At 40.4% G+C, this 234,852-nt stretch overlaps 5 protein-coding genes across 12 annotated transcripts in view; 2 read left to right on the top strand and 3 right to left on the bottom strand.

Annotated features, from left to right (window-relative positions):
- ARL6 (ADP ribosylation factor like GTPase 6) overlaps window positions 1-16,094 on the top strand; it is a 17,890-nt gene extending 1,796 nt beyond the window's left edge. The window contains exons 2-8 of one of the 2 annotated variants that reach the window (XM_041480240.1): window positions 1,094-1,244; window positions 2,996-3,057; window positions 4,811-4,879; window positions 7,345-7,439; window positions 11,141-11,270; window positions 12,720-12,775; window positions 15,245-16,094. In XM_041480240.1, coding sequence (XP_041336174.1) covers window positions 1,122-1,244; window positions 2,996-3,057; window positions 4,811-4,879; window positions 7,345-7,439; window positions 11,141-11,270; window positions 12,720-12,775; window positions 15,245-15,270 — 561 coding nt within the window. In that variant the 5' untranslated portion in view covers window positions 1,094-1,121 and the 3' untranslated portion in view covers window positions 15,271-16,094. Of the gene's footprint in view, window positions 1-1,090; window positions 1,245-2,995; window positions 3,058-4,810; window positions 4,880-7,344; window positions 7,440-11,140; window positions 11,271-12,719; window positions 12,776-15,244 lie in introns of both variants that reach the window. The other variant, XM_041480239.1, reaches the window with a different exon arrangement.
- A 12,474-nt stretch (window positions 16,095-28,568) lies between these two features.
- On the top strand, window positions 28,569-111,154 carry CRYBG3 (crystallin beta-gamma domain containing 3). Its single transcript, XM_041480178.1, is given in 23 exon segments — window positions 28,569-28,964; window positions 42,571-42,649; window positions 54,777-55,204; window positions 66,341-69,558; window positions 69,561-70,804; window positions 71,795-71,842; window positions 72,171-72,286; window positions 73,254-73,401; window positions 79,704-79,843; window positions 81,125-81,239; window positions 82,257-82,292; window positions 82,989-83,122; window positions 84,831-84,957; window positions 88,769-88,911; window positions 90,497-90,623; window positions 91,618-91,650; window positions 95,769-95,878; window positions 96,406-96,532; window positions 103,084-103,223; window positions 106,487-106,610; window positions 107,857-108,015; window positions 108,276-108,435; window positions 108,941-111,154. Coding segments are annotated over 23 exon segments (7,146 nt in total). The 5' UTR covers window positions 28,569-28,863; the 3' UTR covers window positions 109,030-111,154.
- A 150-nt stretch (window positions 111,155-111,304) lies between these two features.
- On the bottom strand, window positions 111,305-122,480 carry RIOX2 (ribosomal oxygenase 2). 2 transcript variants are annotated; one of them, XM_041480179.1, is made up of 10 exons: window positions 122,230-122,480; window positions 119,373-119,808; window positions 118,184-118,303; window positions 117,504-117,632; window positions 116,681-116,784; window positions 114,805-114,907; window positions 114,342-114,507; window positions 113,866-113,954; window positions 112,569-112,679; window positions 111,305-111,546 (listed from the first exon to the last, which is right to left on the bottom strand). In XM_041480179.1, exons 2-10 carry the CDS (start codon window positions 119,802-119,804, stop codon window positions 111,385-111,387), a joined length of 1,416 nt encoding a protein of 471 aa, XP_041336113.1. In that variant the 5' UTR covers window positions 119,805-119,808; window positions 122,230-122,480; the 3' UTR covers window positions 111,305-111,384. The 2 variants fall into 2 exon arrangements, with proteins under 2 accessions (XP_041336113.1, XP_041336114.1); XM_041480180.1 differs by having other exon boundaries at window positions 111,305-111,543; window positions 122,230-122,479.
- A 2,007-nt stretch (window positions 122,481-124,487) lies between these two features.
- On the bottom strand, window positions 124,488-153,766 carry GABRR3 (gamma-aminobutyric acid type A receptor subunit rho3). The gene is made up of 9 exons (XM_041480242.1): window positions 153,639-153,766; window positions 144,890-145,002; window positions 136,611-136,678; window positions 135,098-135,321; window positions 132,884-132,966; window positions 132,148-132,288; window positions 129,409-129,561; window positions 127,091-127,287; window positions 124,488-126,181 (listed from the first exon to the last, which is right to left on the bottom strand). Exons 1-9 carry the CDS (start codon window positions 153,764-153,766, stop codon window positions 125,879-125,881), a joined length of 1,410 nt encoding a protein of 469 aa, XP_041336176.1. The 3' UTR covers window positions 124,488-125,878.
- Window positions 153,767-182,355: 28,589 nt separating this feature from the next.
- DCAF6 (DDB1 and CUL4 associated factor 6) lies at window positions 182,356-223,993 on the bottom strand. Of its 6 annotated transcripts, none has more exons than XM_041480193.1 (15): window positions 223,839-223,993; window positions 222,399-222,518; window positions 221,937-222,182; window positions 217,973-218,140; window positions 211,941-212,000; window positions 205,788-205,893; window positions 203,342-203,457; window positions 202,478-202,561; window positions 201,981-202,302; window positions 197,232-197,273; window positions 191,628-191,766; window positions 188,516-188,672; window positions 186,890-186,978; window positions 184,277-184,382; window positions 182,356-182,800 (listed from the first exon to the last, which is right to left on the bottom strand). In XM_041480193.1, exons 1-15 carry the CDS (start codon window positions 223,960-223,962, stop codon window positions 182,736-182,738), a joined length of 1,944 nt encoding a protein of 647 aa, XP_041336127.1. In that variant the 5' UTR covers window positions 223,963-223,993; the 3' UTR covers window positions 182,356-182,735. The 6 variants fall into 6 exon arrangements, with proteins under 6 accessions (XP_041336127.1, XP_041336128.1, XP_041336129.1 ...); XM_041480194.1 differs by having other exon boundaries at window positions 201,981-202,299; XM_041480195.1 differs by lacking the exon at window positions 197,232-197,273.
- Window positions 223,994-234,852: the final 10,859 nt, after the last annotated feature.

Here is a 234,852-nt window from a genome sequence, read left to right as displayed (position 1 = left end):
TCCTTTAGCCAGAATGATTACTTGTGTGACTTCATTAAATGCAAAGTTTTGAAATTATTAAAAAGCATTTAACCATCATTTTGTAATCAGTTAGTGAAAAAATGTGGTCAAAAAATTGTTATTGATGGGGTTTTTTTACCTTTTTCCCCCTCCTGCTGTGATTTCCTCAGCTTGCAACCTGAGTTATCCAGTGCTGTGTGCTTTTAATTTATTAAGGAAAAAAGAAAAAACAGCTTTCACCAGTCCAGAAATCCTCTGACATTAATTAAATACTTTATTATTCAAGGCATCTCAAAGGTTTCAGTGTCTGATTGCTGAAATTATTTCTAGTGGAATTCATTCAGGGCAGACAAGGGTTATCCTCTTTGCAGAGTGCATTTAGCCAGGTAATGCAGGGCAACATGTGATGTAAGCTCCTTTGAATGTGCCCCTGCCAGGTATCTTCAGCCAGAGTCTGGGCAGCAGCAGAGGTTTGGCATCTCCCTGACATGTGGGTGAATGTTTTGGTGTCTGTTAGATCTATTTTAATCAGTTTCTATTTGTGGTGAACAAAGAGTTCCTAATTTGTACGTGTCAGTATTGGCAAAATATCGGCAAATTAGAGTTTGGATTGAATCAACAGAGAGTGCTTTATTTAATGCAGGGCTCAGTAAATTATGTAGCAGGTGCTGAAGAAGGGAAATACTGTTTTGTTTTCAGAATGGTGTACTGCTGACAATTTGGGGTCAAGATAATGACCCTCCTTTTGATTTTGCTCAGTTTGGTGGGAGCCCTGGTGGTGCTGCACTGTGCCCCTGCTCGGACTGCTCCGAACTGCTTCAGCGTTTTGTCCCAGTGAATCAAGGGCGCTGTGTGATACAGACAGGGCTATAAACAGCCAGTCTACTTTGGTATCGAGGCCTCCTGGCTGTAATCAGCTTACCCTCCGTGTGCTCATGGGCAGAGGCAGCCCCTGGGACAGTGTTTGTGTAGGGTCTGCTCACACCATCGCGCCCTCCCAGGTGCGAGGCTGCTCGGCCCCATGCCCGCCCTCGGTGCCAGCGCTGCCCTGCATGTAGCACTTTTCCAACAGCTCTGATTCCCTGAACAGCAGGTGATCCCTGTGACTCCCAGCCACAGCCATGGGGTTGTTTGACAAGCTGGCAGGATGGCTTGGGCTGAAGAAAAAGGAGGTTCACGTCTTGTGCCTTGGCTTGGACAACAGCGGCAAAACGACGATCATCAATAAACTTAAACCTTCAAATGTAAGTAGCCTGCGTGGTTCACTGCTGGGTGTTTGTTTGAGATGGGTTTGCATGCTGTTACAAAGGATGTGCCCATGGAAAAGATGTGCAGAGCTTGTGATTTAGCACAGTGGAACAAATATAGTTTAAGATTTTCCAACTAACTAAAACTAAGGGTAAGCATTCACATGCACATTATTTTCCAAAAAAACCCACTGTTAGCGTGGCACACTTTTGTTAAGATCACCCAACAAGGAAGGGTTTATATGGCTGAAATCAGGATCTGAAACAGTCACTTAAATCACTTAAATAATTGTCACAGGATTGCAGTTACAAGTGAAGTTGAACATTTAGGATTAATACAATTGTACAATAAGTTATCATGTTTATTTTAATCTCTTCCTGAAAAATAGTAAATGCATAAGAGATAACAAAATAAGAACTAAAAAGAAGATACACGTTTAAGGGTGACTTCACAATTTTTAAAGCGGGATAATTTTCAAAATAAGTACCATTAATACTTGCAGTTCATTCATCCAGTGAAAAGTATTTGAGGCCACTAGGAGTGCCTAATCTGAAAGTAGGATCCTTGTTTATAGATATGTTTATGGACTAGAAACAGATTAATTTTGATAGGCATACTCAGGGCCAAACGTGCCGCATCTTGGTTATTTGCATCTGGGAAACTGACTTTTGCTGTTTATATCAGGACACTGCTTTTTTTTATTATTTATTATGAATGTTCATTAAATTTTACCTGATGAGTCCACTGGACATTGTTTAAAAAGTGTGACATAGTGGCATTTCCATTCCTGGCAATTATTCTTCCACTGAAAACTGAGTAGATTTATGAACAAAGACTATAAACTCCTTGCTATCTGCTGCCAGTTGTTTGGGAGAAAGGCTACAATGTGTACCAGGCAAATTGTACTTTATGTAATTACTGAGACCTTTTTTGTAGAGGGTTTTTATGTCATGCCTTAAGCAGTAAAGGATTCCTAACTACAGTTGAACTCAAACTTGAAGATTTATCACAATAATGGGCGTTAGAGAAGCTCTCAGTGGAATTACATGAGTAGAATAAATTCAGTGTTTGTAATGAGAATATATAGGAGGATAACTTTGCATCCAACTTGCATAAGTCTACCCTTGCAAGATATGCCAAATAGTCTAGCATGCAACAAATGTCACTAGATCAAAGTTAATAAAACTGTTTATTTTTGGTAAGTTCAATGGACAGGTGATTTTGAGCTCTGGGTCAACTCAGTCTTCTTAAGAACTGCTGCTTTGCCCAGGAGGCAAATATTAGGGCCTGGCAAATCCAAACGTGTTTCCGTCTGCAGTTGGTTCTGCTGGACCTGCCTATGGATGGTGTTTGGAATAAGGGGCTCTAGGAGTCTGTGCAAGGATTGCAAGTCACTTTCTCAGACAGCTCTGTGACCTTTCTTCCTGCTCAGTATCGATGCTTCATAGTGGAGCTATTCTTTTCCACCAACTTAGCTGAGAGGTTCCTTGACCAGCTCAGTAGTAAATCAGTTATCAGACAGATCTCTTAATAATGCTCTGTGTTTTGGCAATTCCAGTAGTGTTTACTCTCTTCCCCAGAAAATACAAACCCCTTGATTCTGAATTACTTTACTTTTCTGGGAACTTTTTTAATATTTCACAGTTTGGGGCAATAATAGATCTGTAATGTATTAATGTTTTAAATATATTTCAGTATTTGCATTTTCTAATTTGATTGTAAAACCTGTGCTTTCTTTCTTTCAAAGGCTCAAACTCAGGACATTGTTCCAACAATAGGATTCAGTATAGAGAAATTCAAAACTTCAAGGTAGTACTTTCTTTCTTCATTAGCAGTAATGATTATTACACCATAGTTGGACTTAATTATCTCTTTCAGTGGGTTTGTAACTGAGTATCATGTGTGGTGGTGTAATGACATGACATTGCATTTTGTTGAAATGTAGTACCCACAAGACCTAATCATGATCCAGGACTGAGTGTGTTAGAATAGAATGTGTGTTTTGTACTGCTATAAAAGTATTAAAATTTTTTTTTTTTTTTTTTGTTTTTTTTTTTTTTTTTTTTGTTTTTTTTTTTTTTTTTTTTTTTTTTTTGGTTATTTTGTATCAATGTCTGATGTCTGTCTGTTAAGAGTTTCAGTATAGGGCACTGTTACAGACTGGAGGAAAGACAGCTGCTGAGGTGGCAGCCTAAATTCCACTCTCAATCTGGTAGCCTAAATTAAGCACTCTCACTGAAGGTACTCTGAACAGATTGCAGTGTAATCTCATTAAATGCAAAAGGATGGCTACAGCATTAGCAATGTAAAGGTGGCAGGAGCAGAGGCCAGGAAACAGAGTAATAAGTCATTAGTTGAATGAAGACTAAGATTTAGATTAAGAATGTCGTGACACGAGGATATTTCAAGGAGGCAGCATCATTTTGTTATTTTGTGGCCTTCACTGGATGTTTTAGTGTGTGCAGTTAGTCTTCAAACCAAGCAGTATGGCCTCACTGGGTGGGAGATCTGCAAGAAAATTGTTTATTCCTTGAGCTGATATGCAAGACTGAGAGGTTTCATATTTCTCTAAGAGCTTCCACAACTGAGCTCTGTCCCAATAAAGAACATCAGACAAGTTTGGGACTTCCCATGTGAGAATGAAATATTGCTTTTTTTTTATTCTGATCCTGTGGTAGGAGAGATGATGACCTGTAAAGATGGCATGTAGAATGTTTTAAAAAAACCAAAACAACCCCTAAAAAGCCCACCCCAAAACCTCAACCCCTACAAACTGACAAGCCCAGAACGCTGTGTCTGGACATAGAGTGGGAAGGATGTCTGGAGAGCTTCCTTTTCCTAACCTCCTTGTTTTGGTGGCCTCTGCTTGGGGAGCTACTTGGGGCTACCCAAAAAAGGAGAGCCTAGTTCTGAACTCGGTGTTGCCTCTGTAAACATTTCAGGAGCAGATGAGGACTTTTTGTAGTGTTCAGTAAGTTGCCTTGCTGTATGTAGTGTGTGAGTGAAATCTCACAGTGACAAAGACTGCTCTTTGTAGCTTGGTCATCTGAACTCACCTGTTTTTACCAAAATGTACTGATTTTTTTTCCCCTAAAGGCAGAATTTATTTATTTCTTTTAAAAGCCTTTTATTTTGCCCACATTTATACCTGTCTAGGGACAGAATTTAAGACAGGCCATGGATTTTAAGTCATGGTTCATCTGTATTTAGTTTATTCATAAAAACAGTATTTGATACCAGCGTGATAGAGAGAGAGACTGAATGGGAGCTTGTTTTCCATTTGATGTAACTTTAAATAATTGGTTTAGTTCTTTTATTCAGATAATAAACACATTTCCCATTGTGAAATATTTCTATAATAAGGCTGCGAAACTGAGTAGGGTCATTTGAAGGCAGATGGTGCAACCAGAGTTCATTTGGGAATTTTTCCTCAGTTGATTTGGATTCAAAGTGAGCTGGCTGGTTTTTTTGGGGGGGTTTTTTGACAGGGTAGCAAAGAAAATGGATGTGGTTTGGGTTTTGTTCTTTTTTCCTTGGCCTCATGCACTTCTTTTCTTTGCAGTTTGTCTTTCACAGTGTTTGATATGTCAGGCCAGGGGAAATACAGAGACCTCTGGGAACACTACTACAAGTAAGCCTATAATTTATTTTAAAGCATTGCTGTTCATATTGACTGTTGTGTAGGTTATTTAAACTGAGGTATGATAATATCTAGTGGTTAGAAATGATTCAGAGAAGGCTCAGACCTGCTGTTTGACAGAAGGTTTATTCTGGATAAATAAAACTTTCTGTTCTAACAAATTAAAATTTTTATCTGGTATTACTTTGTACTTTTGGGGACAACTTTAGGGAACGTAGTAGAGATGAGATTTAAATGTTGAAACCTGGAAACCAATCCTGTAAGAAAGCTCAAGATGAGGTAGGTTTCCAGCTTTTCAGTTCTTCTGTAGGTCAGCTACTTAAAATCTGCAAGATATTGGCTGATGGCTGAGATTTTTAGAGGTGAGAGAAATGAACCTCAGAGGATAAGGCACGTGTAACTAAGAACCTGAATGACTATTCTTAATGTCATATATTAAATGGATAGTCTCTGTATTTTGTAACACTCTGGTATTGCCTTCTGGCAATAGGAGGACACCATTCTCTGGTTTTGGAGCTTTTAGTGAGTCTTTATTATTTATATTATTTATTATATCTATTTAGTTAATCTTTATTTGCATTGTCTCATTGCTATTGTGTAATGCCTGATCCTGGTCTAGATAACATGAACAATACTAAACCATGCAGAAGTAGCTTGGAGAAATAGAAGGGAGAAATTCTGAATATTATAATATTGATTAAATATTAATGTCAGTTGTGGTAGAGCTTAAATTGTTTTTTAATTGAGGATTAATGCTTCCTCTCCTTCCTGTGCAAATTGTGTTAGAATTGAAAACACTTGGCCAGGAGATCTCATTGTTCAAGAGTGTTAGATTTGCATTTCACTAACTGATGCCCTCAGGCTGCTCTCAAAATTCTAGCAGAGTGCTTCATAAGCAAATAATTTTTGTGATTGCTGTATTTAATGCAGTAGCTTATCCCTTGTGGGGCATAAATGGCTTGTTCATCTTAACAATAACTCCCTAACAGTAAGGGAGTGTTTTAGGTTATGCTGACAGTGAAATATGCACTTGTATCCTCCTCTGGTTCTGAACAAGTGCAATAGGCATGTATTTAAGATTATAAAAACAATAAAATATAAAAACAATATTTTCTATCAATTAAATAAAAATATTAATAAAACAATTATGTGTTGTTCAGTTCATAAAGTTAAGCAATGTTTAATTTTGCAGGAAATTAAATCTGGGCAAGTGTCAAAGTAGTTGCCTTGGAGTCCATCAAGTCTGGACTTTATTTCTATTTAGGTTTAGAGAAAGTATCTTCTAGTTCATTCTCTAAGTACGTTTATCTTAAATAATCCCAAAGTCATGTTGTATCCCAATGGCTGATACTTCTTCATGAAGTATCAGCCATTGGGATACTTACTTACTTGTATTTTTTTGGTGGTAAATACATGCCAGTACTCTTGATTCCGCTTGGTAAAATACTCTGTGCTCATGAAAATTGCTGAGGCGTTTCCAGCTAATATGCAAAAGCTTTATTTACTAAAGGTTCTGTACACCAGAAGAGAATGGGCCTTCTCATACAATCTTGGGCTGCTCAGGTTATTTTTGGTTTCCAGCAGGTGTGGAATGTTTCTTATCAAAATACAAAGATAGATGGTGCTGGAGGGTAAAGAATGTATTCATAATGGTGTCTCAGAGAAAAGTGAAACGAAGGAGAAGTGAATATTACATTAAAATATAAAGTATTTCACCTACTTTCTGTGGGTGTTTACAACAGGTGAATTATAAATTGGTGAGACTTTCTTTGGTTTTCAGAACAAGTTCAATAAATGGAACATCAAGTCAAAATATCAGTAACACCCTGAAATAATGAGTTGAGTAGCTGCATTTATATTGTGACTGGTCACACTATCAGCAAAATGTCCTAATGATTTGAAGTAGTTGAAAGTTTTTACCTGTTATTTGAAAAAAAAAAAAAAAAAAATCCTGTTTATGCAGGTTATGTAAAGGTTAAAATAACCTGCATATGTCTAGCTGTGGACACAGGTTTTGTTTAAAAAGGTATTTGACCTTTCTCTAAATAAACTTTAGTACTGGAAATACAGAATTTCTGTAAAGATCTGTCTTAATGGGGTTTTTCCCTGCCTGACCACAATGGCAAAATAACAGTGGGTTACATTTTGAGTTAATTTTTTTAGTCTGAGTAGTAAAATCAGTGGCTTTTCTAGAAGGTGTGTGGAGACTGAACCTTGTAGGGGCAGGCAACAACCTCATGTCTAAAAAGATTATGCATGTTAACAAAATACTGTATTTCAGAAATAAGACTGGATTCAAATGTTAATGGTAAATAACAATGATAAAAATTAGAGGAAAAATCAGGTTTGTTTGGACTTTTTCCTTGGTGTTTCTTCTGAAGCCTTTTCTTATTCACAGAATACTCATTTCTTTGAGAACCTATAATTTGCCTCTTTGCTCTTTTCATGTTATGCAGAGAAGGCCAAGCCATTATTTTTGTCATTGATAGCAGTGACAAATTACGAATGGTTGTGGCCAAAGAAGAGCTTGACACCCTTCTGAATCATCCAGGTGAGGAGGCTTTTTTCCCATTCTGTGTCCGTATTTGTTATGTTGCCTTAAGAAAAGCCCTTATCTGACACATTCTTAATACTTTGCAAGTATTTTAACCTTTCATGAATATTAGCACAGTAATAGTCTTCCAAAACGTGTGGGGTTTTTTTTTTACCTGTTCACATTTGGAAATTGGTCACACTCCAGCTGTCTACACTGAGTTGGGATGGTCTCTTATTAATCAATATAGATCAAAAGTTACATGGTTTTGAGAAAGATTAGACTTTGAGTTGGAAGCTGGACAGGCTTCTTGTGATGACCAGCACAGACAAAACTGTATCTCCCTGTCTGTTTTTTCCATGAACTCAGCTAATTCCTTTAATGTAACATTTAACTTTCTTTTGTCATCTTCTTGTAATGTTTTATGCTTTAGACAGAAATACAAAGGGATAATTACACCAGTCAGTTTTAACTCCCTATGGAAGAGGATATGAGAGGATTTGTGATCAGGGTCTTCTTTTAAGGGGTTTGGTCTGGGTTTTTTTTTACATGAGACTGCACCTTAATCAACTTCTGATATCAGTCAATTCTTTGCCTTTCTGTATATCCAACATTACTGGGATGTGTCTGTAAGCAACATGCAATTTTGACTTCCAGCACTTTTGGTAATTGCTCTGCCTAACCAGAATATAAAAGTACATCTAGAAAATTTAAAAGCTAAATAATCCTGTGATTCCTTAATTATTTATTAATGTGATAGATCCTTAACTTGTGGGATTCCCATGCTGAAAATAAGAAAGGAAAAGCTGACTTGTATTTTTAAGAAAAGCAGCGTGTGATAGGGACAAATACATTCCCATGACTTTATTTTCCATGAAGACTGTGTATAACACTTTAATTCATCAACAAAGATGCTGGAGCTGACTGGACCTTCTTATTCTCATGCTCTAATTTCTCATTCAAAGGTATGGGCTACTTCAAATGCACACACTGAAAAGACTTTTGTGTCACAAAAGTCACAGGGAGGATGAGGTGAGCCAAAGGCTGTAGGTGGATTACACAGAGGCCAGGGCGCTGTGTACCAAGTCAGGAATTAACTGCAGCAGTAAAACCCAATTCTGCTAGTAAAGTGAGCCACACAGGGCCGAGGGTGAGAGGTGAAGCTGCTGGAAGAAGTTACTGGTTTAACAGAGGGCACAAGAATGAAAATGTTTAGACAGAGTAGAAGCAACCTTAGGTGGGGCTTTTCATTTAGGCATTAATAGGTCACTAATGCTGACCTGGCAGGTCAGTGCTGTTCAGTTTTTCATGAATTTGTGTCTTCAAGTTCAAAAGACCAGGCTCTGGCCACTGAGTGCAGTCCTGAGAGCCAGGAGACAGCAGTTGTGGATTTCTGCCTTGGAGTGGCTTTGCTCCAACACAGCAACAGTGTCACTGATTTATCAGTTTTGATATATTACATCTAAGAGAACCAAAGGGCTTAAAAAGTTCTTCCAGGATAATTTTCAATAAAAGTAGCTGTTAGGTGAATCAATATACAACTGGATTGCTATATCAGTAGTTTTATTTGTGTTAGTGTTCTGCCTTTCTTGCTGCATAGCCTACTTTCTCCCAAAATATGCTTCCATTGGTGTCATCCTCCTGAAGTGGTTTAAATGTATGTATTTACCTAAGTTTTAAATGGAGTTGAATCAACTCCTGTCTCTGAAAATCGTAGCAATCCCAGAGTAAAACAGTTCCCTGTCTTTTTGCCAGGCTTTGCCTGAGGGAAAGGGAAGGGAATGTGTCCTGTGAAGCATTAATGGGGTTAGAAGTTGCAGTACCTGGGACTCTTTTGTGAATCAGAGCTATAAATTATTTTTACTTACATTAATGGACAATGCACTCCTCAAATAACAGCTTGTTAATGATAACTGTATCATATTTTGGTTTTTTACTCAAATTTCATTCTTCAGCACTTTGAAAGATGATAGCCATAGATTACCTGGATTAGATGATGACTCTTGGGTCACTTCACCTCCAGCACATGCTTCTAAACTAAACTGAAATTCTTCTAAACTTGATTTTTTTTTGTGTGAAATGGCACATCACATATCTAGTGTCTGGAATATTTTTTAATGTGTTAATTCATAACTGCTTGCAGCTAGAAAATGTTTGCTTTCCATTAGTAACTGTGAAAATTGTGGCAGGGAAACACTGCACATGAGGAAATAATATAAATTTCTGTGACCATGACTTTATTTAGCAAATATCTTTGGGTGTGCATTATGACTCTGGGTAGGTAGGTTGTGCCCCTTTCTAATTATTTAGGAAAACACTGGAAACTCCTTGATTAACTTGGCTGTTTGCATATATGATGTCAGCTAATTTATGTGCTTTAATTTACCCATAACCTGCAACCTGTGGCTACCAGAGTTCATTTAATTATACTGTAAATTACTGTAAAAATTTCAGTCAGGAGACTCAATAGCTGTTCAGCTATGGAATCAAAACAGAGATTTAATTATATTGTGCTTGTATTTTGAGGCCTTTGACTCGTGTTTATGGATATCAGAGGACAAAAGAGCTCCAGGAAGGGTAAATAGTTTGTGAAAATTGTCAGTGTTTTGATCAGCACTTACCATCTCTGAATGAATATGGGGAAGTAGTGTTATCTCCATTGATTCTGTGGAAAGGCTTAGTAGGAAGGTGGAAAAGAACATAATTAGGAAAGTTCAAACCATTTCAGCACTGACAGTTTGTTGGGATTTTGTGGGGTTTTATCATCCTCCTGCCCATCAGCAGGGGCAGATGGCTTATGTTTGACATTTTAAAATAAATCTTTACCTAGTTTCCTGTGTGATTTTAAAAAGAGTCTGTGTAGCAATTTTCATTGAGGTGGTAGTGTGTAAGTTCTTTTCCTATCAAGCACTGATGGATAGACTATAACCTAGATTTTCTCTAATCCTGGATATCATTCTTTGTATAAATAATATGAAAAACTTTGACAGTTAGTCTTGGTGCTGGTAATTTTTTTGGCAGTGTTACATCTGTAACTTTGAAGAGAGTATGTTTTCTTTCCTTTCAATCACCATATAGTCTTTTGGGGTAATCTGTGAGGTTTCAACTTGTCTTTGTGTAAGTATCCCAGAAATTGCCAAAGTACTTTGTTTGGTCTCACTGCTAGCTGAAAGAGCTTCTGGAGAAGAAGTCCTTCTAGGGAAGGGAGAATAAAGGATGTCCACATGTGCATTTTTTTCCAATTGTATAAAATGTATGAAGTAATGGATGCTTTCCAGGACACTAAAGGATTCAGACTACCCTTCTCAGCTATTGTTGTGACGTTATGAATGAATACACAAATTATTTTTTCCATCCATTTTATACATCCAGTCCTCACTAAGCAGAGATGTGCAGTGTTTGTAGGCAGTGGTTTGATCTCTTGTTCCTCAGTTTCACCAGCAATTCCTATCTGCAGCTTGAAGTGTGGGTAGAAGGCAGGGGGAGAGGGGGTGGAAGATTCCAAAGCCTGCAAGGAAGTTTGTGAGCATTTTGGAAGCATGCAGCAGAGGCCAGGTGACCCAACAGTGTGTACATAGAATACATGTAGGATACAACCTTCAGAGAATTGCAGCTACAGGTGAGCAAAATACCTTCCTGTGTTGTTTGTACTTTGTTACATGCAGAGATTAATGGGTGCTGCCTCATGTCCTGATGGTTCTGTCTCTGCTCATGCCTAGACATTAAGCACCGCCGGCTGCCTATTCTCTTCTTTGCTAACAAGATGGACCTCAGGGATGCAGTGTCATCTGTGAAAGTGTCTCAGTTGCTGTCCTTAGAAAACATCAAAGACAAGCCCTGGCACATCTGGTAAAGTTCTCTTTTTCTATCCTTTTATTGGCATTACTTTGTGCATTCCTGTTTTAGCCCTGTTGTGCCACTCACTACTGTATAAAATATATGGAGTAGATAAAAGACAGATTCCATACATAAAACACTAAATTTAAAACAGTAATATTAAAATACTTACGGTGAAACTTACTTTAAATGTACAATGCATTCATTTAGACTGTGTCTGTAAAGTTTTCACAGCAGAACTGTTAGCCAAGTAATGGAATGGAGGATTTCTAGTGGAATCAGGAAGCAGGGTTGATATGAGAAGAACAGTTGGCATTATATTTTGCTAGGAAATTGAGTAGAATTGTTATCAGAGTGCTCCTTCTAGATTACTAGGTGCAGGTTGGAGAATATCAATCATGAAACCTTTGGAGTTTTTTTCCACTCTGCAGATGCTTCAGTAAACTGTTGTTGAAAGGCCATTTAGTAAACTGCTCTCTTCTGTATTCAGAGACACTGTACTCTTTGTATCCAGTCATGTTTGAGGGGATTTTTAGTTGTAGGAGCTTGTCTTTTGTTCCTGAAGGATGTAAGCTTTACTTAGTGCTGATGTTCACAAGGAAAAAAACTCTCCTTTTATTAGAAGTGCTTTATAGAAGTTAGTATTTTGTCCTATTGAAGTCCTCAGCTGTTATAAATAAAAGTGAAATCAGCAGCTAAATGCTGCTGAAAGCTACAATTTTCATTTTAGGTCCTTTCATGTTAAACTTGATTACCTGGACATTGTTGTCCAAAAATCACACACATGAATTCCCAAGCTTCTTGGAAGATTGTTTTATGGGAACTGCAGTTACAGTCCAGATCCAGTGCTGTGCTGGTTTTCATAAATTGAGGAATGAAGAGCATTTAAATAGTTATCCCCCAGTGATTCAGAAGGTGGATTTACACTGCTCTCAGTGTAGCAGAATAGTTTTATACATTAACAGGCACTCCTGGGGTCGCTGTTGCAATGAAGTGTGTACACACACATAATTCCTCCTGCCAGTACTCCAGCATTCTCACTGAGTGTAGGAACTGCATAGAGGACATTTGGGCTTGATCATCTTAAAGGTCTTATCCAGCCTAAATGATTCCATGATTCATGGCTGCTGTTGGAGGGAGTAAACATCTTTTACAGCATTGTCTGAGGAGGAAGGTGCTGCAAAACAATGTGTCTGCCTTGTGTGGGAGCTCTCCCAGAGCCCCTCATGTTCTAGGAATGATTCCTTGTTCCTTGGAATTAAAAGAGATCACATCATGAAATGGTGTTTCCCTGTGGGGAAGGTACCCTATATTATTTGAGGAGCAGTTTTCTCCATAGGAAGAAAACTTAAGGAAACTACCTGATGCTACTTTGCAATTATGTAAATTACAAGTTTGGTGATGACTCAACTAAAACTGGTATTTTTACAATGTTTTTGAAATTTGATTTGTTTCTTTCAGTGCCAGTGATGCTCTTAAAGGAGAAGGATTACAAGAAGGTGTGGATTGGCTCCAAGGTATATCATATGTAATTCTCTTGCTGTATTTTCATTCTGTTAAACTCTTTCATTTTGTAAGTTTTTTTCTTTATTATTTCCTTTGTTTTCTTTCTGTCCATTTCTGCTGCCAGATCAAATTACACAGTGAGTACTAAAGCTCTGTCTCATATTTGCCTTTCATTTACCTCCTTAATGTACACAAAACATCGTGTGGGCTTCCCTGACCAAAGTGTGTATTATGAAATACTAATGCACACTCTTGCAAACAGTGTAGCACTTTCATTTAAACAATACCAACTCCCACACTTCAATTTCTTATTGTGGTAGTTCAGTTTCTTCTTTAATTTATTCTTAATGTCCTGTCCCTGTTTTACATAACTTAATGTTACGTATCAAGAAATGGTGAAAGAAAATAAGCCAAGTATCCAGACAAATACACTGGTTTTAATTATACACCTTCAGCTCTTTAATCCAGAGCCAAAAGAAGAACTTCTTACACCATAACGATTATAGGACATGCAGACACTCATAAATGCATGGAAAATATCAGATCCAGCTTGGATGATGTCTGACACCCAGCATCTTTAATTACAAACTCGATACAGATGTTGTGTAATTACAAACTTGGTACAGATGTTGTGTCTCCTTCTGTTGTGTGCTAGTAAGGCTCTGCTCTCTCTTTTCCTCCTGCTCAACGTTTAGACTAGTGAAGTGTGGCATAGTTTTGGCAGGCTGGTCCCAGTTTTAGCTCCCTGGCTGGCGTTGCTTGGGGTGCAGCAGCCGCCTGTGCTGTGCCCGCCGGCCGCCGGGTGTCAGCGCTGGCCCGGGGACAGAGCCTCCTTCCAGCAGGGCAGCAGCCAGCCCTGGCCCGGGTCACCCATCCCCGCTGCTCTGGGGACACCGGGCTGTCCTTCCTGCTTAGACTCGTCCTGCTGACTGGAAAAAGATGGTTTGTTTTACCGAGGCGTTGTAGAGAACAAAAACATTCTGTGATGTTTTCAGAGGGAGGGCTGCTCGCCAAAAATAGTCTTTAGAAAGAGATTTACTGCCCTACAGAGGAGCAGTGATGTATCCTCCACTAGCTAAAATAATTCTGGGGTGGGGAGCCAGGATTTTGGTATTGGATTTCCTCCTCTCCTGTATCCTATCATCATAGAGGCAGATTCCAAATCATAATTTTTCCTAATTGCAGGCATAGTTCTGGCTTAGTAATATTTTCTTGCTATGTCTCCACTTCTCTTGGAAGAACCTTTAAAGTTTCAATCCAAATTTTGGGTTTGTACATAGCTTCATGCTACTTAAAAGTATCTCAAATGCTTGTGTAAATATTTTCTGACAAAATATTTAAGTTATATATGTAGATTTTTTTTAAGCACAGCAAGCAGATGCTTCTGCTGTCACTCACATAGCTCTTACAGCTATTCACTTATGGAGTGTTAACTTCCTAATTTTCTGAGCTGAAAATCCTTACAAAGGGGCTCTATCTGAAAATTTCCTTTAAGTCCCTGGTTCGGTGAGCCCAAAAGCTGAAGAGGGGTTGATTTTAAATGGTACTGCTACCTAAGCACATGTAGTTTGGCAATTATATCAATACTTTGATATTTCAAGGACAACTTTTTACTCTGATTCTCCTTATTCCTAGAGCACCAGATGGAAATATTTGGAACAACTCTGTAGTCATGGTAGTCCCTAAATCACAGCCTGGGGATGCCATAAAATTCAGAGGAGGAAATGACACCTGGTGAATGAGTGCACAGTTCTTGTCAGCAGCCAGGCTTTCCTTAGTTACCCATTCCAGACCCATTTCACAGTTGGGGTGGCAGGGGCAGAAAGTTTTGTGGGTTTTTTTGCCTTGTGAATGCTGAGTTTGCTATTTCTCTATTTTGTAATGGGGTTGCTTTTGCAACAGCACATCCTCCATAGGGTAAAACAAACCTGTCTCACAGCATTCCCCCTTAGTAGGGGAGATTGTGCTGATTTCCACATTTTGTGATGGGATGCTGGGTGCAAGAAAACATTTGAAGTGAGTTGAGAAGTGGCAAACAAGCAGCAATATGGAGAAGTGTGGCTACTGAGAGCAAAGTTTTCATGTGAGTTATTAGAAACCAAACTTTAAATCTTTTGCTGTTGACCAGTTCATGTTCAGTTAGGTGGAAGCCAAAATGTGTACAAGAAATTGAAATGCATGCTTCATAAAACAAAATTCCAGGTCTTATGGTCATCAAAATGATCTTATAAGCCTGAAGAAGATAAAAATTGTACTAGGTGGGAAGAGATTCCCTGTTAAATTTGCAAGATTTGGGGGAAACAACTTGGCTGTACAGGAATTTCAAAAGTGGATGAGAAAGCAAGTTGAAAACAAACTCTGCATTGTCCCCCATTGTTGTAACTCCACCAAAATATCTAGATCCACTTTATGTTTTCAAAAAGCAAAATGCAGCAAGAATTCATCTTGTGCTAAGACTAGATATTTCTTTTTATTAACAGGTCAGATGCAAGCAATGAAGACATGAGAGATAAATAAAGGATCTATGGGGTTCTTTTACACCCTTTGTCAGTAGGTGAAGAACAAGTTCCTTGGAAAGGAAGAATGATTTGAAGAAGATGAACAGTTCAGCTAAAATATCCTGTATTGACTTGTTTCAGTTTAGTATCTCTTCCAGGAAAACTGAATGTAGACAACCTAGCACCTCAGGTATGCACATTGATGAATTAAATTGAATCTTGTGACTGGAGAGCCTCTAAAAAATATTTGTGTTAACAATAAACATCTGCATTCATTTGAGGTTTGGGTGATAATTAGCCATCAGTAAATGCCCCTCTGTTTTTTGGGGGGACACCTTACATTTTGAGCAAATGGAAATATTTATTTTCCAGAGAAAGAATAATCAGCACTTTGTGAAATCCATCTACAGAAGATACCTACTGATTTTAGATGCCCAGTTTTAGGCATTACTGCCATTTTTTTATATTAAAGTTTGATGTTGGGTTTTTATTATCCATCTCTAATATACTTCTATAAAAGTATTTTGATTAAAGATATAAGGATTCAAATGTTCATTGTATTTGTTATAGATGATTGCAGATGTTTTTAAGAAATTGCTTTTAATGAAATGTTACTAATTGTTTTTGTGATTATGTCATGGTTATATTTGCATTCCCATCAATAAAACTTCAAATATATGACATGCCCTGATTGGGTTTTTTAACTTCAGTATGCTCATTAATGGTCTTTATATCCTAGAGATTTTTGGGGGTTTATTTTTATTTGTTTCATTTGGAATGTGTTTATCCATATTCAAGTGCATATAGCACTGTATATGTAATAAAATGGTATCTCTGTTGCCAAGGGGTTTTTTTTATTAATTGCATATATTTTTTACACTACCTAATCCACTAGACCTCTCTTCCAGATACTTAAGGAGCATATGAATCACAGGATGGGTCAGACTGGAAGGGACCACAGTGGGGTCCCTGGGCCAAGCTCCCTGCTCAGGCAGGACCATCCCAGAGCACATGGCACAGGATTGCATCCAGGTGGTTCTGGAATGTTCTCAGTGAGGGGGACTCCATAGCCTCTCTGGACAATCTGTTCCAGTGCATGGTCACTGTACAGGAAAGTTCTTTTCATGTCCAGGTGGAACTTTCTGTGCATCAGTTTCTTGCAAGTTGTTTGAAAACACAGTTAAAGGACAGCTCACTGGTTTACTAGTCATTATTATGAAATATGTTATATACTTCTGTCGTGTATAAAGACCGTTTTACTTTCAAAAATCAATTTAATCAACTTTCTGGCTCCAAAGATGTACCGTAGGTAACAAATTAAGAACTTTATTTTTGTTCTGCCACTTCAGGAAAGAGCAGACTGACCCTGGCAGTGCTGAAGACTCCATTTAACTCAGTGATTACCTGATCCCTGTGGGACATGTAATATGCAGCTCTTGCAAAAGCTTCCCTCCACACCCATTAGCATATAAGACACACAGATGTTCTGTCAGCATGCCTTCTAGGCCTCACCTCATAGAGAGGAGTATTTGGAGCAAAGGGAGCTGAAATGGGAGAACAGTGTCATGTACTCTCAGTTATTAAATAGTTACATTTAACTCCCCTGCTTTGCCAGAATAAAATCTCACTGTAAGAAAACTTTCTTACAGGATGCTGTGGTTCTTACAGTTCAGTTTGTCATGGAGGTATTTTCCTGTCTCTTTCTGTGACACTGTTGGCCTTTTGTCAACTCTGAATCTAAGTATCAAAAATCAAATACAAAGGAGGAACAGTAATATATCATTCTGAGGAGTTTTCCTCTGAATTGTGGGCAGACAATTTTCAGGTTTACTTTTTTTTGGATAATACAGTAATTAAAATAATGGGTTGAAAGGGACCTTAAAGATCATTGAGTTCCAGCCCCTGCCTTGCTTGGACAATGGATGCCTTCCACCAGACCAGGTTGCTCAGAGCTTCATCCAGCCTGGCCTTGAACAATTCCAGGGGTGGGAACACTGCAAATTCCTTGGGCAATCACTGCCAGTGCCTCTCCATGCTCTCAGTAAAGAATTTCTTCTTAATATCTAATATAAAACTATTTTCTTGAAAGTAATACTTGTAAAACTGTTCTGCAGTATGTATTTTGTAATTATTGTGGATAACTTATATGTCTTATTTAAATGAAACATTTAGTTTTAACTTAACAGTTTCTTTTCTACCAAAGAAAATTTAAGTTTTTACATAGAATCTATCTGCATTTCTGACTTCCTTGAATGGTATGGATCTTGATGGTTTTCTGATAATTTTTGTTTGTTTATTTTAAATTACATAAAGTGCTATATTTATCCTGTGGATTGCCTTTACTGTCATGGGAAGCTGTTTGAACCTACTGCTTTGTTCTTCCATCCACAAATCCAAGGGAAATACTCTAATATATATTTTTTTTTCTCTCTAATATGGTTAGTTAGTGCTTTTTGAAAACAGCAGTTAGTTTTGTACTTTTATTATTGTTCCCCTTCTTGATTTTTTGGTGTTTGATTTTGTTCTGCAACATCTCTTTCTGTTCCTCTCCTGTGGGGCCACTGCTCTGAATGGAGACCTGTTGGAAGGAATAGAAATAGGAACAGTTCTATTAGTGAAATCCTGGATTTTTATTCCCCCCCCCTATTACTGCTTCAACCAGTAGTTATATCTTACTTTTAGAACATTTGTGATCATTCCATGAACATAAAACCTCCTGAGGGCATCTCTGCATGTTCACCTCTCCTTCCCACCTTGGTATACAGGTACAAGTCACTAACATTCACAGGTACTGGAGCCCTGAATTGCTCTAAAAATGTTGAATTTGGTACAGGGATCATATATTGCACAAAATCCTCGTGCATCCATGCAAAAAGGCTGCTTTGGAGTTGGTTTTTGTGGCTGTCAGACTTCCATGCCATTCTCCCATTACATTTAGGGTGTTAAAGTAATGAATGAGTTCTATCTGGGTGCTCCAACACAGTTTGTGTTGACAAGTTCTTTGTGCCTGAGGAGCCAAGCAGACCAGGGAATATTCCTTTTTTTGATCCATGTTACTGTAGGTGTGTGCACTAAGTGGTAACTTGAAGGGCAGCGGAGTGACCAAAAGAGATGCAGGGAATTTGGTCTTTATACCCCACTCAGTGTTTTGTGCTGTTGCTTCTATGCACGCTGCCCACCTACATATTTATTAATTTCCTTTAAATATGTCTGGTCAGGCTTAAGACTAGCATTTTCAGCTGAAATATGGTGCAGTTGTTTTCACATACAAAGTGTTGCCTTCTAGATCTCTTTACTGAGGAGGGAGCTATCAGGTAAATGTGTAAATCCTCATTTTCCTAGCTGTGCCTCTCTAGTACTGAGAGCACCAGTCCATGGGAACCTTGTGTTTAACCAGTGCTTGCAGCTGTGCTGAGAGCCTGCGTGGCCTCAACACTCCTGGGCAATTTCACATGAAGCAAGTGCAGTTCTAAGTGTGAGGATGTAAATGTGATGGAGCCTCCTTTTAATCTCAGCCCTCTAACTGTAATTTCCTTGGGGAGTTTTATTTACTAATATGAAAGATAAGCTGCTGTAAAAGACCAGACATAAGAGCTCAGCTTAGTTGTCTGCAGACAGGCATTCTGATGTGGTAATATGTGGAATGGTAACGTTGCACTTCAGAGCTTCTGTAAAACAGCTGTGCAACTGTTTTGGAAAGCAGCTTATCTCTTAGGAGCTTTAAGTAGGAATTATCATTTTGTTGGTAACAAGAAGTAAAAGTAATGCTGATTCAAAATGCTTGTTCTTAAAAGCAAACATATATTAAGCCAAGAAATGGTGTTTAATCTCAAAAGGGGTGGGGCTGGGGGGAGTTAATTTTGTTTGTTTAAGTTTTACTTGTTTTTAAAGTTTTACTTGGTTGGAAAATCACTCTTTTTATGATTGATTCCTCTCATCCATTTATTTTGTTCTTTCTGGCCTGCCTCATTCCTGTTTTACAGAAATCCTTACAAATCTTGATCCTCAATTTTTTGGTCTGTTTCTTTTAAATTTAACTGAGTATTCTGCTAGTGAAACTTTGCAGCTCCCTTCCCTGTTGTTTTGGTTTTGGGTGGGTTTTTTAGAGTAACAAAATAGAGAAGGTCACAGAAGACAGCACTAAAAAAGCAAAAAAGGGTACTACCAAGAAAGTCTCCAACTCTCCTCTTTCAGAAGGGTCAGGAAAGTTTGCTTTCAAAGGTTAATTTTATATGCCCTGATCCTTTTTTTATTTTTTTTTCACTGCTTAAATTTAAAAATGCGTTGTTGCTATGCAAAATTAATATTGTATGTAATAGCTAATCAGAATGCAGAGCTTTAAATGCTCTCTTGTAACAAATGCCAAGTGTTTTTGGTAATATTTTGTAACCATCCTTTAGTTCAAGGCTCTGTAGCTCCTGTCACAGTAAGTTACATCAGGGAAGCATCTGTGTTTGTGTGAACCAGCACTTTGTAATTAATTTGCCACTGTTCAGCCAGTCGGATTTACCACTTAATTGGTTGAATTTTCCTGGCCATATGAAATTCTTGCTCTCACAAGTACAGCATGTACGTGATAATGTACTGTTCTCCTTCAGTGCATGTCAGCATCTCACCATGCAAATCGGCCTGTTTGCTTTTCCCACTCTTCTAATGACAGCATGAAACCCCCTCCCACTACTGTTTTTCAAAATAAATCCATGAAATGAAAGCTAGGCTCCTAATGTCTGTCTACCATTAAATGATCTTGTGTTCTCCAAACTGTTTCCCAGGAGATGAACTTAATTGTATTACAATCATATTACTCAGGCACCAGCTCGAAAGGGGGTGTTTGTAATTTCTCTGGGATTCAGGGAGCACCTTTGAAGAACAGAGTAACTTGTGTAGTAAAGGAAGTGTAAATTTAGCAACTTCATGCTAGGCAGTCTTTTGGCAAACAATGTTGTCTTTGAAGATCAGTAAGTGGATTGAAGGCCTAGCAAAATAGTTACTGTACCAAATTTAGTTTGCTGAAGAGTTGCCTAATAGTTCTCAATAAAGTGAAGAAAAGACAGTAAGGAAAGATATAAAAAATCAAGGAAATTGGGATGTGTGGAGGAAATTTCTTTGGGCTGGAGTCATGCTGGTGAATATTAAAGAAACTTAAGCCTCATGAGGCTCAGTGAGGTAACAGTGATAAATGATTGAAGTGGATGCTTGGCAATACAGACTAATGAGAGCAGCCCCATAAAACTGCTTTAACAGAGCAAAGAGAGCTGGTGCTGAGAGCCTGATGTCCTCATCTGTGTGGCCTCAGTTTCCCTCAGCCTGAGCCTTTCCAAGGGCTTCTCAGTCCTTGGAGCACGCTGTGCACTCTTGGCTCTGAGGTGTAGTTCCATCCGAAAAGAAATCAGGTTGTGACCTCCCAGCCAACTCTGCCATGTAAACAGAAGCACTGTTAGTGAGGATTATCTTTAAAATACCCTCCTGACCTGAATTAATACACAAGTGGAGGCATGCCTGTACAAACCTAAGAGGGAAACAATCCCAAAGTTTTCAAGCCATGGGGTTGGAACCACGTGAAAGAACAGCAGAACTTGGCAAGAGGCCTCCACACAAGCCAAGGTTCTCCAGGAATAATGCCAGTGAAATATTTAGGAAAAATACAAGTTTGTTGTATGCTTCACTTGGAACTGGGAAAGCTTATTCCACAAATACAGGATATAACTATTGGACAGGGATTAAGGGGTAACACTTCCAACTTGAAGGAAATGGCATAATGTCGCTTGCAAAAAAACAGGCAGTCATGAGTAAATAATAATAAATATTAAAAGCTTTATGTCAGTAATAAAAGAGTTGTCTGTCATGCATCACTGCTGTTCTTGGCATCATCTGTATTTATGATCACACAGGTTTGGCAATCTTTCTTTCTTTCTTTTTTTTTTTTTGCTTAAACTATCACTCTTTAAGTAAATCTCTCTTTGTTTTAAGCTTATCCACCAATATTTATTGGCATAAAGTGAAAAGGAAAAAAGTGTCTAAAAATCGGTGTAATGAGTAACAAATGGAATCAATGAACCAGAAAGTGGATGTTGTTTTCAATGATAGCAATATTCCAAGGATTTTGTTCATCATGTATTACATCATCAGTGGATTACATTAAAGCATCTTGGACCCAATGGAACATTTCTGTCTGTGAGGTGATGTTGTTGGCCAGTCATTAATTCTTTCTTTAGAGAAGTAAGGGCTGATGAAGGGTTTCTTTTCAAGGGTGGAATGTTTTTGCTGCTTTTCTCGTGTAATACTTGTTTTTATTCCCTCTTCAGCCCCCTTTTTCCAGGTGGTCTTTTACATCCTTAGGTGGTTTTAAATGGGGAAATGTTACTATGTTTGGAGATGCCTAGAACCTACGCATAATTGTTTTCTAAGTCCTCCACTGAGCTTTAAATCAAGAGCAAGTTAATGCTCTAAAAAATTTTTGGCAGCAATTTCAAAGCAGGCTAAATTGATCTATAAACTTATCCAATCTTGTGGTTAGTAAGTATTGCTGTATTTTGCAGTTAAGTTTTGAGTCTTACTATTTCTTTTATTGTTACCACTATAAAATAAGATCAATCACTATTATGTTAGAAAACAATTGTAGAACAGCCACTTCAGTGCTAATTTACCACTATTCTTATAGGTACATATAATATAATAAAGCTATGTTGTAGCATTACAGTTCCTGGAAATCAAAAGAAATATGGCCAAAATTGAGTCATTCAGGTTGTAGGAATATTTTTAAGTACCAAATTTCCTTTTCACTCATTCCATAAATGTTAAAGTACTACTTAGTTCTCTGTCTATTCTGTCATGTAATGATTTTAAAAAGTATTAAAACCCTCTCTTTTTGTGGGTAATAAGTCTCATGCTTTCCTTGAGGTGTGTGTCATCATGTCAGGTAATGCATTTAAGTAAGTCCTTAATTTATGCAGAATACAAACCATCTGTGTGATTTCTTAAAGGCTGTAGCAATACCTGAGTTGTGAAGGGAATGACAGGTGATCGGATACCGGCATCAGACTAAATAGGAATACTTCAATCAGTTCCTAATATAAAGAAAAATTGACAGCTTTATCCAGAGAATTGATTTACCCCAGAGATAATGTGAGCCTTTATTTTCAGCAGCAGTTCAGCACACCATGAAAATTGGAAAACACAGAGTACCTCTACTGTTTATGAACTACACTAACTGCATTCTCTAAATACCATCTTCCATTGTAGAGAAATCCCTTTAGTCTTCTTAGTCATACTTTATTGGACTACAGCTGTGCATTAAATACAGAAAATATTTCTAAAGAACAACATCAAATAAAAAGACTCATATCCCCATTAGCCAGAGGTTTCCTTGTGATGGCACTTACTTTGGTGAAAAAGCTTTTCTGCCTTGACTTTACCAACAATGAATGCTTGAGTGAGGAAACATGGATTACTCAGAATTTTTGTTCTGGGATATTAAAAGAAATCTTCTTTCCTCTATTAAAGGTTTTGTTGTGTTGGGCTTAAAAAGAAAAATAAATAAATAAAACCCACAAAACAAATGAGAGTGTGGGGGGTCAGTTATGCTGTTACTTACCCAGCTAACCAGGCAATGTCTAATCAATGGTAACTTGAATTCTTACAAACTTGGCCTTTGAGATTTCTTTCTTACCCTTTTTCTGTGTGTTACACAGACTGTTTACTGTTATGTGGAACTTGTGTGCCAAGAATTAGACTCTGTTTTTCTGTTTGTTCTGTAATAAGATTGAAGTATTTTCTCCCTGTTTGGAATAACTTATGGATATAATTTGCATACATAAGAAAAGATCTCTTATTTGTTTTCTCTCTTTTTTTTTTTTTTTTCTTTTTTTAATTTCTTACTCGGAGCTTAAATGGAGAGGAAAATAAGTTGTTCCATGAAACCAGATGGGATTCTGCAACATTAGCAGGCAAAAGCTCTTATGATCCTGTTTGGCTCAATCCATAAGAATTCTGCTTATTAGAGACTGGTGTAGTTAGAGTAATTTTTCTATACAGAATATTTTGCACTCCAGACACTAAAGATTATTTTTCCTTTCAGGATATGCTTACACACATGCTCAGTATGAATGTGGTAAGGGATTACTGTATATATATACATTCTAATTTTCAAACATTTTATAAAGAGTCCAGAACATTGGGTTAAAAAATATTCTGTGTTGTGAAATCCAGCAGGAAAGACAAGGAGCAGCATTGGTGTGTCTGCGGTCAGTGGTTCTAGGAAGCCTTGGGGTCCAGGGACTTGTTTTAGGAAATTTTTGAAAGGCGGCTAAGAAAGGCAAGTCTGCTCTCCAGAGGCCTAAATTTACTGTACATAGGCTTGTACAACAATTTAAAACTGGCTAGTGAGCTGCAAATTTTAAAATGTACTTTTATGTACATGCATGGAAATATGGTAAGCCCATTAGAACACTAATTTGATTTTATATTTGAAAGTGTGTATATTTGTACAGAAAGGTGTGTATTCATTTTTAACCACACATCTGATATTCAAAAGACATTCTAGGTGGAAAAGTGTTAAATTAATTACAATGTATAAGTAGCTGCTAATGTATTTCATGGATTTCTTTTATTTGCATGTAAGATACCTCTTTTGAAAGCTCTTGCATTCTTATGAATATTGAATTATTTGTTCTGCTTTCTACACTGTCTACAATATATGTTAGAACTTGGATGAAATCAGCTTAAAGCTGAAGCACTTTATCTAAGCACAATTTTTTGTGGAAGGCTGATGGTGCATAGACAGATTGTCTTAGCAGGTGAGCAGACTCAGAGCAAGATGGTTTTACAGAGACCTCATTACATGAAGTGCCGACTTTCCTGAGCTCTAGTTAGGGAAGGGTGCTTTGCAGTCATTAACTTGTAAGAGGACAAGTGAGCTTAATCTTTATTTTCAATTCACACAAGTTTAATTGATATGAGGTGCTGTCAAAAACATCTTGGGAGCCTCCCAGACAAGCTGTGCTAATCAGCTGAAAGTTGTCAAATCTTTTGGAATTAGGGACATACATCCCAGCACAGTATGAGGCTTCTGAGTGCTTTTTGTTCCATGCCCAGGTGCAGCGAAAGTCTGCTTTAAAAAAGATTCTGTAGGTGGGTTGGTGGTTTCTTATTTTGTACTTCACAGTTAGTTTCCCCTTTTAGCACTTTTGCTACTGGGTAGGTGTAGATGTCACAAATTTACAAGAGAAAAACAAATAGAGTAGAAAATAAACAGAAGAAGCTTTCCAAAAAGATGATTTAAAGATTTTAATTCCCAGACTGAACTTTGGCCATAGGTAGCACGGTGTATAAATCTTACTCAAAATAATAAAGAACACAGCTACAGGTCTCAGAAGCTGCTGTTTAACCCCATGAGTCATTTCCAGCTGTCTTCTCCAGACATGAAGGCATTTGAACAAGAGCAGCTGACCATGTGGCTGTCTTTTAAACCATTTTCAGTAAATCAAATGGAGGAATTGTGTGTTTACAGTTAAAGGATGAGGATTGCTGGAAGCTGCACAGCACATACTTTACAGCAGGAGGTCATGGCTAGATAGAAAATAATCCTAGAAATCCTTGCTAACATTCTTCATCAGTGTAATAACATAGCCAACACCCAACTCTTATATTCTGTTGGTCATCTTCATTTTAGAGTATAGATTCGATTAGATTAGAGATTTGAAAGGCATCTGTATTTGTTTCAACATCTGGACAACTAACATTGTGAAAAATGGCTAGGAAGTATTATACACCATGACTCCTTTATGAGTATTTATTAATTCATGGTTTCATGGCACCTATTAAAAATCTTGCCATAATGGATTATAGACTGGAAAGGAAAAATGTAGGTAAGGGTCTGTTCATTTTTAAAATACTGTTGCTATTTATGCCACATCTACCTGCAGACATGTTCTGTAAGAGCCTGGAAAATAGGAGTGCTTATTAACAAGAAAAAGTAGCACAGCTCTATAAAATATTTTGATAGATAAATGCATTAACATGTATTAAATGAAAAACTGATCTTTGCTTTTGCATAGCAGAGTTGCATCTCAGAAACACAAGAGCACTTATTATTATTGTGGTCCAGCAATGGAAACAGTTTGAGGATGTTGTTTTCATTTAATAGTTGTGTGAAATGTGCTTGCAGGCAAAATGTTTTATTTGGAGGTTTTAGACTACATTTCTCTCCTAGTTATTACTTTAATGTATCAGGAAAGTTTTAAAAGAAGGGTGTGAAAGGAGGGCTCATCCTAAACTGCCATAATGGAAATTTGCTTTCCTTTTTGGTATCCAAACAAAACAAAAGATTTGACTCAAGATTTTAAGAACCCATAAAAAGGAAAAAATACAAAAAGCACAATTAAAATTTCACCATCTGCTCACTCTAAATCAGCAAGGAGAAGGGGGAGGTTTCCCTTCTGTACAACCATTATAATCAGAATTGCAGTAGAAAAATTAAGTGGAAGTGGAATAAGCACAGCACCCTCCCCTCTCTTACTTGACATTCAAGTGACACTCTGGGCAGGACAAATCATGGAAAAAAATGTGGAGAGCCCCTGCTTGACATTTTCCTCTTCTGTGCAATTCTATCCCTCTGCAAGTGTGTTTTAATGGTTTCTGCCTGCCTTTGGTGTTGCCTTATTACCTCATGTGGGCCACATGTGAGCACTTTAATCTGAGGCAGAAAGGAACCTGTTTGCCCCATCTGTCTTGGCTTGCACGTGTTGGTGCTGCTGTTAATGCTGGCAGCTGTGCTGATGTGTGAGGCCACCTGCCACACGGCAGATAACTGCAGCTTTGGGTAAAAGCTTCCCTTTTCCCCCTTTGCTGGAAGTCTAGGTGGCTAAAGTTCCCCTTTTATTATTTTAAATGTGTCAAAACTATTTACTCTTAAGTCATGTGATACTCAATTACTCCAGGGTACCATAATAAAAACAGAAGGAGATTCTCTAACCCGTGCCATGTTCATCTTTTATACTGATACAGTTTTACTGTGTTGATTAGTTTTAATATTTTTGTTATTTGCCTGCAATAGAACTGTCATTTGGTACATTCCTCTGTTTTCTGCTTTTAGATGCAGTGAAGAAAGGAGGAACAGATTTGAGCACAAAATGTTACCATTTGGGATTAGCATTTCTGATTAGGTGGGCTCTTTGTTCTTGGACAAGCAGAGCCCTGGTAATGCTTCGTGCTGCCCTGTGGTGCCCCTCTGGGCACATGTGGACAGCCTTTGGATGCAGCAAGGTGTTCTGACTGCCTCTGTGTGTGCAAACCACTCACCATATTATGCTTAACTACATCCTGAGGTGATTACGAGGATTAATTAATGCTTCAATCCTTTGAAGACAGCGGATGCTTTATAAATGCTAATTATTATATTCAGGTTTGCTACCTTGCTATTCAGGGATTAGATCTCACTTAAGCAGTAGGTGGGGAAGCTGTGAGATGCATGTGGCAAAGAAGAATTAAAAGTAATAAATAGGCACGGAGAGCCTAAACCTCCCTGCAGCCTGTTTGTGCAGTCCTAATAAACTGCCACTTTTCTAATTTGGTTTAGAGCCTAATTACTTCTATTTTGAATGTTAGAAGGAGTGTCTCCTCCATAATGTTCCATTGGGAGCTGCTGTTGCATTTTGCAGTTTTAACCCCCATTGGCATTTCTGTGAGAATTGGGAACTATGTGTAGGTACTCTAAAAATGTGGCTTCTTGTTTTCCTCTATAATGTTCTGGAATGAAACATTTCATGGCTTTTTGAAAAGCTTGGGGCATCTGTATCAGTGAGAGAATTGTCTACTCCTTGTCTGGACACTGAAAACTGGACAGAACCTTGTGTACTAGGTGCTGGTCCCGTGAATAAGGTTTGTGACTGGTTTCTATTCCGTGAGAAAGCTACTTTCTGTAACCCGTGATCCAACCAGCTAGTCCCAATTCTGACTGGTTAAAAAATTAAGTGCATGTCCAATATCCAGCTGTGTCTGTGTTTTTAAATTCCACATCAAAGCTATATGAGACTTGGACTATACAAAGCAGAGCTATTTGCACATTTCTTAAAGATTTGTTCAAAGCTGAGGTAGAAAAAAGAGGGCAGAAAAGCAGACAGTAAGTTTTTTTCAGGCTGTTTTCTTGCTGCTGCTCTGCAGATGGGCCTAGAGTATCACCTTTATATCTGCCTGTCACAATGACATAGTGGTTAAGAAAGAGGTTTGGGTATGGATCAAGGTGAACAAATTGGAAAAATATTACATTATTACACCTCTCTTACAGCAGAGAGGTGATCACTGGCACAGGTTACCCAGAGACCTTGGAGATGGAGATATTCAAAAGCCATCAGGACACAGTCCTGGGTAATCTGCTCCAGGTGGTCCTGGTTAAGTAGGGGATTGGACCAGGTGACTTCCTAAAGTCCCTTCCAACCTCAACCATTCCACAGTTCTGTGAAATGGCACAAAGCAAAAAGGAGCTGATATTAAGGTGTAAGGTGGAGGCAGTCACAAAGAGCAGCAGAGATGCTCACAAAGATGAGAAAGTGTGGTTCTGAATTTAAAATCCTTGCGTCAAGGCTGATCTATTTTACCAGTAGCTCACACTCAGTGAATCATTAAGGTTTTGTGCATCACCTCGATCTATAAAATGAGGATAGCGTTTGTCACTGTGCTGTTGCAATGGCAAGGTCATCTGTAGGTTTAGTTTGATGTTAAGTCAAGGGTGGCCACAATTCTTGGAAGGAGCAAAACGAAGGGTTTGGTATTAAAAAGCCCAAAACCAAACAAAAAACTAAACCAAACTCCTTTCTAGGAAGTAAACTCTTTGAAAGACAGAAGAACTCCTTTCTTCCAAGCCACTTTTCGTCAGCAAGGGTGGTCTGACCTTCCCCTCCAGTGACAGAGAGGGGAGAGCTGAAGCCGCAGCCGCTGCTGCCGTGTGCCTTCGCTCGCTGCCAGTGCTGACAGCACAGATGCTGTGCCCGGGACAGCGCGAAGCCCGTTCCTGACTCTGCAGGGACAAGCGAGTGCAGCATCTCCAAGCCGGCCCGCCTCACAAAGCACCAGGCTGGCGCTGGCGCTTGCAGTCACTCAGGACTGGAGATTCTCAAGGCTGCCTAACCTTTTTCTTCAGAGGTTTGTTGTTGTTTTGCTTTGGCTTTTTTTTTAACCTCTGATCTTTTCTCTTTGTTCACACCAATTATGACCCATTAACTTAAAAAAAAGGCAACAAACCCAAACCAAACACAGCGCGCCACCCTCCCGGCGCGGGGGCGGAGGGCCCTCCCCCTCCGCGGCCCTCGCTCCCCTCAGCGGCCTCGGGCGCTCGGCAGGGCAGGGGCCGGGCCCTCCCTCCCGCCTGCCAGGGCGCGGATGGGGCTCCCCCATCTCCTCCTGCCGCTGCCACAGGCAGCCCCCGCCTCCGAGCGCGGCTCTCCCGGCCCGCCCCGCCGGCAGCAGGGCGGGAGCGCGGAGCGGCGGCTCCTCCCCGGGGCGGAGGGACGCGTTCGCCGCCTCCCTCCCGCCTGCCGCCGCCGCGGGGACTCGGTGCCGGGCGGCTGCTGGCGGCGTCTCCCGTCCCGTCCGGTCCGGTCCCGGGGATGTCCGGCGGGGGCAGCCGGCGGCGGGCCGGCCCCTCCTGGCACAGCACTTTCTCTCGCTTCTTCTCCAGGAGCCCACCCGGCGAGGGGGCGGCGAACAGGTACGCGGAGCACGGGGGCCGCGCGGTGCCACCTGCGCGGCCGGGGGACACGGGGGGAGCGCGGGGCTGAGCGGGGCCCCGGGCCGTGTTGCGACACTGCTGGGTGGCGGGGCAGCGGGAGGAAGCGAGCGTTCTCCGCGGGGAGCCCGCGCGTCCCGGGAGCGGCTCCCGGGACAGCGGCGGGGCGGCGGCGGCTCCGGGGGAGCTGCGAGCGGGCTGGGAGCGCGGCTGACAGCTGCTGACACGGCCGGGAAGGACGGGCTGTCCTGGGGCACCGCTGCCGTGCGGGCACGGCTGCTGCTGGGCGCTGGGGCGGGGGGACTCGGGGGCTCCCCGGGAGGTGCATCGAGCACCGCCGGCCCCGCCAGGCTCGGCGGAGCCCCGGTGGAACGTGCTGGGAATAGCGCGGCCCTTGGCTCCTCCGCCGCGGTCAGCGTCCTGTGGCCCGGGTCGCAGCCCCTTCCTCGGCGACTGAAAGCAGGGCAGGGCGCTGAGGGCTTTGTTTGTTTGTTTTTCCTTTCCAGTTTTCACGCTGAAAGTTTTCTTTTGGACTGGTGTAAATCAGGCGTTAATGCAACATAAATATTACTGGTGTGTTTAGGTCTCAATGCAAAATTTGTGGTTTATGGAAACTTCGTTATTAATAATTTTTTTTAGCGCAAGGAGGCTTTACAAGATGAAAAGGTTTGGAAACTTCTTGTGTATTTGTTCCTCTTCCTTTTTTTTTTTTTTTTCATTATTATTATTGTGGTGGCTGATTTCTGTCTGTAACTAGGAAAGAAGCACAGATAAGTTTCCTTTAGTTTCTCGGGCAGCCTTACTGTCAGCCCAAGTTAACAAGCATATTTCTGTGGTGAAAAGGTGTTAACTGCCTAGGCCTTACTTCCTCAGGTGTAGTATTTATTTTTTGCTTTTGACATGTTGGTTTTAATCTGGGTCATTCTTGACATAGGGCATAGGTTTGTGTTTAAACTGAGACAGTAAACGCTGTTTAATCAGATAGCGGCTATCGCAGTAGTGAAAAGCTGTAGGAACTTGCACTGCATATTCTCAGCAGTCATGGGAAATAGCAGAGCCTATTGCTCTTTTACACTGAGCACCTTACACAGTCTTGTAAATGCGCCATGAGGATGTTTAACTTTGCGGGTTAGTTTCACTGTAGGCATTTGACATGCCAGTACACCACCAAGGATCCGCTGGTCTTTTATGAGCAGAAAACGTTGCTTTTTTATTTAGTGGAAAAAAGAAATTGGGAGCAAGGCTGCTGCATCAAGGACATCTTTACAATTGCTGGAGTAGCCTGGCTGTTTTGTCTGGTGGGGGTGGTTAAGATATGGGAGAAGGCAAAGGTTTGGATCTGGCTGAGGACCTGGAGAGGCAATAGGACAGGTTTCATCGGATGACACCTTGCCAGCTCCCTAGAGCTGTGGTTTGGGATAAACAAAAAAGCCTTGCGGTCACCTCGGTGAGGAGGAGAGTGATGCCACTTCAGTGGCTTGTGCACTCCATGGCCGATCTGTAGGTAGCACTCACGGCAGACCTACTCCACTTAACTCGGGGCTGCACTCTAATCTCTATCCCAATCACAGTTTCATTTCCTGCAGCCAGGAGCCTTTTCTTTATTCGGAAGCTGGGACAGTCCGAGCAGATACGCAAAGGCTCCGGCCCCTCGGCCTCGCTGCTGAGCTCCTCACGAGGGTCCTTCCTGGAGCCCTGGCCATCCCAAGGCCCATTTGGTATGTTAAGGAGCTTTTCCTTGTTGTGCCGGGCCGCAGCGTGGCACGTTCGTCAGGAATGCTGACGTTCTCGTATTTGGTTTCCAGTGGCAGCCTTGTTCGCAGATTAGCGTAATTGCATACATTACCCAGCGCCGGGCTGCGTTCGCTCCTCGGGTTTGTTCAGCGAGCTCGGCCCTGCCGCAGGATGGATCGCTGAACAAAGCCGGAGTGCGGGGAGGGGGCACCAGGGATGCCCTGGGTGTTTGTTGGGAAGGTGTGGAGTGCCTGGGCGAGTTGGGGAATGCAGCTTTTGTGAAGGGCTAGGAGAAATGTATGCACCACCACGGAATCCCCTTCGGGTTATTGGCAGGATATATGCTGGAATCACACCAGGTTTTCTATATATGTGTGTGTGTGTAAACTTTTCTCTGGAGGTATTCTACTTAGTGATGGGTTTCAAAAGAGCAGAAGACCTAAGCAGAGGGGGAGCAGTATATCACACGCACCCCGTGTGCCCGCACTGACCTCTGGAGACATGCATCACACTTGGTGCCTCTGCAGAATGTGGTGGTTTCCTAAGTTATAAAAGCATGCAGAAATGAGCCTCTGTCCGTCCAAAAGTCATTCTCCATCTGCTCCTGCAAATTAGGCTGTGGTGGGTGGCTGGAAGCAGCCAGCTTTCCTTCCTTCCCCCATGGGCAGAGCTGCCCTCTTGCTCCAGACCCTGTTCAGATTTACCTGTAAAAACCACAAGAACCAAAACCCAAACCTACTGTGACCTTGGTTTAAAATAGGAGGAAGGGGACAGGGGGGTGTTACATAGTTTGTTAATCAGTGTCTTAGACTCTTCTGAGAACCTCATTTGACAAAAAGCTTATGTTAATAACTCGCCCTTACATCAGTGTGTAGCTCTGATGAACATGAGACTCGCTGGAGGCTTGCTTGCTTGTGGAAAAACTAAGCTGCGCAGGTTAGTTGTAAGTTTTGTGGCAGCAAAAAGCCCAGCACATGCCTTAGGAGTTCAGTTGGCTTTTACATAAAATGTAGCCAAATGGAAAGCATCTCCCCCCCAGTGCTTGCCTGCTGCTTAGGAGTTCTTCAGAGTTGGGGCTGCTTTGAATGGCTTCAGTGCTCTTCATGCCAGGTGTCTATCATTGACTTCCATCAAGGCAGTCACTATGCTGTACTGAGCTATTTGCTTTTTTCAGTAATACACAATTGGTTTTTGGTTACCACAGTGTTTGTCCTGGAGCAATCTAAATCCCCGGGGTGACAAAACCCAATTGCATTTTCACTATTCTAATAGAAGTCTCATAATTTTTAATTTTTTTAAACTAATGCATGTATCTTTAGTCCATCTGGAAGCAGACGCAGCTTTTACACTGTAAGCCTACACTGCGGATTCTTTCAGAAATATGTGGCTTCTGTGGCTGAGCAATTGTTCTTTTGTGAATAAATGTGACCTTTGGGGTGGTGTGACACTTTTTACTGAGGTACCATCAAAATGTTCTTTGAACTATGAATGCATTTTATTAGTTATTCTGTGTAGTGTTTAGCAGGTTCATTTCAGGTTTCTCTTTTTCTCTCCCAAGCACTGTTGGCTGGTCACAGAGCTACCAGTGCAGATTTGGTTTGTCAGGATATTTTGTCTGCATTGCTGGAGTATACCAGAGACATCAAGCAGGGAAGAGCAACCTTTTAGCTGTTTAGAAGGATTTTTGGGGCTGATTTGTTTGCTGGGATTTTTCTTTTTGGGGGGCTGAGGTTGTTGTTCCATTCATCCATTAGTATCTTACTGAGAGCTTTCAGAGATTAAGAACTTTGTTTATTCTGCCTGAGGAGAGATTAGAGAGTCTTTTTCTTCCTTTGGGACTGCCAGTCATTGTTCCTGTTTACAAAGAACATGTATTTTTGTAGTTGTAAAAACTGTGCATTTGAGGGACTGCTGGAAATTGATGGAAAAGGGAGTAATAAATTTCAAACCTAGTTCTTCTGAAATTGCTGCCTCCTGGCTGGGTTTGATTCAGATGCCATTGGCATTTTTGAAGAAATCCATTGTCTGCTGGAAAAATCAATCTCTGCTTTCTAATAAAGAACCTTTTACTTTCAAAAGCCAGAACAGGATTCTTTGTGTTTTGTTAAAATTTAGCTTATTTATGAGTCTACATGAGGGATGGTGGTTTGTGGAACCACCAAGGGCAATACTCCAACCATATAGAAGAATTCAAATTAGACTTGCCTAAGTAAGGTGCATTATGAAAATTCTCTGCACATTTGTTAATTTGGGGTTTCTTTCTTCCTTTTTGCTTTCTAGATTTTTCTGTTATGGTTTCCATTGCAGGATAACTCAGAATAGTATGAAAGGCGTTGATTCAGCAGGGAACCAAAGTGGTTGCCTATAATAAAGCAGGTAAATAGTTCTGTGCACTTTAGTGGGACTGCCTGCTTGGGCAGAACACGTACGTGGATGTCTCATGGGACTGAGACCAGGAGAAGCAGGGCCAGCAGCTGGCCATGTGTGTGAGAGACATTTCCTGAAGGAAATGTTACTAGAGCCTTAATTATAATGGAAGCGCTCCTTGGAAGAAACAAAGCAACATTTTTTCCACTATTTTAAATGTTAACAGCGTTCTCTCCTTTTCCAGTTATTGGCATAAGGGCCAGAGTCAATGCAAAAATATTTCCAAAACAGCTACAAGTCTGTGGTTTTAAGGAAGAGTTTTGCAAAGATCAAAACGCCTTGGACTTCTCCTCTAGTGAACAAAAGGCTCCCAGGTGGAAAAAAAATTAAGATTCTGAAACATGTTGCTGTGGGGATTGTATTTCTAATTATTGTAAGTTCTTGAAACGGTGTAAACCCAGTTACTGCTTTTAATTTCTGAGGGGCTTTTGGATTTTATACAGTTCAGTTCATATGCTATTATACTTGCAGGCAGTAGCACAGCACTGGGTGTCTCAGGCTTTAACTCAGTTCTTCAGGTATATTAATTTTCATTTCTGATATCGTTTTATCTGTTCTTACTGGCTTTGCAGTATCACTTTTGAAGACTTAAGGTCGGAAACGTTGCCTTCCTTACTCATTTCACTTTCTCATGTCAGTTTCCAGACACAAGGTCTAGTCTCCAATAGTGTTGTTATTGTGGTTTCATGACTTGCCTTATTTTGAAATAGAATGTTGTTTTTCTGAATGTTCCACTGCTTCTTAAGTTCATGATAAAATATTTTTCCAAAGGCAGTAAATCTGCTTAAGGAGGTCTTGAGACCTAAGTGTATAAACACCTTGGGGATCTGCATTTCACCTATGAACAGTGTTGTGTTGGGGCAAAAAAGTAAGAAAAAGTTATTTCTTGTGAGCACGTGAACAGAAAAGGCAGGAAGAATTGCAGTGGTAACATACTTTTATTTTAATAATCAGTTTCAGGCTGCAAATTTGGCCATAGAACTTATTTTGGTAGGCATGGAAAATGCATGCCTTCAAAACAAAAGAGGGAGCTTTGGTGTCTGCACAGTGTGAACAAAGGTGGGAGTTCTGGAGAGTATTTTCTTGGGTTGAAATTGTAGCCCTCTACCGAAAGTTTTCTCCTCCAGCCTGACTAGAAGAGCTCGCTGTACTTTACTGGTGACACCAGTCTCTCTTGCTTGTTTTTTCTGGGGTGCTTATCCTTAATGAATCTTTTTGAAATTCTGGTATGCTCTGTTTATCAGAACACCAGTTGCTGCTGCTTTAAAGCTGCCCTGGATTAGGTTTTTTTTAAAAATATCTCCTATTTTTATGCCATTTTGTAAGTACCACTGTCAATCCTCCTCACCACAAAGATGCCCTTTGCAAACAGTTCTGTTCCCCATCAATTCAATAAATTTAATCTTATAAATGCTTTGTAAATCTGTTTCTGATGTTATACCAAGTGTTTGTGTTAGTGACCAGTAACATATCTATGTCATAAGATTGCTGGAAACTGTCTAACCAATCAGACTGGCAAATAGGGAGCAGATTCCACAGCAGTGCTGGTTACTATGCCTGACAGATGCCAGAAGGAAAACCTGGATGTAATCTGCTATAATCACACTGCCCAACAGTGGAGCAAGCTCTGCTCTGAAACATTTATATTTCTTTCTCCAGCCTTCGTAGGGCTGTTCAGTTCCCTCACATGTAAAATGGATTAAGTTATTTAGCAAGGGTCATCATACTTATTTCCCTTAGCAAGGGTCATCATATTTATTTCCCTTAGTTCTAGCCTTTAAACTTAAGGTACATGTTCAGTGTAACATCATGGTTTGGTTCTTCAATTTTTTTTCATGTAAACTCTCATTGTAAAATGTGGCTTATCTGCGATTTTTGTGACGTATTTATTTTCCATTATAGTTTTAGTTGCTTGTTTCAGTCTTCATTTAATACTTACACACTTTGTGTAGCTGACATAAACCCTGCAACACAGCACTGGTGCTGCAGAACGTGAAGCTGACCCAGCTTTGCTGCACAAGCGAAGAACAGTATGTAAATCAGCAGCAGAAACAGGTCTGAGAGGAAAAATTGTTTCAGTTAAAACAATCTAAATTGCTTATTGCTCTCTGTAATCAAACCAGTTTCGAAATGAGGGTAGTTTAATTGAATATAATCTATTTTGTGCTATTTCAATGCTTACATTAATCAGCAATTGTAACACTTCTCCTGCCTAATTTCCTAGTTTCTCCTCCTTCTGGCTCCTTTTTCTCTTTCCTTATCTTTCTCTGCTTTCTTTCCTTTTCCTCCGTTTACCTTCTGTGGTTTTTTAATGTAATAGCAGCTTTGCTTTCCTTTGACCCTCTAATTTCAAACTCAATAACTTGTTTTTATAATTACCATTGGTCTTAATGTCTTCAATTCATCTCCCCTATGTGTGTGGCCTAAGCTTAAGCACAGAAGCAGCAGCCAGAAACTTCACATTCAAATTTCTGTGCAAAATTCTCCCTCTCTTTAAGACAAGCCCCAACAGCCTTGCCAGAGACTAGAGGCAGATTTTGTCACTGCTGCTGCTATTCGGTTTCCCAAGAAGTGTGCTGGCCTGGGAATCTTGCTAAGAACTTCACTGGAAATTTCTCATTTCTGAGCTTTTCAGAAAAGAGCAACATTGTGGTTTTGCGGGGAGGGAAACAGAGGAAAGAGGTTTAAATCCATTTAATTCATTGGGGTATTTTTCTTCTAAAATGCTAGCATTTTTATTTTCTGTTAAATACTAACACATTTTAGGTGTCGCTTGATGCACAAGCCAATTTTTTGTATTCAGTTGATTTCCTCATATCTTGTTGCCACTGAGATTTACAGTAATATTTTCCTTTCAGGCGATTTAACAAATGGTTACTGTACCCTTGCTCGTATTCCTCAAGGTACATGCCGGAAGTTTGACTCTTAAAAAGTTGACTTCTTAGATTAGGTTCTGATACTTCTCCCATCTGCACAGCACACAAATGGCTTCGTAAGTGTGACGATAGTGCCTAGAGGAAGGTGCTTCCCTTTAAAGTCTATTTTATTTAGTTGGATTAAAAGGAAAGGACAGAAAAATTGATTTACTAAGTCTCCCAGGCGACGTGAGAAGTTAATAAACATGGGATTTATTGTAACATCACTGAAAGATGGGAATTGTCAAACTCAGTTTTGTTTATGAGATTACAGCTTCACTTGACAAACTGCTGAAAAATCATTCTTAGATGCTTAAGCACTGATGCCCCACTTAAAATGTTTGGAAGTGCAATAACAGCAGACTAAAGCTCAACATACAGAGGATTATAAAAAAACCAGACGTAATAAATAATTTTGTACTTGATCTGCTTGAAGAAAATGAAAAGGATGTATTTTTGAATCAATTTGATATCTTCCCAGGTAATTTAAAAGAGGACAAAACTGTAGCATGTGAAGTTTGCAGATGGTGTGAGTGAAAAGTATGGAAATCACCATGTAGATGACATTGGAAACAAACTAAGTTGCCGTGGTTGGCAGCCAGTTAAACATGAGCTGCCAAAGTGGTGGCTCAGAGAAGAAAATATGATTGTTGGGTGTATAAACAACAAACCACGTGTGTTCTGTGGATGCTTTGGTTACTGCAGTACCAAGTCCAGTTTTGGTGTTTGTGATTTATCATTAAAAAAATGCTGGCAAGCTGAAAATGGCTCTGGAAAGATCTCCAGAACAATTTGATGTCTGGAAAAACTCCCTCACAGAATAAAGTGAAGTAGCTCAGTGGCATTTAGTTTAGAAATGACAGTGTTAAAGGTTGAGGAATGACTCTGCCTCAAGGAATGTAACTGGAAGGGAAATCAGATTTAAGTGCTTTATGTTATAGTGTGGCTTCAAGAGGTTGTTTGAATCCGAGACCTTTATAATCTGTCCCACACAGATGTAGATTGATGGAGAGATGAGACTTGAATAGTTAAGCCTGATAAGTAGTGAATTTAGTAGCAGTTTACATGGAAAGGCCTTATTTACAAATGTGGTCATTTTTCCACAGTTTGTTGTCTTTTAACCAAAGCTTATAACTTCTTGTCACGTGTTAAAGGCTTGATGCAGGTCTCCCTTGGTGAAATTTCATAATCTAGATTATGCAGGAGGCCAGCTGCAGTAATTATAAGGGTCTGTATGGCAAGCAGGGTAACTGGTGTGTGTGTATATATATATATATATATATATATAAATTTAAAAGTCTGAATTTTTTTGCAGTTATCTTTTTAATTACCGCTTGGAAACTGGGACAAAGAAGAAACCAATACTAAGCAACCTATGGCTCTTTGCAGTTTTATAATAAAAATTTCATTACTACTGCTGGTTTGTGGATATGGTGTGAGAATTCCTGTAATGTGCTGAAACTTGATTGAGGTCTTGCACATCTATATTTGATGGTATTATTAGACTTGTGGGTTTCCATTCATTTACATTCTTCAGGGAGGCTCTTGCACAAATGGATTTTAAAGTACTAGGTGATGAAATCCTTGTTTCAATGTTTCTCCATTGAAATATCTTCCTGGAAGGTCAGCACTGCACGTGTTACTGTTGGCACAAAGTAAAATTGGAAAGAAGTCATGACATCAGAACCACATGAGGTGTATTTCCCAGAGAGAGATGTTAGGTTTGTTCAGAGAGAAAGGAGAGAGGCAGGGGTCAGGAGCTGGGATGACACCCCAGAATGCTGAAATAAAGAAAGTAAACCTAAAAGGCATCTGAGGTTGGACATTGCTTATTGTCTTACCATTACAAGTCATCACATTAAATGGTTCCTGAGTTAATCTGAGAGGACCAGTTAAAAGCAAACAATGCCAGCCTTATGTGTTAGCAGGGTGGCTTTGGCTAGTCAGGGAGTCATCTGTCCCCAGGAGAAAGAGAAGATGGCAAAATGCTGGAGCACTCACCTGGCTGGTTACATGTGGACTGCATGAAAAATAAATGCTGGAGCTGCTGCATTGGAAGAGCTTTGATTCACAGCCCTGGGAGAAGTAAATCCACATGTCAACATCCACAAGTGCTGTGGTGGTGCTGAACTGCAGTTCAGCTTTAGTCAGCTGTCCCCGTTTCCTTAAGGGAGTGCCCGTTAATTTCCCCCTTCCCAAACACCAACAGGCAGTCTCTGCCTTCTGCTCATAAAAGGTATCTAAAATATCACAGCAATTACTTTCAGTTTGAAGAACTCTGCGTGTGGTCAGTCTCATCCAAACTTGTGTGTTTGTGCTTTATTCCTTATATGTTTCCTGTAGCTTTTTTTTTTTTTATCTGTCACAACACATTCACAATCTGCTGCGTGCATAACATGGGTGGGGTGGATTAATAAAGGAAGAAGGGGATGGGCTTTTAATTTGCAAGTTCTGAGGGATTGTTATGAAGGACAAGGGTGGAGGAAGCAGACTTCTCACACCATACAGAGATGCTGTGAGGGCCTTTTGAAGATGTGATTGTTTGTAATTGTCTTGTTCTGTTTTTAGAGGCAGTTGCAAAAGACCTTGAAAGCCATGTACTTAAATATGCTCCATTAAATTGCTTTTTTTATTGTTGTTGACTGTAATCCCTCATGTAATCTCTCTTTGTGTGAGCAGCAATGCAGAATTTGAACATGTCTTGCTCATAAGAATCTCTAACCTCTCTTTCCAAAGTGTGATGATTAAAAGCTTGGACCACAAACCTGCTTCTAGTTCAGACACCACCTGTCCAAGTAATACAGAAAGGTCAAAACAGAGGCAGCAGCAGAGGAACAAAAAGCAATAGAAAATGGCACAAAGAAAGGTTTGTTGAGAAGATACAAAAGATACCATTCTGTAACTTAAATTTAATCTTGATTAGTTAGAGAATAAGAGTGATGCTAATCAGGTTAGGCATGCTGGCAAGACAGTAGAAAGAGCAGCAAGACAGCTGAGGAGAAGAAATCCCTCTAACCTTCCTCTAAACCTTCGCTAAAGATTAATCCATCTCTGTTGGATGCACTAATACGTAAGAGAAAAAGCAATGTCTAGCAGAAATAGCAACAGAAGGGCAGTAGATTGCATGTCTGGGTTTCTAGAATTAATTGTGACAGTGTCTTTTTATTTAGTATTTCCATGCCTTTTTTTTTTCCTCCCTTTAAATCTATAAAATTTGAGTAGTATCTGTCTAAATATGTTAACAAGTGGTTGTGACAGTGTGTAAGTGGTTGCCTGGATAGGTAAGAAGCCCATGCAAGCAAGTTGGTAAGAGATATTTTCTTTCTTCTGAAGACCACACTTTGTTCTTTTACTTCTTAAAAGCAAAGACGAGTCGATTGATGGGTTAGTGGAGGCCTATTTCTGGGTGTATGATGTAACAACAGTAGTTTGTGAAGCACAGAGTTGAAGATTAATTCATCTTCCTGACTGGACCCGTGTGAAATGCTCTCCTGAGAGGTGTGTGGTTAAGCACAAACCTAGCTTTAGATGTGCTCATCTAGAGAAAACATTGGTGGTTCCTGCAGTGGCAAAATGCTCCAGGAAAACATGCTCCAGCTTTTCCACTGCTCTGGAAAAGCTTAAAACTTTGTGGAGCCAAACTTGATAAATACACCTGTAGTCCTAGGTCACAGTGATGCCGTGAATGCAATGATGAGAAGAGGGAAAGCCCTAAGTTGTTGTGGTGATTGCTAAGTTGCATTGTGTGAATGAAATGAGCAGTAGCCAGCAGGTTCTTCAGTCCCAGGCACTGAGTGTGGCCCAGCTCCTGTGTCTGTGGTGTTTAGGCTGTAAAAGATAACCTTGCCTCTTTGAGAGAAACAAAACCATTTTATCCTAAACAGCCCACGAGGCCTTTGTGCAGCAAAGAAGCTTTTGTGCTGTAAAACTCATTTGGTTTCAGAGATCCATTTAGAGCTGGGCCCTGGCTAAGGGGAGGAGAGGTTCACCCCAAGCCACCTCTGTGATGTGAGGGGCAGTGGTTTGTCCTTTCTGTTCCTGCTGAGTGACATTTGTTGCCCCTTCCCTGTGCTGTTGGAAATCACTGCGCTGCAAACTGGATCACAGGCTGGATTTTTCCTCTAGGAAACTTCTGCCCACCTCTTGATTTTATCGAAAATTGTCACCCTACTGAGAGCCCTTCTTGGCTCAGTTAAGGATGTAGAGATAACTCAGGTTGAGGAGGAAGGAGTAGAGATTTCTGAAGCTGGTTCTGCTGACAAAGTCAGCATGTTTGAGGAACTACACCCTAAAGCAAAAGGTTAAGGAATGTAGAAACACTAGAATATAAACCGTGAAAGGGTGTGGGGAAATGCTTCCAGAGTTAGGGTTATTTTATGGTGGAAAATTTTGATACTTTTTTTTGACTTGTTGATTTTAAGATGCTTATCTGCTGCATTACATTCTTTCAGTTTTGGTATGTATGTTATGGTATTTCTATGGCTAGCTAGGAGAACATAATTCAGGCATGTATTTCAAATACAAACAAGAAGTAGGAAAATGAAGAAAGTTTGGGGGTAAAAAAACCACATGATATAAAGGGAAGAATATGAGCAAAACAAAGTCATGCAATAATTCAACACTGGTATAAAGTATGCTGGCAGGACTTAATGAAAGCAAGGATTGCATTTGTGGTCTGCAGACCACTTCCATAAAGAGTGATACACTGAACTTAGGAAGAATGTCTGGTAGACATCAACCTCATTATTCCACTCTCAAGTTCAGGGAATTCTTGTTCATGTCAAATGTATCAACATCAGGAAAAACCACGTAGATCTGAGAGGGGTGGGTTTTTTTTGAAACCAACAACAAAACAAAAACTATGAGAGAGAAAATAAGTTGTGTACAGAGAAATGCTTTTATTAGTGTGCCAGACTGCCCAGAGTGATTGTGACATTTCCTTCATGAAACACATTAGCAGCAGGAGAAATTAATAGGTCAGAATATTAATTCATCTGCTCAGTCTTCCAGGGAGGCAAAGAACAACCAAGACTTTCAGTCTGATGCTCTCCCTGAAAAAGCATCTTTGTGTTTATGAATGCATTATGAGAGATTACCTAAGGTGATGTGAAAGTACAAGGTTTTCAACTTGGAGATGATCTGTAACAGGAGGAAGAAGTTTTTCTTTTGATGCATCTGAAAAGATGTGAAAGATCTTGAAAAACTTAATAGCAGGAGAGTTCTACTGTCATTTTGTTCAGGAAATTATGTTTCTGAGCAGCTGAGAAGGAAACTTATATTTAGGCAGAGTGGCTTTTGCATTTTGTGTGTATATCACTGTATACTGAATGCAGATGCCTAATCTGCAATAGGAAGAAAACCTTTCATTTTGAGAGTCTTACTGAGATGTGCTTACCTGTGGTTTACAGTCAAGAACAGTAGAGTACAGCAGCACCTTAATTCCTTCTCCAGATCCTGGCAGAATTTCACCAAACTGCTCATAATTGTGTTTTTTTAATTTAAAGAGCTTTCAATTTATCTCTTCACACGAGTTCAGAAATGAGGGCTTGTGCAGTTTTCAACAGCAAAGTTAAATGTTTAAGGCTGGTGAAGAAGGATATTCAAAGTGATTATTAATTAACTGAAACACTTACTCATATGATATGTTAGCACAAAGTTATTTTTCTTCATGTAATGGTACCCAATGCAGGAACTGATGTCTATCATTAACATCACCTAATGTTTTGCTTGATAGTATTTTAGCTTTTAAATTGGTTGTAGCATAAAGATATTTTAATGAAATGTTCTCTGCTGGATTTTGTGTAAGGATTGTTCTAAGAACTGGGGTTGAGGGCAGGGTGTTGGTTCCCTTCATTCCAAAGATGAACTCTCAAGAAAATTTGAATTAATTTGGTGAATTTCCCATAAGGACACATGTGATTTTGGACTTCTGACTTTTAAAATGGAGCAGCAGGCATTGCCTTGGTGATAAACACATACCTGTTGTCTGTCCCCTTTCTAAAATTCCTTCTGCATTCGCATGGCCCATTGGGTATGTTCAGTGGAGAACAGTCCAGTGTGGTGGCTGTGATTTGGGATGGTTCCACCTGCCAGGAGTACATTCCTCTTGCTCACAAGCCTCAGAATGGGGTGTGCCTTGGAGCTGCCAGGTGGTCCTGTGGCAATGAATGCTGCTGTGGGAGATCATCGTTCAATTACAGTTGAAAAATAATACACAGACATGGAAATCTTGTTACTTTTCAGCTGGAAGAGCTGAAATACTGTGTGCTGTTTCTGAATGCTTGAGTTCAAAAACCTCTGTATGAGGTGAAAAAGTCATTATGCTTCTGTCTTCAGCTTTTTGGGGCTTGGTTTTTTCAATTACAGTATCTGCAGAGTGTGTACTACAGTTTGGAAAATATGTTTTTCTGTCCTAAGTTAAAGCGCTCTTGTGTTTAAATGGAATGTGTTGGCTCTTGAGAGGATTTGAATAATGCAAATACTCAGCATTACAAAATATTTTTGTTTTTCAGTTCTGAAAACAAAGGGAACGCAGCCATCAGTTCAAAGAGCAGCCAAAAGGAAAGCACAACTCTGCCTGCACTTTTGAAGGTAAGATTTTTATTGACTAATATTTATTTTAGGTAAAACCTGCCACCTCTGCTTGTGACTGTTTGTTAGGGTTTTGATGTTGGATGCATTCCTGTACTGTTGGATGCAGCGTGGACCTGATTGCCATGTTCTGGGTTAGGGACCACTGTGCCAGGGTTCTAATGGACATGCTGAAGACAGAAAAACTATTTGTGCTTCACATTCTTTAAACAAAATCCACGTGTTTACTTACAGGAAAGAACTGGGGCTTCAGTGCTAATTCCACATGCAATTTGCCAATGAAGAAGAAAACTAATACTTTTATCAAACAATGTTTTCAGGCATTGCTCTAAAGCACCATTTCTGCATAATTTACGAATATCTAACCAGCAAGTCTGTGCTTGCCTGAAGGTCTGCTGGTTGCCAGCCAGAGCACTGTAAGATCTTTGTGCTGAGATTTGTCTGTACATCGGGTGCTCCTCACCAGTTACCCGTGTTAATCATGCTTGTCTTGTCCTGTAAGTGTTGTACTGCAAGAAAAGGACATGTTCCTCTGTGATCAGGGCTTTCTCCTGTGGCACTAGACACACCTCTAAAGTTGTGCTTAGATTCAGCCAAATATCCTAAATAATTATGTACAGAGCAGGTGATAACAGCTGTCACATCTTGCCCTGCACTGAGCTGTTCTAGTGATCCAGTCACTAAGCAATTTTGCTTGCATTTTTGTTCCTTTTCTGAGTTGTCTCAGTGCAGTGCAGGTAATATGGTGGCTGCTTCCCCAAAATGGGCTTGGCTAGTCTGCCAGATTTATTTGTAGGCTTCTTAACACACATAATCTGACATTTCTATCACATGTTGCATTTATTGAGCGCTCATGGTGTGTGGAAAAGAAAAGGAAGTGCTCACCTTGTGTAAGGCCCACAGTCCCTGTGTAGTTGTATCCTCAGTATCTCGGGAGCATTTGTTTGGGCTTCACCAAAGTTGAACGCTTTCATTTGCCTCTGCAAAGACACCAGCAGGTTTTTTGCTCAATGAAATTCCATTTTGACTGTTTGTCTACAGCAAGGTGGGAAACAATGTTTGTTCAGAAGCCAGGTGGATTTAAGCCGACTCTGTCAGTTCAGAGCTCCTGGAAAATGCCACTGCATGGCTTCCTATTACCATAAATCATTGATGTTATGCCTTGGAATGCAGGCAGGAAGGTTTCTGATAAACCAGAGAAGGCTCTATCTACTATAATATAAGAAAATTTTCTGAGTTTTAAAAAAAATCTCATTGTTCTATGTCAGATCAGTGAAAAATTCCAAACCAGATTTTCCTTTGGAGGAAGGTCCACCCCAGGACAGGACTGAAGAAGGGGAAGCATTCAGGATTCAGCAGTAGGAGCTGCTTAAAAGGAAGTATGAATAGGGCTAGGTCTCAAGGAAAAAGCTGGATGTGTAGGTGGAGCAAAGCAAGCATAGCAAGTTTAAGTTACCTAAGAGTATTTCTTTCTTGCCAAAAACTAAATCTGATTAATTTTTTTTTTTACTTTACAAAAGCCACAATTCCAAATCTTTCCTGCTGAATCTGTTTCAGTAGTCTTTTACTCAGAACTCATGTTTTTATAACACTGCACTAAAAGCTGGTGCCAAAATTAGTGCTGTAAAGTTTTTTTCCAGGTATCTGATCTCCTCTTTGTTGTGCCATAACTTTTTATTTAATTACATTCTTTTAGACCTATGTTAAAAAGCCTAAAACCATGACATTGTCTTTGAAATAATACCTGGTGTTTGTACAGGCTTTAGGAAGAAGGTGTGGTTTTCATACTAGTAGAATGTGCTGGCTCTTCAGCTGTACTGAAAGCTTCCTGTCTAACTTCCCTCTTTCTTAAGCTGATCAAAAACCTTGTGATACACTTCAACAGTTTCATATGAATGGTAGTGAGTACTTTGAGCAGTTTAACTTTTTATCTTGTGTGCACAGAAAATATAACTAGATAATAAAAACTTACTCAGAGGAAGTAGAGAAAGTATTGGTTTTCTGATGCTCCCCTTGCTACATTTTCTGAGGAATGCTACATTTTTCTGGTTTTTCCTTTCACTGCTGTCTCCAGTACACACTTGGTAAATTTGGTATCACCACATTGGCCAAAATAAACTGTCTTCTGCAAAGAACACCAGGCTGCACCTGAGCAGCTGGAGAGAACTGACGCTGTCTTAATTGTGGTCTTGGGATAATCTTAAGAGTCTTTTCCAGCCTAAATGATTCTGTGAAAGGTATGATCTGTGTTATTAAAAGATGCTTCAGGTTTTTTCATCCAATCATCAAGGTTACTGTAGGCTGACAAAAAGAATGTTATGGAAAGTGTGCTTTGTGAAGAATGTCTGAATCTGTGTGTGGATCAGTTTTGGGCAGGTTTCCAGGCATGCCCATGTCTCTGAGCTGTGCTTCTACCTGAGCATTTCAGGTGGATGGTGACTAAAAGTGAAACCATGTTGTGTCTGTGTTAGCTGTCACCAAGTTAATGAGCCATGCTATTTCTGATAGACTTCCATGCTGTGATTTTGTGTATTCATTGGCCACCTTAGCAGGAGGCCAGGGGCGAAATAGCAGAGGAGCTGTAAGTCTCTGATTTAGCAGCAAAGGTCGAATGTCTAAATTATAACTGACTGGGTGAGTGGAGCTGGGAATTGTGCCGAGCTGTGGTCTTCTGAGCACTTTAGACACAACTTTTGTACTTTACCCCTGTTATTTTTTCCCTACAATGAAATACTTAGCTCATAAAGGGAGGAAAAGATATTATAATATGCACCTTTTAAAAATATTATGCCTAATTTTTCTGTGTGCCAGGGGGACTTTATCAGTTATCACTTGATCATTTTCAAGAAAATATTATTGAAATGTATTTGCTGTTAATCGATTGTGGAAAGTACACTGCCTCCTCCCAATATTTATTTACAGATTTTGTGTTGCTTCTGTTTCTTTGAATTAGGGCTGCAAAGGGTGTCCTTTCTGAGTAAACGCTCCGTTTGAGCAGCGTGATTGTTGAACAGATGGTTGTGTGGATGTAAACAGCTCTTGAACTTCATGTTTGGTGTGCTAAGTATCTGCACTGCAGAGTGTCCAGTACACATTAGTATATCATTAACCTCACTTTTAGTGCTGCAGGGATTTTGTTTTCAAAGGGAATATTGCAACAGTGCTCCCTGAAAAAGGGTGTTTCATGGTCCCTGGATATCCTTCCTGTAGCAGTGCGTGGTGAAATTAGCCCATTCTTCCATAACCCATTAGGAAGAAATTCTTAAGTGTCTCAGCACAGAAACCACCATGTGGGCTCTCTAAGGCAAACCCAAAAGTTCCAAAAATTAAGTGCAAATTTGATGCATCCAATGTATCATTCAGATTACAGTATTTCAGTAGCATCAAGCTTTCTATCATTTGGCCCATAGGCTCAAGCCTGAATTAACCTGAGACAGTCTCAACCTTCATAGAAAACTCAGGGGCAGAAAGTACAGCAGAGATTATCAAGTCTGCTCCTGTGCCCCAAGGTGAGATCTCTGTATCTATGTCATACCTGATAAAAGTTTGTCTGACTCGTTCTCAAAGACCTCCAGGGATGGAGATCTCTTAAGATCTCTCCAACCTCATCAGACAACTGTTCTACCAATTTCATAGACCTTATAATTAAAAACCCTTTTTCTTTACATGCCATCTAAAGCTTCTGTGCTACAAATTAAACCTGTAGCTAATTGTCCTCTGACAAGTACTCCTGTACACTGTGAACATGAAAAATAGAGATTATTCTGTAGCTCTGCTTTCTCACATGAATTTCATTTCAAGGTAACATAAAGATGGCTGTATTTAAGCAGGAGACATGGTGTTAAATTTTGATGGCAAGGACTGCAATTATGTGATAAGATGGAGCCAGCTTCTTTTTGGAGTTGCAATGGGTACAAGTTGGAACATGGGAAATTCCAGTCATGATTTTTTTTTTTTCCTTTACTATAAAGATGGTCACATATTGGAGCAGTTTGCCCAAGTGAGTTGCGCAATCCTTATGCTTGGAAATACTCAAAACAAAGCTGGATGAGCCAGAGCTGCTTTGTGCAGGAGCACAGACTGCATGACCTCCCCAGCCACATTCCTTTCAGCCTAATTTGTGCTGTAATTCTCTGTCACAAAATTTTTCATCTAGTGTGCCAATTTACACAAGACTTTTTTAGAAGTCCCATGAACTTGCTGGATATAGGTTGCTGTTCCTACTGAATGTCCTTTATTCTGACTAAAGTTTTACAAAAAAGTTAGAAATAAAAATTAAACCAGGAGTCATAGTTAACTACATACTGTTTTCCATATAGCATGGGGTGGGGATTTATATTTTCATGGTTCTATTTCATATTGATTTTATTTCAAAAATCTCATAATTTTAAATTTCATCACTAATTATCTAAGTAACATCTGCTCAGGCTGTCTGTGAATTCCTGCTAAAATCCTGATTTAATAAATAGAAATCAGAGAGAGGGATGCTTTTTCTTTTGGTAGTCAAGGGAGATGGACTATTGCTGACAACCATGATTTTTTTAAAAACCTGAGGGTTACTTTTAAAAACTCTTACTGTCACTGTCCACATCAACAAATGAAGATAAAACAAAAATTGTTTTGGAGTTTGTACAATCAAGGTTTTTCTTGTGAAAGTAGAAAGCAGATATTTTTCTCCTCAGCCATGATGTAGTTGAAATGGAGTTTTGTTGAAATGGAATTTTATAGGTGCAACCTTTTAGTTTCCCAGGATACTTTGTTAAATTGATGTTAACAGCTGTGTGTGTTGAGGAAGATATTTCAAGATCATCCCATCTAAAGTTCTGGTAAATTCCCTTGTCATACTGGAGATTTTTAGAAAGAATGATCTTGAAATGTGCTTCCCTCTTTACTACTTTTGTTCATCAAAGAAGGGATCATGAGCAGGGAACTTTGTTTCAGGATGGGTGGGGAAAAAAAAAGGCTTAAACCTTGGTCTGTTTATCTCAGAAAACCAGCAGACAGATGAAGCAGAAGTGTGATGCCAGGTGCTATAATATGCCAATAGAATGTAAGTGCAGGTGGAAGCCACACTGTCTCACCCCATTCCCAGTGTACTGCCACCATCTCTATTGAAAAGGTAAATTTCACCTTTTTTTTTTTAACCCAAGCTTCAAGAAATTGTCAAATAAAAGAGAACAAAAATTGTTTAATGTTTGGGAAAACATTCATTAAAAGGCAATGAAAGTGTAGTACTGGAAGACTTTGGGGGAAAGAGCAGAAGCAAGGCAGACAATTTAATTCTGTTCTCTCTGGCTCCACAGTATCCCTTGTAGTAATGAGGTTGCATACTCAGAAGTGAGTACCAGTTTTTAATCTTCAAGCAGATCTTTAAAGTAATTTGAGAACATTCAGAAGGGAAGATTTTTCGAGCAGCTCTGCAAATGGTGTGAAGTGAAAATTTTAATTTAAAAAGTTAATTTGGTCATTCTAGAGACTTTCACCAAGTTTAAAATCCCCTGTGAAGGTGACCGAGCAGAAACTTTTATTTCAAATTGTACCTCCTTTTTTCTACCTTTTCATTTGAAATGTTCACCCTAACCACTTTATCTGTTGTTCTCATCAGGGATACTTCCTCAGATTTTAGGAGAATATTATAGAGTTTCAGAGAATACTTGTTTCATCTTTTCTTTCCTCATCTGACAAATAAAATATACATTAATGGCTCCTTGCTGTTTCAAGAATTCAAATGGATAAACAAATTTTTAAAGTCCCAGTGCTGAACTTTGAACAGATGCTGTTGTCTTTCCAAATGTTAAATAGTCATTGACTTTAAATAGGTTTATTTTTAAAAATGCAAAACCGGTACAGTTTAACTAAAAGTCTCTTCCTGTTGTTTAACTTTTACTCCTGATTATGAAGATGCCATGATTTCATTAGTTTTCTAGTTACTTCTGTCTTCCGGGGTTGCCATGACCTGATTTTTTTCATGGTAAACCAAGCAGAGAAATGAGGATGTGGAAGGAAAACTTCCCAGTATTAAAAAGCCAAAATATTCAGGTTAATTGGGCATTTGTAGAGGTACTGAGTTCATCTTTAATTTAAATTCCCCCAAAACCCCAAGTCATTCTTTGTTTCTTTTGAGGAGTTTTTCCTTTTTCTCATTAGTTAAAAGGTATGTTTTAGTAAAGACTAAGTAGTTGCTTACAATGATGGACCTGTCTTACATCTTCTACACCACCACTCTAATTACTGGCTTAATAAGGAAAAACCCACCATAACCACATATTTTTTCATACCATTTTTTCTCATGAACACTAGCAACAGTGGACCTTTAGGGGTTCCTATTGTGTATTTCACTATCTGATAGTACTTTTGCCTAAATTTTTCTTAATGCCATTCTAATTTCTGTAGAACAGCTTTGTTCTTCATCTATGTCTCACTATGCCCAACAGTTTTTCATTAGGTTTCCATATGTCTTGCCTCCTGTTGGTTGCAAAAGCCTAAGGGATTTTCCTCACAGTACTTGAAAAAACAAAAGCTTATTTCACATGTGGATTTAAGGCACCTCAGTGTGTCCCAGTCACTGAAAAAGAGTGGGTGATTACCAAAGATGCTTTAACTTCCCAGAGAAAGAAAATCTGTTGGAAAACCTGCATTAATGACTCCTTGTGGGGATGAACTAGCCTGCCACCAGTCCCAGCTGTATCACTGTGGATTTTGCTTAGTGCACAGAATTTATACACTGTGTCAGTGTTCAAACTGAATGAGATGCTCATAGTAGTTAAATGAAATGCAGCCATCTCAATGGTGTTGAAAGGTCAAAGCTAGGAACAAGATTAATTTTCCTGTACTATATGTGGCAATGCCAGAACTTCAGCCTGAATCTCTTAATTAATTTTTAAATGCCAGCAAACAGAAACTCAGGAGCAGCGCCGTGACCCATTCTCAGATCAGGATGTTGGGGTTAAATGATTTGTTGGAAGTCCCTGGGGTGAATTAGTGATGATCCTAACTGTGTGATGGTAGGCCATCTTCTCCCGTAAGTGCAGGAGAGATAGGGTGTTAGAAGGGTGTCTGTGCAGGAGGCAGGATGTTCTCCCAGTGCCGCAGGACAGGCGGCCTGAGAGGTCCCTATGGTATTTGCAGGGACCCTCGTGGCAGGGAGGAATGATGAATCTGACTCCATGTTCTCAGAAGGCTAATTTGTTATTTTATGATACTATATTAAAGAACACTACACTATACTATACTAAAGAATACAGAAAGGATACAGACAGAATGCTAAAAAGATAAGAATGAAAACTCCTGACTCTTTCCAGAGTCCTGACACAGCTTGGCGCTGGTTGGCCAATGAGACAAAACAACTCACACCGGAATCCAGTGAAACAATCTCCAAACACATTCCACGTGTGAGCACAACACAGGAGAAGCAAATGAGAAAAATAATTGTTTTCCTTTTTCTCTGAGGCTTCTCAGCTTCCCAGGAGAAAAATCCTGGGTGAAGAGATTTTTCAGAAAATGTGAATGCGACACGTCCCTGCGCGGCTGTCTGGAGCTTCTGCTTCGTAATGAGCGCTCATTCATGGGGAGGGAAATCCCAAATGTCTGGCAGTTGTGGCTGGAAGCTAATGCTTTGTTCACGGAGATCTGTGTTTTAATGCTGGTAATGTTTTCATTTCCCTCGTTAGGGCAATAAAAGAGGTTGTATTTTTGGCAGACGGATGTAGCCCTTGCTGACTGAGAACCTCTGACAATTCAAACTTCAGCCACCTGGCTGCTGAGAAAAGATGCTTTACAAGGGTGGTCACAAGGGTTTCCTGCTGGGCACGAGGTGAGGAAAGCTGAGGTGACCTGGCAGGTTAGCCTCCCCAGGGTGCTGCTGGGCACAATCCTCGGGGATCGTTCAACTGGCCTGCCTGCCGAGGCGCAGCCGGCCAAGGGCGGGTGTCCGCGCTGCGGCCTGCAGTGGATTACAGCCCGGAGAGCACACTCAGCTGCCGCTGGATAAATCAACTGGGATAACAATCCTGCCTGAGACGTGGCATCGGGGGCTTGTCCCCTGAGCCCCAGCTGGCCGGCTTCAGAGCAGCAAAGTGGGAGCACAGCGCCCAGACACGGCGTCACTTTTCACTGCGGTCTCTTTGGTCACCTGATTGAAGTCATAATCTTGTTTCACACTCTGCCACACCAGCCTGGCTGCATGCGAGGGCACAGGCCCGTAGGATAATTCAGGTTGAAGGGACCCCAGAGTGTCATCCAGTCCAGCCTCAGTTCAGCTTCAAGGTCAGGCCAGGTCACCCAGGGCTTGCTCAGTGAAACTCAGAGGAGCGAGTTGCCAAAGGACTAAAAGCTAATTAAAGCTTCATGAAGCATGTCACAAGCAGGAAAGCTCACAGAGAGTGGGAAAGGGGAGGCAGGGGGAGACTGATGACAGTTCATTACAAGAGGAGCAGAAAGACGGCACTATAGGAGGAAAATTCTTTTCCTTGCATCAGCAAGGATCTCAAAGGGGATCTGGCAGGTAGGTTTCCATCCAGAAACTCCTGTTTTCTTGGTGATCCTGACAAACTGTTCAGACTGCTGTAACACTGTTAGAGGACTTTTTAAATTTCTTTTTCTTCGACTGATCACATGAAGTGTAGGTAAAACAAGGGTCATTGATATTCCTGCAGTGTTATGAATATCAAGCTGCTCAAGCTTAATTATGAAACAAAATCAAATGTTCTGTCAAGGTTGCTAGAGGCCCTGACTGTTGAAAACTGGTAGGATGTACCGTAGAAAGGATTATTTTATATAAACCCTACTCCCTTACCTTTTTTTTTCCCTGAGTGCTCACTAGGGGCTTCTGTTAGACTGGGAGAGAGGCAGGGGGAATGGTAAGTGAAAGTTTCTGTGATACTGGCTCGTGGAATTGCCACCGTGCTGCGTGTTCATCAGGCACTCGTGCCTGAAGGCTCCTGCTGTGCCAGAGGCTTACTGGCTTTTGTAAAGTAAAATCGTGTGCTTTCGTCTCAGTAATTTGAATCTGGCACCATCTTAAAATACAAACTTCAAAATCTGCAGCAGGAACAGTAATGTTTGTATAATGCTTCAGACTTTGAATTGAGATTTTGTGTGCAAATGATGAAATACCAATAGCTTGAGCTGTCTGTTATGGCAAAGTGGAGCAGGAGGGAGAATATATGGAGAGTAGGATTGATTATATTGAAGGGAAGAAAGAAGGATTTGCATAGCTTCTGTGTTAGGATTTAATTTCCACATCTGTCTTCAAATACAGTGTAAATGTTCTCTTTGGCTTTTTTTCATGCAAGACGCTATTTATGGTTAAAGGTATGGAAGGACCCTTTCATATTAAAGCTTCCTGTTCTTTTGATTTACCAAAAGTTAAGTAAAGAAAGGAAGATTAAAGAGGAAGGAAAGTCTAAATGGATTTCTGTTTCTGGAAGCAGAGACTACAAAACAGCTTTTCAAGCAGGGCATAAATTATGCTCACAAATAAGCAGCGCAGTCTTTACAAGTGTTATGTCTCAGAGCTGCTCGGAGGAGACTTTCACATGTAGAGATTTAACTATATTTGATGTCTCAATTCATAATAGGAAAAAAACTCCAAACCTTCCACTAGTTTCTGAATACAAATGGTTTTAAAAAATGGGCAAAACCGCACCAAACAAAACAACAACAAACAAAAACACTTATAAGACTAAACTGTTGTCAAGTTTTTAATGTAACAATTTCTTTTATAGTTAATGCATCTAGTTGTTAACTTCATAGATATTTTAATAGTTAATATAAATGTTTATGGCTTAAAAGGGTTGTGCAGAGAAAAGAATAAGATTTGTGTCCATTTCCTGCACTGGGGTACTCTTTTAGATTAGACAAATCTTTGTGAACAGTACAAGTCTCAAAACTACGGAGAAATGCCCTCCTTCACTTAAAGTTGAATTAAAATCTGGCATTGAAGAATGGTGAGGTGTTAGTCAAAGTGAAGGAAGAAAATATGACAGTAGAACTTTGAAGCTGACATGGTGAATCATTCACTCATCAAATTTTTGGAAATAATTTTGTTTTCTTGTTTCTGTTTCATATTTGCTTATGCAAAGTACTCAGTTCCTCTGAGATCAAGTCAATTATTCAAGAGGTTCATTCCAGGCTCGTGTGTTGCTTGTCTGATACTGAAGACAGCAGCCAGAGCTGTGGCACGTCTAGGGGCTGCACTGTTGGCATCTTCATTTCCAGGGCTGGGTTTGGATAGAGTTGACATGTAAATGGTAAATCTCTGATCCCACAGGGGTGACTGCACCTCTTTGTGATGCATGAGTTGTTGATCAGAGCAGTATGGGGGGAACGGTGAGGTTTGTCACAGGTGGGATGAAAAAAGGCCAGGGTTTGACTTAGCCCACTTTGAAAATTTTACTTAGAAGTTGAGTGTGATTGTACAAGTGTCTTGCCTATACAAAGAGAATGGATATTGTGTGGATTTCTCAAGGACAAATTAATGCTGTTCAATTTCTGTCTTCACAATTCCAATAATTCCATTTTCAACACGTGCATCTTTTAATATTAAGCAATTACATCTGCTCTGTAGTTCAAGGGTAAAAAAAGCATTGATTGAAGTTTAAAGACCACTGCTTCAGTATCACTAAATATATCTTGAAAGTTCTTAAGAATTTGCTGTTCCCCGAGGATGAAGCTGAGTTCATTAAAACCCTTTTTTTCATAATTAACATGATCCTAGGTGGCCTATTAACAAATAAGCCTGCTGGCTTATTTAAGATTACTTCAAGTAGAAATAGGATTGGTCATCTAGTGAAAATAGTAGCTTTCTATGTTGGTGTTGCCCAATTTGAAACAATTACTCTTATCCAAATGTATTGTTGACACAACTAAAATTTGCATAGGACTTTTTGTTCATGTTCTTTCCCACTCCTGTTGAGCAGGATAGATTTCATCTGAGAAAAGCTTGGGGTAACTTTAATCTGTGTTAATAAACTGGGTTGAATCAGGAATTGAAATTACAGGGTTGTACTGTAAAGATAAAATAGGCAGCAATAGCCTATGGCACCCACTACAAAGGGTGGGGATGGGGGAGGGAGGTGCTTCCCAGAAAGCTTTAGTCCAGGGGAAAAAAAAAAACAAACACATTTGCAGATTGTGAAGCTGAAAATGTGGCTGTGCCTGGTGTTTGTGAAGCTTTCCAGTGAAGTTGCATCACCCTTTTGAGCAGATGGTCTTGACAGAAGTAACATGAGCTTGGACAGCAGTCCTTGGATCTCTGAGAGGAGCTGACACAGAGGAAATTCGAGGGCATAAATTGGTGAGGAATAGAGCTTGCCTTGCCTCTGGGTGTAGATGCTCAGCTGAGTTGAGGGAAGCAATGAACATGTGGTTTGAATGAGGTGAAGCCCTGCCTTGGTGCTCATTCATTTCAGTTCACTGATAGGGCCGATAGGCAGTTCAGAAGGTCAGAGGTGCAGGGCTGGTGCTCTGTAGGACTTTGACTGTGTGAAAACCAGGGGAAGAGTGCTGGAGACTGTGGGAGACAACAAATCCGTTTGGAAACAGCTGTGAGGTTGAAGGAGAGCTGGCCAGAGGGTTCAACATCAAGTTGCTAAGGATAATAGGTGGGATTCACCTCTGGGATGTGAGTTGAGTTTGTTTTATTCCCATTCTGTTCTTGATTCTCCTTGGTTTTTCAGACATGCAGAAGGCTGTGGGGTGTTTGTGTTTGGCTGTGGTGTTCTTGCCTAGATTGGCAAGCTGAAAACTTCTCACAAGCACATGGAGGTTTGTTTGTGAAGCTGTGCTTTCTGAGGGGATTAGTCTGAAGTGTGAAATAACTGTTCCTTGCTTCTTCCCCATGTTTTTGATGCCAGTTGAAGCAATTGTTGCCATCTGTCCTATATTTTTTTCCACTGCAGCTGCTTTGGCAATATTCTAGCCTGTGTTAGTCCTTCTTACTTTTTGTGGAATAGGGACCTCTTTGGTGCAAAAAGAGAAGACAACAAGCAGTGGGCTTTCACCCTTTTAAATGACAGATCTCCTGAAAGGAATGCAATACATAGGTGCAAATTAAAATCAAGGAATTTGGGAATATGTGAAAATGGCAGGAACCATCATCTTTATGTGTTTTTTTTATTTATCTCAGGCTTGTCAAAATGAAGAGAAGAACCATTCCACAGAAGAACTTAGCAAGTCTGAAATCCAGGAGGAGCTGAAAAAGGCTAATAGCCTTCCTAGTTTGACTCCTGTAAGCAAAACATCAGATAAAGACAAGCAACCCCGAGAAGGCTTTTTTCATTTCCTTGGAAGCTTATTTAATATTGCAACAAGATCTTCTTTGGTAGAATCTAAGCCCTCTACCTTCCAAGATGAACCCAAAAGATGTGAAAAGGATTTACAGAGCACAAATACCTTTCCAAAGGACATGCAGCCAAAGCACCCGAAAATTGAAGAGCCTACAGCTAGAAAAAAAGAGGATTCTGTAAATAAAGATGATGCCATCTTAAATAATACTGGGAATGATATCACACGGGATCTTCGAGGAGGCTGGAAACAATCTTCAGATACAGAAAAGTAAGTTTTAGAATTTATTATTAAATATGTTGATGTTTGTGTGTGTGTACAGAACTGTGCTGACCAAGTTCAGCTGACTGTATGAGAAGTGTCTGACATTTCTAAGGGTGGTTGGAGTGTCCCTGACTTGTCTTTGTGCAAAACCCCAGTAGCAACTGCCCTAAATAAATGAGCAGGGGAGAAGTCAACTGCAACAAAATCTAACTGTAAAGAAGTTGTTTAGAAGTCTCCTGACTAGATGTGGCATTTACAAATATGTTAAGAAAAATAAGTGTAAAGAGCTTATTTCCATCCATATTATGGCCTATATAAAAGCTTGAATGTTTGTCCTTTTTATATCCCAGCTGTTCAATAATTTTACTTCTTCAAGTAAGGTTTTCTCACTTAAATTATCTTTCTTAGTTTATTTGACTGGGTGATTTTTGCTTATGTGATTTTTTTCCCTAGTTCTTTGGGGTTTTCCTGTGATGTAAAGAAGGTTATGTAAAGCACTCCATTTCAGTTAGCCAAAGCATGGAGCATTCTTTATAGTTCTGTAGTATTTTTAAAAGACAATTTTTAAAAAACAAAAAAGTTGTGGCAAGGGCACCATTGTGTGTTCAAGAGTAGAAAAGTTAATACACTGGCTGTGGTCAACACTGCCTATTACAAAACCTTTTATGACTCTCATAAACATAGATATTAGTTTTCCAAAATAATTTGTAGCTGTTATATTGAAAATTTGGCTGCATGTGTGTCAGCACAGCATGGATTTGGAGTTAGGCGTGAGTGCATGCCTGTGGTACCTGTCCAGTTTTCCATGGGTATGTAGAACATGGACTTGTTTGTGGGCAGTGGATCTGCAAGTGATGATGACTCAGGCTTTCAGAATGGCCCAGAATATTTATTTCAAATTTAAGCAGAAAGTAGTGATTGGGAGTAACCAATAAATGTATCGCTGTGCTCCTGCTTGCATTGCAGAATGGGAGGATGGGCTCAGAATAATCACATTTTTTTCTTTTAAATTCTTTTAAATTAATTTGAGTTGTGCTCAGTCTGTTTATTGGTGGCATGTGTAATGTTTCATCTCCATGTAGGAGACAGCCAAAATAGCTGCTTGTTGAATTCCATTTCCATACTGGGGATGTCTCCAGGACTCTGCCCCTACCTATTATTTGGCAGAATAATTATTTGAAGCTTTATGTTATAAATGCAGTGGCTGATCAGGATATGAATAGGTGATATGATACCTATTTAAGTGAAGTTAGAACTGTATTTCCACCTTGAAAATACAGTAATTAATAGTAATACTGGTTGTGTTCTCGTGAGCACTCTGGTTTGGTCTGTGACGTGGTCAGCTGGTTTTTATCCTAGACTCTTATCATGGTATCACCCATCTGACTGTGCTTTTTCCAAACTGCAGCTCAGCACCACCTCTGCTTTGATCAATGCAGGAGAAAAGTTCTCCTCCCCTCAGTTGTTCCCAGGAGAGCCCAGGAGCGTGGTGTTACTTGGTCTGGTTCCTGAGCAAACTGTATTCCCTAAAACCTGTTGGACAGGCTGTGTTGCTGCATCAGTCTCTTGCTGCTATTTGCTGTTTCTGTAGTATGTCCTTCACTGTCTATGCAAAATTTGCAGGGTAAGATGGATCTCATTCCCCTTTTTCTTCTTGTGAATTCTTCATAAAAATGTAGATTAATAAAATAATGAATTTAGCAAAGTCTTCAGAGTTTGGAAAGTGTAGGTGTTAACTCACTGAAGTGACCTCTTTGCTCTGTGGAGAAATTTTTGAGTTATATTTCTTTTCCTGAAGTCAGAGTTACGGTTGGATTTTTCAATTGACCATCCTTAGGTGTTGACCTGTATTGTTAGGTAATCTTTGCAACCCAGTGTAGATTTTTTTCAGTATAGTTCATGTGTCTCATGGCTAGGCAAGCATGAAAGAATGTGTGTTGCTCATTTGGAGGTAAGGGAGGATTGGCCTATATACAGAATGAAGCTTTTTTTTTTGTGGAAAATGAAATTACTTTTTTAAATGGAAGAAAAGTTGTAATTTTTTTTTTTTTCATTTTAGCTGTTGTAAATTAGGGGAGACATTAAACCAATCTATGTCCTTTTAAGCTTATTCTCAAAAGCAAAGTGTACATTCTGCCCTTTTCGGCTTGGGATACTAACAAGTTAGACAATCTCTGTGTAACTTTAATTATGTTTTTCTCTGCCTGACCACACAATGTGAACTGCTCTTCTGAAGCAATTAGTAAAGAAAAATTGGAATGACTGCAGGGAAGCAGAGGCTTGCATTGTTTACCTTTCTAAAAAGTTTGAATAGCTGTTTTTTTAATAAGGATAACTTTTTTTTTTCTTTTATGGAAGTGGTTGTGCTGGATTTGTTCTCTTTCAGTTTATAAAAGTTTAAAGGATGTAGAGTAGTCTATTCTTTCCAGTACTAGCTGGTTTTTTTTTACTAAATATTAACTAGCTGGTATTCAGTTAGCATGGCTAAACTGTAAAAATGCTTTTGGTGGCTGCCAGTTGGCTGAAGAGTCTTCTTGGGAGTGGGTGCTACAAGCACGTGAGGAATGATGGGGAGAAGGGGTAAAGACTTAACACAAAGCATCAGGAAGGTGTGGAAACCATGAAGAGCAAAGATGATGTGAACCTAAGAGTGACTGAGTCCTAAAAGTCATGTGAGGTGTGGTAGTGAGCCATTTAAAGCCAAAGGTATTGGTTCCATTGTTAGTTGTATTAAAGTGCAATTTCAGCATTTTCTGTAGAGGCAGGATGTAGCAGAGAGCTTTACAAATCCTTGTGACCACTGCATTATTAATCTTAGAGCAGTTTCCTTTGTCATGAGGAAGATGTAAATGAATTAGTTAATTCTAAACTGCAGTGAAATACTGCGTTAGGGACTGTCTGTGGTTAGTGAGGAGGTTGCAGTGGAAGAGGGATGGTTGTTAGATTGCATAATCCCCATTAGAGTTGTATAAAAAAAGAAAGCCTAAACCAAACAACCTTTCAGATTTCAAAAACCTACCAGATGGTCTCAGATGCCTTTACTCAGACAACCTCATTCTCCTCATATCCTTAAAGCAATATTTGGTGAAATTCAAGGATATCAGAGTGCTCTGACCTGTAAACTGAGGTTAATTTTGCCCTCAGTGGGAGGTCTGGCACTTGGTAAAGACTTGAGTTTCCAGGCCTTGGGCCAAGGAAAGTGGAATTCATGAGCTCAGTCTGTGGAGTACGTGTTTTTGAGGGACAAAATGTGTAGGTCGCATTATTTATTCCTCCATCACCCTGGCTGGTTGGCTCAGTGGTAATTTGTACCTCAAAGGCTTTTGCTCCTTTAATCCCAACAGTGGCAAGTGGTAAAGGAGAAGCACAAAAGACAAAACCATGATAAATCTGGCAAAGTCTCTAGACTACAATTACTGTGGACAGTAATTGCAGCGCAGAAGATGGGTGAGGAGAGTTGGGCTAAGTCTCCAGTTATTTCATCCTTTATTCTTCCATTTCTCTGGGATGGTTGAAGGTTTCTTTGCCTTGAAGAAGTGAAAGAGAGCAAGCAATTACAAAGTAAGATATTTGTTGCTTAGAGTAGAAAAACCCTCTTACTTAAGTAAGATGGCATCTTCTGGGTAAAATAGTCCCCTCTGGCAGACTGCTAGGTATAAAAGTGAAAACTTCCTGTTTACTCTTGGCCTTTGCACTCCTTAATGATGTTAAAACACAACCTTTTACTGATTAAATAAGCCCTAAAAACAAAAAACCATGGAACAGTGGGGGTGCGCTTCACCTCACTTTTCATTGCTGAAAGTCTACATGAGAGAGATGATGATTTCATAAAGTAAGTGACAAATATAAAACAAAGATTTTCCCCATTATCTTTCTTTCCTATAATGTATAATTCTATCACTTTTATATATATTGCTTGTCACTAAAAAGCAGTGATTTGGCTTCAAAATTGAGAATGGACTTCCTGCAGTGAATGAATACCTGCCATCTTCTCAAGAATCCCAGGGGTGGTAATGAGTGGTGCCTTGTGCAGGTGACTGAGGACAGAACTTTAGTGTTTTCCTCCTGCCCCAAAGTCATATGACCCACATCTGTTCTATTGTCTGCTTGCCATTAATCTATTTTCCAGTAGTTTGGGTGTTGCTTTTTTTTTTTTTAATATCCAGTAACAATAAGTGGGTGTTTCAAATAGTGGTGTGCAGAACAATAGTGCTTGTGAAACTGCACAGCTTGTTCTGGAGTTCAGCAAGGAGGAGCTTTATTGCATTGCTGAACGTGGCTGAAGAGAAAAAAAATCAAAATTTTACTTACTATAAATGTTTTGATTAAATAGTCTTGCTTAAGACAGTAGTACCTCAATTCAACAAAGTATTTTAAGATCCTGTCTTCTTCCTTCTGTTACGAACTTTGCAGATATGGATGTGAGAAAAAACTGAACCACACAACTGCAAGGATTTTCTTACTGTAGGTAGAAAAGGGGGTGAGGGTGATTTCCAAAGCAGATGCTCAAAACATGTATTTACATTTCACACCCTACTAAGAGCCAGGTACTAGGAATAATTGAGTGAGAGCATTGCAGGCAATTTCATTCAGAAGGGAGGTAGCCCTAAGGAGAATGAAATTTCAGTCTGTTTACAGTTTTACTATGTTACATTTTACTGGGTTCTGTGAGGGATTTTTTTTATTATTTATTTTATTTTAGGTGTAATAAACCTGTTGTTATACATCTAATTGATGTATTTTAGTATTAGCAGTTAATATTTCCCACCTTGCTACTGTCAGCAAATCCTGCCCTTTTATTTTGATAGAAGTATGTCTGATAAAATCCTTTAGGCTTACATAATTCTCGTTAATAAGTTTGTTTCAGAGTTTGTAATTCTCCTTTATGTTGCTTGTCAGAGGCAGGCTTGTGGTGATAACAAAACACAGCCCTTAATTTGTCTGATGGATTGTTGTGTATTATGGTTTTGATTTCAGTCAGTAGCAGCAGCATTCATCTTTCCCTGTAGATGCCTTTGGCAGAAAATCAAGAGTGAATGAACGGAAATTCATCACTTAATTCCAAGCAGTGGTCTCTCATCAGATAATTCCTGAGGAGAAGTGGGGAAGCTGCTGCTCCTGCATTTGTTGGTGTTGATTTGTTGATCTTTTGCTGGTTTTCTGGCCATGGAAATGCAGTGTTGTTCGGGTGCTGGTGCTCAGGTGGGCAGGGAGTCATTGCTGAGAGTGACCTGCTGTCACTTTAGGAGGGGCATAACTAGCTGGGCAGCTCCACCCTTCTAGGTCAGCCAAACACCACCTAAAATTATAAGGCTGTCTTGGAGAAGGAGCAGGATCATCCAGCCCCTGATTTCCTGGGTGAACTGTGGAGGGTGGTCAGGGTCTCAGGACTGTGCTGTGGGAGAAAAGCAGACCTCAAAGCATTTCTCTACCTGCCAGAGAGGGGTGCCTACCCAGAGATGGGATGTGGTCCGAAGGAAAGGTTCTTGTTGGTGCCAAAGCAAAGATTTATTTGATTCTGAAGAATGAAACTTTATATTTTAAGAGTAATTCTCAACAGATGTGCGATGCAAAATTGAGCTAAATAAATTAAGTCAAAAACTAATTCACTGGATCGTTTTCTCTGCTGAACTTTTTTTTTTTTTTTGGTAGGGTTGTTCAGCTGTGCAGTGTATTCAACTGAGTCAAACCCTTTTCTTTTCCTACCACACCTGAAGCTGCACTCTTGCTTGAAGAGTGTAAAAGAATGTCCTGGCTTTGATTCTTCATTACATCTCAGAAGAGGCCCAGAGGAGTGGCTTTCTTCAGCCTTAAGATGAGAAACTAAGGGGAGACCTCACTGTTGTCCCCAGCTCTTGCATACCAGTGAGAAGCAGCAGCAGCTCTGCTTGTCCCTGCTCCCTGGGAGGGGCAAGTCCTGGGCACCTGAATCCCTGAATAGGACAGAGGAAAAGGGAGGGCAGCAGGTGAGGACAGTTCCACACTGGGGTTTGGGGTAGGAAGGCTGGCTGCTGCCAGGTACTGGGGAAATAGGGTGAGGAAGGGCTAGGAGAGATCCCTTTGTGCTGGTCTTGGTCTCGCAGCCTCTGGTGTTTGGGTCAGCCTTGGTGTGTGCTCTCTTCCTTCAGACTCAAAGAGTAGGTTTTCCCAGATGTGGGAGATAATCAAGAAGTACTACCCTAAAGGGCAAGAGGAAGGAAAAACATTCCTTCCAAGGTCACAGAGACTGTGTTGGCTTTTATTAAAATTGTTGACGATTCTTAATTACCCTTATGGAACATTAGCTTTGAAATTTCCTGCAGAATCAACTGCGTGTAAATCACTTTGTTCAATCAAACTTTTGACCTTTTCAAACATACACTATGACGTCCCAGGACACTAAGTATTTCAGACTGCAGATTTAAATCATGAAGCTATCCCCTCTGGCTAAAAAACTTTCTTTCATCTAAGTTGTATATGGCGACTATTCAGTTAGCCCACAGTGTCTTTTTTCCAGCAAGTCTTTAATTTTTCCCATTTATTAATACCTTACATGAGCATAAAAATCAGCTGGCTGAGTAACCTTCTGGTTGCATCAGAAGGTGCTTCAAAGTGACTTTAAGACAGTTGTTTCCAGGTGAAGTAACATAATTTTTTTTAAAGCTGTCAGTTAACTATACAGTGGAATAAAAGCTAAGTAGAAAAAAATGAAAATAAACAGCAGTGTAATTTTAAGATGGTCAGGGGAAGCCAGGAGTTACAAGTGCCAAATCTAGATCAGTGATTTTCAGCCAGTAGCCTGCAGATCCCTCTGGTAGCTCCCTCTGTGGGGTCTATGAGAAGAAATAGGGGGAATCATGCATGGATATGCTTGTAAAAGCAGCAGACTGCTGCACCAGGGAGAAAATACCTGGAAGAGTGAGGTAAGAGGGGAGAATTCACCATGGCATGCTTTGGGAGAGGCAGACTGGGCAGCAGTGTCCTGCTGTGCCGATGAACTGTGCTGCTGGGGGCCTGAGATGCTCTATCAGCCTGCGTGGTCTGCCTCCACCTTTTGGAAAATGCATAGGGCTCTCTGCTTTCTGCATTATTGTGTGGTACAAACAGGGTTGGAGGGATTGCCATCTCGATGGCAAACACTTCAAAAATGCAGACAGTGTGTTCTTTACGGGTGCACTGGAATGAGGCATTTAAGGTAGCAGGTTTCCTCCTGCTTCTGGCCTTCCAAATCAACAACACTTTTATAACCACTGCCACTTGGGCAAGTTATACAAGATGTCTGTCCTATAAGATGTCAGAACATGTTCCCCTCTCCTCCTTGAATTAGTCCCCCTTTAACTTTTTATATCTTTTTCACAATAGAAGAAATATCTACAAGCACCTACTCTTGACAAATCTAACGTAACTCATGTTGACATCCTCTCTTGTTGCTGTCAAAGTCTTTTGTGAAACTGATTTAAGGCTTTATAGGGAATTGAATAGCTTTCTGTGAGGACAGGAAAGAAGGAATCTCCTACTATTTGAAATATGTGATAGAATGCACACTGGGTTCTTTGTATAATCAGGCTTTCATCTGCATCCTCACATGAGCTGAAAAAAATTTTTGCAAGGAGTTTTTAAGGTAAATTCTGAACTGACGTTCTTTTGGTGATCAGAAATGAAACAAGTCTCCAGTGACACTTACAGAAGATATTTTTTGTGGCACATCCTGCTTCTGAATTGTTTCATAAGACTTACAGCTGAGTTGCTGGTGCTGCATAGGAACATGGGTTTTCATTTTTTAAACGTCTTGTTGCATGGGAGCATTCAGAGTGAATATGCTTCTGTGTGATCTGCAAGGAAATGCATTAAGACTAAAAGGTCTGCTGGTAAAGTTTTTTATAATATGCTGAGGAGCAAATCCTGTATCAAAGGTCAGAGACCCTGAAGTTGCCTTGTCTGTGGAGGATAGGTTGGTTCTGGTTGAAAATAGAGCTCACTGAGAAAAGTCTTGGTAGGGTGAAGCCTGCAGGAGAGCAGAGCTGTGTGTTGGGAGACACTGGCACAGGCTGGGGCTCTGCAGCTGCAGAGGGGCTGGAGCCAGTGCTCCTCAGATTTGGGTTTGTGCGCAATTCTCCAAGGGGCAAATGGCTTGGAGTCTTCTGACTTCAAATTGGTCAACTGGAGCATGAAATTCCCTCAGAAGACAAACAGAGAGCAAAAAGAATCGGGAGAAATTATACAGGTTGCCAAATAGGCAAAAAAAGCTTCTGAGTATGTTTTTTTTGTCTGGTCTTCTACAATAAATTTTGGTTTGGGGGGATATGTAGCTCCAGTCAGTGTGGATATAGAACTCAATCGTGCTGGGTTCTCCTTGGAATCCCTTCTGTAAAATTTACCTATTCATCCCATATCTGGATGCTTTGGGTTTCTGAATTTCTGAGTTTACATGAGAAATTCAAAGGCAAAGTTGGGTACAGGAGACATCTGGAAAGGCATGTTCCAGGTTTCTTCTGGAATACTGGTTCTCACCACGTTTGTACATAAATCTGAATTCTCCCCACTGCATATCATACAAAAATATCAACCATGAAATAAAAGACACTCAGTAAAAGCTAATTCTTGTCAAGCTGTTTATTTATTCATAGTCATGCCTTGGTTTTGGTGGAAGTGAGTATTTGGCATCTTGCAATACCATTTACATGCTCACTTCTAACATGTGTCATTACAGTTGATCTGTTCGAGAGTCCATAAAACTCTTTTTCTTCTTGAGAAATTGTGCCAATATGTGTTCTGCCTGTTTCCTTAAAAGAAATTTCATCTGGATTCAGGGCACTTGTAGGCCAACTCTTATTTTTGAGGTTGGCCAAAGTATAGAGGAGCTGCTGGAGTTTGTAAAAGCTTAATAGTGATTATTTAAAGCAGGAAAGGTTACTCGGTGAGGTTAATTCTGAATAAGAGCATGATCAGGTCTTACATTCTTAAGACTTATTTTTAGTATGACTGTGTCTGATGCTGAGTAAATATACTGAGCTTCAGAACTAAACAGATGCTTCCACTCACATTTTTAGGATCTCTGAAGTTTAAAAAATATTATAATAAAATTTTCTATGGAAAACAATGATTTTTTTTTTTTTACTACCCATTTTCTCCACTGTGTTTTGGTTTTTTTCACTCAGAAGTGTTTATGTTTCTTTGGAGGGTTGTGAAACCTCAAGGCAGCCATTCTAACAAATGGAGTGTGTGATGTTTAGCAGCTACCACTGCTGGTATCTCTGAAAACCAAACTGGTGCTATAGAAGGCTAAATGTGGGCTCTAACTTGGCAAGTTGGGAGATGTGCTATTTATACTGGACTTTCCTGTTTCCTCTGTGAGTTAATATACCTGGCCAACAAACCCTATATTGAGATTTTGCTCCATCAGAGATGACAGTGAATTTAATCCAAATACAAATCAAGTTCTCAAATGCCCATATTAATGTATTCTGGCATTAGCCTAAAGGTACCTCACAATGTAAAACATGCATATAAATGACTGTTTATATCTCTCTCTTAATGTTTATGAATTTGAATAATTCCACATTTAGTTCATTTGTACTTTGTGTATATTCTTTACTTGTGATTTTAAATAGCAATAAGTTCTCTCTTCAAAATAAAATTAATAGTGAAGTAAGAATCTTGGCCTCTAAGATCTTGCCAGAAAATAGATTGTATTTTTAGATTGGTAAATCCATTCCAGTTTTATGTTCTTATATATCGTTTGAGAGAATATATACTCAGAATCCATACAGTTGAGATTTAAAGTTACAGTTATTCAATGATACTCAGATGTTTCACTTTCCTTAATAAGTTTATTTTTTATTTCTCACTTAAATTATTTGTTCTCAACTCTAGAGCTGGAACAACTTCTAAACAAATTGAAGGAATGAGGGAAGGTGCAAAGAGCTTTTAGAAGCTATTGAGCTATCTTTGTATATTACAATGTTTTTATATTAGAAATCAAAATCTTAGCCAACACCTTTTCTTGATGTTTTTTTGCCCAAGAGAGTCTTCTGACACCATGATTAGGACAATTTTCCAGACAGCTGAATGGCTGATTCCAGCGTTCCCTGTGTTAGCAGATACAGGGCAGACTTTGAAAGGTTTTCTTCTTAGTTTATGCAGAGGCTGAGGCAGAACGGAGCTCAAGTCTAGTCTGAGCATCTACTTTGTCTTAAGGTGAAGAATGGAAAAGCTGACAGTGACTGATTTTTGCAAGAATTCTTTAACAGGCGGAAAAATAGGGGGGGAAGAGAGAAGCATTTCAAAGAAAGGTGAGTATTTGTGATGTCTCCTAGTTTTAAGAAAGGAGAAAAACTGCTTCTTCAGGAAATTGGAAGTGACAGGCTCTGAACTTATTTTTAGCATTAGGAGAAAGAGCAGTGAAGGAGCAGGATCACAGTTCCTCTGTGGTGATTCTTTAATTCCTTAGTTTTTGCATTCACTATTTTTTGCTGCTAAATTTAAGACTAATGAGTAGTTAGATCTATCAATTCCTTGTAACATTTCTGGTTTTCCCATTTTGGTATTCCCTCCAGCATTCCAAGGGTCTTCATTCTTACCCATTCCCCATTCAATCTCTTTCCTTACTACCCTGTGGTTCAAAAAACCATCCCCTGTTATATGCTTTTTTTTTTTCCCGCATGTTTTGTGTCTTCTCCTCCTCCTGTTTTTTGGCAGTATATTGAGAGCTTGGCTAAAAATTTAAATTTCAATTCAATGTTTTAATGAAAGTTAGTATAGTAAATTTTATTCAGTTTTAATGTGCAGGCCTGTTTTGGAAGGATCAAACATCTTCAAAAGAGGAAAACTGATCTCTACAAATGTTGCCTTGCAGTGACACTTGTCAGTAGTAATTCCCTTGTCTGGTAAAAAATAAATGATAGAATTTGGTCCAGCCAACTTCTATTTTTTTACTTATAGTTTAAGTTGGCTTTTTTGGTAAAAGGTGGTGTCTATATCATTTGTCACACAAACCTCTGTTTAGCAGAAGAAGGAGGAAAGTAGTGTTGAATGCAATCTACAGTTTGTGCTAACCTGTGGAGTAAAACAGTATTTTACATCATCTGCAGCCAGTGCTGAACTTTATTATTGTGCCAGCAGTTTATTGTCTGTCCTTGCTGATATTGATGATCCTCGTTCCAGGCAGACACGACGGAAGCCAGAGGCACCTGCAGTCACATATGCAACATATCGGGGTTCTGCAAGGATCAGGCAGCTCCTGAGGAACCAGTCAGAAACTGGAAAAAGAGAAAAAAGTCCTGAGAACAGAAATGTTTCAACAGTCAAAGAAAATGGAGAAGTCCAGACAACTCTGTCTCTGAAATCAGGATGCCTAATAGAAGAAAATGGAAGAGATGAGGGTAAAGATCACCAAGATGATGCCATATTAAATTTTTCTGCAGTTAGAGTGGGAAGCAAACAGTCTGGTAAAGCTCAGCATTGCTTGGGCAGGAGTAAACATGAAGGAACTGCAAAGGCCACAGCTTTATCCACTGAATCATGTCATGAGTTACATTTAAGAAATGCACCTGCTTTAGCTGCAACAAAAGTTAAAAGGACATTTTCACTAGATTCATTATTGCCATTTAGTGGTAGAAACAGTGGGATCCTAACCAATTCCACTTCCCAGAGTACTCATTCCCTTCAAGTCAGTTCTGCAAACGATTTGGATGGAAAAGAAGATGATCTGCCGGGAGAAACAGGAACTCTGTTTCAGACAGACAAAAATGCCACATCTAACTTGGATAAAGAAAATTATTGTAGTAAAGCAGGTAATAAGGAATCCTCAAAAGAAATACAGGATAATTGTTTACATTCATCCAAGTCAAAAAGCAAGACAGTTAATGAAGAACTGCAGGTGGGGAAGGGAGAACTTTGCTGTAATCATCAAGTGAATAATCACTTAGAGCGAACATTGGATGTCCAGAGGCTTCATTTCAGTACCACTACATTTCAGCAGAAAGCAGATCAGCACAGCAGGAGTGACAGTAAAGATGGTGATCCAAGAAATGGTGATGCACAGAAAATTTTGACCACTGTGGAAAGAGAGCAAAATCCACGGAACTCTCCTGCTACCGTTCTTTTCCCTTTTAATGAACAAATACCTACTTCGCTCAGCATGGAATCCAAAGGAGGAAAGTGCTTGGCCACAGGCAATCTAACTGCTTCAGAGTCATTTATTGGACATGATGAAGATACAGTCATGGGCAGGGGGACTTGTAATGAAGAACTGAGTGGGTCAGGGAAAGCAGTGCATGTACAGAATGGTCACAGGCTAATCCATGTGGGGAATTCTAAGGATACTGGCACACAGCAGACTGGTTTTCCTTGTCCAGGAATGGAGAGTGAAGAAGCAATGAAGGTTTTGTCTGAGGTTGCGGTGGAAAACCTTGCCAATGTGTCACCGTGTGCACATGGGTGTCAAAGTGTGAAAACACATTTTGATGAGCTGACAGTTCTTCCAACCCACGAGTCTACCTCTGTGATGCTTCCTCGTTCTGCCTTGAGATCTGAAGGAAAGCCTTTGACCAACCATTCTGCTTTCAGCCATGAAAAAGATGATGTTGACTTAATTTCTGAGTCTCCACCTGTTTCTAAAAGCAGGTGTATTAATTTTTCTTCCAAGAAGGAAAACAGCAATAAACTTGGGCTATCACCCACAGTAATTGATTCTTCATCTGACAAAGAAGGAGACATGCTGCCTTCTGCCACTAACTCTGAAAATGGCCAGATTGCTGCTTCTGAAAAGGACAGCTTTATTTTTCCAGCTGCAGAGTCTGGGAGAATGATCCCTGTGAACAGGGTGACTGAGGGGCCGCCTTGCTCAGGAGACCTGAGAACTTTCAGCCCAGCAAATTCTCAGGAACCTGAGATTGCTCCTCCTGTGCTTGATGGCTGTGCTGATGGAGTAGATACAGAGGTTGTTTGCATCTCCAGGCCCACTTCTCTGGTATCCAGAGAAGCCTCCAACCTTCCTGCTTCTGCCTTGGAGATGTCCAGCACTGCTCAGGGGAACAGTAATTCTTCCAGTCACAGAGCTAGTGATGGGGCAGATGAAGCCTTCTCCACACAACAGGCTGACAGCAGTGTCCTGGCCGAGGCAATGCCATCACCCATCTGTCCCTTGGTATCTTTGGGAACTGCATCTGAGTCAGCCCATTCTGAGACTGTGTGCAGGGATGCTGTGGGACAGGTGATTCTTGGTGCTTCTGCTCCTTTGGAAGCCCCTTCTGGCCAAAAAGCTGCTGCACCTGCCCAGGCAAATGGTCTCTGTTCTGGGAAAGGACAAGAATGTTCTTCTTTTCCAGATGCTGCTGCTTTGCTGAAGAAAGCTGAAGAAATAGTAGACTTGGTTTTACACTTGGCTACAGAAGAAGTAATAGCAAAAGAAGGCTTTGGTGTCTGCCAGCTTTGTGGGAACAAGGATGGTTTAATAAATATGGATATGGCAAATTATCAGAAGGCTGAAAGTGTGCAGCTGGCAGCAGGAGAAATCCAGTCAGCTGTGCAGTCATTAAAAGATTTTAATGAGACCGGTGGAGGAGGCACATCTTCGTTTACAGGAAATGAAAGAGTGGATACAAATAATCAAGATGAAAAGATACTCTCTTCCATCCCCGATAAAATTGACCTACATAGGGCACTAGAACTAAAAGCAAAAGAAGCAGTTGACAGTGTCATTAACTCAGCCATACAAAAACTGGCATCCAGTCAGCAGGGAGGCACTGAGAGGAAAAGGCTTTCTGGAAACATTCAGCCTAAACCTGAGGCTGAAATGCCAGAGACTTTAAGTCTGGATATGAGGTTTCCTGCCAACATTCAGGAACCAACAGAGATGGTTGAAACTCAGACTGTAGCTGTAAACTGTGAAAAGGCAGATTGCTCAAGTCGTTTGCTTCCAAATTGTATGGAAAATGGCATAGGTTGGCCCCAAAAAGATGAAAAAGTAGCAAATAATGCAATTACTTGTCAAACAAATGGATTTCTTTCCTCTGGCAGTTTAGCAAGGCCAGAATCAGATCTTCTGACACCAGCAGAAGAGAGGCACAATGGAAAGGTGTGTGACCATCTGGCTGCAGCAGAAATGTGTGGCAAAATATCAGCAATAAGTAGAAAATCTGATGGAACTTTACATTTTATAGATAGAGATGCTGCTGTGACTGAAGAAATGCTTTTGCCATTGCAATTAAAAGGTTCAAGCAATAATACAAATATGCCAGAGTGCACACTGCTGCCAGCTGTAAATGTTAATTTGTCATCTTTTATGTGTGGTGAAGAATGTATCAGCCTGCAGAGTGACTCCAAAGATAAAAGCAGCCCTCAGATGTCTCTGGAAAGCAATGCAGAGGACAGTCTGTATGAGCGAAAGAGGCTGCAGAGGAAGTACCTGTACAAGTAAAAGCAACCTTACAAAATTCAAAGGCAGTGGAGAGTGAAGAGCAACTAGCAGAAGGGGCAAATGAGGGAGCAGAGGTTAGTACTGGATTAGATGCACTGTCCATGATACCTGAACTGTCTGTTCCTGGAGAGCCTAGTGAAGGGAAACACTGCTTCAACACAATCTTTGTCCAAAATAATGAGATTCTGAAGCTGGCACAAATCAAGGGTCAAGACATGGAGAGAAATGATCAGCTTGAAGAAAATGGCCTGGACTGCAGCAATGGCATGAAAGAACCAACAGAACTTTTGGCCTCTTCTCCACTAATTGAACAGTGGGAAAACAGTTCTTTTACCATCATTTATGAAGGTGCTCTTCAAACTGAGAACAAATCTGTCTCAACTGATGAGATGCAAACTGGTTCTCTTTCTCCTTCTGATTTGCCTTCAGACAATACAGATCATCTAAGGCCTGCTAGAGCACGGAATAAGCAGGAGTCAATGTGTCTTTACGGGCAGGACAGCAAGGTGAGCAATGCAGCAGAGAGCCGAGGCTCGGAGTCCTTCCTGAGCGTGGAGGCCAAGCGCTACAGAGTTTATCCTTTCTCTCTGTCTCCCATCTACGAGGACGACAGCTCCCAGGAAGATCTGCTGTCCACGGACGTGTCTCCAGAAAGCCGTCCTGGGGGAGTCTCCAAAGACAGCTCTGAGCACACCTCTGTGCTTTCCCTCCTCCAGTCGGTGTCCGAGCGCCTGCAGTTCACTGCCCGCTTCAGCAGAGAGGAGGAGGATGAGGAGGACGGGGTGGAGGAAGAGGAGGAAGAACCTTCGTATGAGGAAGATACTCTTGATGTTGAGAGAGAAGACAACTGCCTTTCCAGTCAGTGCAGAGGGAATTTTAAAGAAACCCCTCAATCAAATGACCAAAGTAGATCTTTGCTTGAACAATCATTTCTCCTTTCAAAAGAGCAGCTTGACTCACAGGAGCAACCAGAACAGTTTCCAGATGTGTCTTCTCCCAGTCAGACACCTTGCAAACCAGTTCCAGAGAAAGCTGATGCTGCTGTAACACAGCCTCCTACAAGTGTGTACTACCAGTACTTGAAATCTGCCAGAAAAGGCTCTTCTGAAAAGGGGACCCGATTTGGAAGCATTCTCCAGGATATGCTGCAGCCAAAGATTCACTGGTTCCAAGACAACGCCGTGCCAAAACTGGGAGAATTGTCAGCGGTAAGCTGTCATGTCACATGATATTTATAATCAAAGTGATTAGCCCAGATTCAAAGTTGCTGCCTCCCTATCCTCCATGCTACCTTTTAATTAAGTTTTTATCATTAAAGCAGTCAAAAGTTTTTATCAGAAGTCATTAGGGTTTTTTTCATTTCATAGTTTAAAAAAAAAAGTCTTCTGATGAAATAAATTTTAAAAGATAACAGTCTTGGTTCAGCACACAGGTGAAAGTGATTTAACTGTAAAACAGAATATTTGAACAGAAGGCAAAATGGGGAAATATGCATAATAAAAATTCTCTAATAGCACAAGACAGACTTCTCCATGTTAAGGATATTTCAACCTGAAGATGTTGGAATTGCCTTTTATATGAAAATTGTTCTTTTAGTTCTTTCACTTCTGAGATAAATAGAGTCATCTTGTCCAAAAAATGTATAAATATCAGCTTACTGGGCTCTTTGATTGTTTCATCACAGTGTCTTCTACAAACTCTAGCTCAGTTAGCAAGTAGATAACATAGCTGCTTCCATAGATTAGGATTTCTTTTTTTAGTGTGCTTAAAGCAATGGCAGATGAGGGTATGGAGAGAGTTCTTCCCATGTTTAGAATCTGAAAGTGCCACATAGACCAAGTGTGTAACTGAAGAAGTCTTTCCACGATGTTGGGGATACTCCAGTCTGTGTTAGATGTATCTTTTTTCCTTTCCTCTGTTAAGAAATGCATTTTATTGTTTGCTGGGAAGGGGTAATACATTTGTAAAGGTTATAACTTCCATAACAGCTCTTCCTTTCTAGCACATGCTGCTTTCTGCTGGTTGACCCTGCTAAATAATTTACACCAGCTCTGAATGGCAATGAAACAAATCTTGGTTTTTTCTACTAAAGACAGTTGTGTGCATGTACAGGAATAGAGGACCCAGAATAATCTGCGTGTGCTTTGTGCCACTCTTGTGGTTGTTAATAGTTGTTTGCCATGTCCTTTTAATTTCAGAACCTCATTGACAGGGCAAGTCTCAAATACAACCCAAGACCAGGGAAGGTAAGCAGAGTTTGTGTCACGTAACTCATGGAATAATTTGTCATACTGTAATTTTTGAATGGAAAGCATCTGAAGTTGTTAGTCTAATTTTCTATATTTTTATGTATTAATAGTATGTGCTTTCCCATGCTAATAGTGAGAATATATTATTTAAAATCCTGCCACTAGTAATTTTCCTGTCTTTCTCAGCAATTGTTTTCTCTGAGTGTTTCATAAAGGAAGAAACAGTGTAGCCTCTCAGTTGAGTGGGCACAAACTGCAAGCAAAAAAATAACTGTGCTCTGTGTTGAAATGGGCCCTCATTTGCATGCATTGTGTATTGTTTCAGATTATTATTTATGATACTTGTGGCAACAAAAGTAAACAAGAAGTTCATTCAGATGTGCTAGATGCCTCATCATGGATCTTTCCCATTGGAACAGTACTTAGGATAATTAGAGGATGGTAAGAAATCCAGGTCATATTAAATAGAGTCTTTCCAAAAGACTGCTTGTGTGTTCCTCTTGTGTTTTTATTTCTTTTATTTATGACACATGTCCCATCTGCAGTAGTGTCTTTTTCTTGCTTTATAATTAGAGTGATACCAGTGAAAAAGCATAAAACAAGGTTTTAAATGCTGCACTAAAAAAAATATCTTGTTTCTCCTGGGAGATAGCTTCAAACAGAAGGTTTCTAATAGAGCCACAAGTGAGTTTAGAGCTCTTGCCTGAAGTGCTGAGCCAGTGCAGCCATAATCATGACTAGAAATATGTGTATTAAAAAAAAAAAAAGGTGGATTTTTACAGTTCAGTTTCATTATACAGTAGCTGTTGCAAAAGGACCATCAAATGCACATTCTCAGCTGCTAGTTTTCATGTGGCATTGAAAGGAATGTGGACACAGAAGGATATATACAAGGACCTTTAAGTTTGCAAGTGCTCCTCAGTTTGCTTTGGGAAGCTGGGACCAGGTCTGTGTCAGTTGTTGCACTGGAATTTAATTGGTGGGGCTTGCAGGGAATCTTTCTGACTGTCAGCCATGCATGTCACATTTATGCAGTTTTGAGGCAGCCTTGTGTGCTTTTGCATACATTTCTTTCACATCCTGTGGAATGCTGGATGCCATTATTAGTATGTTTTCTGCCTTTTATAGTGTCTGCCTGAACAGGACACGTTTTGATGTGACAGTTAGTACATTTGGCCTGGCAAAATAAGGCTGCTCATTCACATTGTAGTTTAGCTGCATCTTTATTTTATATTTTGTCCTGGAGAAGAACTGTGTATTTTCCTTTTCAATACCAAAGTGAATGTGTCTACTGAGGGACAGCATAAGGAAGATGTGATATTTGTTTTAGTAAGAAAAACTTTTTCCTAGGCTTTCCATCAGATATGCTCTACCAGCAATGACTCAGTTCATTTTATCATTATTGCAGCTGGATTTTTTATGAGAAACCAAAGTTCCAGGGTCGAAGACATGTACTAGAAGAAGGAGAAGCTGTGCTGGATCATCTTTGGGATCTCCCAGGCATAAAACATCATCGAAGAAACCTCACAGTTGGTTCCATCAAACATGTAACAAAGGTATAGATTTTCTACACAATTTTCTCACATGCATAATTGATTTGCTGGTTACACTGGTGTATTAGCAGCAATGGACAATGTGTGTGTAGTGTTCCTGACTTTGTTCAAATTTGCTGTGGCTCAGTTTTTTCACTGTCTAGGTGATAAATTCCAGGGCTTTTGCTGTGCTAAATTTCCCTTTCTTGCTGAGTTATTGAGCAGGTGTATTATATTTCTTTGCCACCACCCTCACACAGGCTCCCCTGCTTTTAGATGGTTACCTGTCCAGTTGTTTGAAATTAAATGGAATCAATCCATATTTTTTGAAGGAGTTTTTATCTTAAGCTGTCTGCCATGTCTGTGTGGTTTCTGCCTCAGTAGTAGTTGGGTTTCCAATCCTGTGTGTACAGTGTAGCCTCCAAAAACTGCTGCTATTCCCTCTACAGCTTTTGTGCCATCTGTAGGATCTCCACTTGGACCAGCGGTACACCTACAGCATACAGCTCTGCCTACAGCCTTCAGTTTAGAAGGCTTTTTGTTGAAAAGATAAGAATCAAATGGCTAAAACCAAATATAATGCATCCATTGTTATTCAGTGAATGAGGAATATATTTTCCAGATCTTGTGATTTAAGAAGACTTAGTGGTCTCATTGTTCAGTGTGGCATTTCAGTTACTCACAGGGCAGTGGCCCTTGCTGTGAGTGGATTATCAATTGTATCACAATGTGAAAGATTTTTTAGTAAAGTGGTTTTTCTGTTTTCTGCTGGTATAGAGGTCATTTTAAAATTGATAACCTTTTTGTCATCAGTACAGGGGCATAGTGTCATAACAATTAGAAATACTTTTTCATTCTCTTAAAAAACTTAGGAATTAATTCAAAAGAGGCTGACTGAAGGCAAGAATAATGAAGTTAACATTTATTTGAGCTAAACATATTAAAAGCCTTTGACCAATATGCAATATGAATGTTGATCAATAATGTGGAAGAAAACTAAATAAATGAAGGTTTTCCACAATAACAGCAAAGAGAAGCTGGATGTCTTGGCTATGAAAGAAGACTCTTGGATAAGAAAGATACTTGCTTAACTTCATCATGCTCGGTAAAAACTTTTGCAGTACAGCTAAATAGGTTTGACTTTTGTTCTTCTTCCAGTCTGGGGTTCATTTATGTAGAACACAGATGGAAAGCTTTGTTACTGTACACTAGTGCAGTAATCAACACTTTCCTCGTGTAAATTAAACCTCTAGCGGGTGTGGTTGGTGAGTTTAGTGCCCTCACCAGGCCAGGTTTTGTCCTCTACAGCTTGATTCATGAAGGCATCACTGCTGTTTTTAGGTTGATTCTTAGCTGCTGTGGAACTGCTTTTAGAAGGTAGTTTCCCAAAGTGCTAGCTTATTTATTTTTTGTGAAAAATGTAGGCTTTGTTTTTATTTAACAAATAGTGGATTCTTTTTCAGACAGCTCGTGTGTTTGTGTGTTTTACTGCCATTTTCTTTTTCATAGGCTGTCAGTGTCTTTTCTCCAGGGTAGTTTGGCCATACTGGCTCTGTGTCCAGGTTGTCTGGCTTGTCTTCCAGTTTTTCAAGTAGTTTTTAATGGTCTTTGTTTAATGGCTCTCAGTTGCCTTGAGTTAACAGATTTGAACATCGGCTAAATATTTGAGAAGAAAGCAGCTTGCCAAGAAGAGGAAAAACAGTTTTTTACTGAGGAAACTGTAGGAGATTAATATTTTAATTTTTTTACTAGCATATTGACTGAAGAACAGCCCGCCAGTAGCTTTGTGCTCTTGATTTGGCTTCAAGCCTCCCCAAAAAGCAGAGATTCTCTTAACTTCTTGGTTACCTTGTGGCCTGGCTAACCATGGGTATGCATTAGGTGTATCCATGTGTATTTAATTTCAAGAAAACTGTGGGAAGGAGATTCCAAAGAAACAGATTGTGCAACCAGTAAAATGAAGACCCGTCTGAAATGATGTGGAGACTGATTTCCTCTAAGACACAAGCCAAGGCTAGCAAAGTCTGCCTGCACACCCAGGTTAAGTGCAGCTCCTGCAGCACAATCTGTTTAGCCAGGTCATTTCTCTGGCCTACTGTAAATATATATTTTGACCTTTCTGCACACATTGGGCTTTTTTCTGTCTGTTTCTGGAAGCCCAAAGAGGGTGCCAAATGTTATGTTTCCAAAAATAACAGCCAAGAAGAGTTCCTGATGCCTCCATTCTGGAATAGTCTTGTGAACCACTGTTTTGCAGGGTGACAAGGGATCTGAAACAGCAGTTTCTAATCACTGTCTGCAAGATGGTTAGACAGGGAATACCTGGATTCCTTGTGGAGTCTTCTTAAGCAAAGCTCTTTGTAATGGGATTGTTCACACTATTGCAAGAAGGGTGTGTTTCTTTTGTTTGTGTGGTTTGCCAGGTGAAAAGAAGCTAATAATTTAAGCAGGGACTACTTTGTCAGATGCCATAGGAAGACAGCCAGCAGCTTCAGATGGATTTGCTGGCTGGTTTTTACAGGACAGTAATCGTGTATTTCCTTTTTATTATTAATGTACCAGACCCGTTGAGTTTGGTAGCTGGGTTTGGTGTTGGTGGTGGGTGGTAGCAAGAGTGGTACAGTGCTGGAGCACTGGGAGCCAGAATTATGAATGTGTAAAAAAGCCTGGAGGACCAACAGCTCCAATAAAAAAAAAAAAAAAAAGCTCCAGAAGCAGATAGCATCCTAAAGACAAAATGTGTATCTAAAGTAAAATGGTGTCTAGACTGTGTTACAAAGCAATCATGTTAATACCAGAGCTAATTAGGCCTGGTTTTCAATAGGCTCTTCTCTCATCCTTGTTTTGGCATTTCCCTTAAGTAGCCAGACTTTAGGCGTTCTTTGTCCTGTTGTTGACACACAACTATCCCAGTTAAACAGGCTGATGTGATCACCACCGCTGACAGGTTCAAGGAGAAGACCAGCAGTGCTGAGTTTATTTAGCCCTGCTGGAGCTGTTAGGGCTGTAATCCTAGATCCAGAAGGATAAACAACCAAGATCGCCTTGAGGGGCTTGAAGGCTTTAGGTCTGTCACTTCTGCTGGACCTCTTGATCAGGCTAGAAAAATGTCAGAGATGCCACTGAAGAGGAATATTTAGTGCTAAAGGCTTAAGGGTTGTGTTAATCCTTTTCAAAAGGAGCTTTCACCTTTCTGCTGAGGGCCAAGTTACTCTTGTGGAGGTGTCTGTAAGTGTTCCACATGCTTTGTAAACATCCCAGCTCCCTAAAGCCCACGAGGGAAGTACAGGCATTCCAGGATGACTGCGTGGAGGCGGGAGGAGAATACCACAGAGTAAGGCAGGCAGAGAGGGATGCCTGGAGGCTGTGATCTACCTAAGCATTTGCTGGTTGTGTGTTATCACTGGAAATGAGCACAGCTGCCTAATCTGTTTGACCTGCTTTTTATTCTGTTTTTACCTGATGTGTCTGTAGGACAATGAATGCCCTGAGTTTGGAATGCTTGTGATGGGGGGTGGCACAGTTTGGGGGGTGGGTTTAGGGAGGAAACCTTCCAGTTTGGGATCTGGGCTGGAATACTGCGGTAGCAGTTTTGCATGATAATAGTTGTGCATGTGTGTATCTTATTTCCAGATCTTGACGCCTTGCAGATGGCAGGGCTTTGGACTGAAGGATCTCCACCTGACTGCTGTCATACTTGTGTGGTTTTCATTTTGTTTCTAAAGATGGTGGCTTCATTGGGAATGTTGAAGGAGCCTCTGAAAGTAATGAGGGCTGTTAAATATGCCCAGGCAAATATGAACATGCTGGGGCCAGTATTTACCAAGCTGAGTTTGCATGCTTGAATGGTATAAATGAATGGCACGGCACAGAGTATACATCTGCAAATATATCTCATACATAGCGTTCATCTCATACAGTAATAATAAATGTTACCATTCTCTGCAGTCTGTGCGTCAGTGGAGGTAAATTGAACTCCATATGTAAGTCAAAATGTGTATTTGTGACTTTGAAAAAATGTCTTTGGAAAACATGATGTACTTCCTGCTCAAGCATGTTGCCACCTTTAAAAATAAATATTTGAATTGGTTTTGATGAAAACCTCAGTTTATTGTGTGGCACTTTATGAAAGAAATGTGTGGACTTAATCTAGAACACACACAAAAATGCAATCACTATGAGTAGAGGTTTTTTATTGCTTCCAAAATCTGGCTGGAGAGAGATGGTGATAAATAGGAGAGACTTTATTACGAGTGTTTGTGCTTTACCTCCCCTGGTACATTTGTCATCTCTTGAGGCTGGAGACTGCCTCATGAGCTCCAGTCAGGACAGCAGACTTAAAAAGAGCTTACAGACGGCCTTTTTCCAATCTTAAATGAAAAACAAAACCAAAAGCCTCCTACTGAATTAAAATTAAGCATACTCCATCTCATATTCTGTCTGAGCCCTCGGGCAGGTACTTTTATTTTGCTACTTGTCTAGTCTTGTAGATACTTAGTTTCAGAATTTATCTGCAGCCATTAGGAGTCTGGCATCATTATTTGTGGAATTCTTCTAGGTGCAACTTCCAATTTTCTGGATCAAGCTTTATTGCTGGATTTATGAAATTCAGCCTTCTTACATATCAGATATTTTTAGAAAAAAAAATCCACAGACTTCAAATATTTCTCAACTTTGATTTAATAAGATACGTGTGTGAACAATGGGGAGATTTTTTTTTTTTTTTTGAATCCTGTCTAGCAATCCGCTTAGAATTGAGGAATGGTGTTCCTTAGCATTTTCCCATAAAGCAGCATTGTACTAGAAAGTCTTTTCTCCTAGTTTTTCTGGGTTTGTTAATCTGAAAATAAAAATTCCGGTATTGCAGTTTCTGCTCAAAAAACAAAGAGTGAGCATTGTTTGTAAGGTACAATACAGAGGAAACGTAACTGTGCCAAAGCAGTATTACTGTGTTACCTCAGCTCTCAGGAGGAAGGTGAAACAATATCCTGAAGTGCATCCATTCTAATTGCCACACTTAGTGCTGACAGTTCAGTAGCTAATGAAAAAGCCCTGTGAACCAAGAAGTGGGGTGTTACCCCATGGAAACCCTGCTGAAAACCCACGAGCAAGAGGAGAGCGCTGCAGGTGCTGTCACGAGAGGAGGTGCTGTAGCTTCCAGGGCCTTTGTGCCCTGTTGCTGGGTTTCCCTGCAAGCTCTTGTGTTGTTCCTTTCAGAAGCCACAGTCCATGCAGGATCTCTATCACAGTCTGCCCCTCCTGGCTCCTCCCCAAATCCAGAAATCCCTGGGGGAATCCTGCTTCCCTGGGGGCACCTTCAGAGACCACTCCTCATCCCTCTTCTCTGGAACACATGAAAGGGGCATGTTCCTCCAGCCACGTTAGGATTTTGGGAATCTTTGTATGCTGTCCAAGCCCTCTGTCCTAAAGCAAAGGGGCCTGTGGGTCAGGAGGAGAAGGGAAAGTATTCTGGGAGGTTATCACTGAGAAGTGAAGTTTTCCAGCTGCACACGTGAACTGCCTTCTGCTGGTCTGGAACACCCTGCTGAAACAGGGACTTGCAGGAGATCCTCGTTGCTTCATGATGTGTTTGAGTGCTGGGGAAGAAAGTGTTGGCAATGCATGTTATATAAGTAGTGCAAAATGAGGATGGGTCAATAAAATCCCTGCAAATTCTGCAGAGGAGCATGTGGTCAACAGGTTTGTTCTCCATCGTGGTATCTCCCAGTAGTAAATTTCCAGTCAAGAAATGGAGGTTGAAATAGAAATAGAGGTTGAAATAGAGGTTGTTGCTGTGTGGAAACAGGAAAATTGCTAAAGTGTCTACTTAACAGAGCAGATGTTTTCTAATACTGATCTCTTTTCCTTTCTTCATCTAAAATGCTGCATATTTATTTAGCACAACAAAAAAATTGAACTCCTATGGCTTGATACTGTAGTTGGATTCTGCATTACAGAACTTAATTGTCATGGAGGGGTGGAAGTGGGAATGTAATAGATATTTCTGGAAAGTTTTAGTTAATGCAGGCATCATGTGTGTGACGGAAGCATTGCCTTTAAAACAAGAAGTCAGTCTTACTATGCTGTTCAGTCCTTTGGCTGGAGAATATTTAAACTGGCCTTTATGGAAGTAGCCTGACAGCATAAATTTCTTCTTTGAAAATTAGTGGGAGCTGGAAATTTACCTCCCTTGGCTTTTCTAAAAATTCCAGCCTCCATTTTAAAGAGAATAAAACCTTTCTATCATATAAAGCCTGGAAAGCAGGTGAGAAGATGGGACAGTCTGCAAGTGTGGGTAAACATTACACTTTGATTTGTTTCCACAGGACTGTGGCATTCCAGAGGTGGAGTTCTGCCTGGCAGCTGGTAGTACAGAGGGACTTCCCATCTGCATACAGGGTGCAGTTGCCAATTTAGAAGAGCTGGATGTTGAGAAAAACCCTTACATAAGAGTCAGATCAGGAGTGTGAGTACTGAACTTTTGAAACAGCATTTTGCCAGCAGGTACAAGAGTAATATCAGGGGATGAAAGTCAGTCAGCAACATGACCAGTATTTGGGGGATTTTGCCAGAAATTAGTAAAGATACATTTAATATTCCTAGCCCTACATGTCAGCATTGTGCTCTGTGGGCTCCTAGTTTCAAGGCATTTTTTCCTAGTTGCTGGCAACTAGGAAGTCTTCAGTAATTCCATATTTGAGTAGCTTTATAAATAGAGGAAGCAACTCAGCTATAATTAGCTTTTATTTCATTGGAGAATCCCAAGTCACCCACCCTGTTACAGCCATAACACTGTGGCTGAACACCAGAAAATGGGTGTTGCATCACCCAAGCATTTCTCAAGCTACAGGCAACATTCTGGAGGGAGGTGATGCAGTGTGACACAGGCCCCTGGGCAGCCCAGAACTTCCTGTGTTGAGCAGAATGGGCTGTTGTTCCCTGGGCCAAAACATCACAGTTCCTGAAGCGTGGGAGTTGTGTGGCTCTTCCCACAGATAATTGCAAAATGACAGTAGCTCTTCCATTACAAGAGTCTTGCCTTTCCAGGTGAGCCAAGCCTTCCTTCCCACAGTCTCACAATATGTCTGTGAAGCTTAGGGTGGTGAAGGAGTTAAAAACAGAGTCTTGTCTTAGTTTTGACAAAACTTGGTTGTTTTAAGAAAATAATTTTCCATATGGTTCTGTACCTCTTCCTCCATTCCTTGTTTGGTCACCTAAACCTGTGTCCAGCTTCTACATTCAAGTTTCTTTTGATTTACAACAGTCTGAAGGACTCCCAGCATTTTTAGTCCTCATGTCAAAATTATGATAGCTTTCCAAAGGATTGTTGTAAATAATCATACTTTAATAACTTCCACTGAAAAAAAGTGACATGGGACTGATGTAAGAAGCCTTTTAATTCATAAGGTGATAATCTTAGGTAAAACTCAATGCAAACGTCTCATCCTCAGTACTGGCTTTTTTTTTTTTTTATACTCATAGAGTAGCAAGCTGGCTTTTTTAACTGAGTGAACAAATTGGTAATTTTCTTCCCTTTCATTTATATTTAGCTTGGACTAAGAAAAAGTATCTGAGATCTTCCTAGCAGTGATGTTGCCAGCATATTTAAATACAGCTTTGTTTTGATGTGCTGTCTCAAACGTTATCTAGCTCTTATGAGTACAAAAAGGAAAATAATTGTAATAAGGTCTTTGTATTTGGAATCTAATTGGTGAACTGATTGAGTCATTTGTCCTTACTGTTGTAGATGGCTTGCTTATTCAGACTTGAATTACAAGGGAGAGATGACAGTTTTGGAAGAATGTGATTCACCACCTGAAATTCCTTCAGCAGATGTAAAATCTCTGCGTCCCTTAAGAATGGTGAGGACTCCACAATTTCCTAATAAGTTGTGTGCCTTCCTTTTTCTAATTGTTGCTTCCCCAGATGTTTTGACCTAAATACAGCTTGGGCTCTGATGTTCATTCTGGGTTAATCCTCCGTGGTGTGCTTGCTTTAGTCACCATGACTTGTCAGGCTTCTGCACCCCCCAGCATCTTCCTGGGAAACTGCTGTTGTTGGGAGGAGGTCAAATAAGACAGAAAGGCTCTTCCTTTTATTGCATCCAATGCAAATTAATTAGCCAAAAAGCCCTTTTGAAGGTTATGATTTTCTTTTTTCAGTTAGGGTCTACTGAGGATGGAAGACCGCATAAGGAGTTTATTACCAGTAGTGTTTCTCTGCACACAAATCTGGGGAGGTGCAGCTGGTTTTTGTGTTGACAGACAGCGCTTGGATCTGCATGTGAGAGAGATGGGAAGGGGTATAACACAAATTTTACTATCTGCATAGCAAGCCCACAGAAAGATAGTTTAAAAGCCATAAAGGAGTAAGACCTAATAGCTGTCTCTTTAGTCAGTCTCTTATTCCCTCACAGAGCATCATTCACTCACATTTCCAGAGAAGATGCATTTGTTGTATTTGCTCTTTGACCATAAACATGAATATGTCAGACTCTATTTTCTCTCGTTCCTGCTGTTTTCTCTTTCTTCTAACATTGCACCATTTGTGCTTTAGAAATTTGAAATGCATACAACAAAGCCTTAAAAGTTAATTTTAAAAACTGGTCAGCATCAATTAGTTTAAAAACATTTACTTTAGAATTCTAGGCCATGAAGGGATGCTTTGAAATTGCTTGCAGTCTAAGAGATTTGTCAGTGCACTGATTTGTTTGTAGGTCAGGTTTATAGTGTGCCTGGCCTTTTGAAATCTATGGCCAGCACTGAAAATGGTGAATAAAATTGCAAAGACTTCATGCTCTGATAGTACTGTAAAACACATGGCAGAGGGGAGCTTCAGGTTTAATATAAATATCTGTTTTTCCCCCCATTTGTCTTTAGGGTGGACTAAAGGTGCAAATGCCAATGAATGTCAAGGTAAGCACAGAGAGCATTGAGAATAAAATATAAGCACATTGGGAATATGAAATCTTTATGCAAGCTACTTTCCTTTTGTTTGGTGTGTGATCTTTGATAACTATTCAATGCTTGCTGCTGAAGAAAAATTCCCTAATGCTGTCAAGCTCACTTAGTGTTTGATGAGGTGTAAAAGTACCAGTAGTTTGTTTTTCACTTACTAGGAAAGTGTGGATTTGCTATAAAATGAGTTTTTCTGACTTGACATGTTAGTCACTGTAATGATAAAGGGATTTGGGTAGATTTTCCCATTTAACATACTGAGTTTTAAAAGAAAAGGAGAGGGAAGGAAGGAAGAGGAAGGAATAGAAGCCTTCCATCCTAGCCCCTATTCCAGTACAAGAGTTGTGAGTGAGACCATGATCCTTCTGTGATCTGAGGAGCTGAAAGCTGATCCAGAGCTATTGCTCCTTTTTCCTCCTTTTTCTACAAAAACACTAATGCTTTAGGTAACTTTTAATTATACAAATACATGCATGACTTGGGTATTTTTCTACTAAATGCTGCAAGAGATGCAAATTGTTAATAGCTGATCTGTGTGATTCAGCAGAACTTGAAGGGGCTGTTAACTGCAGTCAGGGCAATAACTTCAGCAAAGTACAGGGAGAGGCTTCTTGTCTACTTTTGAAGGATTAAGCTCAACATCATGTTTTCTAGATAATAATATATGAGAAAACCCACTTTGGAGGATGGTCCAAAGAGTTTTCAGAAAACATCACTTCTGTCCCAGCACTGTTTGGTAGTGATGAGGAGTTTGAGGAAATTGGATCACTACGTGTAATTGGTGGAGTGTGAGTATATTTCACTTTTATATTTATTTGTTTTAAAACAGAGAAGCATAACTAAATGCTTAGGAGTGCTAAAAGGGGTGATTGGAATCTTCCACAGGTGAAGTGTTTTGAGAAGGGAGTGTATATTTCTTTTATTATCAGCTGTTCAATTATCACCCTCCCAAGCTAAATGTGTGAAAGGTGTGAAGTCCGTGTTTGCCATTTGGATGCTAATAAATTAAGCCACTTTGTTCACACAGAGCTTTAATTTGTATTGATTTATACTTCTGATAGTCTCTACTTAATTTGCTGAAATGACCTTGGGTAGGTGTGGTCAGTCTTCAGTTTGACATTTTAATACCTGTGAAACCTACAAACTATTTTATTGTCTTAATGGTTTTCCTCTGCCAGCTGTTGCATGTTATCTGGCATTGGGAATGTGCTGTTGTTTTCATTAATTGAAGCACTGGATGGATTCTGTGTTGTCCTGCCCTCCCTGTGTCACACACACACACAGGACTGTGTCACAGGTGGATGCTCTGAGGTAAACTCAGCACCAGCCACCCTCGTGTTGTTCTTTCACCCTCTCCCAACAGGACAGGACTGTCTGAGAGCAGGCAGGGTGGTTGCTTCTGCCAAGGACTTCAGTAATAAAACAGTTTTCAGAAAATCTTGCTTTTGTTTCATAAGGGATTTTCCACTTTAGCATAAAGATGGAATAACATACATCCTTTCAGGCTGCTGTCAGAATTTTATGAGCACTAAATTCAAAACAAACTTAATTGTTAATACTCAGATAATCTGTTCATAAGTGCATTGTGTGTTCGCTATCCGGGAAGCCTCAGATTGTTAAAAATCATTGTTCTGTCTGTTGTGGCAGCTTTTATTTTTAGTGCTGTGGTAACATAAACAGCTGAATTAATGTAAACCAAATGGTACTAAAAGTAAAGCTATCCCTGCCTGCCAAATTTCACTGCCAAGAGAATTTGTACAGCAATTCTAATATTTACAAGGGAGCTTTAATGAAAGAATTGCTGTCAAGAAAAAAAGGTGGGAGAAGCACTTTTTTTAATTGACATCCGTTAGAGATTTGAAGTTGATATGGAAACACCTTCTTTTAACTGAGCCTTATCTATTTATTCAAAATATTTTGAAAATTTCTATTTGTTTACTGCTAAAACATATTTCATATACAATATGGTTTATATATTCAGTTTGCTTGTCTTTTTATATGTATACAGTTTTAGATTAAAGCAAAAAAAATACAAGCAGGCCAAATCTTGTTCTGCTGAAATTTGTTAATTTTGTCTCCAGCTCCAGCAAGGGTAGGGTCTCATCATTTATTAGCACACTGAAGAGATCCACTGCTAGTGTTTTTATCACTGAAAGTTTTGGCACCTAGCTGCATCCTGGGCTCTGTGGTACCAAACATTGCTGTTGGGAATGTGGCTGGCTGAGAGGAGGTACACAGAGAAGCATTACATAAATCAACTATTGTTGGATAAAGAATCACATGGCAGGATTTTGATCCACAAAGAACACTTGATGGGTGCCTGTTGTGATTCCAGACAAGCATTGCTTTGTTCATTGGCTGGGTTTGTGATACTCATTTTAGTGGTCTTGGGGGGTTCTCATCTCCCTTTATTTGTTAGAGAAAATCATGTGTGCAGTTGTTTTGCCTTTACTGACTTCTCTTTTTTGTTTTTTTCTTGTTGTGGGGCTGCCACAGTTGGGTTGCCTATGATAAGGAACGCTACAAAGGCCGTCAGTTCTTGCTGGAGGAGGGAGATTATCAGGACAGATGCTCCTGGGGGGGAAGTGACAGTACCCTGCTCTCCTTCCGCTTCCTTCAGGCTGTAAGTACTCACATGGACTTCTTACAAATTATGCACAGCTCTGTCCATAAAGAGCAAGATTATTCTTTGTGCAGCTGCCTTGGGTTGGGGCATTCCATCTTTTGCCCATGTTCATCCTCATTCTTTGCCTACTGGCTGAAATCTAGACTGCACTAAGGAAGAAGCAGGTTCCAAATAGTCTTTGTGAAGTTCATACAAAAACTGTATCATGCAGAATTCCTTGTCTACCTGCCAGGTTTTCCAAGTACCTCAGTCCTGCACCTCAGGCTATTTGAATCTCTCAAATGGAATTTTCTTAAAAGCATAACGTGCCTGAGTGTACAGAGTAGTTCTTGATTAAAACAAAAATAGCTTTTCAATGCAGCAGCTGTTGCAAGCCTTAAAACAGCATTACCCTCTGTCTGTGATTTTTCTGCCAGAAAATTTTGGCAGCAGACATAATCATGGTAAAAAAAATCCCTCCTGCTAAAATGTGTTTAGTGGAGGCAGGGATGAAATAATAATAAAAACTATTTGTAAGAGTTCACTATTGGGAGTAAAGTTAGACTTTTTAGCAATAGGGAAATATGAGGTTAGAACTTCTTTATAATTTCCTTTGTTTTGGGTTGGGTTTTTTGTTTGTTTGTGTAAGTGTTTGAAGGGTTTTTTTATTATAATTGCAGCTCTGTGAATATTAAATACAGCTGCAAAGAGTAAGTTCTTCTGAGACTAAGATTGTTCACTCTGATATTACCCAGTTTTGTAAACTCAGATTACTCATCTCCTCATCTGAGGAGATGTGATATTCCTGAGCCAGGAATTTTGTGGAAATTGAAGATGGGGATTTAAAGCAAACTCACTGTCTCAACAGTCTTTTCTTTTTTTAATAAAAAGTTAATGTGAGCCCCTGAAGGCCATACTTAAATTCACAGTTTGCAAGTTTGGTTTTCATGACAGGCATCTAGCAAAAGCTGTATTTATAATCAGAATCTGTCAAAATAAAGATGGGAGAATGAATTGAATTCAAGAAAAATATCCTTCTCTAAATAATTTATTTTTAGTTTTCTGAGAAAAAAGTAGGTAGGAAATTTCTTCAGATTCCTCATTTTGAATGTGCAGAATCCTATTCAATTACTGAATAATCTTAGTTCTCCTCTCTTTTCCAGCTGTATATAGAGTACTTGAGCAACTTAAATTGATCTTTTTTGATTTTTCTCTTGGCAAAGGACATAAATACAAGTTAAAATCATGCATGTGGGTAGCAAGAATGACCTTCCATGTCATGTATTTAATTTCATTTGTACCTAAAACAGTAAGAAGGCTCAAGTTATTAACATTTTAAAAACATGTATCATTCACAGTCATATATCAACATACATCATTCCACTTGGCTTATCAATATGTATAAATGTTTACCTATTGATAATAGAAGTGAAAAGGAATAATTCCCCTCAGTTTGTTGCATAACTGAAGGCAACCAGCTGCTTGCCAATGGAATGAGTAATGGCCCTGGCATTGTGTTGTTTGGCTTGACCAGCAGATTGCCTCCCTCTGGGCAATGTGCAGCACACAGGGCACTGCCCAGCCTGGCCATATGCTCCCTTTGTGACTTTGTATACCATACTTAAGGTCAGGATTTTAAAAATGTTTTAGTACCAAACGTTCCGTTTCAAGGGGACCCGGGCAAAAATCCAAACTCTGTGTGCTTGAGGCCCCTGACTGCACAGCAAATGTCCTGGCTCTTCTCCCTGAGCTCAGGAATTCTGTCAGGGGAAGGTAAAAGTTGCAATGGTCTCAGAATCCACAGGGATATTGTTATCCCCTTCCCCAGGCACTGGTGAAGATGTGCTCAATGTGGGCACACTGCAAGGGCTGCTTTTGGCTGCCTTGAATATTGCTGCAGTGAACAGTCACAAGGGCTGATGGGGGCTCAGGGGGTGTTTGGGAAGCACAGATGAAAAGATCTTGTGGGATGGTTCTTCTCCAGCTGCTGCCACCTCCCTGTCAGCATCTGTGTTGAACACACCTGAGTCAAGTGCAGAGCCCATTCCTGGGGGCAGGCAGCAGTCTGGACTGGGAGCTGCTTTTGGGGACACTGACATTTGCTTCTGCTCTGCAGAGGCAAATGCATTTCAAGCTGGGGTTTGTCCATGGCTCAGTGAAAGAGCAAAGTTTCTGAGTGTGTTGCCTTCAGAGCTTTCCCACTAATGTTTTCAAGTCTAGAATGATCTGCTGTGATCTGAAAGACTTTTCTCAAAAAGTATTTTTCCTGTTGCTTGTTTTAAGAGAAGTTGTAGTGGAAGTTCAGGGAGAAAAGAATGATGGCTGAATTTGAAATATGTTTTAAATTTAATTACCACTGTGGATATATGTAAGTATTATTAACTTAGCTAAGGAAATTATGTGTAGATTTGATCTAAATGACTTTTTGGGTACTCTTTTGCTTTAGGACTGTTAAGAGTAGCTGGTTTTCATTTGCACTAATACTGCACTAGTTTGGTTGTTCTTTCCTTCTTTTTTTTTTTTTTTTCCCCTGAAAAGTACTCTGAAGCTGCAGTTCATTATGATTTTTCCAGACCTGGCACTTCAATTTCTAGTGTATACCTGAAATAGTTGCAATAGTTTAATTAAATGGAGGAAGGAAGTGGTCAGCACAGTAAGAGAACCAGTTTTACTCCAGAATTTGTTCCATCATCTTTTACTGTCCTGTAAACAGTGCAGAGAAGTAGAACCACATTAAGTTCTAAAACTGGTTTTCATTATTCATTGTGATTGTGTCCTGTAGAAAGACGTGGTGTCCTCCAAAGAGCCTGTTTGATCAGGTTCACCTGGCCAAATTAATCTGGCTGCATGCTTGCTTTGGCCTTAATTTCTAGGTGGTTTTTTGATAAATCTTTTATAAATCTTTGTTTTCCCAGTGTTTAATGTAATAATACTCAGGGTGGAGTCCTCATATGTTTGTGAGTCTGTGACAACCACATTATTGGCTTGACAGCAATTGTTTCTTGTTTGCAGGACTTACTGAGTTTCAATTTATAACACTGCTGAATGATTGGGAAACACTGAAATTGAGTTCCTGCTTTCTGTTAAAAGTCAGAGGAGTAAAGTGAATGGATTGTTGTTTTCTGTTTTCCCAAGCAGCGACTGAACCGTGTGCTTAAAATTGCTAAGTGGTTAAAAAGCTGAAGATTTGAAGCCCAAATTCAAATAATCTGAAGCTGTGCAAGTAAGCTGGCCAAGAAACTAAGCTGGCTGAAAGCACAAAGTAGTGTCACACAGCTATGTAAGAGAGAATGTGACAGTGTTAAGCAGGATTTATTTATAGCTGTAGTGGATGTATCCAAAAAGTACAAACCCCTTGTGCTGGAAAGGTGATCTTGCCCAGGCTTTTCCTCTCCATAATTATTGCCATGTTGCTGGAAAGGGATGAGGAAGGAGAAGTTCAGTAAAAAATTATAGTCATGGTCATGCTTGGAGTAGTTACTTGTGAGGCTTTTGGAAGATCAGTGCTAAACTCTTTTCTTCTTAACTCTTCCCACACAGGCATCTTTGCACTCTGAGCCGTCCTCAAAGTGGAGAGGATGGTGCTCAAGGGCAGCAGCCTCTTCCCCTCTTCAGTGCAAACCCCTGAAGGCCATATCAGATTGCCAGGCTTGGAGTTATTCCAGAAATTCAATGCCAAAATATCCCATAAAGATCCACACCAGGGAGCCAAGCCCCTTCAAGCTCTATAAAATGCTGTATTTCTGGCTAGAACTCTCTCCCAAAATGTTTTATCTTGTGTAGAGTCATGGAGCTGTGACTGTCCTCTAACTCCTGTGCTGCCTCTTAGGATTTCATAGAGTCTGCAGTGGCACTTTTCCAGTCTGAGGATGAAGATGGGAAAGCATTTGACATCATCAATGAAGAAATCCCTGATTTGGAGCAGGTTGGATTTGGCCCCGAGACGAGGTCGATTCTTGTGAAAAGTGGAGTGTAAGTCTGCTCAGATAGATGGAACTGTTAAACATTTCTGTGCACCTTTGGGTGCATCTCTTGACAGAATATATTCCACGTGATACACCTGGTAAATATTTGGAGGAGAAAAGTGTTTCTTTACATTTCCTTGGGGAGTGGAAGGGAAATAATAATTCTAGTTTTCTGTAGCTGTCATGCCTACACCTTGATTTGGATCTAAGTGTTCCTGTTCATAGGAAAAGCTTGTGATGTCCCCCCAGAAGAGTCACATAGTTCCATTGCAGTAATACTGAAAAGATATTTTAGCTATATTAAGAGCTGGTATAATTTTTGGGACAAGTAGAGCCTGTCCAGAAAGGATGAGATGTGCTGTATTTGTAATAAAGTCAGACTGCTGGCACTGAAAATTAAAATAATTTTTATAGAACTATAAAAACTAAAACATAAAAGACATTAAGGGAAAAGAGCATTGTGAAATCATGTGGGTTTCAGACATTTAGTAATAATTTTTAAAATGCAGTATTAATATTGTCATCACTACCCTAATGGTGATGGGGATCAGGAACTGTGAAGTGAGGGACCTGAACTGCTTATGTAGGGATTGGTGATTAGTGTCTCATGAGGATTAGTTGCAAGAATGAAAGGCTGAGACTCAGTTTGGAGAGGAGGGATACAAATGAGAGCTGCAAAATCCTGAAGGTGGTAAGACAAGATTAATGCAGTTCACAGAATCTTGCATGACAGCAACTGGGGGAAATGCTTTACAGAACTGGAGATTGCTTTAAAGCAGATTTTGATATGGGAAGGAGAAAAGCTTTTCCTACACCAGAGGCAGTGAGTTTCTGGAACTTGCTGCTGAAGGCACTGTGGTAGAGAGAGCACCAGGAGATTTAAAAAAAGCCACATTAGATAATTAATAGCAAACAGATTCATCAGTGTGTGATAGAAGTAAAATGAGTAAAGACATGTCCTGTTACGTCCCTAGTAAAACAGTCCCAGTGCTGGGTGAGTAAGAGGAGTGCGCCACCAAAAGTGGGTGATTTAGAGGTGTCTTTCTAACCAGCCCCCGTCTGCTTCTGCCGCTGTGCAGGGATAGAAGGACCCTCTAGCTGGAGGTTTCTTTCTTCTTAAATTGCAGGAGAGAAAGCAGGCTGGGAGAAGCTTGAACTGCCAGCTATTGTAGGCTTTTGCTTAACCTCATCAAGCCTTCCTCAGTTACTTCTCTTTCTTCTTGCACCATATTTCTTAAATCCAGCTGGAAAAGCTGCAAGAAAGCCCTGTCTGGGGGATACCAAACAGGCAAAGATTCAGTTAAGAGACATTCAAAAAGTTATCAGTTAAGTGTCTTTCCTCTGAATTTCTGAGCAGGGCATCATCTCATCTCACAATTAATTTGGTGGGAAGGCAGACACCTAAAATCTTTTGTTTGTCGAAGTAGGGACAAGCAGAAAATCAAGTGTGTGACAGTTTTGTGCCTCTCACCAGGTTTAATGTTGCACTGTCTGCCAGGTGGACATTCTGTTGTGCTTGACTTGCTGTTATTGTCATCAAACTACGCAGAAAAATGCAATGTTTTCAGTTTAATTTTTGTGTCATTCTCTAGGTGGGTGGCATATCAGCAGAAATATTTCTGTGGAGAACAGTATGTACTGGAGAAAGGAAAATACAAATGTTTCCTTGACTGGGGAGGATCTAGTAAAACCATCATGTCAATTCGACCTGTTAAGTTGGTGAGTTACCAGAATTTAAGGGAAAACCTTAAAAGAAATGAGACCTTTGGAGTTCAGAGTTTACCATAATAATTAAACAGGAGAGCCCACATTATAACAACCTGTCTATCTGCTTGGAAACAAATTAAAGACCCTCATGGAAGGCATAATGAGTCTGTTCAGGATGGAGACTTAAATGGGCACTGCAGATCTTTCTTGTCTTTTGAGGAAATTGTCAGGGAAACTTCATAAGAAGAATTTTCCTTTGGCAGACTGCATACATGGAGAAAATAGCCTGGCCTGGAAGGATTAATTTGCCTTAAAACATCATAATTGATAACGTATTTAAAAATACTTGAGAATTTATCTGGCCTGTGCTGTTACATAATAGAATTCTTTTAGGTTTTTTCCTTACTTTTATGCTAAAATATTTGTACTAGATACAGTGAATAAAGACAGGAAATATTTTTAATCCATTATTCAATCCAAGGTAGTGCCAATTCACCCAAGCAGATTAGTGCCAGCACTGTCAAAACCCTAATGCAAAACAAAGACAATCTACAGCCATAAGTATTAAATGATAATAAGTAATAAATTATTAATAAGTAATAAATTATAGGAATGCAAAAGGAATACTTAACCTTATTTTGAAGACTACATGTTGGGAGAGATGTCTTCTGTTGGTTTCAGTTCTGTCTTTTTTTCAAGAAACAGCCTCAAAAGTAAATGCAGAGACATTTACATGGACTCTAATGCACATTATGGGAACTAATTAATGCTGATGCAAGTTCTCTGTGTGAAAGGCATTGAACAATCAGGCAGGTAATTGTGAGCTTACAGGCAGCTCATGGCAGAAATTGGGAAAGAGAATTGTGCCAGGAGTCTGGGAAGTTTCTTTTCTCTGCTCCTGAGTTCATACTTTACAAATTTCAGGCAACTTGGCATGTCTCCTAGGAAATTAATTGTAATTAATGTTGGGGTTTTCTGATGTGTGTATATGTATTTATTGTTGCAGGAGCCCCTTGGGACAAATGAGCCTCCACATTTGGTAAGTTGGCATTACATAACAGTCTCTAGTACTAAACTACACTCAATAATTAATGCTGAATGCCTTGCTTCAGGTGATATCTCAGTAATTTCAGGTGATACTTCAATATTGTCACCTTGCTGCAGCAGATCAGTGATGGAGGAAACTGGTAGATATATAGATAAAAGTAAAGTCTGTTACGTGTTCTGCTCTTTGCTTTATTCTGGATCATACCCTTTAGTATTCTATCCCCAAAAATGCAAGCAGTCCAGTAGGCTTTGAGTGACATTGGAGCTCTGTAGCTATTGATTTTCCTTTTCTTTCCCTCTTGTTTCTGGAAACTCACCATCCCATCCATTCATCCTTCTCTTTATGGCAGATTTTCTTTCCATTATATTGCATTGCATCCTGTTTCTCACTCCTTTTTTTATGTGTGAGGTGAAGATGAAAATATAAACTGCAGCAAAAGGAACTGCACATTTCAAACCTGCAAATGCATCAACACCTGGAAGTTGGGTTTTTTATTTTACATGCTGGTATTTCTGCTTTCCAAAGTCTTCCAAGCAGGTAGAGCTGCTCCTTAAGATTCCCTTTTTGTTACAGTAACATTAGAGCTTAACTGGACACATCCTGACCATGATAAATCTGTGATAAATCTATGGTATGTCCTGACAGTTTCCCTGAAAGTTCTGTCCTACTTGGTGATAACTTACTAAGAGAAAGCAGTCCCTATAATTCACTCTGAGTCTCAAAAATGAGTTAGTTTAGGGTCTTACACTCTGGTCCTTACCTTACAAGGTTATATTCCATTAATGGACCTTTGAGTTATCTTTCTGAAACACAAACCTGCTCTGTGTTCATCACCATGTGTGCTCTGTGTTCCCTGCAATGTTCTGTCCCAGCAGGGCTCTTCCCTTGTCCAGCATGAGTTTTTTGATTGATCTCTTTCTGTCCTGCTAGCATGGGTGATGATCTGAGTGATTTTACTGCTCTCCATGGCATGCTTTTAATTAAGCAAATTGGGGAAAAATTATTTTGAGAAACATGACTTATTCTCAGACAAAAGATATTTTAGAGCTCTGTGGTTCTGTTTCAGCACACTTAAGTATTTTGTCATCTGGACACAATTTCTCTCTTGCTTGCTTGGATGGGAAATGTTGTGCATTGTGTTACTTAGCAGGTGGACCACACCCTCCTTTTACTCCAATTCTACCATTTTATGATTAACCCAAGACTACAGGAAATGTTTCCTGTCTGAAGACATAATTGGTGTATTATTTTAGCCTTAAACACTGACTTCCTGCCCAGCCTATTCACATGGCAGTTTGCAGCCAAATCCAAAGACTTGCAAGTATGTTCATCAGAGGGCCTTGCTAAATGATACCAGATAAAATAACCGACTCAGATAAAACTGGTGGGGTCTAAACTCATCTCAACTTCTTATTTTTTTTTAGGATCTCCCAAAATCTATTCTTTTGCAAGTATGTTCATCAGAGGGCCTTGCTAAATGATACCAGATAAAATAACTGACTCAGATAAAACTGGTGGGATCTAAACTCATCTCAACTTCTTATGTTTTTTTTTTAGGATCTCCCAAAAGTGAGTGTATTATTCCAGTGTTGCAGACCTTTAAGATCAGTTCAAACCTTTGAAGTTTCAATAAGTTGTGCTTTACAGGCTTTTTTATTTCCATAAACGTGAAAAAACCTCTGCTTGTGTATGTGCACAGACACCTTTAAATATTGACATGTACTGGATTGTATTTTGCCTCTTATGGTCTTTAATAACAGTCATTTAACACCATTTAAAAAAAATTAGTATCCTGACTTACCACAGTCCTGGTTTTCATAGGATTCTGCCTTGGCTCTAGGGAGGAAATAACATATTTCATGTCACTACAGTTCTTGGAGGAGGGGAAATATTTTGAGTAATTTTTAATTGGAACATATTTAATCACTTAGGATAAGCAGAAGACAGGCCCTTAGGTAAATACCAAGAATTTCACATTCAGAGTAAAATAAAAGTTTTCTTCATGAAAACCAGTCTCTTAGTTTGGAACTTCTTAAGAATGGTGCAAATGAGCTGGCAAATCGTTAAACATCCTGATGTTTGACCCTTGAGTAAGTCAAATATTGGGTATTTTGAACTATTATACACTCTCCCACCTTTAATAAGCATATGTCTGAACTAAGGGAGCTGTTTGCATTGTCTGTAAGAGTGTGCCTTTTTTTAATTTGTGTTCTTACCAGAAATTGAAAAGCAGCAAAATTTTCTGACGTCTCTGAATGACTCCCCTGACCTTTTCTGCCTGCCAAGCTTCCTAATAAACCAGCTACACAGAGTGTAAGAAATCACCAACTCTGCAAAGCTGTTCATTTCATTTATTAAAATAAAGCTTTGCTCAGCAAGAACAAAGCCTCTTTCAACAGCAGGTGACTTGTAGAGACGATGTAGGAAACAGATAATTGCTGTGCAACCCTGCATTTGTACTTCAATATTCTGTCCTTTGGCTTTTTGGGAAGCGAAACCTCACACATTCATGTCAGACCCTGACAAAGTGGCTGCAGTTGGAGACTAATTGCAGTGTTTGCACTGAGGAATCACTGCTCCACCCCAGCTTCTGTCAAATTAAGACCCTCATTCATGACCAGATAAATTCTGTGTTAAAATGAGTTCGTGAATCTTTTCTAAAAGCCTTGCGTAGCACGTGGCCTATGAAAGAAAGGCAGTGTGTATGTATATATATTCCCTTTTGTAAAGAGCTTGGAGATGAGTGGGTAGAAAATACAGTGTAATTACAGCTTAAATAGGTGCTTTGTGACTTAGCAGTGCAGTTATATTTACAGAAAAGTCAGTTACACTTTATTCATTTTATTGTAGCTGATCCTTGCTCTCCAATTAGTGCTCATAGCCTGCAAGGCCAGCTTAAGCCTTTCTTGTTCTTTCTCACAGGAAACATTCATTTCTTTTAAAAACATAGACTGAACTTTTCCATAAAATCATTTGCTGACACTTGTGTTTGGCCTTCTCGCTCCGTGCTGGCAAAAGCACTTGATTTCTTTTCTTTGGCAGGAAGCTTGGCCAATTTGGGGCATGAAGGGGGAAGTAGCTCTTGCAACAGCCATCATGTTTTTCTTCCATTACAGAATATGAGCTGTTCTCTTGATACACTTCAATTTTTCATTCTTTTCCAGCCTCTCTCTCAGGCTTTCAAATGAAATTCATCTCAGTTACACAGTGGCAGCCCAAGGGTACAGAATTCTGGGTGTCTGTGCTATAGATCATAGCCTACATCATACCAGGGTTTCTTCTTGTTTTGGTGGGGGCTTTAGGGTTTTTTTTGTGTATTATTTTGGTTTAGGTTTGTTTTGGGGTTTTTTTTCAGTGGGTGGGTTTGTTCATTTGGGCTTTTGGTTTATTTGTTTGGGAGAGGTTGGTTTTTTGGGAGGTTGATTGGGGGTTTTTTTGTCTGTTTGGTTGGCTTTTTCTATTTTACTATTGTTGCAACATTTTGAGCCTTCTTGCTTTTTTGGGGTGAACTGATCACACCTTACTGGTGGGGTGTGGTTCGCTGTGACTTGCAGCTCTTTACCATGACATTCAAAAGCAGCTTGGCTGAACCTCAGAGGTCCCCAGTTCCCTCAAAAATCCTCCTGCTAGTTCTGAAATGAAAAGAAAGCCACCTGCAACCACTGTGATCACAGAGGATTTCAGGGCACTTTGTCAATAGCAGCTGTGTATCTTTGACCAGCATTTCCCCATCCTGCTCTGAGCACTGCATTGCTGAGCTGTAGTGAGAGTTAAGCTGCAGTTCAGGATGATAACAGCCTTGAGTCCTCCTCTTCCTATTTGTGCCTCTCCTGCTGCAGTTGAACTTATACTTGATAACTCTGCCTGCCTTAGCACCACTGGGAAGCCTCCTATGCCAGCCCAGAGATGACAAAATACTTGATATATTTCTAAAATAAAGCAGCTGTAGAAAATGTAAGCGATTCTTTGAATGGCAATTCATTCAATTAATTGTATCTTTGTGAATTGAATGGCTACTTCTCTGAGAGTACAGCTTTCTCTGTTGACATTAATGATAATGCCTTCATTTTCCTTTTAGTCATTGTTTTTGTTTTGTTTTGTTCTTGTAGCTCAAAGCTTTCAGTAATACACATTTCCAAGGAGCATGTGTAGATTTCACAGCAGAAGTTTCTGATTTTACATCATTCATACCATGTTCTTTTAAGGTTCTCCGGGGATGGTAAGTGTCTGTTGTTTTACATGCCATCATTTTCAGTATTATGAATTTTTTTTTCAAATGTTATGAAATTTCAGACAGCAGAAAGCACATAACACATGCCCATCATCTTCCATCATGTCTTAGACCCTTTGTCCTGCAAGGCATCTCAGTAACTCTCATGCTGTCCTTGGTTTGGGTGCTGTGCCTTTTGCTCTCCCTGGGGAAGGTTTGCACAGTTACCATGACTTTTTTAACTCCAATTAGAATTTATTCCAGATTTTGAGACCTTTAGTACTGTGGAAGTGTCTGAATTCCACTCAACATCGTTTGACTCTGGAACTGAGGCTTCTGTACCACACAATTTGATTTTGCTGCTTTGGTTGCTTTGCTGAATAGGCTTTCAAGTCACCTTACTTAAAGCTCAACAAGAGCAAAGAGAATTTTTTATTCCTTTTGTCCTTAGCAAATATTAATCTTGAAAAAAACATACTGTAAATAAGCAGCTAGAGTAGCTTATTTTTTTGTTGTTGTTGTTATTATTCTTGCAGTTGGCTCCTGTGCTACAAAGGGGAAACCACTGACAATCACTGTGTGCTGGAAGAAGGCCTCTATGTTGACCTCAGTTCCTGTGGCTGCCCAACTGCTACAATCAAATCCCTCAAGCCTATTCAATATGTAAGACTTCATTGGGGGAAAAAATAACATTTTGGAACTCTTTTTCCCTGTCAGATGTCTGAAGTGAGTACTTGCCCTAAACAAACTCCCAGTTAAGGAAAAGAGTGAGGTTTGTTTTCTTGGCTCACGGGATTTTTTGGGTTGGGAGCAGGTCAGGCTGCGTGCTCACTTGCACAAGGTCACTTGTAGCTGCTCTTGGGTGTTCTGGGTTTCAAGTTCTTCTCTTTTTTACAAGTGAGACACAAGATCCTCCATGGCCAGGGGTTTGGACAGGAATGCATTTTTCCCTTCAAAACAAGAGTGATACAACCTTTTATACATCCCATTGTAATCCTGCACACAGGACATACAAATCTGCAGTCTTGATGTGATGTCTGTGCCTTTCTTCCACATCTTGGTGGGCTCTTCTTCAGGAGCATCAAAGATGAGCTGTAACACTGTTGGTAAAAGAGAAGCAAGTGGCTTCTCTGCCCCTCCTCTGTGGCACTGGCCACCAGCTTCTCCAGAACTCTTCCTCCTTCCCTGATCACAGGACACAAACATACGTGGTGTGTGTCCTTCAGTGCAGCTCCTGTGGAGCTGGACTTCTGGGGTTACTCAGTTCAGCTTTTTCAGACATGAAGTCCTTTTTACCATTTGTGAGCAGATTTTAAAAATAATTAAAAAAAAAAAAATCCAACCAAGCAAATGAAAAAAATCCCCCCGAAAAACCCCCAAACCCCAAGCAAATGCAAACACCAAGTCCGTGGGCATGGTGGGAAGGGTGTACAACTCGAATCTGAGAGCTGAACTTCTCACTAGGCTGTGCACATACAGTGACTTCCCACCTGCTCAGAGCCTGGGTTTTAGATTGAAGTTCTCCTTTTCAAGTTAGGCTTTTGGACTCTGCTCTGCCAAATCCAAGTGAAGTTTTGACATCAAATAATAGTAGGCCTCATCCAAATCTCCCTGCCTGTAATCTCACAGGGAAGTAAACATGAAGTTTGGCATGGTAGGAGAGTGCTGGCAGCCCTTGTTTCCCAAGGGCCAGGCCCTGGAAGAAGTTTGTTTGGCAGGCTGTGCGTGGGGAGCTCACACACATCTTCTCTGCTTTTGCACCTCTTAGTTTGGCTCTTCTCTTGCCAATAGTAGCCCTTGTGATTCACAAATTCAAGGCACTAAAACAGCATAAAATACCACTGATCTGTACCTGTTTGTCCTCAGAGCCCCCGGGGCAGTGCTGGGGACCCTGGTGTGGCACAGACGTGACCCAGAGCACGCAGCAGGTCACGGCCAGGAGCAGCCACTCTTCATTCTGAGCATTGTCCACAGCTCTTGGAACAGAGCCCCTTCTATTACAGCATATTTCTGTTAGCTCACTCCAGAGAGGAGCAAGCCTGTTCCCAAGTGGAATTGTTGTGTAGCTGTATTGAATTCATTTGTGGTGTTGGGAGCCCCTTGCATTATTCAGCTTTGAATACCAGCCTCATTTCAGAGCTAAGGTGTGTCCCCTGGTAGCTTATGTGTGAGAAGGAGAACTTTTAACCCTGACACCAAGCCCTGGATGTGCTTTGTCTCCTGCTCTCCTTTCAGGGAGATGCAATTGCTGCAAGTGGAACTGTGGAGGAGTCCCACGCTGGGAACATTCCATTTGTTCTATAGAAAATGCAGCTTTGATGGAAACAAAATTATTTGCAAACTGCACTAAATGGGGAAAAATAGTTAATTTTTTCTATTTAAGAAAGTAAACTTTTGATTTTTGGCTTGAAAAGTCCCAGAAATGTAATTTGTCTAAGAGCTTAATTGCATAACAAAATGAAGATTTTTCTTCTAAATCACCGAGTTGGTCCCACTAAAATAGGGAAAAAAAAATTAGAAAAAATAAAAACCCCAACACTTTCAGAGCAATGCAAAATGTTTTGGATAAGAAAACAGGCTCACACTAATGATAGGTTGATGATTTCACTGTAGTGACAGTATTTTAGGTTGGCTAGCTCTAGCTCTTAGCTCTTGGAGGGATGTTTTATGTGTTGTCTGGTGAAAAGTGAAGTTTTCAGCATTTAAGTACATTTTTTAGGTATGGCATGCTGCTCCCACACCATCTCTACACGCTCTCTACCATTTCACAAGAAATTCAAGTTAATATGGTTCCACTTTGCTTATTTCCCCATTTATTGTGCACTGGCATCACGGAGGAATTCAGCACATCTTTTCATCCAATTTCCTCTGTTCCTGATGAAGTTTCCTCTCTCCCATCACACCTTATTCTCCAAAGTGTGCAATACTCAACCCAAATCTTTAGGAGGCCCTAGCTGTGCTTTTTTCCTGCTGTTCCATTTTCCAAATACAGGTTGGACTGTTTCATCATCCTCAGAGCATTTAGGAAAAGCTGTGGAGTAACAGGAGAGTACAAAGAAGGAACAACTGACACTGATGCCATTTGCCTCTCATCATCTCCTTTCATCAAAAAATCCCAAACACTCTTCCAGCAAAGCTTGTTGATGAAATGTGCTGTTGTGTTGTTGTTAGCTGCCCTCCTGCAGGCAGGTGAAAGCCTAGCACAGGTTCAGAGTTGCTGCAGAGGTGCAGGGTTCTGTGTCTGCATCTGCCTTTCCTACTGCCATGGGTTCATGGAAAGGAAATGTGGGCCCTTGCCCAGCTCCAAGAGAGCAGGTGAAGGCAGCTGGGCCATTTATGGGGCCATGGTTGCTTCTTGGGGCATTTGTCCAGTGTTTGCTGCTTGAGGAGGTTAATCTTTTGGGATATAGAATTTGCAGTGGGGAGTTCAGCTCTGGTGCTGCCTTTCCTCAGCTGTGTTGTTCTGACCAACTCTCTGTCATATTTACATGGACAAGAATGCCCAGGATGCTTGCAATGAGCAATTAGCTTTCCTTCTAAAGTGTTACCTTCAACCTGTAAATTAAACCAGTCTCCTGGTTTCTAAAACCAAAAATGAGATCCAGATTGTAGGTTGTGCAATGCTTTTTTTGTTTGGTTGGGGTTTTTCTCTTTTCTTCTGAGGCATTCTTTATTCTTGCTCTGATCAATCGTGATAATCCTTGTATTTCTATATAATCTTATCTAAGTTAAATACAGGTGTTAACTAATCACCCCAGCATTCCTGTGAGGCCAATAAAGAAATCAGATACAAAAACTACCTGCAGTTCCCCAGGGCCAGGCACTGAGTCACTCTGTGTGGCTGGGACTGGACCGTGGGCATTGCATTGTCCAGGCATCCATCCCACACTGAAGGGAGCAGCCAGACAGGAGCAGCTCCAGCAAAGGCAGTTGTAGGTGATGAGCTGGCCAAGCCTGGACAGTAAAGATTTTCCAAGGATGGTGTAACACAGCTGTGGAGCCTCCCCCAGCTCTGGCTCAGGTGAATGCTCTTTGCAAAGCAGCAGCTCAGCAGCAATGGGCAGAGCTCCATCCCTTGCCATGGCTGGCTTACACTCAGCCTTTGGTCTGGCCCTCTGCATTTCTCCCCTTGCCTTTCTTAGGCTTTCCCATCAAAGTTTGCAAAACCTTAGTTGGTCCAAAAATTAAATGTGTGAGGGAAAATATGTTTTTTTTGAAAAGGGATGGGCCCTTTTCAAGAGGGTTTTATTGGTAAAAATTCTCACAAGTTTCATAAGGAAGAATTATCCAGAGCTAAAACTATGCTTTTTGCTCTAAGCATGTGTGCAAATTCACCTGTGCACTTGGGTTTCAGTTCTAGTGCCCTTTGGTCATCTGTGTGTTTGAGGAAGCTCATCTTGCACTGATCCTTGTTTCATCTCAAACACTTCAGGCTTGTATTGTGGCTTTTTTCCTGAACTAGTAAAGCATAAAAATCTGTTCTGAGTTGTGAAAAATTGTGTTGCACAGCTTCACTAAAAGCAAAGTAAAAATCCTTGAGGGGGAAGTCTGAGCTGAGTTGAACTGTGCAAGAGATTTTTGGTGTGTTGATTTTTAGTGTTGATTTTCCATTTTCATTGCTCCATGTGCTGTGTTAGCCACAGAACACCACACCTGTTAAGTAAAGTATATCAGTGTATTTAACAGTTCACAAAGCTGTTCATATCTTGAAATGCTATGTAAATGTAGCTTTCCTTATTCACTGGCCTCTTGAATATAATAAATCCCTTCAAGTTGCATGAAAAAGAGTTGCATGAAAAAACAGGATGAGCAAAACCTCTTAAAACGTTATTGGTGCTGGTTTAAGCTAAGGCAGTCAGTTCCTTCATACATAAAAACTGTTAAGAAATTTCATGTTGAGAAATCCTGTAGTGCTTTGATATTGTCACAATTGGCAATCTTTTCCCAAAGCATGGCATTTCAGGTATTTTCCTTGAAATAACTGTGAAAAGAAGCTGAAGTAATGCTGACCTAGACATGGGAATGGGTAAATATAGATGGCTTTGGCTCACCTTTCAGGTGAAAATGTTCCTCAGCATTCTGCAAGAAAGGCTGGGAACAAGATGCCTCCCAGCCTAACAGCGTAGCCCCAAACCTTGCTTTTCACTGTTCCCAGTTTCCATGGAGCTGTGAAAACAAAGTCAGAGAAAAAAGCCAGGCCCAAGTCACTGCTGCCAGCTGTTGGCCTGGAAGAGAATGCAGAAGGTGAGGAATCAGTGCAGTGCTCTATATATGGCTGTGGAACAGGAGAGCTCAGGGCTTGGCACAGCAGCCTGGGTTCCTTCTGGACTTCGTGTCTGCGAGGTCACTGCATCTCTGCTGAGGTCTGCCTGGGACAGAGGGGTCAGACCATCAGTGGTGTGTGTGTGTCAGGGGCTCTGAGCAGCTGCACAGGGAGTGCTCAGAGCTCTCAGTCCAAGCAGTCACAGCCACAGCAGAGCTGGAATCATTTTAATCGACTCCTGATGTATAAGTGGATATCCTGGGTCAGATGACTTGTCCATCTAGTACAGCAGCCCTGTCCCTTAACATCCTCAATGTTGCAACAGCAGGATCAATATTTAGGTTTGAGCAATAATGTCCTGCACCTCAGATGGCAAATGGTGTTTCTCATGGTTAGCAATGCACTTGTGAAAATTTGGGCCTGTTGTGGTCGTGAGTTCTGGTGTCCACTCAGGTGAAAGGCAGTGCCAGGGCTCTTGCAGACAGGAGTGTGATGATTCTGCCTGGCTGAGCAAAGCAGCCTCAGGAGTAGCTGCCTGCCCTAGGCCTGCTGGCCTGGCTTTCAAAGTGAGCCTTTATCACCCAGTGTAAATCTGATCCACCCCATCCAGCAGGAGGCACTTGGGAAGAGCAACATTCCAAAATAAAAACGTTGCAGGTTTTGATCCCTTTCTGGTGTGTAACATTAGATTTTGGGAGCGTGGTAGGCTTTAAAAATCTCTCTGAGTTGATGATCCCAAGCTCTTCTTCAGAATGTCTCAGTGAGCTCTGTCCCTGCAGTGTTGCATGACTTGGGCTGTCCCTGCAGAGGAAGGCAGAACGTGACCAACCAGCTGCATACCAGCTGCACTGAGTCAGTGTCAGGCAAATTCATGTGTCCTGGCACACCCCTGAGCTTTTCAGAGACACTTCCCTACACTTCGTGTGCCTCTTCAAACATGAAAATTAATTTCCCTTAATTGCTCAGTGCCTGTGTCAACTTTAATTCAAGATTTTGTTCCATTTATTTCACCTGAGGCCACGTCTTTGCTGCAAGAGAAATCCCAGATTTTGCCTGAGCCAGCTATCTCAGGTAACATCTCCTAAAAGAAGGTGCCTTTCCTGGAGAGGCAGCTCACTGACTTAGTCAGACCTGTTCCCTCTTCCTTTCCAGGTATAAACTGCAGGTCCTTTTGCTTCTGGTTTTAGGTTAAAAATGCTGAAGCATTGTACAAATATTCCTTGTACTAGGGCACAGAATTTGTGTATTTAAATCTGCTTCCTCTGTTCTTCTGCTGGCCTTATAGCTGCACCACATTTTCATGCAAACTGATCTTTTTATTTGCTTTCACAGGCAATCTGTCAACTGTAGAAAAGGGCATTAAGTGAAAAATGTTTCAATTCTACATGAGATCATAGAATTGACTTATTATGCTCTTCCTTCAAGATTGACAGAGAAAAAAAATAGGAATGTCTGTTAAAAAGATTGAGAACCTTTTAGTTGACATTTCTGGCCTTTTACAATTTGTAGCTGCTTAAAATGTTCGCAGCAAACTACAGCTAGTTGAAGTCTGTGGGCAATAGACTTTGATTTGACTCACTATTTTAGATGCATGTTCCATCAATAAGTAAATAAAGTGGATTTTTGAAAAGCAATCAAGGCTACAAATCAGATCAAAATGAGATTTTCCAAACAGAGGCCTCTGCATCACCTGGTGTCTCTGTGCCTGGCCTGTGTCAGTGGGGCACTGCAGTGATGGCAAAGCCACTGGTAAATGCAGTTTGTTTCAGCTCTGTGTGCTGTGGGGTTTCCCTTGTTGTTACATTTGCTGAGGGAGCACAAGCTAACCCAGAAGCATTGTAGGAAATTCAATGTAGGAAGTGGGCCAGTGTGTGCATCACATCTAATAACTGAAATTGTACTATTCCCACTAAAACTTTGTGCTTTTTTTTCTTCCTTCCTCCTCCCCCAGGTTTTTGCTGAGCCTTCCATCAGCCTGTTCAGCCTGGAATGCTGTAAGGGCAGAGAGCTGCACTTCAGTGAAGCAGTCAATTCTGTTTTGAACGAGGACCTTCATTTTTACACCCAGTCTGTGTGGGTGAGAAGTGGATTGTAAGTGTGGAAGAAATACCCCTGTCAGATTTGCACTGTAGGAGCTAACACTGTCTCATGATTATTGCCTTGTCCATAGGATGGTTTACATTCTTAGCTTCTGTTCTGAGGCACAGACTTTACAAGACAGGTAGTGTAAACTTGGGAGTGCCTTTATTAACAGGCTGTAAAATGCCAGCTGTAAACTGCAGTGATTTAAACCACTGCAGTGGCTCAGGGAAGCTTGATGTGCTGACTGGCTGCCAGAGAAGCAGCAGCTCCTGAGAGGAGCTCAGGGTGGATCTGACAGCTGGGACAGCTATTTGCTTCTGTTATTAGTTTAACTCTTCTCCAGGAGTGTGAATGTACACCCAGGTTCTTCTGTGGAAACATTTTACATCTGCAGCAGTGACCTTCTAACCTCTTCCACATCTCTCCCTTTCACCTTTTGGAAGAGCTCCCAAGTGTTATGTTTTCAGCCAGGTTTTCAGCCTCCACACCCACAGCAGCAACAAATAACTTGCAGAGTCTCATCCTGCAACTGAGAGTGGCTGGAAACTGCTGTTCTCCTAATGGGACACACATTTCCTATGTTTATGTTTGACCTTTCCCCACCTTTCCACACGGGCAAGGCTGTAATTTTCTTGAGAGAATAGAGAACAAGCTTCCCCACAGAGCTTTGCCAGTTCACAACAATTCCCACCATTTGTGCCACTTCCAGCCTGAACCTTTGCTGAAAATGCAGAAGTGTGTGTTGTCTGGAAATTCAATCCTTTTGCCCCAGCAGTTGGCTGAAGGAAGGGCGATGGCTTTGGGACCACGTGGCAAGAAATCACAGGAGAGTGAGTGCACCAGGCCAGCCCCTCCTGCACCTTTCTGCTCATTTTTGGGTGTCCAAGCCAGGTTAGGTGCTTCCCTGTCTCTGGGGTAGGTTCAGGGCAGAAATGCTGGGTTTCCTCTGAGCTCTTTTCGATGCTTCCTGCGAAAGAGAGTAAAGATTTTCCAAGGATGGTGTATCACAGCTGTGGAGCCTCCCCCAGCTCTGGCTCAGGTGAATGCTCTTTGCAAAGCAGCAGCTCAGCAGCAATGGGCAGAGCTCCATCCCTTGCCATGGCTGGCTTACACTCAGCCTTTGGTCTGGCCCTCTGCATTTCTCCCCTTGCCTTTCTTAGGCTTTCCCATCAAAGTTTGCAAAACCAAAAAATAAATGTGTGAGGGAAAATACGGCTTTTTTTGAAAAGGGATGGGCCCTTTTCAAAAGGGTTTTATTAGTAAAAATTCTCACAAGTTTCATAAGGAAAAATTATACAGAGTTAATATACTTTTTGCTCTAAGCTTATGTGCAAATTCACCTGTGCACTTGGGTTTCAGTTCTAGTGCCCTTTGGTCCTCTTCTTTGTGTCTGTACACTACTGAGGAAGCTCATCTTGCACTGATGCTTGTTTCATCTCAAACACTTCATGCTTGCCTTGTGGCTTTTTTCCTGAGCTGGTGAAGCATAAAAATCTGTTCTGAGTTGTGAAAAATTGTGTTGCACAGCTTCACTAAAAGCAAAGTAAAAATCCTTGAGGGGGAAGTCTGAGCTGAGTTGAACTGTGCAAGAGATTTTTGGTGTGTTGATTTTTAGTGTTGATTTTCCATTTTCATTGCTCCATGTGCTGTGTTAGCCACAGAACACCACACCTGTTAAGTAAAGTATATCAGTGTATTTTACAGTTCACAGGAGACTTCCACAGCCTGTCCCCATCCCACACAGCAGACAGCTAGCCTAAAGGCTGGGGGTGTCAGGTGATTGTGGGATGTCCTAGAGGGTTTGTTTGCCTTATCTGGGATTCAGAGTTCATGAAGGCAGGTTTAGAGGGGTTTTTGGTTCCTGGTCCCAAAGCCTGCTGTCAGCTTTGGGCAAATAGCAAAGATTTATGTAAATAGTCCTATGGCATCTTGCTGCCAGGCTTAGCTGAAAGGCTCCTTCCTGAGCCAGCTGGGCACCTCAGTAAGGCACAGTAAGTATATCTGCAATCTGCCTTGGCAACGGGTGCTGGGGTTCTCTGAGAGGTGGCACATCCTGTGTGAGAGCAGAGATGGGATTTTCTGTGTCACTGAATGCCAGGAGCCCGACCTGGCTTCAGATGGTGGTCACTGTAAGTCTTTCCCCTCTCTGTTCCCTGTAAATGTTTGCTTTGAAACTGCATTCCACGTGGGGCTGTTCATGCTCCAAGAATAATGTTAACAGGGAATTCTCAGTGACTTGACAGAAACCATTGCTAGGAAAAAGAAGCCAGGAATGTGTTCAAAGTATAAGGAAGGCACAGGGGTGCTCAGGCTGCCCTGAATACCTGTTAGTCAGGAGGTGAGGACTTGGTTTGAAGAAACAGGGACCCAGCCTCATTGCCAGGCACAGCTGAGCCTCCATGGAGGCCCGAGCAGGGCTGGCTCTCAGCTTCTCTGAGCTGTGGGCACTGGGCAAAAGCAATTCCAGGTGCTGTGAGGCTGTGGGTGTTTCCTCACTGACTCAGGGCACAGCCATCCCTCGTGTTCCTGGCAGCTGACCTGTACAGCAGGTAACCTGGGAAACCAGCACTTGCTTTGTGCTCAGAGGAGTTAATGAGTCAGGCATTTAGGAGTCACTGTCCACACAGCAACGTGCTATTGATACAGACAGAAGGGATCTGTGCTCCTGAGGCTGCCTTTGTCAGCAGCATTTACTGAGCAGATGCTCAGATAACAAGGGGTCTGTGTGAGCCAGTGCTTTAACTGGGTGTCACAGGACTCAGCCACGTCCATGGTGTATTCATGACAGGAAAATCTGCTGCAGCAGGGTGTGGGGGTTGGAGTGAATACCTGTAATGTGTTTTCAGACAAGTGAAATTGTATAAAAAGCTTTAACTGCAACAAAAGCATCAGACAAGATCCTCTTGTAATCAATGTGCACAACCAGGCAAAGCTGCAAGTGTGGCTCCCTAGTTTCCTGACACAGGCCTGGCTGAAACCAGCATTATTCCCATCTGGGCTCATGCAGAGGTTCTCCTTTTTGTGGGGAAAAAAATGGAGGGGGAGAGGGGAGATGGGAAATGTAGTTTACAAATTTTAGGCAGACAGACAGAAAACAGGTGTGGATTCCAAGAGAAGACAGTCATCCCACTGAAATGGATGGCATTTTGCAGCACAGAAAGAGAGGCATCACTGTGGAGAGCTTTGGGGGCTTCCAAGAGCACAGCTCTGACCTGCAGTTTAGTTTTGCTGTGGAAACAAGTGCCCTTTGACATTCTATTTTCTGTATCCAGGTGGATTGCCTACGAGGGATGCAATTTTTTAGGCAAGCAGATTCTGCTGGAGCCCAGGGAGGTGTCAAACTGGAGTGAACACAGCGGCTGGAAGGTGATAGGCTCCCTTCATCCTGTGAAGCAGGTACTGTAAGGCTGAGTGAGGAAAAGGGGTTTTATGGACAGGTATCAGTTCTACCATCCAGCACACTGGGGTGTGTTGTACTCCTTAAATCAGGCCTAATGATGACAGCCAGAAGGACCCACTGAAGATTGCTGAAGCAGAAAATGCCTCTTGCAGCAGTTACTAAGATCTGTGTTAGGTTCCTAAAGGGAAATAATTCCCAGTTTCTTGGTGCCAAGTTTTGTTTTTCTGCATTGCGTGTTCTGTGGATGCTCTATTTTTACATTTTTGCCATATAACAATATAATGAGGAAACCAGTTCCACACTGGCTTGTTTCACAATTAACATAAATGGAAACAGAGCAAATTTTATTGTGCTGTAGCCTGGTTTTCCAAAAGAGGCAAAGCTCATGCAGTTCCCATCAGGTTTTCTCTCTCTGTCTCACCCCAGGTAATTCCAGTTTCAGTCTCATTCAAAGATTCAGGTCTCTAAACCACAAAGAGTAACTAAACACTGTCCTGATACAGGTTTTGTTTATGGATGCTTGGTGGGACAGAGGCCTTATTGTCTGTAGCTCAGGGTTTGTTTTAATGTGGAAAAAAAGGAGATGTAAAGCTCCCAGGAAAAAAGCTGTGCTGGAGGAGTTGGGGTTCCAACAGAGCTGCCCTTGATAACTCCCTGCTCTTTATTTGCACTGCAATCAGTGAGTAACAGAGCAAAAGGTCAAACCCTGCAGTAGTCCTGCAAAATCCTCTTTATTTTTCGAGTAAACCAGCAAACAGGGATACCAGGTCAGTGCCCTGTTTTCCATGTATGTTCAAACACAGTGGTGCATTTCTCTGCCATATATTCCAGTTAGTGAGGGCTGAAGTTGCTGGGTATGTAACTCAGTAAGTTTTGTGTCCCAAGAATTAAAAGCTTGTGGAGTACAGCCCCTTTACTGCCCTTGCAACGAGTGAAATGTGCTGAACTAGGCATATGTGCAGATCACAGGAATTAGTTCTATAGCCATAATTACATTCTCTGCAAAAAGACCTATCTGCCATTGCTGTTTATAGCTGCCCATCTGCATGTGAAAAACCACTTACTGTGCTTCACATGCACGTTGGTTTCCAACCAAAAAATTACTGAACGTCCTCAACTGGGAACAAAAATTGAACGTAGAGTTTAGAAGACTGATGGAGGGGAGGAGGGTGGAGGGGAGGCCCTCTCACATCAGTTTTCTTGATCTCTGTGTTGTAAATCTCTTCCCTGACCCCCTTGCAGCCAGCAGTGTACCTGAGGGTGAGGAACAGGGCCCAGGGCAAGTACCTGACCGTGGCTGGCAGCCTGGCAGACATCCGGGCGACCTCGGTGTGCGCGGCGCCGCGCAGCCGCAGCGACTCCCAGCTCTGGCACTACTGCCGGGGGCTCCTCAGGTCCAAGGTGAGTTTCAGAGTGGTTGTCCACTAATGCTGCCCTTGATGGTCTGTTATTAGTATTTAAAAAAAAAAGCTGATGGTTTAACATTCAAAAAATGAAGGAACAAAGATCACTGCCTTTGATCAAGTAGCTGGTCGGGTGTTGAATAATCTGTTCCTCGCTTGCTTCCCATGATTTACTGCCATATGCTCAGTGCCTGAGACAAGTCAGGCACAGAACTGAGCCTCTGTGGCCTGGATCTCACTGCTCTGCATGTTTCTTAGGCCAACAATACCTGTCTGGATGTCATTGGGGGCAGAGACGTGCCTGGGGCCAAAGTCGCCCTCTGGACAGAACATGGGAGGGACAGGCAGAAGTGGAGACTCAACGAGGATGGAACCATCACTTCATACCTCAGTGAGCAACTGGTGCTTGATATTAAAGGTATTGAAAAACAAAAACACTCAAGCTCACAGGTTTTAAGTGTGTTTTTTGATTAAGGTTAACTTCCACAGTCCAGCTTTTTTTTTTCCCTTTGTACTTAAGGTGAGAAACTGAGTCCTACCTTTCCTGTCCAGTTGCTTGACAGTGGGACAAGAAACAGCAGGGCAGGGAGGAGCCTTTCTCTTTTGATTCCAGAGGTTTATTTTGGTCAGGTGAACTGTTGTGCCTTGGGGAGTTAAATAGTGCAGATGGCAAGAAGTGCAAGTTACAGAAGACGAAGTGGTGAAGGGAAATCAACCACAGAATAGCTCAAAAAGAAAAAAAGGAGCTGAAAAACGAGGGCTGGTTAAAATTGTCATTGCTCAGTTGCAGATACCAACCCTCTACCTCATGGAATTCCTGTTTTTCAGCTGATTTTCCTACTTAGTCACACTTCTCAAAGATTGTGTATAATTTGTGTATTTCTTTCAGAAGCTTTTCCTTCATGATTTTCTTTGTTTTTAAGGAGGAAATTACTACGACAAGAATCACATCATTATGAATCAGCCAATAGAAAACAAACCTTCACAGAAATGGGATATTGAAATATTGTGAGTAAAATCCACCCCACAGATGGACTTTTTGTGGGCTACCAACACGTAGAGGGGGAAAAAAGAACCCAACTACTGAAGTCATACACCACTGGAACCATAAGCAGCAACTCCTCTCTATTTTCCTTCGTGCCAAGCACCAGCTCCTGAAAGAACTGAATTTTGCACAAATCTGGAAGATGGGAGGTTGATCCTATGTCTCTCTGCAGGGAAGCTGATTCTGCAGAGGCTGCTCCTGTGAAAGCCACCATTACTCTTCCTCTGAAGTATGAAAGGTAAATGCAAAAGAGCAGGCAGAGGTTCTGCAGCATGGGAAGTGCAAGAGATAAGAAGGGAAAGGCTCTTCAGAAATGCAGTCTTTACCTTTCTCACCCTGCTGGAAGCTCACTGAGGAGTGAATGCACTGATGAGCTTCAAGGAACTTGAGCTGGGCTTTCATGTCCCAGGTGAAACTGTTCAGGCTCCAAGCGATCCTGAATGATGTCTCTGATTAAAATGCAATTTATTTTGTTCTTAAAGACACCTTTGAACTGGAATTCCAGCTCAGCATGTGAAATGAGGCAATACAGGGGCCTTTCACCCCCTAAACGATACTGGTAAGCAGCCTTTGTCTTCTCTGCTTTTAACAGCACCAAAACCAACTCACCTTGGTGTGTATTTCCAAAGGTGCCAGCAGCCTGCACTGCAGGGCTGGCTTCATGTTCCCAGAGCAGCGTGGGGACATCAGGGCACCGTGGCACCAAGGACAACTGATGGTCACAGCTTGGAGTGCCAGGACTCTCAGTTTCCACACTATGCAACCACACTATTGCTCCAACAGAGCCAGACCTCACTGACTGCAGGTGGTGCTTGAAAAGCTTTTCCTGGCTCAGCCACAGCCCCTTGGAAGGCTGTGAACACCTGACAAGAGGAAGAGGAGTCCCTCAGCTCCCCGGCTTCAGCAGCACTAAATTCATCTTCATTGAAAATATTTTTTTTCCAGCATTTCTACATTCAGGGTATGTATTTCTAGGACTATTTAAAGAGTTCAGGTTAGCTGAAGACAGATATCTGAGATTCCAAAAGCTATGCCAGCTGTGCACTCAAACAGGATCATCCCCAAACAAAGACAAAACTCTTAAGTTTGCCCTAGAAATAAAATATATGGATGTCTATTTTTGTATGAAATGGAGTTCTATATAGTACTATTTAAAAAAAAAATCTACTTGCACTTACTGTTTTACATTCTAAAATTATCAGAAATCTGCTGTTTGAGTAAGATCCTCAAATGTATGTATATATTTTTTCAATTAAAGCACTTGTTAAGCTTTTTTCCATATAAGCCAGTGCATCATGTGTTCTGCATGTGATTTTCCATATGAAATTTTAAAAGCCTGTGTAAAAAGTTGTAGTTTTTTAAATGAAGAATGACTAAATCATACTTGGTGTCTCAGTGTTACATAACAAAGTAAAGCAGGCTTTTGTACTTAAGAGACCTTGAATGTAAAATGCTTAAGCATGTATATTTTAACTGTATAAAACTTTTTAGGAGAAACATTTTGCTGGTTGGTTTCTTTTTAAACAAACTAAATAATAGTTTTCAGCAGATGTTGAACACATTCCTGTAAAATATTTCTTTTCCAGTGGCCAAAAAGGGGGGATAAGTATATTGAATATGTGGCTGTGCTGTTACATGAGACTGCATATTAAAAATCAATGAAGTATTAAAGTAACTGCACCAGACTCATCAAAACCCACTCCAGAGAATATTGAAAATATAGATTCCAGCTAAAGGCTTTTGGGTTGCTTTCACTTGAAATTGGTGCTGAGGGAGGTAGAGGATAAATTTTATTGTCTGTTTATTCCAGGGATGGCAGCATCTGAGGGAAAGAGGGGTTTTCTTGGGCAAAGCCTTCCCCCTGTGGGACCAGCACACGCAGCTTTTACCAGGAAGCTTTTGTTCTGTCAGGGCAATCAAACAGATTTGCCTGCTGATGAACTTTACAAATGAAAAAAAAAAAAACAAGTTAATGTTTTATGCCCAAGGTTTTGGAGCCTATTCCATGTATAACTTTAGATGTCCTCCACATCCCACCAGCTCTCCAGAGGGAGGAGGACACCACAGCAGTGGGGGTACTTAGGAGTGACTTCATCCAGCCACAGGCCTGGAGCTGTGGCTCACTTACCTGTTTTTCCCAGTGCCCATTTTCCCAAAAGTGTGGAAGGACAGCTAACATTTGGCACCAGAACGTAGCCAACATATTGCAATGCTTTGTTAGCACTACAAACCAGAGGCTGGATGGATTAAAAAAAACCTAATTTAATAAACCTTGGTCTCAAGAGATGCCTAACAGCCAGGAGCAGCTAATTCACAAAAGCATCAAAGAACTTCAATCAGACATTCAGTCCAGAGTGACAAGGCAAGGTTTTCTTTCTCTGCATCTGAGGTAAGGTGAAGCTCTTTAACAGTAACAGTGCTGCTGCTCCAGATCTGCCTCAGTGCATCCAAGTATGACAAAGGGAAGCGCAGCCCGTGAGTCTGCTGGGGAAAAGAGACAGAAAAAACCCCCTCAGCAAAGTGCAGTGACTTTGTTCCACACCAGTGTGTGAGGCTGTGGGGAGGGAGCAGCAGGCATGTGCTCAATTCCCGCAGCACACTCCTGTTCCTGAGAGCAGCCCCCAAAAGATCCAGTTTTATCCAGACCAATTTTACATGGAAGAGTTACCTCTATGCTGTAGCACATTTTACAAGGTAGGGATGTTTATGGTACATGTGACATCCTCCTCTGGTTTCCACACAGAAGAAAAAAAAAATTAAATTTACCCTCTTGCTAACCCCTTTCCATGATTTTAGCAAGGTCACAGAGTTTTATTTCTAGCTGACACATGCAGTCTTTGGGCACAGAAGCACAGAGGACCTTCATTCCCAGACTCTTTTTAAGGGCAGGAAGGAAGGTCCTGGGATATGTTATGTGCAGCTCAGGTACCAGTGTCCAGCCTCAGCTCTAAAGGAGCAGTGAGATTTACCTCCCAAGGAAAATAACAGCCTTGCAGCAGTGGCCAAGCCAGGGCCAGGCTGTGCTCTGTTCTGCCTCTTTGGTGGAGCAGTGCAGACCTGAATTACATTTCAGAAGAGCGAGTTCTTTACTCCCAGTGCTGACTGCCCCAGGCTGAAGTGAGCAGCCCCACAGAGTGTTCCAGTGGTTACAGGAGCTAACACAGGTTTAACATGAAGGAAATGAGGTGCAGGGATCCCCATGGAATGTCTGCTACATCTGCAGCAGCCTCCAACAGGACCTGCTGAAGGACACACAAGAGAAGCTTTTAGTTGCTCCAGCAGCTTTGCTAACTGTGCCACAGGGCATGCACAAGACATCCCATTAGCATCTCAAATGTTTAATTAAGCAGGAGATCACATTACTTAGTTCTACTATTCACTGCCTGTGTTGCAGCTTCAGCTCATCCTGGTACACTGGGAACGGGCTGAAAAACTCTGGGTGCTGAAGAACACAGCCAAACACACAGTGGTCAGATAAATTTTGGGGTGCTTTTGCAGGAACAAACCTGTGCCAGGCCGTCCTCACTGGCAGTGTCATCCTCTGTCCCCATCATGTGAGTTTCCCTCCTGTTCTTCAAGGAATGATACACATAAACCATGTCCCTGCGAATTTCATCCTAAAAGACAGCAGGAAGAAAATGGTCACAGGTCATCCACACCCTCACACTCACCTCAGTCCAGGGCCAGCTCCTTAATTCCATTAATTAACTCATTAATTAACTTCATTAATTACTGGACACTGGTACAGCAAGGAAAGCAAGTCACCTTCTCAACTGAACAACCCAAGAGCCACCTCCCACAGCAAGAAGGGACTCTCCAAAACACCTCTGAAAATCTATTTACTACTTCCTGCCTTAAAGCCGACCCTGCTGGAGTCACAGGACTGATGCTGGGTAGAAAACCAGGCCATTTAAGGCACCTCTCCTGAAAAGTCTCAATGAACAGGTGTGCATCAACAAATCTCCAGTCTGAGACTGATCTGTCTCTTAAAAGTCACATGCCCATTATCAATCCTTGGCCAAGGTTATGCAATAAAATTGGAAAAAAAGTTTCCAAGCCCTACAAAGTGTCACAGCAATATGGACACAAATAAAACGGAGGAGAAAAATCAGAAAGTTTTGGTATGGTTTTTTTGGAGGGACACATTCCACTCATAAAGAAAAAAAAAACCCAAAAACAACCAACCAAACACCAAAAAACCCAAAAAAACTTTTACAAGATAATCCCATCCTCTGTATATGTTTCCCCTCCCTCATTTTTGTAAAAATTAAGATAACAAAAGAGCACTTGTATGATTTCATACTAATAAACCCTCACAGATAAGCAGCAGCGTAAACACAGAATGATGCACAGTGCCAGTATCTATGTTGTGGAACATTTTATAAGTGCCACTGTCACCCACTCAGGTACAGAGATAACTCAGTAGTGAAGACTAAATGCAACCAAGATAATTCCCTCTCTTCAGGAACCCTAATTTTATAACTTCTTCATGTTGTTAAATACAAATAATTTTGTTTAAAAATCTATTATCCAGAGCTAGAGAGGCCATTTTAGCTGCTGTAATGACCCACCCCACATGATTCAAATAAAAGCCATAGAGAATCACAGACAATATAATTCTGTAGCTCCCTCCAGAAGGCTGGAATGTGCTCAGCAAACAGCCCCAGGATCTCCTAACAGCAATAATGGGATGCAGGATCCAACCAAGCAGAACTGCACAACCCTTTTAGCACAACAGAGCAACAATTCATGTGCCTCCCACTGCCCACCCCAGGCATTCAAGGAGGGGCTTCTTATACTTACAGCATTCTCCTGATCTGGTTCCACAGTGATGATAGCATGGTCTCTAAACTGCAGTCTGATTTTGCTATCTATTTTTGGCAATTTCCCACCTAAGAATAAAAAATTCTCCCTTAGGAAAGGAAGAAAACCAGACATGACACAAATTGAGGCCCCTGTGCACTACCCATTCTCTCATAGATTTTTTGTTAACCTGTGTTTCCACAGCCACAAGTTCTCAAAAGTGTGGTGGAAGGAGCAATGAGAAAGATTTTTAAATTCTAGGATAACCCTTATTGTGGTCTAAGGAAAACAGGTCATCTCTCCTACCAGACACTGGGAATTGACCAAGAGAGGTGTGCAAGCACACACAGAGCCAAGCACCACACAGAGCTGGGCCCAGACTGTGATCTTGGCCTGCCAGGAAACGCTGCAAGTTTTAAGAGGCAGACTCAGGCACTACCACCACAGCAGCCAGTTTTGGGGAGTCCAAACTCTACCTGGAGTCAAAGGATCAGAGTCACACCCCAAGCACGGCGGCAGCCGGTGCGTGATGAAATCCTTCTTCATGTCGGATGATCTCAGTTCCCTGGAGTGCTCCAGACTGTCTGCAAGCCTTCTCAGAAGGCTGCTCAGCTTTTTGGTGCAGTCAGCTGTGTTCACCTGCTAAACATCCACAAAGGATTCCAGCTGAACAGACCAGGCCTAAAGCAGTGCAGCAAAGCAGTGACAATCTGAACACTCCTCTTTCATCTCTGCTTAGTCCCAAACCAAGCTTCATTTCTTTCACACAAGCTGTTCACATATCAAAGCTGAAGCAGCAGGACAGGACCACCAAAAGGAGGTCCCACAACAATTCACAGCTTCACTGACTTAAAGATTGAGAAGCTTGGCCTGACAGAACTTTTTCTGTCTGACAGATCACCTGGATGCACCATTATTCCCTGAGTGCCACCTACTAACCATGAGCAGTTGCCTTGGAATGCTTGTCCTCAGTGCCACGTCCTCTTTTGCTGTATCAAACACCAGGCCAGGAATTGCATCCAGTAAGAAATCTCCCCAAGAGCTGAAGGACAGGAAGAAGAAAAAACATTACTGAAATAGTTACATTGAAATAAAATACACATCTTTTTTTTTTTTCCTAACTAGTGTTAAGATACAAAATAATTATTATAGTCTCTTGGCTTTTTTTCATGTCTACTCAAATGTTTCCCTGTCTGCCACCCAGTGGGAAGAAAGAACTGTGGCCAATAAAAGGAATTGGACATTTACTTCTTGTGCTTCTCTTGACCCCAGTTTCCATCTGCCAGCAAATGCCTTCAGCTACTCAGTGCTTTTCCAAACTGCCCTGCTTATCCCACACCTCTCTGCCTGCTGGAATCTGCTTCAACAGAGATGTCCTTTTTGTCTTGGTGCCTAAAAATACCTGCAAGTGCTACCTCCACAGCTATTTTCAAATCCTCTTCAACTTTCCAAGGAAATGTTTCCACATCATACTTCCATCTACAAGCCAAATCAAAACACCAGGACTGCTGCTTATTTTACCTACACTTGCTGACAGCAGGGCCAGAGGAAGGCTCTTACACTTCACTGCCAATAACCTTAATGGATGATGATTGCACTTTTTAGCTTTGGAAGAAGAGCAGTCTTGAAGCTTTTCCTGCTCTCTGCTCAGCCATGGCAGACATCCCCAGGGAATGTGCTCCTGACAAGTCACGCACTGGGCAGGCCCTGGGCTCCTGCAGCCGTGGAGGAACTGCACTGACTCCACACAAGGCTGCAGATCTCCAGCAATCCCATTAGAAGGAGCTGAATCCTTGGCTTCCCAGCACTGCCTGGCCAATAAATCAGAAGCAGCTGGACAAGGCCTGCTGTGCACACTGCCCACAGGAAGAGTGACCAGCAGCACTGACACCTGGGCTTCCACAGCGGCACAGCTGGTGCTCAGAGATTCATCTCAGTTATCTAAAATATGCCCAGACTTGTTCTGCCCAGTTTTGCAGCTAACAGAAATCCTTCCCCAATTCCTAAGTGAGGCCAATAATCCAAGCCCAGCACCTGAGATCTGATTAGGTGGCAGTCACAGCATTTTTCCCTGTGTGATAACAATGTTTCACTGGAAGGACAAGGACCTGACCTGTGTCAAAAGAAATCTGACTCTCATGCATGGGGCAGAAAATTAAAAGCAGATTAGCAGAGAATATCTGCATGGAAGAATCTGTCTGAAGAGGTGTGGGTGACCATCAAATACAGGAGGAAACCTGATGAAAGGAATAACCCAAGGCTCTTTATCTGGATTATGAAATGAACAGCAACTTCAGCCACTGGTGAGGGGTTTTTTTAAAGACAACAGTGAGATTGCAGATGTAACATTGTCTTCCACATTAAAGTCTCCAGCTGGTAAATAATAAATAAAGCAATTAAGAAGCAATCAAGCTTGCTGCATGAAAACCTGGCAAAGAGGGTGCTCCAAACAACAATGGTCTCCCTCTCCTCCCTCCCCAAACACCAAAACTTCAATTACTGCTACCTCAACACTTAGATTTTGTCCCTAACAGCAGGGCACTATGTAATAGTGGGGTATCTACCTCTATTCCATGTCACCACATCTCTGGGGGGAAGCTGACATGCCCTATCCCTGTGATACCCACAGGAAAACAAACCACACAAGGGCTGAATGGGGTGAACACAGGAAAGACCCAAGCAGAGCTCATTATAAGGTTATTTTTTTGAGAAACAGGACATGACTTCTTTGAAACACCAGCTTCAGGTCTGTACTATTCACACACATCATCTGGCAGAGGAAAGCCGTACAAAACACGAAATAAAGAGAAATTACTTGTTTTGGTAGGTGCTGATGGTCACGTGTGTTGAATAGGAGATCCCATGAGGAGTGTCAGCCTGGTGAATAGTCCCTCTTGGGAAGTACAGTAAGTCACCTGGCTGCAGGAAAATGAAAGACAATTGATACATTTAGGTCACCTGGTCAAACCTTACTGCAGTCCAGAGAAAATAACTCTGAGCAGACAGACTGACAAAACATGTTCTTCAAAAATCATAAAACTGAGCAATTCTCCAATGTGCACTTTAATAACATAAAGCACTCTAAGCCTGAAGTCCAACACCTCCAATTTTCCAACCTACTGTCAATATTTGCACTACAGCTGTCTGCAAACACGAGCTTTTAACATGCTACAACATGCACAGTCCTGCTGAGCTGCAGGAAGGGGACAAAGAATCAGCTGAGATGAATCTGCTGGGAATTTGGTCAGATCATATTGAAAGAAAAGGCCAGTGTTTCACATGAAAAGTCAGTCCAAAAATTTTACTTAAACAAGTAGAACCTTCCTGCTCCCTTATCTTCTCACCTATGTAAATTAAATATCTCCACATAAAATAATATAGATCAGGGAAGCTGAGACAAGAAATAAGTGCAAAGCACATGAAAATGCCTCCACAAAGGAAAAAAAAAATCAGTTTACTCATGCCTTTTCCTATAAACACCAGCACAAAGAGAAAGCTCATAAAGCAAAACTGATGAAATCTAATTCCATTTTAACCTTATGGTCCTTAAACTTGGTCACATCAGCTACTTCTAAGAGCCAACCAAGCATGATTACTTTTCACAGCCCAGCCCACCTGAAACAATGAAATTATGATACCTTTAATATGAATTCATGTGTGGGACTCCCAATCCTCTCTTCTGGCTCAACGTTGTACTCCCGAGCCAAAGGCACCGTTGGTTTGTAGAGCCGCCAGTGCTTCTCTCCTTCCAGCTGGAGGATGAACACCTGCAAAACACCATGAATCCAAATTTCCTGGGGGGGCTAAGGAAGCCCTGCTGCCCCTCACACATCCAGCTCATCAGGTGTTTTAATTTATCCTCTGACTCGCCAAGTCTGTGGAACCAAGCCAGAACCAGGGACAGAAATAGTGGCAGAGGTTGCTTTTCTGACAAATACAGGTTTTCCCCTTCCCTGCTCTCAGCTACTCCACAGCACAGCAAATACAACTCCTTTCACATCACCTTTTAGATATCTAAATGTACAAATTTACATTTGAACTAAAGTCTTGTGCTCTATTTAGAGACAACAGAGTTGTGAAGTGTGATCTGTTTTATCCTGAATTTCAAAATCCCTGTTCCTCTCCTCACTTAAACTTAGCCATTACTATTAGTACAAAAATATCTAAGGAAACACTTGGAAGTAATTACCCTAAGTTTTCAGTGGAAAAGCAGAACTGTCTAGAATGTTTACTGGGGGGAAGAGGTGGAAGCACACACAGAGGCACCCACTGCCAGGAGCTCACAAAGGATCTCACAGATAAGGTGGTGCTGTCCTACCTCAACATCATCGTAGTGAGGGGGAAGGCCCTGAGACCCCCGGGGAGTGATGTAAACATTGGAGCCCACCAGAGACCCAAAGTAACACTCCAGCTTCTCCTGAATCTTCCACAGCTCCTCCTATTAAAAAAAAAAAATGCTGTTAGTACTGAAGAGCTCAGCCAGGCCTGGCAGCCACCAGGCCCATCACTGGGGAAGAATGGTGACATCCCCACAGCAACACACAGCCTGGCAAGCAGCTTCTCCTCAAGGCAAGCACTGCACCAGCAAAGGAGATCTGCCACGAAAGGAACGGGTAAGCCAAAAACTCTGGTGCATCAACAGAGTACTGATGTTTTCTCTCTTCCCTGTACCAACTTCAGGCTGCAAAACCAGGCAAAAACGAGGCTAAACAGAGCAGAATGAACCACCCATCATCCCATCTGCATCAAAGAGAGAATAACACAAAGGTTAGACACCTTTTACAAGTGACTCCAATTGCTTGGGAATATTCAAGCACAAACTTTACTCCACACCCAACACATGACAGGGAAAGATCAGGAGATGCCAACAACTGAGATCAGTCAGTGATACTACATGTGGGACTCAGTTTATTTGGGTCTTATTTGGGCCTTACACTGTGCTGACACCTTGGGACAAAAAAGGACTGCCTAAATCAAAGTACCTACAAGTATCCAAGTCCTTTACAACAGTGCAGCACCACTGTCTCCTTCCCATGCCCAAAGACTGAGGACACTCAGCCGAAATGGGGTGGTCACTTCCACAGTGCAATTCAGTGCTAATCCATTGGCAAGAATGGTGGAGTGTTCTGGAAATACTTGACATGCTTTCACACCTCATCCTTGATTAAAGGGAAGTGGTACAAAACCCCCTGTTTGCACAAGGAAAAAGTGGGGCAGAAGAGATAATTTAAGCACAGATGCCTAATCGTCATATATCTATTTAAAAACTACTCTTAATATTACAGAAAAACATTATAGCATGAATCACACTTTGCTCTAACTGAAACATGATGGCAGTGCAGAAGTATGAACTGTTTTAATACAGTTCATGTAAAGATTCCAGCAGGTCATCAATGCCAACCTCCCCTGGGGGCAGATATGAAGCCATGTCTAGTGCCACTCAGCAAAAGCCACACCACACGATGATGCAGGCATTAATTGCATTAATTACAATTAAACAATCCCACCTTAAATCTCTGAGGTTGATGAAACTGTATTGTTGCCTTTTTCTGGTCAAAATCCTTCTTCAGCTGCATGTAATTCACTCTACCTTCTTTATTTAAAACCTTCTTTTTCCCATTGACACACCTGCAGACATTCACATCTCGCCCGTAGTGCAGGCCTTGGCTGCACAGCTCCTTCAAGTGTGACAGCTGGAACAGGGACTGGTAGTAAGCAGCCACCTGGACATCATTTCTCTGAACAAGCAGTGGCTTCTGCTCCCAGTAGTCCCTGAAAAACTCCTCTTCTTCGATGGGAGAGATCAGGCTCCTGAAGAGGCTGTCTGGGCTCTCAAAACTCAGGAGCGACGGAGAACCAGCTGTGTCCAGCCTGGGCCGTTTGCACTGAGCCTGTGCTTCCTTTGCCACGTCTGCAAGCTTCCCTCCTTTCTTGGGCATCTTCCTGTCCAAGGGGAGAGAAGCCCAGAACAATCAGCCAACAATACAATGAAGAGATCACCGGCCCAGGGCAGCAGCTCTTGCCCTAGCCAGGAGGATATCACAGGGTATTGGGAACAGCTGTGGCTTCAGGGGGTCACTAATTGCTCCCAGCAGGCCCCCACTCCTCCCCCAAACCTCAGCAAACTCCACAGGGCTCTGCTGGAGCCACTGCTCACAGGAACTCACACCTGAGTTTACACTAAAGAACATGTGATGGAACCCAATGGATCACTGCCAGTGCAGGAGCCCACCCACACAAAGAACCTGCGGGCAAGCGGACATGTAAAAAATTATTTTTTTTAAAAATCAACTCAGCTTTAAGAGATTGAGTGGCAATATGCAGAGTGAGTGGAGAGAGGAGGCAGGATCAGAAACTTGTATTCTTATTACACTTCCTTCAACAGTACCACTTTACAAAAGAGGGAATATTGTTAGGCCTTTCTGTTGATGCTGTGTAATTACTAAATCTACAAGCTTAAAACTTGTAAAATGTACCAGTTTAAAAACCAAAATGCCAAGATTTCTGCCAAGCTGTCAAACTTTGTGGTTTATACAGAATAAAAATAATTGTTTCATACAAGTACAGATATTTAATTTTAAAGCTGAAAGTCATTTACTTTGTTTTTCCACAGTATGTTGTGCAGAATTATGCAAGAATAAAAAAGTCAATTCACAAATGGTTTAGCTGCCAAGTTCTCAGGAAAGCTGAGGCACAAACTGAGTTAGCAGTAGGTCTAAACCATGTGCAGACAGACTTGCCTCGAGTCTGCTCCAGCATTTCCTCCCCCAGAGCAGCCTGGGGAGCTGAGCTCAGCATGCTGAGGATGAGCCAGCCCCAAGCCCTGGAGCAGCACAGCCTGGCAGCCAGCTCTGGGCTGGCCAGCCCAGGTGACTCTGGGCACGTCCGAGGAGCCAGAACAGGCTGATGCTTTCACTTCCAGGTGAAAATGGCACCTTTACTCCCAAAAGCAAATGCTGTCAATGTACCCAGATGCTTTTACTTGCACAGATGCCTTATCCTGAAACACAAACTCCAGTTGTGGGTGGTGTTTCCAAGCAGCAGGAAGTTCTCCTGTGCAGCAGGACACCCTGCTGATCCCCCAGCTCCTGGGCAATGCTTCACCAGCAGCTCCTGGAGCTCCTTCAGGAGTAACCTGTGGTCACCTCAGTCCTGCAGGAGGGAATTCACATCACCACCTTCCCAGCAGGATGGACATTCCTAGCTGCAGGAAGCCACTGTACTACATGAGGCAAGGGAATGTTTAAAAAAAATTAAAGACTGAAAATTAGTCCCTGGTTGGCAGCAAGATCTGAAGATGCTGCTGGCACTAGGATCTAAAACTGGCATTCCCCAAATGTCAGGAACACAAATGTAACCAACCCTGAATTGATGGTTTTGAATTCCAGGCCTAAAGCCATCATTTCAACCTCTCAGATCGCTCTAATGAAGTTAAATTCACATAGGTACTTTTCACAGAACTCTGCTTCATTTACACCACGTGCTTCTCTGTAGTGTTTGGTTATTTACCACAACTGCAAACCAAGGATTGGTTTGGGTTGGAAGAAATCACCTGGCACAAACCCCCTGCAATGAGCAGGGACATCTCCCACTCGATCTATTTGGTCAAAGCCACATTCAACCTGGCCTTGAACACTTCCAGGGATGGGGCAGCCCCAAATTCTCTGGGCAAGCTGCCAGGGCCTCACTACCCTCACCAGAAAAAATCCTCCCTTGTATCCAATGTAAACCTACCCCTTACAATGTAAAACCATTCTCCCCTGTCCTGTTGCTACAGACCCTGGTAAAAAGTCTCTCTGTCACAGCATTTAAGTACTGAAAGGCTGCAAAAATATCCCTGGAGAGCCTTCTCCATGCTGAAACAGCCCAGCCTGTGTTCACAGCAGAGCTGCTGCAGCTCTCTGATCATTTTGGTGGCATCCTCCGGATTCTCTCCAACAGCTCCCGGTCCTTCCCGTGCTGGGGACCCCAGAGGTGGGTGCAGCTCCCGGGGTGGGGTCTGACGGGGCAGGATCCCCTCCCTGCCTCCCTCAGGCTTTGGGAGCAGCCCGGGGCACCGTCGGCAGCGCGTGGCCGGCTCCGGTCCCGCTCTTCAGCTCCCCACACGCCCAGCTCCTTCCCGGCAGGGCTGCAGCGAGAGCCGAGCAGCAGAAGGGGCCCGCTCCGCCTCGCTCGGGGACAGCTGCTGTCACCAGTGTCGCCAGCGCCACTCGCACAGGGACACAAGGCGCGTTCCCGCTCGGCCCGGCAGCGCCGGGGGAAGCAGCGGGGACACAGGCGGACACGGGGCGGCTCCGGGGACACGCAGCCCCGCCGCCAGCCCTCCCCTTCCTTCCCCTCCCGTTCCCGCAGCCCCGCACTCACCCCGCGGGCGGCAGGGAGGGGACGGCCCGGCCCGGTCCCGCAGGATGGGCCCGCTGGAAGCGGGGCGGATCCGGCCGCGCTGGGTGTCACGGGAGGAGACGCTTCCGGGCGGCCGGTAGGAAATGCAGCGCTGCTCCCGTGTTATTCCTGTGTGTGTTCCGACGGGAACGCAACAGTGTCTTCGCTGAAGTTGTTCGGACGATTAAATTTTGATTCCTGCACAAAACAGTGTCTGGGCTTTAGTTGCGCCATCTTTTCCTGAACCAAAATCCCTTTTCCGAGTCCCTCTGAGGCTCTCTCAAAGAAATCTTCAGAATGTGTACCGAGCACATGAAAACTTCCAGAAGTATTTTTAATTACCTTTACTAAAGAGGCCTGTTAATGGTTTAGTTTACGTTGGCTAACGACATCAGAAGATGTTAGGTAGGCTTTCCTAAAGCTTTATTCTTGTGTACTGATAGTTTGAAGAACCATATAAAACCTTTAAGAATGAAGTAGCCCGGACCTAAAAGTTTGCATCACCTACGCTAATACCCACAGGATGTTTTCTTATTACAGATGGGCGTAGCAGCAGATGTTAAAAATAGTGAGGCCACATCCTGCACCTCAGCTGATGACAGAAATCGTGACAAGCTGTTATTTCTGCTCCAGAAATCCACAAGTACCCTCAGCATTACTGCCTGAGTGCCATCGGGATGAACGCTCACCAAGCATGTATTTACATAATGCCTGTGGTGCTTTAACTCGCAGTAAATGTTGTGGGATATAAAACCCACGCATGGGACTGGCTGCAACACCAGCAGGAATGGAAAATACTCGTGAGTACCTTTTTAAAGACTTCCGTGCTGGTCTGCAGAAACAAATTGACTGAAAGTAGTTATTACCATACCTGGCAGGAAGTTAACACACACTTCAGAGGGTCATGGGAGCTCAGCCAGCCCTACAGCACCCTCTAGACAAGAAATAGTTTGTTGAAATACTGTTTGTTATCTTTTACTATTTATACAAGCAATAGATTTTTTTTAAAGCATAATTTATCCTGATATCATCCCTGTCACTGCATTAAGAAAATTAAAATTATAAGCTTTGCTGTAAAAGCATGCAGTTAAATGTCATCATCATTTACAAGAGCATGTAGTGACAGGACAAGGGGGAATGGCTTCAAACTGAAAGAGGGGAGGATTAGGCTGGATATTAGGAAAAAAAAATCTTTACTGTGAGGTTGGTGAGGCCCTGGCACAGGTTGTCCAGAAAGCTGTGGATATTCCATCCCTGGAAGTGTTCAGGGTCAGGTCTGAGCATCCTGGTTTAATGAAAGGTGTCCCTGTCCAGTACTCTGGGTGGGAAGAACCTCTGGCCAATGGTTTCATTCACAGCTGAAAGTAACAGCAGCTTTCTCCACCAAAAGCAAGCTCTGCAGCTCTCTGGCACCTGTACAGATGAGTTAAGCATTGCCTGGAACGCAAATGCAGGCAGAAATTTTAAAATTTTCCTCCACACCTCCACATGAGGACCAGTTTGCTGCAGCCTACACAGGGCTTGGGCATGCTGTGCTGCAGGGCTTCTGCTGCTGCAAATCCTGCAAGGAATTTAGAAAAGGGAACTGATTTGGAGTCTTTTCTCCATTGGAGGCTGAGGCTTCACTGTTGGCTACACAACAAATACTTTTTTCTTGTAGGGCAGATAAATGTGTGAAAATGGTGTTGTGTTAGTTCATGTGAAAAGTTTAGAAGACACATTGCACATCTGGAGCAACGAGATGGGATCTTCTCAGGCAATCTGGAACATCTGTGCAGGATGCCTCATAGAGGCAGTGCAGGAGCAAGGCTGTGATGGTGTATTTTTATATACATCTGCTCAGCTTGAGGTCTGGTGTGCTGTTACTGCTGCCAAAGCCTGTGTGTCCTTTGGCTTTGCATTCCCAGCATTGTCATTCCTGGTATGGTTCTGCTTTCCATGACAGGATTTCCTGGAAAAGAATCAAAGCTGTCTCAGCTATGACACATTTGTTTGGCAGCGATCTGTCCCACTCACTCTGTGAGATTTCAGTCACTCAGCAGGCACTGTGTCACCACTTCTGCAGCTCTGGAAATGGGAGCTTGACAAATGCAGCTCTTTGAAAAAGTTAAGAGACATCACCATGCTCTGAACAAACAAGATGGGAGCAAGAAAATAAGAAAATTGAATGAGAAAAAAAAAAAAAAAAGTAAGTAAATAAAGAAACCAGAGAGTGACTTAGGCTTCCAAATTTATTCCCACTTCCTTGACCAAGCATTTATCTTGTGACACTTTTTGTCACCAAATGATCATTTTGAACTTCAAAATGGTAATTTTTATCTGACTTTGTAAATATAAACTCCACTTATGAAATGAAAGACAAACCCAAGTAATTTAGTGGAAAATGCTCCTTATTTGGGAAAGTTATAAATTATTCTTTTCTGGATGGAGCTGGGAAAACTTTCTGTGTTTATCCCTGAACATCTTTAATTCAGCCTCCTTAGCCTGAACCTAAGGATATTTCCATGCAGGATTCATCTGAGACTGACAGGTTTCCTGTATGTGTCTTTGTTTTGGCACAGCTGTTTCCTTTTATTTCCTGGAACTATGCTGGGGATCGCTGCTGCAAGGGGCAGATGCAGCTTCTCCTCACTGCAACATTCAATCTCAAAAGCCAAAGCGAGAGGGAGGGAGGCAAAACCCCAAGTTCACATGCAACAAAAAGCAGAAGAACCGAAGGTGTGGTTGGTTTGTTCTCTTGACAAAGTTGTCTAAAATCTCTGTCTCAAAGCCTGTGTGTCTAAGCCAAAGGGTTCTGCAGGAAGCAGGGGATTACAGCAGGTGGAGGTGAGGCAGAGGTGTGTGGGTGACTCCTGAAGGACACAGCTCGTGCTGGGGATGCTGCTCATCCACCTGGGAAGTGGCTGCAAGTGCACAGGTCTGGGATGTTGTTCCTGTGCTGCCTCAGGGACTGGTGAGCTAGGTTCCTCAAAACAGAGGTGCCATGGAGAGTCACGGACAGCTGACAAGGGTGAAGAGTCTTCCTGAAGTGTTGCTGATGCACAGTCTACAAAAGCCCCAGCAGCCTGGCTTCCTGCTGGTCCCTACTGCACTGCCAAGCCATCATTTTCCCCCTGGTTCCCATCCGAGGGCAGAGGCTGCTGAGGTGCACAGGGGTTGCCCAGGAAAATTGGAATGCAGGAAGGAGACAAGGACAGGAGCTATCCCAAGGCTGTCCCAAAGCAGTTGGTGTGGATTGCCAACCACAGTGGAGCACAGGTGAAGGACAGAGGGGCTGATCTGAGAGGAAGTGTTGGAGTGCAGACACAGGGCAATGGCTCAGGTGGGAGCTGCTGTCTGTTCAGGAGGGTGACAAAGGGCTCCCTTAGTGAGCACACAGCTCCTGTGCTCCTGCAGTGGAGCCTGTGCATGGGATCACCCCGGTGAAGCTCTGCATAGTCCAGTTGGAAAAGAACCCAGACACGTGAGAGTTTTTCATGAAGAGTTTTGCTGCTGACCAAACCAGCCCAGGTCTGATGCAGAAGTCTCTTTTGGAAAACTGTAACCTTTTCCTCTACTGCTGTTGCATTATTTTTGAAGTATGATGCAACTCTCATACACAAAATAAAGTCTAGCTTATAAGCATTTTTGTTCATATGTACAAACCCCAGTAAAAAAAGTTGAACACAATATATACACTGGGAAATATAATCCTGGAATATGTGTCAATAGCATGATTGTTCTGCAAAATAATCCTGCCCACGTTTCCCTTCAGAGATCTCTTCCTCTTCAAGCGAGGTGTGTCAGCATTGGAGATGTTGGTTTGACTTGCCCTGGTCTCACTGTCCTCACAGGGCTCTGGGAAGGGACTCAGGTCCATGTCCTCATCCGTGTCGTGGTAGCAGCCATCGAAAGCCATCGCTTGCACTGCGTCCATGCTGTACATTCCTGAAGCCTGGCAACAAAGGAGAGTTACTGTGTGTCTAGCAGGAGCCTTTCTGGCAAACCATAAATGAATAAAACAGAAGATAATGAAAGCTTCCCCCTCAGTGTTGAGCATGTGGAGAACAGGGCTGTCCCACAGTATGGCTCTCTGTGGGGCCTGCCCCCTTGAGCAAGGAAATGTCATCAAATGTCATAAAACACACTTGTCTGCCTGATTATTGCCAGCTGCTGGCTGGCAATTCGTGCCTCGGCTTCTGAAATAGAGGAATCTAACTCTCTCCTGTAGGTCTGTGTTGCTGGAGTTGTGGGAAATTACTTCAAACATTTCTGGGAGTAGGTTTTTGATGGGATTATCCAATCATGTGAGCAACATGTGCATTCTTTCTGTGCTCCTCCCCTCATGATATTCCAGCAAATGAGTTTACAGAGGGGATATTCTTCAAGCAAAGGTTTTAAGTGAGAGCTTCACAGAAAGCAGATGTTTAACATGTGGCTATATCTGCTTCAGGCACACTTTTCTAAAAATTACCTTGTCATTCATCTGGTCTGCACAAAAAAAAACCCAGGAAACAGGGAGAAATATCATATGAGGGCATGCTGAGGTCTATTTCAGAGACAGCAGAAATGCCTTGATTGATAGGTATTTGAAAATAGAAGGAAGGTTATATTCCTCTGAAGGGGAAAAAGGGGGGCAAAAAATATCCCTAACCTCTGCCACAAGGGAAAGGAGAGAAAGCACAGACCTTTCAGGATCTCAGAGAGGAGGACACTTTGTCTCCCTTCACCCAAGTGAAAAAAAAAAGTGAGATACAGAGTGGAGACAGAGATTGTTACTGTTCTGTTATCACAGGGGTGTATCAGGACTACTCTGTGGCTTGCATGATGCTTTCAGAAGGCAACAAAACACAGAGGGTTGTACCTTGCCCCTTTTTTTGAGTTGTTTCCTCTCTTCAATTGTGGTGAGATAGTTCACCGCTGCATACTCGATGACTGACAGGAAGACAAAAAGGAAGCTGATCCATAAATACACATCCACAGCCTTTATGTAAGACACTTGAGGCATTGAGGCACTTACTCCTGTCATGATGGTGGACATTGTCAGCACTGTAGTTATACCTGCCAGAGAGAAGAGAGAGGTTGTCACAGTTGTGGCCAGCTGGCTCTGTTGAGCTCATCAGCACTGCTTGGACAGCAGGGCTTTGTGAGGGAGTGTGACTGACACCCCCTCAACTCCCTCTCACGGGCTCTGAGAAGTGGAGTGAACCATGAAGGACCCATCACACACAAGACTGAGAGCACTAAATCATCTCTCTGCTCAGAATGGTCACTGAGCAGCATAAGGAACACGTTTCTGGGACAGCTTTGGGCACTGCCACACACAGGTGAAAGCTGTGGCCATTCCTCACTTCCCAGAGCCAGGGTTGCCACTGCACATTTTCTTGTCCAGGAAAATCACTAAAGAATCATTTTCCCTCCCAACCCTTTCTCAAATTTCACTTCTTGAGAACAAATATCAGCCTCTATGTCCCTGTCATAACTCCACAGCTCTCTAAAAACAATCTAGGATAAATCTAGGATAAAAATACTACAGCCACTGAAACTAAGAAAAAATTCTTGTTTTCCTCAGTGTGACCAGAATTTCACCCTCATCTTTTGAATCTCTGCTCTTACATCAGCTATTCATCTCATTTTGGTTTGCTCCAGCTCAGGAAAAAAAAACAATATCCAACTCAGGCTCTGCTTTTAAAGAAATCAGTGTAACTCTGGAAGTGAAAACACCTTGGCATCTGTGAGACAGCATTGTCAGCTGCAGCCCCTTCCAGTTCTACACCCGTTCAAGTCCACTGGAACATACAAGAATTTTCCCCCTACCCCTCTGCATCTTCTTTAGTTTGAAGGATGGAGCTTGAAATACACCATATAAGAGGAAATGAATGTATTTAATGTACATATACTCTAGGCCAAGGAGCTAGTCTTATTAAACTTTGTTGTTAATGTTTCCTATAAATTATGTATGATTATGCTAATGAAATGTGCTTTATTCATGGAACTCCTGATGCATAACCTTCTGCAGAAATCCATACATAAAAAACATGATCAGCAAAACCATCTTGACAACATTAAAAATTGCCTACTGAGAATTAAAAAGTTATTTTTAAAGATGAAGTTAAATCTCATCTAAATAAAAGGAATTCATAGATGCATTAATAAAAGTAGGTAGGAGATACCATAATTTTTTTACAGATTAACAAAGAGATTTATATCTCTTATATTAATAGCTTTAGACTGTGCCAACAGAAAGGGACCTGAGTGGCTACACTCCTATTTTTTCTAGATTGATATAGTTACAGAGAAAAATGAGGGCTTTTTCTCTTGTCTAAGAAATATGGTAACATACAGTTGGCTTCTGGGATGAGCAGAAAGAAAAGAGCTTCTTTATTTTAACCTGACAGTTGCAGGACTCAGGTACATTATGGTTGTATCTTAACAAATTCCCATCAGATCTTCAGGGATCCTAATTTTTGAAAAAATGTACTCATTCCAAGGCCATCAGCATTATATTCACAACAAAGACAGCCTTGGAGTGGCATCCACTGATTCACCAGTGAGGAAAAAAAAAAAAAACCAAACTTCTATAAAAACCACTGTAATAGGTCCACTTCTGCTGAGCTGAGGTGTTCAGAAGTTTCTTTTTGGCTTCCACAGAAGATTGTGTGCCTTGCACAGCTAAGACACCAAAGCAAACATTTCTAAGGTGTCCCACAATGAAAGGCTTTGCCACACAGGCAACTGTTTGCAAGTTGCTAGGAAGACAGTGAATGTTTCTTGAGAAAAAGAAGAGTTGCAGAGCTTTTCCATAGATTGGGCTACACCTAATGATCCATGGATTTGGGGAGGGATCTGACTGCCTGTTCCTACCTGTTACTTTGCTGGGAAGAGGGAAGGAAAACCCAGGTTTTGCAATTAAGTAAAATTCTATCAGGAAATCTGCAGAATCAACCCTTCTTGCTTTTGTGGTGTGTGAGCTGTTTCCAAAAATAGCAAAGCCAGTCTGAACAAACATCCTCTTTCCAAATGTAGAGACTGACTACAGGTAATGACAACAGAGGTAATAACAGTGTTGTTCAGGCAATTATCTGATATTTTTGCTTATGTCCTGTGTAAATAAGCAAAGGTAACTCCAAACCCTCCCCTCTCAATTCTATACTTCCCAAAGAATATACAGCAAAGATTTACCTAATGACACCCTGGCAGGAACAGCTCTTCTGTCAATCCAAAAGGAAACCCAAGACAGCATCACCATCAGCATGGCTGGGAAATAGGATTGTAGCACAAAAAAGAAAATATGTCTGCGAAGTGCAAAGTTGATAAAAAGTCGATTGTACCAACCTATTGGGGAAAAAAAAAAGGGAGAGGAACAGGTTGGGGGAGAAGAGAAGAGAAGAGAGCTGTGATATTTGTGAGCTGTGTTGCTGGCCCCTCCTTCCAGCAAGAGGGGTGTATCCACAGCAGGAGCAGTAAATGCCTCAGAAATCTTGCCAGCACCTTAGTTTTACACAGTGCTTTACAAAGTATCCATCCTCACTCATTTATGGGAACATGTCTAAAACACTCTGTTATAACTGAGGCTGGGAAATTGAAAAAAATCAAATAGACTTGAAGTGAAACTGCCAGGAGAATACAGACAGGATACAATGAATTGTCCAGTGATGTCAACACCCTGCCTTCCCTGAATTACCTGACAAGAAGCAGCCCTTCGTTCCTCTTTTCTTTTTGGTGGGAGCTGCCCGCCTGCCGGCCCAGCACTCACTTTAGAGGACAGGGTGCCATCTAGTGAATTTTGGGGCATGCTCTGCCTGTGCAGCACTGCATCCGTGCTGAACCTCCTGCCACGGCAGGGAAACCAGGTTACAGGGAGGTAAAAAGGCAGAAGTGGGTGGCTGCACAGCATCTGCCTGTCCAGGACAGACCGAGGCACCCCTGAGCCTGTGCTGGAGCAGTCCTGCCATCACAACGAGTGACTCCATAGAGAAGAACATATCAAAATGAACCCCAAATAATATTAGATGTTCTACTGTGTTTTCAATTGTGGAGAAGGTTTTTTGCTTTAAAGATTATTGTCTCTAAAATGGATTTCAATTGTTGCTCCTCTGGAGGTCTGGGAACTCCAAAAGCCTAAACACCACAAGTGTTGTTCACTGAGATTCACAGGAAAGGATATGCAGAACCTGAAATGCAGAAAGCTGCTTTGTGGGAATGATGACTCATTAGAGGATGCTGTTTGTTCTCCACTAGCATTACTTGGAGGGTAAATTTGCTCCCAACAAGAAGCAAAAAACAAGAGAAAGTGGAACCTCCTGAACAAAACAAAACCTCAAAGCCAAGTGTAAGCCCACAAAGGACAGCATTCTGATTACCAGATATGCTACAAGCATTATTCAGGTACTTCCCAGTGGTCCCTGGGACTTAAAAAAAGTCTTTTCTTTCCCCTTTATGCTGCTGAATAAGCTCACCATCAGGACCTCTGCATGTTAAGTGTAAAGTTACATCTGCAAAGTCAAAGGTGCTGTGAGGTGCTGCAAAGCCCTGGGTGCAGGGGCATTGTGAGGGTGCCTTGCTGTGCACAAGGCTCTATTTGCTTGCCTTGAGTGGTTTTTTGATGAGAATAGCAAGGCAGAAAGAAGCCAGCTGAACTCCTGGAACCCAGTCTGGTGGAAAAGATCCCAGTCTCCTTCTTGCAACAAGGACAAATTTGATGCAGCTCTCAGCAAGACACAGTTATCATAGCAGGGTATCCACATGACAGTGGCCCTTGAAAGATGGAGCTCTGTTCTTAGCTCACACAGGAGCAGGAGATAAGGGTGAAGAACCTTATCAAGCTGTGAATTCCTCACTGCCTAGGCTGCATCATAATTTAAACTGGGATTTCTGCATTCAGTAGCAGCCACCACAAATTTGAATGGCCCTCTTTTGAAAACAAAAAGAAAATAAACTGTAAATAAAATACATTAAATAAATATATCTGCTGCTTTCTTTAAAGGCTTTTTTTCCAAAGACTTGTGCACTTCATCATATTAAATGGAGTAATTTCTCTTTTATTCATCTGTTTTGATATAATACAGATGAATAACCAAACTGAAATGAATTGACTCAGACTGTAAAGTACAATAGCAAGAGTGCTGTTTTCTTTGGTTAAAAACCTATGGTTAGGCTACTTACATAGAGAAGTGTTTCAAAATTTATAATTTTGTGTAAAATACAAGGGAAACAAACCATCACCCTGCATGAAATCAAACACTGAACTCCTAAAGCCTTGTGCAGTTTGCCAGAAAGTGTAGAGCAAGATCTACAGGGAGAAATAAAAACCTGTCTGGGGCAGATTAACCTGAATTTAAACTATGTTGCACTGACATAAAGGGATTTTTTTTATGTATAAACAGGGAAAATTAAGCAAATCATGAATTAGACCTGAACAGGTAATAGTCTCATATGAAAATCCTCAAGTTAGCAGACTTTTAGGGATGTTACACAGCTCCAAAAGTGAGGATATTTTAGCCAATAAACCACACTGGAATTCCTCTTGTTTGCTTTCTAGTATCTGACCCTTTAGGATTTCAATTTTCAAGCTTTTCTGTATAGCCAGGACATAAAAATTCCTGTACATTCAATACTCCAGTGGCTTTCAGAGAAGCACCTTGATTTTGCAAGAGCTCATAACAGCACGTTTTTTGGTGGTTGTGCTTTTTTTTCAGGTTCCTAATGCCCTGTATACAAGTATTATTATGGCCTTTTTTCCTAAAATAAAGTTTTATATTGGTAATGCAAAGAAAACCAAGGCCCCAGACTGAGGAGACCTCACTTTAACTGATCTCTCAGCAGCCACTGTCATTTATTAGCAAAGAATTTGAATGTGAAAAACATTCTGCATTATTTTATCCCGTGCTTCTCCCTTCTGAGGAGAGGGGCTTACTATACCAGTACTGCTGTAAAAAGCAAGTCCACTGGAAGCACTGAATTCCTCAATGAAGAACTGGGAGAGGGAGATGTGTTCATCTGTGCTCAGGGACTTGTTGCCATGTTTCCAGTACAACATCAGATCATCTTCATTGTATGCATCTGTGGGAGAGCAGAAAGTTATAAAGTTACTGAAGTTAATCACTTCCTCTTTCCTTTCTTAGGGAGAGGAGACCACTCAAGCAATCTGGGAAAACCCCAAAGAGACATTTTTTCACACCAGTTTGTCAGTTGGCATGGAAGAAGTTTGCAAAGAGCATGTTCCGTCTTGTTCCAAGTGCAGCCCAGCCCTGTGCCCTGCCAGCAGCTTACAGCTGAGGCAGGGGTGAAAAAGAAGATGTTTCACAGTAACACAAGCATCCATTTTCATTTTCCCAACAAGTCAAATACTGACATTTTATTTTACTTTTAATCTGCACTTTTTTTTTTTCTCAGAGAAAAAACCCTCATGTTTTTTGAGAGATTTTTAGATTTAGGCCTTGGAATAAATAGCCAGTGGGAATACAGCACGGTGCATCATGGTTTTTCCACTTTCCCAAAGCTCACTGAGTTCTGGAAAGATCCCAAATTGCTTACAGTTCAATATGTACATGCTGAAGGGTTCAGGTGACACACCAAAGTAAGTGAAAGGCATTATGCACAAGATGGAGTGCTGGTAAGAATGCACATGTGAAGAACAGTTAGGAATTAAACTTACAGCTTTCCAGTTCTAAAGAACAGTTCTGTGTGTCCAGAGGAAACCTACTGAAATCCATGAAGCACATAGCAGAAACTGTTATTCTGCAGAAAGGAAGAGAAAAACAGAATTAAAATGAATAATTTCACACTTAGCTGTGCACACATCTTAGTACCAATCTGCTGCTTAGAATCCTATTGATTGAGGTTTTCTGCCCTTTAAGATGCTTCTAAAATAGCTTCAAGATGGTGAAATAAAGTTAAATCAGTGAGAGATCATATTTTTTAAAAAAAATCATAAATAGTCTTTATTATTAAATACTTGCCTTTGATTTTTAAACCCTATATTTGGCCAGATCCTTCCTTAGCCTTTCACACTTTTTAGTTTGGAGGTTTACAATTACAAAGATTAACAAAGGGAGTTCACATTTCTTGACTTGATTTCTCATAGAGTGAAGTAGATAATATTACAGATTAGAACAAATATTATTCCAAGTGTTGTTTTCCCAGCTAGGATGATTAGAATATTTAATTGTAAAAAGAGATTAGCTGCAATTTCTGGAAGCTTACTCTCCTCTTAAATGAAATGCATAATATTGTAAAAAGCTTAAGGAAATCTAGGCAAAGCCTATTTCACATTCCACCTGCTTTTTCACCAATGTTTAGAGGACAAATACCCCTTTGTATTTAATAAAGAAAAAAAAATTAAACTTGCTAGGGGCAGAAAATTAAATATGGTAAATATTGCCAAATTTCCCTTTCCTGTCACAGCTTGCATGTCATTTGATGGTTAAGCTCAGTTTTTCAGTTTTGCTCAAATGGAATCCTACGGGAATTTCAGTGAGGGTTATACAAGTGTCCTTTGAAAACCTGTGCTCAGTAACCACACTGTAGCTGCATTTTTACAAATATAAAACTTTACTGGCTTGAAATGAGATCCTAAGAGTGGGACATGCATAGAACTTCCAACTATGGATGTTGTTTTCATCCTTCAGCTATTGGCTAAAGGACATGGGGAACAAGAGGAAAAGAAAGTCTGTTTGAGCAATAGATCTGGATTTTGGTTTCACTTTGCTTCAATGAAATGTTGGATGCCAGGCACTGAAGAAAAATTGTGAAATATGCAGATTTATTGCATGTAAGTATTTGGAATATAATTTACTTATTCATGTAAAAATGGCAATACAAAAAAGAGTGTTTTAAGGCACATCTAAGGAATAATTCCTGCTTCTCAATTGGAGAATCAGATACAAGCCTTAGTGGAGGGGTATAGTTCCTCTGATCCCTCCTTCTCAAGAATTATGGAAATTAATACAGCAATCAAAAGCACACTTCACCTCATTGCTCCTTACTGTCAGTGTGACTCTTGAACATACACTGCTTTAAAGTGGTGCACAGTTGTTGTGAGGATTTGGTGGTACAGTTGTTGTGAGGATTTCTGCATGTCCTCATGCAGAGAAGATAAATTCATTAATTGTTGCAACAACTATTACACAGCCACAATCTCAAATACTTCCATAAATCTTCAAACTGTCCAGATTGGATGAAATATCACTTCTGTTCTCAGAGCTAATTAGTACCAAACTGAATTTCTGCAATGCACAGGCCTCAGGTCCCTTACCCTAGGGGGAAATTGCTCCATTAAAACTATTTCTGCCACATCATCCAAATCTCCTTCATAAAGCAAAGCAATAACATATACAGGAAAGGGAGACACATTAATGACCTTGCTATTCCAGTTCTGGAATTGCTGTTTCACTTTCCAGTTCCTTTTAGTCCCACAACACAGGTGGTATCAGCATCAAAAATCTGCTCTCTGTGCCTATCTGGTTTGTACCACTGCATGTTAACTGGTAAGCCAGGGTGAAAATAGCTGAGACAGTTTTAAAAGACTCAGGGAAAAAAAAAAAAACCACAAGCAAAACTATGTTTTTTTCTTTGTTAATAATTTTGGGCTTTACTGTACTCAATAGCAATACTGCTAGAGCCACTGGGAAGGAATTAACACTTGATAAACTCCCTTGACAGGAAACAACATCTGAATGATAGAAAAAATACATTTTCAATCCTCAATTTATTTTCCCACTGGCACACCAGTTTCCCATGATGTGCTGCCAGGGGATTAATGCCAGCCCAGTATGAGAATCTTACCTGCAAGTATTTCCAGTCATTCCAATTACAGCCAGTACATGACAACTGCAGCCATGGATGTTCTTAGGGAAGGGTATTTCCTCACCTCAGACTGAAGAGGACGTTGCCATCGGGGTACACTCGGAGCATGATGTTTTCCACAGTTGTATCGTGGATGAAAGATCTTTTGGAGTGCACAAAAAACACATCAGGCACCCAGATCTTTTTTATCAGCCGTCCATCAAAAGTCATACTTTTGTTTTTGTTGCTACGGAATGAGAGCCTCTCATCCTTCCAGTAGTGTCTGAGATATAAAGTCATTGTGAAGTCCTTTGTTTCATTAAAAATAAAAGGAGACAATACTTGGTTTTAGTCATGTGCAATAGAAAACACTACAAATTAATCAATTCATGCAAAGGATCAATCTTTTCTCTGGACATTATCTGAAAGATTCTTAATGAGAGGAACCAAGCACCACTCAATGAGTTTGAATTTGAATATTGATGAGATTTTGTCTTGTCCCTGGTGTCTGAGGCTAAGACTTAATTTATCCTTAAATAAAACTTCTACATATTTCAGTGGTCTTCTGGATTGGGCCAGCTATGCAGTGACAAAGAAGCTTTAAAACTAGATAAGGGTAAATGGAAAAATGTTTCCTCTGGAAATCTTCACAACCTTCTCCAAGAATGGGCTGTGGCTCCTTTAAGGTTCCTTTACAAAGGCATTAACTGGAGTTCTTCATGAGCACTAGGTCAATTTTTAAAATCCACAAATCTGTTCATTTTGTACAAATATTGTACAGGGGCTGAATTAATACATTTATTAATTAAATGCATCATAAAGAAACAATTCAATGAATATCATAACAGTAAGCAGATTTTACAATAATTACAATAACTATACTATTCTTTTAATATAAAACATTATTACAAATATTTTATTATCCTAGTTAAACATCATGACTGCAAATATACATGTGAGAAGAGATGGAGAGGGTGCTGCAAAGCCTGACTGCTCTGTGTTCACCTATATAAATTTTGTATTATTAGGCAGACACCATTTATCTCAGTAGAACAATTGCTTCTGGTAAGAATACTGTGAAAAGAGTTAGATCTTCCTCTGCGATATGATTTTATGGCCCTGTAATACAATTTTATTATTTGGGTGGGTTTGTAAAGGAATGCAGGAGTTCATACTGACAATATTAGTGACAATTTGGGCTGAAGAATGAACAACCTGCATTCCAGTACCACAGGCCCTAACTGCAATGTCTTCTTCCCAGAAGAACTTTCTGGAACTGATGTTTTTCTTTCCATTTGGTATTATCACAGCTCCACCCATGCCACAATTATGGAATATTCAGATTTGCATAGGCAAAAGAAGCAAAGGTCATGAAGCCTCATCACGCAATGGAGTTTTCAAACCAGAGCACTGCTCACTCTGAGCTGTTCCTCTGGCCCAGGGTGAAATTCAACACTTACTATTTAAATGCATGCTTCAAGCCAAGGATGTGCTCTTTAGGGTTTGCTTTCTTTAACTACATTATTCTGTATCATCCATCTGGATGTTTCTGACCCCCCTGTATTTTTACTGAAACCCTTTTTTCCAGTTCTGCTCACCATGTCAACTTCAGATATGCTGTCAATGCTCTCCACCTGCACATCAATGCCCACAGGTATTGGTGACCCTGCATGGGAACAGAAAGAGGCATGAGGAGCAAAAATCCCTTTTTTTGAAGGGAAGACTGCAACACTAGCAGGATACAGAGAGTACTCTATCCCAGAATTTACTGCAGTCTCTCTAATTTAAAACACTGAATGATAAAAGGCAACAAAGTAAAACCTGAAGCTAAGCAGTTGTGAAAATAAGCACAAGATCTTCAGTGCTCTTTTTGCAGAAAAACCAGTTGTTTTTGGCAGGGCAGTTTGGCCAGCAGTGGCAGTGTCCTTGTGATGCCACAGCTAATGAACCCCTTGGAGTGCAGTTCAGAACCACCACGGGAAAAAGCTGAGTAAATACACGGAATACATCAAAGATTGCAAAGCTTTCTTACCACTTCCAATGCTTATTCACAAACAACATACTTATTATGACTCTTATTATCTTTAGTTACTGCACTGTTTAAGTTTTGGTATAGCTTTTCATGAAAAAGCATTGCTTGCTCACTACCTCACAAGGGAAAAGCTGTACACGTGCTAATCATGTTCTGTCACTGTGTTGTGTATTTACTGAGTGCATTTTTAGGATGAAGTTACTCCAAATCAATTAAAAATTACAGCCAAATACGAAATTATTTCCACTCTTTTCAGTGTGAAATACCAAGAATGAAGGATCTAGTTCTATGTGGATTATATCATTCCACTAATTGATTAATCACTTCCTGACAGGGCAGGAAGAGAGGAGCATGCATATATGCATATACACACCAGCACACCAAGAATATTCTGCTTTTAGCAGGAAAATCAGTAGTAATTATTGTACACAGGATTCCAATCACTTTTGTCAAAAACAGCCAGCTAAAATGTTTTTAAAGTACATATTTCAAATAACCAGTTAAAAACATGAATACAAAGAAATCTGAACAGCAACAGCTTTTCTAACTTGTCTTTTTCTTGTCTTTTCCTTTTAGCCCTGTCAAGCCAAAATAGTCCAGGAACATCACTCTTGTGATAACCAGCCACAATATTGTGTCCCTTTTTGGAATTATCCTTAAAATAGCAGCCTTCGAGGATTACATAGCTGCCTCCAGTTCTTACCAGTAAAGATCTTGAACTATTTTAGAGGCATTTTTAAATCTGGCTCTGTAATCTCTTGATTTTACTTGTCTTTTTTTAATGGGGAGTCTGTCCCTGCACAGAACAGATGAAGATGCATTGTGCATGGGAAATAAAGGTGAGATGTGCTCCAAGCTAGCAGGGCACACCACAAAATATTTAGGCACTGACAAGAGCTGGGCTCTTTGGCTCAGAAATCATGTCACTCTCTGAGAGGAATGCCTCCCTCAGCCTCTTGGCCAAAGCCTGAAATAAGATTCAGGACTCCAGAGAGCAAAGTTTGTTAGTAAAACACCAGGCAGCCCTTGGAAAAATGCTGGAGAATTCTTCTTCTGGAGAATAGGGACAGGAAAAGAGAGCTGCTCCAGAGGCTGATGCACAAGAGTATCAATGAATATATTCAGCTAGACTCCTTCATGCAAAACAATAAAAGTTTTTTAACTTCTCCTAAACTACTTTTGCCCACTTCTTGCTTTGTCTTGATCACAACACACAAACAGTTTATTTACACTAAAACCAGCTTGTACCAAACACTGGTATACAAAAGTGCCTGGTTGTAATCTGAGTCATCTTTTCTGTATTCCACTGAAATCTTGTAAACTAAAAACACGTTTAGCTAAAGTAGAAGTCATTGTGGAGTTTATACTTGATGTGAGCATCGTTCACAAAAGGCATTCACACATCATTTAAATGTAAACAACAATTTATATTGAATTGTGTGGGTGGAACAGGAGGAGAGGGGGAGCAGCTCTCAATGTCAAGAAAGGTTTTACCAGTTCCCGAGTCATGGACAAATCTAAAACAAATAAAGTTAAATGTCTCCCATCAACATTCTTCAGGCAAACAAAGAGCTACACACAAATCATCTCCCAAAATCACACATCTGACTTTCTAAGCCATGTGTCATGTGAAGAAAAGGCTTTTCTTAGTGACTGCTGCTCCAAGTGTGATGATAACAGTTCTAGTATTTTTTGGAATTTCAAAATTACAGACAATTTCTTACCCAAACAAACATTATTCCAGCGTGGGCAAAATTTCCATCAACAACTCAGCTCCTCTGGGCAGATACAAAGGAACTGATCACAGAACTAGAAATCAGTGGCAGCTTATGGTTATGTTGGTTGCATGCACACAAACCAAAGAGCCACTTGTCCATAAATACACACAGAGACACCTGATTCTTGGAAAGGACAGCCTGTACTGCACTGGGAACTACTATATAAACATGTTGGTGGTGACAATGAATAGCATAAAAGAAAGCAAAACCTATGGCCAGGAGAAATACAGTGAACAATTCTAAAGTGAATTGAAAAAAAAAGGGAACTGTTACAATTAAATTAGTTCCTGATTAGGTAGAAATGCAAGAAGCATGAAACAGACTACTTGAGAAGAGATTCCTCTTCTCTGTCTGAAGAAAGACAAAGACCAGTGAGAAAACACTGTCTAGCATTCAGCACAGAGAATTATAAAAGCACATCCCCTACCCCAGCCCTGATCCATTACTAACAGACCAGAGCAGCTGCAAATATTTCCTTCCTATTCTGACTCTACTTTGGCAACAAATGTAAGATGATAATAAAGACAGTAAACACTGCACATATATGCAGCCCTGATCACTGTGCTGTTCAATATTCTAATCTGGAGCACCTCTGTATTGTGTTCACTAACACACCCAACAAGATACCTACTGGCCTCAGTCTGGTCTAATCCTTCATGGTTTTTGGGAACATTTCTGTGTGTGATTAAAAATCAACGCCACTAGAAACAGGGATAATTAGCTATTGGGAACAGGCTGCATGGAACTGTAATTTCTTCATCCCTTCGGTTTGTTTTGTAACAAGAGGATGTTTTTAGAAAAAAAAAAACCAAAAAAAAAAACCCCAACACAATTACAGTAAGATTTGAAAAGGTTCCTAAACCAGCCAAAACAGGAAAGCAATTCATCTGCCTCTGTGTCTGCACCACAGCTTTCTCCCTGCTAGACTGAGAATTTCAATCTCTGGCTGACCATCAGACAACAGCATCAAATTCACTTTAAAAAAAAGCAACCAGAGCAAAGCTGTGGCTTTTATTTCCCAGTTTAACAAAACTGGGGATGGCAGAGAGGATTTTGTTATTAAATTGAGCAGCTTCAGTTGCTTCTGGAGGGTCACTACAAATCATTATTTTAGAGGGATTAGTGATTTTCACAATGGAGGCTCCACAGATTTTCAGGATAATTACTCCTCAGCAGAAAAAAAAAGCATTGTTTTCAGACAGGTTTAACTTCATGCAAGCCATTTCCAGTCTTTTATTTTAAAGGTTTAAGCACAGCAAAAGAATTCCTTGATGAGCATGGAATTTTATTAATAGGTAGTACATCAGGCAAATTCTGTAATACCCTTTCTAGAAGGGATATTATGTTACAAGGCTATCCTTTTAGCATTTTTAGGATCAGTTTCCACAGTAATAATGACTGGTGAATGGTGTAATATTTTTATAATAGCCAGACCTTTGGGCATGCAACAGATTGCACCTGGAGATCTATGGGATAAAAATTGAATTTAGAAACAACTGCACCCAGTTGGCTTTGTAAGAGTATATGCTGGAGAAAAAAGGAAAGTCTAGAGAAAACTGCCAGTAGGAGATAGAGACCAGAGAAGAATTAAGATCTGAAGATGGACTTTGTTCTAAAAAAGAGGAAGAAAACTGGATAGAAATGTAAACAGGCTCAAGGGAGGTGAAGCTTTGTGGATTTTTAAAAGTTCTTCTGGCAATGACAGGAACAGGAGAATTACTGTCAACAGTATTTTCTTCTTGGTACTACTGTGTTTCTTTCTTATTTATGTAAGAAACTAAGGTGGTCTGGTACGAGCAGTAACCAGCTCTTGGAATGGAAGATTTAGCAATGTGAAAGAAAAAAATCCAGAGGAAGATGATTAGAGGTCTTACAAATAATCAAACTATTTCCCCTCCCCTGCTGTCCTGGACCCCCAGCTATTCCTTCCAGTAAGAGGTGATAAAATGCCATTCCACTTGCACCCATGTGAGTCTTCACCACAGGGAGAAGGCATTTCTCATCTTTCAGGGACAGCTGTGGTGCAAAAAAGAAAAGAGCTTGGTGGCAAAGAGCTGTTAGAATTGCAGCACTTTTTGAACATACACTGGGCCATATTTTCTTTCCTTCCCCCACTTTTACCTTCATATGAATGTAAATGTTATTAATATATTTTGAAGAGGAGGAAGCGTAAAGAGGGTGAGATATAATAGGATTTCCAATCCTCTGAAAATTCAGAATGAAGATTATGTTTAATTGCAGATTGAGATGCAAATTTTCAGGAAAGACTGCTACCTCTTGAACAGCTAAATGCTGCTAAATTATTTTCATCATTTCTAATAGTTGCTTATGCTATTATCCTCTATATTGGTTGAAAAAGAAGAGATCATCAATTTTAAAACTTTAATTAATATACTTGTAGCATAGGAAACTACAGGTCCTTAAGACACAATGTAAAAGAAAAAACAATATACATATTAAAAAAATATATACATATACACACATGCATGTGTTACTTCAACCAGTACTTTGAAATAAGATAGTTCAGAAGGTAAAATAATATAGATAAATAGATGTATAGTAGGGAAAAAATTAGATTTAAAGCATTTCTAAAGATTTGCTCTAAAACCTCTCTCAACCTGGAGTTTTGGCTGCTATGGCAAAAATATATATATACATATACACACACATGCATGTGTTACTTTGACCAGTACTTTGAAATAAGATAATTCAGAAAGTAAAATATATAGATAAATAGATGTATAATAGGGGAAAAAATTAGATTTAAAGCATTTCTAAAGATTTGCTCTAAAACCTCTCTCAACCAGGAGTTTTGGCTGCCTGCATTGTGGCCCTCAGATCTGGGCTGTTACAAGTCAGGATATGCTGAGAAGCATCATTCATTGTCTGTGCTCACCCTTTCTTGCTGAGTTTAAAACTTGGGGATAAGCATTCCAAGAAGTGCTGGCAGCATAATTTCATTTCTGACTTTTTCTCCACTCCCAGTTTAAGCTGCCTTCTCACTTCCAAACCATACAGGACCATGACATTATACAGGAGGCAACAATCAAACAACAACCACAACAACAAATTTAGGAAAGGAAAAAACCATCACCAACTTCCATCAACAACTCAAGAGCCTGGCTTAGGGAGTAAATACAATGCAACAATGTCAAGTTTAGATTTTTAAAGTTTGGGTGTACTGAATTGTTGGTTTGCCTCACTTATCCTCACTGTAAAATGAATTGCAAAGTAACATTTTTAAAGAGTAGGATCAGCTTGCCCGCAGTTGCTGGGTTTGCTTCTTCTCAATGCTCCATGTTTCTCTGGCTTTGATCTCTAATGTGCTAATAAATGGACAATGTCAGGACTAAATTTTAAAACTGACAGTCAGAGAGTCAAATTCTGATTGTGCAGCTGCAGTGGCAATGCAATCTACAGAAGAATGCCAAAATGCACTCATAGAAATGGCAGCAGAGTTGTGTTCATTTGGTCAAAAAATGGATCTCTCACCTCCACAATTGTTTCCAGTAACACTGCAGCCAGTAGCATCAGTGCCCAACAGTTCTACATTTATTTCCCCCATGTTTTTCCCTGTGCATGTTTGCTGAGTTTACAAATCAAATTCAGCATGTGCTCCCTCTGTTTCTCCTTTGTATAGCTTAACTGTAGGTACTAAAAATTCTGGGTCCTGTGGTCTGCTCATGTACATTGCATGTGTGGGGCTACATTAAATCAAGCAAGGCAGACTTAGACTTAAGAGTTCCCTGAACTGAGGATTCTGCAGCAGCATGAATTTCCCTGCCACCTTTTCTCCTGAACTGCTGGAAAGGGTGATTGTCCTTCTCAGGACAATCTGGCTCAGTAGAGCCAGATTAACAAAACCTGTCATTCCAACTGCCTGACATACCCAGAAAATCACAATGGGGTATAGGAGAGGGAAAAAACCCATCCCTGATCTACAGGAAAAGAATAAATACTTGTTTTTCGTCCAGCTTTCCTGATCTGGTTTTTTGTTGTTGCAAACTGATGCATTTTGCTGAGCTGAATAAATCATGTGATGTGGCACATGACAGATGCAAGCCCTTTATGAGTCACAGTACAGAGCTGCTTCATTAAATCTGATGAAAACAAACCAAACATTTCACCTGTGGTAACTGCACGAAGCCACAGTGCTGTAAGTCTCAGTTATGTTGTAACTGCTGTGGCAATAACTGCAGCAATGATATCTCTAATTTCTCCCTCTCCTCTGGGTAAGTTTCCTCTTGCTGCACACTTAATCATCACTGTTCTTCAGAGAAAGCCACACCCCATGTCTGCTGTCATAAAATAATCCCGAGGATGTTATTCAGATTCATGTTGCTGTAGAGAAATTTGTCCACTGATGAGGTCACAATTGTGTGTTAAATCTCTGCTACTGCCCTATGAAAGCCAAACCACTCCTTACTACTGCAACACCACTGAAATAAATGGTAAAACAGGAACTCTGGAGTATAAATTTGGGATTGACACTCATTTCACTGGGACTTTTTTCACTCTGTGCTGTAAAAATGCCAGTGGATCTATTTAAGAGAGATTCACATTCCACATATTAAGAGAGTTCTGAAAATTTGGAAGTGTGTGAAGAAAAAGGTGCTTCCCATGCCACTGTGGCATGTGGGTGACAGAGGAGAAGCAGAGCTGAGGCACTCTCCAGCTGAAAGCTATTTCTGAAAGAGAGGAATACAGCTGAAATCACAGCCAGGGCAATGTGATGAGTGAGAGGCCTGTGCAGTGAAGTCAGTGGAAAAACTACAGCTGGCTTCAAGAGGAACTGAATGGGCTCCGTGACATGTAATCTACAAAAAAGGACAAGGAGAAAAATCCTGGGTGTGAAAAATCCTCACTGCCCATGGAAAATTACAACTGCCAGATCAGAGGGTATGGTCTCAAACCTGCTTTTATGTACATCATCAATACTGGTTTTTGGGATGATCCAGTGATAAAGGACACCCCAAACCACTGTCTGCTTTCATGGATATGCTACCTTCTTTCTGAGGTGACACTCTCAGAAATTTAAATTCCTTGCAAGGTAACGAGAAGATGTCCATATAAACAGATATTAGGCAAGAGGAGGTAATCTGAATTTCTGTTGCCAAGAAACAGTCTGTATCTCAACTATTGTTCAAAACCAGACAAGGTTTTTGCTGTCTGACACAACATTATTTCTATGGTAACAAGAAACCCTTACCCATTCTCCTGGTACATCCAAAATACTTTCCTTACCCATTCTCCCTCTTGGCATGATCAGCAGGCCCCAGATCCCAGCAGCTGGTGTCAACAAGAGCAGCTCCCCAGACCTCAGCTTGCCTCCCAAATCTGTGTTTGTCTACACAACTGATTATTGGTCCTCATATATTTTATTTTGGCCTCATAATCCAGAGCAGTTCAGTCTAATTTTCATGAATCATGAAAAGGGAACTGGTGACGCAAAGGCTCAGACAAAGATTATTAGTGGGGCAGCTTTCTCATTTTCCCTTCCATGAAGGAGAGTCAAAATTGAATCCAAACTGTGAACATCCCATTAAATACTCCCTTGATCCAGATGCAATTTAGTGAAATGAACAAATAATCATCATAGTGCCCAACAAGACAGAAACAATATCATAATAACCTGAAGGCCTGTAGGTAGTTTTTTGTTTGGTTTTTTTTTTTTAATTTTGTACACAGCAAACAGATTTAGGAACTGATGGATCATTTCAATCTCTCAAAACAAATCTGATGACTAAGTAATTTGCTAATTGCTGTTAGGCTGTGCAGTTTACAGGGATACCTTAATCACTGTTCTCAAATAGCCTTATTCTAATACTATTTTTTACTTAGTTCTGGGAAGCAGACAATTTGAACAGTTTCTCCTATTGATACACTAAACACAGAGAAGCCCCTTGTTTTTGACTATTTCTGTATTTCTTTATTTCCTGAAGTACAACAACTGAGGTGTGCTACCATTAAATCTGTCATTCCGTTTGAAATTACAAAGTTGAAATAAACTTCCAGAGAGAGGATAGATAAACTCTTACCCAGCACAGTGCAGGCATGTGCTGCTTACCTCCAAATCCAGGTCTCAGAGCAAAGTCATGGTCCTCTATGTGAAGAAGCTGCTCAGATTTGAGTGGTCGGACCTTTGTGCTGTCGAGTTTCCTCATTTTAATTTCTCGTTTGCTATGTTTAAAAAAAAAAAGAAACTTAACTTATTTATTCAGCCCTGACATTCACAGTGCTAGTCAAATGAAATAGGGACCTGGGAATACTGGATAGCTGAATCTGGAATGTTAAGGGTAACAACTGTGCTAATAAAGCTGGAGAAATAAATATTGGGAAGGGTCGGGAAATGAGGTGAGGGTGCCCAGGTCCATGAAGAACACCAATTATTTATAAGAAGTCCCAGGAAGAATTACTAGATCTTCTGCTGTTCTCCTCAGAGATTGTAGCTATCATTATACAAGAGAACAGAGCTGTTTAAAGTTGTTATTCACATAAACACTTGCAAATCAAACTTGGAACTAACACCATATATCCATGGTTTAATCACTTCATACATTATCCATACTACAGAGATAATTATTCCTTTTATTATAAATGTGGGTTTTTTTCCTAGCAGCTCAAATGAGTCAATCATTTTTTTAGAAGGACTGAGAAAGGATGATCCTGAATCTAGGGACTTGCAGGGGGACTGGCTTTAAGTGGAAAGAGAGTAGGTTTAGACTGGATATCAGGAAGAAATTCTTTCCTGTGAGGGTGGTGAGGCCCTGGCACAGGTTGCCCAGAGAAGCTGGACTTGGATGCCCATCCCTGGAAGTGTGCAAGGCTAGACTGGATGGGGTTTTGAGAAACCTGGTCTAGTGCAAAGAGTCTCTGCCATGGCAGGGGGGCTGGAATGAGATGATCTCATGATTTTATGTTCTACTGAACACATTAGGAACACCTTTCTCACTGAAGTGTTCTCATGGTGAGAACAGTGAAACACGGGAACGTATTGCTTGGGCAGGTTTTGAGATTCCTTTCACCCAGGCTATTTTAGAATAGGTCAGACATTTATTTGCAGGAATGACTTGAATACAGCTGCTTTGCCACAGGCAAGGGACTCTCTCTAGACACAATTTCTTTCATGCCTTCTGTGATTCTCTGGGACTTTGCTGCAAGCAACTCTAATTATTACTTTTGACTAAACGATAGAAATGTGTTCTGAAGATTGTCCCTGTAGTCAAACACTGCTTAAAGCAAGGTATAGAATACCTTAGAATAAGGTGCATGCCTCTATTTACCTATTTTTGTCCTCCCTCTCACTTTTTTCTTAATAAAGAAGCCAAATAAATTACTTTTACATTACAGGAATGTGAGGTGGCTGCTGGGCTACTCAGAATTGTTGGGCTTGAACAAATTCATTTACCTTAGTATTCTTGAATGTCTCTGGCAGTGCTGTCTGAATCAAATTACCAGGGCAATCAGAAGGTCCATGAGGCATTTCAAATACAGACTTTAGTTTTCTGAGTATGAAAATCATGTGCATGGTGAAATGCAAGCCCACGCTTCAGAGAATTAAAATCACCACAGGTCAAGCCTGCATCAGAACTGAATGGGCAGCAGAACTGAACAGCTGCAATGTTCTACATGAGGAAATTCTGCTGCCTGGAATCCAGGAGAGGAGAAAATGATGAATTATGTTCAGAATGCCATGGCACAGCTAATGCAGTTGGGAAGCATGTGGTTATTTGTCATCTGATGTGCCAAGGAAAATGCCTCTGATGCTCCGAGGATTTCACTAGACAAGGCAGGCTGGAACTGATTCATCTATTACAACTTCTCACTAGAAGCAAGTCTGTGACTGAGGAAGACTTTCCCTGGACAAGAGAGGCAAAACATAAGCCACCAGGGCAGGAATTTTCTACTTAATAAGCCACTGGGAAGAGATCTTATGGGTTTTTAAACCACAAAGCTATTTGGAAGGTACATGGCCTGCTAACTGCTCAAGGTAATGAGCTTAAGCACAGATTCTTACACTCCTGCAAAGTATTTGGAAGCCTATGGAAGTAGCTACCATGCACTGCAGAGATCATCAAAAAGGGATAAAAGCCCTTAAACTGGGAAATCACTTTGCTGATAAAGCAGCAAGAGGGGCTGCAGAAAGGGCATTCTTGCAGTGGTACCACAGAAAGAAATAGATTTGCCAGAGTTCACCCCAAAATACAATCAGAAGGATCACAAATTAATTAAGTTTCTTAAGGCTGAGACCAAAGAAAGTGGGTGGGCTGTAACCCTGGCAGGACAGGTTGTAGTTCCACCCCTGCTCCTTTGAGAAATAGCCCAGCAGGAGCATGAGTACCCACTGGGGAACAGAAAATCTTTTAAAACAGCTGAAGAAAGTAGTAATAGGGAGAAGAATGATTGATATTGTACAATCTATACCAAGCAAGTGTAAAACCTGTTGTTAAAACAACCCTGACACGAGCAAAAGAGTTGTGCTAGGGGTAACAAAGACAGGAGATCTCCCAGGAAATTACTGGCAAATAAATTTTGGTGAGATGCCATGCAAGGAGAGATGCAAATATGCCTGGTACTAGTAGATACTTCAGTGGATGGCCTGAAGCTTACCCCTGTAGCACCAACACTGCAAGGGAAGTAGTGAAAGCTTTGCTCAGTCATGTCACTCCAAAGTTTGGGGTTCCTTTGGGAATGTTATCAGATAAAAGACCATATTTTGTTGTGGAAGTTGGGGAAGTTAGCAGGATTCTGGGACTTACATGGGACCTGCACACACCATACAGGCCCCAGGTGAGTAGCAAAGCTGAACGTATGAATGGAACCCTCAAAACCCAGATTTGTAAGATTTGTCAAGAGACATCCATGACAGGGGTTCAAGCCTTGCCTACAGCCTGGCTGAGAGTCCACACACAGCCAAGGCAGAGAGACAACACAAGTCCCCATGAGATTATATGGCAGGTCATATCATGTTCCATGTGTCCTGGGGGAAATTCATAGGAAAGGTAAAACTGATTTGCAGAAGTACTTAATGGTGCTGAGTTCCATCTTGCAGAAGCTCCAGAGATTTGTTGTGTTATCCAAGCCAATAAGATTGGACACACCTGCTCATCCATTCCAGCCCAGAGACTGGGTCTGTATCGAGTGGTGGGACAGTGACCCCTTGCAAGCCAAGTGAAAGGGACTATTCCAAATTTTACTGACCACCCTGACTGTGGTCAAGGTTGATGGCAAAGGACTGTGGATCCACTACTTCAGAGTGAAGGAAGCTTCTGCTCCCCAAACCATTAAGAAGACAGAGGCTGGTACAAATCAGGAGGATGTGGTTTAAACTGGTTTTTACATGTCTGTTATCTGCCCAACTGGTAACCATGATTCAGGGTTCGCCCCACGATTTGCACAGGACTGCAGTCCAAAATATGTCCAAAGTTCTTAATAAGAACAATTGCTGGATCTGTACCCAGTTATCACCTCTAGATGGGGGTGGTCACTGGCCATTGATTGGCATTTGAATGGAAATGGTCCCACTGAAAGGTGGGAACCAATCCATAGTACCTTCTGCCCCCTATACCCCTGAGCAGCCTGATAGAACGTGGGAATTATACAGTTCCCTGTGCGGTTGTAAATGCCACAGGAAAGACCATTCTTCATTCATATTGTCATAAAACCAATTTCAGAGAAGTAATCAGCCCAAAAGTTGTGGCAAAGATGAAATTGACTGCTCTACCATATGAGACAGGGTTATATTGGATATGATAAGGCCTGGGAAATCCTGCCTATGAATAAAGATCAGGCTTGTGCTCTGGGGGCTGTGGTCCCCAATATAACAATATTTGATCATCTTGAAAAACCAAATGGGAGGAAGAAAAGATCTCTTAATCCCCTCACTGAGTGTCCCACACTTTTCCATAATACAGTCAGAGCTCTCCTTCCCTCTTATGGAATGGCTGAACTGGAGAGAACAATTGTAAACACCTCAGCTGTCGTTGAACATATGAGCAGCATACTGCAGATGCAATTTCAGCCTTACAGGAGGAAGTTGACAGTCTGTCCCATACAGTTATGCACAACAGGATAGCTCTCCTTTTCTTATTTGTTCTTATGGAGACCAAAGTGGGAAAGTTAAAAAGGATCCCGGTGAAATTTGGAAGGGGACTCAAATTTTACATGAAGTAGCTTCCAGAAATGACACCTTGAAATTTGACCATATCTTCCACACCCTCACCTCATGGTTACCAAAGTGGGCCTGGATAAAAGAAACATTTATAAAAGGTGTAATTATAGTTATCATCTGTGTAATAGCCTGTGGGTCGACGGGTTTTGTAATCCAGTACTGTGGGTAATATAGAGTAGAGACTAGACAAAGCAGAGCCTGGTTAATCTCTAAAATGAAAAAAATGATGCCAAGATGATTTTTTGCCTTTTCTTTTATATACCTTTTATATAGCCTCAGTATTCTTAGCATGCATGCTTGTAATTCCTCAAGTCTGACAATTTAGCACAGCCCTAGTATTTTGTTAGGCCAGGAGACCAAACATCCTAAAGGCCTTGTAGAAGGATTCTGGAATGCCTTATGCTATCTTGAGAGACCAAGGCCTCCTCTAGAACATATCCTGTAATCTAGATTTGGCCCATCCAGGGGGGAATTCCTCAGATGGGGGAATATCACACCATTCCTCCAGGCCTCCCATTGAGGCATCCTTGTTAGCTATGCTAATTTGTAAGGTCTATAAATTGTAGACATAATCTGTCGTGTGTGTGCATTGTGGCACATCCACCTTGGTGAAATGGTGCACCATAAGGATCCTTATTAAATACTGAGGTAAAAACCCCTTATCACTTAACCGTGTCTGACTCTCAATTTTTTTAAGACCAGGAAAAGGCATCAACAGAAGCACAGCAGAAAACCAGCTTATATTTCAGTGGCCTCTTGATTGTGCAGCTTTCAGCAGCACATCATGGTCTAGAGATCTGAATACAGCCATGGATTCTGCACATTCATGGTATGGCACATGTCAGGCTGTGTTTGAGAGGAAAAGCCCACACAGAATCCCAGAACCATTTAGGCTGGAAAAAACCTTTAAGATCATTGAGTCCAATAATTAACCCAGCCCTGCCAAGTTCACTGCTAAAACATGTCCCTAAGTGCCACACCTACACATCTTTCAAAGACCTCTAGGAATGGTGGGTGAATCAATCCCTTCCATAGACAGCCTGTTCCAGGACTTGACGGCCCTTTTGGTGAAGAAATTTTTGTGAAACCATTAGCAGATGGTTTTGTGAAACCATTAGTAGACAGATGCACCTAAGGACAGGAAATCTCTCTTTACCTAGCTGCAGCAGTAGTGACAAAGAGAACCCTGGTATTGGTGTAGATCTAGGCAATGATAAAAAGTTATTGGTCTCAGTGAGGCACATGCTCAAGAAACTACTGCTTCCACTCATAGCTGTGCTTCCCACTGCTGTATTTCAGGCAAGGTTTTATATTATGCAAATTAAATGGCAATCTATAATTACATTCCAAAAGAGGTCATAAAAAGCACTTGAACTGTTTCAGATCACATAGGGAATTCACTCTTGTTGGTACTTCTATATTAAATAATTGGGAGCACTAACTTCTTGGCTGAATACTACTGCATGGACCTTGGTATTTGCCTGAGATCTCAAAGACCAGTTAGTCACTGCCTACAAAACCAAAGCAGCTAATTCAGAATTAATAACAGTGGACAAAGATGTGTCAGGCTTTTAAAGACAAATTTAGCTGCTCCTACCTAGCCTTGAAAACCATTAGCAAATGAAAGGCTAAAGGTCTGCTCAAGGGTACTTAGATAATTTTTGGTTAAAGCATTTAATCACTTAATGTCATCAGTGTAGCTCAATAAACCAATGGCATGAGTGGCTCGTGTCCCATCTGGTTGTCTTTAACTTACCAGGCTATCAAAAGTTTATGCTGGTTCAAGGAGGAATCAGACAAGTTCATGGAAAAGAAATCCACTGAAGATCACTACATCTACAGAAATTACCTCCAACACAGGATGTTGCTGGAGGAAATTTGGTGACTTGGTACAGCTGTGAATATTAGGGGGAAATATCTTATTTGCCCTGTCCTTATTCATCCAAGGTTGTGCTTGCAAGCCCTTGTTATAAACTCAGTATAGTACAGGGATCCTGGAAAGATCCTGCTTGGCTGTTCTTCTGTTTTAAAGCTCTGCTAATAATATGGTAAAAGTTCTTGTAGGAAACGTGAGAAAGGGTTTTTTCCCCTACCGTCTTTTCATATTCAGAATTAAACTAGGTAAGTTTATGAGAAAAATACTATTAAGGTGCCTTTTGTGAATGATGTCATGGCCATTTATTTCCAGTGTTGTGTCCCCAAGATACTCTGGCTACTACTAAATCAAAGGTATCCAAAAGGTAGAAGTTACAGAAATCTTATTCCAATGTGAGCCTGTGGGGTAATCCAGCAGTGTGACCTCTTAAATGTTTAAATACATTCATCAAGCCTTGAAGCCCAGATAAATGAAATAATCAATATTGCACAGTTCTCTCTCATGCACATGAAAATGCATTTCTAATTGTTCAGTAACATCAGCAATATGTACTGTCAATACTAATATTTTGACAATCAATTGTTTTGTTCTTTGCTGTAGGAAATGGACTATGAGAATAATCGCTTTCTCATGTACTTTTGGTTAATGCTTTAAAATCTTCTTTACAGGAGAATGCAGACAAACAGCTTTGGAGGGAGAATTGGGTTACTCTATTAAAACAGTGGAACTTGTAGGTTAAGTAACATTTTCACATGGGATTCTTTTTAAAAGGCCACCCATTTAACCAAGGCCATCTGTCAGCTGTGTCCCTAATAACTCTAGTGCTGGCTGAAAGATTGCTCCCCAAAAAGAAAAGATGCTGGTGGAAAGTCAGACTCTGATGCAATGTACTGGAGGATAATGCAGCCCTTCGAACAAAAGCAGAGAATGAAACAAAGAGAAATTAAACACGTTTGGATCCTTTGCAGAGAAAAGCTGATTTGCTGCTGTTAAGCTTTGGGATCCTCTGTGGCTTGGATTTTGCAGTCTTCTTCCCAGTTCAAAATCAGCAGGACCTTGGAAATGAGGATGTGGGATGCCAAATCTTGCCCTGTACAACGAAAACTGCCACACCAGGCAGCAGCAGATGGATTCCTCCTTGTTCCTCTTCTTCCTTTCTGATAAGACACTTGTGCCTGTCTCACAGGATTGTCACGTGGATTCATTTGCATGTGCCAGTAAAGATCTGTGACGATGCAGAGATGCAGAGGACACTGTGCTAACACTGGTGTTGCAAGAGGATGTTCATCAGGATTCCACAAAATTTCCTGTCTCCTACCACCAGGTTTCCCTCCTGCTTTGTGATTCTTTATGTCAACGATGGAGCAACTGCTCTCAGCTAAGGCAGAACAGGATAAATGCAAACAACAGCAGCATATGCTCCCCTCTTACCACAGACAAAAGTGTAGCAGCTGAGCTTAAAACAGATCTTTCTTGCCACTGCCACTAGGAAGGTACTTTATTCTGTGTCCATTTGATTCTTAACTGCTTCCTGAGACTGGCAAAGCACCAGATGAAATCTTGTGTTGATACTGGGGCTAGTTCTGTTTATTTTCCTTTGTTATTACAAATAATTGTGCACCGGCACTCAGACTGTTTGAAACAGCCCGCTGAATAGCCATTCTTTTCATGAAGAAAAGAATTCTTTCATGAAGGAAAGAATTGGCTTGCACCAAACTTGGACCCACAACTTTGAACAGAAACCGAGAAGTCCTGAGTGACACAGCACCTCTGGGCACCTCTGTTGTGTCATCTGTTACCTTGCATTGCTAAACAGGATTTTATCAAGACTTGGAGGGTTCCAGGTGGATGATTGCATGAGAAGTGATGCAGGAGGTTAACAGCTGTACACCTGCTGCAAGGCATGCAACTTGAGGGGAAAAAAGCAGCTTAAACACATCAGAGAAGTCCAGTTAGGTTACTTTTCTTCAAAATGTGATATTGTACAAATAAACTATGACCACCCAAGAAAGAGGAATTTTTCTTGGATTATCCCTGGCAGCCATTGGTCTGTTCACATAGTATTAGATTAATCTAGAAACAGGTTGAGGGACCTCACATGGCAGATGTGAGCTGCCTTCCTGGGGGGAAGCACTAACACTTTGTCCACAAATATACAGGTAAAAACCTCTCAATCATTATTGATTTTCAACCAGCTACTTGATTGGAAGACCAAGAACAAAAACAATCTTCAATGTCTAAAAGCATTAAATGTATTTCAGAAAGGGAACACGCTGCGTCATCACTACAAATAAGGTGCCATTCACCTCATTTAGTGCCATAAAAAAGTCTTCTCTAGCTTTATAGTGTAGCTACTCTGCTGTTTAGGTAATAGAAGTCACTTTGGAACATTGGCATAGGACTGCAGAAGGCATTTCTGCTTCTTGTGATGGGAGTTAGAGGGCAAGAATATTTGGAACATCACAGCAATAATCTGGTAGCCTTGTATCACACCAGGTAAAAGAGCTGTGAGTGGGTGTGAGTGGGTACATAACTGCATATTTATGAGACACTCATAAAATCACAATGTGAAAGGTCTGGTTATGAAAAATTAATTAATACTTCACCATTTCTGTTTTGGGAACATCCTATGCAAACTATATGCAAACTATGCAAACTATAAACCCAGAAACTGGAACAACAGGACAGTGAACCAAGGGGTGTGCTGAAAGGTGGCTGACAGCATGAAGTCTACCAGATGAACAGAGACAGACAAAGTCTATTTCTTACCTGTTATGTTTTCTTGAGACTGACATTTGTTGCCGACGATGAAGATGGTGATGCTGACTGTGAGAACTGTGTAGCACTGCTGTTGGCCATAGGCAGGTGAGGAACAGAATTTTCATGACCAGGACCATCTCTTCCAAAAGAGAAATGCACCTGATCACCCAATCCACCTTGCTGACTTCTTATTTGTTAGTGTTTTTACCCTTCAGAAACAGCATAGCAGACAAAAGATGCACGTGAAGCAAGGCATCCCCAAAGGGAGAAGACCGGGGCATCCCAGTTCCGATGTCCTCGCCGAGTTCCCCTCGTATTTTGGCAAATCATAAATATTCCCTCAGCTCTACATCCCTGCAGCATCTGCTGTGCAACCAGAAGCACCTTGTTTTCAGCACTGTGGTAGGTAGGGCAGTTTGCTTGGCCAGGCTGCTTTCCTCTGATCCATTGCTGCCTCCCTTTCAGCAAAGGCGCGGTTTTAAATTCTCCATCACCCGCTCAGTAACCTCTTCAACATAGCCTGTGCAGGCAAAGTGATGTCAAACATTTAATCCCCCTTAAATCCCACACAAAACCATACAAAAATCTGCTTTAATGACAAAGGTCTCTAAATTAATCTTGCTTTCTATATATGTGTGTATCTGCTCAAAATCATCTTCTGCACAGATCAAGCTCTTTTGTTAACTGGCTACATTGCCCTGTCTTCCCAACCATTAACATCAATTCTGGCTCTGTCAGCTGCCAGCATTTTGTCAGTGCACACACACTTCCTTCTGAACAGAACAATATCACAGTACAAGCCCAAACTAAAAATGAACTCCTGTTTTGATATTCCCCAATACCAGGAAATACAATTTCCCCCCCTCCTTTTTCTTCTTCTTTTTTTTTACTAAGCTCTGCAGCTATTTAATTCACCCTAAATTTACAAGGTATGCACATGTCTAAGATCCAGTATCCTTCCACCAACCCTAATTTTACCTTTAGTTCGTTTAGCCTGCCCCTACCTGCTCAACAGAAGGTTGAATTGCAAAACATTTTATTAACAAAATGTGGCTTTAGCAATAACTTGTACATGGCAGCTAGAAATTATGGTAAGATTTCTTAGGGGCTTAAAACTGGGCAATACTGGAGACACATCTTCTTAGCTGGCATAGTCAAATTTATCCTCTTCAAGCCATCAGCAAGTTCAGTTTTTATTAAAAGTGACAGCATACGTTTATCTTTTTTTATCTAAAAATCAGAGATTTGAAACTGAAAGATCGGGAAATGGAAATACCCCACCCCTATCTAACAGCTGGAGGAGTAATTTGGGTCTCCTAGTAGGGGGCTTCTTCTTAAGTAAGACAAACCCAGGAATAAAACCAAGCCCAACACCGTGTCTGCTGAGACCATGAGCACCTACAGACACTGGGACAAAAACCCTGTCATGTGGGCATCTGCATGCTCAGAAGCTCCCTGATATTTCCAACTAACTTCACCTGGGCCAAGAAATAATTCTTAGGTGTGGGTGATTTCCAGGTAGAGGTTACCAATGGACAGATAATTCCCACTGTTAGACTGAACTGGGTCCAAGATCAAATGCTCCCAATGCTACTGTCCACCTCATTCAGCTGTTTTATAGTTTAATCCTTTCCTGTTCAGCAAACTTAGGGAGGACCATTTGCAGCCTGGCCCAGGGACAGTCGAGAGTGCTTCTGGTGTATTCCCAGGGTGGAGTTTCCAGACATGGTAAACATGACCTGCAGTTAATAAAACAGGTTCCATTAATCTACACTATCATTTGGTTGGGAAAAGGAAAATAAGACAATAACTCTAATGAGAATTTATTCCAGGTGGAAATAAATACGAGTTTCTGAGCCGGTCTGGTCAAGTTCCCTACTGTCACCCAGCCTACATATATCCAAGTATTAGCCCACTGATTAAATTACATGTAAGAAAAAATCCAATAGCCTTTGGATCCCCTTCTTTCTCCACCCAAGCACAGACCCAAGAGTAGCAGCAAATTAAATAAAAAGCAAACAAAACTGCAGGCCATGTGATAAATATGTTACCACATTTCTGCATGTCTGGCTACCTGCACATCCATCAGAGTTAACTCATTTCCAACCATTTTCCTCAGCTATAAAAACATTTCTATCCTGTCTTCCCTGCTAATTCTAGTTCCCATTGTTTCCAGATACTGTGGAGAAAGATGTGTTTTGGATGTTAATATAATCCCTAGCTGAAACCACTGGCTGTTATCCCCACTAAGCAGGAGACATGGAATGGGGAGAGAGAGGATGTTCTGGGAGCAGAGGTTTATCCACCAAGAGCTCTGTAGGGTACCCGTGGTTACATCATGTCATGCTAATGTAGAAACGTGATGATTTTGTGTGCTGACCTCAAGGAACTCAAAGGAGTCCATTAGAAATAGATAAGTAAAAATTGCTTTGTGGATTTATTTTCCAGCCGGAAAAGGGAGCGCTTAGAAGCGCTGCTGCTCCAGGGATGTGGATTTGCGGAACGACTGGCATGTCCCTGGCCAAGCTGCACATGGATGTCCCTCCCCCCAGGAGAGAGGAGTCTTTGACAGAGACACAGGAAATTAGAGGCTGCTTTCATCGAGCTATCAGCACCCTGCTGCTCTATTACTGCTGGCTGTAGCAGCAACTTTACCACTAAGCTGTGCTGTTGAAAAGACTGCTCCATGGGGAATTTCCAAAACATGCTGAATGCTCCTTTGATTATCCCTGCTAAAATTAGCTTTAATTCAACAAACTAAGTAACTAAATAAATAAAAGGAGAAAGGGCTGCATGCACTGACATATTCCACCACCTTCACCCATCAAATGTCATAAATACACCCTGGGAGGCCTTGCCTAAGCACACTGAAAATCTAAGCACCATCCCTCTGTCCTATGGCACATTTCCAGGAACAATCTAGCCCACACACATGGAGGGGTGACTCTCCTGCAGAGAGGAATCAAAACCACTTCCACTGATGGGCATAAATATCAGTGAGGCAAGCCCACAGCAACAGGGTTTCTTAATGCTGGACCTGTTTTCATTTCCTCTGGGGAAGGGAGCATTACACAGAGCAGATTATACCACCACTATAAATTACCATTAAGAAAACAGGTTAATCTCCTAAGCATTTGTCAGTAATAAATTCCAAAAAAGATCCCTCTTTGGAGAAGAATAAAAACAGGATAACATACTTTGCTTGTATTGGGCAAGTTGCTGATCAGTTCTTGTGTTTAGACACAGAGCACTGTCTCTTTGCTATCAGTAAAATTATTTCTTTAAAATAATCTGTAGCCTATTAAAAAGTTTGCCATGCTTATCTTCCTGGGACTAAACCTGGCACATGGTAACGGTGCATCAGCTCATTGAACAGTTTGCAAACAAGCAAGCAAGGAAAAGGAGCAAAGGTGAACACACCACCTGGTTTCAGAGGATGAGATGCCTTCTTTTAGTCAGCAAAATAAAATATTCCTTCCGGTAACTGCAATCTGGAGCTGCAGACCCCTCTCCACCACAGATCACAGAGCAAAGCAGATTGACAACAGCTACTGTAAAAACAAGAACAGAAGAATAGCAGGGATGAAGAAATGCTTCAGAGACTCGAATTTTGCAGAAAATCTGATCTCACCTAATGGCCATTTTAAACATATGGAGATGAAAAGAGCACAGCACACTAGCACTTTTCAATCTATTAAAAACAAATTAGCTGCACTGGGAAGAGATGCAATGTGGAATGGGGAGTGTAGGTTTACATGGAAGTATTTTTCACTCCCCTAATCAGAGAATGGAATACAAGGAAGGAAACATTAATAAGTCTCCTAAGAGGCACTGACTTCTTACAAACAACTAGCAAATCACAGAAAGCAGATTAACCACATTCAGGACTCTGAGAGTGTGAATGCAATACAACAGCACAGGAATAGGCAGCATTTTGCTTTTCTATGGTAACAGACTCAGCGCAGAGCACTCACCATTTATATCATGGTGACTTCCAAAATTAATGTTAGAATTAAGGACAGTTTGTCCTGCTTGTATTAACACTAATGACAAACCATGTTTCAGGAATTAAGATAACCATTCACATTTCCCAAAAGGATGAAGTGGGAGGAAAGCAGAGACTGGGAATTATGATTCCAGTTCGCAGATCTCAGAACAGAGCAAGTGCCTTTTCTTCTCATTACAGAACAACCAGCTGTTATTTTTCACTAAGGTAAAGGGCAGTTCATTAAAAAGTAAAGGTCATCTAAACAATTTCCTGAACACAGCTCTCGTGTGATGAGGTCTCCTTGGGTGTCCAAGAATCCAGTCACAAACAGGGCATGGAACCTGTACAAAGTCTGCAGCTTTGAGAGCAGAGCTGGACAGTTTCCACTAAAATAGCCAAAGAATGGAGACCAAATTCCATCCCTGAGCCTTGCACAGTTTCTTACTGTCTCTGTCCACTGCCTATTCATCCAAAGGAGTGTTTCAAAACCATAGTGCAGGATCCTCACAAGACCATAATCCACCAAAGGCAGGTACATATTTTCCCATATAAAACAGCCTCTAAATACCAGGCTTGAACAGGTGACTCTGTTTGGCACAAGGGTCTTTTCTGCTTTTCCTTCAATTTACAAAACTCAGGCTTCTGTTTGCTCTGGAGGAGCTGTGTTGGCTACACACTTTTTTGTACAATCAGACATTTGGTTGGAAAGAGTGATAAGAAAAACAAAGAAAAACCACACATTTCCCCTAGCTCTTTGCATTCCCCATTTCCAGAGTCTCTAAACCAGGGATTCTTTCTCTTTCATCATTCTGCCCTGGACAGAACAATCACTGAATTAATTTCATCCCTAAATCCCTTTACTTAGCTTCTACAGCAACAACCTTGAAAGTAGAACAATCAGTTTTTTGCTGCCTCTGGTTAAGGAACATCTGCATATTGAGGGTGATCTCTGACAAAACAAGCAGCCACATTTTACCCAGATTTACACTTCTCACAGCCTCAGTGGCACAGAAATTTGCCTTTCTGCCACCTCATGCTGACCACAGGCATGGAATACAGCTGCCCTTCTCCTGCATATATGTCCTTTCTTTGCCAGGAGCAGTTTCTAGAGTTTGGTTTTTTTTATTTCTGTAGGATTAAAAAAAAAAAAAGAAAAATCTTTTAGCCTCTTTCCCAAGTCAGAGAGGATCAAGGGGCTGACCCTTATGCCTGAGCAATTCTCAGAAAGGAAGTGTTTGCAGCAGCCCAGTGTATCCCCAACAAGAAGGCTACTTTGCCATATGCATGGCCTCAACACTGTGCTTCAATCCCAAAAGCAATATACAGTGCATGGGATTATTTTTTTCCCCTGATTTCCTTGGCATTCTGGTCAACAGCAGAGTCTCTCTTCAGTGCTTATCAGTCAGATCCTAACTGCTACCTGAAGTCCTTTTGGCTCATTTCCCCCCACAGACCAAAACAAAACAATTCAGCAAGTGTTTACTCTTTTCTTGCTGTCAAGCTGATGTGTATTAAGTGTTTTCTCCAGCATTCCCTGTTTGCTGCCCAGGAATCAGCAATATATCTCTGATGGGAACTAATTTATGAAATGTACTGCATCTCTACAAAGTTCCTTTTCTGTCACCAGTGAACATAAGGAGAAAAAAATTGTTGAATAGTGGGGAAAAAAATGTGCCTTTCAGCTTTGGCACTGCAAACTTTTTTCACCTTACAGTGAAAATAGAGACAGATTTATTGATTGAAGTCTGATCTCCACAGGTCGCAGAACAGCTTCAAAAGCCATCAGGCACAACTCTCAGTGGCTGTTTTCCAGGCTTTTCTTTTCCACTGCTATCTTCCAGAGAAACATATGTTAACATCACAGAGCAGGTGCTCATTTCAAAGTGGGAAGCCAATTTTTATTGCAACAATTGTAGTCATATGTAAATACATATATAAGTTTACATATGTTTGAGATTTAAGAGGAGGTAAGTGCATTTGGGTTTTTTAAGGCTTTACAACTTCTGTTTTCCTAGTGGCTGACAAAATAATGTAGTTCTAAATCAATAAACATCTGAACAATTCACGTTAAAATCTTGAAGGAGAGAGAAGCTGAGTGATGGAACAGCAGCAGAGAAGGTTGGTTGGAAATCTGCTCATAGAATCCCTGAATGGTTTGGGTTGAAAGTGACCTTAAAGACAATCTCATTCCAGCCCCCTGCCATGGGCAGGGACTCCTCCCACCAGAACAGGTTTTCAAAACTCCATCCAACCTGGCCTTGAGCACTTCCAGGGATGGAGTATCAGCCCAGCTTCTCTGAGCAACCTGTTCCATCCAGTGTGGTCCCCATGCTCACAGGAAGAAATTCTTCCTGAAGCTCCAGCACTTGCCCAAACTTTTGTGCTCCTGTTCATCATTTCCCTGTTAAGATAAAGCCCTACAAATGTCTGGGCTGGGAGATAAAATACAGGTATGCTGGCTATGCCATGCTCCATCCTTAAAAGATACATGAAGTATCTGAGAACAGCTGAGATCCTCAACAAAATAGAGCACCCTGCTGTGATGCCTTCAGTGCAGAAATCCTGATCTGGTAATTGCCTTCAGATGCAAGAAAAGCTGAGGGGGATTCTGGAATGTGTCAACATGGATTTCTGTAAGACAAAAAAAAGTCACCCAGAGAAATCCAAAGTGACAGGTCTTCTGGCTCTGCCTCCTCACCCTTGGGTGCCGACAAAGGATTCAAGACAGACTAACTCTCCTTTTGCCCCTCTTTTATTTTTGTGGGGGAAAAGCCCCAGGGCTGCTCACTGTTTCACAAACCCCTCTGTTGTCCACAAAAATCAGATTCCCTATCCGGTGTGCAACACACCAATGATTCCACACTGACATTGGTGCTTACCTCAGGGCTATACAAGCCTGGCTGCTCCCAGGTATTCCAGAAATCCAGCACCCAGACTGTCAAAACTTTTCAGTATTTATGCATATTAGCAAACAAAGGAATTAGTGTTCACTGGTTACAAGTTACATAGTTCTCTCATTAATTAGCATTCTGTCTTCTCTCGGTTAATGATTCTCTTGCTTCCAATGCTAATTAGCCGGTATGTTCAGTCTTTCCCTTCTTTTGGGTCGGTGGTCCCAGAGTCAGTGGTCACGATCTGCCCCTGCCGGGATTACCTTTTACCCAGCTTGAGCTGATTTCAGCACAATTGCTGAGTTGGCTTTATTGGTTTCTTCCCTATCTGGTGGGTTCTGCCAAGTGTCCATGTGGCCTGTAAATTCTGCATTCTCTGCATCCGCTATCAGCGGCACATCCTTCTTCCCGAGCTTTGTTAACCTCCCATTACATTAAAAATGCTTTTATCAGAGCATTAAAACACGCCGAGCCCTAAACCTACAGAAGGCAATTCTACCGACAATTCAATTGTCTTTCTAACACCTGCGCACCGCTCGGCGCTTGCTGGCTGCTCTGTTTCAGGGATTAAATCTCATTTCATGTTGAGTAGGCTTGAAAGTTTCCAAAGATCGAACATCGGCGAGCATCCCTTCGTAAAAAAAAAAAAAAAAAAAAATTTTACGTGTTCCACGTTTTGCAACACTTTTCCACCAAAACGCGGCTAAACCGCGGGCGTCTCCACACGGACGCCCTCAGCAGCGCCCTGAGGGAGCGCGTCCCCCGCCGCGCCGACATGGCGGCCGTTCCCTGCCCGCGGCCGCGAGATGGCAGCGCCCGCCGCCCCAGCCGCAGCCCCGCCGGCAGCCGCGGCCCGGGGCTCCCTCGGCGAGGGGAGGATGAGGGCGGAGGGGAGGCTCTGTCCCGCCCGCGGCTCCGGTGGGGAGCGTGGTGAGGGGCAAGGAGGGAAAGAGGGGGGGAGAGAAAATGGCCGCCGCAGGGAGAGGCCGCTGGAGGAGAGGGCGGCCCCGCGGCGCACCTGAGGGAGGGCGGTGTGGGGCGAAATGCCGGTGGGCAGCAAGTATGAGATGATAAAAAGTGAAGGGGGCAGCAGAAGGTGATTCTCACAAAAATGTGATTGTGAGGCTGGCTAAATGTCCAAGATGATCCAAGAAGTTCCGCGTCCAGCAGCCTGCTGTTCTTCACAGTAGCTTCCCTGATGTTCATTACAGAGACTGACTTCCAGCCCCTTAGCACAGGAATAAGACAGGCTCTGGTGGCTGTAATCTTAATTCCTTCAGTAATCCTCGCTGTATTCGATGGTGTGAGAGGCCACTGGAAGTCATTTAAAATTGAAATAAAGATAGCAGCTTCGTAAAGTATGACAAGAAGATAGGGAAACCAGTGGAGTTTAGTTGGACTTATTGGAAATGAGACCTCTAGGAAAAGGTGAAGGCATTAATAAGACACGAGCACACACACAACCTTCTCCCCAAATAATTCAGTGTTGGGAATAGCCCATTTACTTTATGTACACTAAGAATGTTTCAGTTCATAGTACAGAGGAGGAGTCTGCTCAGGAAAGTTGCTCCTGGCCGCAGCCTGAAGCAGCAGCATCCATAGGAGCGTGCAGCTGGAGCTCCACAGCCTCCCTACCCAGAGCAGGGATCAACACCTCCCTCCTTCTACTCGTCTTGAGAACGCTGCTGCCACCACCTCTTATGCCATTCTTCGTGCTTGTTTTCATCCTTATTTACTTGGGGTTGCTTGTATTGGAGGCCTTACATATTTTAATTATTGGCTGCAAGAGGTCCCAGTTTCTCCGAGTCCTTGTAATTCACGTTGCATGTGGGGTGACAGAGCCCCAGCCCAGATGCTGGCTTGTGCCATCAGGCTCAAACACATCCTCCACAATTGTATAACCTGACCCAGACACGGTGTCCTAATACTGTATGGCCCCTGCCAGGTTACATAAGGTGACACACCATCTGCACTGACATCTGTGACCTGCTGCAGGTGGCATCACTCTGCAGCACATGCTGAGAAGGGGAGGAGGCTCCTTACAGCCCATGTCTTGTTTTTTTTTCATTTTTAATCTGATCACATTAGCAGAAGGCATCCCTAGCAACTCAGCAATGGCCTTTGTCTGTCACCAATACTAGCAGGAGTGATATATAAGATATATAGATATATAGATATATAGATATATATATGGTGGAAATAAACACTGCAGATTTTTCTGATGTGGAAATAATTTGAGGGCCAACACAGTAGGCATTTTGCCCCCAAATTTCAGAAGTTCTCAAGTGCGAAAATTCTTCCGGTAAGAAACGCTATTTTGCTTCCTACTTTGTTAGTCCTGAATGGTCATGTTTAAGATTTTCCATTAGAGCGGAAAAGGAAGAGTGAAAAACCAAGAGTAAACAAAGTTTTACTTTACAGGGAGTGTGGGTCTGCCAAGTATTACATTTTAGCCTGTTCTAGACCCACAGTGTTCAGAAAGGAAGGTGGTAAATTTGCTAGGTGGCAGTCACCATAGTGTGTGGACTTGGAGAATATGGAAAAATAAATGCTTGGGAAATGCAGAGGTACTCCAGCACCCTGAGATGGCAGGAGTGAGATTAATACTGCTCTGATGGAGGAATGTATGTGCAAACTCTGGCTGAGACATTCCCAGAAGTATGAGCTAGTGCAGACCTGACCTTGAGTCCTGGAGAAAAATAAAGCTAATTTTTAAAGGCTTTATGCCTCTTTTCAATAAACACTGAATTGATTAAAGCCTGTAGCAAAGCCCTGGGTTTCACAGGCTCAGGGATTCGGCACCTAAGAAACCTCTCCAGTATTTCTAAAGCGGATTTTTTATTTCCTGTAACAAAGGAGCTTCTCTCAGCACACGGAGGACAACGTGCAGCTGTTATCCGTGCCCACCGCTGTGTAACTCACTTGGTCAGCCCCAGGGCAGGCAGAGTCTCCAACACACCCAGAGTTAAAATCTGCACCTGCAATCCACACCCCGGCACTCCCAGCCCCTCACAGCGTCTCACAAGCACGCTCCTTGCACTGATGGATGACTGGGGGTGTGGGTGCCTCCCACCAGTGGTGACAACGAGGGGTTTTATTCATAGGTGGTTTTAAGACGACAAAAAAAATATCACACTGAAAATGCGTGTGGTGAGAGCATCCCCGTCTGCATCATGTGAATCTCTCTCCCCTGCGCCCCGAGAGCTCTGAGCAGGATGCAAGAAGCTCAGGGCTCTGGTTTGCAATTTGTGAAATGTCAGGGAAAACAAAAACTGATTCTGATTGTCTCACTGAAAAAAAAAAAAAAATTTCTTGTCTGCCTTTCACAGTGCTCCTTCTACCTCTTTGTTTTTCAGGCTGCAGATCAAGGTGTTCAGCAGCAGGGAGAAGGGCAGAGTAGAGTCCAGCATATCACAATTCAAAGCGAGAGAGAGAGACGGGGTCAGTTATTAAACCCTGGGCAGCCTGCAGGGTTTTCAGCATTGGGTAAGGAAATCTGTTTGAAAAGCTATTTTCTCTCCTGCAGAATTAAGTGAAAATGCATAATTTGTGTTTTTTAGGGTATTGGTAGTTGAGAGCATTGGGCAAACATTCACTGCTTGGTGTCCATAGAGTTTCCAGCCCTTCTGTTGTCAGTTCACTGATCCTGCAGGATCTTAATTCCAGTTTGTATCAAACCAGTGTAAAAAACACATATATTAACACAAATATTACTGCTAGAAGGCAGCTGTATCAGTACTGCTAAATACTTTTCCTTACTAAACTCTAGATCAGTTATGCTTTGACATGAATCCTTATCCATAGGAGGAAAAAAAGGGTTTAGAAAGATTGTACATCACCTAAAGTCAGCCTGAAAGTGCAACTATGCAAATTGAAGTAAAAAGCAGTCATGAAGCTTAACATCCACTGGCAATGATTCACACTTCTGTTTACACTTTGAAAATCCTCTTTGCCTTAAATTTTCTCTTGGGGACGTGTGTTTTTACAAGACAATTTCTCACTTTCATCTTCTCCTGCCCAGAACAGAGCTACTCAGGTAAAGGCTGTAACTCTCAGCAAACCCTACCAACTATAGAAAAGGATTAGGGAGGGGTGGTACTATTTGCCTTGTCATCGCTGAAAATAATGCATTTTCATTACATTGGGATATCCTGCTTTTTAAAGATCTTCCACAAGACAAAGGGATGATTTGTACCATGCAGGTAAGAGAATTCAAATTAAAATAGGCACTATTAGGTCAAGATCAACAATAGTCATGCTGAAGTAAAAGCTCATGAGTCGTCTCCAGTGTGTCTTACACAGTGTCAAAACAAAACAACTTTTCTTTCTCTCTCTCTTTTTTTTTTTTTTTAATGAAGAGAGAGTAGCTGTTATTAATGTAAAAATTCAAGAGAAGAAACAGAAGAAGAGAATTCAACAGAAGAAACAGAAGAATCCTCAAAAATTCATTTTACCCTCTCTGCTGATGGTGGGAGGCTTTAAAACATCCTGTAAGAGCCAAAGCAGCGTTCTGGCTGCTGGCTTTCATTTCGCAACAGATGTAAAATTCTTCTTTAGCCCAGTGGGTTGAGTAACAGACTGTAAGGAGAAAGGGAAGAGAACAAGTGCAAACACACTTTGACTAAATAGGTACATACATGCCCAGTAGATTCAAGTATTTCAAGCCAAACCCATTTCCTGTTTTCTTTAGTACTGAGTTTTAGAGATAAAACATAATAGTACTTGATTTTTATTGGAGTAGTAGAAGGCAAGTGATTTTCTTCATGTCCTCAAAGCCCCTTTGTCTTAAAAGTCTTGATAAAAATTAGTCTTTTGAACCCAGGTAAGTTTCAAAAAACTTTAGTTAAGGACCAGCAGCAGATCAAGATCAAAAACAGAAAATAGAATTTTCATCAAAAGGAAAAGCCTTTCTGGAGACTTAACTGGGCTGATGGAAGAGACTGTTCTCTCAGAAGTATCTGATATTAAAGGGTTTCCACCATGAAATGAGTTGTTAAATAAACACCCATCAAAATAACAGCACCTTTTCTAAAATTATTTGGCTGTAGGGATTAAAAAAAATAAAATAAAGTGGTGTTCTCCCACAGATATCTGTTCAGCTGTGAAGGCCAATCAGGAGGAATGTATCTCAAAAGCTAAACTTCTGATGGTTCTTCTGATAAGTGGAGGAGTTTGTTTCATTCAGATTTTTTCCTAAATTTAGTCTGGCCTGTAACCAAGACATAATTTCTCCACCAGCTTCATGAGATTTCCTGCCAGTTAGTGTCACAGCACACCTCATGAGCATGGAGAAGTCTGGGGCACTGTTCCTTGGAATTCTTGACTCTATGGTCATGCAACCATACCAAAACAACTCTTAAATTTCCACTGCAAGCTTTTGGTTCCACTGGATTTCAGAGGTGGAAGTGTGGGTGAAAACCCTGGGATGGTTTTGTCGTCACTGTAGGAATCACACTGATTACAAATCAGTTGAAAGAGCCATTCTGGTTTTGAATTGGAATGGAATTTTTATGCTGGATAGTGCCTGGATCCACGTGTTTTCCCTGTGGGCTGGGGGTACCCGTGACCACTTACTTCATCCAGCAGCATCTCCTTCTCCTCAGAACCTTGCAGGAGTCTCTGGGACAATCCTGTGACCAGACTTGCTGATACAAAGCTGCCATTCAGCTCTTGCTTGAATGCTTGCATGCTAGCAGTTCCCTCTCCTAGTCCCACAGAAGACCATTACTATTCATAAAAATAAATGCTATAATCAACACAGCAAGGCTGAGCAAAGCCTGGATGCTTGGACAAAACTCCCAGGAGAGGGATGACAGGGATGCTCCTCATCTGGACACCAGGCAGTCAGAAGTGATGAGCCAACACCACAGAATGGTGGATTGCCAGGGATCACCAGTTCAAATGCAGGGTACAAGAGGATGGAGAAATTGAGTCCATGTCTGCTTGTACCTGCAGTAACTAGACTGAGTGAGGCTAGGAGAGGCAGAATTTGAGAGGAAAAGAAATGTTGTAATCAAACAGTTGGAATTGGCAGGACTTTTTGCACAGATCACTTTTAAGAACACTTGAATTCCCTAGTTTGATGAAAGACATTTACTTCCGCTTCCTCCCTTCCTTTCTTCTGCACATTATTGCATCCACCAGCCCTGCCATGAGCAAGCATGGGGGGCTGTGGCTCATTGCTGGCCATATGCTTCTGTCAGGTGTTTATTTGCACTAAATAAATGCATAAAATTGGGCTACCAATCCTTCTGAGTGTTTGCAAATCCATGGGAGGCGTGGCTGCTCCCCATTCCCACCTCATTCCTGCAGCCGTGGGCTGCCCTGCAGTCGAGGAGCAGGGGGCTCCCAGGCAGAGAAGGGACAAAACTCACAGGCCAGGCAGGTGTGGGACATGGAGCAGCAGCCTAAAACTCTGAGGTATGACACAACCCCTGAAAGTTACACAACTTTCAGAAGCACCACTCACTCTAGAGAGGAAGATGTTCCTTTCAATGATGAAAAGCTGGTGAGAGGAAGGAGAAGAGCCAAAGTTGCCATTGCCCCTCTTTGTTTAACTATCACAGGACTTTTAAACCTCTGCAATTAAGAGCTTGTATCCTATTAGTACCGTTATTCTTAACCACAGTGAGGCAAATGAAGCCTAAAGGTAATGCTTCAGTTTTATCTCTATCCTTCTTTTTAAATGTACTTTTAATGTCCAGGCAAGTTTGGATGTGCACAGGACCTTAACACAAAGAAATTCTGTGTCACAAGCAAAAGAGGTAAAGAAGTGCTCCTCAGAGAAAAGCTGATGGAAGGGACAGCTGTAACATAAAAATCTGGAGGATATCACAGAATAAGATGTTCACTTTGGAGTGTATCCTTGGTACAAGCTCTGTTGGTGATAGTGTTTGTTTTTTAAGGTGTACTTAACTCCTGAAAAGAGTCTTGGTAGCTCTTATTTGATCAATGACTGATCTTATGCCACAGCATCACCATGAAGAGGAGGCAGAACTTACATTCCTTCTGAGAAAAACCACAGGTTTTTGTTTTCCTGTGTTGTGAAGTGCAGAGGAGGTTCCAGTATCTCACAGTCTGGCCATTCTGGAGTCTATACATGAGAGAATTGTTAGTTCTTTTTGAAACCCCATAAAGCAGTTATTTTCTAGTAATTTGTGATCTGGTAGATGTTGTTCCCAGCTTTCAGAAGATTCAGTTTTCTACAAAGATGTCAGTTGTGCTACGAGCTTGGTCTTTTCAACAGCTATGGGGAAGGTAATCCATTTTGCACTTTATCTGTACCTCCACCTTTCCATGTCCTAATGTGCCCTCCATGATTTTAAATTGCTTCATTTTCTTTGCTTACAAGTGCTCTCCTTCTCTAATCTTGGAAAAATTGCCCTTCCTCACGCTCTACCTTTCTGACTTGAAATAAATTAGCTGCTGACTCCTTGACAACAAAATTGATCGTGTCTCCTCAAGCTGTCTCCATATGTCTCAGGCAAGTTCGTGGGACCTCGTCTTCTCTGACAGCTCACGTCCTGGTTTTCCTGCAGTACCCTCCAACAAGTGAAAGGAGACAGTTCTGGTGCTGCTTTACTTGATTGTAATGCCACTTTCATAAGCATTTGCTTCCCTGGCTATCAGTGATGGCTTTTTATCCTATTCACTTCACAACTTGACAAATTTAAACTTTTGCAACTTCCTAATTGTTTTTTTTTCAATCAGTATTGGTGCTCCTACTTGCTTCTCATATTTCCCAGGAGGATTTATAGCCATTAACTGTTCCATGACAGAGGCAAGTGTCTGGCTGCAAATTTGCAGTAAGGGTAGAAGAGCAGCCATTCCTAAAGTTCAGCTCTTCAGCCAAACCTGTATTTTAAGAGGGTTTAAAAAAGTGTTATTATCATAGCCTGGATACTCTTACCTAGTAGGATCCAGAAAATATGAAGGTGAGCAGACTACCAAAATTCCTGCTAATTAGCCCAAGCTGCCTGCAGTATGAGTGGAATATAGTCTGAAATAATTTGGCTTTAGGAAGCCTGTTAAACTTAATCAACTGTTTTATTAATTGCCTTGTCACTTTTTGACCCACAGGGATAGAGTTGCTGTTTCTGCAGATAGCAGGAATCCAGTACTAATGTCAAGTCAGCAGCTTGGACTAAAACCAGGGATACTTGGGTGGAGTACAAAGAGGACAAAGTTTGTACTGTCTGCATGTAGACCAGAGAACAATCAGGTTTTCTCAGAGGTGATAGGCTCAACTCCTGCAAATTCAGGTTGAAAAAGTCTTTTGGTTAAAGTTAGAAAAGGAGCTGTGCCCAGCAAGGTTCTGTCTCCTCACCCCCTAAGGAGCAATAAATCCTCTAATACCACAGAAGTAAAAAACCCCAACTTTACCAGCACTTTTAGTATGTCCTTTCTTCTAAAAAAGACTGTAACTTCTTCAAAATTCTGTTTGCAATCAGCTTAGCAATATTCTGCCTGCTCCACACGCACGGGAATTCTCCCCCACAGCCACCCTGCAAATTCCTTGCCACTCACTGTGCAGCTCTCAGCTTCTTCGTGCTTGAAATAGCTCCCCTGCTCCCAGCTGACATTCCCAGCCCACAGAAATCTCAGTATTCCTGTGCAGCTCCTCAGCTTGGGAAATCTAGAAATAACATGTAGTTTTACTATTATCTTTGCAAGTTGAGGTGAATATTCTGGAGATAGTAAAACCAAGAGAAAACTGCTGCATGTGCAACCCTGAAATTCAACAATGCCTAACTGAGCTTTTTAGCTGGGCTCATTTGTCACCATGGGGTTAAGGCCCCAGGACAGCTGGTGCCTCACGTAAGAGGAGCTTGGATATTTTGGCCGTAGACTTAGAAAGGTGGCTCTAATTTCAACTAAAAATACATTTGCATTCCTTCTGCCTTATTCTTAACCACACAGCTTCCCTCTCACAAAGGCACAACCCTTGTGCGCTCCTTTCTCCCTTGCCCTCCTTTCTCCCAGAGGCTGGGAGCCTCTTTCCCATCTCCCACTCTCAAGCCCCACGTTTCTCCCAGATTTAAGTCCCCAAAATCATCAAAAATTCAATTGATTTCTCCTTGTTTAGGCAAAGCCAGAGAAGATTTCAGAATTTGAGGGTTGTATTATACATTGTACAAAGTACATTGTTGGGTCAGATGTTTTATTAAAATAAAGTCACAGAATTTTATTCCATTTGCACTAAAGTTTACACATTTTTTGCAATTCTTGTTTAACCAAGATAGGTATGTTTCTCAAAAGTATTTAATGACATGAAATACTAAAGTACATTTTCCTGAATCACTGAATACAATGGAGTAAACCTTGTTTATTACTAAGTTAATCCCAATGGGTTACTTTTACCCAGATTTAATCTGGACAGAATATTTTCAGATTCACTGTCTCAGAAGCTCAGTATAACACAGAATTTACTAACTTCTGAAGAAACAAACAGGAGTAAAAGGCTAGATAATCAGGACTTTCTTGACATTCCTTCATGTTTCACATCTTCTAGGCAGAGATGCTGGGGATCAGTTCTTTCCTTTAAATTAAAAATCAAAACAAACTAAACAACCACCTCACTTTTCCCAGTGTTTGGTTTGGAAGTACTAACATAATTTGAAAAAGCTGCCTTAATGTATTGTTTTGTTGGATTTTTGGGTTTTTTAAATGCTCTTGCCCTGTCAGTAATTAACAGATCCAAGTAATTTTAACTGGATAAGTTTTTCTTTCTGTTCTGTTTATTTTCTTCTATTGTGCAGCCAACCTCATAGCTGGCTGCCAGTTCATTCAAAGCTGTTCAGTATCTTTGCAAGCTTCTAACAAGAATATGTTTTCTTCAGTAATTATTCTTGAAGAAGGTAATTTATATTATTAAATGTTCTTCAGGTCTACTTTCCTGTGGTTTATGAGCTCTTGCTAGCTTCAGTCATCTGGAGAGAAATAAGACAAGTAAGTCTCCAGAAAATAATATTAGGATTTACAACAAGCCACAGAAGGGATAGCATTTTGAAACCAACAATTATAAAAGTTTTATATTAAAATATTTCTGTAAATTGTAAGTAAAGTCCATTGGGATTTTTTAAGAATGAAAATATTTTTCCTGGAGAAAACGTTAGTGACACTGAAAGAGCTGTGTGTTGCCTCCGGGGACCCATTTTACTGAAAGCAGAGATGGGGAGTGAGCAGCTGGCTCAGAATCATTGCACAGGCTTACAAAATCCTGCTCTTGATGCAGCTGATTTTGGCAGTAGCTTGAAAAGTCTTGGTGTGATCTGGTACCTTTTATCAATGCCAGCCATGACCACAGCATTTCCATTTCCCAACTTTTTGGCAGCATTTGTAAAACTCTTGATATCTGAGAGTGCAGTTGCTGAAAGCTTGAATGAAATGCTGCAGGCACTGAAGACTCTCCCAAGAGCACCATGTATAAAATGCAAAGTCATTATGTGTACATATCTATAAACCAAACGTGTGCTTCATCTTGCTTTTCTCCTTGGCGTTCATCTGCATCCTTCAGTACATAATTATCACTTTTGAGTGTGCATTTCCTTACCTATCAGGGCATACCAGCTTTGGCTCTCACAATACATTTCATATTAGCTGTCCTCTGTGTTTGATACATCGTTTTAGGAATACAATTATTTTTTGCTGATATCTCCACCACTTTGATTCATAAAATGAATTAAAACCATTACAACAGGAGGCAATTTATGAAACACTAAATAAGAAACCCTCCCCCCACAAGGGCTAAGACAAGAACAAAAGGAGTAATCATGGGTGATAATTGCATTGCCTCATTCCATTTTCTTCTGAAACCTTATTACAGCTGTCCCAAGAAAACATGCATTATCCAATCCAAGTAATGAAAGAACAATTCTAAAAGCTAATTGTCTATAAAAATCTAGAGTTGATCCTTTACTCCTTGGAAATGGGAAGGTAATTGCATTGGTGTGCCAATTCATGATCATCATCACTGGGTATCACATCCAGCCTCAGAGTACCAACTTCTCCCTTTCATAAGGTGTTGGAAGAAAAAAACCCAAATATTGCAGTGAGACCATTCCAGCACAGATGTGATTTTCATTCATCATGGGTCTATATCTGAAAGAAAAAATGCATGCAAGATCCAGTGGCTAAAAACTGAAAAGAAATTCTGTGGCCTGGAGCAGGAGGATTACCCTGGCACCTTCAAGCTTTAAAATCCTTTAAACCGCTACCCAAGTTAGGAAAACACTAACATCTCTCCAAGCATTCCTTCCAAGCCACAGGAAACTAGAATGAGAAGAGGAAACAAATCACAAGTGGTTCCATGCATGTAATTTTTTGGTGCTCCTCTGACCACATTTCGTGGCACGGGAGTTACCTCAGACGGCAGCAGTGGGGCTGCTCCAGAGGGTCTGATCAAAAACCAGACCTGGAAACTCTTCACTCAGCAAGCCTTGGCTTTGCAGCTACTGCAAAGACAGCAGAAGAAAGTGAGAAGAAGCATTGCTGTTCACCAAGGGGAGTGAGGATACCAAAGATAAGGGCTGAAATGCTTTCTGACTGAAATGTAACCCTGAGAAAGAAAATGTATCAACTCTGCTTGGGAGTGGATGAAGAAAGTGCTAAGAAAGGAACATGAAACAGTATCTCAAATTATCTATTGTTATTTCTACAGGCTTTGTTGCAGGTTTTGATGTTTTTTTCTTCAAGATGAAATAATTAGGAGGCTAAATTTGGACATCAATCTGCCACTTACTGCTGCTTCTGGTACTACCATGGCCCCAAGCTGATGGTACAACAGCAAGAGGCCAACAGCCAAAATGCATTAGGAACTCAGCTGACATCAACATATCTCTGCTGAATATTTTGTATCACATTAATGTCTTGGTGCAGATCAGCAGTACAGATATTTAACAGTGACTTTTCTGTGCAGACTATGTTTAACAGGCCAGAAACAATACATGCAGTACCATAAACATGGATTTTAGAGCAGAAAGAACCAACCAGGCTCATCTCTCGAACAACAGGAAAAACAACCCTAAATTCAGCTACTGTAAATATCCTGAAAAGGCCATAATTATTCATCTTTACAAATAAAAATATGGACTGATAAATCCCTTTGGATTAAAATTCAAGTTTGCTTAGTGCTGAGGTTCAAGAAGAGTTTCAATAAATGTAGAAGTTTGTGAGAAAATGGTGTCTAGGAATTTATCTTCCTTGATGATAGATCATTATGTGTATGCAAATAATTGTGCAGTAAATAGAAGTTAGAGATTATTAAAATAAAAATAAACACGCAGTTTCTCAGTGATTTAGTGAAATGCTGTACTCTGAGTATAAGGGCAAGTGATCCTTTTGTGCAAGACAGTAGTACATCTGCCAGGCCCAAGAGATAAACAAGTCATACTCACAAAAATGTCCAAAAACTGGGGATCCAAACTTGTTTTGATTTTGTGGGATTTCTTGTGGGATTTCTATCCTGTGCCTTTAAAAGCTGGCAGTTTAGCAAAAACATCAAGCTGCATAATTTCCCACTGGCTAGAAAAAATACTGCTGATTATCTCTCAAGTGGAACTGAGCAAAAAGCCTTATCTCATGCAAACAGTGAGATGTGTAATTTTGGGGATTTTTTCCCCCCTCTGTATTATATAATAAGAAATCAGGTGAGTTTTCCATGGAAATACTGATTCCTCATTTCAACTGCTGATTTTTTAAGAACTGCCTTCAATGTATATATTGGTTACAGGATTGAACATTAATCTATAAAAAAGGCCTAGAATTTGATTACTACACACTGAATGTGGATTAATGAATCTGCAGATTCAGCTACACAAGATCCCTTTGCTCATCCTTCAAGCAAGGATGTTGATAAATGAAAAAACCTGGCACATTTATCCTGGACCTTTCAGGTTCTACTGCACAAACAGATCAAATGGAGCCCAGAACAAATGGGAGCATCCTAAACCCTCCATCCCTTACAGCTCAGACCCACAGCCTTTAAAAGCAGGGCATCTCTCAGCTGGTAACTGCATTTTTTTGGCCATAACAAGAGCCTGTGTTGCTCACAATGGCAGAGCCCAAAGTGATGCCCAGTGAATTATGTAGAGAGCTGAGAAGCCTCCCTTTGCTGTTGCTATTATGGGGTCATTTTTGTTCACTCACATGGAGCAAGAGCTGCTTTTCACTCTTCCCTTCTCTGCCCTCTCCTGTCTTTTCTGTGCTTTGTCCATTAGCAAAGGGACCTTCCTGGTTGGAGCTGGCATTCTTAAAACCCCAGTTTGGAGATGAGAAATTTCAGGTAACACTTGGCAAATCCAGAGGACGCTGCTGGAAACTGCTGATGTGATTCCAGTGTTCATCCATCTGCATATGGAATATAAGGAAGAGGAGTCAACTCAAAGGTTTCTGAAGTTCATTATGTTTTTTTCCAAGTAAACAAAAAAGGTATTTTTTACCCCGAAGAGTAAATTAATTTCTTCATAGTCTAAATTTTTCAGCAAGTGAATTGAATCTGATGGGTTTTTAATGTTCTTGTAAAGCCAGGAAAATGTATTAGAAATTGCTAACATTTATCATGTTCCTTGGGAGAATAGTTAGATAGTTTGGTTAAAAAGAAACACCACACTGACTGTCTCTCTTGAATAAATACTTTTAAGTAAATAACTGGGGCTGCTGAACAAATTAAAAACAAAAGATAAATAAAATAATATTTCTGCAAGAAAATAGTGTCCAAATTTAGCCCATGCGATTTTTGTCAGAAGAGAGAGGCTAAAATTATCTCCAGCTAAACCAAAGCTCTCCTATAACTTGTCATTTAGGAACTCTCAGTGACATGCAGGCAAAGACTAGAACTGACAATTATTTCAACAGAAAAAAAAAGAACAACAAAAGGGAGGTTAGAGGACGTGTTATTTATTGTGCTCATCTGACAGCCCAAATGCAATGAGATGAGGCAGAAGTGCCCAGGCACTGTTTACAGGAAGAATCATTTCTTGAAATAGATTTTCATTTCCCTTTGCTCTGTCATAATTAGAAATGTCAAATTTCTTTGGGGAGGAAAAAAAATAAAAAGGCATGGGAAAAGTTTTTGCTTCCTCTTCTTCTTTAGGAAATGAAAATATAAGTGAGAATTAAAATATCTGTCTGCAATAAATGTTTGTTTGCTCAGCCTAAAACGTATTTACATTTTTGGAAGTGTGGAGTGCATTGTTCATAATCTAGTTAGTTCATCAAAAGTATATTCAGATATGAATTCTTTATCTTTGAATGATGATGAATCTGTTATCCAATGAACTTAACCTGAGATACCAGCAAATCAGGAAAAATTTAGGAAATGCTGCATGTAGAAAGCAACAGGGTAGCTGAGAAGTGCAGGAAAAAGTGGCACACACAAGGCATATGATGTTTCTGAAAACAACCTTGGAAAATTAATTCAATATAACAACACATCTATTAGAGTGGACTTACCATTGCACACAGGGTAAAGGAACCACAATAAATGTGTTTCACAAAATCCTCCAACCCACAGCAGTAATTGTTATAAACTAAATTGACTTTTGCTGCACCTGTGGTGCCGGTTATTTTGGTTGGTTGGCTGGTTTGTTTGTTTTTCCTCTTGATTTCTGCTCTTGAATCCAGGAGGTTCCCAGATCCTCAGGTCCTGTGCACTCCAGCTGCCTGACAAACCCTTGCAAGAACTGTTCTTGTTAAAACATGGTCCTGTGCCATGTTGGAACAGGATGTTTCTTCTCTCCTTTCTTCATTTCAAATTGTTTTGTGAACTGAAAATTCTAAGGACATTCAGTTTTCAAAACATTTCTGTAAGGAAATACGCTGCCTTTGCTGTGAGAGGGGTGCAGTGACTCCAACAACATCAATTCCAGCTCGCAGCTGCGTTTGGATCCCAAGTCCTTGGCTCTGGGCACGTGTCAGGCTGCCAAGCAGCTCAACTTCCCAGCAAAATGGGAAGCCCTCCCTGTCTCTGCTGGCTGCTCATAGAGAGGGGCTGTGCCTTCATCGAGTCCTTTGCTCAGGGCAATCCACAAGGCTTTCAGGCACACTTGGATTACATGGGAATTCAGCTAGCTCTGCATGTTTCACAGCTCAGTGAGCAAATCTGGGAACAAATTGATGGTTTAAATTGAATTTTGCTTCTGATGTGCCAAATGGACCACCTGGGTAGGTTCCTAAATCTGAATGTCTGGCTGTGGAGAACCACCCTCTGAGGCAGCTGAATCCCATCCATCTGCCACCCTCCAGCCCACAATTTAGCCCAGAAGTTGCATTTTTCTCAAGTGCACCCCATGCTAGGGGGTTACCATGGCAACTGAGGGACGACTGGCAGATGCCGATCCTGCTGCAGCTCCACTTCTGTCAGGAGACAGCCGAATCACTAAAGCTCTATTTTATGGTCTTTATTGTAAGACCTAAGGTGATTAAAGAGCTCAGGTCACACCTGCACAAACCCACCCCATTCAGAGCTGTTATTCCCCTATCAGTGGCAAGTAATTCCATTTTTTGTACCAGCCTGTTTACTGTTTTGAGAAAGCCCATGAAGCACTCAGCTTTGCCATCACACAGCTCACCAAGCAGTGCAGCAGCAATGCCACTAATGGTTTACCAAGAAATACACATGCTCCCTCTCCCCAAGAGGTTAATGTGAAGCTGCCAGTGTGGAGGAACTTGTTAGAAACTGAGTCACCTCCTATTTTTAAAAGGCTGGTGGAAGGGGACTCACCTCTGAAATGTTAAGGCTCCAAACCCTGCTTTTATTATTAGGCTGATAAGGGATGATAGGCAAATCGTTTTCTCATTCTCAGTCCAATTTCTCAGTCTTTTTAAGAGGACTTTTGATGTTGTTTGTCTCTCAAACTGACTCTAACACCATTTTAAAGCTAAGCTGTGTAAAAGCTAAATATGATCACCACTTACATCAGCACTGAGGCAATCGCTGAGCACTGTCAGAGGAGGATGGCAACATTTAACTCAGAGCTTCATGTCTTGATGCTTGAGCATCCCCTGTTTGCTCTCTGGCTGCCAGATTTGGTGATATGCCTCAAAACCCTGGTGGGCACAAATCTGGGCCTCTGTTGCCAGGCAGAAGAGATTCCCAGCCTCAATTTCCCATCTACTCTTTCTTCAGGAATATATCCTGGTGGATGTCCCTTATTTGTCAACCTGCAGCTTCACTGAGATGACAGCTATCCTCTCATGGAAAGGAGAAGCCCATTTCTCTTCTAGACAGGCAGCACAGCAGAGTTTGTTTTCCTGAATAGATCTGAAACTTGGAAATACTTTGTTAGAGCTGTGTCATGTGGCCATTACCCAGCAACACAGGAGGTCCCATCCCTCTGACAGCTTTTAATGCAGGATACCCCCTGCCATATTGCAGGCACGTGGCATTGGAGCATTTCCCTGCAGCCCAGCTGCACTTCATTCTTCCCTGTAACATCCCTCTAGACTTCTAGATTGTTTTTCAGGGAACCAGAATATCATTGCTGCATTGAAAGTTTCCCCCCTTCTTTGTGTTTAACTCATCTTTTCATTTATCCTCACATTGTTTGCTTTCAGCTGCTTTCTGCTTCCCAGGGAATGAATATGCAGAAGGAAGTGGAGACCTTTCTTCTGCTCCTTCTGTCTGCTCTCTGCCTGTCCACTGATGGGCCAAAACTGCATCCTGGGTTCACTCTCTTAACCCTTTTCCAAACTGCTTCACAGAACACCAGCAAACAGAGGGGATAGACAGCATGAGAAGCAGGATGACAGAAATTAAATCAGTTTCTCATTTCTGTATCTCTTGCCCAGCTCTCCTCAGTTAAGAGTATGTAACAGTCCAAATTTAGAGCCTCCAGACTGCAATCAAATCCATTCAGTGCAGAGATCTGGCATTCAAGAGCTGTGAATGAAGCTGAGTTTCTGAGCCATCACGTGGATTTTCAGCGTGGTGGGGGAGTGTGTGACTGTCACCCTCGGTGGCACCCAGGGCCCCAGAGCAGGCACACACAGCGTGGTTGTGAAGGAGAGAGGGGCTGGGAATTGCTCCTGCCTCGGGGAGGGGGTGCTGATGGAGGTGCTGGCTGTAACTCTGGGGGTGTGCCAGTCTCCCTGCTCTTGGGCTGAGCCAGAGCTCCAGCCACAGAGAGAACCCCCTTCTCCAGTGCATTCATTGCATAACCTTTACATGCAATGGTAGCAGGTGCACAGTATAATTATAATTAAAGAAGAAAAAAAAAACACCTGAGAAAAATTGGAAAGAATTTTGAAGTAGGTCTTCTATGTCCTTGTGTCTGGAAAGCTGCTGTAGTGCAACCAACATCCAAGCCAAACGGTTTTGTCACAGTGCCTAACACTATTTTTAAAGCTATGTTCATTTAAAGACTTACAGAACTCTTCCTTGCTCTTTCCAATCCTGGGTAAAATAACCACAAATTATTTTAAAGCATGGTATTTCCCCTTTGAATGCTCATGGAATTAGACAGGTAACAGTCCCAAACATTTTCTCCCATGAGCAAAGTGCTGAATGAACATCCTCAGAGCTGTCTACTGACAGCTATGACAACATTAAGTCGGCAAGAATTAAACCCCAACTCACCTCGCACAACTACTGAATGCTCATCACCCTCTGAGGAACAGAAACCCCATCTTGCAACTTGGCCAGTGTCACGTTCAACCCACCATTAAAAGTACCTTGTGTTAATTACTGTTCCTTTAGATGACTTAACTGTTACAGGTTTGTTTTGAAGTTAGTCAAATTTCTTCAGAAGTGAGGTAAGGAAGGAGAAATTCCTGGAAACAGGGTCTGAGCATGGAGTCATCCTGCAGAGGGGAAGGAGAAGAACTGCAGTGCTGTTTGTGAACAGCTGCAGATCCCCTGGGATTTGTTTCCCAATTAGTTACAAAGTTCATTAACAAACTCTATTTAGAGGGTTTTCCATTTATGTGAGATTTTGCTAAATTAGTAGCCATCAGTTCTTATTTGGATAGTGAATCTGTCAAATTCCATGGACTATGCTAGTGTACAGCCATCTTCCTGCAAAAAAAAAAGGGCAGCATGATAATATGGGTAGAGTGATAGAAAAAAAGGAGCTTGCTTTGAAGAGTAGCATATCCCTCTTTTTCCTGTCAAAACACCTTGCTGTGGGTTGTAGTAGTAGTTATTTTTTGAACTTCAGTTTGCTCTGCCAGTAAAGGGAAATTAATCTAGAGGGGAACATTGACAGCAAGTTCTTAAAAGGCACTGAGAAGGTGGATGGTGCCTTCTCATCAAAGAGAACAAAGCAAATGCAAATACTAAAAGGAACATTTAAACCTGAGGAAAATAAATCTCTATTACCTTAAATAACTCGGGCTGAGCAGTACAGAATGTCACTGAGAAGACAAACTGGATGCTCACACAGATAAAGGTATTTGTGCACATTATAATTCATGGAAAGAGCCTAAAATTGATTTCACCCCACATTTCAAAGACTAGTTCAATCTCTGTTTAGGCAGGGCAGTGACCTCACAGATGCCTCCTGTGTCATTCCCTGTGCTTCAGCTGAGGCTTTTGGGGTTGGCCTCTTGTTGAGTGTGTGACTGGATCAGGAGGAATATGGGCTGGGATCCAACTGCTGCTAATTGCAGCTCATTTCTTAACAGTGCTGCCAGCTCTGCCCACGAAACAGGACTATTCCCAAGGATTGTGAGTGATGGCCTGAGCCTGGCTCAGTGGGATCCTTCCATAAAAAACTGGCTTTCCAAAAAAGAATGGCTCAGCTCTCCCAGGCAGCCCCTCTGAGTGTATTCATCCCCTGCACACAACCACACACACTCAGTGGTTATATTGCTGGTGCAAGGCCAGTGAAACCCCTTGCACATTTACTTCTGGAATTTCGTCCTCAAAAACATCATCTGGGATATTCTCAAAGACCTAAAGGTGTACACAGTAGCCTACTGTAACATTTTTCTACTGCTTAGGTAAGAAAAATTCACAATCCAAGTGATGCAGGATGCCTTTAACGAACCTTGTCCTGCCTCCATCGGCGAGGCACAAAGAGCAGAACCGAGTGGTTTGAACCAGCTCAGCATCTTTGTCATTTAAAGGAGATTGTGCCCTGCAGGGACCATCTGCCCAGGCTTCAAGACACCAAATTATTTACCAGGAATTGTAGCAGAAGTTGCTTTTGATCATTGCAATGGTGTTAAGGAATATCCTTCCTAGAAGTGAGCAGTGACATCTGAACTGTTGCTCTTCCCAGCACAGAAGCAATGACAGTGCTGAAGTAAGTGCGCATGCAATCCTCACAGCAGAAGGTGCTCCCTGTATCCTTATCACCATCCTGTCCATCAAATTTGGGCTGCTATTAGACAATAAACGTTTTGGATCTGTCCAAGTGCAGCAGGAACGGGGCACTAGAGGGAGCTCCAGCAGCACCACCCACCTCCAAGCCCCAGCCTGAAACCAGACCCCAAGCACAGATTTCCTTCTCAAGTTGGGAGGCTTTGGGATGGCTTATTGCTTTGATTAACTTCTCTGCACATTTAAATAACATTTTCCAATAGTCTTTTGCAGCTGCAGACTCTGGAATTGTCAGCATTCCCCATTTCTGCCGACAGCCTCTAATATTGTATGGTTCTACAAAGTCAGATTTAGCCCATTACATAAATGTTAATTAAAAGAAAAGCCAACCCAAACACTATAGATATCTCAGTTTTAGAAAAACTGCCTGAAAAGCTTCAGTGAAATTTGAAAAACCCTCCAGATATTACATCTTTTCCCTTACTGAGATTAAATCCTCCTTTTAATCAGTGGACCCGCAGCTGTGCATCAGGAATTAAAGCTAATATTTAGTAGGAATTAAAGCTAATATTTAGCTTTTGAATAAATAAGAGACATTTTGGGAATAATGTGCCTATTGGGGAACTGTGGGGGAAAACAGACAAGATTATTGCTGTTGGTATGCTCTTTGCTGGCAATTCCTCTAACTAAAGCAAAAATGGCAGAAGTAGCTTTTTTATTTTTAGAAAGACATCCACAGTGATTTATTAAACCTCTCTGGGGAAGACAAAAGCTATCCTCTCCATATATTTACTTGAGGAAGAATTTATTTTCAAGGCAGAAAACTTACCATTTCTAAATAAGAAGAGTCAGGCTTCTGTAGAAACACCAGGACTAATTTTGGAAGAAATTACCTTAAAAATCAACTACAGAGATCCAACTGCATTAAACATTGTGTTACTCTATTTCAGTCATAAAATTGCCCCAGCAGTGGAACAGACAATCCTATTTTATCTATACACTAAACACCTTAGATATTTCCTGTATAATTCTTTTAAATCTAATGAGATCAGAACCCCTGTTATAAAAATTCAAGCTTAATTTACATGTGATAGAAAAACATTGCTCAGTGCACTGCTGTGAGCAGCAAGGTTTGAATAGTGCTAAACCCCTGTGTTCCCCCCTTTCCAAACAGATCCACCACAAACTCATAAAACATTCTTTCATTTCTTACTGATCTAAACAAGCTTGACTAAAACATTATCTCATGAGAAAAAACTAGTTATGCTCCCTTGTCCCACAGAAGGGCCACTTACTCCACCAGAAAAGACAGATATCCATATTAGCTGTTACTCTCACTCCATTTCCTTAACAAACAAGCATCTTACCTTGACATTTTCTCCCCTCCCTTGCTGATGTTAGGTAAACATCAAACACTTAGCAGATCTCCATCCTCTCTGTTGCACTGACCTCCTCAGGATGTGACATTTCCTGGGTTTCACAGCACTCCAGTGTTTGAGGTGCTCATTCTTCTCAGCATCCTCTGTCTCCAAAAACCTCTTTCCCCAACAGTTATTTTCTCCTTTGCCAAATTCTCTTCACTGCATCACTTTCAATGATTTCTTAACTTCTCCTTTAAAACAAACAAGGAAACCACCCAGCCACCCTCATCCATCTCCTCACACTTCTCCTCTCCCCTTATGTCTTTTTCCCTTGCCCAAGGGAATATCTTCACTGTTACTGCCAGATGAGTTCCATATAATTCCCACTTCTCCTCCCTCACAAATTTCTCTTTCTCTCTTTCTGTTGTTTTAGTTTTCCCTTCATTTCCCTTCCCTGTGTCCCTTCAGCCTGCCTGCACTGTGAATCAGGACATCAGAATGTTGTGCTAATGTTCTTTTTTATTTAGTGTGGGGAATTCCTTTTGTTGATGTCAGGAAGTTTGTGCAGCTTGTGTGATGAATGTGTATTTTACTGTCAGCAGGGTAATGAAGCCTCCAGTACCCTCATCCCCCTGATTTAGAATTCTTCCCAGCATTCTGTATTCCCCAATGGAGCCTCTCAGCATCTGCCATCCTTGGCAAGAACTGCCATTGAGCAAACAGCTCTTTCCACCACTCCACCTTCCTTCCTTCACTTTCTCTTCCCCATTGCCATCCAGAAATCTGTGGAGGAAGGGTAAAGCCCGTAAAATAGACTGAACAACCTTCCCAAATAATTACTCCTAGGAAACAATGCACAGGAATTTTTAAATTCATGTTCCCTAATTCCAGTGGAAGTTAAGATGCCCCTGCTGCTGTTGCAAAGGCAGACTCAGATCTAGAAGTGAAATACAACTATTTCACCAGCATTACAGACCCAAGCACAGAGAATGGGAAGTGACATGATACAACTGAGGGAGAGATAATTTTTGCCTACATAAGTGTGGGAAATGCAAGAATCAAGAGACGAGGTGTTACAAGTCCCCAGTGCTCACTGCAAGAAATAATTGTGTTTGTCACTTCACAAACACTGTAAGAAAGAATGCAAATACTGCAAAGGCAGCAATGGGGTTGTAGTTACAAGGTGATAAACCAATTGCTGCACAAAGAAAAACCAGAAAACTACTTAAAACAACCAAATCTTTTAATTAGAAAGCAACAAACATGCAAACAGCAGGTATAGAAATTTATTTGAACCAACGTTTTTACTATCATGAAAGTTACTTTAAAACATTGATCCAAGCTCTCACATTTGCTGTTTAAGGAAAATATTGCACTTGGCATCTTCTAGCACCCCTCATACATGGCAAAACATTTTAAAAACATTTTTTTTTATTTTAACTTGCACACTCTCCCCAAGTCATGCACACAGTCGTTCAAAAAAACAAAAGGTTAGGTTATCCAAAAGCAATACCTCAGAATTGCACTAAAGCTCTGTAAGGAAAAATATAATTAATGTCTTATACAAATTTCATTGACTTCCAGGTGCTCACACACAACTGTTGGTTACTCTTCATCTTCATTTTCATTCTCCTGGCCAGATCCTTCTGATCTGTCACCTTCCAATCGGTCTGCAAAACACAGATTTAGTAAAAAGAATGTGCAAAATTTTCTTTTTCTGGTAAATATTTATTATGTGCTGTCTCCCTGGACTGTTACACCATGGGATATGGCTGTGGATTTTAGGGTAGAAGAAAGTCTGTGTGGACTTACAGAAGAGAGTGGGTAGAAATGTTACCACAAGAAAGAAGAGAAATGCCCTTAAGGATTTCCAGACATGAAAGCAAAATCTGTGTACAAAAGGAAAAACCTTGTAGCTGCTGACTGGCTGTCAGCACAGAAAAGACCAATGCAAGTACCATTAAAATGAGATGGTGACTACAAGGGACATAAGTGCTGTGCTGGGGAGCTGAAACTACAATAGCTACAGTTAGAAATGTGAATAGTCCAGAAACTGGGGGATCACTGCCTGTCACTTCAATACATCAGAAAAAGTGCCTTTGGATGTAAATATTTAGAGAAGGGCAAGTACAGAAATGTGTGAGGGAACATGACTGGCTCAAGACCAATCACTCAAGCAACACGCGGTCAGGTTTAGAAACACTCCACCCAGATTTTTGCTGGAATGTTGTAACTGAAGTGTTGGACAGTTCTTTTAGCATTTCACTCAGAAGAGATAATGACAAATGAAGGAAATACAGGGGCATGGAGGTGCAGCACTGGGCTGGACACATGGCACCCTCCTGGCTCCCAGGGCTCCCAGAGCAGCCAGAGGTGAGAGAGGAGCAGCAGCTGCCAGCAGGCACAGCTTCCTTCACACCTCACCACTGCAAGCCACTGCTCTGCTCAGCCACAGTCCCCATATTCAGTATTTCCCATCACTTTCACCTTCATCTACAGGTCTGTTAGGTTTTTGCCCCATATGCCATGCCAGCCTCCCAAAACTTCATCTCCTTGCTTCCTACACAGTGTGCGATGCCTCTCCACTGTCCTCCATCTTCAAGGTCAATCCACTGCACTCAGCTTCTCCAGCACCAACATCCAGTTCCCGGTGATGATTCCTCCATGCAACCCTCTTATCACCAGTGCCAGCCCCATGGGAACTGGAGGGACATCCTGCTGCCCTGGGAACAGCTGCCAGCAGCCTCAGCCATGCCTCCCACAGTCCAGAATCTTCACACCTTCCTTCGCCCCTAGACAACTCCCACAGTCACAGCCAGTTTATCTTACAGTTCATTCCAGTCCTCCCCAACAGTTTTCCCATCACACAGCAATCACTGAAAAGATCACTCCTGAAGAGAGTATTTTTCAACATCTAAAAATACATTTTGCTCTTTGTTTTGACATAAAAAATAACAGCTGCAAAGATGTTGCAAGTCTCACACCAAAGAAGCAATTCCTAAGTATTAACAGAAGCTTGAACAACCCTTGAATCTTCTCACCAACCCCAAGTACAGCCAGAGCCAGCTGAAGATCCTGATGATTTCCCAACCAACCTGCTATTTCATAGCCCAGTGCTGTGGACAAGTCCTTCAGAAGTCTCTCACCTGCTCTTATGTGATTCAAGGAAGCCAACATTCGGAGCATGAAGGAAGCTGGAACAGTGATGGTGTTTCTGGTCTCTTCCAGCATTAATTCATTGCGGGTTATAACCTGAAGGCAGGGAAGGGAGAAGACCCGCATCAGAAATAAACACAGAATTATACTGCATTGTAGATACAAAGTTTCTGGCAAAAGTCATTTTACAGAGTCCAAAATTACCATAAGGGAGCAGTATTTTAATAATTGCTATTGGAAAACTGTTGTCTGGAGTAAGAAAAGTCAGCCAGTGGACTCCGCCTGCAGGTGTCCAATTATCTGTCTAAAGAATATTTTAGTAAGATCATGGTTCCATTGTCCACATGCATGGCAGATACTAAGATTAGTGACTAAGAAAAACTTTGGAAATCTTTCATGAAGTAAAGCAGACTGATGAGAGAAAGAGCTGTTTCCAGATGGCAACTGTTGTAGAGAACAAAGTTCTAGCACCAGTGCTGGCCAAGAATGTGGGAAGGAAAAGAGATGAGGTTACCCTCAACTCCTACCTTCATGCTGCTTGAAACTTTTGGACAAAATCCAAGGAACACAAGCCATTTCTATCCCACTTCAGGAACATTCTTTAGCTCCATAATTCTTTGTAAACAGAGCTACAGCTTGCCTCTAAGTGACTTGAAACAGCCAGTTCCTACTGTCTCATTCTCAAGGGAAAAGAAAAATTCACTAACGAATACTTCTATTTTTCTTCCCTCATTCCTTCCTCATGGTACTTCCTCGCCATCCTTCTTTCTTCCTCCATAAATTTTTATCTCACACTGTAGGTTGTCCCAGCTTTTAGACTATATTCTTTTGTTATCATTAAGCACAAAAATTTCTTTAGGTGGAGACAAGTTATGACCATTTTTCAGTCTTAGCTCCCAGATCAGCTGCTGTAAGACAGGAAAATAATGAAATTCTTGTTCTCTCTGAGACTCTTCAAACCTGTTCCTCTTGTGAGGAACATGTTCTTGCAAATGTTTGCAGTTTCTTCTCCCTTCCCAACCAAAGCACCTCTTTTCTGCCATTCTCACTTGTTTGTCAGACACTTGGCACAGCTGATCCCTCTCCAACAGAAGCAAACTGAGAAGGCAGCAGGCTGCTCTTTATTCCTCTTTCACCCCATATTTCTGCAGTGCATCATCAATAATCCCCCTGATAACCTGGTGCTGAGGCTTTTTCTCCATTCAGAGGTTTGTTCTTATCCCCCCTGTCTTTTCCTATTCACTAAGGTCATGGCCTCTCTCAATTTTAAATACATTTCTGTATCTATATGGAACTTTACTCAAACACAGTGTTTTCTCCTCAGACCTTCCCCCTTCTCTGGAAAATTCAGTTCAGGTATTTTGGACACTTCCAGCCAAACTAACATGGTGAGAACTATTTTATTGCTATGAACATGTCCTGTCCCCTACACAGGCATGTCAGTACAGGGAATAAATTAAAAAACAAAAATAATGTAAAATTACAAACAGCACTGCAGTCAATTCTTCTGGAAGTTCTACTTCTTTATTAAAGAAAACATAACTAAATGTCTAAATAATTTACAATTATTAGAAATAAAGGGAGGGAACTAAAGTACATTAATTAATTTTAGCACACATTTATGTTTAGCAATACTTCTAAACCCCAAAGGCTCCAAAACATGTCAGGACTAAAGCTGTCACACAATATGCAAGGAAGTGTCACTTCACTCAGTGCTAAAATAATGGGAAAGGTTGAAAACTCACAAGTGGATGGTTTGGGGATTTTTCAAGGGATGTGGGGTGGTGGCTAAGGGTTGTGTGTTTCTGTTGGTTTAAAATATATTTAGCAATTCTACAGAGAAATAATGATTTAAAAAAATCCTAATCTACTCTATTGTGCTGTGCAAGATTTCACAAAAAAAGCCCCCAACCTGACCACCCCATAACCACATCTGTCCTATAATATTATTTACAGAAAACTATATAACATTTTGATACACTGTGTTGTGTAAATCACTCAAATATGGTTATTCAGCAGTCAGCTATATGGTCACCCCAGGCCAGCTGCTATATCCAGTTATTGCTCTGAGGGCAACATGAATATAATGAGTTACATAACTTCACACTGGACTTTTTATAACTTGGGCTTGCAATGTTTGCTTTATTCCATGAAGTTCCCATGTGCAATCTTAACCTTTAAGTCCCTTTTATGCCACTGAATATTTAATAGGATTGATTTTTGTACTCTGTGTTGTTCTGTATATCCCTGTATTGCCTTCAGTTTATTTCCTTCATATTCCCTTCATTTATTTGTTTGGAGACAGGCACTATATTAATTTTTTAATTCCTGCCAGTTTTCCTTCTATATCTGAGTGTTCACACTTCTTCCAACTCCTTTCATGTACATAATAGCAGATCTTGTTATATAATTTCTAGGAGAGCTGAGGAAATGCAAAGTGCCAAGGATATGAAAGTCAGCTGTTCTGAAGGGCAGCTTGTAATTTGTAGCTCATTTGCTGAACATTGAATAACTCTGCTAATTCAATATCAGTAATTTGTACCAAAGGCTTTCATAGAATTAAAGACACAACATTACCATGAAAAAGGAGGAAAGGTTCTTACCTCATCTGCAAGTTTTCTGTTAAAAATCTTGGATTCTTCCAGTGGTGACCAAATTTTTATATCATAATCAATACCCGAAGAGGCCAGAACTAGAAATAAGTAACAGTAATTCTAAATTAAATATGTTATGTGTTTATTGGTATTTTCTGCTCTTAAATAGAAGAAAAATATTTCACTTGAAGCATTTATTTGCAAATGTCAGATCTCATGCTGAACAGAGCTTGTAACTACCAAGTCTCCACATGAGGTCTGCTCCATAGATGATTTGTTTTTGAATCTATCTATATAGATATGAAGAAAACAAATGCAAACATCAAGAGCCCCTGTTTTATATTTTAAAAAATCACCAAAATATACAAAAGATAGAAGCAAAAAGTAAGAGCAAAGCCAGCCACTACTGATCCATTTCTGCTGATAAGTATATGCATTAATAACAAAGCTTTAGAATTTGTAGACCCAGTACAAAGGCAGAACCAAGATAATTTCAAAGGTACCTTTGATAATTACAGTGAATTTCATGTAAATTTATTTGATATTTACATGTAAAGATGCAATGGATGCTGTTATAAATAAAGTATGAAAATATGAAAAGTTGCAGAACATTCTCTAGATCATCGCACGAAAGCCACTGTAGGAATTAAAATTCCATAGAAAGCTCTCAGTAACTGGGAACTGAACAAGAGCAACTGTCCTAGAAGGATGAGCTCTCTTAGTGACACCTTCCGAGTGTGACACACTCCAACAAGACATCAGCAAAGCCACAGGGCACTTTGAAATGTGCTTCCAAAGGGAGTATCCAACTCAGGACATTTACAAGAAGTCACTTTCAATAAAAAAGTTAAAAGTTCAAGGCTTACCCTAAGTAGGACAGTATTCCATGGTCCCCCAAACTGTTTGAAAAACGCCCAGCCTCTTCTAACATAATTGTAACAACTTTACTTGCTAATTTACTAATAGCTCACTCTTACTATACAGCCAGGTAAGCTGTGAAAAAAAAAAATAACACAAATACTTTCTCTGACTGTGTCAGAGGCTGGAGGATGGTTCAGATTTTCCAGCTACATGTGATTCTTTCTACTGCTTTGGTCTATCTTTTCTATGAAGGATTTCCTCTAAACACAAATTATTAGGATTTCTATTAATTTTATTAATTATTCTAATCTCACAATGCCAGTGAGACTGCCAGTGTTATTAATTATTCTAATCTTACAATGCACTTCCACTGCATTTTTTTAATAGAACCAAGTAGAGACCAGATTCCAATATAATTTGCAAGTATTGCTGGCATCTCAGCAATCCCATGTTTCCCTCATTAGCGTCATAGAAAACATTTTATATGTTGAGGGCAGCAAAAAATTGAGATTCTTCTTATTACATCTGTCAGTATTTCTATAAATTCTGTGACGGGAGTAGTTTGATTTCAATAAATTTTTGAGCAAGGAGGGATTTAAGGGCATTAATAAGAGGCAAAATTAAAAGCACTATTTATCTGAATTATATAGGGAAATATGAACAACATCTCATTAATCATTGCATTGCTCTATTGAGACAGAGTTTAAGACTGAGCTTTCAAATGCTCTAGTGCAGATAAGCTGGGCATGCAGAGTGTGAGAATGCTGCTCTTACTGGGGTCAAAGGGGTGAGGCTGCAGGCAGTTCACCACGTGGTTGTCAGCCTCCAGCAGCATGAGGTGCTCAGCAGTGTGGCGGTCCCAGATGAAAATGTGGCCACAGTCTGAGCCACTCATGACAAAGTTGGATCCCCAAAAGTTGGCTTCCTTTATCTGCAAGAAAAAACAAAACTTGGTAAGACCCAGCCAGTGAAAAGCACAACAGTGCTGCTGAAGAAAAGCTCAGCCCATGCAGAAATGAGATTTAAGAAATTTTAAATGAAACATTTAAAGAAGAATGACTAAAAAAAATGAGAGTTCATAAAGTTTTAGATTTCAAGAGCAAAGTAGCTGCAAACAGAAAGGAAAAAAAAAAGAGAGAGAGAGAGGAGTTGGGGCAGACTGAACAGTATGAAAATACATGTCAGATCTGTCACTTTCTGAAGCCACAGAAATGATACTGGAGACAGGGTATGCAAAGGAGTTTTTAGGAAAAGTTTGGCCAGTTTAAAGTTTGTGACAGGCTAATCCCTGGGGAGGATTTTCCACTACAGAGAAACAGGAGACAAGACAGAAGCTGGTGATACCTTCTTCAGAAATCCCTTCTGATTTTACTCAGCATAGGAGCTCAAAATAACCGTTGTGAAATGATATAAATTTGCTATCCCATGTCCCCTACAGGTGAGAGGCTTGATGGGGTGGCACAGGGAGAGGGGACATTGCTTCAACAACAGCCAGAAAACTCAGTCACGAGATGGGAGCTGAGAGCTCCACAACACTCTGGTGTCTGTGCTGTAGAACGAGCCTGGAAGGCTGAGGGGTGGCCTCGTGTGTGGAATTGTTATTTTGAGAGCCAGCAGTACCTCCTACAAACTTCTAATCAACATACAAGGGGAAAGAGTGCAAGCAGGAGCTGCCTGTGCAGCAGCTTGGAGTTCATACAGACCATTTCCAATGCTGGAAGTTCAGTTTGGCATTTAGGAGTAACTCCAGCATAAGGGACAGAATTTTGAGTTTGAGACTATTTACACAGAATCCTGCTATGAATTATTTTCCAGGTAAGGCTCTAAAGAGGGCCGTGCCTGGATCCTTGTCTTTGTTTTGGCAGACTTCCCTCAGAAATGCCCTGAAGAGAAGGGCAGAGACGTTGCCTTGCTCTGTGCTTTGCCTCAGCTACCTCGGTACAGATTCACTGGTAAATGGAACCCTTTTCTGTAGAAAGATGTGGTTTATTTCCAGCATAAGTATGCCAAGGTTTAAATTTCAGGCTTGGTAGATCTTTGTCTATAGAATATGTCCCAATGACTGCAGTCAGTGTAATAATGTCATCCTGATGTCTAAAAATAAACCGGAGAAGCTGCTTTCCTGTAATGAATTCCAATGTATTAATCTTTCAGCTGCTTTTGTCTTATAGCTCCTTTTAATACATATTTTCATTATCCTGTTACATCTAGATTATCCCCAATAATAAAAAAAATTAATTTTCTATTTTAATTTTCAATCATGACCTCTTCCTGTGTCCTGTGTATTCTCTTACTCATACTTCTCAATACTAATAAAATCTAATTTTAGCACCACAAAAATGAACAGAACTGAAATTCACATTTAAAAATTTTGGTTTTCAAACGTTTCTAAAAGTCACTGTTTTAAAAGCAGGACTATAAAAAATGTGAGATTGCCAAATTAAGTTTTCAAAAGTAAGGAAGAACCAGAATTATTCTATTTGCCTGCATAACCTTAATTCACTATATATACATATACACACACCCACATATATGTATGTACCTGTAAAAATTCTATACAGATATATATATAAATGGTTCATGCAATTGACAACACAACTTTTTCCCTGGGCTGCTCAGGTGTGTAGGAAACAAAGCTTTTTTAAGGTGTCTCCTTAGAAAAGGAGACACCTTAAAAATAAATTTGAAGGGGAAATATCATTAGCCCTTGCCTTGCAGGAATGAGGGCATTACTCAAACCAGCAGATCAAAAAGAAGTTTGCAATCATAGAGACCAACAGGGAAAATAAAACTACATTTTCTTTCACTCTGTGCATTCCTTGCCATAGGTACTCGTGTGAAACAAAAGCAAAAAGACTAACACATCCCTAAGAAACCAAACAACAAAATCTGTTAAATAATCTATAGAATAACAGCTATGCAGACAGAGACTGAATTAAGCCCTAGATTAACTCACTTTTAGTATCTTTTAACCACAAAGTGCCTGATGCCAGGACTTGTAAATTAATCGGGGTTTAAGCAATTCAAATTGATTTCTGAAATACCATAAAAAACTCCTTGTCATTAATCAAAGTTTATTCTAAACCCTGTTGCTTTTGTAGACTGAAATATGTATTTAGTCAAGCATTTTTCCCAGTGTAATCAAAGCTATTCACACAAACCCTAGAAAATGCCTTTTGGGGGGTAAAGGGACTACTCTTCACATCAGCTGCAAAATAACACACCAGCTACTTCTGCAAAATGCCACCTAGAACTCAGAACTTCACATCTTCAAAAATATTGCAAAAACCAAAAAGAAGAAATAGCAAGGAAAGCAGCATCTGTTTTTCATGCACCATTGTTTTACAAACACAATAACTGTGTTTTTTCTTAAAATACTGGATTTTTTTTGTGTGAAAAAAGATGAGGCATCTAGTAGCTAAATTATAATTTAATAACTAGCACTCCCTTCCTTTTTTTAATTCAGAGATGTCAAGGTTCTTCAAAACTCTGATTTAATCCTCACTTTCCCTTCCAAGCTCTTCAAATTTAAAAATTAAATAGTAATTTTGAACAGCTTGGAAGGGAAAGCGAGGATTAAATCATAATTTGGAAGGCAGGCACATTTTATGTCACATAAGCTGAGAGAGAAATTGAAAAAGAAGGAAAATGAACCAATTTTTAATGGATGTTAAGGGGAGAGAGTCTCAGACTCAGGAGTATTTAAATGCCTTTCACAGTGACACGAGTCACGCTAATTTTAATTTTCACTTAGAGCAAATTCTGTGCCTTCCAAGTGAGCCCAAGTGCTTACAGAGCATCCCGAGATGCTTTTTGGGAAGCAGAGCAGGGCCAGGTGCCCCAAGAGAGCCCCCGCAGCCCCAGCCCCGAGCCCCCAGAGCTGTACCATGGTGCGGGAGTTGCGGTGACCTTTGTAAACCATCTTGATCAGGGGCCGCCTGATGTTCAGCGTTTCCAGCTCCTCCATCTCCTTCCTCTCCTTCCTCCTCCTGAAGAGCTCCTGGATGCGGGCCACAGCGGATCGTCTGTGAATCCAGAGAGAGCAGCACTGAGAGCCCCTCCCAAACACTGCAGGGGGCTCCCAAAAATCATCAGTAGGCACTCCACCACATTCTCCATGAGTTTGACACAGACATCAACATCATCTCAACTGTAAAATTGCAAACGTGAATTTTTTCCATCCTGGCTTACAACAAGAATAGCATGCAAGACAGTGGAATGTCAAGTGATGCCAGGTTTTATTCACCCCTCTGTAGAACAAACTTCAGCTGCTGGCAAAATTCACATGCTATTTTATTTTCATTCTCCACCCATATTGAGGCAGCAAAATTCTGAAGTGAAAAAAAAAAATCTATGCCAGAACAGAAGTTTTTAAATTTTAAAAAGCCATTAAGGATCTAATGGGTCTGTCAGTGTGATTTGGTTTTTCATAAGATTTTGTCCAACGTATTTCTTGTCAATATTTCTCTATGATGAGATTTAAGATTTAGACAGCTTTTAAGAAGTTCCTACTAAGGAAAAGATGATTTGAGATCAGTTATTGGAGCACCTATCCCATATGGTAGCAGTAAGGTTTACAGCTGGAGATTTCCTAAAATAACAGAGGCATAAACAAAAGCCAAATTATGTAATTTGTTTTGTAAATGTTTAATTCCAGGAACTTAACTTTTTATTAATCTGTGAAAAGACCTTGGTGTCAAATTTTTCCTGTTTAGCTGTTCAGTTTGCAGATCCCCATAATTCCAGCTATGACCAGACGGTCACATCTCAGTTTTTTGTCTTCTGTCATTCCTTGTCATTATTAGCTTTGAGGTCCTGAACACAGTCCAAGGGGAATGTCACTCTCAAGAAGCAAGTACAGATTTTAGCAGAATGCAAGGAGTGAAACTATTACAGCAATTTATATTATCCTAAAAATTAAACTGATCCAGGAACCTCCAGAACTAAATTGCTGCCAGAAAGTAACCTGAATTTATTTTTAAGTAACGTTTTCCTTTGTGTTTAAGTAATGTTTTCCAGTGTTTTAGTCACTGATCCTGAAAACTCCAGCAACAAGTCTTCTACTCCAGAAAAAAATCCCACCAGATCTATCTCATCACTAATTCTCTCAGCCAGTGATCTGCTTAGATTTTTGTTCAATTTTTGCCACAGGAGAAAATTGCACCAAAAAGTTAAGGTGAAATAAATGTTATGCTACAGCTAAGCAAAGAAGGAGAAGGAATGTAAGTCATTAATGCAAATTTATTTGCTATAAAAACAAATAAACAACAAACCACCCACTGTTTTACTAAGACAGATTACCTACTACAGCTAAGCTTTCAAAATAAATTTTAATACTTTTTTATAGAAACCAGAAGAGTTTTGAAAGCACCAGTCAATAAATCTACTTAGCAGTGTGCTATTTATTATAATACACTTCTTAGATGTTTGCCTAGCAAACAGCACCAGAAAAAGTAGACTACTACTACTTCCTTGGTGAGAATTTTCTATTCTTTCAATCCCTAGACAATTTCCTGGTTCATCTTTTTTATACTACAGTAAATAAATACACTGTATTTTTTAGTTAGTCCTTATAATATGCTGAGTTTCAACTTTAATCTTCAACAGATTTAAGAGGGTTCTTCACAACACCTTCATACAACAGAGGGAGTAAAAAAAGAAGCCTATGTTCTTTATCTACTGTGTTTTAAAGATCACTGAGTTATTCTCCTCACCAGTTTGCTTCTACATAAAGGAAAAAGGGTGGCATGCACATGATAGGCTGCATCAAACACTTACAGAAACTTCAAACCATTATTTGTGCAGATTTGACTTTTACTTGCATTTAAAAAAAGATGGGGTTTGTGCGAGAAAGTAAAAGCATCTATCATTTACTGTGATTCCTTTTCCGAATTTTGGTGCATTTGTTCACATTAATTAATTAAAGATGTGCAGTGAAGAGGCTGGGAAGTTAAACATCATTAGGACTGACAGAGCACTAGACTTGACCAGCTGTTTCAGAAGGGTTACTTGCTGGACAGCAGTAACAAGTCTTGGGATTAGAAGATGATATTAAAGGAGCTAATTGGTAAAGCAAAGTAGTTTCTTGCACAATTTTTCATCCAAACATCTCTATGAAAATTAATCTCTCCAGTTCCCTAGACTGAAATACGCAGACATTACAACAAAACCTCAATACTCCTCAGCAATCAGAATCATGCATTTTTAAATAAGAGCAGAAGCACAGAAGCAACTTTTTGTTAAAACTGTCTTTCAACTAAATGGAACTCTGAATTTAACCTCCTCATTTGGGGCCTCATTTTAAAAGGCAGGAGTGGATTTCTATTTAGTCATGTTGGAAGCCAATGATTACCTTCTCCAGGGAGAAGGCAGCCAAGCACACACAACTGTCATACTGTGATCGAGCCCAGCAGAAAGCAAGAACATGGCAGAGGCAGGTCTGCTCCAGAAAACATAAATATGAGCCCAATTTAGTGACATTTCAGGACAAAGAAAATTACAGGAAAAACCCTTCTCTCTGAGAGATATTACTTGTTGATAAATACAGATTTTCCATAATTCTTTTTAAGTCATACATGCACAAGAATTTTAAAATCTGACATGGCTGTTTTCATTTGTATTTGTGATGAGCAATTCCTGTCTTTGCCAACACAAACACAGAAGCAGCCTCATCACTTGCAGCATCAGTGGGTACAGAAGTGTGCTGTGCAATTTGAACTGTTCTGAGTTCAGCTTGAGCTGAGCCTGGCTGAGAGCTGCTGCTTCCCCTCCAAACTGCTCTTCCAAGCACAAAATATCAGACAATGGAATTTATGCACATTGTGTTGGCACTCCTCAGGCAACCCCATCAGTGGGTACAGTTCTAGGAAGTATTCACAGAGCACTGCTCCTCCCCTTATGATCAGTCAGGTTTAAAGTCCTCAAAGTTAATAGTTGTAATTAATTATCAAAAGTCCATTTAAATTAAGCCTGAGATTAATGGAATAGGGATTCAGAAGTGAAACCATATTTTTTTAGTTAAACACAGGTTCAAGATAGGCAAACAAAAACGCAAACCCACAAAAATCCTGTGATGTAAACTGATCCACAGCTATATATTCTAAATGGAAAGAAATGGAAAATATGTATACACATAAGCTAAGTCTTAAAATATATAAGATGTCACATAAGGTGTTTTCTGTATATTTAGAAGTTCTGAAGCATAATGAGGATTTTTTTAAAAACAAGAATCTGTACAATTTACACAATTAAATACCTGGTTTGTTTGTTAAAGGACAATAATTTAGTGGCTGCCATAAACTCATCTGGTACCTGAGATAACCCTGCTTCTTCCAAACACCATTATCCCAGACAGAAAATGGTCAGTCTCCTGAGCTCAGCTGGAGCAGAGCTCACGTCTCCCTCCTTCCTTGCTCCATCCCTCGTGTCTCAGCTCTGCACTGAGTATTGAGCTCAGTATTGATTCCTTCTGTACTGAGGATTTTTGTCACTTCTCAAGTTTCCAAATGTATTCACACACAGACAAATATGGTCTCCTTTTCATAGTAGACAGATTTGGGCTGGAAGGGACCTTAAAGATCATCCCCCAAGCCCTGCCAGGGGCAGAGACATCTTCCACTGGACCAGTGCTGAGGACCACAAACCCTGATTCCCTCTCTTGAGCTCTCTGATGTTAACATCTATTTTTTTATCCACTCCTGTTGCCATCTTCTCCTTTCAACTGTTTTCCCTATGCAAAACAATTGCAGAGAACCTAAGGCTTATAACCATTAACTTAGATCTTATTTCTCCAGTGCCTCATGGTCATCTGGACAATGCTCTCAGGCACATGTTGGGATTCCTGGGGGTGTCCAATTGAGTTGGACTCAGCTGTGGGTCCCTTCCAACTCAGAGCATTCCATGATCCTGATATTATTTGTGGGCATATCTAAAGCACTGCAGCAAACCTTGAGCCAGGTCTGTCATTTCTTCATTGATCCCATAAAGGAATCCAGTTGCCAGCTACCACTGATCTGCCCAAGAATTCCAAAGGCTTGTCTTAACCACCATATTAAAATAGATCCCTTGACTAAATGCCAACATTTGATTATATTTCTGATATTGGTTACTTCCTTTATGAGCCTCTGAACCCATGGAAGAGATTTACTGCTGCTGTCAAATTTCAAGTATTAAGACAGCTCAACACCAAAGGCAAAACCATCCTGTTAACAGCACATTGACACTACCCCTAAAGCCCAAGTTATTTCACTCTTGATCATACAAAACCAAATGTTTACTGTAATGCTCTCCTAGGTAATTTTCCCAACTTTTCAAACACAATCAGTGTTTAAATTATTCTCAGTTACAAAACACTTCAAAATTTTCACCTGATATGCTGATGAATGATGATGACAAGCAGAGAAAAAAGACTGATAAAACATTCTACTCTGAATGCATCATTTATTTTATATTAAATTTATGATGAAACTACTAATATTCCCCTGGGCTGTGCTGAAGAGCTAAAGAACTCCTTGGTAAGCATGCTGAATATAGAAAGAATGCCTATTGTAAAATTTCAAGTACAAACAGCAAAGATTCCTGAACCTCTAAGAAAGCTGCCAAGTTAAATCCAGGTATTCCAACTGCAACTAAGATGAAAATATAAGACAAAGAAATATAGATCTGCACTATTTTCCTGAAGGCATTTAAAATACAGGACTCAGGCTAAGTCTTTTATGGAACCTCATCCTGCACCTTTGCCTTTTCAGCCACAGAAAGCCAAGATGTTCATTTTCATCATTGTAACAATTTTGGGCTATTTCCCCTCTAGATGACCTCTGGCTGAAATCACAGCTGAGAGTTTCTCCCTCTTACATGTGGCCAAACACAATTACCCAAATTGCCTTATATGTTCTTACAACTGCTTCCCTCAAGTATCTCAATAAAGAATATGAGATCAAGGGATTTTTTTTTTCATTTAACTTCATTAAAAGCAATATTGAGTATAATTTAGCATCTGTCTTTCTAAATGTGTATTACCCAATATAGCTCTAATAATTATGCTTAGTTCCATAACCTTGTTCAGGCAAAAAATATAAATGGTTTTTGATCCATGTAGTCTTATATTTTTGTCCAGAACTGGATGTTCTCTACTACCAGACAAAGCAAATCAGCAGTAGCCCATGCAAATATAACTCGTTCCTCAGCAGCTCAATTAAAAAAAAAAAAAAAGAATATTTCTTTTCACAAGCTACACACTTTTCAAATTCCATTAATTTCTATGGCACACGATAAAAATGTTAATAGGTTGTAAAATGTATACACTGCCATTTCTTTTCAATTTCCATGCAACACATGCAGCTAAATATAACTCAAGCAATATGCTCTGTAATTCATAGCATTTGAAGTACAGCAATTCTTAAAATGCCAGTTAGATATGAAAAACCAGAACCTGATAAATCCAATATATGGCAATAAAAAGGAGGAGGGGAGGAATAAAATAATTAATTACCTCATTATTCTATCACCTATCGCTGTTCCTCTGATATTATATCTAGTAAAGGGAATAACAACTGAAGTCATTCACAAATGCTAGGTACCATGTTTTTCAAAGGTTAGCATCTTTTACAAAATGTGCTCTATGAATTCCAACTGAGAAGGCTCCTTCCCAGTGCATGAGTCAGTATATGAGACTACTTGCATTTCAGCAAAAATAGTATTCAGATTATATAACAGCACACAAAGTAAAGTTATAAAATGCAGTAATTCTTCATAGATCACAGCAGCCGTATCATTTCCATTCTACATTCGTATTTCTTTAGATTTTAACCTACTAGGTTAAAGCTAGTTGTAGCTTTTTCCAGGCTTAGCCTCCGCCCCCAGATCAACTTCAAAGTCCAAACAAACTTAATTCAGTCATTTAAGTAGGAAATCAGCCCTCAGAGAGCTGTTTTGACTAATTTGTGAAAATTGAGATCAATCCATTAGAAACTGCACTCTCTGTGTATGAACAACATTTTGCAAAGATTTTTTTCCCCTCCCACAGATTACAAGGTATCACCCTCTGTTTGAACTAAACTTACTGGATCCAGAAACTTCTAAAGGAGAAATGCCCTTGCATATGTCCAGACTGAAAGACCTCCATGTGTTGTTTTATTTGTCACAAAAGGCACCTTTTCCTGGGGATTCCCTAAAATGCACAGGAGGTTATTTACTCTGGTGGGTATCTAGCTAAACTGCTCTGCTGTACAGAAGAGATTTTAATTGTTTTTCATTTCAGAAAATTCTGTGCACATCCTTATCCACTTTGTTAAAAAGAGCATGCATTGACTGGCCCAACAACATGAAAAAAGGAAATAACTGCTTAGCTTCTTTTAGTCACTTGTGAAGACCATTCCTACAGTGATACTCAGTGGCTAAGAAATGCTGCTGAAAAAAAGTCAGATGTCACATTCTCAATTATTTCTTTTAAAGAAATGTCCTTCTGTGTCAAAACTCTTCCTAGCTGACTCCTGTCAACATACAGCAGACTTAGCCCATCAACCAAAGGATCGTGGTCTTTCTCCACATTTTGCTGCTACTATTTAAAGTCCTTTTCAAAATATTAAAGCAAGTGCAGACTTTGCCCAGTCCTTGCTGATAGCTCAGTTTCAGGTTAGTTGGTGAGAAACCACCTATCCTCATTGTGTTTTGAGATTTATAAGTATCCACAATGTGAGATTATTTGAGAAAAAGATCAAACCCTCAGCATGAAAACATTACAATTACAAATAATATTCAAATAATGGAAGCCTTGTACAATTAGATTTGCAAAATAAACAATATTTATTCATAAATCTGAAATCTACATCCACCTTACTAAAAACAACCTGAGATGCAGCAGGAAGTTCCCAATTTATTTAGAGCTCTGTTTAACAGAGCTATCAGAAGGGTATTTCTGCCACTTTTTTTCCTTAAGAGGAAGCAGCAGATCATGATTTCAGAGTACAGAATCAGAAATCTACCCTTCTTTTTCAGTGGAGAAAACTGTATTTCACAGTGGGAAAATGACTCAGACACATTCCTTTATCTGAATTTCTCCACCTGTAGAATATTCTGCTCAATATAAACAAGAGCTATTTGGTTTATAAGAAAACACAGCCTAAAGAAAAACAAATTGATTGTAGACAAAGCCAGTAATGTGACATATTGGAAAAGGCTTATTATTCAAACAGTTCTTTGCATTCTGTCTCAGAAGGCTACAACAGCCTTTTTTTTTTTCCTATAGAAAAATGAAACTTTTTTTCTTCATTACATAAATTATGAATGATAGTAGATTATTGTAGGTTTGTCTTTCTTCTTCAGAAAAAAAAAAAAACAAACCAAAAAAACACAGCAAAACCAAACCAAACCCACAAAAAAACCCTAAAAAAAAAGCAGTTTCCCCTAAGTATTTTACAGAGAAAAAAAAATCTACTTTATTACTTAGATATTAATGTCATTAATTATCTAATAAGATGACACATTGGAAACTAAAGTATTAGATTAACTTGAAAAAATGAGATTTAGTAAAGGAATTGTTAGGTAACACAATTTACTGAGTGAGCAAAGAGAAAAGAAGCCTAGAGAAAGCATCCTGGAGGAGTGGAGCCCCAGACTTTCAGGCAATTTTATGCCATGTATTGCTACTGCTCTTGAGCAGGGTGTTGGAATGGAATCATGCAGCACATTGAGGGTGGGGAACTTATTAACAGAGGGGACTCTAGGGCCTTGAGAAGAAGAAAATCAGCAGTATAAAACTGAGTTTTATACTTCTCAGCTTCCTTCTAGTGAATGGGAACACTCATTAATTAGGAATGACAAAGTAGGGAAGAGTGCAGGGTGCAGGGCTTGTGTCTGACCACGAGCCCCCCCTGGAACAGTGACAGGCAAGAGAGGAGGAGGACACAGCCCCAGCTCATTGTGCTCAGAGAATCCTCTCCAGACCAAGAGTAACAACCACAGAATTACTCCAGCAAAACCCAAATAGTGCAGAGGGCTGGGCTACCACACTCAGGCAAAAAGTGAAACATGAAGAGGAGACAGAAACCAGCATGATGGCAGGAAATCCATTAATTATTACTGCTAAGAGTGAGAAAAATTTGGTACTCTGTCTAAGGAGGCAAAACCTGAAAATGGATAGGATGAGCATGATTCAATGATGAGCACTGGGCATGAAAAATTATTTCAGTGAAAACAGAATGTTAGCACAGAACAAAATGACCAAGTTTAGTTCATGTGTACCCAAGGCAGCAGCAATGCTCTGAGTTAGCTTCCTACTCATTAAAGGACATGGGGGATATTATATGAATTTGATCAGTTTGTGAAAGGGATTTTAGGCTATAACAGCTGCCATAGTACTACTACAGAGAACTTCCAGTTCCTTTCACTCTAATGTGAGGTAAAAATACTAAAAGGGTTTAGAGCTATAGCTTTTAGGACCATCAGTGTCTGCTTCTTTTCTGGAAATCCAAATTCCTTTGAGCACACACAGGATGTCTTACTCTTCCTTAGTATCTCAGAGTGCACTTGTAAACTCCTGAAACCTGAAGAACAGGAGGGAATGTAATGCTCAGTAGTTAAACTGGAAAACTTCACTGCTTGCACACACACAAAAGCAGAACAAAATTATCTGGTCAGGCATTAAACCTGAGCATTGAAAGCCTGCAGGAAACCCTAAACAACACTGACTACAAAGCAATTATTTTTCAGATTTTATTTGGGGGAACTATAAGGGAGCAGGGGACTGCACCAAGGATTTTAATTGTATCATTCACTTGGCTGAATGATCTTTCCCAGGTGATAAATTTAAACTGTTACAGGAAAAAATCTCACTGCACAGAGAGGAAAGAAAGCATGTCAGATAAATTGTAACTTCATTTAGAATGTCCCCACTAGTGGGAAATGGTAAGAGGTCTGTGATACCTGGAAGTGTAATTCTTATCACATTGCTGCAGAAACTACACGGTAGAGACAACATGGTGCATGAAGAGAAGCTATGAATCCTGCTTGAAAATGGAGATGGGATTAAAATTGCAGGGCTTTTCACAGCTTGCTCTTCAATCACTGGATCATAATGAACATTGGCTCTGCAGGGGAAAATATTTCTGCCATTCCATATCTGCCTACAAATACTTAGTACTGCATGGAAAGTTAATGGGTTAAGACAGAATCTGTGTATATTGGCTTCTTCATAAAAGCTGTCATTTAGTGAGCAGAATTACTTGTGCTTTGTAATAAACAACCACTGACTGCTCTTTTTGCCACTACTGACAATGTGCTGGCTTACGATTTCTATTTTACCTGCGAGTTATTCAAAACCTCCTCTAGAAACAGCTATTAAATTCTTCCTGATTTCCTAATGAATACATATTGTAAATTCCTGTGAAGAATCTTCATTACTAGCATAAGAAATTAATAGCACTGACTTTAACAGGAGTATGTGACATGAGGTTAAATTACATCTAAAGCTAGTAAAAAGGTATTGTATGAAGTCTAACAATGGAAATGTTGCTTAAATAATTTTATAGTTTTGAAATTCGTGAACAAAGGAATTAAACCAACAATAACAAATTGAGGGTTCGGTTTACTAAATGATCAAACAAGTATGTACAGCTCTTCATATAAAAAAGCACAAAGCTTACTAAAAGCATCTTTTATTCCTGGTAACACTTAGCAGTCTACCTTTTTTTTACTGACATACATAGTAATATTTAATAACCAACAAAAGGAAAAGGATTACAGTTTCTCTTTCAGAGAAAAAGAAGAATGAAAAATTGAACACATCAGTTTTAATGTATGTACTACAAACACACTATTGCTGCACAAGGGCACTTAAAAGCTCTTGCTTTGCCAAAATAAGAACATCTAAAGTACAACTGAAAGAAAATGTAGGTCTCTGTCCAAATTTATGAACTTTCTATACTTATGACTAGAGGGAGAATAATAACAAATAAACTGCAAATATTTAGCACTGAGGTATTCAGCAGGCAAGAGATCAGCATAGGCAGGTATTAGATCTGCAAGAGCCTTCCTGGCTTGCAGGGAAAATGCAGCTGCACCTATCTTAGATATAATTATATATAATTACACTGAGCCATCAAGCTCTTGGCCAGTTGTCAAAGAACAACTTTAGGATACGAGGGCTGAGTTTCTTGACCTTTCATTCAAAGAAATAAACAAGAAAAGAGGGGAAAAAAAAGCAAGAAGCGTTTTGCCAAGCAGAGACAGGTACTGCTCTCACCTGTGCCCAGGGCCTCCTCGGTACCTGGCCCCCGGGATGAGGACAGGGTCGTCATCGCTGTCGTCGGTTTCCTGCAGGGCCGAGCTCCTGGTGCAGGCCTCGTCCGCAGCCGCCAGCCCCGAGGATTCCGGCTGCGACTGGGGCTCCTCGCTGCCCAGAGGGGTGCTGGCACTGGGGACAGTGCTCTGGCTGCAAATGTCTTGGTTTGCACCCTGTTCACAGGAGGCTTCTTCCTCTGCATTCCCAGACACAGCATCAGCACTGGGGCCTTTTTTTTCTGGTTGAATTCCGGAGTGCTCAGGAGCAGGTTTATCTGATACTGCTGAAAAGCAAATATTGGGGAAAACAAGTCACACCATTAACAATTATAGTCTATTTTAGAAATGGTCATATTTCTATGACCATTAATATTTATTCAGTTAATATTTCATCCTCTACTTATTCCTATAACTATTTGAAAGAGTACAGATACATACTTGCTATGTACAGATACCTACTTGCTTCTGTTGTCTCTGCAGCTTCATCTGTATTTTTCAGCTCTTCAGCAGTTGCATCTTCCTTAAGAGATTCATCAGGAACCCCTAAATTAAGCAATTTAATGGTAAACCACATTATTTCAATTAGATGCACATCTATAATGTAAGCAATTATAAATGAGACCAGGACTCCTGGAAGAAACCAATCTAAGTAATCCACTCCAAAGTCAATGTCTGTACTGAAATCTCAGCTATCAGTCACGTAAAAATCAGTATATATAAATCTACCTAGTTGACCAGGTCAGCACACTAACTAAGAAAAATGTAGTAATTTCTTGCTCCTTAATGTATTTAACAGCCTATGCTATGAGAACTTCAGCAGTAAAAATAGCATTTGTACTCTTAACACAGACACTTACTATTATTTCTGAAGACAAATGAAGTTATCAGTCTATTAAGAGGGATTTATTTTTTTTAGTATTTCTCTGGAACTAGTCATTTAACTTGACTGCCCTTTTGGCAATGAACTGAGCAAGACAAACACATTTAATAAAACGCAGTGAAAGCTTGAAAGAAATGTAACAAAATTCCAAGCACTCATTTATGACTGCAAAATGCAGTTGTTCTATTTTCCTATACAAATCGAGGCACAATATGCCCCTAAGAAGAATAATGTTTTTAGAACTAAAGACAAGGTAAGTTAATGTTTATATTTATTGCAGCTATCTCAGGTTGGTGTTTTCTTTCCTAAAAGAATTCATGCTTTACTATGGCTGTGTTCTGCCTTCATGTGCACATATGAGACTCCCAGTGTGTGCAGTGGGAATCAGGGACATAGGAGGGCAGAATTTTTGCCTTAGCATTACAAATCCCAACATATCTTACTTGTTTCTTCCCCATCTGGCCCTGACTCATCCAAAGCTTTTGTTTTTACAGAGTCTTCTTGGCCTTCCGTTTTGCAATGACTTCCACTCCCTCTAGAGCTTGAATTTATGCTGCTCCTGGCAATGTAACATGAAAAAAGAAAATCATTTAGGATCATGTAAATACATAAATAAATAAATAAGATCATTGCAACAGCACAGCCTGACCAACATTATCTATCTCACTGCAGTAAAGTGAGAGCTCCTGGCAGCAGCTACAACCAGTTCACAGCAATTTCAAAATTCTCTTTTATTGTGTCCATTGCCACTCATCCCACACAATTCCTCTGCATCACAGAACCCTGTTCTCTCCTTCCTATCTTTTTTTTTACCTTTAAAGAATGTCATCATTGCTTTTTTAAATATTTTAAGAACTCCAAAGGATTTGCTGTATTTCACTATGTGCCCACTTTTTAGATGTATAAATAATCAGCAATCATCTTAAGAGGTATGACAAGCTATCAACTGAGCACTAATAAATAATGTTATCCCATTCAATTAAAAATATGATTCAGATAAAAGTCTCCAGGTCCTTCACCAGTAATTATCATTCCTGTACCTTTCAAGGTATGGACTTTCAGTTCTCAAAGTTTTGTTATTGCTCAAGATTCACTACAAGCTGGTATTTGACATTTACTCCCCATTCATGTTTAGATAATTACTGTGGGACACCAATTTCTCTTTACAATATAGAAAATGAATCCTTGGGAAATATGTAAAATGTTGTCCTGGATGTCACTGAAATTCATGTTTTTAGACTCTCTAGCAAAGACTTTCAGGAAATGAGGCCTTGTTGCTGAGTCCTCTTAGGTGATGTGGCCTAAAACTCATTAGGGAAATCATTGGACAAAAGCAGAAAAAAAGGCAATTATAAGCATGACTCGCAATAATTTAGACTGTCTCTTTACAAACATCTTCTGACCTGTGTATGTTATTAGCAAATATTTAATATGCTACATTGCTAGAAACAGCACAGATCACGCTTAGTTGAGATTCTTGAGAATTCAGTCTAGACTTCAGGAATTTTATGTCTTATGTTAAATCAGAGCTTCTACTCCTCTTGATGAGCAATATTCTGTATATTCATTGCTGTATCAGATTGGAAGCTGTAGGGAAGTTTTTGTTAGCCCTTTCAGTATTTCTTCTAAATCCAGAATTTTCAGCATTGCTTCTGAATGGCCAGACAAGAAGGATACTGCTAGACACCAGGTGGAGGATTTTTGCTATTTTATGTCTCATCTCTCTATAAACCTAATCACAGCCTAAACAGTAAAATATTTTTTGACTTGTAGGATTTACATGTCTTCCTCTATTTCGTTTTCACAACTTTCAGTTCTCAGATTAGGGAGTTATTTGTTCCAACTGCATCATTTTGGCAGATGGAATTGCATCTTGCTCCTGTTGCTCCACTCTTCAGCACAATGCTTTTAGTCAGCCTTTGAGCTGACAATGACTTGCAACTTTGTCCTACCAGAAAATGCTTTTTCCTCTCACTACCCACACCACACTACCCACCACCAAACTCCATGGATTTGCTGACTGCAAAATTAGGTAAAAGCATCATAGCAAAATTGATTTTTTTAAAGTTTGCTGGATATTGGAGGCAAAATCAGTGTTTTAAGTTTCTAAACTGTGAGAAAGGTGCATGTCTTGTGTCTAAAGCCACAGCACTTAAGAGTGACTAAATGTGGCTGGGTTTTGTGGGTTTTTTCCCCCTCAGTAACAAGGAGCAAGCATTTCTCCTCACTGCCTCCAAATAATTTTGAAAACATAAGCAGAGGAATAGAAATAAGATGAGATAAAATAAGGATGATGGTTGTTCTGGGAGATCCCAAGATGCTCTACTGATAGACTTGAACACAAAGCCAAGTACACAAGGCCATCAGGCACTGTGTGCTCCTTATTTGAAAAGGATGTCACCACTGTAACACCTGAGCAGTCCACAAAGTTGCTGTCTCAGCCTTATGCATTCATCAACACTCCTCAGACACAGAAATATTAATTTCAGTGTTTACAATCAGGAACTGAGTCACAGACAGACTCACTTGCAGAATACTATATGAGAAGTTTGTTAACCCCTGGACTACCATTCCACCCCTGTACTACCCTGCTTTATAAGACCTTGATATTATGCCAGGGCTTGATGAAAATAGCATGTTTCAAACTAGGTTTGCGTTATAGAGATTCACAGTAAATACACAAAAAAGAAGTCTCTTGTATAAATTTCACATTAAAGTACATCTATCTTATGTTCTGAATGCATTAAGACTAGAGCCATTTCAAATTGTGTAGGTACACCTAAAAATAGACATAAACCACAGGGAAAATAATTTACAGCTATGCTAGACAAGTGTTATTGATATGTGCTAATCATGAACTAGTCAAAACCAAAATTAACTTGTTCTTACCACTCATCAGTGAAGTCCAGTTTTATTGTGCTTGTAGTCGTTCCTTCTGTACTGTAGTGCAAACTTAAAACTGGTTCACCTGTTCCTGTTCGTGTCTTATCACTTTCTGCAAATATGGGGTTGATAAAGGTTGAACAGGCATTAGAAATGTACATAAAGTTGCTATAATTCTGAAGATTAATTTCATTATCAAATGTTGTAGTAACATATATAATGTCTGTTTAAGATCTCTTACAGCCCAAGCAAAAAAGTTAAAAAGTTCTAGAGTAAACACACCAAATTTGCAATGCTTGTAAAATGGTCTAACATTATATGTAATTATAAAAGCAAACAAAGGAGATGCTGTCCTTCAACATGCAAGTAAATAAAATTTCAGATAGATATGTACACACAATATAATCATTAATAAGCAGATCAATTTTATAGCAAATATATTAATAGGATTATTTTTAAGTGGTATGCAGTCTTTTTGCCTTAGTAAATACACATGAAAAAAATATTATCAGATCTAGACATTATCAGCCTAGAAAAATCACCATCCTCTACTTTGTTGCCTGCTTAGAACCCAGATGACTACCAGTACCCTTAACCTGCTGTAAATTGTCAGTCAGTTGTCATAAAAATACTGTAAATTCATGTTTCAACAGTTTTATGCTTAAAACCCTATTTTATATTATAATAACTGCAAGCAGAAGGGAGCACTTGCAAAATGGGCTCATTCATGGTTTCCAAAAGCAACAGAAGTGAATGGAAAACCACAGCATACTGGCCACTCCTCTGCTGCAGAAATGGTTCTAAAGATGTTAATGGGCTCCTTCAAAAGACAGCTGCTCAATGACATCCATCCATCCATCCATCCATCCATCCATCCATCCATCCATCCATCCCCTTGGAGTCAAGTTCATGGTCACCACCTATCCACAAATGGCAAGTTTGCCATCAGTCCTGAAGTTGGGCAAGACTAAAAAGTTCATGGAAAGCAGCATCAGATGGAGCCTCGCTACAGAGGTGCCATTCTCTCAGACCTCAGAGGGAAGGTTTATTTAGTGTATTCAAATACATTCAAATGGCCACTAAAAGTCTCTGCAGTCTTGCTTTTCCTGACTACTGAGCCTTTTATCTCAGGATTATTTGGACAAAATCGTCTGTCCTTTCTTTAGTTTCTAGAATACAGAAATGGGACTATAAATATCCTTGCAGTATTGGCAGCACACTGACAAGTGTAATAAAGGAAAAGCTGCAGATCATCTTTGTGGAAGTCAGTTAAAACCTAACATTGCATTCAAACACAAGCCTACAAATTTCCCCACTAAAAAGGCTGTTGTCATAACAGTAATGGCTACAATGCTGGCACAGGATACTTAATTCTGAAGAATTAATACAATTAAATTATAGCAACTATGAGATAGCACATCAGAATTTAAGCTAACAATCAATGCTCATATTTTTAAACTGCTGACAGGCAGAAGCCCACTCACAGGATCCAGAGCAGTGATCAGCTGTGCCAAAGAACTTTAAATATGCACTTCTACATGTTCTGAAGAGAAATTTAAAAATCCAAAACATACCACAAAAACCCTGAAAGAACAAATTAGAATACTTTTTTTTTTAAATGAAAGAGAATTAACCAATTACAACCATGACCCTAATAATGCACAAGGTATGGGCTCCACGCCATGGGAAGAAAACCTTATAGCCCCTTTAAATTAAGAGTTCAAGTTACATTCTTGTTAGAGTGGAGCAAGGATAAAACTGATTTAAAGAAAGTTTATTTAAGGAACAGGAAACCTAAGAAACGTAAGGAAATATTTTTTAGTGCTATATGGACAGCTTGAACAAAAGTGACATTCTTTCTTAACTAAACGGGTGCTTCCTCTATTTTTTGACAATCTATGATTTATAAAATCTCTTTTTATAAATGTCTGTTCAGACTTCAAACACCCCTTCCTCAGCAAGTAGAAATATTGACTGATCCCACATACTGCACAAGTCACCAGGAACTGACACTGGAAGCCAAAAGTGAGAGTGGGAGAATTCTTCAGCTTCCTTTTAACAGCCTCAGACAAGACAGATCTTTGAGTTGGGAACCCAGCTAAAGACAGACAATTTCCTGCTGTGAATAATCCAAGACAACCCCCAAATAATGACTTTACTCATGGACTTCCTACTGCTGTGCAAGGTTGGCTTCAGCACAAAACCACTTAATGCTGCCAATCAAAGTAACCAAACTTGGCTATCTACAACGAGCCTAACTGAATACCAGGATTGTCTTTCTTAAAATGTCAGTGCCTGAAAATCTAACCAAGATGCATAAGGACTGGCTACAATTACTCTGGAAGCAATGCTCATATTTGTCCACACCCAAAAAGATGGAAGAATTGCTGCAGACTTCAGAGGGCACTGACTGAGAAATTATTTTTACAAGTTTCTGGGAACAGATAGCTGTTAAACCATACTGGACAACAGAATACTCCTAAATCTACAATAACATAATAACATGAACTACAATTTGGATGGGGTCAGTTTCTTCTTTCAAGTAACTTTAGGGCATAACATAAACACTAATAAGAAAAAGAAACTTTAAAAAAGACAGATGAGAGAAGAATCCGATAATAAACTGCAGAGAATTAGCTGTGTGGTTCAATATTTGATATTGAATTTAAACTGCTAATGAAAGTTGACTGGGAGCCTCTGTGAATAAAATGCTTTGCTTCCTACACAACTGAACATTCTTTCAGTTATGAAAGAATAACAAACTCTACAAACCTTGAACTCTGTTTTCTGGGAGAAATGTGATGGCTTAAGACTGCCCAGATTAGAATGAAGCTCTGCTCTCTTCCTCTACTAAGTTCATCCCATCAGGGCAGATCTACTTCACACTGATAATGAAGGGAAGGAGAGGAAAATGGTCCAAATTCTGTGATCTAGGCAATTCACAGTTTATTAATCTGGTTGCCAACTCTATCAGAGTAATCACTGCTACAAGAGAAAGCTGTAGCTTGTCAACACTTTACTAAATTTTATTCTAAATCCTTCAAAAATACCTTGAAACTTTGCTTAATTTTACAGCCAAACACAAGATATTTTGAAGATACTATCAAGAGCTTTCAGTTATTTCATAAACACTGTCCAAAGCATACTCCCATTAAATGGTCCATTCTCCAATTGCCTACAGCAAGAAGACACTTTTAAACTACCACTCTTAAAACTGAAGACAAAATTTCATTCATAACCTGACATGAAAAAGAAAGCCACAAACCAAACTGCACAACTGACAGCAACAACCTTCAGACCCACTTTTTCACTTAGAAAATGAACCTGTGCAAGTGTAACTTCACAGACACTGGGGCTCTCAACCATAAAGAGTAAGTGCATAAGGACAAGTTGACAGATTGCATTTCCTAATTAAACTAACACTGTAAGGAACTTCAAGCCAGTTTGCCACATCTCAAATGCTGCCCTGTTCATTCATCTATTGGCAATCTCATGAGAAGAGGATAGATAACTTCTCATTTAAAAAAACTCTAAAATAATTCCTATCCAGCACTATATTCTGTGTGAAGACCTAAGAGAGATACTTCTGGAAGGGGGAAAAATTGATCCAAAGAGGAGAAGATAAGTTGTGTATTTTAGAAAAATAGGAATTCTGTGAGAAGGCTTTAACATGGGAAATTTAATCAGGCCTCAGATTCCCTCTTTAGTCATTCCAACTCAGGCAGTACCTTAAAATCCTAACACTGCAATAGATCTAAAGGCCAAGCCAACCCTCCACTATTACAGTCACAGCCTAAAACATTTTTAAAAAGTCAAGTGTAGACGGCTGTGATCCATTTGAAACCATTTTGTACATACAGCAATGACTTTTGGGTTCTGCTGGACTGTCAGACTGCTGGCATTATAAATGTACATGATTGCAATAAGAATCAAAAGATCTTTAAACCCCAAACTAGTCTTAAAACATGAATGCCAACAACAGAGACAGGTCCAACAGAAGACAGCTGATTCAGTACTAAATTAAGAGAAGGCAGCAATAAGAAGGAAAGGTAATTCTCTATGAAAAGAACTGTTATGACTTCCTTCATTAACTACTTACATTATTTTGAGACTTCAAATAGAAGTGAAACTAATGCAGTTAAATTTCAGAAATTCAACTGGATCTCAGCAAACTATTCTTTCTGCTTATCATTTGAACAAAATATTTCCTAATAAATTTGCTCCTTTTTCAAATTCCTAGTTTTACAAATTAGAAGTAACATTGTCTGCTAACAAAGCAGAAAAACATTGCCTTAAAACAACTGGAGAACTGGTGAACTGAAAAGCAAATGTATTTTGGGTTGGGGTTTTTTTGCATATTAAAAAACCTGAAGTGATTCTATAAGAGGGAATCTCTTAGTTCAGGTAACTTGATACAGAAAAAAAAACCAGTTTTCCTAAATTTTTAGTTGTAAGAATCTTAAGAAACTTACAGACTTTCTATGTTAGTTCCAGGTTATTCTACTCTGATCAAATAATGCTTTATTCTGAGCCCAGAACAGAGAGCATAACTTGGCCACATAACCATAAGCAAGGTTTCCATCTAAACCTGATTGTTGGAGTGATCAACTAAACCATGTTTAACTGCATTAGTTTCACTTCTATTTGAACTTCAGAAATTCAACTGGATCTCAGCAAACTATTCATTCTGCTTATCATTTGAACAAAATATTTCCTAATAAATTTGCTCCTTTTTCAAATTCTTAGTTTTACAAATTAGAAGTACCATTGTCTGCTAACAATGCAGAAAAACATTGCCTTAAAACAACTGGAGAACTGGTGAACTGAAAAGCAAATGTATTTTGGGTTGGGGTTTTTTTACATATTAAAAAACCTGAAGTGATTCTATAAGAGGGAATCTCTTAGTTCAGGTAACTTGATACAGAAAAAAAAACCAGTTTTCCTAAATTTTTAGTTGTAAGAATCTTAAGAAACTTACAGACTTTCTATGTTAGTTCCAGGTTATTCTACTCTGATCAAATAATGCTTTATTCTGAGCCCAGAACAGAGAGCATAACTTGGCCACATAACCATAAGCAAGGTTTCCATCTAAACCTGATTGCTGGAATGATCAACTAAACCATGAATAATTAGCAAATTTACACACTGAGTTTTAAGGCTATTTCATCACAAAATGTATTTCCACAAAAAGAATTCATTTTGTCAAGGGGCAGCTTGATTTTTTTCCCCACCATTCTGGCATCCTAAAGTAAGCCACAATCTCAATAGTTGCCAAACAGACTATTTTTCAGAAGTGGGATTTCAAAATGGCTTTCTAGTTTGGAATGTGGAAGAAGACAGAGCTGTTTTGTGGGATTTAAGCTATTAAACCTCTACAGACGCTTTGATATGGAAGCACAATGAAGAGTGTATGGCAATCTCTTTTTAAATTAGCATCTATCACTCCTTAATTATTCGGCCATAAATATTCTCTACAGATGACATTGATGCAGCTGGAATAGGGTCACCTCTGGCCCACTTCAGTGCTCACAGTTCGCAGACTGATGCATAATGGGCACAGAGAAACCTCCCAAGCATTCTGTCCATCCCCAGTCCACAGGGATACTACAAGAAACACCAGTACTTGTTCAGCAGGAGGGTGAAGGACAAGGAGATACAGAGGGAAGATGCACCTCAGTGCAACGAGTACTCTGGAGTTACTCAAACTGCAGGAATCACAAAGCTGCACATCACTCATGGATAAGAGAAATTAATGTGGCATTATAAAATTAAAGGTTATTGCAATCTTGATATTTGCCCTTTGATTAAAAAAGAACCATTCAGAAAAAACCCAACCTGTTTAAATAATTAATTTTACTTTGCATTTTACAAAAATATTCCAACTGTCCGTAGAATACATGAGACATTTACTGTACCTACACTGAACCGTAGTAATTGCATGAAGAATCGAACTTAGGATGGCTTCAAAAACAACAATTAACCTCACTCTGTTAATCATATTGATCATTAAATAATGAGTTTCCAGCAGATCTGCTTACAGAATACTACTATATGTGGATGAACAGCATTTTTAGACTGTTTTTCATCATGAAAAGCAACTTTAAAAGAAGCATTGCAATCAGCTATGGCTGGGTATAGCGCATTTCCTGTCACACGCACCCTGTGGCTCATCAAGTGACATGGATCCAAGCTGTTTGTTAACCACTGAAGAAGGAGAATCTGAAACAAAAACGAGATTTCAACTTAAAACATAAGCAGCAGAGAACTGCACAGCAATGTCACGATCATATGTTAGTTTAAAATAAAAAAGCAGCAACATAAGGAAGCTTTGGGTTTGTTTAATGAGCAGCCAGCCATATTGCATTTTCTAGGCATGACAGAAGCAAAGCCACTTGTTTCAAACCATTATTTATTCACTGAGCAGCCTGAAGCTTGCTGACATGTTGATAATGAAAGTGCCTGTCCATTACCAAATATTTTACTGTGTTCTTCACACTTCTGACATGTCAGGAAAAACACTGAAGAGTCATGACTCCTAAAGCCTTTGCTCCAGCTACCAAATGACACCAGTATTTCACACCATGTGCAGAATGTACATTTCACAATATTTATCCTTCAGCATAAAATTCTCCACGGCATACCAGTACCTCCAATATTTAAATACTCTTTTAATAATAATGTTTTAGAACATCAAAGCACCAAAATACATCCTACTTATATGACAGTTTGGTAGTTCTGCATTCTTAGATGCTGGACCTCTGATGACTGAGAACAAGTCTTGATGAGTTTATCACAGTACCACACCCGTCAGTCTTACAAGCATCCCCATCAATCACATAAACAAATAAATATAATAATCACCCCCCTCAGCAGATAAGTGCCTTTTTTCCCCGGACACTTCCAGTTAATAACTACTATAACCAGCAGCACTCATTCATTGCACAGACACAACAAATGCAATAGTCAATATTTTCTGTGAGTCTTATTTCCCTTGTCACCTCTGAAGACCAGATCTTACTTCTACATTATTTGAAGATGAGCTGATGTACATAAATTAATGCAGTATTCTAAAGATATTGGCTAGAGTATCATATCTTGGTTCCACTTGATAATCATCTATTATAAACAAATTCATCCTAAACTAAAAGGATTTAATATCCTGTGTTACAAACTGAGTCACAGTCCGCCAGCATCACAGCATGCTAAGTGACTTTTAACATAAATGTAGATCCCATATGAGGAAAGCAATGAAATAATACTCTCTCCTACAGGAAGCTCCCATCCAACTTTGAGCAAGAATCACCAGTGAGACCTGTTTTGTAGCACAGCCATAAAACCTGCTAAATTGACCAAGCTACTTTAAATACATATATTCTCAAGCAGTTGTTCACTCCCAGCCACTGGTGGAAACATGGCAGTGTGCTCCTTTGCCACACTGATATCCAGGTGCAGGGAAGGGGAGGAGGAGCAAAGGAGAGAGACCAGGAAAGTCTGAGGCAGTGTGTTCTGGAGGCTGCCTTGTTTTGGGAACTGGGCTTGCACAGCTTATTTCTGTAACTGAGGAACATTAAATTGGTTCTGGCTTGTCTTCCTTGCTCAACCATGCCCATGCCTTGCACCAAACACACCTAAGTCACACCACAGAATTTATCATCTAGATTTATGGCATGTAGCTATTAAGTAGAAGATTTACATCATTAATATATTTTACTTTCCAAAAGTGAAGTGTGCTTTATATAAAATATCTAAATCAGAAGAGAAGGATTTACAAGGGAGTTTTTCAATGGACTAATAAGCCACTTTTTAGAAGGTAAATCAGAGCAAAAAGCTGGTGTACAAATGTTCCACATCATGAGATGATCTCCTTGTGTTCCAGCAGACTCAGCACAGGAATCTGTGCCTCTTTCCAGGGCTGGCTTTGATCTTGGACTCACAAAGTCCATGGCTGGGATTAACTTGTATCAGAAGGGCTAAAGGGAGGGCAGGTCCTGGACTGCAAGCCGAGAAACCTAATGCATGACAGTGATCCCAGCCATGCTCTGTTCCTGCACTCCAATCCTTTCCAAAAGCTCATATGCCCTTGTTTAAAAGGTTTTGTGCTGCCAAATATTTCACTTGGCTGGAAAAGCTCATCTCATCAACTCTGTAATTCAGACCTGTATGATCAGAAGACTGAACTAACATATATTAATTAGAAACATTAAGAAATTACATCTACTACCCTTACCATCACTCCTAATTTTATTAAGACCTCACTCTATACAGCAGTAGGTAAAAAAGTAGGTATGTTTTGCCATGTGCATCATTCAACCACAGTAAGTGGAAAATGGAAAGGTTTCCAGCTAGAAGTCCATGCCAATGGAGGCTTAAACCTCCCACATCTCACTGTTACACCCACGTCTCCATACAACTTTGTGAACGCATTTCACTTTAATAAATGAGTATTTAACCAACATATAGGAAACATCCTAAATACCTGAATTAGCATGGTTAAGAACAGAGTTGCTTGTAGCAATTTAAAACCTTGTTTCCTTTTCCAAGTACCTTGAAGCCACAGATCACCAGCACCCCCTCAAGTGGCTCTGCAGTCTGGAACCCATACCTCAGGCAGGGAAATCAGCATGACCATGAAACCAGCCTAGAGAAGTTCAGGTAAATGCCTCTTTTTTTAATATATGGCTTTGTTTTGTAAAAAAAATCAGAAAAATATACTTTCATAATTTCTTATAAAGCTTTTGAAAAAAAAGTATTACCAAAACTGTGCCATATAGTTAAAAAAACAAACAAAAATCCAAACTCTTACCTGAGCCTTCACAGGCTGGGTCTACATCCCAATGCAGTTCACCACTGGTTGTAATGTCACCAGTACATTCTAAACTGGAGCACCACTTAAAGAGGGAACTGGAGATTCATAAATTTGGGGAACCTCAAACAGAAAATAGAAGATAATTTTAAGGTCAGTTATATGCTGAAGGATCTTCCTATAGTTTGGGCAATCAGCACCTGACTTCACCAAAATATTAGCATGCCACCTCAGTTTTGGTTGGAAAAAAATCTTCCTTGTATCACCAGCTGGAGGGTGAGGTCTAAAGCAGTGAGAATTGTTTTAAAGTCTTAAACATGATACATGTAGAGGAATCTATGAAATTAAATACTTGATTTAATAACTATAAATGGTTGCTTTGCACAATTAATATGCTCTCACATATTGTGCACTTCAAATATTATTTCTACATCTTCAAATAAAATTTCTACATTTGATTGTTAGCAAAGAATCTAATGATAAAAACTGCTGTCATTCCCTTGCTCTTCTCCAAAAGCTTTAACACAGAAATTAAGGTCCAGTTTGCTCTGCTTTAAAGATTCACTGTATAGATCAACCAAAAGCTTAAAAAAAAAAAAAAAAAGGTCGATTTGCAGCACAGGTTCTGCACTATGCCAGCATGCACCTGTATATATCTGCATTCCACAGCAAATGCAGTATAAATCAATTTTTTTTCCTCTGGAAAAAAAAATGTTAATATTGATTCATGGTTTTGTGCGTAAGATTAGGTACAACGACCACTGCAGGAACCCTTGATCTATAATATGTTTTTTCTTTTTCACTTCATGATCAGCTGGTTCATGTTTCTGTTACTTTTCAAACTGAATTCCATCTCCCTGAAATTCTCAGAATGAGAAGTGATGTAGTCATGGTAATGCATATGTGGCATAGCAGCAATAACAACAGGTTAAAAAGGTTTACTTTCTTTGTTGTTTGCATACAGCACATAAATGCAGTTGTTTAAATACTGCACTGGATCTAAATGTTATGAAATGCCACAAAAATGCAAGTAAAAACTTGAGCTTTTGAGGAAGAAACCATACAATAGATAAAAATCCAAACTAAACTGAAATATTTACCATAGTTCCCTAATTAAATAAAGTGGCAACTAAAAATATCTAAATCCATTCAATACCTAAGCAAAGACTTGAAGACAAAATAGACCTGATCCATGCAGCACACACTTTTTCTAAAATTCAGCCAAATTCCAAATTTAGACAATAATTAAGAGGGGTATTTCTCTAGAACTAATTGACCAAACATATTAAATATTTTCAAATTTAAATTTCTCCTTTTATAATTCCACTGCCTATACTGCTGAAGACAATTCCACCCCCCAGACCAAACCTCAAGAAGACACATCCTAATGAGCTGGAGGTCAGGGAGAAAAATGGTTCCCCTTTTGTCTCCCCAGAAACAAATGTTTCCACAGCACTGAGTAAATCTGTCTTTCAAAGCAATTATTCAGTTGGTAAAATGGTTAAATCTGCAAATTCATTGTCATGTAATTCATGATATGACAATGTAAAATGTAAATGTAAATTCATTTGCATGTAGAAAGACATAAATATTTGAATATTAGTTTCCTCCAAGGCTGTGTAGGTGGCTCCTGGTGATCCCCAATAAAAGGACTGGATGTTTCCAATAGTTGTCTTAAAGTTCTAACCATGTGGGAACTCAAATAACTCCAAGAGACAGTGTTGGAGGGGGTCCAAACTATGTACAAGACCCCTCTGCCTCCCAGTCAAAGAAATTACTCAGCTTAAACCTTTCCATTTGTGGCACTGTGGATCCTACAGTGTGCTGTAGGAACCCCACAGGCAATGGGGAGTAAAAAAATTACATTGCATCCTTGAAGGAGCACTAAGGAAGAGATGGGAGAGATGTAGCAAGTGAAACCCAGAACAACACACCCTTCAGAGATAGTCCAACCCACAGATAAACCTCCAGACATGGCTGTAAACAAACTTATTTCCTACTTCAATTCAGTGGGAAGCAATTTAGCAAAAAAAGAAAAAAAAATCAAAAATTAAACCATTCTGAAAAGGAAATGGAAGATCAAGATTTACTGACTGTGTTACAATTTTTCCTCTATCAATACTTATATTTGAGTTAATAAATTCTGATATTCAGTTTGCTGGGAAAAAAAAAAAGACAAAACCAAAACTGGTAGTTTTTTGGCTTTTTTTTTTTTTTTTTTTTTTTTGTTTTTGTTTTTGTTTTTTTTTTTTTTTTTTGTCCTGGCAGGAAACTGCAGCCCCCTCCGAGGTCACCACTACCACTGCTGTTCCTGTTCTCCCACAGGTAGACAGGCACCCATGGTTACCATCCCTAAGACAGGCACACACCCTCCCAGGATGTACTGGTTTCCAAAATACTCTAAAACCTCACTGCAGTATTTTCTAGTGTAGAAAGTTATTCACAATTCAGTAACTGCATATTGTGACTAGAGCATCAGCCACTGTTACATCAAATTGTTCTGTAGGGCTCCAGATTATGGAATAGACTAAGCCATGGCAAGACAGCTGTAAATGTGTGACACTATGCTTAAAAGCAATTTAGCCACATCTCAGCTGTCACAGGATTTATCCACAGAAGAGACACTGCTAGACATGACTTTGCAACACAAAATACACTGAATTCTCACACAGCATGCAGCTCACTCATTTTCACATGGTGCCACGACAAAGTTTGCTTCATGTTTATGCTTTAGGGTTTGCCTCTTTATTCATATGCATGCTTCTGCCCTAACCTTCTCAAATATGTTATTGCAAACATATTTGAGGCTTCTTGTAATCATTTTTAATTTCAGTAAGACAAGAGAAAAAGAGGATGGTGAAATGAAAAGTTGCTCTATTCAAAAAAAGGAGAGCATATCTGGGGACTTTGGCTAGGTACAAGTATTTTCACTACACTTATTGTAAAACCATAGCACTAAAGAGTGCCCAAACTCTGTTTTACTGAATTGTTACTCTGATTTAGAACACATGCTAACCCAAAGCCAAGTCATAAATGTTACTGTCGGATACAAGTAGCACCAAAATGCAGTTTCAGTGTGCAATTCTCCTTCTACTCAGAACACAGCAATTTCTTGCTCAGCTGCTCTAACCACCATTGCACAAGCCTGATACCATGCACCTAGAAAACCATTTCCACGTAGTGTCACTCAACCCAAACGTGTTAGATCAATAAACCTGTCCATCCAACTGTTTCCCTGACCATGTGATGATAAACACCACCACATGCAAGGCAAGACAAGCAGCGAATGCAGGAAATGCCTTGTTCTGGAGGAGAAGCATCTCAGCAAACAACAGCAGCACAAACTACAGCTACATCATCTGCTGGAGAAACCTTGGCAAGTGACAACCTGCTGCCTGAGGGTCCTGTGAGGAGCCCTTGGGGGTGGCCTGCTCAGAAGAGGAGGGCTGTGGTGCAGAACCCTCAGCCAGCTCTCGCTGTCTCTGCTGCTCTGCCTTCTTAAGCCGCAGTCGCTGCAGGCCCCTACGGATTATTGCTAACTCGGGTCCCATTAACTCTGACAAAGGGAGGGGAGACAGAGAAAGGGGGGAAGAGAGAAGCATTGAGCAATCAATATATAGAACAGAGAGGAGGGGTGGGGTTACTGACCAAAGAGACAAGCAACAGGTACTAAGTGTCATTGCAGTAAAAAAAAAAAAATTACTAACAGCCAGAAATCATGAAATAGAAATATTGAAATTGGTTTTCTCTTCCTAAAGGCATCAATCACAGGACTTAAATGTCCAGGATTTGTGCTATACAGTACAGTCCCCTCCCCATTTCCAGCAATGAAACCATTAAGCAAAGAATTATTTAAGGAAAATAGATACAGCCTGGTTAAATCAAACAAAGCACACAACAGATACATTCATTTTGATGTTCCTAACACACAGAATAAATGAGAATATTTGGCGTAAAACTATGCAACTGTGGTCTGCAGGTAAGGTTTCAAAATGAATGCAATAGCTTCCTGGTGGTTCCAAAAAAGGTACATTTTGATCAAACCAAACCAGTGCAAAAATTAAACTGGAACTATGGAAAGAGGTGGCAGAACAACAGCTAAACCAAAAAAACAGACTTCTCTATGAACTCATTTTTAATTTCAGACATTCCCTGCAGTTGAGGATTCACAGTCTGAAATCACTGCTAAGTGGTCCTACAGACAAAGTAATTTATAGGATGAAAAGCAATTCTTAGTAGCATCCTCTTAATAGATTATTCTTTTAGTCCCATCTTTAGAGGCTTCACTGTTTTCATCATTTTGTCTTTATTCATTTGCCAGTTAAACTGTTTTGGCATGTGAAGTTCATTGCCTGATTACCAGTACTTTTGCAAATTGCTATAAAATGAGGTGTCCAAGCAAGTTTTTATTCTTTCCATGCTCTTTGCAGATTTCCTCCACTTACACGAGCGCTGTGTGGCAAGTGATCCTCTTTAAAGAACACAGATTGTGTCTTTAATAGCAGTGCCTGAATCATACTGAAATGTTAAAATAGTAGAGAGCATTACATTAGCAGGGGGCCTTTCAGCCAGGCAAAAGCTTAACAAATATTCTGTAACTCTTATCCACACAGTGAAACAAACAAATCTTAAATTTTCTTTTATAAAGAGAAACAAACCCAAAACCAGAATCCAGCAATTGGAAAGTTAGTGGCAAGCACCAGTTAATACTGATTGGTCATGAGATTTAAGGTATTTAGCCTAATATAATTTATGGGAAAAATATCCTCTCAGTTTATGGTTGATAAGGTGTAACAAAAATAAAAAGATATCGTTCCTAAAATGAATATGGCATCAAGGAGATTTGCTATGAATTGTGTTCATGTCCCAAAACCATTTATGGAAAGAAAAACTCCAAACAGCCCAGGGAATACTTTTATGGGAATTTCAATGATGCTTAAAATTGCAGTTTTCACTACTTGCTGCTGATTCAGTTCCACTGAGTTAAGAGACAGACACAATCTAAGATTTAACAAGAACTACAATATCAAAGCTACTATCCTGGATATGCTCAGTGACAACACCTTTTAATATATTCCAGAATATCTAAGCAAATGTTTATTTTGCCAGCAAATGGAGTGAAGAAATAGAAATAAATAAAAGAAACCCAGTTATTGTCACATTCCCATTCAAAATTTAAAAGCAGTTACCTTATATCAGAACACATATTAGGGTTAAGCTTTGTACTAATTAGCCAACTGGCCCCCTGCATCCCCTCCCCTGTGTGTATCTGGAATTTTATTTATAAGAAAAACTGTATTACATTTTACTCTTTGTTGTACCTAGTGTTTCTTAGTAGTTTAAAACATCAGCATCTTAAAACTAATATAAAAAAAATTAAAGGTTTCCACTGAATGGCACAAGCAGGGCAAGAAAATAAATTTGTTGTATTTTTCCTCAGTGACAAGCATGACAATCTCCAGCAATTGTTCTCATTATATACATATATAAAAAAATTATTCAAATGTTCTGGCAGTAACAGGCTACTGAGGTTTTGCATTGATTTTGTTGTTTAATTGTAACTTAAATGTTCAAACTTCTAGAATACATATTCTGCTAAAGAAATCTATCCCACCAAGACCCAGCACCAAACCATTTCTGTACTGACTCCATTTTGAACGGGCACTTCATCTTTAATATTTTAAAAAGTAATTCAGATATAAAAGCTCAAATGCTCACCACATGACACATTTTCTGGAACACCAAACCAACAATAAATTTTAACTGTATACTCATGCAAAGGTACTTTGATTTCAAACACAGGATTACCATGAGTGCCCGTGTTGAGTGTAGAAATGATTTATGGAAAGCTGTTTACAGGCCTGGGTTCAGAATTCATGCCCTGATTCTAAAGAAGTCATTTCCTGAAAATACATTCTTCATTTTCTGACTCTTTACTACAATATTCAGACTTGTATCTGCCATGACTTTACACAAAATAGTGGCTGAAAACCTTTTTTCCTTCTTCCACCTTCCAACAGTCACCCACCTCTTACAACACACCTCTGTCAGGGCTTCCTACTCAGCCCTACTGTATTTAAACTGTTCCTATTAGCACTTTTCCTCTCCTGTCAGCCCAAAAAAGCAGCAGGTTTTATTCACCTTTAAATGCAGGTGAACAAGCTCAGGGAATCCTGTCCTTGATGTAGAGGACAGTGTTTGCAGGTAGATTTATAGACTACAGAGTGTGAGTAAATAAAATCTCACAACTGAGCACAGCCACAGGTTACCAGGGTACACAAATGTTGCAAAATGGACATTCCCATTGCAGCCTGCTCATTCATAGACTCAATGCTACCCCTCAGCCCAGCAGCTTCCCCTCTTCCTGAACTCACCCACAGTACCCAGAAACTTTCCTTACAGTCACTTCAGTGTCTCTTTTGCATTGCTTCTGAAACAGTATACTTATATAGGTGTGCAAACACCTTGCACTACTACTTTTATGCCTGCATGACTCCCGTAGGCAATTTTAAACTGCCAATCTGACACCCTGCTTAGATTTAGTCAAAGAATCTAACAAATATTATACAGCAAATTAGAAAGTATCCATTGTCTGTCAACCAAACATCACTACCCCTTTCAAAACTAAATCTACTCTGAAGTCCAAAGCAACACTGAGAAAGAAGAAATACTTTTAGAAAAGAGCTGGACTAAGAAATAACTTCAGCATCATGCTAGCAGAATAAACTTTTGCTTAGAAATTCAAGCACATTTAGAGAAAAATATTTTTCTTGTCAGCACAGATTCCTTAAAATGCACGCTAGAAAATGCATCACAATTCCAGAAATCCTCTCTGGTGCATTATCTTTTTGAAACCCACGAAGTTTCAATGACACAGCTTGAAGCAATGATGTTTAATATGGCAGATACTGACTCTGAAGCATTGAGGATGGAGGTTCCTCCTGAAGGAGACATCCTAGACATCCTCTGCCTCCCCTGATTTTAACAGGCAGAGGTTCTGCTATTCATTGCACTGATGCTGCTACAGCCAAATCCCAGTGGAAGAGGGCAAGATGTAACTACACTCCATGAAGACAACAGTAAGTTCAGGAAAAAATAAGCAAAAACTTTTTATTTCTACTTCAAAATACTGATGATCCCCTTGCAAATTTCTTTTTCTGACAAAGGTATAGAGTTGATGGATTTACTCTTTCTTTAAACCACAGCTGCAACCACTAGGTAACTATAAAACACCTAAGTCTCATTAAGGATGTGCAAGGAAGAAAACAGATGGAGATCAATTACCCAAAATATCCTAAAAGAGAATTGTTTCTTATTTTTCACAAACAATGACAAGATGGATTTCTTCTCACCAGACTGATGCAGCACAGGCTGAGTTGAGGCCCCATAAGAAGGCCTTTGTTCATTATCAGGAGAGGACAGTAATGAAGTTGAAGGGGGACTTTCTGTCGAAGATGATGTTGAAGGAGCTTGAGCTGACATGGTAGAAGAGGAAGATGATGGAAGCTGTTCAGAACCATCTACTTCCATTGCAGTTTCTGATTCTCTACTAGGTGCCATGTTATTAGTAGAAGGAGCATCAGTCCGATTAGTCCCACCTTTGATTAAAAACAGAACAAAAAAGCAAGAGAAAGAGCTCAAAAGTAAACTTACTCTGCCTCTAAATATCCCTTTGCACTATCATTCCTAAGGCAAATAAATGTGCTCGTCCTTCAGATGCACTAAAATTTTATTTACACCTAGGAAAGGCTGATATTCCAAGCCTGCACATCCACTATAAACACCATTTCTGTTGTTGAAAAGAAGGAAATCACCTCTGGACCGTGATCTTCCTCGTCCTCGATTGCTCTGTGCAACTTCACTGGCTTCTTCAAACCACCTTGACAGCATATCTGACATCCTCTGCATCAGAGAGACATTGGGACTCTGCTCCCCTGTAGAACAAGTGGTGCTGAAGTTTTATCTGCAAGTTTACCAAAGAAGTACCTTTCCCCCCTCATTTCTTCCAGGAATGGAGACCACCCCTCACCCCCTTCTCCCACAAGAAATAGTTCCCTTCAGCCTGTTCCCAATGCCCCTGTCTATCCTCATTTCCACAGTACAGGTCTCTGACCCTCTGCTGGGATCCCTCATTCCCCTCCTGTACAGCTCTGACCTTCAAAAATGAAAGGCAACAGCCAAAGAAAACAGACTAAAGGTGGTTAAAGATCCCATAGAGAATGTTATCAGTATATTCAAAAAAAAGGTTTCAGAAGCCCACAGGCAACAGAACCACATGCAAATTGTAAAGGAGCAGATGGGATCACACCCCCCAGTGTTTGTAATCCAGTAATTCCAAGTACAGGAGGAGCAAAAAGAAAGACTAAGGTAAGAGAACAGGCCCATGTTCTCTCCCTAAACAGCATCTCCTACTGCCTGTGTCAGGTCAGAATCCCAGACACTTCCATTCTAGTTTGGGGAAGCAGGAAAATGAGAATAACAGCACAGAAAATCTGGAAAGGGAAACTGTGGGCAGAAAAGGGAGGAAGATTTAAGGGAACTAGAGTCAAATACTTGGAACCCCACAGCTTGTCAGATTTAAACAGGAACACATGATAGATGAAAATTAAGATGAGTGACAAAAAAGCAGAGCTCTGCCCTGCTTTGGTATCCCAATTTTTGATACCCAAGCGTAGCTTTGGAAATGCTTTATTTACTAAAATCTCAAGCAATTGAGTAATATATTATAAACATGAAAATATAAGCATAAAAATTAGCCACCCTCTGTTACTAAATGACATTATAAAAATGAAAAGTATAATATTAGAATCCTATTGCTTTGAATTCCAGTCCCCTAATGTAACCATTAAAGAGCATTTCATTTATAATTGTGATTGCATATGAGGTGTGACTGGGAAAAAAATAAGTAAGTCCTGGTGTTAGTCCCTGAGCAATGACAATGAAAAAAAGCTCTCCTTTACTTACATTAGCCTAACTGAAACAATATAATTTTTCTGGTAAGAATATTTTCAATATTTTCAATTTTAAAAATCATTGTATAATAGCAGCTCTCTGCTAAACTCTAAGAAAACCATCTTAAGGCTTGGCTGATTGTTAAAACAAGCACAATCTGAAACACGTATTTTGGGAATACGTCAGAAAAGCTGGGAAATAAAACCCAAACCAAAGCAAGAAAAAACCCAAAAATGAAACAAAACCCCAACAAAACAGAGCAGCAAAGACAACAACCCCCCTTTAAATGCAAATGCTTTTACCATCTCTTTCTCTCTCACTCTCAGGCCTTGCTCTTGGCCCAGTATCTGACCAATCCCCTCTGAGCCGCAGACGTTTAACGGGAGGCTGACGTAGCTGGGGGAGAGAAAAAAGAGAGAAAAGCATCACACAGCTATTTATGTTCTACAGTACAGGATTCTAGCCTAAATATAAATATCTATTTTCTTAAGTCACCTAAATTCATATCTGTCACCAAAACACAGAACGTCAGCCTTATGTTCAGACCATCCATGAATAAGCACAACACTTATCAACAAGATACAAAAGTTTTAGCTTTAACAGCCTAAATTAATTACTCCCAGAACTAATGCAGCTTTTATTTTAAACTAGCATCATAATGTTATGAATCTTTCTATAGTGACCAATAATAATTAAGGTTTCCTTAAATTCAGCCTGAATTCTGCAGAAATAGTCACCTCTTCACATTAAAAACTATATGAGAGTTACAGTTTAGCAAAATGGGGATCTGTAACTAAGCAAAAGGAAAAAAAAAATCAGACATTAAAAAAAAGAACACTTTATGCATATAAACTTTGATTTTTTCACCTAATTTTCCAGTGGGTAGAAATGCTCACTGCACAGCGTGGCTCTTACCTGTTGCCCTTGTGCCAAGCATTCTCCTGTCATAGATCCTCACTGAGCTGTCAGAACAGCCTACAGCCAAGTAGTAGGGGATGGGTGGACAGATAGCAACAGAGGTGGCAGCACGACGACAGTTTATTAAAATATCCTGGAACACACAAAAATGCAACATTGAAATAATTGCTCTGAACATTTGAAGTGTAATTCTTCTCTTTTTTTTTTTTTTTTGGGGTTTTTTTTTTTTTTTGGGGTTTTTTTTTTTTTTTGTTTTTTCCTTTTGTGGTTGTTGTTGCTTTTTTGTTGTTTTTGTTTGTTTTACTACACAGGCCCCTCCCTTAGTCAAGAGGATTTTGAGAAAATACGTCTGGCCTCTGAAGACAGACCATAAAGGTGTTATCAGAACAGCCACTGCACAGAAGGAAAGCTATCAGAGAAAGAAAACTGGTACCAGAACAACTGAAAAAGAAACCTAACCAAAACAAAAACACAGGAACATTTAGAAATAGATAAGCTAAACAGACTTATAAACTACTTTCACCTTGGGTTTTCTTATGGAATATCAGTAAGAGTAACTACGGAGGTGGAAGTGTACTAAATATGCAGAAACAGTTTAAATTAATTAAAGGATCAGAATAGGTTCTATCTACAGGAAGACAACTGGGTAAAGGGAAAAAAAATGAAAGAAACCCCTAGAACTGGTAAATGTGCACACGGCTGAACAAAATCAATCAAGACTAGCAATACATACTTCAGTAATTTTGTTCCAATTCAATATTAAAATTGTTGCTAAAATTCAAACACAGTGGACACTAGTAATACCAGTAATCTAATATAATTCATTACTAAATATTTTCTTACAGAGGCACAAAGGAGGCTCAAGAATACAAGGCTGCAGGTGATTCTCAAGGCTCATTTTTTGCCTCTGTTTTTGCACTCTACATTATTAGTGTAGACCAGACTAAAAGATTCAATTTCAATAGACAATTATATTCTACCATATCTGAAGCCTCACACTGAAGCATTTTTATAAAATCAATTTGTTTTTATAAAATAAAAAATGCCAAAGGAGATACTAAAATTAAAAAAGAAAAATTTAAAAAGACTTCCCAAACTTTTATTGTTTCTTGGGAAACATACTGTCACCTCCACCAATGACCCTGAAATCTATTATTTCTAAAAGCTTTACTAGAATTCATATAATGTGTTTCTGTGATGCACAGCTCTACATTTAGTTAATCTTTATTAAAATATTTTTATCACTATTTTATTCTACCTATTTTATTATTATTATTATTAAAGAAATCTTTATTAAAAGGTTTCATTCTTACATCTTTACAATCTTCCTTTGTGCAACTTGTTTTGATGCGAGTATCAAACCATCTCACGGTACCATCCTCACCACAAGAGAGGAAAGTGTAGGGATCATTTGGTACTGTCATAATCTGCTCAAAAGAAAGAAAATATAAAATTATTAATACCTCTAGAAATAGCACTAATTTAAAAATAAAAGCATCAATATTTGAAGCAGCAGTAAGGCAGTTAGGACTCAAGTCAAACTTTCCAGTGAAGTAATGAGAAAAACTGAAAAACTGATGGTGTCTCCTCATTTTCAAGAAAAGGTTTGAACTGTTGAAGTCAAAGGAAACTTTTAAATATCACATAAGATTAAACATTCATAGATCAAGGCTTACAGTTGTTTCTATTATCTTTTAATGCACAACATACATTTACTGCAATCACTTTTCAGGTAACTTATCAGTTTGCTGCAACAATTCAACAAATGCTCATTTTATTCTCTTTCAAGTAATAGACGACAATTACAAACAAAGTCCTCAGAAGTCTGAATGCCTTGAAAATACTAAATGGCTTTTATTCCCCTTGGGCTGTTCCTTTACATCCTAGGTAGTTCCCTACAGCAAGCTTGCATTAAAGGCTGCTACCAAGCTACCGCCTCACTGCAATTTTTTTTAATTTTTTTTTTTTTTTTTGAGAGAGAGCACTGTACTGAACCATTTTCCTAAGCTCAGCCCTTCTCCAGCTAGGGACAGCTCAGATGGAGTCTCACATGAATGGCTTCACACAAAGCCTCCTCAAGACAAAATAAAAAGGCAAGCGATCATAATGTTAAATATGATCTGAATTCCATATGTCAGTGAATGCACAGGAAATGCCAGTTTACTTACACTCTGTCTCTTAGAACAGAAAACAGAGAAATTTGTGGCAGTATTTTTATTTTCCCACACTCCTGCTACTATCAGTAGAAATTAATAAACTAACAATAATGGTTCATAGTGTAATACATTCATGGAACGTAGAGCATGAGTGATTCTTTAACATTTTAAACGAGATGATTTATCACCCCCACTTCCCAAAATTCTTAATAAAAGTAATTATGGATATCTGCAAATCTCTCTACCTGAAATGGGGTTACAAAGGTAACAGCTGGAGGCTTCAGCCTCTCTTGTAAGGCTCAGCACAGTAACTGAGACAATGCTTGCTGTGCCAAACAAGTTTAACTTACAGAACAAACACGGTTTGAATACCAATAGAACAAATTTCAGAGCCATGACTATTATTCCTCAATCCACCAGTGTAACATATTGAAGACTGTTTTTCGCTACATATTTCATTCAAACTAACTTTACTTGCACAGCTATAACAGTTAGCAATTGTTCTTCAATCCACTAAATTCTTCCAGCGTTTAGCAGAGCTTTCAGTGAAAACATTTTGCTCCAATAATGTTGCTGAATGTGACAAGCTCTTTTTAGTAGCTGTGTTTTATGTTTGTTCACACTGATGCTATTTCACCCCATCCATGCAATGTAACTTGCACATGGCAACTTTTATGTCCAGGGTTCACAAACATCCTAAGTACTTTATAAGCACTAAACCAGAGAAATGGAGAAGTGCAAGCTCCAATAATTGAGTCAATATTACTACATTTAAGTTCAACAAGTACACATTATAAAATTTATATATATATAAAATTGGTTTTTTTACTAACTAAAGACTTGTTTGCTACTTAACTTTAAAAGTGTGTAGCTATATGATCACTTCACTGTATTTAAAACAAGAAAGTATGAGGTATTCAAGAAAGTACATTCTCTTTCTGAAATGCAATTCACATGAAGGGCAATAAAGAAAAGATTTGGCTGAGGAAAAACAAACTTGTCAAGGCCTTGTACAAACAATAAATTCTTCAGAAATGTGTCTCAAGAGCCTCTCCCTCTACTTATTCTATTCTCAGTCAGAACTAAAAACAATTTTACAATTATCTCACAGTTTACAACAATCTACACCAATTTCCACATTCCCTGTTTCATGTTTTTGCAATGTCTTGAACTGCCACAAACTCCAAGAGCTGTATAAATCCCAACCACATTCAAATTTAGAATTGGTACCTCAGGGGCAGCTTTTAGCTTTTGTTATTTAGAGAACCCAGTGAGTCAAAGTTCTATATTTAACATGATGATGTGGTTACATACAGCTGGGCAGTGCCATCACAATATTTAGAAATTATCTCCCCACTCCAGGAACCTCTCAGCCTCACTGCAAAAACAGGATAAGAAAAATAACTTCATAAAAAGACAAAGTTGTTAAAACAGCCAATGTCATAGAGAAGTTTTGATATTCCTTCCATTAACAGTGTTTAAAAGCAGCAAAAACCACCAAAACTGTATCAAAACAACAATAATGCCCTCTTGTTAACATTATTGCTGAATAAAAATCATCCCAAATAAGGCCATTTTGACTGTGCAATATAGCAGGGAAATGTAATTGGTGTAATTACAACCATAAGGACACTTTTACTACAGGAACAAAAATTAACTCTGGCAGTACTTCAGCCCCTTTTTTTCGCACACTCCAATTCTTTTCATGAGAAGTTTTAAAGATTTTGTTCATTTAACATGCAAAGAAAGTGATGTAAAAGCTTGCTATGAAATCTGAGCTAAATCCATAAAAAACCAATGGATTTGGGATTTTTTTTCCTGTGTGTGTACTGCAGTACTGTTAAAAAAGCCTCAACAAATAAATAGTGAAAGAAACAGGAACATTTATAACCTACCAAAAAAATTACAATTTTTTTTCTATTTTAAGCACAGTAAGTTTTGCAAGCAGCGCCTTTTGCTGTTATTTAAAAGAACCAGATAGACCAATAAATCTTTCTATTTTTCTAACTTAAGTAACACTTTGCTTCCTCACTTGCCTAATTTATATGAACAAAACTTCAAAGGGAGGACTAAAAAGACTGTGGCTAAATTTAACCTAAAGAGTTAACTAGAATACACAATACAAAAATTATCTACAACTGTAAACACATTTTTCAGATTAAGTTGTTCACATATGCTGAGCTAAGCATTTGATAGAAGGACCTAAATTGTGAAAAAGGCATGAAACTGCTGAAAAGTTCAGGGAAGAGGGGACGGGCAGAGGGGGAAAAATAAAAATAAAAATGCAAAACAGTCACTTCCCCCACCCCCCATCCTACTTCAGGAAGAAATTCAGAGCTCAATTTTAATCTGTTTTGCTCTGCAGAATATTCATTCAGTGAAGGTGAATTCATATTTGCAAAGTTGTCTTAGTAGTACCACTTTTTGCAAAGTTCTCCATTTAATTTAGACAGCACATTTCTCTGTTCGAGTCTACTTTTTAAATGGGATAAAAAAAGCAATTAAAAGAAGACAGAAGAAAAGTTCTGTAACTCTCACTGCACTGAAACAAAGTTTTCAACAATCTGGTTAAAATCTTGGGCAACAATACAATAAAATACATATTTTACCCATCTCAAACTTATGATTTATTTCAGGAGGTACCTCGTAGGTAGTCCCATAGTGGCAGGTGTACTGGCATTGCCTGTTGGTCTCTGCATCCTGTTCAACATTCGTGTAGAAAATGACTCCGTCTCCGGAACAAGAAACAATCTGTTTGTCATTGGTGCATGGCAGGAACTTTGCACTGAAAATATTGGCTCTGTGTCCTGAGCGAATCGTTGTGAGAACCTAAAGAACAAAGGAAAAAAGGAGGCTGCAGCAGGTCAGTGTTTTCCAAGCAAATGAAGGATGGAAAAAACTCAGACTGTGAAATACCAGTTATGCACAGGCTGCCAGGGACCTACAGTTCAGTACAACAGATCAGAGAGCTTGCCTTTGCACCCAATTTCTTCTAAGAACAACACGGTTCTGCAAGAGAGGTTTGCTCAGGCACCTGTACGAAGCAGTGTGCAAAATACAAGGGCTGGAATGCAGCTGCCACCTTTGTTTTTGTAATGCTGGTTCCAGAGCACATCAGGTTTCTCAAAGTGAAACGTTCGTCAGGGTGATGGTGCAGCCACTCAGTGAGGAGAGACTTACAAGATCTGGGATAGTGTAAATCAAGAAGAATAAGGCACTGCAAGCCAAGCCAACTTTGTAGACTTTGAAATTTGATGCTATTCTTAAAACCAGTCTAAAAAGGAGAATTGATACTTATAAGGAAGAATGTTTTGAAACTAGCCAAAAATAAATAAACATTTAAGAACTTGATTATACAGGATAAAAAAACAGGACTTCACTTAGACTCTCATTCATCAACATTAAAGCAGAGAAACATATGATTTACTTCACTATCACAGCTGATTTTAAACACTTTGTAGTGACTCTTTATCCTTCCTCACATACTTAGTTTACCAAAACTGAAAAAACCTCCACATGCTTTCCTGTGAACAAGTAAACATTATATTCTTATTTCTCCCACCTGCAGCACTTGAACCAAACTGCATTTTCACCACTCCCATTAGGAAAGAAATACTCACCAAGTTGTTTACAGTATGAAAATTACTTCCAAATTTCCACTCAATTAACTTAATCAAAGGAAGTGTTTTGCAAATGAAGTTTCTCTGTCAGTAGCAGCTCATGCCTAACAGTTCAGAAGTGCTATTTCACACCTTTTAAATAATTCCCACTAAAAAATTTGACAGTGAATCTGCATATTCTGAAAGATACAAAATATTGATGGCTGAAGTCTATTTTTGCTTCTCTACCTAGATAACAGAAAATATGGTAATAAGGATATTTGCCAAGATGACAGAATTACAACACAGTTCTAATACCAATTTGCTGCCTTTTCCTGTATAGATAATCCTACTCAAGCCAGAAAAAAATTAAGCTAACATAATTGTAACACTCATTAAAAATCACATCTCTAGTACATTTCAGGAATAACACTGATTATTGAGTCTTCTTGCTGGTACCTGCTGTTTTGTAATTGCATTTGCATGTATTGGGGGGAAAAAAAAATTAAAAAATCATCTTCTCATCTCCTCTGCTGTTACAAAAAATAAATAACTCAGCTAACTGTGAAAAATAAAAAAAAGAAAACAAAATATTTCCCATATTCCTCATTAGGCTTAAGTAGAGAAGTGGTACACAACAGGGGGAAAAATTGTCCCATGAATGCATAAAGCTTTAAATTGCAGCACCTTTTAAAATATTACAATATTTTAATGTAAAAAATTTATAATGTGCAACTGTCCCATAGTAGGGTAATAAAATGAACTCTGCACAATAAATAACATTGAATATCCTTTATTTGCATGAAAAATTCTTACTCTGCAAGTCGCTCCACCAACACACACTTTGGAATACATCCATCATCCACTTCACAGATGTCTTGGATACCTCCTTTCCAGCAGACCTCCCAGTCCAAGAGAAACCCTACCTAGTGATACTGATCTGAACTTTGTCAGGCTGACACCATAACTGGAAGGAAGAGATAAAGTTTGGAAGCTCTTGCTTATTTGGAGAGGAGAGCAAAAGGGCCTTACCTATAGGCACAGGCAACACTCCAAACCACCACAACCCCTCAGGAAAGCAAACTATTATTTTCTACTCAAACTCTCTTCCACCATACCTTCTGTTTCTCCCACACATATAATTTTTGAGCATATCCTCAGGGTTTAGTTGTCAGCCTCTGAGAGGACACAGCTCAGAGCATCTGTTCTACCAAACTATCAGCAGTTCCTTCAAAAGAAAGGTGTGGGACAGTCCCACCACCTGATGGATGCCAGCTGGCTCTACTGGGAGTCTTTCAGTTGCATTGCAACCCTTATTTCAGTACAAATTATTCTCCCTTCATTTGCAGGCACACACAAGGCAATGTAATTTTACATTGGAGTGAACTATTTTAATCAAGATTGGCACCCCAACAACATTACACAGAAAGACATTATGTACAGTACATTACACAGAGCAAAAAATACAGTATTTTAAAAGTGAGAGGAAAACAGTTTCTCTGACTACAAGATTTCATGAGAATTACTGAATCCTATTGCTGTTCCTGACACTAATCTGTAGTGAGACCATGTTCCCTTTGTGCCCAGCCATGTACCGTAAAATGGGATAATACCAATGTCACAAAGGATTAGAACTCTCAGGTTTTAAAGCACTGTGAAGTTTTATTCCCATTTATATACCCTAAGAAGTGCATGATATTATCTTTTTTGCATAATAATGAATAACTGAAAACCTGTATTTTGAAAAACCCTTTTAATGCCTTGAAAAATACTAACTTGCATCCTATTTGAAAATTACCAAGCAGCCAGAAACAAACCTACCTTTCTGCTGTAGGGGTTAGTAATGACCAGGTTGGTGTCATCTGAACCAGATAAGATATATTCTCCTGTATCATTCCAGCAAATTGTATTCACCTGCATGAATTTTAAAAAAAATATTTAGACTTATATGAATTCAATTTTCACGATATTAAAACATCAGTACTCATCCAACACTACAGAAATAGGAGCTAACAAATTCAACTGAAACAATGTAATTTCTAAGCAGCTAGCACAAAAAAAAAATAGTGTTTTAAAAACAAATTGATAAGGGAATCACCTGCTTCACCTATGGCATCTCAATTACTCCCTCTGCTCCTCAGGAGTTCATCAGGTAAATTAAACTTCCCACAGTAGCCACAATTTTACACACTCAGGTGCTTTAATGTACCAAATCTACTCCATAGAGAGTTCTCTGAATTTGAACTGGAGGGCATCACACTGCTCTCATTATTGTATCTTCACCATATCCAAATTCTGACCATCCATAGCTTTGCACACTTTTCAGTGACCACACCTTCTCAGGGAAAAGCACTGCAGAATCCATCCCAGATCCCTTTTCAAAAGTGTGAGTATGCTGGGAAAGAAGAATCCTACAGTGAGGTACAGAATTGTATTGGGAGAGCTTTACAATACATTTCCTTATCAATTCTCCTTTTCACAAGACTGTGCTTAATAATGTGTCAGTGAAACAAAGCTGTGAAAGCACTCAAAATCCAGGAAGCTCAAAAGGTATCCTCCAAGCAGCAGCTCATGCACAAGCACCAAAGACTGCATGCAAGACCATTATTATTTCAAGTAAGCCTCTAAAATACCTTCAAGTGTCAAACTGCAGCCATCACCATTTTCTGCTGGCTAGATTCTGTTGGCAGAACAGCTGCCTTAGTGTGATGTACCAGACTGGATTACAGAATTGGTAAAAAACCCACTTTGTTCTCAATTATTTTCTTATGCCTTTTTTTTAAATTCAAATGTTTCACTTTGAGGCCCCCCCCCGCAATAAAAATAATTTTTGTTTAAAAGAAATACACCCATTCTAGTTGCTGTTTTAATGGCAAGTTGAGTGGGGGTTAGTTGCAAAATCAGAGTTAGCAGTTTCAGGTGGATCACAGGGAAAACAGCACCTTGATATTCTCAGGTAGAAGAACTTGAGGAGAGATCTTGGTCTTAAACAAACATGCCTATGCCAGGGCTAGCTCAGTGCTCAGCAGCAGTCAGATATTGTTAGGATTTATTAGGAAATGCACAGAAGAGCAGGGTATACATCCATGCACAGCAATCCCACGTGTCCCACACTATGCAGTTTGGTTCGTAATCTCCATTTCTATTATTGCCCACTTGGAAAGAGAAATTGTGACAAGCACTTACTGGAGTGCTCACAAATATCTAACACTTTATATTGCAAGAAGCAAATAATTTGTACTGCTCTAGGGGAGGGAAATGACAGAAGCTTATGAGAACATGAATGACATGGAAAAAGTAAAAAATAATTTTTTGTGGATCTTCCCAGGACAGGAAATGGAAGGCCTTAAATGAAACGATCCAATGACATATGGCTTTTTAATGAAACTGGTTATGGAACACCCTAAACACCAGAAGTGGAAGGATATACATATTCATCAAAGAGAAATGAAAAATTATCAGAAACAAAGGTGCAGCTTCCACCTCTATCTACCCATTAAAGTGTGATGTGTTCTCCAGAACACCCATCAAATACTGTCTGCTTGCCCTGTCTCAACTTCCTTCAAAAATATGTGCTGGCCACTTCCAGGGCCAAGTTATCAGGCTCCACTGAGCTTTGGTATGACCTTGCATGGCTACTCTTATGATTTTATAACTCTGGCTGTCAATCACCAAGAACCACAACTCCAACTAGCCCCCAGAACCATCTATCATTGAAATAACCTGTCCTGACAATGGCTGTACTCTAAAATGTTGTGAAACATTGCACAGCACTACAGCCAGGGCAAACACACAACCCAGCAATGTTTATTTTCATCTACAATTCCTCTCAGGCAGAAAAGTATTATTATCACTGCCCTAAAGAAACCAAAATGCTAATGTGAGAATACAGGAATAGAAACAAGAATGAAACACTGAAAAAACAAGGAGGCTGCTGAAAAATTTAAAGTCATGATATAAGAAAGAAAAGTTAGCACAAAAAATTAAACAAATGGAGGGGGTGGATGTGTATATTTATGTACAAACCCAAAACGTGAAGGACAGCAAAGCAGATAAATACTGAAGATGCAAAGGGGAGACGAGATGATCTAAATTGCAGCATCGCAAGTCTACACAAGACATCAATCATTCTCCTCTAAAACTCCAATTTCATTGCAATGCTTGCCTCAGTTGAGCAATTTCAATATACCCAAAACTGGTTCAAAAATAATCCTGAAGATGACATCACCAAGTTACTAGAGGTCTGTAACTAAACAGACTTTTTTATTTTGTACCAAATCACCTCCTCAGCATTGCTGACAACAAAGAACTCAAAAAGTAAAAAAGTCTTTCAGTGAAATCAGCTTGGTTTGGGTTTTTTACAGAGACTTTCCAGTCCATATACATAGTGTTCAGTACAACCTACAGACCAACACCGAATAACCCAAATAAATTTGCATATGGATCACTAAAAACCCAGAATTTTAAAAAGTTCTCTTCTCATTCCATGGTAGTAAACTACTAAAATATAATGCAAAACAAGAACGGGTTAGAAAATTGCTTTTTCTTTTGAAAAAGTTACATATTGTACTACCTGCACTGCCACTCAACACCCAACTAAAAGTATAATGGAACAGTTACTATTCTGAGAGTTTGGAAACCTT

The sequence above is a fragment of the Pyrgilauda ruficollis genome, unplaced genomic scaffold (genome assembly GCF_017590135.1).
Source record: "Pyrgilauda ruficollis isolate IOZ18807 unplaced genomic scaffold, ASM1759013v1 scaffold50, whole genome shotgun sequence".
Classification (NCBI taxonomy): Eukaryota; Metazoa; Chordata; class Aves; order Passeriformes; family Passeridae; genus Pyrgilauda; species Pyrgilauda ruficollis.
The sequence above is the reverse complement of the archived record's forward strand: the minus strand, read 5'-3'. Positions and strand labels throughout refer to the sequence as shown.

Coding starts and splice junctions, on each gene's coding strand:
- RIOX2 (XM_041480179.1), bottom strand. CDS start 119,804: ATGCCCAAGAAAGGAGGGAAGCTTGCAGACGTGGCAAAGGAAGCACAG. Junction 116,785..117,503: donor CACATGAATTCATATTAAAG/GTATCATAATTT, acceptor ATTTTCCTGCAG/CCAGGTGACTTACTGTACTT. Junction 111,547..112,568: donor GTGAGGACGGCCTGGCACAG/GTTTGTTCCTGC, acceptor TCTTTTCCCCAG/CAGACTCACGGGCTGCGCTT.
- GABRR3 (XM_041480242.1), bottom strand. CDS start 153,766: ATGGTCCTGGTCATGAAAATTCTGTTCCTCACCTGCCTATGGCCAACA. Junction 136,679..144,889: donor TCTGAGACCTGGATTTGGAG/GTAAGCAGCACA, acceptor GTTCCCATGCAG/GGTCACCAATACCTGTGGGC. Junction 132,967..135,097: donor AACGTCCTCTTCAGTCTGAG/GTGAGGAAATAC, acceptor TCCTTTCTGCAG/AATAACAGTTTCTGCTATGT.
- DCAF6 (XM_041480193.1), bottom strand. CDS start 223,962: ATGCTTTTCTCTCTTTTTTCTCTCCCCCAGCTACGTCAGCCTCCCGTT. Junction 212,001..217,972: donor ACAGGACCCTCAGGCAGCAG/GTTGTCACTTGC, acceptor TTTTTGTTTCAG/ATTCTCCTTCTTCAGTGGTT. Junction 182,801..184,276: donor CTTGAATCACATAAGAGCAG/GTGAGAGACTTC, acceptor TGTGTTTTGCAG/ACCGATTGGAAGGTGACAGA.